We start from the raw sequence: 241930 nt of genomic DNA, 5'->3' as shown, positions 1-241930 counted from the left end.
CCCTCAACACACACACACACAACCCACCCTCTGCCCTACCCTGCACGTCTCTCGCTCTTCCCTCCGCGACAACCATAAAAGCCCCACTTGTGCTCGGGTTCCCCTCGATTAATTAATAATTAACTTATTTTAACCTTTTATTATAATTATTCCAATCATTTTTTTTTTAGCCATGTGTATTCGTTATTCTCCTTAAGTTAGTTTCGTTTTAATTGAGCCCATTTTTATTTTGTAATGTATTTTATTTTATTTACGGGTAAAATGTAATTTATTTTATTTAGAATGGTTTGCTTTAACAAAGTGTATTTTATTTTAATTCTGTCCCATCATTGCATCATAATTTTCTTCCATTCTTGTAAATTGTCACAGACTGTCAATCTCTCTCTCTCGCTCTCTCTCTCTCTCTCTCCAAATAGATAAATAAATAGATAAATAAATAAATAGTAAAACCGTTGACTAAGAAGTACTATTAATAGCTTCACATCAGCACCACCGGTTTCTAAAAGAAACACTCATTACATTAAATTACTCCTCTGCTCACCAAGAATGCCATGAGGTGCTCTCATGCTCTCTAATGAGCTGTAAGAGAAGCAATCCAAATGTGCTTCCATGCACTTTCCTATTGAAGTACAAGAGAAAAGGCGCATAACGGTGGTCGTTATCGTTTTGACAGTCTGCAGATAGAAAGAAGCGAGACCAGTGGCGGACGACCACTAATGAGAGGTCTGGGGCGTTTGTAGCTGTTGCCATGGTTACGCTGTTTTTTTTTTACACTTGATGTGAAGACCCCCGACCCCCCCCGATCACCCTCCCATGGGAATACTGAGGAGGCGTTTTTCGTGTGTCTCTGGCAGGTACGAATAGAGGATGATTATTCCTGTGTTGCAGCTGAAATACAGTTTTAGGTTTTTTTGTTGTTGGTTTTTTTTTTTTTTGCTAGGTTTTTCCCCCAATAAAAAAAAAAATATTAGTTGCTGGATCACAGCCGTCACTGACATTCAAGGGTGTGTGAAAAGGAACAAAGGAATCAAATTGAAAGGAAGGAAAGCGAGGACACTTATTTTTCCCCTTTCGGAAATGTATTCCTACCTCCAACCAAGTTAAAAAAAATAAAATCCATAATTGCCGACCCATAGGGAATAAGACACTCTGTGTGCATGTTTAGAGTACAGTAGTGTGTGTTGTGTCAGCTCTTATCGCAGGAATGAAGGCTCTCAGGACGACGATGGTGCTGAAGAAATTCCATCCCGATAAAGACTCCAGGTCTGTCCAAACATTTAGGTTCCCGTCAGGTCATGCATGCGAAAGAGCGGGCAAGAGGTGAAACATGGTGAGAGGGCTGTCAGGATGGCACGTTTTGGAGTGTGAGGTGATGACAGAGCGCCATGTGTGCGACACAAGTCACAACATTCCGAGACGGACCTGGATGAGCAGTCAGGACTTTTTGGGGTTTCCATATTTGACTTGCAACTTGATTCACTCATTTTTTCAAGATTATTAGCTTATGTTATGCTAAACATGTTGCTAAGCGTAACTTTTTTGGTTTTTGTTTTTATACATAAAATTCAGGATAGCACACATATCCTGACTTGGGCCTGATTTGTCAATATGATTTAATAATAAGCTAATATTTGTAGCCGATTCCAAGCCAAAGTGGTAGAATGAGGTTGTAAGACAAGAAATGTAGAGACAATTGAAACACAATGGGTCTCACCAATATCTTTTATCAAACAACTTTTCGGGAGTTCAAAGATAGCCATGAGCTAATAATGTCTTTTGTTGTTGTAAGCGAACGCACTGAAACGGGAACTCTAGTGTCCTGAAACCAAATTTAAGTAGCAGCTGATGAATCAAAATAGCCCAGATTCACCAGTTGTGAACTTTAGCAACAGCTGAAACATAATTAACCTATGATGGTGATTAATGTTGTGCAATTAATTGAAATTAAATTACGATTACACTCAACGATTCCAAAAACGATTATATACTAAATATATACTGTTAAAATAGTACTCATTTTACAATTTCTAATGTTGCAATAATTCTATGGCAATTTCTATGTGTATATGATGCTAGCCCATGCTAAGCTAACAGCGCTACCCACGTGTTGCGGGAAATGTTTCCCTCCCGCTCCTGTCTGCGACCTTTCCTAGCGCGTCTGTTCTATTTCAGAATACCGCCGGGATGCTAAGTGAGTGTCGCTGTGGGATCAGGATGAATTGAAGGTGAAAAACTTGTCATTGTTTTGCTTTTGTTGGCTTCAACTTAACGCACACGCACACAGCAAGGACACACAACGGTGGCTTATCGCGGCACAAGTGCGATGGTCGCGGCGCACGTGGAGGACGTTGCTATTTTCAGAGCTGTGATGTGGAGTGACGCAGACTGATGAGGGTCTGCACTCTGTCACTGACAAGACCACTGTCAAGTCGCACCACCAACACAACCACACGTCTCGTCTTTCACAATAAAATACATGCGCATACACACGCACACGCACACACACTTGGACACACAAAATCAAGTGCCATATGTCCAAAGCAAAAGTGCACTGTAAATTAATGTGGTACTAATTTGTTTAAATAATTATAAAATATCTATTTTTCCTTTTATAAGTAATCCAAATTTTGTACTTGTTGCTTGTATTTGTAACTAGCTATCCCTCTGTTAATGTATTTATTTAGTTTTTGTTAATGTTGTTAGTATTAAATTTAATTAAAATGATTGCAATATATATTAAATGGATATTATTATTATTATTATTTGGTAATATTTTATTATTGACATGTACATTGATTTATTTTGAGACCCATCCATCCCACTATCTTCTGAACCACTAATTCTCACTACGGTGATATATATTTATTTTTATTCTTCAAATTTTTTGGGGGTCCTATTATTTCATATAGAATCTCTTTCTAGGTCATTTATTCATGTATTTATTTTCATCATGTATTTATTTGTGTGTGTGTGTGTTTGTATATATCCCAAATGAGTTTTGAGTGAGACCTTTGAGACCACATTTTGGGTCTCAAACGTGAGCTTGTGGTGATAACTCTTATTTTGAAAGTCTCACTGCTGGCTATTTCCGCTCTTTGCGTCTGCGACGGCTTGACGCCGGTGGCTTGTGAGGACCTGCGGGGACTGTGGAAAGCAGCATAGAGTAGATGGGACCAATTTCTGGCCAACATGAGCTTCTCTTTCTTCTGTGCACTTTCTTAGCACACAAACTTGATGGAGAATGTCGTTAAACAAAAGGCGACAACTTCCTCTGTGTCGTTTATGCTTTTTTTTTTCATTTTTAATTGGAGCTCAAGTGTCAGAAATTAACTGTACTTGCGTGTACTTTTCTTCCTTTTTTATTTTTAACTCAGCGCGCGTGACATCCAGCATCCCTCGTCACCGTGGCAACCAGTCTTCATCATCATTATCATCATCCTCCAGGCAGCATCAGCAACCCAATTCCTCCGCAGCTTTGCACGCACGTTCACGTCTTCAAATTTGACTTCAAATTTGCCGCTTCCTGATGCTAATTTAGTTTAGCGGCAAGGTCGATGTGTTGACATCATCGCCACTGTCAAGATGCCCGTGAGACGCGGTCACGTTGCCCTCCAGAACACTTACCTTGATACCATCATCAGGAAATTCGACGAGCAAAGTAAGTCTCTAAACGTGTGAACGTCTACGACCTCATTTTGATCATAAACCACATTTCTTGTTTATTGTTGAATATTGTTACGTACAACGTAAATGAGTTCAATTTAGTTTGTATTGCGGTTTCAAATGAAGAAGGAAAAGTATAGCTCAAAAAGGTTGCCACTGAGAAAAGCAATCGGACACCCGAGTAAAATGTGAGACTCATTTGTTCTTTCTTTTTGTCTGAGTCATTTTTGAGAAATGCTGAGAGGTTTCTGAAACAAATGCCTTGCATTTTTGAAATCCTTGGTCACGTTTCTCAAAAGCAATATGTCAAGGCTGAGAAAAGTAATAAGTCACCCGAGTAGATCAAGTCTCACATTTTGAGCTTGTGTCTGAACCCGTTGTGGATACTGACACTGCTGTGGAATACTGAGAGAGGATGTAGCTGAAATGCAACGAACTTCGGGAGTCAAAAATCTCACAAGAATTAAGTGTCAGGACTAAGAAGAGTAGATCACACATATCGCACATCTTTGATTATGTTTGAATCTGTTGAAAAATGCTGCTATTAAATATGGAGTGATATTGCCAAGATTCTAAAGGAATGTCCCAGCTTCATATGCAGAAGTTCAAACACAATCCAAACATTTGATGCAAGTGTGCTAATGCTAATGTAGTTGCCACTATTGAAGGCAGGCACGCATGTACGTGTCGCAGGCGACCGGAGAGGTTGGCCCGCTCTGTTTTTAGCCTTTCAACTCGGACTTCAATGAACACGAACCAGATGCGCTCGCCTTGCACTACCCACAATCCCTGTTGTGCCTCCTGTGCTCCATCACATGTTTCTCTGCTCCACAAATTGGGCACTTTGATACCCTCATTGTCACTGAGCGGTTGCTAAGCAGCACGCTCACCTGCTGGAGACACTGTGTATTTTACACAGAAAACATAAAAGGTGGGGTACACATTATTTTTCGTATTATTTTTATTTTTTTAACTAATTAATCGCAAGAAATTCCGTAATTAATTGCGAAAAATCCAATTTTTCAACTACTATTTTTTGTGAAGCTTGTTACAGATATTTACTTGAATCATATCTTAATATATTATCTACTTAATGTAAAATCACCAAATATTAAGTGTATTTTGATTCAAAGTCTGTTCTAATTGCTTTCTTTAACCCTTGAACACGATCAAATCTTTCTCAGCATTTTTCTTCAGAACAATTTTCAAAATTTAGACATTGTACAATTAATAAGGTACTGTATTTGAAGTTGGTTTTGAAAGATGTGGAAATGATTTTTTAATGAAGTACAGAGTTAAAATATTTAAATGAATCTCAAGTTCATACTTCAATTTTGATAGCCTATTCCAGCAATTGTCGGGCAGTAGGTCCCTTTTCGACACTTTAAAATAATAATAATACCTTCATCCTATAATGCGCCAAACTCAAATGCCTAGTTTAAAGAAGAATGAACTGTACGGTTGAAATAGAACAGAAGCGTTGACATTTCCACACAAGTCTCTGTTAAGTGTCCAGCTGCTCCTCTGTGGCCTCTCGGGAGTCATTGTGATGCTAAGCAGCCTGGAAAGCTCCACTTCATTAGTTCCACTCCACATGTGATTGTTGACTGTATTAATAGCTCGCTGACACATTGTATGAAAGTGAAGTGAACATCTTGTACTTGACATGAGCGACAACGTGCCGAGAAAAAGATTGGAAATCAATAACCTCGCAATTAGAAAGAAGCGCGGTGGCCGGGAAGTTTTCTCTTTTGATTACTGCTAAATGTACTCGGTTCAAATATCCGCACATCCATTTTCTGTAGCGATTATCTCTCACTAGGGTCGCAGAAGTGCGGGAGCCTTTCCCAGCGGTGTTTGAGAAAGAGGTGGGTTGCTGGGTTAAAATAGAGTTTTCAATTTTATTCTTATCATAACCAAACAAAACAATCCGGAGCTACAGCTAGCTACAGCATCAGTATAATTTGTCCGCAAAACTGCAATAGTGGACCACTGACAAAAGAAAATGCTGCTTGTGGTCCAAAAATAGTCAATTGGTTTAAAATTTCCCCAGTAAGTACTGCAAATTAATAAAACAAAAACTGACCATATTGAAGAAAATAGTTAGCCTAGCTTGTATGACACATAGCCTAGCATGCCTGAGTACTGGGAACTGTTTCATTTTATTTTTTATCCCTATTAAATGATCAACAATTATATTCATCCTTTCACCAAAACATGTTCAGTTAATTATTTATCTTAAAATCTTGTTGTGAGTAATGCTAACTCTGGCGATGTGGTCCTTCTAGATCGCAAGTTTGTGATTGCCAACGCGCAGATGAAGAATTATGGCATCATTTTCTGCAACGAGGCCTTCTGTCAGATGTTCGGCTTCACGCGGGCCGAGATCATGCAGCAGCCGTGCACCTGCCAGTTCTTGGTAGGCCCCGGCACCCTAAAAAGCGCCCTCGCGCAGCTAGCTCAGGCCCTGCTCGGCTCTGAGGAGCGCAAGGTGGAGATTCTCTATTACGCCAAGGAAGGTAACACAAATAGCTGCTTTCTCGCCTGGGGAAAGTACATTTTATAATGTTTATCTTTTTGAACATCTGGACTTGAGACTTGCTTGTGACTTGCACATAGTTGACTTTGTGAACAATTATTATGCCATTAAATGTCAGGCACGTGCAGGCCGTGCATGGTGGACATCGTTCCAGTGAAGAACGAGGAAGGCATCGTCATCATGTTCATCCTGGACTTCCAGGAGCTCGTCGACCCGATGCTCAAGAAGTCCGGACTCAGGCAGCGTGTCAGTCAAGGCTGGCTCTACTGTGAGCATTTTTATTGTGTTTTTGATAGTACAGGCAGTCGTTTGGCAATTTTTTAAAATTTTGTTTTTACATTGATTTGGCAGAAAAAAAAGAAGCCTCAAGCTGTTTTATTGCCACTTCCTGCTGAAGTTTACGGTCAAATTAAATATCATTGACATTTCAGTGTTACAGCAACTGTGAGCAACATTTGAACACAAATGGTGCATCAGCACATGTAAACAAACATAAGAATACTGACAGCCGTGTGAAACGATTAATATTACTGCATCTGAGTCACGTAGCCTTTGTTTGTGTCATACTGGTTTACACTGCCCCCGGTGGCCAGATTGTGCCCAACAGAAGCTGCTGCAATGAATTGCTTTTGTCTGTTTTCATGTTTATGTGCCACCTTTTTCCTCTTTTCTTGCAATTCTTTTGCTGATCAATTTTGCTTTTTTATCTGTTTCTTGAAACTTTGTCTTTTTTTGTCACTTTCAGGCATTTATTGTCTCTTTTTGTCATATTTTTGCAAGATTTTTCATATTTTTTCTTGTTTTTGTTATTTTTTACTTTTTTTTAACTTGTCTAGTTTTGTCATTTCTGTCCAATTGTCCAGTTTTGATCATTTGACTTTTTTTTTTTTTTTGCAGTTTTGTCTTGTTATTGTTTCTTTCTAGGCAATTTCTCAGGAGTTTTTTTCTCTTCAAAACTTGATTCTCATTGTGGAATGTCTCTCGCAGGCCAGAACCGTAGGTTGAAGATGCGACTGCCAGAGTTACGCTCCATGCGACGACAGTCATTCTCCAAAGATCAGTTTGAGGGTGTTGTGGTGGACTTCTTGCAGGTAGGACAACTTTTGTGCAATAAATATGTTTTTTTAATTATTAATATATTCATAAATTAATTAAAACAATTATTGGTAAAAAGAAAAAAACAATGCATTGATCATTCAGAGGCAACAAAGTCTTCCTTTTTATGCTCCACTCACATAAAATTCCATGTGAAGGGGCCTTTAAACAGCTGTGTGGAATTGTTTAAAAAGGAAAAAGCCATCAAAAAGATAAATGAAAAACAAACGAGCCGCTCTCCCATATTTTGGACATCTCTGCTGTGTTTTTTTGAGGGATGTCACTTCCTGACAGGATCCATGAACGACCAATCCGGAAACACACTCTGTCAAGTTGGACACTTTTACACCCACGCACACACACACACACCCACGCACGCACGCACGCACGCACACACGCCCACACCCACCGCCCCCCCCCCCCACACACACACTCATTCCTTTTCTTGCTGCCTCATGCTCACTAGTCTTGCAAACTTTTTTTTATTTATTTATATAATATATAAACTATTTTGCATAAATAATGAGCTGAGTTTGCTTATATAAAAAAATAATTATGAAAGCGAAATTCCTGGTGTCATGTTTTTTTTTTACTTTCCTGTGCAATATGCATGCTACATTATTGCTGTTAATTCATTCACTACCAGCTGAGTGGAGAAAAAAAAAAAAGAAAAAGGAATTTGGACGTCTTCAGCTGTCAATGGCAGTAAATAAGTTCATCTTTAATATATACATGTATCTGTATTTTTAAGCCCAACAGTGAGGAAGTCCCCCTGAAGGATTTCCGCATCCCGTCTAAGGAGAGCTGCATGCAGTCGGAGACTGAAGCCCTCATAGAACAAGACCTGGATCCTCCCTCTCCGGCCACACAGCCTTCCACCAAGCGCCGCTCCCTGCTGACGGACCGCCTGGACCCGGGCCTGCCGGAACCTCGGGGGACCTTATCTCGAAGCAGCTCGCGGGAAAGTGTGCGCAGCCTGCGTCGCGCCTCGTCTCTGGACGATATTGATGGGATGAAAACGGAGTGGAGCGCTCGGCCCGGAGATACCCGGACGAACAGCAGTGAGTTTTACTGTAGAACCCCTCATTAAGACCTCAAAAGCAATAACAACACCTTCTTTGTATTTTGAGAGGGATCAAACAGAAAGAGAAGAGACAACAAAAAAGCAAATCCAAAGTCATATTTTGCGTTTCACAGATTTGAAACCGAGCGGTGCCAACTCCACATCGGACTCGGACCTGATGAGGCACCGGGCCATTGGGCGCATCCCGCAAGTGACGCTCACCTTCGGCTCGGACCGTGTCAGACCGCCGTCGCCCGGCGAGATCGAGATCATCGCTCCCAGCAAAGTCAAAGACAGGACACAGAATGTCACTGAGAAGGTGACGCAGGTAACACAGGTGAGATCCGAAGTCGCAGTGACCTCAACCAAGTGAGATTATTATTGGAGTTTTGCCTAAATCATATTTGAAGGTTTTCGAAAAATCTTTTGTAAGCACATTGCTCTTTGAAGTGATTTTGACTTCGCCAAATATGCTAGCAGGCGAACAAAAGATTGTTTCTTTGTCTTTGATTTCCAAGAAATTTGCTTTATATAAAATGTAATATTGCACCAAAGTTTAATCCAGATCTGATCCACATTGAGCATTTAGCAACAGTGTAAACGCAACATAAAAGAATCTCAGTAAAAAGTCCGTTTTCATGTTGGGTCTTATTACAGTTAGTCCCCTTCGAATCAAGTATGAAGTGCTTTTACCTTTTAAGGTCCTACATTTTGTGATTTGGCAGAAGACAAATGTTCAAGCCTTGGCAGAGGTCTTTTCAGTGTTCTTGCTATCATTTATCTTTTAGCTGGAGGTGAAAGTGACATTTATATTTCTACTTTCTGCTCCTCCATTGCCTGTTGTGAGAACAACCCTAACTCTCACTTCCTTTTCCCCCTCAGTGTGCGTGTGCGTGCATGTGTGTGTGTGTGTGTGTGACAGGTTCAGGTCATTAAGTATCACTGCTCTCCTGCATTTACACACACACACACGCACCCCCGCACACGCGCGCACACACACATACTCGTATGTCTATAAATGGAGGGCCGTCTCTAGCTTCTCGGCAGGGGCGCTAGATGACGTGTGGGAAGAAATAATCTCACCTGAGGTGTGACATGTGTCTTCGCGCTGTGCACACTGTGTCGCCTCCACAGCACCACAGTGTCAAAACCACCTCGACTCAAGAAAAGCTCTTGTAATTGCAAGGAAAGCAGCCACGTGCCAGTAAAAGAGAAATAAATGCAACCCGGAGCTTCTTGGATATAAACATATAAACATGTTTATTGTCAGTTTGTTTTTTTTGCTCTCAATTTACTCACTCGTTTGTCACTTCAATTCCCTGACCGGTTGCTTTTGCATTTTTCTTGCTCTTTTGGGTTTATCTCCACTTGTCCATTTGCCTGTTCGGCATTGCTTCCCCAGTTGTAGTTGCCAAAATTGTCATTGGCGGGTTTGTTTACCCCCCGGTTTACTTTTCCAAAAGCGAGCGAAGAGTGCGGCGTCCGTGTGTGCCCATCGAGCAGCGTTGCCTGGCTGGCTGACGGGCGAACTGGCTGGCAGTGAGTGACCTTGGCCTCTTGAGCTAATGGATGTGGAGGGCAGCGTTTCCATGGATACACCTTGCAGGCAAACTCTGCTTTTCCCCAAAACACGCCCGCGTCACAGTGAGAATGGCGTTAAATTGCCTTTACGGTGGCTATTGTTACGTCACGCCATAAAAATTGCCGGCCGCTTAATTGAGTTTCGATTGGCACCTTGCAAAAGAGAAATGAAGGTTGCCATCGATCCTCGCTGCTATGGATTGGTCTGCATAGCGTGATCGAGCAGGGAAGCCTGGATTTATGTGTGTGTGTGTGTGCACCCCCTGGCTTCCCACAGAGGAAATGTGAGGACTTTATTTGCAAGTGCCAAAAATTTCCCTTCATTCAAATTCCAATTTTAAACTTCAACACTGCTTGTTTTCATTCCATTTTTATCACAGATTTTGGCACATTTAAAAGTCTTCCCAGTGACCATGTAACACATTGCGTCTAAATTAGAGCTGTTCCTAATATTGTGTCCTAAATAATATGATGAATATATAAAGGACATATTGTTGAAATAAATAATAAAAAAAAAAAAATATAATAAATTAAATAAAAGTCTGAATTTGAAAGAAGCTCTTGAAAGGTTGCCATTTAAATGCTCAAATAATTTTGGCTTCCTTGTCCCCAATTTACTTTTTGACTTTTTTTGTCCAGAGTTTGCACGCCAATTTGGCTTGATTGTCTCCCTTCCCAAATTGTTAATATTTTTGTTTTCCTATTTGTTTATTTTTGGCTTTATTGCAGCCGGTTTTCTTATTGAAATTGTCGGTTTTGATTTTGTTCATGGGCTCATTTTGTCATGCGTCCGTCCTTGTGATGTCATAATGTCACATGGAGGCCATTTTTAATGTCTGGGCTGGGCCTCATGCAGGGGATAGAGAGGGCCGGAGAGAAAGCAAAGGGGGAGGAATGTAGTTGACGGAGAGATGATGTAGATGGACGGACGAGGTTGCTGTCTCTCTCTCTCTCTCTCTGTCGGGTTAGCATGAAGTGTTTTTCAAAATGAGCTTCAAGCAGAAACTACAGCCTGTGAGTAATTTTATTTTTATTTCGAAACACACACACACACACACACCTTGTTTATTTATTGCATAAGTGCAATGCAGATGCTCCTTTTTTCTTTGTGGCGCTGACGGGTGAGCAACAGGAAGTGTAGGAATGCTGTTGCCATGTGACCACATCAGCTCATTCATGCTTTTTTTTTTTTTTTTTTTTTTTTTTTTTAATTTGTCCAAATATGCTTTTGGGCTCAGTTGTGCCGTGGTTACGTGCCATTGATTGATGTTTATGACTTTGTTGTCCGCAATTTACTTGCCCAAAGTGTCCTTTTGGCTTCATTGCCCCAACTAAATTGTTATTTTTATCTTGGTGACCCTCAAGTTTATTTGCCATAAATTTCTTTTTGGTGTTGTAACCTTCAGTTTTTTTTGGGCCCATTTATTTATATAAAAAAAAAATGTTGTTTTGGCTTTGTTGCTTCACATTTTATTTCCCCAAATTGCTACATATCAATGATTCCCTCGTGAAGCGGTGCCATGTTAATTATAACCAGCTGACAGGTTGCATGCGACGGAGCGACGGAGCGGGGGGGGGGGGTGACTTCTGGTGGTCATTACAAAACGCAGCACATCAATAACTTGTTGGATGAGTGAACCTCGCGTTTACACTCTCATTAGCATGACGCCTTTCCGCATGTGTTCAGCGGGTCACGACGGCCCACCACCACCCCCCTGTGAGACCCCGGCTGTCACTTAACTCGATTTAAAACGGACGCCAGCTCGCTTTTATCAACAAATGCCCTTTCTGTGACCCCCCAGGTGGCCTTTTTTCGATTGGTTCACCAAATACAGTCAAGCTCCTGACACGCTGGTCATTTTATAATGTGTGACTTCTTTTAAGGTGGTTATTTTCAGCTAGGAGCTCAGTCAGTGGAAACCGATAATTAATACACTTCTTGTGATTCCTGGGTGAGAGTTCACTGCTTATGTGTGTCCGAGGCAGCAGTTGAGCTTCTTCGTCCTCAACATCATGCAAAGTATAAAGCAAATGAGGACATGAAAAGCATCCGATTCATGCAGTCTCACCGCAAACTGGGAAATATCATATCAGTAAAATGATCTTCCCACAAAGTTAAGATAATTGCTGACTGCTTGTTGTTGGTAATTTGTAAAGTAATTGTGCAAACAGACAATCAGGAAGATACAGTAAGGCAGCAATATTTTTTGTCCCCTAGCTACGTGTCGAAATTGTTGTTTTAATATTCCAAATTGAGTTTTGGCTTTGCAAACAGATATGTTTTGCCATTTCTTATTATGTATTCATCACTTCACCTGGCTTGGTATTAAATGGCCTGTGATTTAGTTGATCAAGGTCCCTCAAAGGTCTTGAACATCTGAATACACGCGACGCAGCAGGAAACCGCAGTTTTGTAGCCCAAATATCAGAAACACACGCAACTGACAAGTTTGAGAAGGAAAAGCAGAATTGTTGTCTTGGATCTGATTAGATCAGGGGTGGGCATATTTTTTGATTGGCAGGCCACAATGGGTTCTAAAATTTGACAAAGGATGCAGATGGATGAAGTGTTTCGGTAACCTCACCTCATCAGAGAAAGAAAATACATTTAATTTTAAATGAAAATGGAAAAAAAGCATTTTAACAATATAATATGTCTTTGAAAATAAAACATTAACACGGTTTTATTCACTAAATTTTTTTCAAGTTTGGCGGGCCGGATTAAAACATTTAATGGGCCGCATGTGGCCCCCGGGCCGTAGTTTGCCCACGCCTGGATTTGATAGTGTGCAGGCTGGTGTTCCTAATTAAGCGAGCCTCTATGGTTTCAATGGCTGCCGCAGGTGCTGTCGCTGGGCGCAGACGTGCTTCCAGAGTACAAGCTGCAGGCCCCGCGCATCCACCGCTGGACCTTCCTGCACTACAGCCCCTTCAAGGCCATGTGGGACTGGCTCATCTTGCTGCTGGTCATCTACACGGCCATCTTCACACCCTACTCGGCCGCCTTTCTTCTCAACGAGGTGGAAGAGGACCGGCGGCGGACGTGCGGCTACACGTGCAACCCTCTCAACGTGGTGGACCTGGTGGTGGACGTCATGTTCATCGTGGACATCCTCATCAACTTCCGGACCACCTACGTGAACCACAACGACGAAGTGGTCAGCCACCCGGGCCGCATCGCCCAGCACTACTTCAAGGGCTGGTTCCTCATCGACATCGTGGCTGCCATACCATTCGATCTGCTCATCTTCCGATCCGGCTCGGAGGAGGTATGGAAAAAAATGGACGTACAAGTGACCCAATTTGCACATTTTTAGAATTATAGGTTGTTTGGATGATTTTTTTTTTTCTGCTTTGACTTAAGCGCAAACATTTAAGATCTGAGTGCTGTATGATAGGTATCGATGCAATTTTTTTTTTAGGATGTATTGTAATGCCGGACACAGCAGATACTTTGGTAACAAAATGATCGCGTGATACGCACATTCGTTCGCCAGCTTCAACAGCTGCAACTAATACTCATCAACTAAACGCACAAACAGGCTAACTTGAACTAACAAGCGCAAGCTCCACACTCATTTGCTAAAGCCACACACATTCAAAGTCGCGGATACTACAGTATAGAACAGTGCAGACTCTTTTTTTGTCACGTCAATCAATGTGATAATCGAAATTGATTCTAAGAATATTCAAGAGCGGCAGCTCGAATTGACGGTCGTAACAAGATGTCATCTGTCGCCCCAGCCGCAGACGACCACGCTGATTGGCCTGCTGAAGACGGCGCGCCTGCTGCGTTTGGTGCGCGTGGCCCGCAAGCTGGACCGTTACTCGGAATACGGCGCCGCCGTCCTCTTCTTGCTCATGTGCACCTTCGCCCTGATCGCCCACTGGCTGGCGTGCATCTGGTACGCCATCGGCAACGTGGAGCGCACCAGCTCGGCGCGCGTGGGCGTCATGAAGATAGGTTGGCTGGACAACCTGGCCGAGCAGATCGGCAAGCAGTACAACGACAGCGATGCGGCGTCGGGGCCGTCCATCAAGGACAAGTACGTCACGGCGCTCTACTTCACCTTCAGCAGCCTCACCAGCGTCGGCTTCGGGAACGTGTCGCCCAACACCAACCCTGAAAAGATCTTCTCCATCTGCGTCATGCTCATTGGATGTGAGTCCCTCTGCGTTTTAGTCCTCACTCAGTAGAGTACATTTTTGATTTTATTTAGTGTATTATTTTTTCTTATTTTTATTTTTGTTCTTTTTTTTATTACGGGAGTTTTTATTGATTTTTTTCTCATTCTCGTTCACGGTTTTCATTTTATTTTGTTGTTTTGCTTTGGATTTATTTAGACTTTTTCATAGGGCTGTCAAAATTAAATTATTACCCGTTTTTCCTGGAAAACGCTAATTGGTGGTTCATCCACATTTTTGCAAGAATTTAGGGGGTCAAAAGTTCATCTGAATCAATGCATTTGTAAAGGGTGTTAATTGTACGCAATTTTTTGTTATTTTTGGGGCCGCCCGGTTCCTATCCACCGCGAATAACCACGGTCCACTGTCCATTTATTTCTGTGACGCAGCTCTGATGTACGCCAGCATCTTTGGCAACGTGTCGGCCATCATCCAGAGGCTGTACTCGGGCACGGCGCGCTACCACACGCAGATGCTGCGCGTCAAAGAGTTCATCCGCTTCCATCAAATCCCTGGCGGCTTGCGGCAGCGTCTGGAAGAGTACTTTCAGCACGCTTGGTCCTACACCAACGGCATCGACATGAACGCTGTGAGTATGCAAACTGTCTCTCAAAAATCTGCATGCTGAGTCTTTTGTAATTGTTTTTTTGTATCGTGTTTGTTTTTTCTCTTACCGACTCATAGTAAAGTGTTACACTGGCCTACCCTTAGTGAAGACAGCGTAGGTTCACTTCCCACTCTGCGATGTGTAAATGTGAGAGTGAATGGTCTTCTGTTTTGAATGAGCCCTGTGATTGACGGGCGACCCATTCGGGTAGCAGGCAGCCTTGCACCCGAAGTGCACTGAAATAGTCTGCAGCACTCTAAAGTCCTCAAAAGGATAAGCAGCAGTATAGAAAATGGACTTTCATTTTTTCTTTTTAAATTGATTTTTTATTTCTTAAATTAAATTAAATTAAATTCAATTAAATTAAAAAGATTTTTTTATTTGGAATGAAAATCTTGTTTTTTTTTCTTTTTGTATTTTTTTGTTTTGATTTATTATTTGCTTTATTTTTCAGCATATTTTTATCTTTCAGATTTTTTTTTCTTGTTTTATTTTTAATTGTTTTTAATTTCCATTTTCTTCTATTTTTCATAGTTTTTTTCATTTTTTTTCATTGTTATTTATTTATTTATTTATTTATTTATTTTTTGCAACGTAAGAATTCCTTGCACACCACTCACAGGCCGACAAAAGCAATTTCAAGGCACCATCGGTGTTTCGCAACAGGTGTTGAAGGGCTTCCCCGAGTGCCTGCAGGCCGACATCTGCCTGCATCTGAACCGCACGCTGATGCAGCAGTGCAAAGCCTTCCGAGGCGCCAACAAAGGTTGCCTGCGTGCCCTGGCCATCCGCTTCAAGACCACCCACGCCCCGCCCGGCGACACCCTGGTGCACAGCGGCGACATTCTCACCGCCCTTTATTTCATCTCCAGCGGCTCCATCGAGATCCTGCGTGACGACATGGTGGTGGCCATATTGGGTGAGTGTGATTTTCTTTGACTTGAATTCAAATTCAGAGCACTCCACCAACATTTACGTAGTTTCCTAAGAGCTATTAAGGACTATATTTTTTTTTTCAAGGTTAAATCCTACCTAACTCACAAGAAGATCTATCTGTATGTATCTTTTTATAACAAAAATATCTGAGGAAATATTAAAAATGTTGTTTCATTTACTATCACTTAAATGGCGTACACTTAATTTACCAAATACAATTCCTTACCCCACTACGAAAAATAAAAATAATCTATTCTTTGTACAAGCTAAGGTAAAAGGTTATCAACAAAACAAAATATTTTTTTCCAGTCTATTTATTGTTTTAGTTGTTTAAATTTCAATAAATGCCAAGGGGAAAAGTGTCAAATTATTTATTCAGTTTTGCTGTAATAATTTTAGCCCCTCAAGACAAAAATGTATGTTAAATTTAAATTATCTTTGAATTTAAGTTAAGTTTAACTTAAATTCAAAGATAATTTAAATTAACACACACACACTCACTCACACACACACGCACGAGCAACTGTGTCGTGTTGCCTCGCCAGGGGTGTTTGGGCACAGCTCCATTTAATTCTTCCATTTCCCAGAACCATTGATCACCAATAGCAGTCCTGCTCAAATCCCTCTCGGGTGCCTTCTTTTCCAGTAGAACATTCATCGCAGTGTTTTTGTTTTGTTTCGTTTGAATCTCATCTCTTTGTGCTTGTCCAGGAAAAAACGACATCTTCGGCGAATCCGTCAGCATGTACGGCAGGCCTGGCAAGTCCAGCGCCGACGTGCGGGCGCTGACTTATTGCGACCTTCATAAAATCCAGAGGGATGACCTGATGGAGGTTCTGGACATGTACCCCGATTTTGCCGACACTTTCTGGCACAACCTGGAGGTCACATTCAACCTCAGAGATGTGAGGGCCACTAAATGGAGGCGTTAACTGGCAAAAATTTAACTTAGCGACATGAAACTTGGTTTTTACATATGTTGTCGGCGCTCGATGCTAACTTGTGAGTAAAGATCTATGACTTGCCGTAAGAAACCAAAACTCTAATAAGTCAGCTCCAGAAGGACCAAATGTATTGTTATGTATTTGTATTTATATTTATATTTGTCCATCACTCAAGCTGCTCTGTATCAGGCAGATCGAGTAAACCTGACAACCCCGAGCAAGGACTCTGAATGTGGCTACCGCCGCACCAGGCACCTCAGAGGCTCCCCGCGACGGCGCAACCGACCCGGTGAGCGATGAGCCCGCCTTTACAAAAAGTCTTTCCCGGTGCATACATCATTTAAAAAAAAAAATCCTGATTCAGATGGCACGGACCGGGAGGAGACCTACCCTGAGCAGTCTTGTCCGATGGCCAACCATCACAGAATGGCAACGCCACGTTGGGACGAGCAGTGTAGCAGCGACACTTTTTCATCCGAATCCAGCGACGAGGAGATGAAGCATATGAGGCGGAGCAGCAAGGGAGAGCTGTACCCACCGCCGGCGGGGGAGACCAGAGACTATCCACCGGCCGTCATTAACCTCCTGCCGCACGGCAGACCCGCCCCTGGAATGGCCAAGCCCGTGGACCTCGCTGGACCACCGTACTCAGGTGAAGAGTTCATGGAGAGTCCTGATTGTTTCCTCACTACCATGCTTGAGAGTTTACGCATGAGAAATGCGGAAAGCTAAATAAAAAAAAAATAATAAATAAATATATATATATATAAAATACTATTTGCAATTTCAACTTCACCCAGCTTTATTAAATCGAAGTCAAGTGCAGTTTAAGATCATATCCTGATAATCATCTTCACAGCCGCAGTTCCGGTCAGCATGTCGGGTCTTTACGGCTACTGGCCAGACCGCCGCGCCAGCCAGTACTCCGAGGCCCAGAGACGATCGTCGTCTGCGGCCAGGACCCCCGCCTTCCAGCCCGTCCCCCGTTCTGAGGACCGACCCAGCGAGCTTGGGTCCAGACTGGAAGTGCTGCAGTCGCAATTAAACAGGTGAGATTTGAGCTCTCGCTTTTTTTTTTCAGATCATCAGCGATGACAAAATGTTATACAAGCGAGTTATGTAAGAATTTTTCATTCATTAAAACAAAAAGGTCATTTGAAGGGGGCACCCGGATTTGAACCGGGGACCTCTTGATCTGCAGTCAAATGCTCTACCACTGAGCTATACCCCCTTACGGGTGTTGCTGGTCACATTTATTGATTTTGTTGTATTAGTCCAACGCATGTGATCTGCGAGATATTGGCGTTGATGGGACGAAAGACAATACGACAGTGGAAAGGAAAAAAAAAACAACATGACATAATTTATTAACGTCATAAAGTGCGTGTTTGTGTAAACGAGACGACATGGCAGCGACATCTAGTGGACTGTTGAAGCCCTCATCCGTGAGTGGATTGGAGGGTCTTATTTTATTTCACAAAATAGAGTTCCCATGGTTATACATTACTAACTGCGTCATTCAAATAGGAAAATGTAAGTTTAATAGCTACCAGTTAACATTAACATGTAATTTTTACGTTTTATTTTCGGTTTCTACGGACGACCCGTATCTCGCCAGTCACGTGACCAACTGCCTTTAACACATGCGTTTAATCTTAAAACATGTCGCAATTTCTCAACATATTGATTCATTACTTTTAATTGAAAATATATATATTTTGGGATAGTTTATGGAATGAATTTCCAGGGTCAAAACTATCAGAAAGCAATTTGAGTGACGTTTGATGCATCGTGGATTTGTCCTCGGCTATTCTGTTGATGTACTTTTCCTTATACGATTAAACTTGATCAATTAGAATATGGAAAGCGTAATGCAAAAGTTCAAACTAAAATGTGAAACTCACTACTAATCAAACAAAGTGGAATATTTCATTCAATTTTTAAAATATTTGTCATAGCTTACAGAAAATGAAAATTCACCACCTGCAGAATTCAAATTTGTGAGCCCTTCCTGACTACAGGAACCAAGAGCAGCAGTGAATGGCAAACATTTAATCAACCCTATTGCCGAAATAATCAATAAGATGCACAGGATTGCACTTTGCTTCGGCTTTACATATCTAAATTTCAGAGCCTTTGCGTCCTCATCTGCCTGAAGTCCAGCAGAGAAAAAGGGGGCCGGTGTTTTTATACAATCTTGCAAAAGTCATGATCACATTGACTTTCGGATGAAATACGAAAGTATTCTTGACATGTTGACAAGCGAAGGCGGGGTGGTGAAAACTCTGGTGCCAATTCCTCCTTTCAAGTCGGTCTCTGTGACAGCAAATTGCAGAAACATGCAAAAGCAAACATTTTTTTCTCTCAAACACTGTTGTTATACAAACCTAACCCCCCCACACTCCTCTCTCATGAAAAGGTTTGCACTTCCTGCCTATTAAACAAAGTTAAGGCCTTGATCAAATGAAGCCCATCTCAGTTTCACAAAGATCCCACCAGTTGGCACCAAAGCAATATATTTACAAGACCTGGCTTTTGGCCTGAGCACTAAATCGCAAATAGGGGAGTTTTTCAGCGAATAATAGATGATAGACTCAGTTTATCTCTGTTAATTTTTCAGGCTGGAGAGCCGGATGACGGCGGACATCACCGTCATCCTGCAGCTCCTTCAGCGTCAGATGGCGCCAGTGCCGCCCGCCTACAGCGCCGTATCGCCTAGCCCCCTCCCCGCTGCTGCCAACGCCCTGTATGGCACCGCTCCATCGCCCAATCTCTGCGCCGTCCCTCCCATGATGGATAGCGCCGCTTCGCTGCTACAGGTATGCATGCACATGCTCTGATTGACTAACTTTTTGTAAAGTTGTCAGTTTTCCCATGTAAAAATTTTTCTGAGAGTAAAATCAATCTGACAAGAGAAAAGTCATGAAAAAGAAATTTATGCGTGGGGGGGGTGGGGGGGGTCATTCTAATGAAGTCCATACATTGCATGAAGTATAATCTAAATTGTACAAGAAATTAATGAGTAACTGCCTCACTGCTACACGCACACGCAGCAACTGATCGCATGATTCCAAGCTATCCTGTTTTACCTCCTAGAGTCCAGAGTCAGAGTCCAAGTCCAAGGAATCATTGTCCAGCGGGATCCACGTGACAGCTGCCTCGGACGACACCATGTCCCTGACGCCGCCCCAGCCCGAGGCCCCGGGAACGCTCGGTGTCGCCCAGCGCTTCCCTTCCCTCCCCGAGCACCTGGAGGTCTCTTCGGAAGCGCCGGAGATCCAGAGGCACGTCTCGGACCCGGTCCTGCCGGGGAGCCCCGGAAGCTAGAAGGTGAACCGTTGACATATGGTTCGGACTCTTTGACTTGTTCCTCAGCTTCGTACCAGAGATGATGCGGCGCAGACTAAAAGTTGTAATTTTAGCACAGGGGGAAAAAAATCTATTTTACAACCAATATTGATGAACTTGTTTGAAGATTATTTGGGCGGGTGATTTATTATTTTTTTTTTTCCATTCTTTTGTCTTTTCAGTAATCCTCAGACACATCCGTATGTTCCAAACTTCAAGGTTCCTTTTCACCTCACTGGACTGACTGGTGCTGTGCGCGCCTTTTCGACACTGCCCCTTCTCTCCACGCACAAGCACACGCACACGCACACAAGAGTCTGTAGAAAAATGTTGACATTGAAGAAAAATGAAGCGAATTGTATATTCATGACACATATGCTGGAGCACCTTAAATGGAAAAGGAAGGCTAAATTCACTTTTACATTTGCATTAATATGTTTGCACATTTTTTTACAAAGGAGTATTAGCACCACACTACAAAAAAAACAAAAAAAAACATAATTGTACAAGAATACAATTTTTTTATGGCACCTGATCATTATGTATAGAAATTATTTTTTTTCATCTTTAAATTGAGATGATATTCCTGTTAATATTTCAAAAAGATAGGTCTTTTTTCACAGAAATAAACTAAAATATTTTTTCATTAATATATGACTTTTTCAGAAATATATAAAATTTTCTTGGAAAATATAACTTTTTGTCAAAAATTAATGACTTTTCTACCAAAAGGTTTTGCTCTTAAATATTTTATACAACTTCATTTTACACGTGAGCAAAAACCTATCTTGGAAAATTCTTTAAAAAAAAATACTTTGTATAGAAAATATACAACTTTTTAAAAAATTAAAAAAATAAAAACATTTTCTAAAAATATGTGACATCTTTTATAAAAAGAAAAGACTATTTCTCGAAAATGTACAATGTATTGTTAAAAGAAATTGCCAACAATTGTTTTTTTTTTTTAGAGATATACCTTTTCTGGTATAAAATACAATAACTATTCTTAAAAGGGTTTTAAATTTTTTTTAATGAGAATGCCAATTTATTTCTCAAAAATAATAAAACCTTTCTACATTTTTCTCTAGAAATGCTACATTTTCCCCAACAAAAATAAAACCTCTTAAAAAAAATATTTTTTCTTTCTTTCTGGTGCTCTAATACTCCTTTGAGACAAATGTAATCTCGCTAGAGGAATGTTGTCCACGTCACTTAAAGCAAGGAGTGAGCAGATTTCCTGTTGTGATGGTACGAGATAACCAAGCAATAGTTTTATGATTTTCATCTCATATTTTCATCTAGTTAATATAAAAATATACTCCCCAATTTAATACTTAAATTGGAATAAATTTGTCTTCTTCTCACGGAATGTCCATGCCATTATAAAGAGTGAAGATGACAAAAACTGTACAACGGGCACAAGAATGTGAAAGTATCATGACTTTTTCAATAAATGGATTTATAATCTTACATTTGTGTTTCTTCAAACATAGATTCTTGATAATTGTTGCTCATTGAACTATGGAGACACATTGTGATGTAGCAATCATGGGGGAAAAAAAACAAGCGGCTTCCATTATGGGGGTGTAGCTCAGTGGTAGAGCATTTGACTGCAGATCAAGAGGTCCCCGGTTCAAATCTGGGTATCCCCTTTAACAGTCTTCCTAGGTAGCAATTGAGCAAGTCGATGGTTGAAGGCTTCCTCTTCGATTCACTCACGGACATGGCGGATTTGCTACTATTTAGTCTCTGCATGCACGAACATGTCGCTATGCAAGAGCCATCACTAGACTGATTCCCAACCTTCATTGAAATCAAACTGGATTGATTGGTGGCCTCGTCTCAAATTTTTGCTCCTAGACAAAAAAATTTTAGCCAAGTGGCAATTTGCGTGGTGAAAAACTCTTAAATCAAGGTGCTTTTATCTCAAGACACCACTGCCCCCAATACACAAAGAAGCAGTGGATAATAAAACATTGTGGAATGACAGACAGAAGTGTGTGTGTGTTTTCTTAAAGACGAGGCTAACTGGAATGTGACTCACCCTGAGGTGTTATTTAGCAGCACGACACACCTTGGTTGCAGTTCCTTCGACCTCAGGGGCCCAAGAGGAAGCCCATTGACAAGTCTGACACATCGCGTATGCATGTGTATGCGCGTGTGTGCCTTCGTGTGCGTGCGTGTGTGTGTGTGCGTGTGTCAGTGGGTAGGAGCGATCCTGAACAGTAAATGGGCGTGGTAGTTTAACACAGTTCCTGTCCATTTGTGCGACAACTTCAACTTGTCATTTAACTTCTCAACATGACCGACACCGGAGGACGTACACGGGAATCGCACTGACAGAAACTCATCAAACCGACGAGACGGAGGAGGAAACGACCACAACTTCTTGAAAGTAAGAATGAGAAATTGATTGAAGCCATTTATTAGTCTGTTTGGCGTTTTGGGTGAGAAAGAGAATGTGAAGAACAAATGATTAACAGGCCTGTGTGCTATTACATATTACTGAACTACATTGGGAGCCACAGCCCTTCTTAGATTGAATTTGTTGTCATTTTCTGCAACACAAATGACTTCAATGGCATAATTTCTGGTTAGTCAGCATATTTGCTTTTGTGTTGTTTTTCTCCATTCTGGGAAATTTAAGACGGACATCAGGCATAGGTAGATGGGCAAATGGAAAAACTAACGCGCATTTAGAAATTTCTGGCTTTTCCTGAAGGCAGCACCAAACAAACAGACAAGACTGACAGCACTTGGCCTATACAAAACAATGCAATACCACTTTATTTATAACGCACATTTGACTACAGCTGCAACTACAACATAGAGTAGAACATAAAATAGCATTAATTCAATAACAAAGACAATGAAAGCTGTAATTGAAAATACGCATTAATGATAATGAAACGCACATTTTGAACTCTGCTGTACAGAGAAAACTACAATTCCAGAGTGTCGCCGAAGGCAACACTTGACGTTCAATAGTCTGGCAGGTAAGATTGCGCAAGCAGACAGACGGATCAACACAGATTTGGAAAAATGGCTCATTTCTGCAATTCTATGAAGAAATCTATAATTTTGCATTGTCGGTGAAGGCAGCACGAGTTAAAGGACATGCAACTGGTTAGGCAGGCTTTTTAGTTTCATTTTTAAAAGCGACTTTAAACATGTAAGGTTTAAAGTGCCTGCACGAGCGTGCTCAGACTCATCAGCGGCATTCACACGGCTGGCTAAAGTGTGGTGGGAGGCCAATTTTGGGCGGAGACACGCGAAGTGTCAACAAAGACGAGAGTTGGCTGGTCGTGAGTCACCGGTTAAAATGTCATGCGTCTCACAGCACATCACGAATATACAAATACAACAAGTGTCACAATGCAAAGCACAATGTTGAGGTCAAGTGGGGGAGATTTTGTGCGTGGAAAGCTCCGATTTCGGACTGTCATTGAAGGCAGCTGACTTTGAAATCACTGGTACGTTTCAATATAAATCCACCAAAATGCGGAGAAACCACCACGAATGTGCAGACTGCGAGAAGCTACAGTTAGGTCTCACTTCGTTTACAATACATGTCTTTTATTTGAGCACACACAGCGCTTTTTAAATCCATAAAACTTGTGTTTGTCTTTTAAATTGTATTTGCAGACATGTCCCATGACACAACTCACACCTTCATCAAAATGGACGAGGAGATGCCACTCAACACGGTACCGGGCTCAGTGGACCCGCGGAAAGGCCTCATGACGACGGTGGCGAAGAAGAATGGCATTCGTGCTACGGCGTGCTGCAACGACAAGCATCACAGGCGGCTGACTATCTGCAGCATCATCTGTGGCATTTCCTGCATCGGAATCACCGCACTCATTAACTCCGTCAAGGTACAGAATATTTATAAGGCGAAAGTGTTAAAATCAAGGCCTGGGGGCAAGATCCGGCTCGCCACATCAGGCTCGCGAAGGCAAATCACGTGCCTCGCCTTGTAACGCTGAGTTGCAATTTGGTGTTCAAATATGTTTATGATGTGATTAAGAAGCGGGCTTTAATTAGCTGAATTGTTTAAAGCGTGTGTGATTTTCAATTTATTGCGGCGATTCATAGAGGCGATATGAAGACGTGCGGTTAAACAGACGGGTCTTCATTTTTTTCCCCGACAGGCCGAGACAGAGACGGACCAAACGGCTTCCACCAGGTTTTCGCGCCGCGCCAAAAAGCTGGGCATCATCTCCATCGTCACATGGCTCACCATCCTGGCCCTGACGCCGCTGCTCATGGCGCTCTTCTCGTACGTGGTCACGTTGAAAGACTGAAGCGGCGGTGACAAACATGACTCCTAAACTTTTAAATGCTGATATTTATTTATTTCCCATGGCAACAACACTTGTAAATCTACACGTACAGTATAAAACCAAGTACACAACATTTATACATGACAAATCCTTGACATGTTAATATTCCATACCGAAGCTTGTAGAAAAGTTAATAAATTAGCCGCCACGGTAAGAAAACAAGCGGCGTTATTGCATTCTTACTTTATTTGACACTTGTGCTTTTTATACAGATGTAATAAATGCTTTAAAAAAACTTTGCTTGCTTGGATACAAAAAAAACCCACTAAGGATGTGTTTAAGGCTGCCTCGCTCAGCTGGGCAACAAAAACAACGCACAAACAAACAACAGAGCCACGAGACGTAAGTGTCACTGTAATAAATAAGAGCTGCCATAATTATCGTCCTCTTGTGGTAACCTAGCAACTAGAATGCCACAACAGCATGTTGGCGGAACCCAACGGAAAGTCAACATGCGGCTTCTGACTGGTCGCTGATGAGCCACAGGTCGAGCTGCTTCAGTTTGGCGCACAGAAGCGAGTCGGAGTCGGGCGGCGGCAGGACGGACAGGTCGGCGCCGTCCCTGGCAAAGCCCCCTCGTCTTGTGCGGGACGACGCTGGCCCAGGCTTGCCGCCGCCTGCCGGTATCTTCTTGGGCTTCCGGGTCTCGCCCACCTCGTGGAACGACAGGAAGCGCTTAAGGCGACGGTGGCCGAAGCGTGACTCTGATCCGTCACGGCGACTGAGCGGCACCTCGAAGACGGTCTCCAGTCGACTGCAGCACAAAAGAAACCATCAGCTGTTACGCCAAAACAATAACGTGAATCAGTTTGAAAATTCATTATCTTTTCAATTTAGTGTATTCAATTGAATTTAAGGTTGAAAGAGATTTTCAAATGCTCTAAAACCAATATACTATGTATGAAATGCATACACAGGTATATAAGATAATTAAAAATGTTTGAGCTCACCTTTCAGGGGGCTTGTTAAAGTTCTTGTTAGTGTAAATTTCCTCCAAGCTGAACTGCTTCTTTTTCAGTCTGTAAAAAAAAAAAAAAATGACATCACATTCCACATGCAATCACCCCATAAGATGGCCGTATGGCGTACGCACCTGACGGCTTTGGGGAGGCCCATAGGCGTCAGGTTGTTCTGAGGTTTGGGCAGCGCCCTCCGGACGCGAATGGACGAAACCTTACCGTGCTGCACGTGTTTCTGTGCCACCTGCGAGGGCGACAGCATGTGCGTTCATTAGCCGCGCCGGGACGCACTGACCAAGATGGCGGCGATGCCTACCTTGAGCTCCGAGTCGGACAAAGACTTTTCTTCTCTCTGTGCCACTGTGGCTTCATCAAACTCATGACTGGAGGAGCCGGCGTCCTCCTCTTCGCTGGGCAATCGGCCCTCAGTTCCGTCCGCCAGAAGACTTGCACTTTCGAGAACGCTGCAATTTCAAACACATTAGTACAAGAAAACAGCCACTATTTATTTTTGGTTTCCAAATCATGTCATTGAGAAGTTCAAGTTTAAAACACAAAAAAAAGATGCAGGGGGGAAATAGTACTGTAGTAATAGTAATGCTTCATATTACATATGAATTATTGCTTTTAATGAATTTAATTAAGTACTTCATTTTCTTTTCCGAGTCATCATCCAACTTCATAATTTTATATAGTGGTTCAATGTCATAATTTCAAAAAAATATTTATTATAAATACTTTGTATAAAATACACATCATTCATTGTTTTATTTTATTTCATGATTTATAATTTATTAACTTTTTTAATCATTCTTATAAAAAAAATATTTGATCTATTCATTCATTTTATTTTTTAAAAAGTTCAGCACACTATAATCCTGTGAGGGTAATTCGGATAATATTTTATGGATTTATATCCAAACTTTAAATGCAAAATATTCATTAATAAAAAGGGGTTAATGTAAAATTATACTTTATTTATAATTAGTAATTGAATTCCTTTTGTCATTCAACACATTTTCTGTCATTATTTCATAACTTAATTTTTTTATTGAATAAAAAAAATTACTATGAATACTTTGATTCAATTGATTAAATATTTTAAGAAAAGTATATATCTAAATGTTCTTTTAAACAGTTATCTTAATTGGTCGGTCATTGGAAGAAAAAGGAGAAGAGGTTTACCTGGCGCTGGCCTCTAGGTTGCCAAAGGAGCAATCTGTTTTCGGCGAAGCAGCAGACGAAGAGGTACCGTGGCTCGAAGCAGCGATGCCGGCGGCTGCCGCACTTCCTTCGCCTTTCCCTGACAAGAAGGCCAGCGGGCTGGACAGGAAGCAGGAAGCGAGCGCCGACAGCGAGGAGCCAGGCGAGAGGGCGGGCGGAAAGTTCTGCCTCTCGCACAGGTAGGAGCGTCTGGACGGGTGCACCTCCTTGCGGAGGCACAGCGGGGCGATCTCTCGCTCCGCCTCCATGCAGCTCACGGTGTGGCGGCGGGCACGCCGAGAGGCCGCCGGAAGGCGCGCCAGCACAGAGGCGAGTGGCGGCTGGCGAGGAAGCGTGCCAAAGAGCAAGGGGATCTCGGGGCACGAGTAGCTGCGCAACAGGCGGCCGGCCGACACGCTTTGGCCGGTGGACGAAGGGACGTCCTCCGCAGTGGCCGAGGTTGCCCCGTTGAGCGCGTGGGTCCGACTGAATCGGGACCTCCTGGACCGGGGTTCGCCTCTGGCCTGCTTCCTGTCAAGCCTTCCATTGCGTAATCTGGAGGCAGTGGCATCCGGATCGTTGTTTAGCTTTGGGTTGCTACATTCGAATGGGTTACCTTCAGAAGGAGTCATTTCAAAGTAAAGTGGTTCTTTGGACGGTTGAGCTTGTCCGAGTTTAGCTTGAGTCTTTTTGGTTTCTGCTTGAAGCTCGCCTCTGGGAGCCTTTTTGGGTCTTTTAATGGGCCTGCCACGCCCCACGTTGGCGACAGGCTCGCTTCGAGCTTCCACCTTCGCGGGCACTGGCGGCTGGACGGAAGAAGACGGGACTACTGACTTGCGTTTGCGCACTGTGAAGTTCCCGAGCGGCACAACAGTTTTGGCAGAGCCCCCAGTGAGGTCGCCGCTCACACTGTGAGCTGTCTTCCTGCTGCCGTCATCGTGCTCATCCCCTTGCACTTTGCGTTTGACATTGCGGCACTTGGCGGCAGGTTGGAGCGCTTCGTGTCTATGTAAAACTACGGATGGCACTTTCTGTTTGATTGCCGGGGGTTGAGCTACATCGTTTTTAGTTTCTGACTTAAGTCTTTTCCTCTCCACCGGTACTTGGGTGCGCGGCGTCCTTTTGGACCGCTCAAAACCGGAGTTCGTTTCATGGCGAGCGCCGTCCACGTGGTTTGTTTCAAGGGGGCTGAAATTGTGAGCGACACAGTGAAGATGCTCCAGCTGGACGTTGCAGGAGTACAAGGCCAGACATTTTTCCGAGTTGGGCTTCATTGGGCTTGTTTTCAGTCGCGTTGACACTTTTGCCTCCTCAATAATGTCAGCTGTCTTTTCTGTGGGCTCCTCCAGGCGTGAGACTTCCTGGCTTTCTGGCAAAGGCACTTGTATTCCGTCAGGCAACATGCTAAATAGTCTCCGAGAATGGCAAGAGTCATTTCCAGATGGTCGCACCAAAGTGAACGAGCTCTCTTGCTTATCTTGTGGCTCCCGGTTAGCTTCTGAAGAGTCGTTGGTCTTATCCAGTTGAACTTCAGAAGTCAATTGGTTTTTATCCTTGAATAGCTTCACGGGGCTCATGACAATTTCTGTAAAGGTGGCCATCTTGGACTTCAAGGACTGGAACAGGGGGCCCATCAACCACCCGGCGGGGGTGGAGTTGCTCACATCTGCGGTACGGCTCAGCACCTCACATGATGTCGTCCGATCCAAACACTCCAGCAGACGCTCATCTTGTTCCTCGACAATGTCCTTTTCCCTGGAATAAAAGACAGAAAAGGCGAGACATGAGATTTAAGAGGAAGGCGAGCAGAGAAGGTGGCCACCATCTGTGCACTTACGTATTTTGGTACTCGGCTGCAGTGTTAAAATCACAGCCATCCTACAATACAAATACACAGTTAACTGAAGAAGCAGCAGTGAGTACACGACAGTCATATTCATTCTTTTCTATTACGCAAGCCTCAATATGTATATGTTTTTTTTTTACTCCCAAAAATTAATTAAAACATTTGTGGCTTTTTTTCTAAAGTGACCAATGAATTTCTGATGAGGATGAAAGTAACTTGAAAAAATGTTTACAAAAATTTAATTTGGAATTTTTTTTTTAATTGTAAATTTTAGACTAGGTCATATTTAGCGATAAATGTTTATAATTAAATATTCACAAATATTTTTTATTTGATTTTAGCATCTAAATATTAGTCTTTAAAATATATTTGGAGATGAAAATGGGTTTGATACCTAAAAAAATATATATCTAATTCAAAATAATGTTTTTGTGATGATTTTTTTTTTTTTAAATCATCCATCTGTGAATTATTGGATTTGGAATTCCCCCCCCCCAAAGTTGATTTAATTTTAAGATCAATATGAGTTTAACAGCAATAATGTTAAATAAAAAAAAAAAAGGGGGGGGGGGTTTCCGAATACTGTCATATCTTTTGCCATTTGCATTATTTTTTGTAGGACTTTCTAAAAAGTTGAGACGGGCCCTGATGGGAGTGTTTTTGTTGTGGTAGTGTGTCGAGCACAAACACAACGAATGGTTGGTCCTGATGGGATGCAGCAGACCGTGAAGGAGGATTACGTCTCACCCAATTAACCCCAACACCCCACTTCACTGTACGGGTCGGCAATGTTGACAAACACGCAAGCCTGAAACAGCTCACAAATCACCTGTTTGTCCTTGTCATCTTCAAATGTGCTTTCCACTCTCGGATGCTTGGACTGAGCTTGCACCTACAAAAAAAAAAAAAAAAAAAAAACATTAATGAAAGACACCATCACATAACACACGCATGTGGGTCTTAATCTAGCACCATATTGTTGCCGGGTCTCTTGACCGAGGATGGATTACACGTGGACGGCGTCTCCACCATCCCCACCACGCGAGCGCCTTGAGGTTTGATTGCTTGTACGCGACCGCTCCTCCTGTGGCCCGACGTCCCATCGCTTGCTCTGTCCAGAAGGATTCACAGTTTAAGAGCGGTACATTGAAATCGTGGCACGTTGTCATTGAGTCAGAACTGCAGTGAGTGCGGGTGGAAAAAAAAAAGTGCAAGGTTAACAATAACAACAAAAAAACTTTGTCTCTTTTAAATGTTTTATATAACTTGAATGTGGTACATAGTCCTACAAAAATGGTTCACTACCTTCGACGGGGGCTCATTTCTTGAGAAACTCATAAATAGGGGCACTTGTAAGTCAAGGCACCCTCATATATACATTTATTTGACCAAGTGGAAAAACAGGCTGGGTAGCAGTGAGGGGTGACTATACCTGGGAGTGATGGAGGGAAGGGGGAGAAGGGAAGGAGGAGGTGGTGGTGGTGGTGAAGGCGCACTGTGGGGGGGTTCACTACAAAAGGGGTGGGAGGGCATTGCATCACCATCCATCGGGAAATCGAGGTGGGGGAGCGAGTCAGAGGGGAGAGTCAACATGGCCCGGCTCTCTCGTTTTTTGCTCCTCTGCAAACAATGACAACAACAACACAACACATCGCTATCACCGCTGGGCCAAAATGCAGAACAACTATATACTAGAAACAATAAGACAGTTAAATAATCAAAAACGAGTAGCTTGGACTGGAAAATATACCTCAATTAAAAAGCCTGGAAAAAAAATAAAATAAATCTGATTGCACACGATGACTAAAGTACTGCATCTAAAATGTTTGGTTAGATTGTTGTTGAGCGCTTGTGTGCCATTAATCCAAGCAAAAGAAGAGATCATTAATTCATTAGCCTGCACGTTAGCAATCAGAAGCTATTTCGCAATTTCCACTAAGTCTATTTGTGAATCAATTTATCTGTAGAAATTAAGATCATGGACAGCATTCCATCGTCCTTGGAAGCAGCCGACATCCAAAAAATTTTTTCAACGGCTGTCGAGAAGGAGGCTAAAAGCATCATTGAGCCTATTTTCTCAATCGCTCTGCCATGCAAATATATATTTGACATTTTGTTTACTAGAAGAAAATTCCTGGAGGCCGTAAGGTTTTATGATTAAAGTCTGTCGCTAAATATGGGATTAGGTTGCCCACAAAGACGTGCTTTGTTCTACTTAATGTTTTGATTCACACTGATGTAACTATTATTAATATTATTCTTATTCAAGTGCTGGTTCTTGGATGGTTATTGTTATCTCCAGATCGAAACGATTCATTATCAGAAAATTATTGTAGAAAAATATTTTTTGTTGAGGCCGAAGTTTAAAATTGTTCTACAAGGTACTCCCAACATGCTGTAAATTCTTCCCACAATGCGGGTTTTGGACGTACAACATTTAACAGACCTATTCAAAATTACTACGGATTTTTATATTTATATTTACATATATTTATATCTATATATATATATATATATTTATATCTATATATATATATATATATATATATATATATATATATATATATATATAGATTATTTCAGCGTGACGTCACTTATTTCCAGGCAACTCGTGAACCAACCAAACTGAAATGGAAATAACAAGAAACAACGGGGGTTTAGTCACACTTTCAATCATGCCAGTCTTTTGACATTATTGGTAAATTGGTTGGACTGTGAGATATATTTTGTGAATGTAGTGTTTTCAAAAAGAAAAATATGTCACGCCGATCAAAGACGAGACTACCGTCTATTTGCTGGAATGGACCCCGTGTCAAATGGTAACTTTAGCGCGAGGGCGCGAGCGTGACGACCTCGCGAGTCATAGTCCCACGTCCAGCGTAGACGGGCATGTTTGTGAATGCATCCTCCAAACATTTCAACCTAAGCCGAGTGTTGTATTTTTCAGTAAATCGCATGCCTCGCCGGCTATTATTGCCACAGTCTTTCCGCCAGAGTATAGCCGTATCCGGGAGCGGTCGGGGTGCATCTGTTTACTCCCTCACAAAGAAGCGCCGCCCCCTATTTGTTTTACGCAGGACAAGAAGTTGATGTACAAAACATTACCAGAAATGTCGAGCTTGACCACGACTGACAACGCTTACGTCCTCATCGTAAACAGGACACGCCGGATAGCCGCCAACAGTAACTGCTGAAGGGTCTCTTTTCGGGTTTTTTTTTTTTACAAAACCGGACGCAACCTGCTTGGCCAATCACAGTTGATCTTCTAGGTCGGCCCTAGAGCCACGCTTCTACATCTGGCCAATGGGAGAAGACCTTGAAACGACACTTAGGGCGGGATGTCCAATCAAATGAATCGATGTCACTATTGAAAAAGAGCATTCTAGTAAAATGACCTTAATTATCAGATATAACAAAAATGACAGTGTAATGCACGTACGTTTTATTTATTTCACAGTAGTGATATTTGTCCAAAAATAATCTTTTATTCCGGACTAACACACACATTACGTCAAGAGTATGGATGCATGATCAAAAGTATTGATACCGTATTACACAAAAAAGACCACAGAGCAGCATTATGTGTTCATCTTATTGCCGAGCTATCTCCTTTATTGTTATGCCCAAATAACAAACAGCAATAGAGTATTTAGGCGATTTATTTTAAGACAATGTGGACACAAGAAATGATGATGGAGCACTGCGCGGGATGAGGTGATCACGTGTAGAGCTCGAAGTCCAGTCTCTTAGAGTTGTAGAATTGTGAGCCTTCCTGGTCCAAGCGCCTGCAGTACACGCCGCTACTGAAGTAGCCTTCGTCCACCCAGTCCTGACCAAACAAACGGATGATTAGTTGGGTGCAGGGAGAAATTGATGCACCCTCCAAAATGTTTAGAATTGCCTGTATCATTGTTTGAAACCTGACTTTTTAATTAGGACGTTATGACTACGAGGGTTCCATCCAAGTGGACTACCTGCATCTGCTGACTGGTGAAGGGTCCGTAGACCTCCGACTTGTCTTCGTTCTCCCACTTGTATTCCCACATGACTTCCTCACTCACTGTCGAGAAACAACGCGACATTCAATGAATGCCGTACAAGCGAGCGAGAAAGCGAACGAGCGTCAAACCTATTTTGTCCTCTTCCTCTTCGGCCTGCGCGGTGAGCTTCTCATCAAACTTCTCTCCGAACATGTCCAGTTCATCTTCGTCCTCCCCCTTTGACGTGGACGTGGGTCGCTTGCTGCTCATACTCTTGAGCGTGTAGACCAGCTTCTCCTGGGTTTGCTGGTAGATGCCGTACATGCCCGACGCCACCAGCCTGTCTGCGAGAGACGTGAGGCGGTCCAGCTTCTCCGTGTCCCGCTTGTTCTCCGCCGCGTGGTCGCTGTTGCCTCGCAGTTTTCCCTTCTTCCGGCCGCCAAGGCCCCCGAGCCGTCGCAGCGCCGCCGTGACCGTCTCCCCCGGCAACAAGATTTCCACAAGGGCTTCCGTGAGCTGCTGCTGCGTGAGTGCGGCCAGGGGGTCCTCGGCGGGCTCGGCCTCCTCCTCATCGTCGTCATCCTCGTCTTCGGCACCTTCCTTGTTTTCTTGCTGCTCCTCCCGCTTCTTTTCCTCCTCTGCTTCGTCTTCATCGCCTACTCGTCGCTTGCGTTTGGCTCCGAGTCCTTTCTTCTTTTGTTTGAACGGTTGCTCTTTGATCCTCACCTTGAAAGTAAGCACAATTAGAAGCCCCTTATTTATTTATTTTTTTTAATACCGTGTGAAGCACAGCGGGACCGGCTAGGAGTATTTATTGTGGCGTGTGAGAGGATAAAATAATAATAATTTAAAAAAAAAACAATTGATATCCATCACTTTTTTTTCAAATACAGGACATTATTTCAAATTGACAGTGTAGAAACAAATTGTGATTACTTGTTTGAGTCGTTCCATGTTAAATGGGCAAATATTTTGCTCAATGTTTTCCAAAGTAAAAGGAATTGTTTTATTTTGATTCAACACATAAATAATCAGTCCGCTTTCATGGAAGACTACATACATTGGATAATTACTGTTGAGAAGCTGAAATTCCGAGCAGTTGAAATTTATTAAATTAAAAAAAAAAGATATCTTATTCATCGATGATAAAAAATAATTAGCGATTAATATGATCAGTTGATCATTGCACTACTAATTCACATGTTTGCAATAAATTTAAGTAAACACATCATTGATACGCAACTACACACTATTTTTTAAGTAAGGCGTCAATAATTTGCGGATTTTTGCTATTCATGGTCCCTATAAACGAGTCCTGAGAATGCAGTTACCCAGTCGATGTTGTCGAGCCAATTGTCTCGGATCAGCTCTTCCTTTTTGACAAAGTAGTTCCCCTCTGAATCAAAGTGTCCCTCCTGCATCTCCTCGTCCAGGTTGAAGGGCGTGATGGAAACGCCTTCGTCATAATCGATGGTGGCGTTTTCTTGGCCTGAAAACCACAACGGACACCAAGTACACAAGTGATGGAACAGCAGCAAAAAAAAGGACAATGCGGCAGCTTGTGGACAACACAAGAGACTCACCGTCCACGTCGTCGCTGGCCAAAATGTCGTATTTGTTGCTCTGGGTGTCCTCCCCTTCATCCTCCTCATCACTGTCGAGGGAATGCTTGCCCTTGAACCTGGAGCCTGGGCCGCTCGGCACTTCAAGCGTTGGCTTCAGGACACATAAAAAGTAACATTTCAATGCTTATTGTGTTTTTGAACTTCTCTACACAATAGAGGAATTAAATTATGCATTACTTTGTTTTTCCATTTCAGAGTCATAAGAGGTCAATAATGCTGTCTCACTGAAAGTGAGCGCCGATAGAGGACCAGTGTATTTCTCAACTCGTGGTTTTAGCATATCATCACCAAGCACAAATCACACCTGCCTATCTTTTTATGTGTGGGGCATGACAACACCAAGGACAAAGAAATCCACCCCAAGGTCAATAATTTAACTTAAAATAATTTTTTAGAAAACACAAATTCTGATACGAATAAAGTGCGCTAACACTGCATATCTGCTTGCCTTCTGGTGGCGACATGATGATCAACTTCGCTCAGAAACTGTGATTATAGAATTGGTAGATGATGTCATTGACTAAGAAGCTCGGGGTGGGCGTGGTTATGCTAATTAGCAAATTTGTTTAACAACAGTGCGGCCCAAGAAGTCCGAAGGCTCATTTGTGTTTTGAGTTTTTAAAAAAATAGGCTTTTCACTTTATTTTTTAAATTTTGCACCCAATATGAGGGCAGACACTCGAAACACACAACTAGAGTATTTGTATACAAACATTAATAAGTCACATTTCCATAATGTAAGCCTTTTGAGACAAATTCACTCCCGTGAGCAATTGTTCATACGTTCTAAAAATGAAACTTTTGAAATCGACGAACAGGAACATACACAATTATAAATCCATTTACGCACCTTTTTGTTTGGGACCTCATCTTCCAACTCCACGCCGTCACCATCCGCAAAAGTGACTTTTCTTTTGGACATGGTGCTTTAAAAAATGAAAAAAAAAAGCCACACACGGGGACGTGTTATTCCCCCAAAACACAAGAGTAGGAGGCGGAAGAGGAGAAGAGTGTGTGAATCGGCACAGTAATCACGTTGGCGGTGTTGCTAACATGTTAGCTTGCAGCAGCAGGCGACACATGCACGAATGTAAGCTAATGGCAGCTTATTTGCACTAAGATGAGGCACTTTTTGATTAGAAATGCAAATGCAATGGTCGCGTGACGAAAGCGTCAGTTTATAGAGATAACAAGAATATAATCCAAAAATAGCTGAGAAACGTAACCTGATAACAATTTAAACGACGTTTGCGCCGCTCTGTTCTTCGGTGGTTTCGTTTTCTTCTTCGATCATGAATATGTGGTCACTACTACTACAACAACAGCGCCACCACTTGTACGGAGGGTGAACTGTTGGTCTAAAATTTCTAAAGTAAAATAATCCATACGATTACCTTTTTCTTTATAGTTTTTTTTCGTTTGTCATTATGAACTAACAAGACTGACTCGATAATACTACTTTTTCAATGTAATGACAAACAGTAGACACGAGGAATCATCTTGATCTTTACAGCAGTCTTCTTCACACTTCAGTTTCTTTTAGATTTGAAATTCTCTGAAGTCCAGGAGGATAAAAGGGATCAGTGCTTGTCAAGAATAGACGCAAAAACGCATAGAAACAAGGGGGTGCAAGCAAGATAAATCCCACCTGATCCTCATATGAAAGGGGCAAAGGCCTTCATCATTGATAAAAATAAATCACTCAGAATAAAGAGGCTTTGGGATAATTACAAGTGTCATAAAACAGGATTTGACAGTCAGTGGTGTAGCACATGACATATTGGAGTAAGTCATGAGTGACACAGAATGCAGAAGCGGTTAAGCATCACTTCCAGATGATGCTTTTTTTCGCTCGGCGACGACTCAACCGAGCGCCTCCGTGCCGCCGTAGAGAACACAATGTGTATCTGGGTTCTGTTACCAGGAAGTGGGTCGAGTTATTTATATTTCAGCACTCGTCCTCGAGCACCGTCACTCACAGGAAGTAACCTGAAACTTTGAAATTCAAACATTTTTAGAGCGCCCGTGACTCGATCTGAGGAAAGGAGAAGAGGAGCAATAAGAAGTCGTTTAGATGAGAAAAAAAACAACAAAAAACCGAAAGAGATACGTTTCATGAGAGTGTGCAAGTGAGCGGGGACTCAGCATTGGCAGAGGTGAGTCAATAATGTCGCCATTGTCCGTTATGCATAAAAACACAAAAGGAGTGTTAAAGTTAGAGTTATTAGTTGGGTTAGATTTATGGTTGGCGTTAGGGCTATCTTTAGTGTTTGGGTAGAGTGGGTTAAGGGTTTTGGTTAGCTGTAACATTCGGCAAAAAGGTCGAGGCTAAGAGGATGGGTTGGGTTTTAGGGTTAAGTATTATGGAGAGTTCTGGTCGGAGGTCCGGGTGCCTTTCACTATCAAGCATATTCTCTTCCTTTCAGTGTTGTTATGAAGCTCCACAAAAAGATTTTGACTCATTACCAATCTTGCACATCACTGGTTGACAAAGAAGGATACCTCTTCAAAAAGGTTCTGAACTCCAAATGCAAAAGTCTGCTAAATTCAATGAAAAAAAAAAAACGTAAATAACGTAATCATGCTTGCAGAAACAGCGAACCGGCTCGTACCATCGGCGCTGGTTCATCCTGAAAGCAAACTTGCTTTTCTACCAGGAGCGTCCCGCAGACCGCCATCTGCTGGGTGTCATCGTGTTGGAGGGATGTGCCGTGCGGCGAGCAGATGCCGACGGGCGCTTGTGCTTCTGTTTGCTCTTTCAGGGGCCCGAACCGAAAAGCTACCAGTTTGCAGCAGGGGACGAGAACACTCTAGAGAACTGGGTGCGAGTTTTGCTCTCCGCCAGCCACCGCTACTTGTCACTGCTGCTACGAGACCTGCACATGCAGTATGAAGGTAAAAATCTAACAGAGACCATAATGTGTGCTATAACGTCACTTGTTCCAGTTGCTGTGTTTTCAATCTTTTTTTTTTTTGAAGAAGTGAAGCAACACCAGGACTCCGGTGACTCTCCTGCTGGCAACTTGAATTTTGGACCACCACCACCATCATCATCATCATCATCAACATTATTATGGTCATCAGCAGTCGTTATCAAGAAGTCACCAAAGCCGTGGCACCGGTGGAACGCTCACGTCACACCTTTGAACGTGCCGACGCCGCCTTCGTACGCCGAGTGGGCCCTGGTGGGTTCCAATCCGCGCGACGAGTTCCGTGAGCTACACGAGCTTTACGGGCAAGAGGTTAAGAAGGCCCGCAAAGAATGGCTGACCAGTCGGCATCCTACAGAGGATAACATACGAGGAGATCTTATCGACTTGACGTGAAAACAGAAAGATTCTTTCAGAGGAAGTGAGATGGAAAACGGAACTTAACGTGGGATCTACTTTAAAATATGATCTTAGATTAGGAGAGGGCAAACTTAAAAAAATCAAAATGCTTACATTTTATAAATGTCAGTCAGATTATTTGGAGATGAGTTCATAGAAACGTTAAAATATGTATGTAAAATTGTTCATGTTAATAAACAAAGACTACTCCTTTGTAATGTATTTATTTTGTTGTCACAGCTCACCTGTTTTCCATTACCTGAACCCTGAGCAACTGTGATGTTATTTTCTGTCAAAGTGATAAAAATGGACCCCCCGTAATATTAATCAGAATGCCATGTTCCGAGTAGTGAGCCTGCAAAGAACATATTCCTGTAAATAAAATGTTTGCGCAGACTTCCCCTTTAAGATGGCGTATGGGACATTTTTGACGTTTAAAAAAAAAGTATTTTTCATCAGCCACTACTATGACACAATGCTAATTAAGCCTCTAAGCTCTCCAAACGTCTCGCTGTATTTTTCAATATTCTATATTTCATATTTGGTGTCTATCCACTACACGACACGTCAATTTTTTGTGATGGGTGCGACTGTCAAAGTAATTTATAGTGACTCGGCGACAAATTAACACCTGTTGTTACCTGCAAAAGCAAACTAAACACACTATTTTGCGTTTTCGCAGCAGAAAAGAAACATAATATAATCACCTCTTCAGAGGAATCCTTCTTTTTCCTTTCTGGCTGTCCATCCAGACAGAATACTTTATAGTACAATGTTGTTGAATTACACGCGTTGTAGGTTTCCGCCATAAGGGGGCGACAGAACTTACTCACTTCCGCTTTAAATCGTCCTATTGGGAATGTGTCAGTGGAGGTTTTCAATCAAAAGGGGGCGCTACAGTCTAGATAAAGGACTTCACCTTGCACTGTTGATTGATATATGAACAATAAAACAGGATGTTTCAGATGTAGACAATGTTCACAAATCAATATTAACCCCAAAAGGGGAAAAAAAGAATAACAAAAATATTACAATACATGACTATTTTTACTATATAGCTTTTATGCTATGACAATCAGTGCACAGACACAATCACACACACGTGAACGCACGCACACACACGCACTCCAGAGTATAACCTTTCAAACGAGGCCCCACAGGTCAAGCTAGGAGCATCTTGACATTCCCGCCGCTACCTCCAGACAGACAGACATACAGTCAGATTGACAGACAGAAAGACATACCGGTCAAGTCAAGAATGATCGATGGCTTCAGAAGAATAAGCCAACATGTATCGAGCTACACCCGACATACAAGGTACACACGTGTGTCAGCACATGTGTGATGCGTGAGTAAGGTCAGTCTGTCAAGAACAAAGAGCATCAAAATCCACACAGATTTGGGGCAGCGTGTAATGGTAAGGTTGATTTTGAAAAATAGATAGAAAATAACATTTTAGTCCTTGATTGATTAATTTTTTTGTGGGTCCAGTATAGTGATACTTATTACTGCAAAATGCTTCTTTGCTTACTGAAACTGGCATCGGCTTCTACAAAATGCGTTGGGCGTATAACTAAAATATAAATACATATCTGCGTGGCCACCAATAGGCCTCTTGCCGCATTTTGGACACCCCGTCTTTTATCACCATGAAGAAGAATAAAAAGGTACTTGAAGACCCAAATGGCAGCGTGGAATCAAACGTCACTCATCCAAGAGGGTGGTGAAAGCTACGTGAGGCCGGGTTCAAAGGTCATCCGGCACAAAAGCGACAGAGGGTCAAGCGTGGGTAAGGATAAACAAACAAGCCCAAATTGTGAGCGTTTAAGAGATGAACCGGCGCAGCAGGTGGAAAAAGATCCGTGGAAATATAAACAGCCAATAATAGTGTCGGCCGACGGGTGGTTTATTAATGAAATGAACGCGGATTAGTGACGGGTAAATTTGGATGCTAAAAGACAAACACGGGAAAGCCTTTTGCGAGTGAGGGTACAAGCCCTCCACCACCCATCCGCCACTCCTCGCTGCGCCTTGGCAGAGACTCAAGTTTATTTTGCTATTTCAGTCACTCCCAGCTGTCCCCGTTCTCCAGCGAACGTCTGCTGCCATCACCAGCGACATGATAAGTAATCCCCTTATGTTTCGGTCAGGGAGGGGCTCAGGCCAGGGAACGAGGTGTGTGCGTGTGTGTTGGGGGTCCCAAATGGTAAACAGGTGCAAAAATGCTAAGCAGCAAAGTCACACCTTTGCACAAAGAGACACCAGGAAGAGGTCACAGGTTAATGGTGTGTTCAAGTGTCTGACACATTGTCGTTCATTTTGATGCTACGATGGAGTCTTGTGAATTTCTGACTTGCCTGGCTAAAGAAATGGCGAGCTATTTAGCTAGCTAGCTAAAGAGATAGACTTTTTCGAATACTTAGTTTTAACCATCACATAATCTTTTTAGTGACCCCATCTTTTTTGTTGTTGTTGATGCAGAAGTGAAGGTGAAGCAACACATGTGGATGGACAATATCAGAATACTAAAAGACATGATCTTTATCCTCTGCGAAAGACGACTAATCCTATTGCAACTGAGTCACTGACACTAGTGATGACTCTTCTTCTTTTGTGCCTGTATGATTATTATTCTGCCCCCTGGTGGCTAAAACGGGCACTCCAAACTTTTCCTTATTTAGAACACATTAGAAAAAAAACATATCTGGATTAATTGCCCTTTAATTCATTTCAATAGAGAAAGATAATTTGACATTAGAGTTGGACACTGAATGAATTCATCTAGTACAGGCGTGGGCAAACTATGGCCCGGGGGCCACACGCGGCCCGTTAAGTGTTTTAATTCGGCCCGCCAAACTTGAAAACAATTAAATGAATAAACCTTGTTCATGTATTATTTTCTAAATACTGTGGTTTTTCAAAGACATATATATTGTTGTCATGCTTTTGTCCACTTTCATTTGAAATTAAATGTATTTATTTTCTCCGATGAGGTGAGATTACCAAAACACTCCATCCATCCGGCCCCTCTGTCAAATTTTAGAACCCATTGCGGCCCGCCAATCAAAAGGTTTGCCCACCCCTGATCTAGTATCTCAAAGTACCACAGATTGCGCCTATAAATTTCAATTTATGTCAACCACTTTTCCATCCATTCTTTGTAAAGTGTTTTATTTTGAGATTTATGTCTGCAGCTTGAAACGCCTTATTGGTATAAAATATGTGGATTTTTATTTTTTGTCTGTGGCTTCATTAATGATTTTAATAAGGAAGTCTTACATTGAAAAATTTTTGTGACATCATTGAATGTGACATGATTCCATCAAGAGACACGGGAGCCGTGCACATACACGGTCAAGGCGGCGTGGATCGCATGCTCGCGTCCCACTCCCTGATATCCCACCGAGGGCCCAAAAATAAAGGCGGTGAGCGTCGGCGCGGAATACAAGTAGGGAGCAGGGCGGAGGGGGCGCTCTGTCCTCCGGTCCTCCGAGCATCCGTGTCCTCAATGTCCTTATTAGTCCACGTGGGACGGAGGACCTGCCGCAAGCTCCCTCGGCTATCAGGTTGACTTAATTCCAAGACTCCACGCATCTATTTCGGCTCTCCTGTAAGCGGATACGCCGACACCGCCATCCTGTCTCCTTGGCTTTTACCATCCGCTCGTCCCCAAGCATCCTCCCCTCTCGCTCTCTTTTTTATCCCCCATCCAAACTTGAGGCTGTGGCTAAAGTTAGACGAGGAGGCCCAGGCCTATATAAGCCCCCCAGAGACGAAGAACCAACGCGGCTTCACCCTCTCCTCTCTTTCTTCATCGCCCCAAACCTCCGCTCGAAGCGTCTCGAAATGGTGAGTAGCTGCCATGCCATCATGGACTCACTCCGCCTCCATTTTCAGCCTGCATTATGGAATTCTTTCTTTTTTTTTTTTGTTGAATACTGTGGAACAAGCTTACCCCTTTTGAGGATGCATAATATAACATTAATAAGCCAGAAGTATGTTGGACCACAGCGACAAGGACCATACCTTTAATATTTACATTCCAAGGCAGACGAATTAAGGCTGAATTGGTTAGTGTACGCAAGAAAATACGAAAGTGAGTAGGAAAGCAAGTGTAAATAAAGAGTGTCAATAAATAAAATAATCTGAAGTAGGCAAGCAAGACAGCAAGTAAAATGAAGAAAACCAGTTGGTGAAAGTACGTCTGAAAGCATAAATCAAAGCCGAGCAAATGCGTATGTAAGTAAAAGTAAGTCAACCAAAAAGTTGACAACATTAAATATGTGGGTCAGTAAAAGTAAGAAAAGATAGTCGGAAAAGAGATTGGAAATGAAACACATAAGTCAAAGTAAGGAAAAGGAAATGACGAAGCAAACAAGCACTGTAAAAGTAAGTAAGAAAAATAATTGTTAAAAATTATAATGGAAGTAATAAGTAAGCAAAGATTCGCATACGCAAGTAAGTATATAAAAGTATGAGAAATGATACAAGTAAGCAAAGCAAAAAAAAAAAAAAAAAAAGCAGCCAAGCACTAGGTTAAAGTCGGTAAGAAACTGATTAAGAGTTGAAAAATTAAATTTTACTTGCCTATCAGGAAATGTAAGCGGGCAAGAAAGTATGAAAGTAAAAAAGTGAGTAAAAGTATGCAAAACAGTAAATAAGCAAAGAAAGCAAGTAAATATGTAAAAAGAAAGCAACTATTAAAATGCTTCAGTAAATATGTGCAAATAAAAACATAATGCAAGTGTGTAATTAAGCAAAAAAATAAACAAGTATATGTCTGTAAAAATCAATAAGTCAAAGTGAGTATGTAAGCATTGTGTAAATAAGAAAGGCAAATGTGATTTTAAGATTTTTTTTTTTTTTTTTTTTGCAAATCTTAAATAACGGTTTGAGTGAAGAAGCTTCTCATCTTAGAAACTTTTGCTCTTTTCCCTAATTTGCCCTGCAGGCACCCAAGAAAGCCAAGAGGAGGCAGGCAGCCGGAGACAGCGGCTCCTCCAACGTCTTCTCCATGTTTGAGCAGAGTCAGATTCAGGAGTACAAGGAGGTGAGAAACCCCCCCGAAAATCGGACTTGCTGTCAATCCATTCACCCGCTTAAACTTCATTTCGGCCGTAAAGCTGAGTTTGAGTTTACACAAGCTCGGATCCACTTGCACCGACACTTAAACAAGCATGTCGTTTGCACTGAGATGAAATGTCCCACACCTTCTTCCTGTTTTGGTTACCTTTGACCTCCACCGTCGAGCTGTCACTCAGCCACCCCCGTCGGCCCAAAATTGCACCTCCACACCAGCACTGCTCAATCCTCAGTGTCGATCACACACAGGACTATCTTCGATCATGACGCCATCTTCCGGGAATGATTAGCGGGGCTAAGATCCCAATCAAGGATCTTGAGTTTCAGCTGAGAAGATGAATCCCGCAGCTGCTCCCATGCCGTCCCAAATTAACCCGTCAGAAAAGTCGCCACAGGCGCTTTTAGGAATGTGACCACTGTACCGTAAGGATCTTGCTCCAGTAAGGGGAGACTCTTATTGACAAGTATCCAGAAAGGGTTTTAGCTTTCGGCACAAACGCACGATAGCACCAAATATATCCTCAGTGGCCTTCATGTTTCCATCAATTTGTCTCCTCGCAGGCCTTCACAATCATTGACCAGAACAGAGACGGCATCATCAGCAAAGATGATTTGAGGGACGTTCTGGCCTCTCTGGGTGAGTTTGATTTTTTTTCTTCTTCAGTTCAAGTCAAGTTTAGTTTTATCCAACAAGAGACTCAAAGGGTTTTGCACAAAGGAAAAGTAATGGAGGGATTCTTATTCCAGGACCAACATTTTTATATGATATGATGTTGTACAAAATACGTTTAAGCATCATGAAAATCCATTTCATGAAATAACGAGCCATGAATAGACACTTTAAGGGAAGCGGATCCACTCAGAATTGATCCCAGGTCCTTCTCATGTCTTGACCCAGTCTGTCAATGCAGAATCCTCACAGAAACTTCATGCGCTCCTTGCCGTAGAGGAAGGTGGGGGAGAAGTGGCAGCAAAACAGGCGCAAAATTTAAAAAAGGGAAAACAGACGTTCAGCGACAGCACGTTCGAGAATACTAGAGCCCAAATAGAGAATGCTCTAGAATCTGTTTTCGTTACCTGACCGCCAAGGAATATGTGTTCTCCGAGTACTGAATCCTGATCTTGTTTCATCCTGGCTACAGGCCAGCTGAACACCAAGAACGAGGAGCTGGAGGCCATGATCAAGGAGGCCAGCGGTCCCATCAACTTCACCGTCTTCCTCACCATGTTCGGCGAGAAGCTGAAGGGTAGGTTTTAAGAACTTTTACCATATTGTTCTTAAAAATTCTTCCTTTTTTTTTTTTAATTAATGACCTAATTTCCTTCACAGGTGCTGACCCCGAGGACGTCATACTTAGCGCCTTCAAGGTTCTGGACCCCGAGGGTACCGGAACCATCAAGAAGCAGTTGTAAGTTCAGAGTCAAAAACAACAAACCACTTGATCAGACATATTGTGCATATTTGTCAATTGTCTATCTCACAAGGTTTTACACGACATTCAACTTTCGTTAGTTTTTCTTTTATGTGGATTTTGTGGCTCTTGTGTGTATTGTAGTGAATGAAAATTTGTATATTTGATTTTATTGTGATACATTTGTCCATTTTGCGTCCTCAGCCTCGAGGAGCTCCTGACCACTCAGTGCGACAGGTTCTCTAAGGAGGAGGTAAAACGGGATAACTTTGTTTTTTATTTGCTGTATTTAGTGAGATTTTGACAATTGTTATAAGTTCGAAAAGCACGGGTTTTGATCTTTTTCGTTATTTCTTTTCCAAAAAATTACCTGTAAAAGCCAAGTCTGATCCCTTTTTGGAAAAAAAAAGAAATGCTGTAGTACATACACAGGCCTGCGGGTGGCGCTGCAACCTTAACCGAAAAGAGTAAATTACATGAAGGTGACTACTTCTCAATATGTTTGAATTGAAGGAAATCAAAAGGCCAATACTTAATCATAGCGAGATAAATAAATGTTCAAGGCTTTCAATATTTGTTTGCCACAATATTAAACCCAAGTCGTAATAATTATTTTGAGGGAAAAATCTAATTAAAAATTGTAAAGTTTAATGAATTAAAGCTACGTAGTGGAACTCGGAAACAATTGAGTTAAAATAGTCGTGATTATTCGATTAGTAATAATAATTAGTCATCACACGAATCAATACCTTGTATGCAAAGCTGTTTTAGGGGAGATATTCAAACGCAGTGACTTCTCTAACCAATCAAATCAAGCGCAGTGGATTCATTTATCATCCTGTACTTGAGATGTGTTGTGCTGTATGCCAACTCCAAAAAAACGAAGTAATTGCAAAGATTAATGCAAAAAATAAATAAATCTGGTGGATTGACTACTAAATCCAATTTTACTTGTAGGTTATTTGACTACAAACCTAAAGTATAGCAGTCTAAATATATATTTATAACTGGACATGTTTTAATGTTCAGATACAAATTGCCAGGAATGGAAAAATCTATTTAATTTATCTAGCCGACTTATGTTCCATCCTACTTTTCCACTAGCATCCCCTGACTTCTTGTTGCGCTCCCCTCAGATCAAGAACATGTGGGCCGCCTTCCCCCCTGATGTCGCGGGCAACGTGGACTATAAGAACATCTGCTACGTCATCACACACGGAGAGGAGAAGGAGGAGTAAGAAGACAGGAAGAAAGACGACAAATCCCTTCGCTTTTTCCTGCCTTTCCTCTCTCTCCTTCTTCCCTGCCTAAATCCCTCCATCCCATCCTCCGTGTTTACCCGTGGGGTCACTCCCCGCTCTATCCCCCTTTCTCTCATCCAAAGCAGAGACTTGTGGGGGCTCACGGGATGTCTGTGTCGGCTTATGGGGGAACAGGGGATGCTTTTCAATAAAACATGACATCATCTTTCACATACGCCAGCCATCTTCTTTCCATGCATACTCGAGAGACCACCTGGGGGGCTCCTCATTCCCATTCCGAAGAGGTCCTCTGGGGCTGGAAGGGATGACACAGAAGGGAGAGGAGGGACGTCCCCGAAAGAAAACATTCACGTCTTCGGCGATGTTTCCTCCTCTGCCCTGACACCGGCGTGGTCGTCAGCCTCCTCTTCCTCCGTAAACTGGTCCACAACGTCCCTAATCATCCTTGCCTTTCCTCTGTACTGAATAAAAAAAAGGGACAAACTGTGAATAAAACCTCTTTCCTTTTGTACAAGACTGTCTGTGATCAGTGGTTCTCTGTGAAGGGGGGATAGGTCAGGACAAGATTGGAAGAAAATTGTTTCCAATCATGTGATAGGAGTTTGCTTGTCCACCATTTTGGAACTCGAGAACTGGAGGATAAGATAGGTTTGAAACAAAGGGCATCTTTGGATTCTTGTTTTTGCTTAGGAACTTTCCTATCTTATGAACCTAAAGTTTTTGGAGGAATAATCGAAATAACCTTTAAACAATTTTAGCATGCCTTATTCATAACCAGGCTTTTTAAATGGAAAGGAAAAGTTAGTCCTAATCCTTTACAGCAGCAATATTTGAAGCAACAGACCACTGAAAAAGTTTATAAACTCTAGATGATGAAGCTCTAGAGTAAAGAAAACAACTAATTTGGAGTTGCTACAAAACAATAACTTGCAACCTTAATATTAGTCAATACCCAAGTGGTTATTTTTATAGGCCGTCATTTACACTATAAGAAAATAAAATTTAAGAAAGACTACTTTCACCCAGATTATTACACGCAATTGGGTTTATTTTAAAACTATATATCCCATAAAGGATAAATAAAGGACGATAACAAAGAAACATGAATAATGAACACAGAACCTGAGCTACCGCGTAAGAAGAGAAGGATAACAGTTGGAATCCGCAAGACAGCCAAGATCGAGGGGGCAGATTTCCCATTGTTAAATTTATCCATTTCAAAACAACTACTGCATCAACCAGTTATTCTGACAAGGTAAATGTCAGATCTAATCGGAGACATGAGTTAATATCTGGTTGCATCGCCCTGAGAGGACGATCTGAAAATGCTGAGCATACAGCAAGTTTGGCGACACCAAGTGGATCAGCATGGAACTGCATGTCACCAAAATACTGGAAAAGATAAATCCAGTGAGCGCAACAATGTCCGATACATTATTAATAAAATGGAGTCGTCAAGAAAACACGTTCAAGGAAATTAAGAGGAGCAGCTAAATAATCATCGACGCAAGACTGTAATTTAATATATTATTATGGTTTATTACTCATCACGAATGTCATCATCATCATCAATTAAATACATCACGTCGATGTGAGGGAATGAATTCAATTAGCTAGAACATCATCAATTAATTCACTTTCACCAGAGAGCGCGAGAGTGACTTGTAAACTCAAAAACACACATTTAAAAAAAAAAAGACAAACAACAGCCTTGTAAATCTTTGCATCGGTGGAACACCTTTTCCAGATCAGAAATGCACAAAGGACCCGACGGAAATGCACTTCTTTTAAAGTCCACACCTTGTAAGCTTGCCATATTGCGACATTGACGTCCAGTTGTAGTTTGCATAGAAACGTTCATGTTAACCCTAAGTGTATGTGTGAGTGTGTACACGCGCGCGCGTGTGTGTGTGTGAGACTGGGAGTGTGTTATAATGGGAGGACACGTTGGATACACAAAAATCCTTCAAGACAACGACAACAATAACAAGAGGAGGACGATGACGAAGAGGGAGTCAGTGCTGCTCGTCCTGCACTGATGCGCCGTTGTCATGGCAACAAGTGAACAGTCCATAGTTACATCACAAGAAGCAGGAAGTTAAGAGCTTCCACTCCCAAAAATGTTCCAGACCTCGACGCGGATAAATGACGATGGCGTGCAACAACCTTCCAGTCAACCAGGCGTCCGATAACTCTCATAGAAAAATAATAACAATAATATTAATGATCATTATATACTAGATTTGATTAAATTAACCACTTTATACATAAATACATCAAATGGTGAGAGGTTAATGCTACATGGGCACACCGGGCACCTCACGCTCAAGTGGCATCCGTAAAAAAAAAAAAAAAAAAAAAAAAAAAAAAAAAAAAAAAAGGGGGGGGGGGGGGGGGCTAAGTCGAGAAAACCTGCCCGGTAACAAGCCCGACAGCAATTTTTTTTTTTGTAACTACGGGAAGTGCAAAGATCATCCTTCATTGTCTTCTGATCACATTTCGACATTTGGATAAATAAAATGCATATTAGTTTTTAAGTAATACTCATTGGTCTAATTTCTTCAAAGGAGGACCAGGGTCACACTTGACAAGAAAAAATTATTATACTATGGAAAAAGTCTCATTGAGAGTAGTTATTTTTATTCAAGGCTAAAGTCTTATTTTTACTTGATAAAAAATTAAAGAATAAAAAAAAATCTATATCTATCCTAAAAAAAACCCAGTAACAATACAAAAAAAAAAAAAACACGGACCGTTGCAAGAAAAAAAAAGAAACATTTTTTTCAAGCAAAAAAAGTCACAATGAAAAATTCTAATCTTATTCTCATAGTACATTATTTTTCTATGTTGTGTGTCCCTAATCCTCGTAGTTGCATGTCCAACGCTTCTGTTTAATGATGAATTTACTGATTAAATACCTCCTTCAGGTGTAAGCGCTGAGGCCTGAACTACAAACCATTAGAGTGCTTTTTTTATTATTTAAAAAGTCCCAGTTGTTTGTTTTTTGTTAAAAACACACAAAAAGCACCACCACATTGTTGGAATACTCTCCATCGCAAGCACGGGGAGGCGCGCACACTGCAGTAACGCTACGCTACTAAGGCACGCACCACAACATCCAATAAATAGCTCGGGCGCGTCCCCGGAAGTTTTTCTGGAGGCAACTCAACGCATTAATCACCATCTAAAAAAACGTCTTTGGAGGCGGTGCTTTAATTCTAATTATTACTATGTACATCTTCTGTGGGTTGTCATGGTTAAAATAATAGTTATTAAAAAAAAAAAAAAAAAAAGAAATTGCGCAATGTGAACGTATGAGCATATCCTCGCTTGTTTGACAGACGGCCGCCACCCCATCGATGAAGTCTCATTTCTTTAGCTTAATAGCAAAATTGCCGAAATCATAACTTACACTCACAATAGTAACAAAATTATTAATGCGCGTGCTAAAAATTGTGTGTTTTCTTTGCAGATTTGAAGTCATCCAGGTCAAAGGTTGAGTTGAGGCAACTTAACTCTTTAAATGTCCAAAAATGACTTCGGCAATTGTGCTACTAGGCTAACACTGTTTTTTTTTTCTTAATCTGTCACTCCGTTTCTGAAGGGAACCGAATTGCTTTATTCTTACTCAGCCTCCTTTTTCTTTTCATGCTCCAACGACGTGGAATCTCTGGCTGCGGCAGCCGCCCCGTTTTTGTCATGGTCCGGCCCCGGCCCCGCCGCCCCTTTGTCCTTCTTCTTTCCCGCTTTTTTCTTCTCCTTCTCCAGACGCTCTTTCTCCTTCTTGAGTCTCTCCTTGTCAGCCTTGTCCTTCTCCTTCTTCTCCTTCAGCCTCTTCTTCTCATCCTCACGCTCCTTCTTCTTGTCCTCCTTGCTCTTTTTCTTTTTGCGGCCATCCTCCTCCACACGAGGCGGTGGCGTGGCCGACGGGGACTCGGTGGTCTCCGTTTTGGCGGCGTCGGAGCCTGGCATCAAGGGGGTGTTGTTGGCGGTGGGCGAGGGGATGGCGGGAGTGATCTGCTCCGAGACGATCCTCGGGGAAGGGTATAAAGCATTGGCCGTCGGTATGTTTTGACCGCCTCGAGGACCGGTCCCCACAAGGGGGCTCTGGACTTGCGGCGCCCTCTGCGCCGCCCCGGGAGGAATGGGCGGCTTCTGGCTGCCAGCGGCCGGGGGCGACTGTGGCCGCCCGCCGTCAGGAAACGAGGGCCCAGAGAAGGAGCTCTTCTTGCCCTGTGAGTGGAACGGCGTCCTGGATTTGCGGAAGCCCGGGAGAGAAAGCAAGGATGACGACGCCCGCAGGGGTCCCGGTGGCGGGATGGAGCTGGCCAGGAAGGAGAAGCTGCCTCCAGAGCTGATGGCGGCGGCGCGACGCTTGTGCTCGAAGATGGCTCGGGTGCCGTGGAGGCGGCGACCGGGCTGGTGAGTAAGCTCCCCTCGGGACTCGCGCCATTTCCTCACCTGGACCGTGCACTCACGCTCGATTAGCGCCTCCGTCACCTGGAGAAGGATCACCTGGATGATGAGAGAGTTATGTGAGAGGAAGACTTGACACAGGAGTTGAGAGAAAGTGGACAGAGTCAGTGGGTGTCTGGTGTGACTTGGCCGCCAGGGGGCAGTATAATTAAAATGAAGTCAGAGTAAAAAATTTACTTTGTTACCTGCACACAAATGCACTTTTGTAACATTTCAATTGATATAGAACACGTTTCTTAAATGTTTATTTTTTTATTTTATTATAAAATACAAAGAAAAATGTTAAAGAACAATAAAATGGATGCAAATATTTCACAGCAAAATTCTGACGGACGCACCTCTTGCACCAGGCTGTCCTCCCTGATGGTGTCGGGTGAGATGCCCCTGAGCCGCTCCATGGTCTCGTACATGCCCTGCACCTCTCGCAGTTTATCCACCGAGCCCAGCATCTGCTTGAGCAGCACCAGGCCTACTCGGAACACGATTTTCACCCCTGGACAAGAACATCAAATCCACAAAGTTAAACGAAAAAAAAAAAATAAAAATCACACACGTGCCTTTTTCCAGTCATTAATAATACAAATACAAAGTGTGTAAAGTTCACTCTTATTTGGTACCTTCGCAGAAGAACATGTCCCATACACGCAGCACACAGGCCCAAGGCAGCGTGCGCGAGAAGATGCACATGAACCACTCGGTCATGTAGAGGATGGGGTCGATCTTGAACTTTTTCAGGTGTCTGTAAGCCATGGGACACGTGCGACGAAGCAGCGAGAAAAAGATCTCGCCGTCCAGCTGGATGGCTTCCTGAAGCGGAGAGGGAAAATAACACTTGAGTTGGAAAAAGAAGACAGAAGGTGACATTGAAGTTTTCAGATAACCCACAAGCCCAGCGCTGTAGTAGCCAGGAAGATACTTTTCGCAGATCTGCACCAGGCACCAGAAGGCTTGCTGGGGATCACAAGTGCACAAATGCATTATTTCTAACGGCCATTTTGTGACTATGCAGATGACAAACAGTAATGTAATAAAGGCCATCACATCCTGTACAAGTGAATTGCATCACACTGAGAGCTGATGACTGACATCTTGCACAATAGAAATCACAAAAAAAAATTACACAAAGGAAAAAAAAAGTCTAGGCACACTCAATCGTATGTCAAGTGTCATGATAAATGCCATGGCTGCTCATGCCAGTTATTTATGACAACTGCAACCTTGTACAGAATGAATATTCAACAGAACAACTGGAAAGAGGCTCGAAATCAGACAGAATGCTTGCTCACCTCAGCGGGCATGTGCATGAGGAGTACGGCCGCCACGGGAGCCTGCGCCTGGCAGTAGCCCTCGTCAGGCCGGTAGATGGTGTAGGCCTTCAAGATGCGGTAGAGATCTTGTTGCCTGCCAACGCACAACACCATTACTAGAACAACCCACAATCAATCCGGAATGTATTCTTATCTCAATAAGTTATTTAGTGTTCGTAATGCGCAGAGATATTGTAACTGGGGTGTCATTAAACAATTTAAAGCACACTGAGGACATTGATATTTTTTCTTCGATTATAACATTATGATTGTGAGAAATAATTTGAATTAATTGCTCAGCCCTAATTGGTATGGTATGAACAGCTCTGTATTAGATGAACGGGAACTGTTGGACGATGTCTCTAATTTAAGTTGGGTTTGATTCTGACCCGTGGCCTCCACGTGCAGCAAACATCTCATGGAAGGGAAACTGCCTGTGAAGATCTTTTTCGATGATGTCCAACCACTTGGCCTCACCGGGCTCTCGCTCCAGCTCCTGCGGGCAGGGACAGAAGTCTTCAGTTATGTGTGAGCGTTCATAAGTGCTTACGATGAGACAAACATGAGACCACAGGAAGTCGATACAGAACAGCAACGAAGGCCTCCACCCTCCAGCAACGAGACGACTCCGCGGTCTGACAGGCGGGATTAGGCGGTGTGATAAGAGGCTTAAAGCTTCCTGCGCCCCGCAGACACTGAGGCCGCAACTTCCCTTTGCCAGGCTGTCACTTTGACACGACTTGAACGCAGCGGTCCAACCTGGTGGCACCGTTTTCACTTCTGATGCAGATTCTACATCGAACAGGGTGGGTCGAATAACACAACGGGGGTATGTTACCTCAAATTTGCCAGGGTTGGCATCCAGCAGTTCCTGGCTGTTGGACAACAGCTGCCAGGCTCTGGAGCGGAGCGACGACGGGACTCCTTTCCGGCAGCGCATCTTCACCTGTGACATGACAAAGGCACATCTTTGTTATTATTTTCACTTGACTAACTTTTTCATCCCATTGATTGCTCCTAGCAGTGTTTCAGTTGGCTTCCATGACAACCAGAAACTTTAATTACGCATCCGAGTACCTTCTGGAAGCGATGTTTGATCCATTTGTCCCAGTTGTTGAACATGTCCAGCCATTTCATCTCCCTCTGTCGGGCCACCTCCACTCGCACGTCCTTGTCACTGCCACAATGAACAATACAACAATGTCACCATGACACAATCGCCGATACAAGACAAGTGCATTCATAAAGGGCAGTAGCGTGGAAGTGCAATTTGCTGATCAAGAGGGCTGCTGGGAGGTTCTAAGATAGGTCAGTGTGTGTTAATGACTCACAAACGTTCAGCAGCATGTGAGTCACAGAAAAAGCAGATTAATAAGGAAGTTTAAAGTCGCAGGAAAGAGATGGCGAGTCAAAGTGATGACACGAAGAAGTGAATTCATTTGCTTGAAGCTGCTCGGTGGGCGTTTGTCATTTCTGATGAGTGCCAAAAGTGGCGGTGGGACAATGGAACCGCAAAAAAAAACAACAGAGATAACAAATCGTTTCCAGAGTCAAATTGCTGCCATCTGATTAATTGTACAGGCAATGCATGGCACTCAAGGTCGTTGTGTCTCATCATGGATGAGCACTTTGAGTAATATTCAGTAATGGTTATGGGCCACTTGTAATGCAATGGCCTACATAAAAAATAATCAAATGTGAAACTACTTCCCTTCAGTGAAGTAGCTTGTAATGTAAATGCATTAATAGTAAAAAAAAGTTAAAAACAACAACATGCTTGGTTTTAACAATATGCAACATTCGTATTTTATAGCATTATCAAGTGTCATGCAAGTGTAAAAAGAAGACGACCATCATTGATCGTCAGAAATAAATGCAACAAAACAGCCAAGCTCCACGTTGACAATGCACTGGGTGACACCCACGTCCCACGCACACACGTGATACTTTAATATTATCTGAACTGACCTCCCCTCGCTGAACTGGTTGCCACCCAGGAAGCCGTACTTGTCGGTGCGCCGCACTGCCAAGCCGTTGATCTCAGAGTCCGAGCCCAGGGAACTGCCGTCGTCCCCGAGGCCCGACAGCGACTCCAACGTCCCCGACATCAGGCTGGCAGACTCCAGGTAGCTGAGGGTGTCGGGGGCCGGCCGCTGAGCGCCCGGTGGGGGGAGGCTGGGCTCTTGGATGAGCGGTACTGTGGGGCTGGGGGGCCCTGCCCTTGGTGGCGGGGTACAAGGTGGGGGGAGGCTGGGGGAAGGTTCTTGGATGAGCGGCACTGTGGGTTTGGGGGGCTCCGCCTTTGGTGGCGGGGTGGAGGGCGGGGGGGTGCTGGGGACAGGTTCTTGGATGAGGGTCACCGTAGGGCTGGGGTGCGGCATCTTAGGAATGGGGTCCCCCGCCTGTGGAGGAGGGGTGCAGGGTGGCTGTGCTTTGATGGGACTTTGAGGCTTGGGGGACACAGGCGGGGGAGGACTCTTTTTGGCTTTCTGAGGTTTCTCCTCCACGGGTGCCGCTGCTGGGGGTGCCGCTGCTGGGGGTGCCGCTACTGGGGGTGCCGCTGCTGGGGGTGCCGCTGCTGGGGTTGTCACAGGGACGTCAGCTGCGGCAGGGGGAGGATTGTGGGTGACATGCACACTGGGGTACAAGTTAGGACCAGGGGTGAGTTCAGGGGAAGGGGACGCCTGTTGCGGCATTGCAACTGCTTCAACGGGAGCAACATGCCCGGCTACTTCCTCTTTCTGGGGTGCCGCCGCCTGACCATCACCCAAGGGGGTCTCTGACGTTGACAAACTCGGCGGTGGCGACGTCAACGGTGGAGCGGGAGTGTTTTCGATCACATTCACGTCATTGTAAAGGGAAGATTTGGGCGCCACCGATGAAGCAGAGGGAGACGTGTGGGCGTCGTCCACGGCGGGCGGCGGGGACGAGGACATGGCGGAAAGTTCGTCCATGTTGTGACGAGAGCTCTCCTGTAACACCGGAGGACATTTTGCGACAATGAATCGCCGAATAAACATCAACAGCTCATACCAATCGTCTTAAGTCACGACCAAAAACACGGCTGATATGTGATATGATGATTACACTGTGACAACAATAACATGAGTTCATTTGTATTGTTTTGATACATTGTCAACAAATAACGATGAGTAAGGTGGTGATTAAATTTAGAGCTTGTGAGAGAGGATCTAATCAACCAAGATACATTCAGCTCACAGTTTTCATAAATCTATTATTCATAATTGGTGAGAGGTGCGATTGCATAATCGTATGACACTAATATTGTGCAAGGCCGGACTACTTGTGATTTTTTTTCTTGTCTTGCTTTTATTTCCATTGTGCAAGGAGGCGGTTTTCATGAATAACTGGCATCAGGAGTTAACACATTAATTATGAAACAGACGTGTGACCAATTGCGCCAAGGATATCTTTTGAATATCCAGAATGATTTCCAGTAGTTCTGTTCTATTTCAATTGTGCAATTTGTCTGTCACCATAAGTAGTGTAATTGGCACGAGGGACTATCGCACTCATTATGGTAAGTGCACATGCGGTGTACAGTACTTTTCTCGACAGTGGATTATTCCCAGTACTTTTAATATATATAATGCATATCGTGGTACACTATTTGTATCTAGAGTTTAAGTGTACAAACAAGATGAGTACCACAGATTTCAATAAATTGATTATTTTTGTAAGGCATACATTATGTCTTCATTCCAATCAGATGTTGCGCTCTCTCAGGCATAACAATACAACAATACATGCCAGGCTGCATTTCCTCTTATGCAAGGGAAGATTTTATAAATAGAAAGGATGTGATGAGTAATTCCACTTATTAGCAGACTGCCGGTGCACTGCGCACGTCGCATGACCAGAGTAACATCTTTCGCACGAGTGGCTCTTTAATTAAATCATGCGTGTCAAGCGTTTGAAAATAACACAACACTCTTATCAACACAGCGCTGATCCGCTATTCTGCTGATCGAGCAATGTGGAGTCTACATGCTAAGCTAACAACACTTTCAAAGGGCCCCCCAGTTGGAGGTCTGGCCGCCGTGCAAGGACGATTTACGCGCGGGTAATAAGCTAACGCGAACCGACGTGCCAGGAGGCCCCGACCGGGTAGGGTCCGCGGCCTCGGCCACTCGACTCGCCCCAATCGGTTGCCCCCCACCACCCTATCAAAACCTCGACTCACCCACGCCCGGCGTTGTCACTGCGACGCGTCCGCCTGGGTGTCCAGGGGGTTCCTGGGCGCGCGTTGGACCGCCACAGCGACGACTCCTCCGCCAAGATGCTCGGCGGAGAGGCAGGGAAATCGCCGTGGAGGTGACACACAGGAGCGACGGAGAGGATGAGGACGCTCGACGGCAGCGGGTGGCGGTGATGGTGGTGGTGGTAGTTGTGGTGGGTTGTGTTAGCCAGCTAGGCTAACAGCTAGTTATTAGCTTCCCCTAGCAGCAGCGCCGTTTGTGTTACCATTGCTTGCGAGTCCGCGTTACCTCGTCGAGCGTTTCACTGGAGCAACGTGCTCACCGGTAGATTTTATTCCCGCATCCCTAAAAAGCGAAATAAACGACTTTTTTTGTTTAATTCATCCGAGTTGAGCGGCGCGGGTACATCCTCCGCCAGCCGCCCGCATTTCCGACTGACAGCTCGGTACGTGCGCGCGTCCGAGGAAGCGGGGACGCGCACGCATCCGCGCGGTATACCCTCCATAAAATGGTTCCTTGTTTCTTCGCGACAAACCTAATGATTATATAATAAATATATGTCGGTTAAATACTTTTAATTCTCTGACAAACTCAGGTAGAGAGAGTGGATTGATGACGTCTTTACGTCATGTTGATGCATTTAATGGGTGTCATCGACAGATGGCGCCAGATCCTATTTATTTAAGCTCGTAGGCCGACTTGACTGCTCATTTTGCGTCCATAAAAGCAGATAATAATGAGGCATTGTTCTCACCCGCCAGGCCTTTGTCTACATGATTTAAAATATTGGATATTCATAATACGTGAAATTACTTGGGCAGCACGTCTGCCACTGAGTTGTGGTGTTCGGGCTCCGGTATTCCTGTGCGGAGTTTACTTGTTTTACGCCCAGATTTCATACAAATATCCATGATGAGTTAATTGAAATCTCTAAATTGAATTGTGAATAGTGTAGTGAATTGAGGGAAAGTAAACCTGCAAGAGGTAATGAATAACACATAATACTCGAAATACTCAATCTCCACATTAAAAAAAAAAAAAAAGCTTGGTAATTTGGTGTCACTCATCCAACCCACCATACCTGCTTTATTTGCGCTAATTTCAGAGTCAGAGTTCCTAAAATTCGCTGCACAAAATGTTTCAAACTGAAATGTTATGTTAAATTTAAGCTATGAGTCCTTGAGTCTTTCTTTTCTATGATAGGGTGATGTTGATCGGTAAAACTGGTACTTGCAAGAAACTCAATTTGAATTAAAGCTGAAAGGTTCTCTCAAACTCTTAAAACTAAAAATAGTTCACTAACTACATATCTAAAATTATGACGCAAATGTTATTTCTGTACAAATTAGGTGCAACAAGCGCGTCGTTTCCATTTTGGACATAATCTAGCTGGTGACTCCACACATCATGGAGAAGCATGTAAATGTTGTGACCGTCTCCATGGAAAAACCACAGAATGAAACCAAAGAATGAAAACCAAAGGGAAGGCGTGCCTGCTGACTAACACCAAGAGGGAACACCCAAAGACGAAGATCCAAGACCACGGAATCCCAACAGAAACAGACACATGAAAAACAACCAGTTAAAATATCTTAAATATTTTTTATTTGATACATTTAAAAATTTGTACTGTTATTAGAGAAAAATATAATTCCTTAAATTATGCAGTGCCAAACTGTAACCTCACAAGAAGACTTGTGGCCATTTGTTACAGCCCCAGCTGTTGTGAAATGCGCTTGTAAATAATGTTTACATTTGGCATACTTGATTCTCACAGATGCTTCATCAACAGCTCAGACTTTACGATGTCGCGCGCTACACCAAACAAACGGCGAGTACCGACTTTCCGACGTCGGATTGGTGTGTAGCGGCCTTAAAGCTGAATTTCTGCCTCAAGTTCCCAGAAGCCAGAACGATTAGTTTTTGGTACTTCTGTGTTCAGGGACGCAGAACCCACCCACAAAGGTTCTTGGAGCTCTTGATAGTAAACCCCGACCACTCCATGCGAGATCTTCTTTTAAATTACCCAAGAACAAAATTTAGTTTCCAGGAATATACTTGTAGATTCTAGAACAAAACAGTTCAGATCAGTGATGTTCAGCGCCCAAACCAAAAATGGTCCTGGTACTCTCGAAAGTAGCTGGTTCTTCATTTGGCCCCAAATAATACAGTTGAGCTTAAGATAAAAATCTTTCCAGGTGTTAAAGTTCAGTCGTGGAAATGAGCGGTAAATCCGAAGTAGTGTTCCCTTTTTTTTAACAGTTGGTCTGAGGTTTTAGTTGTTTTTCCGATAACTCTGGCGGGGTCCCCACCTCAGTTTAAAAAAAATAACGGAATTAAAGATAAAATTCTTTCAAATGACTCTATTTTGAGACATCATGTGGACAAAAACAAAATAATGATCATGTACGTCGCAGTACTGGGGTGTTGATGCAACAGCCCCATTAGGTGTTTTTCGGGTCCTCCGGAGGGAAAGTGTCAACCCATCGCTGTGTGCGCTCCCAACATTGATCCCAGTCATACAGCGGGCGGTACTGGAAGTGGCGCAGTGCTTTGTCCGTGCTCACGGTGAAGGACGTGATGGCCACGGCCAGAGTGTAGCTGTTCAGGAGGGGCGCAAAGTTGCAGAAGGGCGTCAGAATCCAGCGAAGGATGTCGTTGAGCATGGCCAGGAACCACAGCAGCATCAGCGGCATGCGCACACGCCGGAACTTGAAGGTGGACAGGAAGAACATGTTGAAGTCCTCGTAGCTCTTGTAGGGCGAGTCGTCGTAGCAGAAGAAAGCCTCGCCGCCCACAGTCTCTGGACGCTCGCACAAGGCCCGGGCTGCCAACACGTGCATCCACGCGACATTGCCTGCACACAGAGAGGAGAACGTTAGCTGGACTGCATTTTCTTTCCACTGTAAAGTAAGACAAAAAACATTTGTAATACTTTGCAGGTGTTTATGCAAATTTTTGGTTTTCTTTTATTGAGGTGGCTGAGCCAGTTTGTAATACTTCAAAATTCTGATTTGGATCAAACCACTAGTTCTCCCGTTGAAGTAAAAACAAGTTAACCATTGAGCTTGTTTCCAAAGGCATCCAAAAATTTCAGAAGTCCCAAGCCCGATAATTTGAGCTACATCACAGATATTATGATTACAGTTGACCATATTTTACATTGCTAGGAAACAAAGAGGAAGAGAAGAGTTGCATGGCTTCCGCTTTGTGGTCGCCTCACTGAATGTTCTTTGCGACGTCGCGTGTCACTTCCCCGTACTCACCGACATAGACTCGCCCATGTTCGGTGCTGTCGGGTACGCCGCCGATGATCAGGCCTCCCCGTTTGACGGCCAGCTTGTAGAAGTCTTTGATGAGCTCGTGGCCCTCGCCGTAAATGCCGGTCGGCCTCAAAGAGCACGTGTGCAAACGCTCACCATTCCGCACCTGCACGGGAGAAAATCCTATTTTAGCCCTCAAAACCGGTTTCAAACTCAGCAACATGTACTCGCATGTCTATCATGTGAAGATCTAAAAAAAAATTCTCAAAAATCCTTGCCTTAAAAGACACAGGAAATTTTGAGTCCAGGCAACCATTTAGAGCAGGGGTGGGCAAACTACGGCCCGGGGGCCACATGCGGCCCATTAAACGTTTTAATCCGGCCCGCCAAACTTAAAAAAAATAAAGGAATAAATAAATGAATAAAGCTTGTTAATGTGTAATTTTCTAAATACTCTGCTATGTCAAACACAGATAAAACAAAAAACGGAACCATCTGTAAGGCTCTACCGTTGTTCCATTGGCTTCCAGGACGATCTTTTCGGCCTTGGCCTTGCTCTTGGGGTAAGCCATGGTGTGCTTGACTTTATACGGCGTGTCTTCATTACCCCTACATAGACAGTCACAGGATCAAGCCATGCACATATCAGTGTGTTTATTTATGTACGTATTTAGTTTGACTTATTTGGGCAGTGTTGCTCAGCACAACCAAACATTCTTGAAGCGTTAAACACAGCCCAGCAACTCTTTGATCAGATTTCAAGGCTATCGTCCGGCCCGCCTTAAATCACGTCCTTGTCATATTTATTAATGATTCATGAAATGAATTACTCATAACAAAGAAAATGCGAGTCAATCTTTCTCCTGAAAATATCCAAAAATGTCCTTTTTGAATATGCTAACGACTACTTTGAGCATTTCTAAAATGCTTTGCGTAGGAGTGAAAGAGTGATGAAGATAGAATCTATTGAATTTCGTTACAGGTTCAGGATTTTTAATCAGATTGGTATTTTTTTTTAAATACCAAAACTCGTCAATGAATATTATTAAGACATATTGTGCAGACTCGTATCCATAAGTGTAATATTAACGTACTATATTGCATAATTAATGCTGGAAATGTAACACGTCAGCTCTAAAGTGATGATTTCAAACATCCTTCAAAGGTCAACCACACATGAGAAATTTTTCTGACTGATAGCAAATTTCAACCGCATAAACTAGCACACCAGATAATGTTAAAATGATTATCTTTAGTTTCCGTCCTCGAGTTTGGGTGCAGCATGGCTGCCAAGTTTGATGACTCCGATGATGCAACTCCGCAAGGCCACAAATATCTTATTAGCAAACAAAGGTGTACCTAATATTGTGACGGGTGCCACTAAGGCACCAAATGACGTAAGATACGAGAATATATGGAATGTCGGAGATGTCTCCTCAGGTAGAAAAGGATTTGACGATGAGTCATTGCTCAGTCTTGTTTGCTTTTATTTTTGGCGTCTTAGTGAGTAACCCCAGGATGAATGTTTAAGTGCATTAATGGTATCAAGTGTTCTTGTAGCGACATTGCATAACAACTGAGCTGCCAGACACACTGGAAAGAAACATTACAGTGGAAAAAAGAAGTCAGTCAAAAGCTGACTTGTGTAATAATAAACACGGTAAAAAAAAAAATCTGGTACACTTTTTTTGCACTGCTCTGGTGAGGTACCAAGACGAGAGAGAAAAGGTACCTGAAGGGAAAATTGTTAAAAAGGACAAGTAAAAAAAGATCTTTTAATTAAAGTAAAGGGCTGAGTTAGTTATACAAATGTTGTAAGGAGTGACGAAAAATGGATCTGGAGCACTTTTTGGGAATGTAATATTGGGTAATAACCACTAGTTTAGAATGCGTCGATTGTGAAATCTTGCAAAGGGTCCCAGAGTTTATTGGCACTTCTCGGTAAGAGCTTTCAACCAAAGTGAAAAGCTAACTAAATGGTAGAGCCAGTTTAGAAAATGTCTGTTGCCAAAAGTTACAAAGGGTCCTAAAAATCTTTGATTCAATCTTCAGTTAAAAGTGCCAAACACAGAAGTAGAGTAGCGCAGGCGAAGCTAGATTTAGGGCAAATCTGGATTGATAAACGTCTGTTACCAACAACGCAAGAAGTCATTGGAAGCAGTTTTGATCACTCTCCTGTGAGTGAAAATTTTTGGGACCAACCAAACTGGCATAGTACTGTTTCCATTAAACAAATTTGCAATGCTCATCGAATATAAACCTAGTAGGATTCTGAGGTCAGCAGACTCAAAAATAAACATGGTGAATCAGCATTTAACTGTTATGCCGCACACAAATCAAATTAGCTGTCAGCAATCCTGAAATCAGACCCAAGTGTAAATGCGGGTTAAAAACTCAATGCCTTTAAAGGATTTTAAAGCATTTCTAATATATTTTTTTCCAAAATCCTGTTTTTGCGCTGTATATTCTTTTAGTAAGCTACTTTGTATTTCTGTACATTGCTTTTAAAGGTCTTAACTTCTTTGCTAGTAAATGCCTTCATAATGTTATTTTTAATTATGTGAAGCACATTGAGTTACCTTGCGTATGAAAAAAAAAGCTGCCTTGCCTTACTGTACCTAAAGGGCAGTTTAGTATGATTCCCCAAAATTGATTCACACCACTTTTTGGCACTCCTCTGTTGTGGTAATAATCACAGTGGTGAGGTACTAACACTCGTAATGAAAGAATGAGTAAAAATACAGCGGTAATGTAGACGGCCCACACATTGTATCCCCGGCTGAAAGGTTTTACCTGACAAAGGGCTCTCTGTTCATGTTGGGCCCGATCACTTCCATGCTGCTGGTGTACAGCAGACTGCAGATGTTGTTCTCTACACACGCGTTAATCACATTCTCCGTTCCTGACAGAAGGGGAAAAAAATATAAAAAATGAACAATGGAGATCTTTTGTTTTTGTTCTGAAAAAGTGGCCAAAATTTAAATACAACAGAATACAACGTTGTATATGTAATCCGAAGTGCTATGTATTGTCTAAATAAAAATCAAAGTAAAACATACAACAAAGAATAAAAGAAATACATATTTGAATTTTTATAATAATAATTGAATCAGTCACTAGCATTAATTTGTAAAATAAAACATTACTTGTATCTTGATCACTACAATAACTTCATTAATTAATTGTTATATAAATAAAACATAAAATAACTCAACACCCATTTAAAAAAATAACTGCATCATTCACGCGTGTTAATTTGGTAATAAATTATGCACAGCAATAATAAATTATTAATGCATTATTGTCTTAATAAAACCTGCAACCATTTTAAAAATAATTATTTTGTTCACGTAACCTTTTAATAGATAAATAATAAATATTGATAAATAAAAAATAATAAATTAATTTATCAATATATTATGTGGCTAGTCATTAAAATAACGTATCAATAAAATAATGGTTACAATAACACAAAAAATATTAATTCACCACATAATACTTTTATTTTGGTTTAATTTTAGCACACATTCATTTTGTAATATTAAATTTCTATACTTATAAAACAACAACAGCTATGTATGAAAAATAATAAATAAATAAAAATACATATTATATAAAATAAATAATATAGCTACATGCATTCCTATGCAAAATGATTGGTTCTTTATAAATGGAATGATTATTTTTACATGGAGCAAAATGTGATCACTTGGGACCCGTTTGGTCAAGAGAGGGTGCAGAAAAATATTCTGGTACATGCTTTAACGATGATAATGAAGGGTTAGCACTCTTACTTGAGAGCTCAACTATTTCAAACATGCAACAAAAAAAACCACAAACAGTCATCCCCACCTAAAAGTTACTCATTAACCGCTACATCACCATTTTTTTTCAACCCTATTCAATGAAATGAATGGCACCAAATATTTATCATGTCATTATAAAATTTTAGAAAATGAGATTCTTAAACACCAGTATCAATTTTTCGAGCGCTACATTAGAGTCGAAAACATGTGAACATCCCCGGTATGTGCACGAGCCTCAGGCCAGAAAAAACAATCACTAAGAAAAACAAAAACAACTCAAGTGGTGGGGGGGGACCTGATGTGGTAACACGTGCTGCGTTCAAGTGCTCCCGGTAGGATCGTAATTGTCAATCGTTTGGAGGAAAATGATTGATGTCATGGGCAAAGAACTGCCCTTTTTTTTCTTATTACCACATTACAACATGAGACAAAGAAAACATTTTTTTTTTCCTCTGCTGTGAAGTTAAATACGGGGACAATGGGATAAAGTATTTTAAAGCAGTCAAACCTACTGCTTGAAATAAATTTAAGAAATAATTTTCTTTTCAATGTGTTCGTTATGTTCACCAGGTGAAGTAATTTTACTGCTGATCTCAAGTTTTTCCTCTACCTAGGGGCTGACATCCCCCTCAGGTGGATGCCTGGGGCCACGCCCCTTTGGCTGCCCCAGTTGCACGCATCTGGCACAATGTTAAAAACCTTCTGCAGCAACACACCAGAGCAACAAGAATCGGAGTTCAGACCTCCACCAAAGTCCAAAAAAAATTGAAAATGACAGCAGGGTAATGTCATTTTCTTCCACCAAAATGAATTTGAGCTTTTGCCATCCTCTCTGGTGGAGGTAATGACGACCTCATTGCTCTGCGTGCCAGGAATTGACAGCATTGCGTGGAAGCTGTCATGAAGCTGTCAGCACGGAACAATTGAGAGCTGCTGGAAAAAGGGGGCCCCCCCTCAGCTGAAGCCTGGCTGACAGGGCAGCACTGACAGCCGTTCAATAGTAGCTGCCGCACTCCACAAAAATGAGCTGTAGCTGACAGAATGATGTCATGACATCACCTTTTTGTGTTTACTTCTTAATGATCCGATGAGTGATATGTCACTGATGGCGCAAACATGCATGGAAGGAAGACAAATGTTCCATTCAGGACCGCCAACCTCAATGTAAACATAGACGGGCAAAAAGTTCTAGATCATGACAAACTTGACACACTCTTACAACTAAAGGATTCAACCCAATCTAATGGGTCATAATTTACCCATCCTTGGGTAAAAATAACCCAATCTGCTGAAAATCGACAATTTCCCAGCAAATGGGTTCTGACGTTTTTAGCGTGCAGCCCAAATTATAGTCCAGAGTCGTTGGAAGTTCACCTGTGACATTGACGGCGTAGATGAGGGCTTCTGGGACCTTGTGCCAGACGTCCACCAGACTGGCGGAGTGGATGAAGACGTGAGCGCCACGGGAGGCCTCCAGCACGCTGTCGTAGTCCGTGATGTCGCCCTGGATGACCGTCACCTTTGTCCGCACTGAGGGGCCAAACAGGACGCGGTCATGTCAACGAAAGTTAATATTCAGAAAAGTTGGAAGATTATTTCCTGAAGCTTGCAACAAGCAATTTAGTACAGCGGTATCTTGAGTAGGAGTTTAATTTGTTACATAAGCACACTTATTGGAACGGTACTTGCTCATATATCAAATACATTTCGGCCATTCTAATTCCTTTAAATGACGTCCATTCCAGCCCACCAACAAACACAAATTTGAAGTATTTTTTTGGAATAGCACTGTATTGCATAAAAACATAAAAAATAGAGTTGCAAACAGCTATAAATGGGAAAATCATGAAGTGATTGCTTTTAATTAATAACAAATCCTATACGAGGGCTCTAGTAAATTAAGGTGCCACTGTATAGAATTTTAGAATTGATGATTTCTGCTGCATTCAGGGGTGCTGGGAAATTTCCAATTAGCTTGTCAGATTCAACAACACATTTTATAAAGAAAGTCTAGCCACATCAAAAAGTGAAAGGATGTGCTCCAGTATATTTTTCCTTGTCGAGGTTTGTAGAGTGGAAATTTCTGAGTTCATTTGCAAAGCTTGAGTATTTTTAATTTTTTTTTATCTGAACTGCGTCCTTGAACCTTTCGCAGAAGATAACAATGGCGGAATTGGTGCCAACGTGGAAGCAAAATCATTCTAACAGCCTTGTTTAGAGAGTCCAGCTCATTGATTGTTTCAAAGTGTCAATGCAACTGGACATTATTTTTATATATTATATTTACAGAGGGTGGATCGAGCTTTAAAAGACACAATGAAAAATGGAGGACCAAGAATTGAACCATGGGGGACTCCAAAAGAAAGAGGTTCTGAAGAGGTCACTACATCACCAACCTGCATTGAAAATCATTTGCGGGTTAGGTAAGATTTAAACCAGGAGAGGGCGGAACCTCTCATGCCCACAGAGCTTTAAAAATGGGACAATAAATAATAATAATGTTATATTTTTTTCAAAATTGTATGATTTTTCACATACATTGTTGTGATGTGTTATAGATGACAGTCGGTGAGGCCCAGGATGGGCGTGGTGGGTGTGGGTTGAGCTCTCTGGTTACAGTGGGCCTCGGAGTACTCGAGCGTGTTCGGAGACACACAATGAAAGCCCAAACAAAACGTTTTTCCAAAGAGGCATCACGTCCATGTCGTTCACGCCACCCTGACAGGGGAAAGCCGCTTCTTGATGGATTCATTGTCTCCATGCGGGGAAGCGACTGTAAATCATGGCCCTGTCGCCGGGCAACAAAACACACACATACGGTATCCCGTTGACACAGGCGGCAGGTGGTGGTGATAGGCCAAAAGGAAGTGCATGAGAGTGGGACATCCTGGAGAGGATCTCTGCTCATTGACCACGCAACACAGGAAGCGATTTGCTTATATTTAAAACAAATACCACATGTTTCACTTATTTACAACTAGTGCGTCTATGTTAATAACATGGAAATTGAAAAAATATAAATATTGTGTAATAACAGTTGCAGGTTTGATTAGTTACTTGCCAAAAGTTTAAAGGTGAGCTTGAGCAGCTCAATGGGAGTGTGTGCAAAGTGCAAGACTTGAAAACAAGCTTGCCTTTTGAATGATAAAGCCCGGAAAGTGATTTCATGTACATTTTAGATTTAATAGAACAGAAAATGTAACCAAATATTTTTACCACCGAGGTTCTAGTGTCACAAAAATCATCAAGTTGATTTTAGCTTTATATCTTTACAAATGTTCTGTGTGAATCGAAATAAAGGTAACATACATTTCCCCCCAAAATAATTATTTTTTAAAATATTTTTTGCAACACTTTAAGATGTAGTTTATAAAATCATACAGGAATGACAATTAAACTGAATGTAAAGGAATCATTTTTGCCACAATTTCTACTTCAATTCAATAAATATTGTGCGGCTCCTTCTGGTGTGCGCTTGGCCACCTGGAGGCATCACAATTCAGACATGGATATACATGCATCACATTAAAACGCTGGAATACCAGTCATTCCTCAAGTGGATAAAAAATAAACGCCTCTGGGTGTTGTTATACTAAGGCTACATACGTTACTTTCTGTTTATGTCCAAATATCCGTTATAAAGGTGTTACAACACCAATGCTATCTGTCAGCATGTCAATGCGTGTGTGGCGAAGTGATATGGTTGTTTTAAACATTATATTCTCTTTGTTTTCTGATTAGTATGAGGGTAAAACTTTAATGGGACAACAGCTTGAAACCACTCAAAACACTTTTGCCTTTTGCATTTTTGAAATAAAATATATATTTCAGAGCTCCTCCTTTATAACATTCCTTACATATCACGAGATTCTGAATTCAAGCGTGGTGTCGAGACAAGGACAGCCGAAACACTCCGGTCCATTTTCCGTTATTCTTACCGGTTCCGAGTTCGCTGAGTCCAGGCTCAATGTGCTTGTCGAACACTCGAACCTCGGCCACCTCATCTCCCACCTGGTCCAGCAGAACTCGGAGCAGGTGCCGACCCAAAAAGCCGCAGCCCCCTGTGATAAGGTACACGAGCCCGGAGCGGCGGTCCGACATGTTGACGTACGGTCCGATGCTCGGTTCGGTTGGGTATGAAGAGAAAAGGGAGTATGAGGCGGAGTGAAGAATTTCAGAGGTAGCAGCCTATCAGGATTACTCCGAGTGCTGCGTTTATGGTACCCAGGACAGCCCGGTATCTCATTATATATTCTTTTTTTTTTTAACCTTGCAAAAACTTTATTTACACTGTGTGTCAGCGTGTGCGCAAGATGGCTTAAAAAAAAAGTGAGAAACTTTAATGACGTCATCTTTATGTTGAAAAGTTCACCCGTCACAATGACGTCACTTCAGTGCTTTACACTTATTATATATTTAATTAACAACACTCAAAAACAAATCTGTGTAAAATAATAGAATACGTCTTGTCAAAACAGTTTAAAACATTATATACATTGATATATCCACTTATTGTTTTATGAATATTAATTTGTGGTTAATCTGTCTGTTAATTGTGTTCTATGGTTTTATAAAAAACAACTGGATCAGATTTTCGTCTCTGTCATTTCTTTCGTTTAACTGACAAATAAATAGTTTTTTTCCCCACATTTTTAATACGTTTAGCTTACAATTAAATAACATTTTACTTATGTTTGTTTTAATTATATGAATAAAATAAACCAATATTTCTATCTCACAATTAACAAAATCTTTTTTTTATTATTAGAAATGTATGCCATCTAACAATTGTTTATATTTTCTAAATAAAAAAAGACATTTAGCTTATAATTAAATAACATTTAGTTATGTTTTATTTAATTGGAAACACCAGACAAGTTCCAAGATAAACCGAAAATTAATATTGACTAATTGGATATTATGGATAGCTGATGTTCAGTGCACAAACCATTCTAGTGAGTGTGCGTACGTGTGGTTTGTGCAAGTATTACTAGTGTGGTATGTGTGCGATTTATTTTTACTCATCCGCTGTGGAAGCGGAATCTAAAAATATTGCAATATGTTGAAACAAGTCAAAGGTTTTATCCTGGTGGTGACAGTTAGACAAAAAAATACAACGTACATTTTAAATTGGAATTCTGTGTAGTTTCTTTAATATTTTAATAACAGTATGGATTTTTTTTTCCAAGCAGCTCCAAATCAAGTTTTTAGTGTTCATTCGTGATATGTATGTTTAAACTCGTTGTTCCTACCGCTCTCCTTTGGACTGTCATTCAAAGTTTCAGCCTGCTGTGAATGGAGCTTGACAGCGGGTCAAAGTTCACTAGTGTTGCAACATTTGCAAGCTAACAACCCCAAAAAGTTCAACTTGAATTTTCATCTCAGCCACCAAAACAAGTCACATATACTACTGAAAATTGATATATTTTTTTTTTCCAACCAAGTTTTCTTTTTCATTGAGCCCAGTTATCAAATTGGCGAATGCACAATTTGTTAAAAATTCATTATCACTTTTGCACTTCAGTTAATTTTTTACTTGAATCAGAACTTTTACTGTACTGGGTATGAGTACTTCTACCACAAGCATGTTATAACATTTGAGAAGCGTTTTAAATTGGGAAATAAAGGCAAATAATTTCCCTTCAGACCACATTTCATCACGCAGAACCTATTTCATCCATTTTTAGGTCACATTCCATCACTTCCTGATGACATTGCGGTGCGCAGGTGCGTCATTTCAAGGCAGGAAGCGGTCACGTCAAACTATTTCCCGTTTGCCTCTTTCTTCCCGCAAAAACACAAGCGATTTTTTCTTTAAAAAATATTTTAATGCACCATTAATAAAGGGTCCAACGCATTAATACAAGATTGCAAATAATATTAAAACAAGGAAGAACCATACAAAATAAACGAGTTGAAGGTATGTACATATGTCCTGGCGTGGAGAGAGAGAACAAGGGAGAAGGAGTGAAAGAGAGGGAGGGGGGATCTATTTACAGCTCAGTGTGTTTCTACGAGAAACAAACACTTATATTTACATCCATTTTGTATTTTCATCACTTTATCCTGAAAAGCAGAAAAAGACGTTTTTGTTAGTCTTTTTGCTACTCCACAGATAAACTTTGGACAAGTCGCCTTTTTTTGAAATACCCCCTCCGTAAAAAATAACCTCTAGTTTACCCCCCACTTTTTTTTTTTTTGTAACCCAATGCAAAAACAAAAAAAAGTGCCTGTTAAAAACACTTGTGCAAAAACACGGCGACAACAAAAACCTGAAGGAATTTGGTGGGAGAAATCAAAATAGAGAAACGATGACATGGAAACGGCACTAACTCAGGGAGGACATTCGGTTTTGGTTTGTAAATGGCAGATAACTTAAGGATCCGGCTAACAGGGATGATTGAAACACTAGTCCATAACAGTAATAATATATAATACTATCAAAAAACCATCCCAAAACAAGGAGAAAGCTTGTACAACAGAAGCAGAACTTGTCGGATTAAAAGTTTTAAAACCCTGAATTTGTGTTGACTTCCTTGTGCGTGGATTTGAGTGGACCTTCCGAGCCGAGGTCCCGCCAAACCTTGTCGCTCAAGTGAGCGTGGCAAGAGGGGAGAGGTCGGGGCGGGTGGTGAGGACAAAATGGCCACCAAAAGTGCGAGGCGTGGTTTTTCCGGTGGTGGGATGGCGATGCGAGTCTTAGTTGAGCGTGCCGCGACAGTTCTCTGTGCCGCACAGGCACGGGATTTTGTTCTCCTCCAGTGGGAACTTGTAATCATACGTGATCTCCTCGTTGACTGCGATAGCCTGCTTGGAGTAGATGACGATCTTCTTCTGGGACTCGATGGTGATCACCTTGGCGTAGCAGTTGGGCTGGAAAAGATGCACAAGGTTAGTATATTTTAAATAATAAATCAATTCATTACAATACGAACAATTTTGGTCCAAAAATAAATAAAACTGCTAAATGGATACATTTTCTATTAATCATTACTAATGAGGCGCATTTCTGTGGGAACAACAGTTAGACCGGTCAGCGCGATGCTACGCTGTGTGACAAATCATATGATTGAATGCATGTATCCACTCACGGTGCAGCAGTGGTTGATAAAGCGCGCCAGGTTTCCGCACTTGGTGGCATCGATGATGGTGTCATGATCAACTCGGAACAAATAGCTGCTGCCAATACCCTGCTGGGCGTAACGTTTCTCCCGATTGTCCGCCACCATCTAAACACACAGCCGCACACAAACACACATCATTACAAACATGCTGACTTTTGGTTCTGGTGCATTTTTGAAGAGTTGAACTGGGGCTAACCTGTCTTATGTTCTGACCAACGTACTCGATGACCATCTCGTCGGCAGCGATGGCCTCCATGGCGAACAGGCCCCACTCGTGGATTCTGCTGCGTCCGAATCGAAGCTTCTTCTTGCGGAACTGCACCACCACCAGAAAATATGTATTTAAATTTTTTTTCCAAAACAACATATGCAAAATACTAAATTAAATTTTTCTCCTCATATGTTCATGGAAATTACTTACATTAGGGCTGCAACTAACAAGTAGTTTAAGAATTGATTGATATGAGGATTAATCAATGAATGGGATTAAAAAAAAAAAGTCATTTCGATCCCATCGTTGAAAAGCAGGATATTGTTTCAAATTGACGATGTAGAAAATGCTCAAACAAATTAATTATGCTTCAGTTATAGGTTTAGTCTGTAAAAAGGTTGATCATCGTTTTCCACAGTAAAAACATATAAAATGTATAATACAATAAATCGGATAAAATATCAATTAAAAATAAAAGATTCAACAAAAATAAAACATACACTTGAAATAATAATACAAAAATCCAATGATAGAAGAAAAAATATATAAAAGTAAAATCTAATTAAAACATTTTAAACAAACCACATATAGAACATACAAATGAAACAACTAAAATATTAAAATAATTTTTCCCCAAAAAATGTGTGGTATGCATTTTTATTTTCCCATTCAGGCAACTAGTGTGCTAATTTCCTGCATGTGCACACTAGCACACTGACAACTGCGTTGTGTAACATGAGGTTACTGAACTGACATTTTGGAGTTGTCATGCGCTTTGAGGCTGTCTGGAAATGGCCCGGCTGCAGAGTGTGCGGTTATTGTCACGCATGTTTGTCAGGTGTACCTTAAGCTGGTTGAGCTTGAGCAGGTCAGAGTCCATGACGGCTGGGGTGCCGATGACGGTGAGGAGGCGCCGCTGCTCTGAGCGTCGCTCTGATAGCACGCGGTTGGTGCCCTGAGGAGAGAAAAAAAAAGTTTATGAGGAGGACTTGTGACGTTATCAGATGGCCTTGAGGTGGGGGGGACGCCAAAGAACCTTGACCTCAAGCCAAGGAATTCAGTGAACTTGAAGTGAAACAACTGAAAGCAGATAAGAGCGCTGAGAGCTCTGATACTGTCGTGAAACGTTTATTCCACACATTATTCACGACTTTCCGTCCCTGACAGTTCCGCAAGACGTTTTAAGATAGCATAGCAGACAATCAACCACTGGAGCCCCGGGACAACACCAATTGCTGATATGGAACTACGCCAAGCAAACAGTGGAAGCGGACCTTGGCTCCATGCAAGGTAGAACAACATTTACAGCAATGTGGTCAGGTAGAGCAGAAGTTATTTGTCATGTTCTCTTAAAAAAAACAAAAAAAAAAAAAAACACTTTTCTGTGAACAAAAAAAATATCTAAATTTAACAAATTCTTCCTCTTAAAGTAGTCCAACTAAAAAAAAAAATAAAATAAATAAATAAATAAATAAACTGATTGTGTCTAATAGAAATGGTGTTTGGCTGCCATCTTGTGGCCTATACAGGAAGTGTCAAATCCTAGCCTAGTTTGTGCTCTGGTGCAAAATATAAGAGGCCCAAACATACCGAGCTGTCGACGTTCTCCACCTCCCGTATGACCTGTTCGGGCAGGTCCAAGTCCAGGTAGACATCCTTCTCCTTCCGGCTGATGGCGTAGTAGCCTTCGCTTCTGGCGCAGCCCGTCACGTGTTCACGCAACTGCCCGTCCGTGTTCCTCTTTTTCCGTCGAGGGTTTGGCAAGTTGGTCAGTGCAGCTCAGCGTTAAGGTCGATATGTGACATGAGAAAGCGATCGGCAATGTAAAGCAAGCAAATTAACAGCAGATGGACAGACTGAGCAGGATATCAGTGTGCTGCACCCAGTGGGTGTCGTTGAGCCAGTCGGAGTTGTGATCATCCTGCAGCAGCTTCTCGTACGTGGTCTTCAGCAGCATCAGGTCCTCGCCGTCCAGACCAGAGTTCCAGATGTCGTATAGGATGGTCATCTGCTCAAATTCGCTGCGGTTCTCGTACTTGATCGCCGGAGGCTCGGGGCAAGGCGCGGGTTTGTTGGACGTCACGCCGGCCTCCTGCAGGAAGAGGCGTTCGCTCTTCCTCACGTCCTCCACCGCCATCCCAGACTCGCCCTCAGAATCGGTGCTCGTCAGTTCGCCGGACTCTAGCTCCTCTACGTCCACATCCTCTTCTGCGTCAGAATCCTGCACACAGAGAGTCTGGTTGTAGTACTTTTTGACATGATTGGTCAGTTGCATCGCCCACAATGAACATACATATTACTATTTTTTGTTTAGTTAGGGATGCACAGATACAGTATGTCTGGATGTGTATTTGGTCCAACCACCGGGCCATTTGGCACTGGGCTGCACAGATAAACAAATACATTTTCACAGTGGATCATATCCAGTATGCCTGAAACGCACATTATCATTTGGGCAAGAATGAATCGCATGTGATCACACATGATTCCAGTAATTGTTTTAGCTGGACAGGTAGAGTAAAAGTACATACCTCTCGTTTGCGTTTCTTTTGTTTCATGGCTGGTGTCTCCTTCGGTTGCTTTGAGGGAAGAACCTCCACATTTTCCTTGTCTTTGCTTCTCTTCTTTTTGCTCTTCTCAAGCTCCAACACTTTGCTCGCCTGTAACCTCTTTGTTGGATGAAGTGTTGTAGTAGCCTGGCTCGATTCCTCAGACACCAATCCCAAGTAGTCTCCCGAGTCCCGTCTCGAGGGAAGCGCCTCACCGATAACTTCCTCGGGCGCCTCCAGCACCCCGGAAATGGCGTTGAGGTCAGCCGCGAGCAGGACGGAGGACTCCTGCTTGGAGATCTTCTTGGAGGCAGGTGGTGCAGCGAGGACGGGCGGTCTGCAGTAGTTGTGCTCCATGAAGACCACCATGCTCTCTGAGCTCATGACTCGCAACAGCGCTTCCTCGGAGAAGAAGCCAGCCTCCATCTTCTGCTCTTCGGCCTCGTCCGACGTCTCCGTCTCCTCTGAGTCTCCAGCGTCGGGATCCATCTTGAGGGCCACGTCGGCCAGCACCGACAAGTCAGTGGTGGAGGCAGAAGCCAACTGTAGCAGGCTCGACGCTCCCAGCTGCTCTCTGAGCTTCAGCCTCTGCTCCTTCTCCTCATCCTCGTCTTCTTCTCGGAGGGAAGTAGGAATGACGGCGGTCCGGGACTTTCCACGGGGTCGCTTGCCCAGAGGAGACGTAGGGGGTGCCTCCTCGAAAGCCATCCTGCACATGGAGGCGTGGTCCAGCGGGAGGTTCTGCACCGTACGGCACACCATGACAGGGGGGGCCGAGGATTTGGGTGAGTCTTTGCCAAAGGTCCGTTTCCCGGGTGCCTTGGTCGGGGTAATCTGAGGAGGAATCCTTTTAGACTCATCAGAATCCGGGGAACGTCCACATGGCGGCACGATGAGAGCATTAGCCTCGCCCGGTTTCGAGGCGAAGGGGAGAAGCTGAATACCGTGAGCGGGACGCGGGCCAGCGGCGACGCGAGCATCCCAAGGTTTGGCGGGCGAGAGCTGGGGAGCGTCGGCCGGCGTTTGCGAGGGCGGCGAAGACACTGACGGCGGCAAAGACGACGACAGATCTTTGCTTTCGTTCTCCTCGGTGGAGAAGGAGACGGTCTTTCGGCGTTTCTTGAGAGGGGGCACCAGGACCACGGGGGAGGGAGGACGAGGGTACGGTGGGGACGAGGGCCGTATGGAAGGGTGTCCTGGTTTGCCGTCTTTGGCTTCACCTGGAGGACATTGCATACATTTTTAGTGAGTACCCTACAATGGAAAAAGAAAACTTGTCGGCTTTGCTAAGCTGTTCATATATCACAGTTGGGCTGATTGAAATAAGACAGCACCCATTCAAGTTTCCTCACCCAATGACATTGCAAGAAAAAAAAAAAAAAAGACAAGCAGAGCTGCGGTGATGAAGGATGTAAAGCGTTATCTACAGTCAAATTCAGATTTGTGTGTGTGCTGCAAGACACCTGGAAAATTACTTTTATATGTAGGAAAATGGGTGACTCAATTGTAACAATGTCACCTTGATGCGTGAAATTCAAAATCACTTGGCAATTGATGGCACACAGGCTGTATTAAATAAGTAGAAAGGCGTTGCCATGGCGACACAGCATCACCAATTTCAGTGGTTTATCAACCATGATTTATAACACTATTATACGCGCTAATGTAAATCGCTAAAAAATGAAAGTTTCAATACTTGATGGACAAACTGCACCTTAATCCACAGCGGATTTAAATCAGATAAAAATCAGCACCAACAAAGAAAAATAAAATGATCCCTTATTGCTAGTTAAGTCGACATCCACTTATTGGCTTTAAAAATATTTTAAGCAGCTTGCATTTTGACTTAAAATGACTCACCAATTTTGAGCTCTGCCTTTGTAAATACCTTCTCCCTGATGAAAGCACAAAAGCAACATTTTTATCAACAGCATTTTTCTGGCACACAAAAGCATAATGGAGTGGTATTATTATTATTTTTTTTTTTTTTTATTGTTGCGTCAAAATCTTTGAAACATACCTCCCGTCTTTTTCTACTGTGCTGTCCATGGTGGACTCATCCATGGTGTCCGGCCCGTCGCTGTCAGGCATCTCCCCTTCCTCCTCGGAGGAGGACGAGGACGAGGACGCATCGGAGGAAGAGCCCTGGGACGACGAAGAGAGGCTCTCGTCGTCGCTGTCGGCGCTAAGGGCATCGTCTAAAAATAGGAAAAATGAAATGAAACTTATTGAGTGACCAAGGCTGCAGAGGACTGTATGGACTAGATTTTTTGCAAGTTTATTTTCTATTGTGCAAGGTGGAGGATAATAACTAGTAAGAGGCGCAAACGCATTCATCGCAAAACCTGCATGTGCAAGTCCCTGTATGTTAATTTAACTTGAGTAATGTGCGAGAGTAGCCATCGTATGAATCATAAGATTAAACATGCCTCTTTTTTTTTTTTTTACTGTGGATTATTTCTAGTGTTTCTGGGCTTTTCTATTAATCTCGGTTGAGGATAATACACATAACAGATGGGAGAAGCCATCGCATTAATCATAACATTGCAAATATGAAAAGAGTTATTTACCATCCGACTTGTCACTCGCCTCCACTTCTTCATCATCCTAGAAAAGACCGTTGCCATCAGAAAGGTGATCTGAAAAGCTGCACTCGAGCTATCAAAACAGGCAGCTCAACATCAAACCTTTTCAGAGGAGGAGCCGTCAGACGTCTCCTCTCCCTCACTGTCCAGCTCCCAAGGTTTTCGACTCCTGGGCTTCTTTTTCCTCCTCTTGTTGTCTCGCCCTGCTCGGCCAAGATCCGGCGTTCTCCCGTCGTCACCTGAAAGCCAGACAAGAGTCAGAGGGCCCTCTAATGACGTGACATGGCAAGAGCTCGGCAAACCTTCGTCATCCTCATCAGGCGGTGTCGATGGTCGAGGCCTTTTCGTGTCTCCTTCCGTGAGCTCTTGAGGCTCTTTCCTCTTCACCTAAACAAATATTTATTTTATAGTTATGTAACAAATCCTTTTTTTTTTTCATCTAACTTGTTGCACTCTCTGGCAGCACTGCGTTAATTACCTTAAACGAAGGTAGCCTGAGTGCTCCGCGAAGGGAGAAGCCTTCCACGCCGCCACTTTTGGCCCAGTCCACCAGAGACATGAGGGGCTCACGAGGACGGTTCACCTTCTCCTCTTTTTTCTCCTCGTCGCGCATGGCTGACATCGTCTGGAATGGCTGTAGACAAAAAAAAAACATACTTTCTAATTAATTGCGCAGTAAGTGATTCCCTGCCGCACACCTACTGATGCATTCCAATTAAGAAATTGCGACCCTGCGCGATTATGTAACTATGTGGAACAAAACTGCCATTTCTGGTATACATTTTTGAGGGTCCACTTACAATATTGTATTGTACAGTATTATTTTTTTTCTTTCTTGAACGATAAAAACATGGTGCGATTGCCAAGGAAGACGCCGACGGCCACAATAGATGGGGAGCAAGAAGGTACTTCCTTACCTTAGCCTTGGTCTCCTTCCTGTCCCACCACTCATCAAAGGTGGCAAAGGCGATGTTCTCCACCATCTTGCGGTTCAGGTCCCTCTGCATGATGCTCTTCATCTCCTGGATGAGCGTGGCCAGCGCCATCTGCACGGTGGCTTCGTGAGGATTCTCAGCCAGGAGGGGTAACTCCTCAGCAGGGGTCGGGTACTCGCCACCTTCGCCGGGTGGCATGGTGCCATAGGCGGGCGGTGGCATGTAGGAGGGGTAGTGTGCAGCTAAGATGTGTGGCGGCCACGCTTGGTGCGGAGGTGGGAGGTGCGAAGGAGGCGGGATCTGGGTGCTGTGCGGGTCAGTGTAAGGGTAGGGAAGCATGTGGGCCTGCATATAGTGGGGATCCTGCTCGTAGTGTGCGGTCGCCCCGCTCCCCTCTTGTTCCATGAAGGAGTGATGTGGGGGCGGCAGTGAGTGCAGGTGATAGGAGGAGTAATCCCCCGTGGCAGCCTCGCCCGGCGTGCCGTTAGAAGACGACACGCGCAGCTGGTGCAGGCGACTGAGCATGTGCGTCTGCATCTGGAAGGACATGGGCGCCCCACCAGTGTATTGGTTCATCAGTTCCATTGAGCTGGCATAGTCATACATGGGGTGGGGCATGGGCGGAGGATACTCTGGGTGCAGCTCCATGTGAGGGGGCGGCGGGATCCCGGGAGGTGGCGGCGGCTGCAGCGAGTAGCCCGGTGGCGGTGGGGGTGGCAGGTGGGGCGGGTAGGAGGGGATAGGCGGGTGCATGGATGTGCCAAAGTGCTGTGATGACTCAGAGATGGGCGGGGGAGGGGGCGACGACGACGATGTGTCTGCCGCCGCCTGGGACGGCATGGCCGCCTGGGAAGATGACGGCGATGAGCAGGAAGTGATGGAGGGCTGGTGGGTGGTCACTGTCGTGATGGACACCTCGCCCTCCTCCTCCTCATCCGAGATTTCCATGTCTTCACCCGAGGAATGAGGGGAAGTCTGAAAAAAAAAAAAAAAAAAAACACATTTTTGTTTGAGAAATTTGGAAAGACAGGGTAAAACTGTAAAAGGTCTCCACCAATTAAAAAATTTAGCAATAGAAAATTTGGAATTCTGAGGAAAGTTGTTATTTCGGAATTTGAAAAATAGTTTCCAATGTATCTTGAATATATTGATTTAGTGTATGGGAAAATTTGAGAATTTGGGAAATGTAAAAAATAATTTCCAGAATTCCCTGAACAGTCACAAATGGAAATAACAGTGAATTTCCAATTTTTTTTCATGGACAATTTGTTATTGCGGGCAACGTGGCTATTTGGGGGCATGTAGAAAATAGCTTCCCGAATAGCCAAAAGGAACTCCAAATTTTGAAGGTAGCATAGTCTGACAGTAAATAAAAAAAATAATAAGAAAACTGCAATAGATGACTAAATGACAAGCGCTAACCTGACTCTGCCCGTTGTAAGGTGGCGTGTGCGCTCCGGTCCTTTTTTGTACGTCAGTGCTCACTTCCTGCGTCGTCTCCTCTGTGACAGTGTCCGTGCCCGCTGGGCCGATTGTTGGCAAGGGCTCATCCGGGGGCAGCACGTGAGGCGAGTACGTGGAAGAAGACGGCGTGGAAGCAGGCGGCTCGGTGGGACTTTTCCGTCCGTCTGTCCCTTTCCCTCGTTTCCTGAGGCTGTCTCGGTCACGCTCCCCTTTGGCCCTCTCCTTGTCCCCGCTGTTGCTTGGCTGATTGGCGAGCGCGTGCACACCCGCACCGTTACCCGCTCGCCCTCTTTTCGTCCCGCCTTCCATGCGCGTTCCCCTCAGCTTATCCTCCTCATCTTCCTCATCAGAGGCAAGGAAGGAGAACTTGGCCTTCTGCTCCTTGAGGAGCATCTCAATGCGGGAGTCCAGGCTGCTGCTGTGGTAGGCAAATGGTAAGCTTTCATTGGTGGAATCCGGCTCCGGGGAGGCAGAACCACGTCGGCGACCTGGTGGCAAGCTATCAGATGTAGCGGCGTTCTGGGGGAGGGAAGTGGATGAGGTGGGAGTGGATAAGGAGGCACTGGAGGAATGCGAAGGAGACAATGGTGGTGGTGTCTTGGGTGGGATCGGTGGCGTGCTGGGACGGCGTTTGGGCTTGGTCCACTGCTCTTCTCGTTTGGGACTATCCTGGTTGAAATCAAGTGCTCCCAGTGTCTCAGCCACAGCGGCGGCAATGACGGATGCCGGTGGTAGCGGTGGCGGTGGTGGGGGAGGGGGCGGCGGCAGAGCACCCGCCAAGGGTGCGGGGGCCCTTTCAGGGAGGCTCGTGCCCCCAAGACGAGTAGATGCATCCAATCCCTGAGGAGGGACCGGGGCGGGATCTTTGGAAGCGGAATACGTGGAGTAGGACGAGGGCGGCGGGGACATGCTGTTGGAGGAGGAGCGGTATGAGTTGGAATTGTATCTGGGGTCCGAGTTGCTGGAGTGGTCGATGTCCCGCTCCCGCTCCCGGTCCCGGTCGCGATCTCTGTCGCGGTCGTGACTGCTCTTCCTGCGGCTGCTGTGGTGATTGTGCGAATGGTGGTGGTTGCGGTGCCGCTGGTGCCCGTGTTCACCCGAGCGCGAGCCCGCGCTGTCCCGTCGGTAGCTCCGCTCTTCCCTGCGGTCCGAGTGGTGGTGCGAGTGATGGGAATGATACTTGGAGGAGGACGAGTTGGCGTCTTGCTGGTGATGGTAAGAAGCCCGCCTGGAGTTGCCGCCCACCGCCCCGTAGCGCCCTCCCGAGTCCCTGTCCCGCTCCCGCTCTGTCATCAGAGGCTGCTCATACTGAGACCCCAGAAGTGGTGGGGGCATAGCGGAGTGGTGCGCCATGTGGGGGCCGGGTCCTCCCGCGTTGGTGTACGGCGGGTAGCAGGGTGGCTCGTTGGGACGGTACGAGGCGGGCGGGAGGTACCCAGGACGACCTCGGTGGTACAATGAAGGTTCGTGAACGTCCTCAGAGTAGCGGGATACTTTGAATCCGCCGCCTACCGTGGACGACACCGCAGAGGAGGAGGAGGAGGAAGGAAGCATGTCCTGAGGGGGGTAACCGCTTCCCAAAGTGCCCGCGTTGAAGCTGCTGTGCCTACCAACATGAAATGTAAGACTTTAATTTCAACTAACCACCTCTTGAGTTGCCACACCCACCCCACTGACTCTCAAAACAAAGCCCGCAGGTACACTTTTAGTGATGTCAAGTGATTCGAATGTATACAATAACAAAGAAGAAGAAAAGAAAAAAAAAAACAGTATATGTTGCATACAAGCTAACAATGCTAGTCGAGCCGACAACCCACCGGGTTCCGGAATAGCCGGACTCCTGAGAGAACGGCGTCCCGGATCTGGAGCTGTATGGTGTTCCGCTCTGAGAGGACGCTGACGACCCTGAATTGTAGCCGCCTGTCACAGACGAGGACGGGGGCGTGTCCAGGCGCTGCTCGCCGAAACCGGTATCCGCCGAGCCGGGAGTGACATTTCCGGACTTGAGGGCTTGCTGGACGCCCGCCGCCAACACTGCCAACTCGCTGGAGAGCCGCCGGCGGATATCAGCAGACTGTGCGGGCAGGAACGACGTGTTAGCGTTTGTAAATGAAATCAAATTAATGCTGTATTTGACAGTTACCATTTCAGGCTGTTGTTGCGTAGGGGTCTGCGGCGCGAGGCAGTCAACTAAGGCCTTGCCCCCCAAGGGGACTGTCTGAGGTGTGTAGGAGCCATTCACAATCAAGTCGTAATACTTCTGCCTCTGCTGGCCTGCAGACGAAAAAATTTTTGAATATATTTTTTTTCATTATTAGTTTGAAAAAAAAAAAGTTTACTGGTATAGTGAGCACTAAAAGCATGGAATTTCCAAACAGGGGGGTATTAGTGGAATTGCAATTTCAGTATTACTCTTGTTTCTGGCAATAAAATGTTGTTTTCACTTTGTTTGTGCAGTACAGACCGGTGGTGCCCAAACAGCCCCCCGGCCCACCTTTGATATCCAACTGCGCGTGTATGATGTTGCCCATGACGGAGGTGTTGTGCAGCTGCTTGACCGTGTCCTTGGCACCACGTGTGCTGGTGAACAGCACTCGAGCCAGGCCCAGGTGCTTCCTGGTCTTGGGGTGGAACAGGATCTCCATCTCCTCCACCTCGCCGAACTTGGCGCACATCTCGGCCAAGAAAGGCTCCTTTACGTTGTCGTTGAGCCGGGCGAAGGTCACCTCCTTGAGGGGGATCGGACCCACGTAGAAGTCATCCAGCTGCAGATCCAGAAGGGGAAAATCCGGGAATGACGCACCAGAATGAGTGCTGCGCTGAGATGTGTGGTCCCTTTCTCACCTTAAACTTTGGCACTGGTAGAACCATCTCTGTATATCTGGACCATAATCTGCGGGGTCTGGGGTCTCGCAGTTCACCCACAGGCGGGAATCCAGAGTCCTGGTGACATTTGATACACAAGGGGTATGAATAAAATGTGCAGAACCCTTCTGAGTGATACGACTGAACTAGACAGAACTGGACAATTGCGGACAAATCACAAGTCGGCAACTGACTCATGCACGCCAACCGATGATCATAAATTACTGGCGTCCTTATCGAGAAAATAGAATTTTTGAGTGCCTCTTTAATTATTCCTTACCTACTTGGATTTCATATTTAAACATCTAAATATTATTTCTTTCGTAAAGATGTCTGATTTAATCTTTTTCTATCTGTTTCTTTACTTTCCTGTTTGTGGGTTAGTAAAATTATATTTTGATCATCGGGAGGTGAGTGGACAACAGGCATCATCTGTCGTTAGCTGGCAAATTTCCAAGTCCATGGGATGTAATTATTGGTCCACAGTGAGGATTTGAACACAAGCAACCGATCGTGAGTTATGACACTTAGCGATGGTGACATGTTTGAATCTGCCTCTGTGCGAAAATGGCTTCAAGCACATCGGACTACATAGACGGAAAAGCTGACGGCACTATTTTCAACAGCTCTGAGCTGATTTAAATAGTAGGGCATCCACATTGAACAGTTACCCACCCTCACACCCTGACATGGACTTTTCGCCAGGCAATCACATATGGAGACAGGCAACCATTAACAATCAGTACGTCTCTGAACACTCGCTGCCTGCACCAAATTCTGCATGTAACACTGGAGAAGCACAAACCAATGCAGTCACATCACATGTGAAATAATAATAAAACTCACAGGCACGCTGAAATGTACTCCATCGTATCTGTAGATCTTCTGTGCCACCCGTCTGATGGCCGGGTCCTGGACCAGTTTGAAGCTCTTCCACTGCAAACTCACAGCTTTTTGTGTGTCTGCACCGCTGTCTGGATCCATCCTACAGCTGCCAAAATACGTTTGTTTACATAGTGTGTAGGGATTGTAAGCAACACAAATAAGAATGTGCACAACTTTGGGCTGGATAACAAAACAAATACAAAAACCTAACATACCCAAGAAGGACAAGCTTGAAGCGTGAATGGTAACTACTTCTGAATCGTAAATAAATATGGCGAAAAGCATAAAAGGAGACATTTGGCTGACGTAGGCCGCTCCGGGTCAGACGCTGTCAAAACAATGAGTGAATTACGTCACAGAGCACTAGTTTAGTTCAGCTAGCTATGCTAACATGCTAAGACGCAGTAACAAAACGCCAATTGGCTAACCTATTTGCACAAAATAAGAAATCGAAATGAACAAAACTCGAATCGGGTTCTCAATCGAGTCATAAATATGACATTATATGTGATTCGAGTGCTCCGCAACGGCGGCAAATTTGTTATCTTTTTTTGTGTGTGTGCTATTGCTAAGGCAAGTTATCGCGACCGTCGGCTAGCGCTAACTTAGCATAAGCGCCAAATTAGGAAGCAACACTGGTCATATTTGCCACACTGTTCAGTCAATACCATATTATAAACAGCGGCCGTGTTATCTAAGACTTTCCGGGACTTTACGATTGGTTTCCGTCCGAAAATGCAAGACTCGCAGCGCCGAGAGTCCTTGAGCGCGCTCATCTGAGAGTAGCAGCCCGCTCGCCGCCAGGCCCGCCCGGGCAACAAGAAAAACACAGTCCACCCACCAAAACACAAACGGGACAGCTCCGAGCCCCGCGCTCAAGCGAAAGTAGCAGCCGAAAATGATGCCGCAAACATTCCGGTTGATAGTCGAGGTAAACGCGAGCTCCTGCGGTGCACCGGGGAGTTGTTTTTGGCGTCTAAAAGCTCAATATTGTGGGCAGAGCGGCCATCGCGAAACAAACCTGAAAGCCTCGCCTGTTCTCCATCAGAGGTGGTGAACACAGCAAACAGCTTCTCACACGCACTTTCCACTTAAAATGAAAATTAAAATTACTGACTACCAATTATCAAAAAAAATATTTATGACTTTATGTTTCCAGGTCAGTCACTTGAATGCCATTTGACACATTTTCTTACCGTAAATTATAAAGTTGAAACTTGAACGAATCTGCGGTTTTAAATCGGACAAGCGGTTCGCCCAAAGCTGCTAGAATTCAATCAAAATTTGATAAGACCATTGTATTATTCGATCCTTTTCACTAGCGTTACTAATAGTGATGTTTATAAATGAACGACTTGAATATATCTTTTTGGTGCCAATTATGTAATTTAAATTTATTATCGGATCTGCGTTTTTTAGTCTAACCAGAGCGTCCTCTGGTGGCTATCTGCTAGAATTAAGTGCTTAAAAACTAAACAACTCAAACCAACAAAATTATACCAGTGCAACATGCCATAGGATCTTCGTTTTCAATTCCTTGAACCATTTGGACAATGCCTCCTTTCGAGTGCGAATATAATTCTGCACACACTAATAGTATTAACTATTGACGTAAAACATTTTCCCTAATGACTTGACTCTCATTTTGAGCCTACTTTTTGGGGCTAAATTTTGACATTGAAAAATACAATTCAATCTGCGGCTTCAACTCCAACAAGCAGGTGTACTGACCTAAAAACAGGATAAAATTTAAATATAGCCAATGAATTTGGACAGAATACCTATTGAACTTTAGTCACAGACTATATGCACTTAGATGGATGTAGTTATAGTAATTAAATGCACTTCTCTGTACTTTCCAAAAATGATGCAGAGAAGGGAAATTTTAAAATATACAAGCTGTATCTTTTATTGTAAAGGCCTGCTACGAAAATAAAACCCTTCAAGTGGAATAAATGACAATTTGTTGCACAATTTCTAGTGTTGTAATATGCAATATAATGTAATGTGATCAATCATGTTCATATGAAAGGGTGGTGCTGTAACGACACCAAATATAGTTCAGCTTGTTGACAAAGTAGTTAAATTTAGCACACTGCCACACCCTTTCCAGTCCTCCTTAAATTGCAGATGTCTCCCCGTCAATGACACAAAACAGCAGACTCCAGTGCACTTTATTGAAGTTTTCTCAGATATTCATATAAACTGCCTGCAGGAAAGCAACCTGACAGCTGATAAATTAAAAAGTCATTGCAGATTATATTAATGCTATGATTCCAAATCAATGGAGCCCAGTGGTGATGCTTTAAATTTAAAAGCATGTGCAGTTTTAAAAGCTGACCAAGAAAAAAACATGATGATGCAGTGAGGTGTGCTGATACGAAGTTGACAAAATGCCCTTTGTAAAATCCAGTCATTGACGGTGATGGGCAAACTTCACATGGCTTTCACTTTGATCTGCTTCATCTTCATCTGTTTCTTCTCAATCTTCTTCTGCTCTCGTCTCTGAGCCGCTTCCTGAACAAACAAAGAGGATGCAGTGTTTATTATCTGTGATTGCGTGATCGTTTTGAAGCAAGCGGAATTATAACAAACAGCTTTGGGAATGGTTGTCTCTGTACCTCAAGGCGGCGCTGTCTCTCTGGGTCCTCCTCATTCATGATCCTCTCCTTCTCCGCCCGCTTCTTCTCCTCGCGTCGGGTCTGCGCGGCCTCCTGGCGCTGAGCGTGCGTCTGCTTCAGGAAGTTCTCCTCCACGCGGGCACGGTTGCGGTCCGCCTTGATTTTCCCCTTTGGGCCGAAGGAGGGCAGCGGGGAGACTCTTTAGTGTTTTGCAACCTTCACAATTGGTTATTTGGTCTGAATTTATGTTGGCTGTGTTTGTTTTTCCTGTGTGTTTCTGTATTTGTTTGCTTGCGTGTATTTGTTGCGTGCATTTTTAACATGTGTGTGTGTGAGTGAGCGATGCGTGGGCAAGTGTATACCTGTGTTCAGTAAGTCTGTCTGTGTGTTTTGTCATGATGTGTGCATATTTGATGGTTGTCATTTGGTTTGTTTATGTGCTTTTAGTGATGTAGCCTGTATTTGAATTCAGTGTTAGTGTGTATTTAACGTGTGTGTATTTGTAGTGTGCTGTTTGGTCTGCAAGCGTGATTGAGTATTGTTTCCACTTATTTGGTGTGCGAGTGCGTGCGTTTACCTCTCTGTTGAGACGCAGCTTCTTGACTTTATCGATGCTGTAGATAACCATGTTCATGAGGGGCAGGAGAGCATCCATGTCTTTGGGAGAAGTGTTGCCCATTCCAGGCACTACACAACACACACAAGACAAATAAGAGACCATGTCATTGACATCAACAATAGTGTGGTTCCTCAGTGAGCGTTGTAACAAAAATTAATAAATGATGACCATTAAATGTAAACAGCAATGTCTTCTTTGTTTCAGGTAGCTTTAAAGGCTGACCCTCCCTGAAAAACAACACAGGACATAAATATCAAACAAAACGTCTATAAATTATTTTTTTTAAAGTATTTGAAGAAATGTAATACACACTCTTGCATAACTTTTGGACCAGAAAATTGGTCCGAAAAATGGATGGACTCGATCTTGTCGGCGTTGTTGGTGATATAATGAACCATCTGTGAAACACAAGCATGCAAAATGACAGTAAGAAGGAAAGATCATCCGATTTAAAAAAACAAAACAAAAATAAATAAATGAAATGAATCATAAAAGTCACCTTGTTGTCCATCACGCCTTCCGTGACCTCACCCATCTCCGTGAGAATAGCCAAAGAGTCTGGAAGGCCGAACTTGGCCCCGGACTTTGGCTTGTCGCCGCAGAACTCACTCTGCACAAAAACAATAATCCAAGCTTCCATTTATAGTTGACGTAGTGTTTGCAACTTTATTCAATGACGCACTCTGCGATTAATTGGAGTTACAACGTCTCCTGGCAGAAAAATGCACTTACCAAATCCTGCAACTCCTTCTGGAGGCGGCCCATCGCCTTCTTGGTTCCCACAGCAAACACAAACGTGTCCATGTCTTCGTCATTCAAAGTCACTTTGATTTGCTGTGCACAAAACGATGACGACACAAAGTCACATTGACAACAACACATCTATTCGCACTTTCTCACTACCCATGTTATGTGTTGTGGGAAACTGTCAATGCTGTTTTTAAGTTGACACCAACCACTTGGTCACAGGTGGGCCTCATCATCCTGGCCAGAACATTGAGCAGGTCCTGTCGCTTCAGGAACTGCAAGCGCACAATCATGGAGCACCATCATTAAATGTGAACACACAGACACATTATCCCATCACTAACTGGCCAACTACAAAACTACCTCTCCACACACTACACTACTTACAGCCCAAACTAGAATACTTGCACATGAAACTACCACAAACACTCGTACACACTACCACACATTTCAACACCTGAGTCCTTTACCTTGAGCTGTATGAGCATGCCCTCACAGCAGACGCGTCCAGAGCACCACAGGTTGTAGATGTGCTCGTTTTCCTGATTGAGCTTCCCCGTGCTCACTGGTTCTTTGCTGGTGCCGTCGTCGCCTGTGTGCACAGATAGTAGTGGCCCGTTCTGCTGCTGCATCATCATAAAAAAAAAATAGACTTGAAAAAAACAGTGAACACAGGCAACTCACCCACAAGAGCAAAGTTGCTCTCCAGCAGCTCTCTATGAGAGTTGAACCAGGACTGAGCCAGACGGCTGTTTTTGTTCTTGCCGATGATGTAGTTCATGATGTAGGCCAGCAGTCCCGTCACCATCAGGATCTCCATGTAGTAGCTCTCCCAGCTGTTTTGAAGATGGGCCGGAACCTGAACACAAGCGAACAATAAGGCTCCATTAGGCAGCGGGTGGGAGCCTGACATGACAGCCAGCATGTAGACCTTTGCGCTGTCATGGCTGCTTCATTATCGCAACGATCCAAGATGACCTGGTGACATATTTTTCAGTCACTGGAGGCTTTAAGCATATATTTTCATGCCTCAATCTGCCTGCCTTAAAATTATTTACCGTGTGGATTATGAGGGGGTCTTTCATGGGGTGCCCAGTCTTCTCCATGTCGCCAATCCCCTCAAACTCCTCCTGGTCATATTTACTGTATATGTCCTGATCCTGACATAGAAAGAAAACATCATAGAAAATTATTTTAAAATACAATCTCTGAAACATATTCATATCAAAGTTGAAGAAACAACACACACACCTAATCACTACCGGCTCACCACAAGCACACATGCACCGAGCATTTAAAAAAACAAAACAATGACTGGCGTAATATAGCGTTGAATCAGGCCATAAACATTAGCCTACCCCCACCATACAATACTCCCTCATACGTTAATCCAACCTGTGCGTCCGTGTCATCAAAACCATCCTGGCCGTCATCCAGCTCCACCGTTGCCTCATCTTCATCCTCGTCTTCGTCAGGCTGTGAGGAAGGGCTGCCCCGAACAGGGGGTGTGGTGGTGCCTGCCTCAGGCGCCGCGTCATCGTTCATATCCTCAAACTCTGCAAAGTCGTTGTCGTCGAAGTCGGCCATGTCGTCGCCATCATCAAAATCGTCATTATAGCGCCCCCTGGAGACGGGGAGGGCCAGGAGCAGGAGCAGCAGTGGGGCTAGCACGAGGAAAGGTAAACGTCGCATGGTGGTGCCTGAGCAGGATTTCACCAAACAAGAAGGAAAAGTAATGAACATAAATTACTTATAATCTTTCTTGCATAATTCAAGTGCAATTGAGCAGGATATGTTAACACACTCCCCCCAAAAAGGGCTTAACCTGTTTGCTCTCTGCGAACCTGCACAATACACTTTTGCCGCCTCATAGCGATGTAGAATTTTTGCTCACAAAACAAAGAAAACAAACCCCTAAAAATTGACCAAGTGACAACTTCTGAGTCGAAAAAAAATATGGATGTTTGGGTTCTCATAAATTAAAGCTGCGTTATCCAGTATTCATTCATTTCAAAACATGACTTACTTTGAAGTAATTAAAAAATTAATACAGTAGGAGTTGTTTGTTTTGGATATTTAGAGACATTCAACTTTAAAGAACATTTAAAAAGGACTTGGATTTTTATTTTTAAATAACTTGTTTTAAATGTTTAATGAGCCAAAAACAGTGACGAGTAAGCCCGATCATATTTTGGCCTATTTTTAAACGTTTATATCAAGAAATCCCAAATAAGCGCGTAAACAATGACTACAATTTTCATTATGACGGTTCCCTTTACGTTCTTTTGTCATACAAAGGAGGAAATTAGACTAATCGACTTTTATCCACAAATAACTGCCAAACGATATGAATTTACTCGTCAAACTCAAATTGTGTTGCAAGCACAACCTTAGCAACGTATTCGTCTTAAACACGTTGTCAGAATAACTAAAACAAGAGTAGGCTTGTTTGTGTGCGTATTTTCATTTTGGACACTTGACAGCTTTTGTGGGATTAACCCACCCCTCCAGTCCACGCGTAATCAGACCCGAGTGCCCTACCATCCCCCGATCACTTTCTTATTAGCCAGCTCTCCCGCTAGCATGCTAGCTAGCTAACACAAGCACCAGCTCCCAAATGAGAAGTGACACCGTAAGACTTATTTAACAGATGCAAAGCAAAGCGACAATAACAAGCAACATCTTACCGGAACCTTACTGCTGAGTTTCCGTTACGATATCTTGTCTCAAACAGCCCACAAATATTCGGATTTACTGCAACGGCTTGCTGCAGGTATCTTGACACGGATTTAACCTCTCAAAGTAAAACTAAGGCGGCGAGACTTCCTTTGTCAACGCGAGAGTTTGACCACCTTTGCCACGCGAGTTGACGTCGGCCTTCCAGGTCGCGTGGATAGCACTATGAATAAATATGTTAATATCTGTGGAAAACAGTGCTTTTCCAATGCGTGTGTTTTTTTAACTTAAAACCTACACCGGAACACCCAGTTTTAAAGCTTTTTAATCCCAACATTGTAAAAATGAAACTCCCGAAAGATAATTTATGCCGCAGATCTTTCACTTAAAATGCAAATTACAAAACTGGAATAAAACTTCTTATGATTTCCTTCAAGGTAATTACAAAAAACTTTTACCCATGCGTATAGGCCATAACTACGATGTTTTAAAGTGTATAATGATAATTACAGGGTCACGTTTATTTATGGTTTGAAGGGAATCGCTATAATATTTTATTTTGAAAGTTACACCGAAAATGCAACATCGATACATGAAATTCAGTAGAAGAGCAATCGAATAATACTGCACTCATCTAAACATTCATAAAACAATACAATACATATTTATTTGCGCCTTCACAGCAGTTGCAACGCTAACAGAGCACTCTGCAGAGCATTTAACATAAAAGCCCAATAATACAACTGAACACATGGCATAAAATCAAATGGAGAACAGAGAAATTTGTAATTTGAAACTGAATTAATTTCAGCACCACACTTGCAAATTAGTTAAAAACACGACTGTGGGAGATACCTAAAATAATATGAATTATCAATAATCAACAATAATTACATGCTTCACTTGGTCATTAGGTGCGAAAGAATACTGCAATGAACTTGTATTAAACTTTAGTTTGTAAGTTGAAATCCAAAACCGGAAATCATCCAGCAGTAGTTCGTTAGCCTGACAAAGCTTTGTCGTTCTGCTCGAGTTATGGCTGACACTCTTTGTTGAGTAAAGTGGCCGTGTTATTGTATTATATTAGCGTTTTCTCTACAGGACGGCCACGAGTAGCGTAATTTATACTAATTATTGTCACGGGTTCATCAGAAGCGGTTACGATCGCTTCCCGAGGGGAGACTTCATTCGCGGTTAGCTAACGCGAACGTGTTAGCTCCGCTACGATGTCGTTGCACGGCAAGAGAAAAGAAATTTACAAATACGAGGCGCCATGGACGGTGTACGCAATGAACTGGAGCGTACGGCCGGACAAACGTTTTCGCTTGGCTCTGGGAAGCTTTGTAGAAGAATACAACAACAAGGTGTGTGCATGGTTTACATTTTTTTTTGCATGGGGGGCCGTTTAATAAAACCCGGGCTAAAGATAGTAACGCGGTGGATGCTAATGCTAATGATAGTTGTTTTGTGCAGCTGAGCACCAATGCGTGATTAAATTGTGTTGTTTTACTGCAAATTGTGTCAGACAACGTTACATGACACCCTCAATTCTAATTAATTTTCCTAATTTAAAAACTGATGACATGGAGTTTAAGTGTCAAAGGATGTTCAAAATGCTTGTTTATAAATGGTAATGGAGCGCTCAAATGATGCATTGTTGTCTAATGTTACGTGGTGTTTAAAAATAGCTTATTTTAGAAAGGATGCTTTGATGCTTGCTTTTAATTTGGTTTGTGGGTTTGCATTCATTGTTTTGAGTAGAGATTTAAAAAAAAAACAAAAAAAAAGTAAATATTTGGAGGCATCCAAAATAATTCGTTTTAAATGTGAACAATCACTGATTGTTTTTGTTTGTATGTAAACTCTGTTATGTGTGTTCAGGTCCAGTTGGTGGGTCTGGAAGAGGAGAGTTCAGAGTTTGTGTGCCGAAACACCTTTGACCACCCGTACCCCACCACTAAGATCATGTGGATCCCCGACACCAAGGGGGTCTACCCGGACCTGTTGGCCACTAGCGGGGACTACCTGCGCATCTGGAGGGTACGTTTAACTCAATCAGTTTTTTTGTCCTTTGTCTGTGCCACCTCAAAAAGTGCCACAATATTAACAAGGTATGTAACATCAATGAACATTCATCCAAATCAAGACACAGGTCTTATTTCTATAAAGTTTCCACTTATTGTAAACCACATAACATTACACTGTCTGAACATTAATACCTTGCTTAAATGTAGTAAAACAAATTAACAATTCAATAAAAATGTATTGTGAATAAAGGTTAGATACAATTGTACCTATAGATATGTTTAGAGACAAATAATTCTAGATATTTCTTTGAGGATCACCATAGCACTCAGCAGATTGTTTAAAATTAAAATATCAATAAATGTGTAGAATACAAATATGTGGTAAGAAACTTACAATACATCAATTTCTTTTAAAGCAAACGCTCAGTGGACAAAACAAAGAACAGATCAGGCTATACTATCCCCACCTCTGTTCTACTGTACTTTCTTTTGGAAAAGAAGTCACTGGTTCTGAAAATGTCCTCCACATTGCAGGTCAGTGACACGGAAACGCGTCTTGAATGTTTGCTGAACAACAACAAGAACTCAGACTTCTGCGCGCCGCTTACGTCCTTTGACTGGAATGAGGTGGACCCTAACCTGCTGGGTAAGATGAAGATGAAGGATATAAGGGGCGGTCTTCCAGAAATGAGATGTGTCCTAACAATAATCCCCCTGTGCAGGCACCTCCAGCATCGACACCACCTGCACCATCTGGGGTCTGGAGACAGGTCAGGTTCTGGGCCGTGTCAACCTGGTGTCAGGTCATGTCAAGACGCAGCTCATCGCCCATGACAAAGAGGTTGGTGTGATCTTGGCTGGGCAATGAATGCATTGGATGATTATTTATTCAGCTGCCTTTTTTTAATTCTCACCCCATTCTCACTGATGTGCACTGCTTACACCAACAACATGACTGCAATCATAGTGGAGCTAGTTGACAAAAAGCACCATCAACTTGGTGACTTTTCTTAAATCTCTAGATCAACTTTTGACTCCGCTCAAAATTGGATATAGGGATTTTATTTTAAGGTCATATCACCCAGCTCGTGTGATTCTCATCCCCGCAGGTGTACGACATCGCCTTCAGCCGGGCGGGCGGCGGCCGCGACATGTTCGCCTCGGTGGGCGCCGACGGTTCGGTACGCATGTTCGACCTGCGGCACCTGGAGCACAGCACCATCATCTACGAGGACCCTCAGCATCACCCGCTGCTGCGCCTCTGCTGGAACAAGCAGGACCCCAACTACCTTGCCACTATGGCCATGGACGGCATGGAGGTCAATCTTTAATACTAAAAAAAACATGTTGGGCAGAGCAAAGAGTGTCAGGCATCAGAACCATTTATAGTAACTATGTTGAAAATTAGATTGCCTTTGTGCATTGAAGACTGAAATAGTCTTCTAATAAAAAATATCAATTGTCTTTGATATTTACATTCTTTGAAGGCATGTTCATATAGTCATAAAAGACTTATTTGCCTTTGATATTTACAAAATGAATCTTGAACCTTGAATGGACCTTGATGAAAATAACACTCGCAAACCTGTGCTCATTGCGATTCGGGCTTAAGCGCACAGTCTTGACATCAGTGCCCCTCTGACAACTATGTGTGTGGTTTGTGCGGAATAGGTTGTGATCCTGGATGTCCGTGTGCCGTGCACTCCGGTGGCTCGCCTCAACAACCACCGTGCCTGCGTCAACGGTATTGCCTGGGCGCCGCACTCCTCATGTCACATCTGCACCGCAGGTAAATCACACACCTACGCACCACTTTTTTTTGTCTTTCTACTTTATTCCTTCAAGGAAGAGGGTTCGTGTGTGTACATGTGCGGGTAGTGTTGTGTGTTTAGTAGAGACTGTGTGACAACTGATGACAGTTACTCTGCGTACAAAAATAACCCTAAACCACATGCTGCTTCACCCAGCCACACAACTACCATGTACTTGTGTTTGAACAACACGTCTTCTACCTCTCGTTTTTTTTTTTCTTCCTCCCGCGGTAGCCGACGACCACCAGGCTCTGATTTGGGACATCCAGCAGATGCCGCGCGCCATTGAGGACCCCATCCTGGCATACACGGCCGAAGGCGAGATCAACAATGTGCAGTGGGCGTCCACGCAGCCCGACTGGATCGCCATCTGCTACAACAACTGTTTGGAGATCCTACGCGTCTGAATGGGATAGGAGGGCTTTTCCCCTCCCCCTTTCTTCCAATGGATTCTGAGTGAACTGTTTGGAGTGGACATACTCCGCAATAAGCCTGGCTTTTTTCTCTGTGACACCATTCTTCTCCTACTTCTTCTTTGTCTTCTTCTACTTCTTGTCCGTGTGTTCCAGCTCTTTATTTATTCTGCTCTCCAGTTTATTCTGCGCTCCAGGTAGACGTCTTGTAGTACCGAGGTGCTTCAGGCCCACACTGACAAGAAAAGGAATAATTGCGCTTCAAGATTTAGGTCTTATAGTATTTACAGGGAGAATTTTCAAACATAGTTTAAAGTAGAAAATCTGTCATTTTTTTAGGGGGAAATAAAGAGGTCAAAGAAAGGGAAAAATTAAGTTAAGCGAATTATTAATTTTCCCCTTTCAAATCTATAATTTTCCCTCCATTTTTTTTTTCTCTGGAAAACTTTTTTTTTAATAATATCCCCCACTTTCTACAAAATATATGACTTATAATCTGCTGATATTAGTAACGTTCCTTTTCAGTGTGACACTGATATTCCTCGGTATCGTAGTGCTTGGAACTCCGAAGAAGATTTTGACAATGTTTGTGAGATGGTCTTCATGATTTCGATTGTTTGTGTTGTGAAGACTGAATACGAAGCAGCAACTTCAGACTTTGCTCATTTCTTACACCTCGCCTGTGCCGAAAAAGTTAACTTTTTGTCCTCTAGTCTCGTTCCCCAAGTCAAGGTTGTGTCCTTGTAGCATGCCATTACAAGGCAAGGGAAAAACGTGTACATACATATAAATATATTCATTTGAAAATGTCGGATAGCAAAGTGATCAAGTTGTAGGCTTTGTTTTTTTTTTTGCATTAGGTCTCATTGAATTTGCTCTAATAATAAATTGTATTCCTCCATGTATCAACTCAATTTGTATTTATTATCCATTTATTATTCTAACTATTAAAACGTGTTCCTCATTTAGTCATGTTTTTATTGATTTCTTTTTTTGCTCATTTATCCATAATCTGTTGGTGGCTGATTACTTCGAAAAGCCTCTCGATCTTTACCAGTCAGGAGGCTTTGGGAGGGGAAGAAAATTGTATAAACAAGACAAAACAAATGAGGCGGAAAATGTATTTTATTGTAAAATACTGTAAGTAAGCTTAAACGTATATTCACGTAATACAGTTAAATCAAGTGCGTTTAGCAAATGAAATCGAATTCATTAAAAAGATTTTTGCAACGTTCTCATCAACACAACTGTCAGTATATTTATGTTTTGTATCATTGTAGCGTTGTTTGCTTAAAAAAAAAAAACGAGCCAAGGAAAAGTGGAACAGAGTCCAAGTGTTTCAAGAGGAGGAGAAACGCCGTATTGGCAAAGAAGCAGCATACGTCTTAAATCCCCGCCCTGATTTCACAATAGACCAATCAGGGCGCTTCGTGTATGCACAGGCGGAAGAAAACAAGGTGAGGAATATGTTTAATTATTTTAAGGCGGGGAAGTAAATGGGAGAGCTGACTGACGTGTCGATTGTTTGCGGTGGTTGTGGTCTGTATTTTGACACCAACTGAATACCTAAAGGTAGACATTCCAGGTGTTTCTTCCATTAAAGCAGAAATGGAGGACTGCGGTGCTCTTATAGCCACCGAGAGGTACGGCACCGGCGAGTCGTGGCAGTATGTTGCGAAGGACGGAGCCATTGAGAGGAGGAGGGACGGCAGGGAAGCCGAATCGAGAGGAAACTCTTTTGTTGTTTTTTTTAAAGTAAGAAAGCTTTACGAGAGATCAGGAGTTTAATTACGTTTTGTTTGACCTGTCAATTTTTCATAAATTCCAGAGTGTATTTCTGCCTCAAGGCTATCCGGAGAGTGTGAGTGGAGACTACTTGCAGTACCAGTTTTGGGATACGGTCCAGGTGCAGTACAGTTGTGCATGCTTGAAACTTAAATTTCTCTTATCTCAAATCTGTTTGCCTATTGAAATGGATGGAATTGACATAAATCCGTTCCAGACCCTCAAAAACTCTTACGTTTTTTTCCACATTTTTTAATGTGATCAATAGCATTTGTGCGGTATTGTACTGCAAATAAACTTGCAATAATAACAAAATCAAATAGAAAATAGAATGTAAAGAACATCATAGTATAGAAGTACTGCACTACGTTCGTACTGTTTCGCCAAGTCGACTAAACGTACACATTGCTCATGTTATTCCCCCGATTTAAAGCTCATGTGCCACTTCTCAGCCCATGACCCATGCCTAGAAAAAAATGGAAAAATACCTGCACAAAATGCAGATGGCCAGAAGTTGTGAAGTTTGCTGCCACCATCGAGTGGTGGAGTGTCTGAAGCTCACTTGTATTATTTCATTCATCTTCCCAATGAGAATAGATTAGAAAATATGGAATATAATCGAAAAGGAGTAATAACGGAATCACAATCGCTAAATTGTTATCAATTGCCATCCCTTATGGTCAACATCATTCCTCTCAGGCCTTCGCCAGCTCTCTGTCAGGAACACTGGCCACCCAGGCGTCACTCAGAGGTGTCGGTGTGGGAAACCAGGAAGCCACAGTGGCTGCGGCCACGGTCACCTGGCTGCTAAGAGGTAAATAAAATGTTTATTGTAGTGCTTGTTGTAAATTGACACCCTTCAATCAGAATATATTTTTTCTTAGATGGAACCAGCATGTTGGGAAGAATCATCTTCGCTTGGCTAAAAGGGTAAATCTCAGTACTGTGCCTTCCAGACTAAGTAATGGGCCACATATGGTCAGAGGTGGAAAAAGTACTCGTACTTTTTAATGCAAATTGAAATATAGATGTGTATAAAAAAAGCAGCAAAAAATCTTGCCTTTTATGTATCTTGCTGTATACACTTGTAACGTAAAAGGGAAGAAATTGTCTAAAATATATTTATTAAGATGAAGACTACACAGTCAAGGGCAATACTCCAACCTTGCATTGACTGATTAAAATGCACATGCAAATACATTTGTCCATCTAGTGTAAACTTTCAACATGTTTTTTGTTGTTAATTCTGTCTGTGTCTCAGGAACAAGTTGGACTCGGAGGCCAAAAAATGGAGGTAGGCTCAGTACAAAAAAAAAAATAAATAAATAAAAAAATCACTGACTAAACCTGTCTCAATGTTTGTCAAGGCTTTTTGCAGACATTCTCAACGACATCGCCATGTTTGTGGAAATACTGGCTCAGTTCTTTCCTGCTTGCTTCACCTTGATTGTGTGCGCATCAGGCATATTCAAAGTAAATAAAATATTAGTTGAGAACATAAACTGGGTGGGTTCCATATTTCGCCATGGTTACAGTTAGATTTGTGTGTGTGAAAATTGTTTTTTTTTTAGTTTTCTTAGTTTGCCATGGCTGTATTGTACAACACAGAAGTCATAGTACTATAACTTCTGCTGTTTTCTCGCTCTTGGTCCGCTCTAGTCTGTGGTGGGCGTGGCTGGTGGAGCCACCAGAGCTGCTCTGACCGTTCATCAAGCTCGCAGAGACAACATGGCCGACATCTCCGCCAAAGATGGCAGTCAGGTGCTTTGACGATTCCTAAATATTTCTGTGTAATGGTGTCTGGTACAAAGACAGACTAAAAAGAAGACATAGTTTGTCTTCATATTGTACTTTCCTAAAACTAAAACTATTGATGTTGCACGTTCCTAAAGAGAACACAGTTAAAATGACACTTTTGTAAAAATAAGATTTGATAAGAATTCATGTTGCGCTTCCCTCAAACGAAAACAAACCATTAATGCGCTTTTCCTAAAAATAAAAAACTCACATTGATGTTCCACTTTCCTCAAAAGAAGACAAACTGTTGACTATATTATATTTTCGACAACAAAATATAATTCCAGGAGACTTTGGTGAATCTGGCCGGACTCCTAGTCAGTTTGATCCTCATTCCGCTCGTCACGGACAACCCAGCGTAAGTGCTAAGTGACCAGTTATATTCCTTATCCAGATATTTATTGATTGATTTTTTTTCCCCCACCTGCCAGGTTCACCATCAGCCTGTTTTTCCTCTTCACCGTCCTCCACTTGTTTGCCAACTACAAGGCGGTGCGTTCGGTGGTTATGGAAACACTGAACGAGGCACGGCTCGCCATCGTGCTGCGACATTTCCTGCGAGATGGACGCATTCTGACGCCATTGGAAGCCAATCGGGAGGAACCTGTCTTTTTGGGTATAAGAAGCATGATTGGCGGCTGTATATTTTCAGGTAATTGTGGGAGTGATGATTATATCTTTTTTTTTCCCAGAGTTTAGGAAAACGTTAACTATCAAACTTGGTGTGAGGCTCCAGGAAGTTGTCCAAAGGTAATCCTCAAAATTTGTTTGACATATTTTGGCTTATTTTTGGATCACTTTTGGGATGTTGTACAATCCAATTTGACATATTTTCCTCAGCCCAGAGGAGTTACGTTTGGCTTTGAGGAGAAGGGACGCGCCCTTCCTACTGGGCATCACAAACGGTACAAAACAGGCGCTTAAAAAAATGGCCCGACTCAGTGCGAATGAAATCTGCATTTCTCTGTACTTTCAGGCTCAGTCCGCGTGTGTTTGGCGGCGCATGCACACCCGCGAGATGAAATCAGAGCGATGTGTCAGGCCATCTGGCTCACCGATAGGTTGGGTCTATCAGGACAACATCAAGGTTTCTGGGAAATGGTGCAAAAGAGTTACATTTTGATGGACAATGAGTTTGACCGATTTCACAAAGGTGAGGCGACATGGGAATCAACGGCGGCTTTACAGGGTGTTTAATAAGTTGATGAATTTGATTGACAGGTGTGCAATCCGCCGGGTGGGACGTGACGAGAACGTTGCTGGACTGGGATGAGTGGAGACTCGAGTGGAAACCTAAAATTAGATGAAAACACCCAAACAAATGTGTGTCTAACAAATGAAGTAATTATCAGATAATTCACTGTGACTTCAGTCTATACAATTGTCTTTTTGTATTTATGTAATAAAAAAAAAATTATTAAACTATATTTGTGTGAAGGTCAGTGTAAAAGCTGTGTAGAAAGTTGTCCTTGTCCAACAACAGCACAAATGAGATACATGAAGTACAAAATCAACAAACTGCTGGTGAATGTATACATTTATGAAAACAGGCTTATGTGAAGTTATTTTAGAATGTAAATGAAAAATTATAGTGATCCTTGTGAAGCAATTCAAATAATGGATTGTAAAGCTACAATTGTGAATGACACTGTGGCACAACTTGAGCTCCAAACCCTAGACTTATCTTGTCCTAACACAACTAAGACCAATGTGTTAACATTTTTTTTTTACTAAATGTGTCTATGAAAATTAATTGACATCCACATTAAAATATACGAACCTGACAGGTTGTTTTTATGGCGTTGACCGACAGGGGGCGTTTTTAATCTGAAAAATTCTTAAATAAACCAAAGAACAAGAACAATAACGACAACATCCGCTTAGGAACGCTTCTGTCAGGTAAAAAATATATATATAAATATTGAGATATTATGAGTGATCTTACCGCCTGCCAATCAGCTTTTATAATATACATACGATAAAATGCTCAACATTTTAAATAAACAGTACTCACGTTTTCCTGAAATCTTTCTATAGTCTTATTTTGAAAAGCGGATATAGTCGACGCTACGTGAGCTAGCTTAATAGATTCTGCTAGCAAAACAAAAATATTTTTACAATTGTGTCGTAAAGTTGTACAAAATGGGCCGTTATAAATGTGCGTACGAGTGTGAAAGCTCCGACGATGCCGACGAGAAGTATTTCAAGTGAGTTTGGCCTACGACCTTTTTCCGGGTTTACCTCAAATCTACTTTTGTTGGGTGGCAAAGACAAATGTGTTTCGTAGGTTTCCGCTGTGCAACGAGCGACGATTGAAGAAATGGCTGGCCAATATGAAGTGGAAGGACTGGACGCCTTCTCGCTTTTCTGTGCTGTGCAGCAAACACTTTGAGGAGCAACACCTGGACCGAAGTGGCAAGTGTGTCCAGCTTCGGGAAGACGCCGTGCCCACCATATTCCTGCCTCAAGACAAAGCCAGCAAAAGCAAGGTTTGTTGATAATGCTAATGGCCTCTGGCCATGGATAATGCACCTATCCAATAACCAGTTTTTTGTCACCAATATATTTTTTCCAAGAAAGATATGATATTTTTCACCATGTTTTTAATGGTGCACTAGTATTTTGATAATCTGATGGACTTTAATATTATTTACTACATATATATATGTAATAACTTAATATGAATCAATAAAAATGTGGGGAAAAATCGTTAGTGAAATATAATCTGTTCTTAAATAATTGTATTGAACCTAATGTTTTTTGGGGGGATTTATTTCAACATTTATTGTACGATACACTGCAATAAAAATGTTTTCTGCAACATTAACTAATTAAAATGGTAACACATTATACATTAGAATACTAAACATGTATAATAAAAGACCACAATTTTAGGTCATGACGCTACAACAAATAAACCTTGGTTAACAAGTATGCCAGCTAAAGGTGGTCAGATTGTTTAATTTGTTGAGTAAAGTCACGTTTTTAAAATAATAAATATTGTGACTCATCTCATTGTAGACAGCCATTACACCAAGAGGAAGAAGAAAAAAGGTCAGCTCAACTTTTACCTTATTAAAGTTTACTGGTCACAAACTTGGATGAGACCATTTTCCCTTTTTCCGACTTGGGCAGCAAATGAGCACCAAAGCCTGGCAGACGAGTTCGCCAGCGCCCTCGATGACCACGAGCCACAACGTGCCTGACGAAGACGAGTTTGCGGATGCTGAAGTGGACGTGAACGTGGAGGTGCAGGAGGAGGCGGTCAGGTGGAGGATCATCATGGACCCGAGCTTTGTCAAGATCACGTCATTGCCACATTTCTTCCACGGCAATTACTGCGCCAAGCAGGTCACCGCACATGATAATGATAATGATGATGACGATGATGATGAGGTCATCATCACACCTATTGAAACCCTTCTCATTTCCTTTTTCATTTTCACAATGATAAAAATTCTTCTAGCATATTACTACTAGTAACACAAGTGGTCGAAAAGATCTACTAGTACAGACTCTTACTACTACTTGTACTACTACCAGTACTCTTACCACCTCTACCTATACCACTACTATCACTAGTTCTAGTACCACGACTAACTCTTTGTTTTGCTCCAAGTACTCGTGCTACTTCTACTCATACTACTATTTATTCTTTTAATACTACTGTTACAGTGGCCACCAATACCTTTACTATTAATACTACTACCCCTAAAACCGGTACATCTTGTACAACAACTGCTTGTGCTTGTACTACTACTAGTACTCTGCTGCTACTAGTACTATGACTACTCATCTATCCAATGTGAGTGCTTCAATTCCAACTTTTTCTTCTACTACTCTTACTCTTACTACGACTACTACAAAGACCATAACATCTACCTCAAATTCAACTAAAATTGTTTTATGCATATTTATTTTGTTCTCAAGGATGTTCAATGGGCACCCGACACCGATGTGAAGATGACTTCCACCAAAGAGGTTTGTTTGCATTTTTTCTTCAATTGACAAACAGCCTTGGCATAAATCTAAAGCTGTGTGCATTTTAACTGTTCCCAGGGCATTTAATCTTGCTGAGTAATCGATAAGGTGAATGCTAAGTAATCGATAAGCCGATTCAATGTTCTGACGTTGCAATGACTTAGCTGAATGAGAACGTTCACAGGCCATTTAAACTAATGTTGTTTCTGCCATAGATGGATGGCCTAAATCCTGAAAAGGTGATTGAGGTAAGTCTTTTTTTTTAACCAGTTTTTATATAATATCACCCAAATGTTCTTAAATGTGATTGGGTGGGATCAGGTGACTGCGGCGTGGCAGTGGCTGGGCTTGGACGTTCGGGGTCCTCTACCTCCAACGCACAACGGGCACAAGTACGTGGTGACGCTGAGCGACTTCTACTCCAAGTGGGTGGAGGCGGCGGCTGTCCCGTCCTATGAGCCCACGCACGTCGCCAAACACATCGCCGATGCCCTTGGCCACTTCGGTTTACCGCTGCGGATCCTATCCAGGCTGCCCCACAACGTCATTGGCCAGGTGAGTGATGTAAGCAGGTGTCGTTTTGGAGGTGAAGTGGAGTGGTGACTTTTTATGAGACATCAGATCAATCAAGAACTCACTAGACAGCTGACGACCGACGTGGCGCTCGTGGTACAGCATCCGCACACCGGTGCTGTTGATTTGAACACACAGCATACGATTGACAGGTTTGTATCAGTGCACCGGGTACAACAATTAAGTACACAAGCTAATGAGAGATTGTGGTATGTTTTGTTTTTTTTGCCAAGTACAAAGGCAAAGTGAGACATTTTATTGAGGGAGAATTTTTTTTTTGGTTGTTGTGTTGGCTACCAGTATGGTGAACGACCTGGCAGAAGAACATGCAGCCGACTGGGACGTCTTCCTTCCCGCTAAGGTTTTTGCTCTATGCTGTCAAGAACATTCTTATACCAAAGAGAGGCCCTTTGCGCTGCTCTGCTGCCGCGATTCTGAGCTCGTCCACTCTCCACTCGAACTCCCCGTAAGTTTTAATTTGTAACCTTTGTCTTCGATTGATCTTAAAAAGTCCTCTTTTGTCTCCCAGTACACAGATGCACAGATTCAAGAAAGTGTTTTCCTGGTACAATATGGGGCATCAACTTTTGCAGACGTTTGAGTTTTATTTAGTAACCCATAATCAATGCTCACTGTTAAAAAATAAAAACTTGAATTTTGAAACGACTTGAGGACATGATTCATGCTTATTCAAGATAAAAAAAAAAGATCAATCCATCTTTGTGGCTAGAGAACTGGTAATCTGCTGTCACCTGCTGGCTATACTGAAAACTGTACGTTCGCCATGAGCTCTTTGAAACAAAGCCTCGGTGAACACACCATTTAAAAAAATGATGTTTTCAATAAGCCATGAATGAGGTACAGAGGGTCTACGTTAAGACACGTGACCAACATTTACGCATCGAAAGAAAACGCACACGTCTGACGTCACACGAATGAAGCCTCCATTGAGACGCATAGTTTGCCCATGAATTGCGTGGGTTGCGTTCAGGGCGAGCCCGACAATATACGAGTACGCTTTTATATTCGTAACATAAATGTTATATTGACGCGTTAACATTAACGCGTAGTAGAATGAGTATCGATTGACAACCTTAAAGGTTGTAGAGATTCCAACGCGAGGTGTTTACGAAGAGGCCCCGGGCCCAAGGGGGTAACGTCAAAATTCCGCCAGTCGGGTTGAGAATTTGAACGCCGCATCAGCTGTCGCTGTGCAGTTGAGGCGTTTTTCCCCCCTTTCTTTTTTTTTTGTTTTTTGCCTTCACTGTGCAATCGACCGCTCGACATGGTGAGTGCATAAAACACGCTGATCACGTTATATGGCTTCGATGGCAGAACAACTCTTTCGGTCAGGCGGGGAATGTTATTTTATGTCTTTCTGAAATCATTTCCAAGAGGGAGCGAGTGTGTCACAAACAAGCCGACGTCCACATGAAGGTTGGCTTTGTTTGGCTAACGGGCTCATAGCTTCTCAACGAAGGACAATAATGTACAATTTAGCTTTATTAATAAATCACCCGTCGGTGACTATGCATCATAAACGCGACAAGTGTTTTGACGTATGAAGCCGTTTTTGGACCGTTGTCCAAGACAACAATTACAAGTAGCTCAAGTTGGCAGTTTAGTAATCACTTCCTTTTAAATAAGAAGCGTTTATTAATAACATTATGGGTTATTTGGCCATTAAACACCACATAACGCAAGGTCGAGCCATTTGAAAAATGATCTTGCGATTAACTGCTGCGTGAAACTATGTCTGTTAACGTTGGGCTAAGCGATAGCAATTTAGCTCGTCGCGAGCCCCCTACTTAAGGTTTTGGCCCACAAAACATCTCCATATTGTGTTAATATGTTTAATCCAATCGCTTTTTAGTGTCAAATCACGTTCCGTAATGTTTTACGTTATAACAGCTGTCGTTGATTAAGTTGTGCCGACAGAGTTGCCGAATATGCTTCGTTAGCTTCATGCTAAGCTAATTAGCGTTAACTTTGATAAATGCTTAGTTAACTTTTTCATGCCATTAAGCAATATTTTTTTGTACGTTAAAAATATTTACGTTAAGACCAAATTTTCTTGTCTGAATCTTGTGAGCTACCGGTTATGTGGATACTAGGATTCATAATATTTCCGAGTAGATTTAAAGTGAAATCATGTGGCTAAAATTTTTCCTTTCCTTTTCTTAAGGTTCCTCTGAAGCTATTTTTTTAAATCATCCATCCATTCATATTCGTCATATTGACGTGTGTTGACGCCACACTTGTTTATCAGAATTTTGTGAAATAAACTGAAAGTGTGTTTAGTAAGTTAACAACTTTAATTGAAGTTGATAAATCTAATGTATTTCCTTTTAAGGTTCATTTTCCTTTATTTTAACATCAGACCAAAATATTTATGAGGAAGAAATCTTATTGTTATATAGATTTATTAATTGCTTGTATTTTGTTTAAAATAGATTTTAAGCGATGTAGTTTGATTGATGTAGTTTGATTAGAAATGCATATTTCATTAATGTATTACTTTTTTAAATTTATTTTCGAATTGCAGTAACAAAGGAGGTTTTGCAGTGCAATACTGTCACCTGGTGGCCTCTAGTGGTTATTGCAAATGTATTTAAACGTGCATCTATATGGGGTATATATCAAATTGCATTCCTTGCGTTTCCGCAGTAAGATCAATTTCCTGCCATCAGTATTATGGTGGAGTCAAGAGAAAGCCAAATAATGATTAAAACACAAGAACATGAGGATAGATCTCTTGTCTTGTGTCCACCAGGATGTGTTCCTAATGATTCGGCGTCACAAGACGACCATCTTCACTGATGCCAAAGAGTCCACATCTGTGTACGAGCTGAAGCGCATCGTGGAAGGCATCCTCAAAAGGCCGCCCGAGGACCAGCGGCTTTACAAGGTAAACTGACCAAGATACTAGGAAGACTTTAATTTTTTATTACAAAATGGTCACAAAACCACACACAACAAAGCAATATGCCTTAATATTAAAAGTAGCACGCCAAAAGTAGATATTACTTAGATTTTTCCTTTCTCCATGTTGTACTAGTCATTGTGTGTGTGTTATAAAATACATGTGAGTCACGTCTGTCTTGTGATTTGTGAACTGATGGTGACTGTTTTATTTTGGGCTGCAACTAATGATTGTTTTAATAAATATTAAATTCCTTGATTATTTTGTCCATTAAAGGTTTACATATCCATCCCTTTAGTCAAAAAACAGGCATTATTTTTTAGTTGATAGTGCTGAAAGCGCACAAACATGATTCACTTACTGGTTTGGTTGTAACATGTCAGAAAATGGGCAAAAAGTGTTGATCATTGTTTTCCAAAGTAAAAACAGATGTTTGCAAGTATTTAAAAAAAAAACTGCAAAAAGAATCAGTCACCTTTCATGGATTACTGAAATCTGAGAATATTTACTTTTGAGAGGCTCAATTTCTGGGCATTTGCACAATTTATATTATACTAGGTCTCTAAAGAATCCATTATTATAGTATTTATAAGTTTGATAATTGATTAGTTGTCTGTTAATTGTCTATGTCCTAATGATAACAAGTAACAAGCTTACTCCTTGTTATATTTCTTGTTCAGGACGACATGGAGCTGGATGACACACAGACGCTTGGAAACTGCGGCTTCACCAACCAGACGGCGCGGCCTCAGTCCCCCGGCACTGTGGGCTTAGCTTTCAGACTCAGCGGTAAAAAAAAAAAATGTTGTTGTTCCATTAGATTGTGTGTGCGTGCTTGCGTGGAGTGGACTTAAGTTTCCGATTTGTCTTCCCCACAGATGATTCATTTGAGCAGCTGAGGATGGAGCCCTTCTCCACCCCCCCGGAGCTTCCGGACGTCATGAAGCCGCAGGACTCGGGCAGCACAGCCAACGAGCAAGCCGTTCAGTGAGGGAGGGGGCACACAGGAAATCCACTGGGGCGGGGCGGGGAGAATTTGGGGAAGTGGACGACAAGATCTCCAGCTGGACAGAAGCAAAAGACGGGTTGTTGTTATTGTTGTTCTGTGAGCGAGCGGTGCGTTTGTGTGCATGCTAGAAAACGTTGTCACAGTCCAGACTGGTCGCAACACTGTCACCTGCTCAACACCAAGCATTGTACCTCCTATTTAATTGAGTCTTTATTTTTGAGCTGTCATTAAGCTGCCTTACTTCACTGTGAGTGTTGTTTTTTCCCTTTTTTTTTGTGTGACTGGCTTCAATGACGGCATCAAGCAGGAGAGACCTTTATACGCTTTTATGTTTGTATTGATTAAACTGTTAGGATTTCACTCATTTCTTTAGCCCAAATAGTTTGTATTTGCCCTTCCAAGAACAAAATAATGGTTAACATTTCTATACTATATTGATCATTTTTATCCCCACAAGTATTTAATCAGCCGGCCAAAATATTTAGACTAAAATGTATGCTTGGTTTTCCTGTTTGAGGCCCACAATTCTAACCAATTAAAGTTTGTTTTTAGTTTGTTTATGCATTCATGCAGATTTCCCCTCTCAAATTAAACACTTGAAAAGTAAAAGTATTATATTTATGATGGAGACATCTGCAGAAATACGATGGGAAAAGCATTTTGCATAATGGGGTCTTGTTAACTCTGGGCCTGCGTCACAAGTTGCAATTGATTCGATATTAAAATGAGTGTTTGTCCACTTTGACTTTTAAACAGATTTGACTCAATTGTTTCTTGGAAATGCTTCATATTCATGCTTCTTACATTCTATGCTCCTTGCCTATTGCGAACTTGTCAACAATGCTTTTAACATTGTTAATCACAATTAGCTAAATTGAGATTTGAGTTGATGTGTATTCCCGAAAAGTCCATAAACTCACCACGGCTCTTTAGGATTTGATTTGGGTCCCTAAACACACCATAGACTTGTTTTTTTCCCCCGTGTTCTACAACGATACTCGTGATTCCACATCGACTTCCAAAGTATTTTGTGCAAATTAAACCCAGCTGTCTCGGACTTGATTCCTGAAAAGTTCGTAACACGCCATGTAGTACAATCTCTAAACGTTTCGTAACATTTCTTCTCAGAACGCAGCACAGGATTAATCTACGTTTGTATTGTTAATTTCGTTGATCATGTCGTCGCAGTTAATTACATTTAATTCTACTGGTCCTTTTTTCGTCATTGTTCCTAAAAGCTAAGTGTGCGGTAGAGCCCACACTGATTTAACAAAGGATTGTTTTGCGGAGTGTTCCTGAAATGTCCTTGAACACACCAATGTTTCCCGTACTTTTTGATATCCGCGAACGTCTCATCTCTTAGCATTTAGCAACTTGGCTAACAGTACAGACAAATGGACGTCGACAGCTGTGTTTTAGCGGCAGGCCGGGCCGTCTTGGACCTGGTGGAGCGTGACTGGCAGCCTCTGTCGAACGCCGAGCTGGACCAGCGTCTGGACCAGGCCCTGGAGCACGTGCTTGAAGCGGACTGGATCCACAAAATCAAGCACACAAGTGAACCTCCGCCAAGGAATGCCGCCGCTACTGCACCCTCCTGTACCGGGGAGGAATTGTCGGAAGAGGACCGAGAGGACAACGAGGCAGTCAAGGTGAGAACCATGTCGTGGACTGTCAAGATTAGCAGGTTGCATCCTTTGAAGGCTGCATTTTCTGATGCATGACGTCACTTAAGGCGCCACCCGACCGCACGTGGTTTCCAAATTAAGGTTGGGTTTTTCGACGCCTTTTAAAGATCCTCCTCATAAAGCGTCACCGAATAACATGAACGCTAGCGAATTTGTGCAGGATTAATTGGAAAAAGCCATCACCATCACTGCATATCATAACAAGCCCCGTATTCCGTCGTAAATGGATGACGTCACTGTTCTGTGTGGTCCGCCCTCACGCAGTATGTGACTGCTCTCCTGCGGGACTGCCAATCCCGAACCCGATTGACGGGCCGTGCCCGCCTGTCGCTGTCCCAGACGGTTCCGCTGTGCCTCACCCTGCTGTCCAGCCGTGCCAGCTACAGCACCTTATCCCGCCGTTTCCACTTGGAGAAAGGCAATATCCACCGTATTTTCTTCTTCTTCTGCCGGTGTGTCAACACGCTGCAGGACGAGCATATTCGCTGGCCCCTAGGTAAGGTTTTGATTTGTAATATTGTTGAGCGTCATCCCACAAGCAGATTGTGCAAATTAAACTAAACAAGGATAGTGTAGTCTATGGTATACATAATATAAGTCCATTCATACGAGAAGGCGATTATTGATTTAAATGTCGTAAATGCACTTAATTTGTCAATTTCAAAACCACAGCAATGGGAAGTTAATGGCAGGCGGGAATAGTGCCTCCAATCAGAACATTAAGCAGGCTGGTCCACCAGAAAATCACCAGATTGTCCTGATTATCACTCTGGGCCTGGTTGCGCTCATTCCCCTCTGCTTACAATGCCGAAAAATGCATCTTGATAATGATGTTGATCTTTCCTCCACAGGCGACGAGGCGGAGGCCGTCCTCTTCCCTCTCTCAGGAGTGCTGAATGAAGACAAGCAGGCGGGAGCAGGCCGGCGCATCCCTCGAGTGTTGGGGGTGTTGGGGCACACCCGCATTCCCATTCGTATGCCATCAAGTAAATACAGTGCCGAGCCCGAAGTGAAGAGAATGAAGAAGATGGAAGAGCATCCTGTGTCTTGGCTCCATCTTGAATTGGTTTGCGACCGAACGGGACGCTTCATCCACTGCCGCATTGGGAACAGCCAGGATGTGGACCGAGGTAGCGCTCTTAGCTTTCAACTCAAGCGGGAATCTCACCCAATGCCTCCTGACTCTGTGCTGCTGGCCCGTGCCGGATACCCACTGACCACTCGCATTTTGACGCCGTACCGGGGACAAGGTAGGACGATGGAGGAGCGTTTCAACTCCACACTGCAGCCGCATTTTCGCATCTTGGACCGGGCTGTCGCGGGCCTGACGGGACGATTCCGGCGACTCCAGCGGGTGGATGTCGGGAATTACAGTCGAGCGAGGGCGGTGGTGCTGAGCGCCTGCATCCTGCACAACATGCTGATGGACGTTGGACATGTTCCTTACGGACAAGTTGAAGAGGCGGCAGATTGTAGTCAAGATGGAGAAGTCGAGGAGGATGAGGCGGGTGTATGCCTGCGGGATGCCGTCGCGGAAATTTTGCATTCTGGAAATTTGTGAGAGCTTCCGTAAGATACATTTATTTTTCGTCTTTTCCCAGAACAGATTTGTCTGCCTGTGTCTTTTTATACAGAATATGGCTCTCGCGATTTATTTATCTATTTATTTTAACTCCATGAATCTGTCAATTAATTGATGAATATGAAAAATATTAGTGGTTTGGTATGGAAAGGCTGAAATTTCGCATGGTAAATAGTGGTAACGTTACCAGATCATTTTGGAGGCAACATTATATTACAAGAAAATGCATAATTTATGCAGAATATTTTTTTCCAAGAAAATAGTGTGATATTGTCAAAATATCGTTTTTTTTCCCTAAGGAAAATGTCTCATTTATTCCCAGAATGAAGTCATATTTTTCAGATGTTCTGAGAATAAAGTCGTATATCTTTTGTACAGTGATGCTTTTAGATAGGAGTTTAATTCATTGACATCTCAAAGCAACTTTTTTTTTTTGTTTTTCAGGTCCAAAATATTTGCTGTGTTGTCTCTAGAGGACACTGTTGCTCCAAATAGTGAAATTCCACATGTCAAATAAACACCAAAAGCAGATATTTCTCCTTAATTATGAAATTTGAGAAAATACATTTTTTGTGTCAATTTGTGCCGGCTTATTACATTTTATCTATAGGAGCAGCAAGCATTCTTGGGAAAGCTCCAATTTGCGGTTGCTGCTTAACGTGTGCGTCTAAGTTCACATCAGCTACCAAGAGGTGACAGGATGCTGTCAGTATTCAAATGTGTGATGTGGGAAGACATGCAGAAACATTTCCTTTAGTGCAGCTTTGAGAACTCAGCTGAACATGTCTGCCGTGTGCTTAGGTCTCATCACCGTCTTGTGTTTGTTCTGTACAACTCTGACCGAAACAGGTAAGACCAAAGCACAAGATCATGTTGAAACCTACAAATGGAAGAGAATTCCTAAATAATATATATTTTTTTTGTGTCTCTGCTTCAGTGGAGGACATTGAAGTGATACGGAGACCCCTCGGCAGCTCTGCGTCCATCCAGTGCAGACATTTGCAACAGGGGCCAATGCACATGGAGTTGTTCAAAGGCCTCAAGAAGGATTTCCGCGTTCTCCACATGAAGTCCCAAATAATCACCGCTAAGGAGTTCAGTGGCAGGCTCCAGGTGGTGGGAGACTTTCCAAATGTGGACGTGATCATCTCCAACCTGACCTCAGAAGACACTGGGCTGTATTTTTGTGTCTACCATTGGTTTGACGACGCAATCTCAGAGCAAAAGACAGCAGAAGACGATAGCCCGGTGCTGCTGGTGGTTACGGGTGAGCGTCCGTCACCTCATGACATCATCGTGTCAAGGCGTAGATCAAATGTCACCAATTGTCACACTGAGCAGTGCTTTTTCTGTTTTAAACAATTTGGTGGGGTAGCTCAATACCTGGAATTAAATGTATTAAAGCAAATATAAATAGAATAATCAATAAATAATAATCATGTACTATATATAAAAAAAAAAAATCCTATTTTCAGGTGTGTTTTAAGACCCACTAATAATGGTCACTTGTTGCTAGGCAGGGTTAATCTGTCAAAATCACACCTGTCTCATATTAGCCCCATATTCCCATCACACCCATGTGGGCGTTTGACTAGCAAAGGGTTTGATAGAACAGGAACAGAAGTCAAAGGAACAGGATACACTCTGGATTAAATGCAAAATATCTCAATTGGAAAAAAAGGGGGTGCGCAGGTGTTTCGAATCAGCAATCAGCCAGTATTCAAGCTTGCTTCCTGTTTGCCCGTCCCCGTGGCTGTTTTGTGGTGTGTAAAAAATACATTCCCCTGTGGTACCTCCACCACTGGTGGTGCACCAGTGAATTACAGAACATGACACATCCAGGCCCCGGAATATTTCCCAAGTCTCCAGTGACTTTTGTTTTCTACTTGATTTGAAATATGTGTTTCTGATAATAGATGAGCCACAGTGTGGTAATCCGAACCAAACTCTTCTCCTGGCGATCGTTGTGATTTCGGCTGCTGTGCTGTTTGGAGTCTTCATCGCCTTCCTCCTATGGGTCATACCAAAGGTGCGTTGGTGTGTTTAGAACACGTTTTGTCAGAATGGCAGCGGGACTGTTTATTGACTTGACTGCAACGGTGTTGAGTGCCTCCTCCCCTTTTTTATTATATATATATATATATATATATTTTTATTTTTTTATTTTTTTTTAATTACAATAATTATTTATGTATAGCAGCTTTTTCATCATTTTTTGCATCAAGCGTCAATTAGGAGTTAGGTGTCTGAGTGGGACTGGCTTTTTGTGAACTTCAGCTTTACAGATGCCATGAATGCTGTGCAGGTAATGTATGTGGTTAAACATGACAAGACATCATTTTAGGTGATGCATTATTTATTCATCCTCATGCAGCAATTTATTGAGACATGGGTTTGATGGATAAATATTGCCTGATTTAGACAGTTTCACTTTGGGGTGTGCTCACCTTTTGTTGCCAGTGGGTCTCATTTTGTCCCTTTGTTTCGCCTTTTTACCATTTACAAAATCCCCCTCCAGCTGTTATTAATCATACGTTATGTCACTGGCAGATCAAAAGGTGGCATGACAAATACAGGCCACGGCACATAGTCACCAATGATGTTTACGAGGACATGCGTGGAACTCTGCGAAGATAAGGGCATCCTGTAAGGCCTGCAAACAAGCGACGCAACCACACCGCCTGCATGCTTCTGAATGAATAAGACGGGTTCGTAAAGTATATACAGACTCTGCTATGCAATTAGCTTTATGTTATGATGTCAATGTCAATTAGGAAGTACTGTTTTGAATTGAATTGTTGAAATATATTTTTGCGGCAAGCAGGTGTCGAAAATATTCATTTTTAATGTATTCCAAAAATGACTCCATTTATGAATAATACTGCACTTTAGGAGAATGTACAAATGTGAACACCCTCACTAAAATTCCATATGATGAAAAATGACTCTGTGAACATAAGCCAAGCCCTGTCAGACGCCTCGCTGCTGTGTTTTATCACCCTGTAATCATTGTGTACATTTTATGGGGATCAGGGTTAGGAAACCGTTTTAGCCGTTCCGCCATTCCGAAAAAAACAATACAAAAAAAAAAATGGTATGGTTCAAAATATTTGTTCTGCTGTACATACTGTACTTTCTTGGTTGACACCAAATAAATCATAAACAGATGTAATTTCTTCCATATTACCAGAAATAAAAAAATATTCAGAACTTCTAGTGGTTGCTAAAAGAGATTGGGTCATTTAAAGGGGAAGTCAACCCAAAACATTTCTTAACAAGAATATGTTCTATGCAGCCTCACTGGCTGAAACACGGCACTCGGATTGATATCGCGTTTGTCGAATACGAGTTAAGCAGAAAGATCCACCCGTCTTTGAACATCTCAAAATGAGATCAGAGTTTCTCAGGGCTCAGGTAACGACCAATCACGGCTCAGCTTCAGACCACAGGTGAGCCGTGTTTAGACTAGTGAAGGCACATGGAACTTATTATAAGATTTTTTTTGGAGGTTCACTTCCCCTTTAAACACTTATGGGACACCATATTAGGTACACCCACACCCCCTCATTTGATTCGAACTTAAATTCCGCCTGGAAATGCTCAAGTCTGCTACTCGGATCAATTCATTTACCAGGGGTGTGTAAACTTTCAATATCCACTGTAGATTAATTTAAGTCTTGCACAAATTCACTAGTAGTTATGAGTCTTACAGCAAAAAGATAATATAACATTTAACACGCACATCTGCTCCAAGATGCAAAATGCTCCCTCACGAGAATGAAATTCGCCTGGTTATCTCTGCTGAATGTTGAGTGATGGCTCAAGAGAAGCGCAAACAGTCATCTGTGGCGTCCAAACACAAGCAAAGAGGCGCTTTTTGTGAGTCAACATGGAGATGTCACGCAAATCAAGTTTGCAGCATGCACAAAGCAGGTCGTTGTCTTTGCTCGTGCGGTGCTTTTGTGGTGACGAGCTGTCAATTTCCTAACCGGGCAGGGTATGCAAGTGTTGCAGCACGTGGTTTAAGAGTTACAATAACAACAACAAGCAACGGAACGTCTTCAAGCGAGCAAGCGGAAACCAAGACCCTTCTTCTCGGTGACACAGCCGAGGGGCCAAAAACAACGATACCACAACATTTGCGGGTTTTTTTTTTTTTTTTTTAAACACCTCTTGTGCAGAGGCTGCAGTTTCTATGCATGCCAAAACTTGCCACAGGAAATGACAAATGATAATCTTTGTCACAATTTGAGGGCAACCTACTTTATGTAAGAGATAATCATCACGAGCCCAGATGCTGACGATGAAATTAAGAAGTGACTCAACAATTTTCATTGATTGGAATTTAAAGTTGTTTTGAACTTAGATATGATCGGAGGTGTGAAAGATGAGGAGCAAACTATTCATGTGATCCAAAACCAATCTTGTTCAAACGCCTGTTAATTAAACGGGAGACTGCGCACATCTGGATTATCAATTGGGCTCTGTTATGACGGGACAGGAAATGATGATGACAGCCACAAGATGTCAGTGCAGCTACCACACGTGTTAGTGTTGCCATGCTTTGAGTTGGAACTTGGAATAGCTGGAGCCAGGATTCAAACTCGGAGCATCTCGACTGTGAGGTTTTCTCAACGCATTTTACATTAGGAAAAATATCACGGCACCAAATAATGTCATAAAACTTTTGAAGCATGAAAGTGAGGTCTCCCTATTGCGGCACGAACCCCCCCCCCCCAAAAAAAACCTCCTCGTCTCCATGGCAACAATCTGACCTGCCTCTGCTGCTTGGCAGTCATGTTCCTGTCAGTGCTGTTTTACAGTTTCTTTTTTTTTTTTTTTTTTACAAGTCTTTATCTTGTACAATTGCTTCTATATCAGCAGGTAAAATCCCTACTTTTTTTTTTTTTTTAAAAGAGTTGTTTCTGTGAGTTTATATTTGTGAGAAAATTGTCATTTTTGCTCTATTTTTGTCCTTGAAATGGAAGTGAAGCTCACTCAGTGTGAATGTTTCCACAACACACACACACTTTGACATGTATGACACATGCTGTTGGGTGGGTCTCATGCTTTCATTCAGACACCCACTCAAAGTCAGAGGCATCTTATTCTTCATTTTACCATTTTTTTTTATACAGACCTCTGTACATTTTAATTTTTTTTTTTTAATTTTAGGTCATGCAATGAATATAAAACTTTTACAAAACCATTTTCACATTAAAAAAATAATAAATTCAACCTGTTTTGAAAAAAAAAAAATCAGTTTTGAAGTAAAAGTAAAAAATAACTGTGATTGTATAAGTCTGCACACCCTCTCAAACTGGGTCATAAATAACCAGTCGCTTTCAAACTCAAAGTGACTGATTAATCCCCAAAACATTTCAGGTGATTAGTAGCCTTTTTTCTGCCTTTTTTCTTTTTGGTCTTTTGCTGACAAGCAGGTTTCTGACGGATATTTAAAACTTCCATTTTTTTGTCATCGGACTTAATGAACTTTTAACACACATGCCTGGCAAATTCCACATATTCAATCTGTGAATTCACTAACAAACGGTGTGTACTCACAGATAGTCCCCTTGTTGTACGCCTTATCTGTCTTAGGTAAGGCTCCTAAACATGGATCACCGCACAGTTTAGGAGCCAAACCACTCCCGCGCAAGCCACATGGGCGTGCGTCATGACGCAGGAGCGCAGGTGTGATTGTGTCCATTACTTGTCTGTCTTTTTCTCTCTCTCTTTCCAAAGAGGTGTGCAGTGCACTGGAATACGCCTTCAAACTTATCATAGTCCAATTGAAGTGACAGGACCAAAAAGGAAAGGAAGCTTGTTTAAAAAAAGAAAAAAAAAAAAAGAAACTTTACACTTTTTGATCCCACAGACTTCAGGAGGAAACATCTGCCACCATGAAGAAATCTTCATACACAGGTGAGTGTGTTGCTGACGTCCATGCAAGCAAAAAGTGTGTTTTAGAAGGAGTGGATGATGATATCGCTGTTGTCATTACGGAAAGATTGACGTATAATTCATATTTGGGGAGAAAGACCCATGCATGATTTTTATGGGTGTGGTTACAAAGATTCTCTTGCAGGTTTGGGCTCCATATGAATGACATCAGGATAGAAAAGTGCTTTTGTGTCTCATGCGACAAAAAATTAGGTGTGATTTAATAGGGGAAAAAAAGTTTTGATTAATGCCATTGAAGTGCATCTTGTCAAAAGATTGGGCTGTTGTTTTATTTTTTATTTATTTTTTTTCTGTCGACTGGAGGTGTCAGCTTTACAGATGCCTTGTCTTCTCTGCAGATGGTGTGTGTAGTTAATGTAAAAGTATATACAGTCACAAATTGGAGCTTTTATTTGAGATGAGGCATTTATTTAATTAAACAGCAAAATCTGTCACTTGCTTATTGGGGTAAGATATTTATCTAAAATTTTGGGGGATATTTTTTTTTTTGTCTATGCTCTCGCTTATTCCAGGTTGGCCAGCTTTTACAATGGAAAGAAAACTTCAGCTTTTTAGATGCCATGTGTACAGCATTTGAGCTATATTATGATGTATTTGGTGTAAGGTGTTTACTTTTTTTGTTAGGCATTTTTTTTTCTTTTGCTGATGATCAATTTGTTCCGGGTCAGTGCTGAAATAATTTGCAACTTTCGCCATGGTATGTTTCTCTTGAAATGTCCGTGTTTTTACTAGTGATGGGAAAATGAAGCTTCAAATGTGCTTCATGAACCAGTTGTAGTATTTTTGGACTCCAGTAGATGGCACTCTCTGTTCAACATTGGGCTGAAAGCACACTGACTTGCCATTTTTTAAACCCTTTATTTAAACCAACAGTGCCATCTACAGGACTCAAAAATCCAACCGGTTCATGAAGTACATTTGAAGCTTCATTTTCCCCATCACAAGTTTTTACAAATGCCAGCTTCGAAGATGCCATGTTGATCATCTGTGTTGTTCATAGTGAAAGTAACTGTAGCAATTATATGGCGGGTTTATTTGAGGTCAATCATTTATTCAACCCAACTGCTTAAAGTAACAGGCATCTATTAAACATAAGGTGTTTACTGTTTAGTTTTAGTTTCTTTGCAAACGCGAAATCAACCAATTTCATTGCAATCAGACGACAGTCAGAGTGGTGTGTTCAACTAAACAGGCCCAGATTTCATAAACGATTTTTGAGTAAATTGAGATGACATCATACTTAAAAAAAAAAAAAAAAAATCGAATATAAAGTATATTGGCCCAATAAAGGTGGGCTGACTGGCTTGGGGGTGTACAGAAAAGATTCACGTGGCAAAAGATGAAGACCATCGCGTGATGTCATCCCCTTCAAAGCTTCCAGCAACTAAGACCTCCTTGTCACTCACGAGCCCGCCGCAAATTGCGCACATCCTGAATGAAACATCCATCTTCTTCCTCACCTTTTCCTCTTTCCTATCACCCCTCTACCGCCTTCTCTTTTTCCACTACTGCATAATCTCGCGCCCATCCGCTGAGACTCATTGACCTCCTTCTACTCCAGCTAAGCTCCCGGCTCAGTCCATTGTACACAAGGTCTATCCTGCGGAATGCCGCTCTTCCCGGGTCTTCTTTCCAGAGTCTTTGTGCGATCGAGCGTCTGACGCTTTTCCATTGGAGCCAAGTGCAAGTTGGGTCATGCCACATCTCCTTCCTCCTGTGTGTGTGTGTGTGTGTGTGTGTGTGTGCAGATGTCACATTCCTTTTTGCAGAATCGTATAATAACAAAGTGTATGTGTGCGTATTGCTTTTCAGAAATGTGTGGGGATGCGTTTGTAAAGGGGCGGCACATCGTTGCAAGTATGAATATGTACCGTAGTTGACTATATTGTGGGAGTGAGCACATTTTTCCAAAAAGTCTTGAAGCTATTTATTGCCACTCCCAGATGAAGTTTACTTTCAAACTAAACATGAAGACAATTATATACAATTACAATTACATGTCTATAAAACAACCACATACTGTAGCTTTGCCTTATGAGAGTCCGCTTAGCTGAATGCTAACAAACAATGCAAAATGCCATAGATGTGCTAACAAATATCACCAGGGTCGGGATGCATCAGAATCAGAATATATTAGTAGCCCCACTATAGTCTAAAGACAGTATTCTGATTAATATTGCATTTTTGGAACATAAATTAAGCAGCAGCTGTTTTTAGCCATCTCAAGGTGCATCCAATTTGCCACTTGCTGTCGACTGAAAATGACATCACAGTGCCTAAAGGCTCACCTTGCGACCAAGCTCAGAATCCAGAAACCCAGACGGAACGACAATTTTTATGAATAAGGCCAGAACGATACAGAGATCGCGACCGGAAGGCAGGGGACAGACCGGCAAAAAAGGGTCAAGTGCCCAGCTCTGAATATGTCCACGGAGTTCCTATTTTCCAAGTCCTCCTGCTATGTGCGTTTATGTTCCACTCCACACAATCATGAACATGCACCTAAAGGTCCACGAGCAGTGGGACAAAAGTCTCCTTCTTGCCTCACATTGTGTCTCGTAGCTTGTTTATACAACGCTGTAAGTGCTAACATGAAAGTCAAACTATAAAAGGATGTTGAGACATATTTGCTCTGTCATCTGGCTCGGCATGCCGATAGATGGCCTAACCTTCAATTTGACGTCCTAGAAGCCTGTGGATAACAGAATAATAAGGTACTGGGGCGGCTGGTGGAGCATTTGTCATGGGTTTTGTATAAGTTAAGCATAATAGTTAGAATATTTTTGAATAGATATTCCACTAAGAAAGCGATTCAATAAACAACCAGGAATTATGATTTGTATTCACCTACATTAAAAAAAAAAAAATATATATATATATAATGGTAAAATGTTTGTCCTCCTGCAGCCCTCCTTTTCTGGAGGGTCCACCTCCTCTATTTATTATTAGCAGCAAAGAATGCAGCTCCGCCATATGGTCACAGCTCGACGCTGATTGCAGACATTGTAGGGAGGCTGCAGGCCCAGAGGGAGCCTGTAAAAAGATAATGGGGGGGTTCTGATGTACAGCAAGACATGTACATCTACATGTGGGTATGACATGATGGATGCACCTACAGGCATTTAGTTTACTGTTACAAAAAGGAGGAGTATGAATGAGATTGTTTACTTTAAACCAAATGCATGTTTATTTGATCGTTGCTTTTTTAAGTCAATTTTTTAATGCAGCATGTTAAAATGTTTATTATTATTATTATTAACCAGGGTACTTCCTGGTTCAAAGGAAATGATGTCAAGACTGTTTGGACAGAGACATATTTGTGTGTTCGGTCAGTCAGCAGGCTCCGTTCTACTTTTATGGACAGTGCCGTAAAACCACAGTATTTTTTTTTTTTATTCTTGGGCGGGGCATCTCTTTTATTAGAATTTTTGCATTAGCCTTAACACAGGGATGCACCGGAAAAAAATTGAGTACCTCTCTTATTTGAACAGGATAGAATGATATTGCTGTCTAATGAATGTATCTCTGAATTTTGTGATATTTTTTTCTTGTTTTCCCACATTTACCTTGAACATGTACAATAATTTTTGACGTTCACTTGTCTTTTTGCAAATAAGAAAAAAAACGGGACGCTAAAAGCATGTTGACCTGACGTCTTGGTGAACGGGTACATAAAAGAATCCCTGAGTGTATGACATCCACTAAGTACATGCTTCCAGGGGGTGTTTTTTTTTTTTTTTTTTAGTCATAAATCTCTGCAGACATCTTAAGTGACTTGGAAATGAAGTCTGATCCTTATCTGCTTTGTCTGTTGTTTTATTGGCTGCTTTAGTATACTCGATTCGCATACTTTTATACCCGTAGTGTTTGTACTGTACAGAAAGGTGTATGCAGCAGTGTAGTTCAGGGTTATAGCTAAACTTCTTCCTCTGTTGTGTGCGCGTGTGTTTTGTTGGCTAATATACCTCTCGTTAGCTTATCTGGTTTTGTGTGTGCGCATGCTAGTTAGCTAGCTGGAGCTGCAAGCTACAACGAGATAGCTACTAATCTACCTACAATTCAATGATTGTAACGTATTAAAATTTAGTTGTTAGCCAGCGCCGTAGTTAGCTCGAGTTAGCTCGAGTACTTTTTTACTATTGATACATTAAAGGTTTAAAAAAAAACAATCTAATAGCCAGTTACATATTTAGCTTGAGTTAGCTCGAGTATTTTTGACTATTGATAGATACATTGAAGGTTTAAAAAAAAAAAACATAGCTGGGTATCTTCCGCTTGTTAGCTTATCGGGTTCTGTAGTGCGTGCGGACATTTGTTTGCGCGTTTTCTAGTTAGCTAACTGGAACTTCAAGCTACAACAAGATAGCAACTAATCTACTAACAATTCAGTTTGATTGTAAGGAACTACATTTATTTGTAATTTAGTTGTTAGCCAGCTCCGTAGTTAGCTCAAGTTACCTTGAGCACTTTTTGACTATCGATAGATTCATTAAAGGTTAAAAAAAAAACAAAAAAAAACATTGCTGCGCAATCTAATAGCAAGCTATGTAATTAGCTAGAGTTCTTTTTTACTATTGATATTGATTAAAGCTTAAAAATTAGATTCATTCAAGTTTTAAAAAAAAAACCTTGCTGGCCAATATATCGCTCGTTAGCTTATCTGTGGGTGAGTGTGTGTGCGTGTGTGTGCGTATGCGTGGATTGTTGGGTTTGTTTTGGTGTGGTCCTCACTCATTAGGAATGCGTCCAGATAGAGCACTTCTGCGGCCTGTAAAAACAATGTTAAAAAATGAAAAATGGTAGTCTGTTGGACCTTTCAGCCCGTCTCGCTTTGTTTCACGCAGCTCGTCGTCTGCACTCACTCATCCGTTGCTCTCTCTTGTTCTCTCGCTCCGTCTGTCTCTTGCCTCATTTGCAAGCTCTGTTGTGAAATATTTGCGGCATGCTCTCAATGTGTGTAATAGGGGCCATAAAAACACACTGGAAGCAGCATGTGTGCATGCAGAAACGGTCGACAACAGCTTAAGCAGTGTGCGTATGTCTTTTTGCATTTTATTGTTCGACCTGTGTTCAATAAACGGCTGTAAAGTGCTTAGCTCTTCTTTCCCACTTGTGCGAGTTTGTATATTGTGTAAAAAAAATTTTGAAAATGAAAAATGATGGAATTTCAGGGTGCTGGCTAATCAATCCCTATCAATCAAATATACTGTACAGAATCTTCTAAAACACTAATTAGGTTTCTTACTTCCTCCAAATAAAATACGGTATAAATAAAACCCATGTTGGAAATAAGCTCAGTATGTGTGGCAATGTTGTTTGCTTGGCAAACCTCTCCTCCTTTCTTTGCTGTTTTGCTTTCTGAGCCTTCATTCACAAGGTGTGTGTATGTGTGTGTGTGGGGGGGGGGGGGTTGCGTGAATGTGTGTGAGTGCTTTTGTATTTCAAGTACGACTAAGTGCTGCGGCCCGTCCCCTCTGTTTACCTTCACTTCACGTCATCTGAGTTCAGTCACTTAGCGGTTGACATGTTTGTCCAAGCCATGCACTTGAGCGGTCATGTTCTACTTTTTTTTTTATAATTAGACAAGTTTGTATGCCCTGACTAAATGAAGCTCCTCCCTTTGACATGTTTTGACCAAGATGCTACAAGATGGCAACAAAGCAATATTTTTTTATCCTAGACTGGGCTTTTTTTCTGAGCACAAAAACAGCGAATAAGTGAGTTTAACTTTAATAATTAAGAGAGGATGGATTAAAAATCTTTGTTTCCAAATTAATTGGGAAGCATCTTACTGAAAGTCACTTTTGTCTGCCACTTTTAAAAGGTTCCTCCACACTTTGCTTTTTATGTTTTATGGAACAAAGTCACTTTTTCTTTTTTATAGCTTCTACGCACTGGTTTTCATGTTTCATGGGGGGGGGGGGGGGCACCTTTATGAACATCCCTTTGCGGGGCCAACTATCTTTTTAAAAGGGTGTAAACACACACACACATTTTTATATTTTATGAGACCAACCCTCTGAACTTCATTTACGGGTACCACCTTTTAAATGCTCTATTCCCGCAAACACTTTTTCATGTAAGGGGACAAAAATTCTGGATGTAACTTGGCTTTGAAAGGTTGTAACGCACTCATATTGAACAGATTTAGCGAACAAACAGTCGGATAACTCTCGCCAGCAATCTTTTTGACACCTTTAACGTATACATCCAATTTGATCCTGTCATAGCTAGCAAGCATTTAATTTTCAGTTAAGTTAGCTAGCTAGCGTTCCATTTTCAGTTAAGTCCTCGGGCAAACTAACTGGCTAGCAACGAAAAAGTAACTTTACTATGTCAACATCACTCTTGCTATTTTGTTAAGTTAGTAGCTATCTGGCTGTAGTTTACAGCTTCAATTTGCAAGCTAGCTATCTAGCTAGTAACTACCTAGCTACCTACACATTGTACCTATTTTAATTGTGATGTAGGAAAGTTGATTGCTTGCCACAGCGTTGTGACTTTCTGCCCTATAAGTTGAAAGCGAGTTTGCTATAACTGAATGACACGTTGACTCGTTAGCCTTAGTGGTTGGCTAACGGTTGTATGCATGCACGCACATCCTCAACAGGAATCAACATCAATCAGGTGAGGCCCTTAGCAACCACAGACAGACGTTCATTCATGTCGTTGAAAATTTGTCTTGGTGTTTCTCCACAAGCGGGAACACTGCCTCTATTCTTCTCATATATCTTGTGTCGACATTGAGCTCAGTTGTACATCACATTGTCATTAGGCAAATATAACCAGGACGTTTGCAAATCCCCTTCAAGGCAAAAGTGTCATAGATCCCCGGTGCCCGGAGATTACTTTATAACCCATTGAAGTTAAAGTGTGTTTACGCGACGTGTGTGTTTTTTGCGACTTCGGACAAGACTGAGCAGGTGAGCTTAGCGTTTGTGCGCGCACACACACGCAAGCGTACGCGCAGAAATAGCTGCATACCGCCAAGGTAACTCTGCAGGTGTCACTCTTTTTCTTGATTTCAACGCACACTTTTGACTGACAGAAACATATTAGCGGCCTGTCAGTACTTTGCCCTCAGTTTAAACCAGAGCGCTACAGGCGGCGGTGTATTACATCACTTTTGTGCCAAGCAACACCTTATCAACACAATGTTTGAATTACAGACGCCGACTACACGGGCGGCGGTTTGCTTTGATACACAAATAAGCGTAGCCAGCAGCAAGAAGAGTAGTAAAGTATTGGCCTGGTTGGATTTGTTGCTGCACCTGCATACTGTGAACTGAACCACTACACTATATTTATCTATGACAAATTCCACTCTTCCGGGAATGTTTTCAATAAGATGGAGTGTGAGAATTCTTTTGGTCCTTTCTTCAGACGTTCTTAAGAGAAGGCTTACTGACTCACTTTTCAAAATGTTCCCAAAGCTACTTGATGAGGATAAGCACTATAAATAATGGATGGATGGAAATCATTTTACGTCTGTGTCTATTTACAGCAAGGTCGGCCAGCGCTCGATCAAGGAGGACGGAGAAAGATGGCTCCAGCATCCTCAGCCCCGGTGAGTACCGAAATTGTCGCGACATAACTGTCATACCATCACGACGGTAAACTTTTTTTAAATTGCTCTAGTATTTTCTCCGAGTCTCTATGCAATCGCTGATTGTTCTTGTAATTTTTATGTTATGGATGTGTTTTATTTTAAGTCAGTGTCGCTGACCTTTAGCAGCAGGATGTTGAAAGCCTGAAGGCAGAGCTGAGGAACTGTCTCCTGCACTGATAACAGAATAACTCTTCATCACAGATAAAGATATGATGTGCAGTATATAGCGGACACAGACAGAGGGGCCTACTTTTTGCAGCCTCAGCACAAAAAAGGGGGAAAGAGAGGCAAACTGAGAAGAGAACAGGAAGGAAATAAACACAGACACACACTCACAAACACACACACATACATGTCTGACTATCAACAATGACACACAATTTACCACAATAAAGTTGCATGTTGTCCCAATAACCATCAAGTGTTTATGGGATGAGTTCACATCCTGTGTGCGCGTGCGTCTGCGCGTGCGCGTGCGCGTGTGTGTTTGTTTGTACGAGTGAAAATGACATCACCGCAATAACGATTTATCACGTTGTGTTTAATGACCTCTTGCTTGGATCTCTCTGAAATGAATTACTCTATTATTATGTTTTGTGTATTTGTGTGTGAGCGCGTGTTGCCCGGAAATGCTTAATGATGTCAGCCAAGTGAGCATATTCTGGGATGCCAGGCAGACAGGTCGCATATTCAAGCATTTTCCTTCAATGGAGCAGATAAAATGCCCACACGAAAAATGTGTTGGGTCAAAGTTTGCGCCACACAACGAAAGAAAGAAGAGAAAATAAACACGCGCACACGCACACGCTCACGCTCGCGCTAATGATAATTCTCCGCTCTAAATTTCGGGGTTGCAGGCGCTTACAAATATTGACCGCAAGAGGTCGCCACAGTGCAGAGCATCTTTGGCATAAAGGAGCGTTCTGTGCATTTTCACACATTGTAAAAGGCTTCCCTCGTATTTTAGAAAAGGCCTGACTATTCTTCCGTAATAATAAGCAATTTATAAAGCACTGCACCACATCAGTTGAAACCTCTTGATTTTTTTTTTTTTGGGGGGGGGATGATTCTATCTCATGCAAATGTGTACTCAACTTAACATTTTTTTTCAAAGCACCCTAAATTCAACTGCAGAAACAAAGGCTTCTGTTTGAACGCCAACCGGCGACAAAGCTAGAGAGTTGGGACAAAGTGAGGGCTACTTAGAGTTGCCTACTTTATGACTTTTAGAACCCTTCTAGCTAGTTTCCCCCAAAAAGTGTCTTGCAACAAATTAAAATAAATAAATAAATAGTATATAATAGTATATGGTATACATAAATAATGAATAAAAATAATAAGATCAATGATCATGGCTGTGGCTCGTGTAAATGAAGCTCTTTCCCTCACATCAAAATAGTCCCGTGGCTCCAAGATGCCACAAGGTGGCACCAAAGTGCTACTTTTATGTTAGCTAGGGCTATGGCCTGTGTAAATTAAGATCCCACCCTCACTTAAAAATAGTTCCTTGACACTAAGATGCCTCAAGATGGCACCAATGTTTTTATTAAACAGAGTTTTGGCTCGAGGGCAAAAACAGCACGTAACAACTGTCTATTATTTTTACTTTTCTCATTTGTGGTACGCTAGATGTCTCATCCGACGCTCGCCACCTGAACTCTGACCTCCAACAGTGTCAGGGATCGTGCAAAGGGGTCAAGCGTCATGTGGAGTTTCCTGATCCTAGAGACTCTAGTGCTCTCTCTTTGGCTGTCTCATTTTGTCGGAGTCGCTTTCATATTGTTTTGACACACAGGCGTAACGGAGCACGATTCATAGCAGGGAAGTGACATGTCGGGAAGGGCCTTTCAAAAATAGCCCATCACATGCTTGCAGGGGACACAATGCTGCTTCAGTCTTCAGACGGCAGCATCAGAAGGGAGCAACATATGACCTGCACATGGGCCATGTCGTCACACTGAAGGAATCAAAGCGGGGAGAGCAGGACGAAGCGGAGGAGAGGGAGGGAAGTGGGGAGGAAGGGAAGTCCAAAAAAAGACGGGGAGGGAGTGAGAGGGCGAGAGAGAGTGGAGTCAAAGTGCAGACGCTACATGTGGCTCTGGAGGGAGTGATCTGGATATGGAGGGGGACAAATTCTCAGGTAGGACATATGTTTCTTCGCTCAGTCCACTCAATGGACTCGTCAGTGAGCGCCTTCCAGTGTCTCTTTGCGCCGCTTTAATTCCTCTCTCTATTTTCCATTCTCTCATTCTGTCCTCTTTGCTGACTGCATGCTTTCTTTTAGAGGCGCTGTGCAGGGTTAACAGACAGAGGGACAAATGTATTTTCTCCACAAACTCTTCTTTCTCAGATGTCTCTCCCTCTTGCTCGTTCCGTCTTTCTGTCGTCGTTTCGACTGTGGACAGGAAGGAGCCGTGTTTGAACAGTACTACTCTTGTCCCTCGTGGCTCGATGGGTCACTCGCTCCTCTCTGGCCAACAGGATGTAGAAAGCCTGAGTCAGCCCGCCTTGCAAATAAGACACTTGAATAAGACACACACGCACACAAATACACAAAGGCCTGTTAAATAGAGTTTGTCATCCGTGTTATTTAGTGGTCATGGAAGCTGTAAAAGTCATCAAGAGTAAAGAATGAGTTGGAGTGGAAATGGTTCCAAACGTGTCTGCAGCGGCATGTGTGTGTCGTTACACACTCAGGGCCAAATCATTAGGTACACCCATACAAGTTAAGATCAAATTCTGTAATCTGTAATACTTCTACTTCCACCACCTCCGCTTATACTCCAACTACTATGGTGAAATTATTATTATTATTTTTTTTAATAAAAATGACAATAAGATAAAGAAGAAACACGTCAAAAATATTGTTGAAGATAATAAGCAGTTTTGTTTGACACTGTAAAATAGGTATCTTAGTAAGTGTGTGAAAATATAACTATATCATAATAATGCTAAAAAATGATAATAATAATAATAATAATTGTATAACATTATAAAATAATTGAAATAATTTATTAATGTATATTTTTATTGTCACAGCACTGCACCAAAAAGCACCTATGACCAAGTTTTTTTTTTTTTTTTCCCAATAACCCACAAACATGTATTTTCCGTCATAGTTCATCAATCGTTTTCTCAAATTGCAGCCGCAATAATAAACACCCTCAGAAGTTTCCGGTATCTGTTCCTACTGCGTGCATGTGAATGTAATTGCATCCATATCTGAAGCTGTTTACATCATCGTCTTGGTGTCTGGTGTGTGTATTTTATTTACAGCAGCTATAATTTACAATGTCACTTATAATGGGGAGAAAAAAAATCAGAGAGAGCACCTCCATTCAATCTCAGGGAGCTTTGGAGCCAGACACTTTCCCTCGGAGTTGACGGAGATTAAAAAAACAGAAGAAAGAAGATTTATTTCACCACACGGGCAGAAATATGACCCCAAATGACTGCTCATGTTGCTCCAAGTTGGACTTCGAGCGTGATAATATGTCAGCCTTACGTCCACATATTTCCATTCCATCAAGCTTGGCAAATCATCACAAAGTACAGGAATATTATTTCTGCGTATCCTCAAGTGTGTGTAATCATTTCACGTGTCTTCTGGCTAATCTGCAGCCGTCATGAAGTGACGCTGATGCGCCAAGCCTGCTTTGTTTGCACAAGCGTCAACAGCCACGGAGAGTGACTGAGCTGAATGGAGGCGAAAAAGCCATCAGCGTTTGCCCCATTCATCGCAGTCACCGTGAGGTCAGCTGATGACCGCAGATACAGTGTGACACATTCACTCGCAGTCAATGCAGGGTGGAAATGTCAACTCTCATGACGTGAGTTGAAAACTTCTGGAAAGTGCCAGTGTCCCGACGCCAAGCAACGGGAATAAACTCAACTGTGTGTTGAAGCGCTTTTATTCTGATTTGTGATTTGCGTTGAATATTTTTTGTCACGTTGGATGAATTTAGTTGAATTTCAATTTTTGTTCTTGTTAGGGTCATCGTCTGTCCTTTTTTTTTTGAGTCAACATTTAAATTTTACTTCATTTGAACCATAAAAATGTAAAAGTGTCATTCAGACATCCTTAACTATGATCGCGTGCTACTTTTGAAACTTTATTCTCATACAGTAAAATGACAAAATAATTTACTAAATTATCAAACTTATTTGATAGTCATTTCCATACAAAATGACTTTTATTGCTGTAATATTTTTACTTTATCGCCATTTCTTTTCAGTGTGGCCCTAATTCTCCGTTACTTGATGCAACTTCTCTAAATTTCCCAATTTTTTTTTACAACAGTTCCTATTGCATGGAATACTCTTATAAACATGTGTTTTATTTCATTTTTTATTTAAATCTCATTCTGAATGTGCCCCCCAAAAATTCGTTTCGGATCAAGCGGCTGAACTCTGCGGCCGTGTTAGTCCACGGATGAGTGTTTTGTACGTTGCCACGGCAACGCACTGAGTAGAACAATATGTGAGCGCAGAGAGGCTAACAAAGGACTGTAATCCTGTCTTGTCCACTCCATCCATTAAGTTATTACCCAGTGGAGAGGTGGAGGTGGGGGGAAAAAAAGAAAAAAGTACAAATGATAATCATTTCCATGCAGGGTGGCTTCCCATGCATGGGCCAACGCGCACACGCACACGCACACGCACCCCCCCCCCCCCCCCCCCCCCCCCCACACACACACGTTTGAGTCATGTTGCCAACAGGTGCTGCATTTGATTAAAATGCACAAAGCTAGCGTGTGCGCTGCTGTTGCACATTTTGTATAAAAAACAGCTGCTGTCAGTACAGCTGTGCATGCACTCATGTGGTTGCTTGTTGGGGGGGGGGCACAATGTGGGATGGTTCATCATCGGAATACTTTCCACTGACATTCATCACTAGAGGTGGCGAAAGTACTCGCACTTTGTACCTAAATAGAAGTATAGAACTACTGCGCATGTACAAGATTTTTGTGCCTCCAGGGACGGAAATGTCAAAAATCAGAAATAGCACGTTATAGAATTGTACTTTCTAAAAACTTATAGTGGTAACATAACTGAAGAGGATGTAAAGCGTTGAACTATATTAATGTTTTTTTTTTTAGGGAGGGGGGGCATTTTTTACTTCAATTCAATGGACAATGTACTGCTTTTGGTAAGTGAGCCTTGGCCACCAGAGGGCAGCATAAGATATACAGTACATAGACTCCTCATATTCCTCAATAAGCCACAATAAAGTTACTTATTCTTCGCAGAGAGTAAAGAATATATGCCCGTGAGTATTGATATATTATCTGTCTACATGTTGCTTCAAAAGCGTTAGCATAGATGTCATTCATTAGCCACTGTCTCTGGCATTTCCCATTATGTGTCAACATTAAGCTAGCAAGGCTATGTGTTTTTTTTTTTTCAAAATATACAATGACTGTCTTCTGTCTATTTTTTCATTGAAGTTTCATTCATCATTTATTTCATTCATCTTCTTCTTGCAGAAGTTAATGTTGTGAATAGTGACTGTTGGAGTGCGCCGGCCCCTTCGGTTAGCTAGCTGCCACTGGTGGTAGCTATCGTAATAGGAATTGTGGCAGTAGTTCTCGAGGTGGTAGCTGTAGTAGTGGTTGCAGTAGTTTGTGGAAGCACTATTACTAGAAGTAGTTACAACTGTAAAAGTAGTAGTGATAGTGTTGGTAGTATTTTTTTAGTAGTCATTGACATTTTTAGTTGTACTAGTAGCTAATAGTGTGTCAATGTGAATGTTTTCCTTTGCGTGTCCCCACTTCACTGTCTCCTTCGTCATTCACGCTGTCTCGTCAGTGCGGACGAGCCAACCCGAGAGTCGCATCCGAAGCACGCACACATCCAAGGCAAACTTCTTACACATACTGTACCGTATTGATCTTATCTCTATTTCCATTTGTGTGTTTGATATGTAATGAAAGACTTTACATGCCGGTGTCTATTTGCGCATGTGTGCCCATTTGGCATTTGCAAGCCTTGTCGCCCCTGGCACAACTATTGCGACAGCCGTGCTCAGCCTGGCATCCATTTCTATATATTTATCTTCTTTCTCTTTCTTGGAGTGCTGCTGGTGGTCCGTCCTACATTTAAGTAGAGTCAGGCGTCTGTCTCTCGTCATCTGGAGCTCTGCTGTGCAACTTAACACCAACAGCTGTACGTTAAAGCATACTACAGTACAGCACATTTTGTCTTCTTCAATGCAGCTGAAGTGGTGGCTAGTTGCAGAGGAGATCTTTATGCTAATGTTTTTTTTTTGTTTTTTTAAAAATCATATTATGTTTTGTTGGAGGTTATCAAGCTTAGCATGCCCACTCCGTCATAGCGAACTATCATTTGATGTAAAAACTGAATTTAGAAATATATTTGACAAGTTTGGAAAATCTCTATTGATTTGAAGTTCATCTTTACATTACCCTTAAACAAAAATAACTTAAAGATAGACTTTGAACCCGGGAATATGTGGGTGATTACTGTACTGGAGGTGTGCATTTTCTTATCATGACTATTATAATTATGAATGACTTCTTTCTAACTTGGAACAGAAAAAGCATTCTAGTGGTGTTCCAGTGTGACAGTTGTTATAGCAGATTGGATTAACACCGTCTGGGCTTGCAAGGACACGCAGTAAAAGGAAGTGGGCTTGTCACCAACTTGTGTGTGTGCGTGTGTGTGTGTGTGTGTATGGTTAAAAGAACGGTCGCTTGCTGGGCTGAGTTCATGCATGTGTTTCTTCTCTAATGTGTTTTCATATTTGTGCGTGCATCTGCCGGGGCCACATGAGTTGTCGCCGAGTTGCAGAGTGGGTGTGTGAAGTTTAGCGTGTGCGTCCGTATGTGAGGAATTGCACGAGTGGGATGAGGGTGTGTCCCAGAGTGGGATTCTCCACATGTCGCCATTTTAATAACACTGGAGATCACTTTACAGTACAACATGGTTGCCCATGGCAACAAGGGCTATTTGTAGGTACAATGCTGACCCCTGCTGGAGAAATAGAGCATATTGTGGCGATCATGGAGCTAAGTATGCTGCGAAAAATGTGTTTTATGTCCAAGACGAGTGCTGAAGGATTGCTTTTATGAGTTCAACAGAAGCTTATTTAGTTTTGGCCACTCAGAACTGATCAGTGAATTCAACCACTTTACCTGCGCCAACGAATTTACATCTGGCTCACTTCAAGTGTTGATAGTCCAGCCATATGTGGAGTTTTCTTTGTAGCCAGGAATATCAGCGTCTATTAGTTTTTTTTTTTTTCATATTTTGCTTGGTTCAGTGGCAGAAAATTGGGATGCAAGTTTGCTCCATGATTGCAGGTTTTGCTCCAGTCAGTACTTTTTATGTCGTAAATCTGCATGCTGCATGTGTGCACTCAGAACTATTCTGTGTTTATGAATAGTAAATATGGTTAAATCAACCCGGACTACACACCGCGGTTCCAATGTAAGCAGTATGTTGGCCGTGGAGTTGACAATCATGCAAGATCTTAATTCTAATCATGAGGCAGTACACGGAAATTGAATTATCTTTGGAGAATAGATCGTTCGGGTTTTTTTTTTAACTGTGGTATAATAGTGGTAGTAGCGTTGTATAATGTACACTGCTACATTTTGCACACTTTTATTTGTCTATATGAGGCTGCTGTCCTGTGACAAGAATCTTTTCAGGAGTGCTTGAAGATGTAGCTAAAAAAGTTGCCAAAGCGCACACGCCAGCCCTGAAACCTTTGTGACGCACCTAGCGTAATCAAAGTTTATTTTTCAGTTGCTTCAAGGACACCATTGATTAAAAAAAACTAAACCAAAAAAAAAAAACAACTCAGTATCAACATCTGCTCCATCAGCTGATGAGAGCAGTCATGTGACTAAGGCCACAGGAAACGGGCCTGTGAATAAACCGTGGAAGTGGGAGGGAAGCGTGGAAGTACGTGAGGAGGGGGAGGGAAGCCAAGAGGGAGAGAGAGGGGAAGCAGAAGGGAGGAAAAGAGGAGACTAAAGAAGTTGTGAAAAAAAAAAGTACACAGAGTGAGAGAAGAGAGACTTTAGCTTGCATCTGCTGTTTTCTTTTCTTCCCCTCCCTCCTCCTGCTCTCCGGATTCCAAATTTGGGATTTGTTTAAAATCTGGACCGCTCCTCTGGGCGACGTTTCCTTGCTGGGTGAAAGGGAACCCTCGCATGATAAACACACTCGTCCCCCCCTAAAAAAAAAAAAAAAAAAAAAAAAATGTCTGATCCTACGGTCAACGCTCACTTGGAGGGGATCATATCAGACTTTGAAGGTTAGTTGCGTTCTTCCTTTCCTTTTCTTGCTCTTGTCAGTGACTATGTAACCCCTGCCATGAGGACAGCAACCGTCGATGTTTTCCACATGTTTGATTGGGACTGAACGGCATCTGGAAAAACTGAGAGGACTTTCTTGACATCTGTGGTTGTGGTTTAAGGCAAAATGCATGCTAAAAGTGTTCGAAAGTGTTTGTTAATGCTGTTGTGAACTTGTCGCTGCGAAGCCCAAAAAAGGGTGCAATCAGCCTTTCTCCTCAGGAACCGGACTCACAATATGGCTGCGCTGCTGACCATAAAGAGCCTGCTACTTTCTTTTAAAAAGTCTACAGTGACTTATCACGAGGGTCGTACCCTCAAAAATAATGTTTTGTTGCCATTTGTACTTGATAATCAATGCACATCAACGTGACCTTCGAAAAGAATAAGTTCTTCCGATTGATTGCTGATCAGTCCGGGGTGTAGTTTGCCTGCTGAAAAAATGGATGGTGCGTTAGATGGATCGATACATGGGGTTAAAATAAAGAGTCCAGGTTTTGCCCCTGCGTCTTTCGACATTAGTGGTTCTCAAACCGGGGTCACTGGACCCACAGGAGCTATACTATAACTTGGGGCTCAACAAAATAACTTACAATAAATTTTTTTAAAAAGTGCAAATCTACATATGGAGACGGGCACACTAATTCATTGCCAGTTCACCATGGTGCTAGCCGTTTTAGAGCGGTAAGATAGCACCTGTTCTTTTGGTGATGGGCATAGTAGTGAGTACAGAAAATGGATGGATAGGTGATGGATGCGTTAGTGTAGATCAGTGCGTCTCAAATTGTGGGGCAGGCCCCCCCTGGGGGCGCGGTGCTGTGCTGAGGGGGGCGTGTGTGACCCTGGGGATCATGCTTTTTTTCCCCACTGTACTAAAATAAAGTGTAATTGCACATCCACTCCACTAGGTGGCAGTGGCGCTCTCCTTGCAAGTATTAACTCTACGTGTATAGGTTTGTTTTGCATCAAAAATGCTATTATTTATAGTTGTGGCAGAGTGTGGGTGGTGGGGTGGGGGCGCAGTAGTGGTTGTTTTGTTGTCATATTAGGTAATAACTGTTAATAAAGTTATACAGTGTACATGGACATATAATACTTACTGATTGGTCGAATGAGAATCCAAACTACACAACTGTGCTAAAAAGATTGGAGTCATAAATTCTAGCGCAGTTGTCAGGTGTCAAATTCAAGGCTCGGGGGCCGAATGCGGCCCGCGACATAATTTTACATGGCTCTATAAGGAATTTCATGTGTGGACCCTCTTGTTTTTTGCAAATTGTCTTCACTTTTAACACTGAAATATGAATGTTTTTATTTGACAAATCCCTCTTTTAAAGTCAATTGAAGAATAGTTGAACTGGCTTCTGATTTTAAAACTAGTTGTCGGCGTGTTGGCCATTGGGAATTTCGGGAGAATGTGATTTTTCTGAACGACCGGTCTATTTGATGATCAGGTGACCCATGTGACAGCCGCCCAAAACAACCCCACACCCTCTCGTCGGCAATTAACTTGCTTACGGTGACATCCGCCGTGCAGTCATGTTTTGTGTTTACGTTTATCTTTGAGGTCACATCTTGGAAGTTTGGAACTCGTCCCAGCTGTTCGGAATGCTGCATTTGTGCAGGTGGCGTTGTTTTGTTGATTTGATATGACTCATGACGGCGAGTGCGATGGGAGCTCAAAATTCACACCCATGTTGCACAATTAGAATTGACGTAAGACTCAAGAAGCTAAATAAAATGGGTTACAGCTAATAACATTCAGCCGAAAATGTTTTGCATGATGTAACAAACTTTTCTTCTGCTTTATTTAACAAACATTAAACACAAAGTGTGATAGTATTTTAGACTGGCAGCATTAAACTTTTGTTGAGCTTGTACATCCCACCCTGCTGACTTGGGCCCCGTGGCACCTTATCTAAAGTCAACAGTCTCAAACTTGGGTTTTGAATAGGAGTGATTTTGTTGAATCCAGATTTTTTTCATTTTAGGCAGCTAGCTAAGTAAAGCCTCTTCTTTCTCAGTCGCTCTTAAAAAAGTAATCCATACCTTTGTTACGTCTCAGCTGGATTTCTATAATGCACTTTATTTTGGATTCAGCCTGTCCACCCTCTAATGTCTCCAGTGGGTCCAAACTGCTTATTGCTTTGTCTGTCTTTTTTTTTTTGTATGTCTGATTTCTAGCAGTGCAGTACAGTGATGGTTGTTTTTCTATAAATAAAGTTGAGTTGTTTATTTTTTTTTAATTGTTCGCGTTCAAGGTTATAAAGTAGGTTGTGTTAAATTGATTTATTAGAATATACGCGGCAGGCCAATGAAAAAAAAAGGGGGGCCTATAATAGACCCCTGGTTTAGGTGGAACACCTGGCTCGCTGCCACTCCCTCGTCAGGGATCCTCTTCGTTTTCATCACTCGGCCCCTTGCCCACACATTCAACCCTCCCGCTTCTCTCCATCACCTCTTCCTCTCTCAGCAGCTTATCCATCCCCAACCCCCCCCCCCCCCCCCCGCCCCACCTGCAACTCTTACTGGCGGAAGAAGCAACAAGTTGACTCTACCACCACCGATGCCCCCAGCATGTCTGACTCGCATCCTTCATGGTTCACACACCCATTGGAAAACGCATCCACACTTGTCCGGGCCGGCTTCTCTGTCAACGGCGGTTTGTTCGCGGTATGCACGCTGAATCTCCCGCTGGCTCGTTAGGCCATTAAACGAGCCGAAAGATAAATGGCGTTGTGAAGAGAAAACAACCAAAGGGGGAATAGTGGGGGAGGACGCCTGCGCCATGCGGTTTAAAATCATGCTTTTAGTCTCGTGTGTGACACATAATGGGCCAGTGTTCTTGTCAGTGAAGTATGTACTTCCCCCGGATGGGCTTTTGCGTGCTGATGCATTAATTACACGACGGTGTGAGAACACTGCAGCGTTTTACAGCACAAGTGTATTGTAGTGGAAGCTGTATGTCAATTGCCTCTTAAGTTGTATAATTCAGAATTCAGAAAGCCCCGTGATCATTTAAAAAAATGTCCCACCCTTCTGATTAATTAAAGTAAGCAACTCATTTTTTTTACCCGTTTTTGAATAGGAGTGTTTCCCTGCACCCCACCAAAAAAAAATAATGTACCGCCAAGCTGCTGAACTTTCCGTTTATCCGATGCAGTTAATATCATTTTCTTCCATGGAGCGCTCAAAAGGGACACGTTCTTTTGAAAAACAGGATCTTTGCGTGCAGTGTAAACATATCTCCGATAGCCCAGCAAGCAGACATCTGGCTTCTATTGATTTCTTTTGTCGCTGCAGCTGCCACTTATCTCTTTTCTCTCAGTTGACCTCTTTCCTCCCTGCTTTTGGGAGACTCGCTGGCTCAGGGAGAGGAAATTCCACTGGAGCTGGATTTCTGTTGTGGGTGACGAGGCTGTAACGCAAATGTTCGGTGTCAGAGGGGATTCGATACAAGAGTTGGATCACGAGCAACTAGTGAAATATACTTTTGATTGACACACTTGATTTTCAACTTTTATAGTGGAGGGCCGTACATTTGATACCTGAGTCTTATATGGGGACTTACTTCACTTAATCCACCACGATCACATTTCAGTTTTAGAAACCATCATTACTGTAAAATTGAAATGTGCCCATCTGGAGGAATTCAGGATCAATATGTTTCTAATGTAATCACAAAAACTTAAGACATTGAAATAAAATACATCATACTTACCAAAGATGTTGATTAATAAATATTTTTAATGCGTGCCGATGGCTACAGATGTGTTCTGCAAGTCGAACGGGTCACGTTTTGACCGACTAATCGGAGCTTGGAAAAATTCTGATTTTATTGTGAGCTTAATCTGATTGGTTAAAGAAACATTACAACGGTATAATTCAAGGAACAAATATGTGCGTTTCGGTTGTAAATGTAGATCAGCAGAGAACGCTTCAAGGCGCGCTTATAAAGGATTGTGATACAACAATAAATATCGGCTCACTATTTGGCAAACACAAACCACTGCCACTCTCTGGCAATTTATTATGTCGAAGAAGAAGAAGTATATTTCACCCGGATAAGCGGAATAGAATAGATGGATGGATGGGAGGAATAAAAGTAGTGATGTCATTAAATTGCCATCTGAAAACGGAAGAGTGAACTGAACATGGATGTGTTCTATTGTGCAGGTATGAGAGAGAGAGAGAAGTCTTTGTTTATTGTTCATGTGTCGGGAAGCTTCGTTTTCTTGTTTTGGATAATAGTGACAATTTTAACAGTGGTATTGTTTAAAAGTGTGCCAAATACAAAAGAGTTGGTGAGGCCAAGATGGAACGATTTGACGTCGTCCACTATTGATCTTTGAGATTGTCTTTCGGCGAAACCACGAGGGGGGAGGTGGAGGAAGTGTTTTCACATAAGTGAAGCTGATGATAGCCGTCATCTGGCATCTTCGTTCTTATCAGTGTAACCAGGCGGCCTTACACTCGCCAGCTATGACACGTTTTTCTTTTTCCATGACGGCACCTACGGGTGCCAGTCGTGGAGTTCACATATTAGTCATGCATTCATGTACAGTGACAAAACATGTAGAGAAGGGGGAGGAAGCTAGATAAATGCTCACGCATAATGCAAAATGCCATAGATGGGCTAATGAATGGTATTGAGAGTTGGGGTCCTAATAAAATAACTCACAGGAATTTTCTTTTTTTTTTTTGTCCTCTATAAAATGTGACTGATACTGCAGATTAATGAGTCACATAGTAGTTGTGAAAGTCTTCTTCATTTGTGTGTTCATGACTGTAATATACTTTTAATTGCATATACCCTCATTTTATGTTTATGGAATAATTTATCAGCGTTTTGGGGAGAATTTTTATGATTTTTTATTTTTTCCCAATGGATTTCAATTAGCACCAATTATGCGCACATCTTGGGCTGGGCCAGTTATTATTTTCCAGTGAATAGTGGGGGTCGACTGTAAAGTAAATAAACAAGTTTCTTAAATATATTGGATGGATTGGTCCATCTTCTGAACGGCTTGGTTATTGTTTTTTTTTTTTTTTTAAATTCATTGAACGGTATATTTATCATAAGGCACAGACTTTTTAATTATTTTACGTTATGTTATTATGTACTTTATAAAGTAAATATTACATTGAGTGCCATTTCCTTTTAATTAAAAAAACAATTAACAAATTATTATGTTTTGTGGAGGACTGGCATAAAAGCATTTTTATTCATTTCAATGGAAAAAGGATGATTTGAAATACTGATTTTGAGTTAACTTGATCTCATAGCTCCATATTAGCATATAAGAAAAATAAAACAACTCTTCCCATGTTGGTCTGTTTGAGCCAACTGATCAAAAGGCTTCTTTTAGTCCCCTCCACAACATCATGTGATTTGACTTTTATGAAATCATTCCAGCTCATGTTTTTGTTGAAAAACATCACGCTTGGCTGCGAGGACCTCCCTATTTGGTGCAGTCTGCGCGCACGTTTAGAGTGCGCGCCTCAAGAGCAACGAAGCATGTTCATACTGTACACAAGTGAAACAGGCATGAGCACCGGGGCAACTAGCGGGCCTCCTTTGTGCATGTCCACACGTAGACGTTAAGTGCGAGGCCGCCTCACCCTCATCCCTGCACACGCATGATGCAAAGCAGTGTTTAACCTTGCTCTCCAGCTGTGTTTAAACACGCGCGCGCACACATACATTCCGCGTGTTAGGCTTCAGTCATCACGCAGCAAACTCACCACAGTTAGCACAGCAGCAGGCAAACATGTTATTATATCACAGTCATGGCCAAACAGTCTGTGGAAAAAGCTCGGCATTCCTTTTGTTGTTGTTGTTTACAATGGATAAAACATATCGTATATTGTGAGCCATTTTCATGTAGAAAAGGTGGCATAATGTAAACATGCGTTAAAATATGTTAGCGGAAATGCTACTTTTAATGAAGTTGTGGCGTGTGTAATTTCATGCGGACCTGAGGCAAAAAAGCGAGGTGTGGAGAGTCTGTGTTGCACAACATTACGACAGCTGTTGAAATAGTCACACTGTCTTTTTTTAATTTTTCACAATTTCTGGTATTATTATTGTGCGGTGAGTAATATTTGTTTCTTGATTCATACTCTACAATGTTGGAACTATAACTTCTGAGATGATGCACCCCAAACATTTACAGGGCTCTGACCCCTGTTCAAATTGCTTTTGATGGGAAAAAATGAGACCAAGATAAATGATTTCAAAACGTTTTCCCTTTTTGTGACTCAACTCAACTGAAAAAACGGAAAATATCTCATGTAAAAATAAACCAGTGAGATAATGTGGTTGCACAACCTTTTATGACAGTTCATGTGTTTGTGGTCAGAATTGACCAATCACATTCAAACTCATGTTAAATGAAGTCTACACACCTGCCACCATTTTTAGTGCTGCTGGTTTACCTCAAATAAAATTCAGCTGTTCTAGTAGGCATTTTCTGGCACGGCTGTTCCTTATTTTCTACTAAGTATAGCATAAAACTTGACGCAGGGCCACACAAACAGTGTTTTAGTGAATTATTTGATGCTTTTTTGATTTTTGACTTCTAAAAAAAAATATAATGAGCCTTTTTACATTGCAGCCCTAGATTTAGATTGAAGCGTAACGGACTGGGAATCAACTAAGCGAGAATGTAGCAAAGCCAGTTTGAGCCATTAAAATGACATGACATCATGTGACAAACAAAGAGCTTGTTGTGAGGGATTAAATAATATGAAATGCAACACCCGCAGGAACTTGTTTTTTTTTTTTTTTCTGGTATTGTAGCTACAAAAGCCACTTAAGGACTGATAGGTACCATATTACCTCAGGCTCTGACATGCGTGTCAACTGATACAGTGTGGGAATAAAGTAAGCTTTGGATCAGGAAGAAAATGCCGTGAATGAACAATAATGGCTTTATTAAAGTTATACAGGAGAATCTCCAACGTGGGAAGCTTCAATGGTGATGCTTTTTGTTTGGCTTGCTTTGGCATCAACTAGACATATTTGGTTGATGATCATCTTCATCATGTAGGAAACTCTGATTGGTGATACAAGTGAAACGACTGATGCACTATAATGAGCGTTTTACCAAGAATTCTTGGGCACGGGTAATGCTGGTGATTCACACCCACTGCGTTATTTCACATTTCACCGAGTGAATACTGTGACCCAGCTACTCCTTTGCTGACTCACTTACTACCATCAGCCACAGAAGTCCTGTGAAAACAGCAAGTATTCCAGGAAGAACATGCTGGTGCCTAGCCTAAAAGAGGGCCAGATGCCTGCGTAGGCTGGGTATTTATTTAGGACAGAGAATTATTGCTGCAGGGCCTGTAGCGGCTGTGGTTTGGGCCTTAGCGGAGATGATCCAGATGTCACCTTCAAATCTGTCATGAAAAAAAAGGTGGCTACAGAGTGCATTCTTCAAACAACTATGTGGGATTGTTATTGTGTTTAGCAGAAAATAGTGACACGGTCGGAAAATTATTAATTTCACAATAGGCCTCAGCAGTTTTCAGTCGTGTAGAAACACACTGCAATATGCCAATCCTTATGAGCGTTTATATCAGACAATTCCATGCAGTAGTAAAACGACTGAGGCACAGACTGCATGTTACTAGTGCAGCAAACTTCAAAAGTTGCGTGCTGCTGGATTATTAGTAACATAATCATAAAACTATAGTGCTTTATTAGAAGTTGGCCTACTAGTGGCATGCCAAAAAACATATTCAGAGCACTTTTATCCATAACTATGTTTTTCTAGAAGTGCTATAAACACTACATGAGTAGGACAAAATGTAGCTAGTTAGTGTGCCCTAATTATTGTAAGTGGGCTGAATGATTATATAATTATAATAATTATATTCGGAAAAGTACAAACCACTCGCCCTCCGTACATTATGTTATTAGTTTTAGTTTCAATATATGAATGGATCACTGTATATAGTACTACAAACAAAAGAGGTTTCACGAGCAGACTAATTTTTACAACGCGTTTGAACGACATAACTTTATTCAAATGAACATTTTCAATCACGGAGCGCGAGGCGATGTCTGCGCATGCGCCAAATGTTCAACAGGTGTTCTTGATGTCTGTGCACCGAAAGTGAAGATATCGCCGTAAAGTCTCCGTGTAAAATTTGGCGTCTTGAACCTCTTTCCGAGCAAGAGTTCCAACCAGCAGGTTGACGTCTGTTGTGTTCGTTTGTTGTTTTGACGAGAGTGCTCGTTGTTTTCTGCGAGTGCTTTTCTTCTGTTTTACAACTAAGCGCGATGCTGTCGAGCTACGTGAAGCGTGTCAAGACAGGTGAGGTTAGCCTGTATTAACTCCGGCAAAAACAAAAAACGCTGGTCGGAACAGAGTTTAAAAAAAAAAAAAAATGTTGCTATGTGAAAGTGCTTGGAGTAATTGTTATTTTTTTCACGCACATTTATGTTCTTCTCGTTTGCAATTGTGATGGTAGCGGATAGTTGCATAAGTAGCTCCTGTGGATAGGATGAAACAAAAGGAATGCGTGTTTAATAAAAAAAAACTGAAGGATTATCCCTTGTCTCTGTTGGAGGGCCTGGATACAAGCGTTTCCGGCCCTGCCTCACTTGTCATTTTTAGATCATGTTTGGTTTGCTTTGTTTAGCTTTTTTGCATATTTCTGGTAGGATGGGTTCAAGCTGAATAAAGCCAATGTTAGTCTTTTGTTTCCTGCCTAACCAGAAATATTTTGTTTTCCAGCTCTGAAACGGTCATTTGAAGTGGAGGACACAGATTCGTCCACGCACCCCTCTCCTCTGTCCCGTCGGACCACCAACCCCCTTCGCTCGTCGCTCTCTTCGACCTCCAGCCAGAGGAGTTATGACCTGAGCTCCCGCAACTCTGACTACTACTCCGCCAAATCGTCTCCCTCTGATTCCTCCAATCTACGATCCCCAAAAGCAGGCATGAGGCGCATCGAGTTATCAGGGGGTCGCACACCCGATGCGGCTTCTTCTCGTCGCACGGAAATTTCTATTGAGGTCTCCTCCAAGCAGATTGATAGCTCCCCCAGTGCCGGCATCACTCGTTTTGGCCTTAAGCGACCTGAGGTGAGCTTGGGGAGTCGGAGCACCCCACCCGACGGCTCCCTCAATCCCATCTCCAGTTCCACAAGCAGGCGGCCTAACGAGCCACCCGCACCTCCCAGGAGGATGGACGCCCAGCTCTCGTCCACGCCCGTCTCTCGGATTCCCGAGCCGCCTCAGAGAAAAACGGAGCACCCGACATCTGTCTTCAGCCCGGTCGAAGTGGCCCGGAGGCCTGAGATTCCGAGCTTCAGACAACCGGATGGTTTGGTGCCAGGCGCAGTAATGGAGAACAACAACCACCTGCCGCCTCCTGCACCGAGTGCACCTCTGCCATGTCTGACTGACAACAGCAGGGTAGACTGGGTGCCGCCCACTGTTACAGAGACTCCCACGGCTCGGCCAACAGACCGTGAGTAACTGAAAAGCACTTTCCTATTCACATGCCACAGGATAATCAATCATATTATCTTTTTAATTGTTCATTTACTCCGCTAATTGCAAGGTCTTCATTTGGTGCTCCTTGTCAAACAGTTCATACAGACTGGCAAATGCAAAAATTAGTCACAGAATATCCAGATAAAAGTACAGTACACAAAAATTAGCTGAGAGTCCCATCAAGCCACCGAGAATTGGGGGAGAAATTCCACTAGGCTTAATAGGAACAGTTAAACTTTGAAGTGCTTGATATTGACATTTCCACTCATTTATTTTTAATTTAACTAAGCAATGTAGTGTCCACATGGAGATTTTACCAATTTCATTTGAGGATTTTTGAGTGCAGATTAAGAAAGGGGGGGCCGGGAGCTTGTATGTAGGTCGCACGGGTGATGATGACAATCGCAGATCTTGTTCCGCAACAGCAAGGAATTAGGAAAATAAATATTGAAGACAAGGATCAGTGCAGTTTCAGGAAAAGAAGGGGTGAATTTTGGATTTGAGGGTTCACTTATGTTAATTTACATGAATTTAAATGTTTGCACTTTTTTATTGTTGTTCTCTTTTGAAATCACTTTGTCCTGTAATCTTTACATAGTGTATTGGTGTTACCGTGTTAGAAACTAGTTTATTTCCTTTTTAGTCTATAAGAGGGATTCTTAATGTATTAATACTACCAGTGCTTTGTGGGCACCCTCTAGTGGTGTGTGGTAGTATTTCTCAATCAAATTGTGCATGTTCAAGGGATTTTGGCAGTTTTTTTTTCGAATCCAGTACAGTACATTTAAGTACAATTCAGTTGTATTTAACTTTTTAAGTATTACTTAAGTGTAACACATTTTAAATGAAACATTTGAGTTTTTTTTTTTTCCAGTTTTAAAAGACGGTGCAAATGCTCAAGTTGTGTGTACCATGATGTTGTATTTTAATGGTGGAGAGTTAAACATTACCATTGGGCTACAGTCCGCCTCGTTAGTATATTTGTTAAAAAAAAAAAAAAGAATTCACTTGTATTTTTAGCACCACCATCCGGATAAAAGGTGGTTGTTCATGCTGGTATCTTCTTTTGCCATCAGGTATTCAGCCTCACACCTAATTGCTGTTAATTTGTAGCCTCGGGTGTCGTGAATTGCAAGCCAAGAAACAAGTATGTAATGTATTGTTGGGTTTCACAAAAACAATTATACACCCATTAGTGCATGTTCATTGTCGTCATTAAGCGTTTGGGCAAGATATTTTACTCCTAGTTGTGTTGTCAAACCAGTTTCTTTATTTGGATGACTCATCTTTGTGCAACTATCTGCAAGCAGCTGTAGCTCACTTGTTGTGTTGCAACCAGGCGCAAGCGGCCAAGAGGTGATGCATTCCAAATCTGGAAGCCATAAAACATTCTTAACGCCTCCAGTTTACACTCTTCGGCAGTGTGACTGACCGTCTGTTAAGCAAATAGATAAAACGACAGAGATGACCCGGCCAATAACTAGACCCGTTAAATATATGGAGAATGTCTGTGTGAGTGAATTCAGGCGGGAAATGAAAAGATACTGTAGACTATAGCTCATATTCTTGCTTGGTGGTGCAAGTGCACGGAAAGAAAGGACTTGGTCAAAGAAGGGAATAGGAAAATTAACTGGGAAAAGCATAGGAGAAAGTGTGTGTGCGTTATTTCCTGTGTGCAAGTAGAAAACCAAATAGGACATTTTAAAGTTGTGAAGAAAAACAGCCCCAATAGCCTGAAACTGACACCACCATGTTTTACTGTAGCTCTGGTGTTTTATTTTTTTTTAATACCAGCAGTGTTGTGATTGCTCAAAACATACCTTTTGGAATTATGACCAAAAAGGTTTGATCGAACCCCATCCCATTTCCGCCATCTTCCCCTCTTTTTCTTTTAGCAAGGCTTGGATACTTTTCTTTGTAGATTGTTGTCACGTATATTAAACAGCCAGTACTTGCCAGAAATTCCCTGCAGCGCCTTCAGTGTTGCAGTCAGTCTCTTGGCAGCACCCTTAATCATTGCCATCTCCTCTTTTCATCAATTTCAGAGGGACGTCCTGTTCTTGGTAATTATTACTGTTTGTTCTTTTCTGCATTTCATGACGACTGTCTTCACTGTGTTCCATGGTATATTTGGTCCCTTGGAAATTCTTTTGTACCCTTCCCATGCCTGATACCTTTGAACAATGATCTCCATTCGATGCTGGGGATATTTCTCCGTGGACCACGCGTGGCTTGTGATGTTAGATGAAGTTAAAAAAAAAAAAGTGTCAGGACAATCAGCCAAACAGGCACTTTAAAATGTTTGTGCCAAGTCTCTTTTAACATCAGTTTGAATCAGATTGGTTAATTGTGTACGCAACCAACGCGCACGCATCCACCCACACACACATGCGCTTGTGCAACCGCATTTGGGTTGTTTTAGTTTTTACTTCTCCTCTCAAAGATGTCCTTTTTTTTTTAACGGTTATACAGGTTGTAGGTCACATGGTGGAAAGTTTTGCAATAATTTATCTTGGTTTCCTTATTTTTTTTCATATCACATAAAAGAATTAGGGGTGTGAACGCACTGCAGACGCTTGCACTGTAGGTGCTATTTACACACTGGAGATGATTGATATCTCTTTTTACTTGCACCAAGATAAGAGCAGAAAGCCTTGTACACAAATGGTAGTTTCATAAATTCACAACAATGTCCAACAGAACCGGTATGAACTGCTTCTCAAGAGTGACTTGACAATTACGATATAATGCAGCACAATGCCAACCCCTCTAAAATAATCAAACATGTACTTTCACATGAGTGGATGAAATTGAATATAGGTGACTAATGCCAACAAACATTCATTATTGCAATTTTTTTTCTAGCTCCATAAACCGATCAGTGGGTTTTCACGTTGAACTTTGAGTTGGATTAATGATGACTCATTGTCTCATGACTTGTTGGGTCTTGTGCTGGCTACCCAGTATGTTTTTTTTGTTGTTGTTTTTTTTTTTTCATTTCTTTTTTATTTGAAAGGCTCCGTCTGTGTTGAAGAAACATAGAAGCCCGTCACAAGGGACGCGAATGGTCTCGCTCATAAATCATTTGTTCGACATGCAAAATACTGTATATGCTGCAAGAGGGAAGTTTCTTGATGTTTCCACACAGATTATAGCTCAAACCTCGCAATTTATTCCTTTGCCGAATCGTTTACGTTCAGATATTAATGATGTGTATCAGCAATTATGAGAATTAAAATCTCAAAATCAGAGGTTTGTGTGCATGTCTGTAATTTATCAGTTTGTTTTGGTGTCATGGGACAATCAGCAGTGAGTTTCTTGCACTTGGTTTTGACCCGGTCAAAGGATGACGTGTAACCCGAGACTTTTATGTTCCTGTTGCGCGCAGCAACATTAAAAACAATGCACGCACGCACTTAAACGGGTCAGGTTATGTAGGTTGGATCGATTCAAACAGTGCTGCCTCAACTTAACTGTTTACGGACTTGCATTTTTTTTTTTTTTTGTGGTACAAGCAGTCAATTCATTTTTGTCTTCATTTTTAAGCAATGACTTGAGATAAAAGTGCTCTTCAGGCTTTCCACGCCTGTAGTAAAATGAGAAAACTGGAGCTATTAAAAATGGCCAAACCAATGTGGATTTTATTTTTATTTAGGACAATTGCAATATTTAGCAGAGTAAAATTCCGACAACCGATTAACTACAATGCTCTGTCCTTTAGTTTAGTCGGGGCCGCTCAGAGTTTTTAACAATTGTTCATTGTCTGAAGCAACAGAGTTAAGAAAGTAGCTAAAAGAAATTCTTGTTTTTTCACGAGGCCGGAATGGATTATTGGCATTTCCATTTGTTTTAATGTGGAGAGTTAATCGGAGAAACTAGTGTTTTGTGTTAAGTGCGTGGTCATGGAAAGAATAACTCAAGGCGTTAACTTTAAATTTGATTCCGATTTTGGTCGACTGTGATGATTTAGGTTCACATTCAGTGGCGTCGGCGCCATTCTCATGTGTCAAATAAGTTCAAACTCACAATAAAGTTAAATAGAAAATTGTTTATTTTTTTTTTAATTTACATTTACATCAATACAAAATTAAATGCAAGGGAATAACAAGAGAGGGAACTGCTTGATGTAATTTGGCTGCTTGATGCAAATTGTCTTCAGCAAGTACACCCACCCCCTCTGAACTGTTGATCCGTGGATCCACAAAGAATCAAAATTCAAGTGATGTACGGTTGCATAAATTATTTTTTTTAATTACAGCATTTTTTAAAACTACTTCGTGATGCAGATCAATAAACATCCAAGTACTTGCATGTATTAATAAGACTGTGTCATTTTCCTCGACTTTCCAAAAATATCTGGAAGTGATCACCTCCAGCTTGATGTTTCCGCCATCACAATCTTATCCCTCAGAATGAATCTCGCTTGGACTCCCGGGGCGATTGCCATTCCCGAGTGGTACTCATAAACGTCATGTAAGTGGTCAAGTGGAGTGGATGCCGGTTTAAATTTTGCGGCCCACTGCCACATCCACCATTCATATTCTTGCGTGGCCTTATTTGGATCATCATAGAACCCCACCCAGGACTTGTTAAACTCTGACCTCCAATTTGCAAATGACTTGTTCACAAATAAGCGAGCGCAAGCCTTACCGTCCTTGACAAATAGTTGTAGGCTTGCGCCATAGCCAGTTATGCTAACTTGTTCTGGATTTCTAAACTCGCCTCCTCTACATATCTCTTCAGCCGGTACAGTCCAGAAACAGAACTTTGTCTTTGTCTTGTGGAGCCGGGCCTGGAGGCCAACATTCAAGGGTATAGAGGTGTTGACATGGCCGGTATCGCTACCGATCACTTTAGAATACATTGCTTCCTGGGCATTATTGTCCTTATACAGTACCACCATCACACGTTGCTCTAGGCGATGTTCAGGAACACCCCGCCAAAGAATCCCAGCTCTTCCATTGGCTATCGTCGTCACTTCAAGGTGAATAATGTCTTCGTCAAATAGTTCCCGCCATCTTTGTGGAGCATTCTGGTCGTCTTCCCTGTTGTCCGAAAGGTCGATGACGCAATGAGGATGTGTGTTCCTTTTTTCTGCAGGCCGTGGTTTGTTGTGTTGGTGGTACTTTTCCTCCAAGATCATATACAACAGCAGTCCAAGGCAAGCAAGTTCACGCCATGTGATTTTGAGAGCCCTTAACTGTGAATCGTCGACGTTGCTTCCAAAGTCTTCCCTGAGCTCCGTCAATGAGTTGCGTTGGTTTTCTTCCACGGAAAACTCTCTGATTTGTCTGAGCAGATTGGTTGAGATCTGGTATGTGTAGGCGGGATCGTAACGCGTCCCCTCGTTTGAGTTTTCATAATGCTGCGTGATATAGACTTCATCGACCGTCTCGCTGTTTTGCCAGCCCGTGTCGTGCTCCCTCACCCGGAATATGATCCGGTCTCTGTTTCGGCCCCTGTACTCCGCATTTGGTGGCTGGAGGACATAATCGGGAAGATCGGATCGGCCTTGGTAGAGATTACCAACGGTGTAGTAGCGGTATCGGATATTTCCCTGAGGCAGTGGGTTCAACAGCCTCTCGTAGTTTCCGTAGTGATGTGAGCCATATGTTCCAAGGTTTGGGTCAAAGGTCAGTCGTATGACATCGTTGTTGTCAATGTCAATCGTGTTGGCAAACCAGTGGAGAAGCACCAGGCTGTGTTTGGGCACTGCTCGGCCAAAGTTGACCTTTTTCAAATCGTTGATGGAGTTTAGCTTCTTAATGGCACAGACGGGGGTGATGGAAAGAAGCAGAGCAGCACAGCAAAGCGCCAGTCCTCCCGAGAGCTTCATCCTGTACGGGTGGTTTACATGTTATCGCTTGAATTGACTCATGGTTTTCTATTTTCAAGTCATTCAAGTTTGTTTTTGTTTTTTTTTGGTCAACTAGACTTAAAAATATCAAATGCAGACCTGAATTGGCTTGCTAGCAAATAATTAAGCATTGCCAAGTTACCTGCCAAAAGGTCGTTTCTTGGCTTTAAGTGCAACTCAAAACATCTCAGGCAGTCTAACGTGAAACTCTATTCAAAATAAATTACACCTCAAGTGTTTTGAAGGAGAGAATATTTCTCCAGGTGTCAGTAATGTCCATTTAAAAAGAAGACAGAGACAAACGGGTGGTTCTTACCTTCAATAGTCAGCCGTCCTCGTCTCTCACTCTGAGCCGTGTTTGCCTGTGAGCTGCTTTAAAGCTCCCAGAGTTACTATTACCTTAGAAATGAAACTGGGCACTGAGCCAGAAAACAAACAAGTTTACTTTCACTTTGCTTTCTCGTGATTTGGGAAACTTGCGTATGACAAAGATGTCCATAGTTGGGACTATGACATCAAGGTTGTGCACCTTCTACTTTGGGGAAACAAGACGGTTAGCCTGATAAATTTGAGCCATTTTTGGCAGATGTGTGCGCGAGCATTTCATGATGTAATCTTGACATCTTTGATTCCTGTGCTCTTAAATTTATCAAAGAAAGAATTATATCCTTCATCCAAGAGCTAAACCACGGGTGTCAAACTCAAGGTCTGGGGACCTGATCTGGCCCCCCACATTTTATGCGGCTCGTGAAAACAAACCATGTCTCAACTGCTATGACCTCTGCTAAATAACGTCGAGCTTGTGCAAGATTTTTTTTTTTTTTTTTTTGGGGTGTGACCATGTTTACAGTAACTTGAACAATAACCAAACTACTTTCCTTGACTTATGGCTTCTGAGAGGAAAGTTGATAGTTGTGAAATCATAACAACAAAGTGCCCTTGCACAAAAATTAATTTAACGCAGTTAAGACTTGGATGAAAGCAGCTTTAATGTTTATTGACTGGAGAATATGTGATCGCAATATTTTGTTTTTGTGGTTTGTGTATACCACATTGTCATTTTTTTGTATATCTATGTGCATTTGCTTTTATTTGCCTTTTTAAAAATTGGTTTAAATAAAATCATGTTAATTAATTTTGATGCAGTGAATAACCTTTTAAAAAACAGAATATTAGTAATATTCCAGTTACGCAAGGCCATGCCATAAATCGCTTATATATGATTGCACAGGGTCTTTATACCGCCCAATACCACTTGAGTTTTTTTGGGGGGGTGGATTTGGAATGACATGCAAGACAAACAGTCCCGGTTTATTTTGTTAGGGAAAAAAAGCGCAACATGAGTTCTTGCACTTAATTTTGGCTTGGTGTTCACTTTTGTGCCATCCTTGAAAGGTAAATTCCTATGCACAAGAGCCCTTTTTGTACTGGGCGGGAAAAATAAATTACTGTATTGGTGAGTTGGGTGTATGGTATGGTTAATTTTTGATCGTTCAAACCCTTGTTGCTGGATGCTGGAAATTTTATACATGCATTGAGCATGAACTATATATTAAGATACTGTGATGCGATTGGTTCTATAAAGAAATATGCACATATTTTCTCCATATTCCAAATGTCAATATTGTCATACATCAACAGAGGAAGTTTATGGTCCTGTGTGCACCGATGAGAAATTGTGGCCCGCTCCTTCATTTAGGTAGCTCTTCCCCGAGGTAGACCGTCCAACTCACTTTGAGGTTGACATTTTTTTTCATGATTGTGTTTCCTTAAGCAACCAGCAGGAGATGCTGTTGCACAAGTACTCAATCTCGTAACACCTGGGATGCATTAAAGTGCAGCATTTGGAACCATTCTAGTTAGTAATTCTCAATGTGCTTCCCCACTTTTTACATCATGATCCAAATGACACGTTTCTGTATGGGAATCTCCTTCGAAGAGATTCTAATCATCTAATAATGAAACTACTACAAAGAACCTTCTTTAGCTTCTTCCCCTAAATCGTCTAAATCTGGGAAATACATCCGCTTTTCCCAGAGGACTGGACTTGTCCTGTTCACCCGTCGTCTATGAACACACAACAACAAGCCCCCTTAACGCCCACACATACACACTAGTTTGGATCCCCCTTGGGCACAGCACATGCAGACAAATTCAGTTTTTTTCCTGTGGTCACCTCCCACTTGTTTCACATGGGCAACTCAAAAGTATCTCATGATGTATGGTATTCTGCACCCCATTCTCTCCATGCTTATTTTATATTCTTAACCACACTATGCACATGTACAACTTCTAAATATTGGGAACATCGAGGCTTACCTTAATTTGTGGCCCAAAATATCACGCACGCAATATGAACGGATGTTAACTCGGTCAATATGACCCGCTGCCTTCACTTTTTTCCCTTGAGGAGACCGACCGGACATCTGTGTACTGTAATACAAAGGAAGCAGGGGCCACGTGTCATTGATTCATCATGTTTCTTAAAAAGGTGTACTGGGCTACAGGTATGGTTGCCCCCAAACTTGTAACATCTCCAACAATCCTGAGTTCAGACTACAGTGGCTGCCACACACCAGTTTTTTTTTTTTTTCAATCATTCAATTTACAACTAATTAATAACGAATTTATAACTAATGGATTATTATGAGTAGTAGTAGATGTGGCTGTACAGCGTACGATCGCCACCATTACACCTATACTTCGGGGTGCCACTGATGGCAAAAGGAGAAACGTGTGATGCTAACCATGAAACAAGAAATGAAGCTCATAACACACACATTTACCACACAGATAATGCATGCGCTTATTCATTCCAGCCACTTTGACAGTAGTTTGACTAGTGCGTTACAAGCTCCCTCTAGTGGTATGTAAAAAAAAAAAAAAAACATCCAGTTTAGTTGTATATTAAACAAGTTCACTACATTTGCATTTAATGTCTAACGACTATTTTCGAACATTTATTTAGTATTCATTATTTGGCTTGCATGCGATACATTTTAATTGAATCTGTAATTTTTTTTTGTTTTGTTTTTACAAATATCATATATAACAATGGTTGTCAGAAGCGACATGCTGGCAGGTACGGTACCGTATATAATGTATGCAAAGGTGTTGGTTTGACTTGTCTGTGGAATGAAAGAAAACAAATCTATGCTTGCAGCACATTTTTTTTTTTTCAAGAATGGGATGCATCGTTTTAAAAAAAATGCAGGGCCACATTATGCATATGGTCGTATGTGTACTCATGTGGCAGTACTCGAAAGCCTGGCCCGGTATGTAATTACACTTCCTGTCAGAAAGCAGACAGCTGTTTCCTCTCCTCTCTAATCACACATGCATACATGCTGCATAAGAACAATAATCAGTCAAAGTAATTGGCTTGCTCCTAAGTTTTAAAACAAGTGTATGATGAATCGCCTCACTGGCGTATTTTCGATTGGTTTTAGATTTCTATTTACAGGCCTGTTTGGACTTGATTGTCCCTCAACATGAGTTACTACTCACACTTATCAATCTCATTCGCTGCCAATTCACTTCAGAAAACGAAGCAGTGCTCTCGTCCACTTTTGACTCAAATGCAAAGCCTTGATCCCGCATTAGAGATTTTAGTCATCAACAAGTACGTATTTTCCAACTAAGCTAAACAAATGAAGCTACTGGAAAAGCTGCAGCATGCAACAGATTTCAAAGACCAAAGATAATTGTACTCAGTATAATGGCCCTTTCATGTTTAAACACGACTGTAGATCACAGTGATGTCGTCCTTGATGCGAGACCGATTCAATGTTTAAAGCGTACAGGGGGGGGGGGGGTCATATCATAATTTGATGGCTATTTTGTGCAAGTTACTGCCTGATGTTTGTTCAAATCGCCAAAAGGAAGCAAATGTCTGTTTGTGTCTAGATTCATTGATATTTTTTCATTCATTCGTCTTTTGCAAAAAGCAAGTTATAAGTGGTCTGATGTGAGAAGAATGAAAGCAATCTGACAAATTCTGAGCCTGGGGGCCAGACGACGAGGTCAAGATGATTAATTGGGTTGTAAATTGTCACTGTTGCTTGGGAGTGAGTCCAAAGGCTGCCGTGTTTGTGTGTGTCGGTGTGTCAACTACCTCCATGGGATCTTTTTTTTTTTTTTAAAGCCAATTGATTCAATGCAAATTCAAATTTGGCCTTTCAGATTTGGGGGCGAGATAAAGGAAGTGGGTGTCTCCTGTTGCGTTTGTGTCCTGGTTCACATGACAAACAAGCGTGGGCGGGGCCAACGGGGGAGCTTTCAGAGCCACAGAAGAGTTCGGCCTCTTACTAGTACACTGCACGACAGCCAGGGACAACTCATTCACTCACGCTGCACACACGGTAAGTGATCCGTACGTTTAAGTGTTGTGCTTTTGAGCATGCTTCACAGGAGGAGGATTTTTGTTGTTGTTGTAGGGGTGGGGTTTCTTTCCAAGATGATATAAGGCTGTATATAAGTCCTCGTGTTGATGTTGTCTGGAAAGAAAAGATACGGCAAGAAGCTTATCAGTGCATTCAAGTTTGGTGTGGTTTAGTGTGCACATGCTCATGATTATTGTTGCTGAAGTTGTGCATACTCTCATCTTCTAAAAGTAGCGCGTCTGTTGTGTAGCAGTGTCTGCATAGATACAGAGACATTCCATTGTGCTTCAGCCCCGCTTGTCTTCTCATTTGACTAGTATTCGCTACACGCTGTTTCTGTTCACATGGGGATCCATTACCAGATCACTTTACAAGTCCTCATAGCTTCAAAGGGGGTATTTAGGTGTGTGTGTGAAAATCAGACCTTTGTATCATTTTTTTAATATATATATATATTGCTTTCAAGGTTGTAATTTTTCTTTTTGAGATTTTAGAATTACCCGGTCGGATTCAGTTTTTCGCAAACTTCTCCAATCTTCACTTTTAAAATGTGTTACATAATGCAAGACCTTTTCTGTTGCCTGTGTGAAAGACAAATGTGTAAAGAATGGAACAAAATAGGATCCAGTACAGTATGATTTAAATGAATGTATAGGTGGTTGAAGTGGCTAGCGTTAGCATTTCAACACAGATTATAATTGCCCAAAATGTCTTTAATACATTTGGGAATATTTAAGAAAATGTCGGTTTCACTCCCATACCAATTGAAATTGGATGAACAGCGCCTCTGCTGGTTGCAGCCTAATAGTGCACACCATTGCTTCAAGATGCGATTTATGTAGATCACACAAAATTAACCTTATTACACCCCTGCTGTCAATTTAGGTAAGCGTTCCATAAGTAGTCTCGAATTTCCCCATTGTGGGACTAATAAAGGGAATATTATTATTATTATTATTATTATTAGTTGCAATGTGAATGCTTTGCCGGCCCATCACGGCAGCTGCTCTTGGTAATGAGCGTAGTCGTTGAACAGATAAGGCGATATGAACATTCTTTTCTCCAAACAGGTAAACAATAGAATGAATTTTCAAGACTCATTTTGTGTCTTGCCATGCATTGTCGCATCTTGACCCAAACAGCTCTTGACAGAATTGTTTGACAATCAACTGCTGGAAATCAGCAAGTTATCCGTCACAGTTTTAGAAAGTCATCTGCCACTGGTTTGCCTCACCGGCATGTATGCAACTTGTGGCCGTTGAAAGGCACTCTGGTCTTCTTGCAGGCGTGAACAGACACTGGCCTTTCACCAATGTTTGATGCGACGTTGAAAAGGTCGCCGTTACCTTGTCTGCCTTTTGTGTATGTCTGCGTTATGTCAGCCCGCCTCAATTAACACATGGTCCTGTCCTGGAAAAGATCCCAACTCCTCCCCAAAATTTGGAGTCTGACACGTACAACCTTTTGGCCCTTGGATTGTGGGTTTCTTTATTTAAGTACCAGCAATCATTTTGTTGACCCTGATTTATAATTTAGTCAAAATGAGCTGGTGATGCTTGCTAAGGTATATTTTGACATGGGACGGGAAAGTATTTTAAGTCATGTATGAATCACATGAACCTTCACATATACTGTGGGTTGAAAAGTCTGGCTCCACGTTTGATGTCAGCCAACTATTCCACTGATACACTTTGACCCTTGAACTCCGGCTCACTTCGGGTCAATCTGGGCTTCTATTTAACAGCCCCTGACGATGAGTCACTTGCATGAATATTAGCTTACTCATTATTTAGTGACTTGACCTCAAGGCTTAAGAAAATAACTTCCTTTGTTATTTTTAGCCTTTGGGTTAACACGCTGAGAGGCTAATGGTTAGCAAATTGTTTAGCATGATAATTATGAGCTATAATTTGTGGCAACACAGATGGGTGCAGAAATGAGGGATTTGAATACATTGGTGAATTATGCCAAAGTGGTGTTGCTTTTCCAAAGAATAGCAATATGTACACTATTCCTGTTGAGTGATTGTGTTCATCTGAGCGTCACACCGTCAGATGCCAAGCCTGGAAGGACACGCTCACTAAACGCATTCCTCTGGCGGTCGTGGGTAAACAGACTTTTGCAGTCATTATAGTCAAGTCTCAAACATTTCTCAATATTTTTCTGAGCTACTTGCGCTGGACAAAACACACACACATGACAGTCGACTGACCGCGGTCTATTCTGCCGCTGGTTGACTTTCAAAACATTTCTCATTGAGGTCAATTTTATTTGGAATCATTTCGTTCACTGGCAATGCTTTAAGCAACAGTTTAACACTAATTGGCATGCTTTTCAATATTATACGTAAGAGGAATATGCTATAAGCACATTTAAACAATGCTCACATAAACTCATTTGATCCCAGAAATTTTCACTAGAGGAAACACCTCAATTCCAGCGTTTTTCTGGATTGTGACTGATTTTGCGAGGCCAACGGAATATTGTGTTCTAAAGTTATAAAAACAGAGCTACAACGCAAAAAAAAAAAAAAGATTAAGACGTATATATACGTCTTTGGGTGGCTGCTCATCATTGTTTTTATTATTTATTTTTTTTATTGAAGTGCAGTAACACTAATATCTACAGATAAGAGCATACAATCATGTGTTAATGATGTCCTCCCACCTCGCTTGAAAACCAATATTGTGATGTAACGGACAGGAGGCGTGTAAACAGATTTTAAGCGGTTGATTTACTAGACAAATCTTTGGTTGAGCGTATTTGCTATTCGCACGTGCATGTGCTCAATATTTGCTTCCTTGTAAGACGTCATGAATGAATTAGGTCATGCCTTTAAAGCGCAGCCCTTTTCTGGTGAATTGTACCTGCCAGATTGCCCAAATAATTCATTAACATACGCGTAAAGTTTTGCTCGGTTGTTGTGCTTCTTCATTTGTTACCACTTGCCCGTCCACTGAGCAAACCTACCTCTTTACATTCTTATGGCCAATAAGGCTAGATGGTGACATCACTATTTGTGCTGATGCATTCTGGTACATGTGAATTTTGAACCCTTTGACAAAATAGCAATACCAATCTCGCATTGGCACTGTAAACGAGCCAAAATTTGTTCCGGTCGCCGAGATCACTCCTTCGTTCGCACTAAGGTCAGTCGACTTCGACTGAGAGCAGGACCTTGGAGTTTATACCAAAGAAGATGCTCGGTGTGTCGTCATGATTTCATGCACCGATGCAAAGAAATGCACACAGCCAGTCAGGTGGAACAATGAGTGAGTTCAACCATACCGATGTCAAAGGGCATGTCTCCAGAGGGCCAGATGACGACGACTCTGGGAACTGTTCCTTTCTTGCACTAACACTCTGGCTTTAATAACAAGCCCATGTTAGAAGTGCCACCGGTGCTTATTTTTGCCACGAGTGCTTATTTGGATATTTACCATCAAAATGGGGAACATGTTTACGTGGGGCCGTCTTGTCGGCCCCGCTGTATGTTTTATCAGTTGCATTTGCAGGTTCCACACTCTACGCTGACATTTATTTACTCCAAAACATCTGGTTCTCAATCAAAACAAGTTTGGCCATGTTAAGAGGAGACAAGGCCCCCCCTTTTTTTTTTGTCCTGCCTGGGAATATAAATAAAGGACAAAAGGAGACGGTGTTTAGAAAGAGAGCCCATAAAAAACATTTTAGAGCAGAGCAAAGATCCAAATGACCCATTTAGTGGGTTTGTCCGCTAATGTGTGTTTGACATGGATCTACTTTGGACAAAATAATCCCCCGTTGCCTACTTGAAAGATTTGTACCAAGCAGCCACATTGTGTGTGTGTGATGAACTCTTAAGATATCTTCTCATGGGTTTTGCATATTTCATGTCCGATTCAAAGCCTCAACTGTTGACGCAGGTTTAGCTCGCATGTTTTCTTTTGTCTAGAGTCCTCCCTGCAGATGTGATCAAGCCAACAGGACCCAACTCAACATGACTCGTTTTAGTCCTAAAGTGGGGACTCGACCTTTGACCTGCTCACCAATGCTGTCAAGATCAACATATTGATTGGGCAGCTGGCGCATGGCTTAGTGGCGTTGACCACGTGTGCACTTTGCTCTGGAAAAAAAAAACATTTTTACAGGGTTTGACAAAATAAAATAAATCACCAACCACTCACTTTCCCCCCATCTCCCCCATTGCACACTCATCTTTGAACTTGTATTGCCTTTTCAGCTCTCTGCTGCTCAATGACCCTCTTCCTATTTTCTTCCCTTTTTGCTTCCCTTATCTCTTGCTTATCTGAACATCTGATGCCGCACACTCCTTCCTACTCGGAACTATTTCCGCCTCCGAAATGCTTTTGCAGCGCGGCCGATATTTGCAAAAAAAAGCAATGCGACCCAATACTTTTGGATGGAAGCAAGCGCAAAATTCTTAGCCGTCTATAATTGAAAACAGTATCGCCAATGAGTCATCCCTTTTTTTTCGTCTGCTGTTAATCTTTATTCTTTTTATTGCCGAAACAAAGGAAACATGCCATCCCATAACTAAATCTGATCCAGGGGAAATCCCTTCAGAAACTTACGATGAGTAACAATGAAGCACCAATTAAAGCTATATTGGGTGTCGTGCAGAGTTGCCTTTCTCAGGGGGGAAAAAAACTTCATGTGACTGTGCTTGTTTGCGTTTGATCGTGCTGTGGTCAGTCGATCAATCGTGCCGAGTGATTACGCGGCCTTTGAAAACTCAATAGCGTGTAGTGTTGTTGGAGTAAAAAAAAAAAAACAAAGCAGGAGAATAATACAGTAACACAAATTAGTCAGTTACATAATTTTGTTTTCTGTATGTGCACAAATTCTGTTACAATATTTGATTCAATAATCTACTGGCTAATGCTCACTCAACACTTCCTTATTGCATCGCTTTACGAGGATGTACCGGTATCCCGTGTGTGTGGTCTGCTGTCATCCCCGTTTGACCTGGCATAAACCAGTAGTCCAGATAACGTCCACCAGATGGTAAAGCACCAGGACAAGACAGTTCTCATGTACGGCTCAAATGCCTTTTAACATTTATGGGGTCCTGCTCCAACCGGCTGTCTCCAGACACCTGGCCACGAGATGTCTGCACCGCTTTTGTCAGGGAATACCAAATAGCCAACACACGGTTATATAGAAGAGGTTCACTGTCATTTGGTTTTGCAGCAAAGCTCACTGATGTGAGGGATACGAGACCGATTCTGCTGGAGAAATATGATGGCACAACAAAAAATCGCAAATTTTAGGTAATTTTAGCAAATTTTCACGTTCGGGGAAAAGGGGCCGCCTTCCAATACCCCTACGACTTTAAATTAATACAATTTCATTTAACACAATGTCAAGAAATTGTGAGCAAAAACTTTTTTTTCTGACGGAGATGATGATTCGCTGATGCTAATAAGTATTATTGGCAGGTATCGGAACCTCCATGAGTACCCGATATCTTGGGAAACTGATACCCAACATCGGTACTCGCCGTCGCTAATTTATACCATCAGTTTTTTTTTAAGACTCATCCTGTATCTCGTGTTTGTGTACATTCCCTTTGATGTGTGAGTTCTTTTTATTGTGCCTTGTCATTGCGTCTTTGTTGCATCACAAAGGCATTAAAGCTCAAAGTTTAAAGAGGGCTTTACCTTTATGACAGCTTGATGGTAAATTAATGCCATCGAAATATATGCCCGCGAGGAGGGAAGCCCCGCTGTTGCCGAATCATTCCGTTTCAGGAAGAAAAAGGGTGAGCTTGAAAGAGAAGCTGAGGGAGAGGAATGCAGGAGGTGTAGCGCAGAAGTGGAGGGCAGTAAGTCACGTTAAATTGCTGACTGACTGCTGGAACAGGATGGGGAAGTGGTGGTGAGGCCATGAAAAGTTGCTTCCATAGGTGGGACGGACACACGGACACACAAACGAGCACGTTCTAAAAGTAAGACTCTTATTGATCTTGATTTAGCCATCACTTTCCACAGCAGTGTTATTCGATACATGGAAAAAAAATATATAAATTCCTGGTTGATGTTTGTTGAATTGAGTTACATAGCGTGCAACATTAGGCACTGAATTGTATTGGTCTTAATCTCTTATTCTAGCCCACGTTGTAAAATATTTGTATTAGATCCTTCTAGTAAATATGATAAATGCATCAGTGCTTTCTCGGTCCTTGAGTGTGGACTATTTGCTGACCAGATCTGATAAGAGCCATCTTTTAGACAGGCGGCTTTGGCAGGTAAACTGATAATAATGCACTTTTATTGTTTTTCATGGACGCCTACAAAGCTGGTGATTTATATTTAATGATTTCTGCAGCTTGCTCTTTTTTCATTTGCTGGATCGTTTTCAGTATCAAGTGCAAACCTGCATGTGGGATTAAAATTGAACACCTTGCAAATGATCTCCATAAAACTCAACTGATACGGTTCCCTGCTTCCATTTACGCATCCTTGCCTTTTTTTTTTTTTTTTTAATCCAAACATCCAAAGTGAATCTTTTATCTCTTCCTTGTCTAATTTAGGGCCTGAAGTGATTGCTAGCTACACCAGCAGTGCCATGACGGACACGGTGGCGCCTGATGCCGTGGCGTCGTACAGCGACAGAGCCGCAGCCCCGCCGGTGGATTTCAGTTACGTGGGCATCGACGCCATCCTGGAGCAGATGAGGAGGAAGGCCATGAAGCAAGGCTTTGAGCTCAACATCATGGTTGTAGGTAAGAGAGAAATTGGATTTAAATTATACTTTGCGAATTGAAATGCCAATGCATTAAAATGTAAATTTCTTCCGAATTAAAGAGGAGGCGCTTAAGCGAAGGCTAAAATGTACACTAAACGTGCATACTCATACCTGGCTTAGTTTCTAGTACGACACAATGATAACAATCAACTTGTCTTTCTGAGCCTTGTAATCCATTAAGCAGTCATATAATTGGAGTGCACGGAATTCACCCATTTCAGCCAGCCCCCTGTTATTCAGCCATAATGTTAATTTTCCTCTCTAATCAAGATCTGACAGAAAACGGCGCGGTCAGAATGAACTATAATCAGCATGCAGACACAGCAGTGATTGCTGTAACGCCTCATTCACGTCATTACTGTGATCATGCAGTAATCACGTGCATGCAAACTGCAAAGGCCTCTTTGAAATTCCTCCTTTCTGAACTTTATTATACAGACATCATAGAGCATTGCTGTCTTCTGTTTTAGACTTTTTTTTAGTGTTAAAGGGACCACTAGGGACCAAACTTAATTTTTCTTCATCTTAGGAGGTGACAGGAAGAGGTTAATTCACTGTACTTGTTTTCTGTGCGTCTTTTGGTATTCTCTCACAGGACAAAGTGGCTTGGGAAAGTCTACTCTGATGAACACGCTGTTCAAATCCAAAGTCAGTCGCAAGTCTGTGATGGCCACTGCCCAGGAGCAGATCCCCAAGACCATTGAAATCAAATCGATCAGTCATGGTACAGTCCACGAGTCTTATTTCTGCTTGACCTTGACCATTTCACACTCTTTGTTAGCCACAATAAAACCTTCAAGAGTGTAATGCATGGCGTGGACTGACCTTGTGTGTGTTGGTTTTTGTGCAGACATCGAGGAGAAGGGAGTGAGAATGAAGTTGACGGTTATTGACACACCTGGCTTTGGAGATCAGATAAACAATGAGAACTGGTACGTTTCCGTCTTTCTTACATTTACCGTATTCTGTGGAACGTCTCAGGACTGAGCTTTTCACTATCCGATTTGTTCGCAAGTTTACCATTGCGTAGTTAAAAAAAAAAAAAAGGCTCGTTGTTGATGAATAGATGAGCAGTAAAATAAATTGTTGCCATACTGTACTTATCAGCCTGGCCAGAAAACTGTTCTGTGGTTATCGTCAAAACATTTTTCTTCTTTGCCGTCACTTGCGCCCTTTTGTGGAGTGGCGACCATCACACAAAAAATAAGCCAATCACATTCATGGAGTATATCCTTCCGATGCTCATTGAGTTAGTCTTGCATGCCGAGATGACACATTTATGCGGCTCAAGTTGCATTTTTGTATTTAAACTGTAAATATCGACTGAATTCATTACAATCTCAAACCAGATGTCTCGTCTTTGTTGCTTTCCTGTGACTACATTGTCTTTGACTATTTTTTTTTTTTTTAATCCTTCTGTTGCGCCCCCATTTTTCTAGCTGGCAGCCAATCATGAAGTTTATTAACGACCAGTACGAGGCATATCTGCAGGAGGAGATAAACATTAACAGGAAGAAGAGGATCCCGGACTCCAGAGTCCACTGTTGCATATATTTCATCCCGCCAACTGGACACTGGTGAGGACACGTCCAAGCATAAACATGCGAATAGTGACACAGGCACACATGCTTTGACTTTGGGTTTAGACTTCCAAAAAAAAAAAAACCACAACACAGTCAATGCGCCTGGAGGGGTTGCCTTACTTGTCAGCATTTCCTATGTAAATTAATGTGGAACATCCGTAGGCTTTTTGAGCACACACACATTTCCTCGTAGCACTTAGCAACATATCTCAGAACACAAACATGCGGAGGGGAGATGGGTCTGCCAGACCTTGCAGCAGCAGCTCAAAATCCCAACGTTTCTCTTTGCTGGATCCCTTGTAGAAAGACACATCTGGTTATGATCCAACTGCACATACACATTTGGTTAAGCTTATCACTATGTGGAGCTTGGTGTGCATTTAGTAATAAATTGGGTGATGGTGCACAGTCTCGTATGTTCCTCAAGCAATTGGCTGTGTAGGTTCACCACATACAATTTTGTCAACTGCAGCAACATGCATTTGAGGCCTGTTGTCAAACGTCACACCAAAAGATGCTATTGAATGTGGTCTTGTGGCTTGTCTTTACCCAAGCGTGGAGCGAATGTGAATTTCCCTCCTCACCCAGGCCCCGTGTGTGTGCGCACCATCCAGTAATGTATCATGCAGTTGTCACACAGGCAGACCAGCAGCTGCTCAGTGTTGGCCTAATGGAAAGTGACGGGACGGATGAGAGAGACTAAATGTCTGTGTGTGTCACTTGCAGTCTTTGTGAGCGTGTGTTGCCACATGACTGCTCCCCTGTTTAGTGTTCACGCGGGCAGTCTGTTAAAGAGTTATTAGCCAGGCTGCTGCTAACTGCGGGGAGCTCCTTAAACGGGTCACTATTACTCCAAACCTGTACACATCATCACAAGTGAAAAGTAGGTCATGAGCATGTCTGACCTCTAGTGGCACATTCGTGTACTGCATATTTACTTTACTTTCCCCTTTCTACTTAGTCTGCGGCCTCTGGATGTGGAGTTCATGAGGCGTCTCAGTAAAGTTGTCAACATAGTTCCAGTTATTGCCAAAGCGGACACACTCACCTTAGAGGAGAGGGATTTCTTTAAAAAGAAGGTAACATTTCCGCACGCACTGTTGTCACACAACTCGTGAGCTTGATTTCCACCTTCATTTTTAAATCGCGTGTATTGAAGCCCAATTTGTCGCCTTGAAATCTTTCCTTTGTTGTCGTACTCGAGCAGATCAGGGAAGAGCTGCGAGCCAATGGGATCGACATCTACCCTCAGAAAGAGTTTGACGAGGACGCAGAGGACAGAATGATCAATGAGAAGATCAGGGTGAGGAGCGCAAGCTTTTCCCAACAGCTCCAAAAACTCTGTGTGGATGGCCGTTTGTCAGCTTGTGGTTCTGCATGTGCGCAGGAGATGATTCCGTTTGCTGTCGTGGGCAGCGATCAGGAGTACCAGGTCAATGGTAGGAGGTTGCTGGGGAGGAAGACCAAGTGGGGAACCATTGAAGGTACAACTTCCTCTTTTTTCGATTGTCATCTGTAAGCTATTGTAGTTTTAAGGCACTTTATGTGAAAGGACTTAAGTGCAGTTTGTCACAGTGACATTTCAAGTCGTTTTTTCATTGCAGCTGAAAAAAATAGGACGCTCAATGCATAAATTGTAAATAAAAGAGATGAACATTTCAACATTCAGTGAAACATGTCAGTAATATGAAACAACAAAACTTAGAAGCGAAATGAAGAAAAAAGTCACAAAGCCAAAAGGAAGAAAAAATGACGTGTGAAGAATTCCTGAGGTTGAACTCGTGTTATGATAAAAAGTCATAAGGTTACATAATGAAAATAAAGCATACAGGGAAAAAATAATCCAAATGTCACGAAAGAAAGATTGAGAGCGATTATGTTGCGAGGAAATCGTTGCAAGAAGAAAGCCGTAACGTTATGCGTAAAGAGAAAATGTCACATTCACTGCATATTGTCGGTGTCCTATGAAAAACACCGTCCAATTTATTTTTTTAATTTTCACGGTTTTTAATTTTCGCACTAATGGAATGTTTGTAACGCAGAAATTAAATTGTTATAATTATTAAAAAAATCTGAACAATTTATAAAAATTAACATTTACAGTTTACTAATAAAAACAAAATCCTTAACGTTATGAGTATAAAATTTGAAGTGACCAATTTAAAGGAGTAAGGTGCTGGTCAGGCAGTAAAACAATGCAGTTTTGAGACGTGTGTCATGCGCTTGGCAGCTGACGCAGACACTGGGAGTGATGCTGTCACTGATAATAATATAATAAAGAACCGCGCTGGTTAACGGTAATTTTCACTTGTGTACTTAATTACATTATCGCTCCAGACAAGAGGCAGTGTCCCGCTACCAAAAGTCTCATAAAGGAAGTTTCATTTCCTGCTGTGTAGACGCATGCAGCATAAGCAATTAGCGTTATCGCTACATAGCGATGCCACATAGATGAAGTTGGAAACTGAGATTGGTAATGTAAAAAAAAAACTTATTTAGCCCAAAATGATTCATATCTTGGCCAGTGGATTTTTTTTTGTATAGTGATTATAGTATTTTTCAGCTGAAAATGAATAGGCACTGACTATTCGCTGTTTTCATTAAAAAAAAATGTTTGTCCATGAAAATTTATTTTTTATTACCTAAAATGTGACTTTTGTTTAAAAAAAAAAATTAATAAATTTTAACTTTTTTTATTTCCTCCATCAGTTGAAAATATAGCCCACTGCGAGTTTGCCTATTTACGGGATCTCCTCATCAGGTGAGTGAATGTTCCGTCCCGGTCATGTTTCCACGCGCCCGTCACAGAAAAGTCATATAATACACGTCTACCTTTCTAGAACCCACATGCAGAACATTAAGGACATCACGAGCAGCATCCACTACGAAATGTACCGCGTGAGGCGCCTGAATGAGAACAACACGGCGGTGACTCACACCAATGGCGTGCCGGAACATCATCTTACCGCCCACGAGATATAGAAGTCAAGTCCCTTATTCTTAAAAAAAAAAAAAAAAAAAAAACTTTGCCCCTCTCCGTACAGGTGGGTTAGAAACAAACTAGCCTGGCGAGAGTTGCCGTCATTTCCTTCCGGTGACTTCCTCTCATTCTGGTGGACGACAAGAGTGAAAAGAAGTCACCCCCCCCAAGTCCCTCCCTTCCCACAGTCGCTGCATCTTTCATTTTTACCAACACTCCTTCCTTATGGAATCACTCCAGGTGCCAAAAAGGAACTGACACTCAAAAACTAATCCTCCCACCTTTTTATCTTGTCCACTTTTTTCCACTTTCTCCAGCATCGCCTGCTTATCTACGTGTGAGGACTGCACAGTGGTGTGCATGCGTTGCAGGATGATGTTTTCAGTGCATAAAAAAAAAAATGGTTGCGGACAAGTTTTGAAAATGGCACATATGTCTGGATTGATTGTCTGGATTTACTTGCTGCCACGAGGTGCGTTTCTGCATTGTCTTGTTAAACATGGACGTCAGGACCTTGGAGTATTTTTAATTCTCAATAATAACTGCCACTGTTTTTATTGAAAGAAATATCAGATAAGAGTGATTAAATGAGTACGTATTTATGCACCATGTCAAATGTGAATATTGTTGGTCCATTTCTTCACATCATTTCCAAGACGGTCCGTTAGGCTCACTCAGTTGTGCCTTATTTATTGGAGAATGTTGTCTATGCCGCCTTGCCTGCATTTAAACATGTTTCCATTATCGCTCATTGTTTTTAATGACATAAAACCCAGTTTACTCCATTTGCAGAGCGTCTATGCCAGTTTAATTCTTGCTTAACTCCACCCAGCTGCCATATTCTCGTGTAATCTTTGTTCTTTTTTTTTTTTGTACCTGTATTATTGATAACAAATGTCCTTTATCTTATTTTAAGAAATAAAGATTGTTGTAATTATATGCCTCGTTTTCTTTTGGGTTTTTTTTCTTTTTCAAACACTGTCCTTCAAATGCCGCTCTACTTATGTTCCACATCAGTTTGCGTCTTCGCCTCAAGCTTCTGCAGCCCAGGTGAGTTCATTTGTTTGCTGGCGTAATTGTCAAGAGTGGAGTGTTTTATTGCCATGTCATTAAGCACTTACTAGATTAGCCTTCCAAACCAATATGGCTACCCGCAAGGTCAGTGCCGCGCTGATTAACACTTATTACAAGTCTGGGTCTCTTTAATTTCTCAGTGGGAGACGACAGGAAGGCATCGCAGAGGCTGCGCGGACATCCAACACTCTAAGGTAATTAAACACTGCGAGCGATATGATTGAATTTTGATTACATTTATGAATGCCAAATAAAAATCACAAGTTTTAGCAACATTTGCGGTCTGCGTGTGACCCCTCATATGGTGGTTTGATTGCTTAACTAAACTCGACTTTTGATGCAAAGTTGACATTGACCAAAGTATCAAAAGTGACGATTTACCAAATGACAACGACATCTGTCATAACGATTCATTCATGTTCATGACAGGTGTCATGTCATGATTATGACAGTCTTATGAACAAACTTCAAATAAAGTGTTACCCCCCCCCCAAAAAAAAAACATTAAAATCCTCCCATCTTCATCCATCTTTCTGCAGACATTTTTTAAACTGCTGTTGACAAAAAACATCAGTGCTATCGTGCTCCGCTAACGACCAATCTCGCCTCATTGTTTGGTTTCCACTGTAATGTTTTTTTTTTTTTTTAGCTGACAATCACAAAATGGCCGACTCTGAGGTGGCTTGTGGGGATGCATAGAACATATTATAGTAAAGAACATTTTTGACTTGGACTTCTCCTTGAAGGTTGTGATCATACGGTCATATTACAAAAGGGGGGGCAAGCAGTTGCAAATGTTGCATTTCATCACATGCATGGAAACAATTGTTAATTTCTCTTGCTGTGCAATGTGTGGCGTTGCCAGTAGATGCACTTCAACTGTAAGCTATCACACCTTGCTTCTATGTGCCCATTGTCAGCGTGCCACCAATTAGTCAGTGCATGTATGATCGGTGGAAGTATTCAACATACATGACTGAGGAGATAAATGTGGTGTGTGTGTGTGTGTGTGTGTGATCACGCACTCACATTCTCATCTTCATGCATGAAGGTTTTGGCCCCCCATTTGTCTTCTCCTTGCACCATCTGCTCTCTCTCCTTTGTCTGCAAAGACTTCCAACTTCTCTTCGTGCTTCACTCAACACCCCCCCCCCCAATGTAATTTTCCATCCTCGCTCTCGGCATTGCGCCAGCCTGCTCCGACGTGAAGGGAAGGGGTGGGGTGCCGTATGCAATTTGTTCAACTTTATGCAAATCAGCTTTGCTATTAATTAAAAGTCGGCTGCAAATTCAATTAGCCGGCTAAACAAGAAGAGAGAGTGAGTAATTGGGAGTATGTGGATAAATGGGGAACACTTACAAAGGGTTACAACTAACAGTATTCTGGAACTCCAAAAAAAAAATAATCGTCTTTTAACCTGGTGTTGCAATTTTGGAATTGCTTTACTCAAACACGTCAAGGTAGAAGTGGTTCCTTTGATAGATGGCTGCAGTCGTTAACAAATTAACGCGAGTAAATAATGCTCGTCTGATTGTGTCTGTGTCCACTGCTGGACACTTGTACAATATATTGCACGTTTGATTAGACCAAATTCCAGAGTATGTGATGTTTGCCTTTAATGGCGTATTACCATTACGTTATCACCAAAACACACACACACTCACACACGATAAAGATTTTAATTAGCCACATGAGTTATTATTATGCGTCCTTGGGTCTCTTGAAAGACGGAGTATAAATCTATGCAATTACTATTAATTGTCCTTTCACTCTGTCTGTTGTCATCATTTTGATGGATTTTTTTGTTTGTACTTGTAAGCAGGGTACACGTGAGTGATCGAATGACTAATGCTTTTTCTGTAGTAGATTTTTATTGTGATGAAAAGACGATTAATCGATGACTTTATTGATATTTTAGGCGGTACTCAACTGTTTTTGCGCCCTGGACTAGTTTCACGTAAAGACCTATTTCCATGGACTGGCAGCAGCGGCGGTTCTAAATCACCACTGACCGTCATCTGAAATAAATGGTTAAAAAAAATACAACTCGCCATTACATTGATTGTTGGAATTGGTTGGTTCTGTTCGAGTTGATCTCGGTCTCATATTGTGTGTCATAGCGATAATGTAGCCAGATTCCCAAAAATAAATAAAAAAAAGAATTCAATTGCTTTGGTTTCTCATTCAACCGATAATCTGCTTCGCATTCAGAATTTAGACACCCTGAACACAGCTTTTAATAATTTTTACTAAATTCACTTTGGCATTCAAATGACTCGAGGTGGCAGAAAATGAGCAAAGGTACAGTTGTCCATATGGAAATATTCATGGTACAAGGCCCAGATGACAAATGATCAATGCATGGGCCCAAGTTGACATTAAACTACACCCATGATAAACTCTAGAAATTAATTAATTTATTTATTAAAAAAAAAAATAAATAAAAAAAACTCACCATTGAAATTTTGCTCATTTAAATAGCTTGAGAAAATGCCCAATTCTGTTAATTGTGTTTGAACATTCCTGCAGTATTAAGTGTGCCAAAAATAAAATCTGTTTCTTGGGGGAAATCCTACATGCTAAAGAGGACATAGCTGACATGCCATCTTACACTGTATCTCTGAGAGCGAACATATACGAGCTGACACCTTGTGATACAGCCGGTGAACAGTCACGGAGGTGATTTACTCCAAGTAAAACAAATGGCGTAAGGAGAAATAAAAAAAAAAGGGAGGAGATTGTGGGGGTGGGCAGGCGCGGATGGAGGAGCAGGTTAGGGAGGAGGGTCATGTAATAAGAATTTAATTTTCCCCATGGCTGCACAATTGGATGCAGTGGCCACTCGTAGTCGTATATAGTACAGGGCCGCGCACGCTAATTCTATAGGGAGACGGCCCACCTCCCCTCTGGTGCTCGTTAATGGGAAAAGTACTGTAAATCAGCGTCGTTCTCATATAACACACCGCTTGGGAGTATGCACTTCATTAGGGACACCTGCGCAGTCTAACGAGATCCAATGCGACAAAGTCAGTCAGGCCTCAGTGATACAGTTTGATTAGGTATCGGGAAAGCCTTCAAGATAGCCGATGAATATGATGAATAATGAAGCAACTTGCTCACCCTATTAAAGCCAGAGGTATTAATATAATTATTTTTATTAATTAATATCATTTAATGACCTGAACGTCTGGCCACCATCTTGGCGAAGGTCGTCCTGGAAAATGCCGGGGCACTCGACAAGATGAACGCTACACTCACACACCAATCTAGTCAAGGTTTAAGTCAAAACTCTCCGACTTAATTAAGCCCACTTTGGAGCTGCCATGTCGTTTCCCTAATTAGTCATGAATATGAAATGGCGGCGTTTTAATTATCCGGCTTTTGTCAGCGAAATCAACCGCCAATTTCGCCCCGCCCTTTGCTTGACCGCATTCTCTCACATGAGGAAAGTCTGCAAGGGGCGTGATTGGATTTCTTTGTTGGCGACACATCCAGTGCTGACACTCATTTGACGAATGAACAAGTGGCAAGTGTTAAAATGTAATTAGCACCTTTGTTTATGTTGATGCAGATTTGCAATTAAAACTATATAGCAAATTTCATTTCCCCATTCGGAATAGCTGAAATTTCCCATCAAAAAGGGAAGTCGGATTGTTTGTCAAATGCATCCGTTTAGGGCAAGAGAGGTTTTTGTCATTAAATTTAATGAAAGAGAATATTTTATGAACATCCTGTTGCTTATGGATATAATGATGGCGATATTATCGAAGCAATCCATGCATTTGTCATTTTCTGGGGTTAAACTTTGGATTTCAATGTTTTCATTTGCTGCCAGTCATGAAAATTAAATATATTCTATATCTCACAAAGACATTTTAAAAAAATAACCGGAAATTGAATGATGTAATTTGGTGACGAGCGCTACGTTATACAGGTGCATGTCAAAAACTTCCTTTAGGACACGATTGCAGGTTTTTAAAATAGAGCATTAAATGTAAAATCTTGAATTTAGACTGTCGTCATTATAAAATAAAAGGATGAATTAACGTGTAATATTTCAAGTGTTAATACAAATTAATAATTCATAGCTTGTTCATTTTTGCTCATATCCATTAACTTTCCTAACGGAGATTTAGTACATGAATATTTCACTCCATAATGTCGAATCTGGGTAGCATTAAAGGTGTTACTGATGGAAAATTATGCTTGTCCAGCATTCTAATTTAGCGATTTTACATTTTCAGTACTTCCCTTTGTTTAAAATTTCAAATGTTTTTATTTTTAACTCAAGTTCCCGCAGGGGATGGATGTATTTGGAGCAGGTGCCGACGGTCAGTCTTTCTGTTTTGAAGGCGTATCAGACACGTAGATTGTGCTCTTTGTAATTACCCTGATGAAGGCTGAGCTGCTGCTGCGGACGTGGCGAGGGAGAAATGGAGATGGATGATCTCGCTGGACCGGAAGCTACGAGACGGGAATGCTGAACAGTTCGGATGGGGGATCGTTGGCGGTGAGCGAGGGTTTAGGAAGAGCGCCCCCCCTCGAGTGACGATCAGAGAGGTGGTCACCTCTGAACATGATAAGCTGTATGCATGTTTGTGCTTGTAAGACGCTAGAGAGCATGACAAACGTACGCACAGCACTAATGGACTGATCCGATTACAACAAGCGAGTGTGAGTTTAGCAGCTCAGCAGCTACTCTTACACAGATACTCAGGGCAAGTACTGGAACCTCCCTTGCGGGGACCGCCTTTTCTAACGGTTATTACTTGGGTCCTGCCTTTCTAAATGATATCGACCCCACCACCCTTTGCTGTCAATTTCACACACACTCACTCTCTTTCTGACCTGATTACGCTAATTAGCAGAAGCCAACAAGGTTTTTCCGACCAAAATCCTATCCATCCATGATCGAGGCATCCATTTTGACGTGTCTTTTCTTGTCATAAAATAGATAGCATACGTTTTTGTTAGCTAGCTTGCTTACAATTTATGAGCATCTACTTTTCCGACATTAGTCGCCCTTACTTGCTATGTGGCTAGGTTAATAGCTATCTAGTTGTAGCTTAAAGCTAGCTTGCCAGTTACCAAACAACTACCTAGCTTACGTACTGTACAAACTTTCATAGCGAGTCAGAGTGATTGTGCTCTAGCGAGGGTTAGCAGGCTAGTTAGTTGCTTGTCACAGTTGTTGCTGTGACTTTTGGTTTGTCCCTGATAGATAAAAACGGATAACGGGAGAAAACTGCCACAGCAGTTGACTAAAAATAAGACGCACACACTCAGGCTTTTATGTTGTTTCGAGCAACTTCCTGAAAGTCACTTGTGAGATCATTTGCGCACACATTTCTCCGTTTGGCATGTGTCTGTGTCCGCCACTCTCTAAGGCATCAAGAAGCATGACTCACGAGATTACTTTTTGTGACTACCTCATTCATGATCATCTTTCATGACTGTTTGGTGCTTTCCAAAGAGTCACAACATTAGGTACACCCTCGTCATCATAGGGCATTTGTATCTATCGTCGAATGATTCAAACAGTCAGAGATATTAATGTCTGAGATTCCCGTAATATGTTTCCTCATGTTTCTAGCTAAAGTTACTGTACCAAAATATTCCTCAGGTGTTGCATTATTAGAATCGGCTTCTTGGAGCTATTATTTCTAAGAATCTGCTAAATAGTGGTGCAATGTTTTTTTTTTCCATTTACTTATTTCCGTGGCATAAGTCTGGATACTTCTATGAGTTATTTTTAATTTAACTCTCAGCTTCCTTTTTTTTGTCTGTGTGCGTGTGTGTGTGCGTGCGTTGTTAAATTACCCAAAGGAATAATGGCGTCTATATTTGCTCTCCCTTCCCTCAGTCTCAATTTGCAGCAAATGTGCCGAGCTCTATTGCAAACCAAATTAAAAAAAAAATGTAATGGCTATTGATCTGTGCGTTATAAATAACCTCCTTGTTTATCATCCTCTCGCTATTTTGCCTTCCTCTTCCCTCAATTCACTCTACATTAGGCCTTAAATAATAAGCACAGGTAAAAGCAATCTATGGTGCCGCAAAACTGACCAATGGATTTTTTTTTTTATCTGTTTTTTATTGGTCTGCTCTTAAAAAAACAAAAAAAAAAAAACAGACCACAGTCACTGATTGCATGGAGAAGACGTATTGATTATAAAGGTCATGCCTGGGTTGGTCTGTCTGAGGTCTTGACCTTTTGAACTCTTGTGCATTGACATTTGCGTACATCACATTTTGAAAAAAAAAATGCATAAACGCGAAGAAGTCCACATCCTTGGGTAAAGAAAATGTGAATTTTGCTGTTCAGTTTCTTACTCACAAAGAATGAGTTGTACACAAACTACGGTAACACTTAACACTTGGGTGCATTCAAAAGTTTAGAGGTCAAATTAAATTAATCTGTAAAAGTTGTAGTTCATTTTAGGTTCAATCTAAAAATACAGCTGGAAGTCCAATAGCCGTCACTTTTTTTGGTGAGTGTGCTGCTCCGGTTCTCATCTCTATTTAGAATGACATGAGCCACGAAGCTTTGAGGAAGCAAATTATCACTGTCTGATGTTGGTGCTCAGAATTGGCAGAGGTGTGCAGACAGTTTTCCCTCCTATTTATCCTCATCACTGCCTCATGAGAGCAGCCCAGTGGGGGGAAGTGTTGCCGTTTGAAACTCTGGCTCACTGTCAGTTGATGCCCCAGCAACTTAAAGGTCACGTCATGAAGAGACGCTCCCCCCCCCCAAGCCGCCGCCTCCTCCTCCTCCTCCTCCTCTCTTTATCGCTTAATGAAGCACAATCCTCTCATGAGCGTCAGTGCACCGCATTTGTCACGTTAACTCTGGCTTTTGCTCCATCACTCAGCTGCGCTTTAACGTGGCAGCTTCTCATGTCGTGCGAGTTTGTATGCCCAACTGAGGGGGGAATCACTTTCTCATTTGATTTTCAATGCTCATTTTATTTCCACTGCAACTTTAGAATAAAATAAAAATAACACGGTATATATTTAAACATAACTTTCTGATTTTAATGTAAATTTCTTAAATTTGGCATTCCCGTGAAGTTTTGTTTCTCCAAAAATGGCTTCTTCCCACTTTCTGAAATGACAAATATTTTTGTTGTATTGACGATAAAACAATTAACCAGTTACTAATGACATAATAAAATACAACAAAAATAAAAATGATAAATACATGTAACTTAAAAAGAAATTCTCTTTTTTTACGTTTGTAATTAACTCATTGACCAATCTAATAAAATCAATACAAAAATTAAGACTTTTGACAATTCTACTTCACTGTCAGAAAAACAATTAACACTTTTGTTTTTAATTAGACCAATCAATAAACTTAAAAAAATCAAATAACAAAGGGCTGTTGATAATCATTGGGCCCAATTAAAGAACAGAGTGGCTCTTGTGTGGCCCGCAGACTGTAGTTTGCCCACCCCTGCGCTAAATAGCTGATAGGCATACGTGTCAATGGTTGTTTGGCCGGCGTCAAATCCTGCTTTTAGTCCAAAATCACCTGGGATGGGCTCCAGCTCCCTGCTACCCTAATGCAGACAAGTGCCAAAATGAAAGCATGAAGGAAATTCTAGGTCCACTTCCCAAGTGACCTGCAGGGGGCACTATTATTCCTACTACTTGCGTGTTTTCATCTCTATCTTTACCTGTTATAATTTAAACATTTTGTGTGTGTGTGTGCGCTGAATGATTACATATAGTGACACAAAGATTCTCTGGTTGTTCGACCACCTTTGCGCACTCGTCGACTTGCCTCTCTTTCTCATCCACGAACACGAGCTGGCCACTTGACTGATGTGCGCAATGTAGACGCACCTCAGGTTCTGCAGGCTGTCTCCTCAGAGAGTCTACTGGCTTTACTTTTATTGCCTGTATTGATCACGCCTAAGGCCAGCCGCGCCGATCAATTTGTTGGATTATAATGGAAAGTTAACAAGGACCACTCCTATCCTCTCCAATGTGTCTTTACCAATCGCAACTGTGCAACTCATGTCATTCTTTGGAGGTGAACACAGGAAAAACCTACACAATTTAATCAGAGCCGCACACAAAATATAGCATAGCATAATGAAAAAAATCTTTCTAATAGATAACTGGAAAATGTATTCAATAAAATGTGCATAAATAAATAAATCTTTTCACCACAAGAAAAACGTTGTAAATTGATAAGACGACCCATAACGTGCTGAATAACGCATGAAAAAGTTCAAATGCTATTTGCTCAGAGCTGATCACAAAACATTAAAACCTTTCAACTGTCATCTTGAGCTGCCAAACTTGCTCTGCACGCTTTACTTCCTGCTTAGCTGTTTCGCCTGATTGGATAGATAAGAAACAAATAAGTAGCCTCACTACATCAGTCTGACGACCATTTTAATCGTTTTCATTCCAATGGCTTCGGTTCAATGTTGAGACGCACTTTCTGAATATGCATGAAGGGAGGAAAAAAAAAACATCAATCAAAAGTGTTATTCCTTGACTTGGACATTTTTCATCAGCTAATATGATGTCAGTCTTGTATTAAATTAAAAAAAAAAACGTCTCCGAACTATAAGCTATCGATTTGCTGGATGCTTTTAATTTATTATCTTCACACGTGTTGCCCCCTTTCAATCACGCTTCTCTTTCTATCTGCTTCTGTCTGTGCTTGGCTCTCTGTCTGTGGAAATGGCTGCGGGCTTTACGTGCCGCCATGAATCATTCATCCCCCCCCCCCCCCCCCGTCCGTGCTGAACCGACTAAGAAACTGTGGCGGGAACTTAGAACGCGGAAGGAGGTAGCGAAAAAGGGGTGCGGGAGGGGGGCTCGTGTGCCTGAGGTGGAGCAGGAATTTTGGAGGTGTAAGATGAAGCCAGACAAAGAGGATCATCTTGTAACGCGCCATTTCTCGTTGTTGCAAGACGCTTCATGTGTTTGAACAGTAAAATCCTCCTCCATTGCGTTTCATGATTTACAAATTCATCTGGTTGCTGTTGATTCCATAATGGCTTAAAACTAAATTTGTGCTTCAGTTCCAAACAGGAATTGGTGTCAAGGAAGTCTGTTGAACTGATACATCTCGACTGTTAGCGAATCTTGGAATATCAAGAATGAGCTAAATTTACTGGGTTGTGCATTTGTCCAAAATCAAATTGGCTGTTTTTAATCATTTTGAAGGGTTATATTGAAAAATTAATTTGAAATACTTAACTGTTTAAAAATAAAACATTCTCATTTATAAATTCTTTATCCTCTGAAAAGAGTGATGAAAATTCCTGCCGTTGTGAGCAGCTAAGACCGTCTCCTTGAGCAGAATATCTGTATTATACCGCCCCTCGGTGGCCAAGACATGCACACCAGAAGGAGAAGCACAGTGTCCACTTGAATTGAAGCAAAAAAAAAAAAAACATTATAGAGTGTAAATTTTCTCATTAAAAAAAAGATGAATGATGATACATTGTTTGTAGGAAATCAGAATTTCACACCACTTGCGTGAAGTGGAATCATTATACGGGCAGCATTATAGTCCTCCATTCATGTTCTTCATATTTTATCAAAAGCGTTTGTCACCGCTCGCACACATCTTTATTTCTGGCGTTGCATTGAAGGACCGTCCTTGCCTTCGCAGACAAAAGCCTGTGATTATTAATGTTATCGCTGCTACTTAGGCATGCACGGTTCTCCAGGGTCCTTATTGTAATTCATCACGCTCACATTGTGTTGTCCCATTAATCTAAATAGATGTGCCGTTGTCTTCTCTTTGCACCTTCATCAGATTCAATTCTCCCACAAGCGCCCGCCTCCTATCCTCTCGGACGCATCCCCATGCGAGAACCTTGAAACGACAACATTCTCTTACCACGTCTCATTTCCCACGACCCTCCAATAGATTATCTGCGGGGATAATTAAGACCTGCTGAATAATTAAGTGGGCAAAAATGGTAATTCATGAATAATAAATGTGTTTATGATGGTGTGGGCGTTGAATAGAGGTTGTCTGTGCTGACAGGAAGATTGATGCGGCGGCCTAGATACGAGGCTCTCTATCTCTCCCGTGTGCTCGCCGCTGACTGTGAAGACGCTCGGATTCATCGGCACGCTCGTGGCCGGTTTGTGTGCATAATAGCACGTTTATGTATAATTTACACGGACGTCCCGATAGCGGAGGTGCCACGCAAGGGAGAAGGCAGTAGAATTGAAGTGGTTAAATTCATTGTTCGTATTGTGTGAAAGTACCACCTCCAAAAAATACTTGGCCATCACAGTACAGTGGTGCCTTGAAATAAGAGTTAATTTCATCCCAGGAGGCACCCATTGGGTCACTCTTATGTCAAGGCACCACTGTAATAATAATAATAATAATAATAATAATAATGATATAAATAAATTAGCTTGGGTACCAAGACCACTAATGAAATAAGGAACAAAAAATGTGGTGGGATGGTACAATCCAGCACATGACGATGGAAAAAAAAAAAATTTCACTGAAATTTTTTGGGGTTGAATTCACTCAATTTTATTTCGTCTAGTAGTTGCACAAAATCATCTGGATCCAGGTCGATTGTTTAATTAGTTTTATCGTCTACTGGTCTTATTTTGTGCAACCACTTGACAAAATAATGAAGTAAATGCAACACAGTGTACTGTGCTGCTCCACCGTTTGTGTTCAAATGTCGTTTGCATCAAGGGTTATAACACTGTAACTACTGATGCAATTTGTCGACTGTGTCTATATTCTCTTGGTTTTGTTTAGTTTGTTAACTTGGGGCTGGGTGGGGGGTTTCCACACATGTATACACTTGCAGTACATTTGATGTGTATTCTCCACAACATATTCTCCTCCATGCAGCCTGCAGCCGCCCAGCCATTGCGATTACATTTGTGATTAGCGCCACGGAGGCCAGTTCAGCCTGAGCGCTTTCCTCGCCGTAGCGTAGCCGGCGGACAAATGAGGCATCGAGGCGGCGTTCTCCACCGATGCGACTTTGGAGGTCACTAACAGGAAGGAGGCATTCATCACTCTGACACGTGGATGCTTCACGGTGGGGGTGCGTGAATAACAGCGTTATTATTTTGTTAATACGCCGTGTAGGATTAATGCGCTTGCTTAAACGCTGATATTTATGAATGTGTACGCTGTTTTTCTTTTTTTTTTAATAATACGAAAATGTCTCTTTGTCGCCGCTACGCACCTGTTTCCCGTGCATGTAATCAAGACTGGCGGGCAAATATTGAGCGGAGGCCATTGTTGCTGTGAGTGTCTATTTGCTCACTAGAAAAGTCTCATTATGTTCTGGATGGATATCTCTGCCCCCCGAGGACATTTGTCCAGTCTCAAATGAAAATAGAAACAATCAGGGATGTTGGTGAGCTTTATTTATTTATTTTCTTCTTTTCAAAGTAGGAAAAAAGCAGCATACTGACCTTGACAGCTGCAATTGGCATTCGGATGATTGGTTGACTGAATTTCCATGCATTTCCATCCATCCTTTTTATATGAGTCCTCATGCTTATTTTTTTCAAGGGTGAGTTGGATCCACTCACAGTTCACTTTGGGTTGTCAGCCAATCACTGCAGACTATCCAGGTGTCCCTAATAAAGTGGCCTGGCACCCGTTTCTATTTGTCCAAATGAATACGTTCAAGACGTTACGTTAAGCCCATCTTAATTGTTTCATCCGCATCATTTGAATCCGTAATGCAAACAATTATGTTTGTGCGTGCTATAAATCTGATTAGCGCTGAGTCCTACGCAGGCATTTGCCGCGCGAGGGGTTAAGGCTCACCCACGCTTCGCGCGCGTGATTAGCCGCAAAGCACCGTCACTTTCCACTCTTTGGATTAGCCTCCAATCATCAAGTAACACATGCTTGTGTGCCACTAATTAATTTTTTTTTTTGGGGTCGTAGAACTAGAAATATCAATTATTTGCTGTGCTCGTTGAAGAAACTGTTATTCGTTGTAGAGTATACAAGTGACCCATGTCATTACAATAAGAAGCTAAATTCACGCAATTAGCAGCAGTTAAGAGTTTAAGTAGCATGTAGAAATTTCTTTGTCTGTTTTTATGACTGAATCAACAGCACCTCTACTGGTCACAGCCAAGTAGTGCACCCATTTACTCCATTGTGATTTTTAACAACAAATTTAAATTCATATTTGACTGTTAATTGAAAGGTGTTTTTTCACAGGGTCGACTTTTTGTAGTGTAGCTAAATGGTAGCACAAGTTTTCGCCAGCTGCCGTAGAAGCTCCCTCATATGGAGTCGGCGTAAAACTGCAAGGTTTCATGCAGCAGGTTATTTATAACCGTCTCGCTCGAGATGCATGGCCTCGGCGCCTGATTAGTGTCTCCCTTCCTCTCTTCTCACTACACTGCTCACACTCTATCATCTTGTAGGCAGAATAATTGTGTTTAGCCACCATCCTGAGATCTCGGTGATTATCCAGATGTCGGCGACACCATCTTCCGTATGGCCGTGGCACATATTAAACGTACAGATGGCCTGATAATTGCCGGCAAACGACGAGGATCACCCTGCTTTGAAATGACATTCAGGTTCTTTTTGTTTTCTTCTGGTGAGCGCTTCCCACTTGATGCGCTACGAGAAACATCTCCTCTATTGGAAGACACCGGTCTCATTCAGAATAGTGTTTAGAGCAGGCGTGGGCAAACTACGGCACGGGGGCCATATGCGGCATGTTAAACGTTTTAATCTGGCCCGCCGAACTCGGAATAAATTAAATGAATAAATCTTGTTAATGTTTTATTTTCTAAATACTGAGTTTTTCAAATATATATATATATATATATATATATATATATATATATATAGTTGTAATGCTTTTGTTCACTTTCATATAAAATTAATGGGGGTTTTTTCTCCAATGAGGTGAGGTTACTAAAACACACACCAATCAAAAAGTTTGCCCACCCCTGGTTTAGTGTCGTCTAATAACATGCTAATATTCTATTTATGTAGCATCTCAACACTAAGTGTTGACATATCAGATGCATCACAATGTTTTTCTGTTTGGCTGGATAGTCAGAAAGTTTGAAACGATGACAAGTGGAAATGATTGCCATCAAATTAATTCATTTATGTGTTTATCACTCTAAGTACTCAAAGTCGCTAGCTTTCTTACTACGATCTTACGCTAAGTGCTCAACTGTTATAAAGGTAGCGTACGTTGTTATCTGTGCTTGAAGGCAAATATAAGTCAATATTCTCAGTCCCATATGTACGGTATCCTTTTTTTTTTTTTATACATTCATTCCGCTTCAGGGCATGGTTGAGGTATCATTAAGTGCTATAATTTGTTTGGCAATAAATCATGACGCCTCAAAGGTAAAAGCAAGAAATTACAGGGAGAGGTAGGTGCTCTCTCTGAGTCACTGCAATTTTTTTTTTTTTTTTTAAATAACTTATTCATCTGCAAAAAGTACCTGCCATTTATTTGTGTAAGGCAGCATACCATAAAAAATCTCGAGTCAAAGCAAAAATCAAAATCTATCCAAATGACGGCTTGTGTCTCAAAAATTCGCAAGGCGAGTCGCTCGTATTGTCGTTCCAGCATGGGATATTGCATTACTGTGCATCAGTGTTAAACTGGCAGTTGAGTGTTAGCAAAGTGGGTGCGCAGTTTGCTGCGTGGTTCATGAGCACCCCATCCACCGTATCTAAAGATAAATCTAGGGTGTCGTGTGATTAATGGGCCATGAAGAAAGGGGGAAAGTACCTGCATACATTTGCATTCATCTGGGAGAAAAGTTTTATCGTGTAACCATTGCATATCCCTAAGTATCGTTGGAAAATGTGACTCAGAGAAACAACAGGATGCCTCAAACCAAAAGAATCTCTGGATTTTTATTTTTATTTTTGTGTAAATACTTAAATAAAATTAGAATTGCTGAATTACTGTCTTATACTTTACTTTTTTAATCATTTGAAACTAAATTAACCACAAGATCTCTAAATTGTTCTTTTTTAATTATCTTGTGTTCAGTGAATGTAAAAGGTCGACACACCCTTGTTCAAATAGCAGTTTTTGGTCATTTAAAAAAATAGACTTGGTGGATACATTTTGAGAACAACTGATTTAATAATTAATTATTCAATTATTATTCTAATAATTGAGAGTAAAATAGTATTTGGGAATTCAGTCGAAGAATGTAGTGTGATAAAAGTAACCTCGGCTTGATGGCTTCTAGGACAAGCCATTGCCGCCCCCCGACCAAAGAAAAACATCATAGAAATAGCGCCCTCTGTTGGTGAAAACTCCCACTGCATAACTCATGTTGCGCAGGTGGCACGCGCCAGTGTTTATCTCACGAGCTCAAGTTGCTTATGGACGTCTGACGCGCATGCGCACTCCCTCACAGCCGTGTTTTAAAAAAATGCGGGGTGGCGGGGGGGTGGGGAGCGAGGAGGGTCGACAAGTACACGCCGGCTATAAGCGCATCCCCCCGGAGAAGAGAGTGATGAAGGGGGTTGCAGTTGTCATGGCAACGCCCGGGTGGTGGGGGTGGAGCTATGGCTAGTGGGACCAGTGAGTTTGTTTTGTTATTGAAGGTCACGTGCGAGGGCAAGCTCCGCCCTCTCCTTCCCAACCCCACCACCCCACCCCCCAACCCCAAACAGCTTCAAGTGTGGAGCTGCTCCGGTGGGTCACTTACTACAAAATGGCTGCACAGGCTCCAGCGCCTCCGCCGCCGCCGCCACTGCCGACGACGACGAAAACAAGAAAGGACGACTGAGAGCTTCGACGGTAGGACTCCCCCCCCCTCCGCTTCTCTCCACACGACGCCTTTCGCTCGTCCAAAATGCGGAATTCCGAATGCGAATACGTTAGCTAGCCCGCGAATCATGGAAGAATGTTTTCAATGCAGTCCACTTTTGACATCCAGTCAATGAGCGCCCTTTTAAAGATTATTTCTTAGGATTATTTTTATGCTCTTTTCACTCCTCGGACCGACAACCTTGTTGTTTTTAGCGGCTGCCTAACCGGGACTAAGTTGCACACTTGATATGATTCAAGGACACCTTGTGTTTCTTGACACTCTGCTTCGACTTCCCCCCCCCCCCCGAAGCATTGCAATAAACTGCAAATGAAAAAGCATGCAGAACGAGTGTTTAGCACTTCTGCCTCACAGTGTTGAGGTTCTCGGTTCGAGTCCCATCTCTGGTGACTGAAGTTTCCAAGTTCTCCGCTTGGTTGGCTCCTGTTTCACGCTCCATAAATTGTAATATTTAGATAACAGGCAGCAGGGTTGTACCGGTGGTTGGCCTCACAGTCAAGAGAAACCTGGGTTCGAATTTTACACCCCATATGTGTGGACTTTTGCATGTTCTCCAGGTACCCAAACAACAACATGTCTATGAGAAATAGCAATGCACTTCCATCACCAAACTCCTTTTACTAAACAGGCGTTTAGCAACAATTAATTTTGCTTATTGTCTTTATAATAGCCCAGTTATGCTGTTTTATACCACCAATAACACTGGCCTACAGGGAATTTCAAACAGAAATGGCTTTATCCGTCCAGAACCGTATTTTGACGCTACTGTAGCACATCAGGTTTTGGAGATATTTTCATTTTTTTGTTTTTACGTTCAACCTATAAAATCTTTCACCGTGCATTGTCTTTTATAGCTATGGCGTTTTTATAAAACACATTAGCACACATCTTTTGCTGAAACTAACCCTTCATTCATCACATTACTAAATATATTACTTTGAGTTGATCATGATCAGCGAGTTAAGAAATAATTATCACAGATTGCTGATCTGATTTGTAATAGAAGCTCAGAATGTCCCTGGAATGTACTAGATCAGTGGCCCTCAACCACCGGTCGGCGTGCCACTTTGGACCAGGCTGAACAGAATTAAAAAAAATAAATAAATAAAAAAACATGCAGTTGACGCATGTCAAGCTGCTAATTGTCTTGTTTGCATTCCGTTAATATTAAACACACAAGCTTGTGAAATGAACAACGATAGCACGTACAAAGCACATGATGGCCTTGGTGCTTGAACCAACGAACTTAAGCAAACCAAATTGTAGGCTATTTAATCAATTCTTTTTGCAAGCCGATGTGACACATTGCCGGCACAGTGGCTATTAGCACACGGACTCCTCACGGCATTCCCATTCTGCAATACAACCGCGTCTCCAACTGCTTGCAGAGGCCGGAATGATGTAAGGCGCCGACCCCGCTGCTTTTTCTAATGTGCTGCAGTTCCTAATTTGGGGTTTCAGGCCTGGCTGAGGATGAAGTGGCAGCAAAAGGGAAAGGGAGAGTTTAGAGCGTGTCAATGTGGGGAGGCCAGGTCACGGGGCACCGGTCGGCCCCTGAGCCTGTGACAGAAATGGTGTGTATTCACAGAGAGGCCCCGAGGGGGGCTCTATAACACAAACAGACCACTAAATACTCTGATTACTCGAGAGCTTAGGTCAGGCCTAGAGCGCACTGCTGAGGCGCATGCTGCCAGTCTTGCTCGCTTGTGTGTCAGCGGTCAGATGGTTCGTTGAGTCCTCAGTGGTCAGGGTGACCTTGCATAGTGTCAACGGGAGACTATAGCTGTCTTGAAACTTCAAATTCAACGATGCTTCCCTTTTGGTTGTATTATTTTTGACCAAATTAGCTGCTCTGTTTTTTGTTTTTCGGTGTGGACGATGCATGTCCCTGTACAGTTCTGCTCTACTTGAGCACTTGTTAGCTGCTGTTACGCACGTTAGTCAACGCCAATACGAGATTACATAGTCTGATCGCACGTTACTAAATAAGGGTTCTTTCGCACGCGCATACTTCACTTTGGCCAAGTTTTTTTTTTTTTTTTTATACTCGGTTGTTAGTGAATGATTTGCGGTTGGGGTTCATGTCCAAGTGTGTAACATTAATGCGATGGGGTAAGTACCAGAAATGTAGTTGGATTTATTTTGAACTCATCATTGTACAGTTTTAGTTTTATCCGGTTACATTCGTGATGGCTACAAAGGGGGAAAAATGTATTTTATACACAGTAATGGCAATAGAGGCGTTCACTGAGATTCATATTTGTTGTTTCATCATGATATTGCTATTTTGTCCCACTAATTGGTTGCATTATTTTTGCTGAACTGAAGTGAACTGTAGGTGTGAAAGTCCTCAGGGATGATAAATCATAAAAGTATTGTTACATCATTACATCTCTGGCTGTTCGTGGTGCTCCTGCAGTGGTCCGTCCAAGTTAGTCCTGAGGCTTCAGTTTGGAGCGCGCCATCGCATTCTCCTTTTTTCTCGTTGTCAGAAAGCATTAACGTGGTCGGCCCTGAGAATAGCTTCAAGTACTTTAGCGCAATCCTCTTTGCAGAGAACGCATGGCCTGCTTGCCTCGCGGTTTGGTTTTCGGGGCCGCTGTGGTTTTCTTCTTCTGCGTCATGGTGCCTTCAAGATGTTGCATCTGTTAAGTTGAAACGAGGTGACTGTTAGCCACTTGCAACTTTAAGCAAACGGTTAATACAAGTTTGGCTTGCTAGGAGGTTTGCATTGTTCCCTGTCAGGGATTGCCAAGGCAAGCCACTCACGTGATATATCTGGCTGATTTTTTTTATTTTATTTATTTTTTTTTAAATATTGTCCTAAGATCAAAATTCTCTCGAAGTTCATGAAGACCTTCCACAACAAGTCAAGCTAAACTGCCGTGATGTAATAATTCAACGTACTTTATGGAACGCAATTACTGTACTACGTTCCTATTAGCGTTTGTTTCCGTAGTTTCCAATATTGCATGTGTAATGCAAAAATTAAATTAACAACCTTTCTGAGATTTGTACTGTTGTTCGTTAGCCAATGTATTTTGAGTTGTGAATTATAGCCAACGTCACTACTTCGGGTTCGTGACATGCTGACACTCCCTTCATAGCCTCGAAATGCATCAATTGTCACCAATAATCTTGCAGAATGAAATGATACCTTTTAATCGAGTTCCATGCTGTTCTTAGTGTGATAATACGTCAGCAGAAAAAAAAATCGGTTCCGGTTGTTTCATTTTGAGTCCACAAGGTCGCTGCGACGCGAAATAAAAAAATAAAAGGCGTAATATCATCACATGACCATGCTTTCCGAGACCAACCCCGTGTTTCTTTGTTTGCGCGGAATCGCGCCGTTACTTTTGCAGCTGCTTTCAAGCAGTCGTTGCTGAGCATCCTCCCAAAGGTTCGCCACGCTCTTGTTTGGTCTGCAGCGTTGGCATTCTTGGCACTGCGCCCAGTGCCTGCCGTCTCAGGCCCCTCCCCCCCCCGTCTACCCCCCACACGTGTAACGGAAGCAACCCTATCAAACGTTGAAAAGACAGAAGCCTACCCAGCTTCACGGGAATTAAACATGTCAACAGACGCACGTTTCACCTTGCGCACGTCGGCCCTCCCTGCCTCCCTCCCTCTTCCCCGCTCCCTCGCCTCTCCATTTCCTGCCGATGCTCCACCTGCTGTCATGAGGCCGTCCTTCGCGTGTGCATGCGCTGCTGCGTCTTTCTGTTTTCATTCTGCCTGCCTTTGGCGTCACAGCGAGTGTCTGGTTTTAAGAGGGACGCCCGGCTATAATCCTGTTGTTCTGGCGAGAGGGTGTAATTCCACTACAACAGCGAGCTCATTGGCCGGCGTTCTTTGTCACCGTGCCCCCCTCTCATGCACATATCAAAGAGCAAATGAGAGTGGGGATGAGCGATATGGACGAAATTTCAAATCCCTAATGATATGATTTTAAAACTAGCGATCATCAACACGTGCTTAATGTTTTTTTTTTATTAAATGCACAGACAGACTGAAACCAGTGGGGGTGAAGAGTAAGCAAATTAAATATTTAATATTGATATTAAGTATTTAGTTGGCTACTATTTGTTTTATTTATTTATTATTGTTTACTTCCATGATGCTGGTGGCGTCTACGTGGAGTTCGGGCTTCTGCGCATGCAGGTGTTTTCCTGCCAATGTAAATGCAACTGTATCTAAAATGTGTCGCTTTAAAAAAGTACATCTCAATAGACACTATTTATTTATTTATATATTTATTTATTTTGACCATTCCTCGTGGCCATCAGGTGCTCGTTTGCGGTCGAATGCATAATCACGCACGTAAACTCTTAAATTTTGGTCCAGTTCCAAATTGACCAACATTTGTTAACTTCAGAGTCATTTTAGTTTATCTAATACGATGGAAATATCTCATCTGTTTGTAATCAAGTTATCAAATGCTACAAGCGTGTGATTGCGTTTAAATTATTCCAACATTTGATTTATTTATTTATTTTTTTCCCCAGCTGACAGAAGAAGCGACAAATACAAGTCGAGATCCGTTTGATGGAAGATAAGAAAAAGAAAAAGCAAGAAGAGAAGAAAAAGAAAGAAGCTGCTCCGAAGAGGGTGAGCCTCTCTTTTGATCTCCGGCCGCCCATCTGACAGTCGGCTCTCAATCAGCGGATCGTGTCACACTGAGAATTTTCCCACGACTATTTATTTTTTTTTCTTTTTAATGGATGGATGGATATAAAGTACATTACACATCGGACTGTTTGCGTCCTCTCTGGCTACTATCAACCCCCATGAACTATTTTTATTTCCTTTAGAGTGAATTCTACTCGTAATAGCGCAGTTGCTCCTGTCAGTTGTAAACATATCAAAACAAAATACAAATGGGCCCACTAAAAAAAATTCTGGTCATTAAGGTGATCTGATTAGATAGTATTGAGGCAACCGGACTCTTGTTTATATGCAACTCATCATAATTTGTGTCTTAATCTTTTCTTTTTTTCTCATTTTCAGGACACCGAACAGATAACCAAAGGTGAGTTGTTGATGGTTTTTTTTTTGTACTGGCTTAAAAAAAGAAAGTCTTCAGCTAACTGCTTTTCTGCACCCCCAATGGTGGCTATGAGAGGAAAAAAATGGGGGGGGGGGAATCAGCCCATCGAAACCTGATTTTAATGTTATTTTTCTGCGCAGTTACACTGGCTAATTAAACAAACAACTCATAATTACGATGGAAGTAGTTGTCATTCGTTGCCATGAACACATTCTTAGCGACTAGTCGACTTCAAGCTTTGATGCCGGGTAGTAAAATCGACTGGTCGATTAATCGTCCAAGCCCTACACTGCTAATTTGCAGCAGCATTCCATTTTCTTTTTGCCCTCGAGCTCTGGAATGCAATTTGCGTCCTTTAAGCCGACAGCCACATGCCGGGAAGGAACTAAAAGAGATGCTTGTTCTCCCTCAATGTTGTTTGTTAGTGTCTCCTTCTGTTTGTGTTCAGTGTGCTCAGATCAATCTCAGTAGCACGTATCCATTCACTAATGTGATGTGGTTATTTCATAGCAACACAACATCACAATGTAAGGACATAAAAATAACAGACCTAAAAAAAAAAAAAAAGTAAAAAATCCGTCTGTGACCTAATGACGCCTGTGTGTCTATGATGTTGGTGCGCAGCATAGAGGGAGCTAATTAGGAGACGAGGGATGTTGTGGAGTCTGAATAAACAGCCCTTCAAATGCAGGAATACCTCCAGCGCCATAGTAACGGAACAGCAGCTTGTGCCTGGTGCAGCCAGGAGGTCCACCCTGGGACCAAGCAGGAAGGAGGTGAGGGAGCGTGGCTAACAGAAGCAAGACGGAATGAGTTGTTGTGGTTGTAGAGTGGAAGGGGCTGCCAAAGAACGATGCCGCTGGTTGGGAAGAAGAGAGAAAAAAAATGAGCGGAGAACACACTGTGGTTTTCCTGTTTGGGGGTGCTGAGGGGGCCCATTGTGGGATCAACTGGCCCGTGTCTGTGACACCCAGTCAGTCATGTGACAGCTACTCACATTTTTTTTCCTAAAAGAAATTTCTCTTAAAATCGGTGCAATGCTGAGGGGGGCGCGTTTAACCCTGCGGAACATGCTTTTTTTCCCGCCGTACCACAATAAAGTGTAATTGCACATCCACTCCACTAGTTGGCAGTGGTGCTCTCGTTGCCCATTGTGCACTGCGGGTATTGACTCGGTGGCGGGTCGGGAATTATTTTCTTCTTGCGAGGGGGGGGGCGCAACAGAAAATAATTGAGAAGCACTGCATTATATTAGCACTGACTATGCCTCGATGTCAAGAGGTTAAAAGGCCAACGGGTCGCTGGACGGGGAGTGCCGGAGAGATGAACGTAATCAACATAATAGCAGAAGCCGTCTGCCACCAATAAGCGAGTGGGTTAATGAGTCATTGCATCTCGGCTCCCGCTGTGCATTTTCATCCACGGTAGCGTATGAAGTGCATACACGTCACGGCTCGCGTTTATAGTGCAATAAACGATAACATTATTACAAAGTTGCGTCGCGGCGGTAATTTCGCAACAAATTAATTTTCCGTTCCACAATGGCTTAATTACACCCGGTGTCTTTGTTTTGGAGTCATAAATTGCCGTGCGATCGGAGAGAACTTGCTTCGTGTCGTCTTCGGCACATCTTTAAACGGACATACGTCTTCTTCTGAGGAGCCGTTATAAATGATTAGTTTGGTGGATTGTATCTAAATCCTCTTTGGTTTTGGTTGTGATTTGTTATGAATTAAAGGATAATACGGCAGTAAATCACCGACTGTCGTGTTTTTTATGAAAAGTCGATAAACAGATTAGTCTGTCTTTTCTTTTCTGTAAAATTGTGGTTGTTTGAAATTGGAACGTGAGTATTAGGAGTCACTGGTTGTGACTTTATTTTTTTTTAAATGGCGTTACAGTCCTTGGCGTCGATGCTGTTTGATGACTACCTTGGCCTCGTTTGCACAATGCGCTGTCAGACTGTATCTTGCTCTAAATGTCATTTTTATCTGTGCAAAATGTCTTCCACCGAGGCACGGCCTTCGCACTCTTAACTACAGTGTCATATTCATTCATTTCTAATTAAGCATTTTAATCGTATCCCTTGTGAGACATGGTGCTCTCGTTTTGAAGCCCACAGGCAAAAAAAAAAAAAAAAAAAAAAAAGTGACGCTCCACCCCAAAGACATTTTGAAAGTCTCATCACACCAATGTTATGCACTTTACTTGTATTTGCACTTACCAAAGGCATAGTTTGATGTTTTCACATTTTAGTTGCAGGGTTCCCCCTAATGGCGTGATATTAAAAACACGATCGCCAGCAGAAAAAAAAAAAAAAGTAAAATCTTCACTATTCTTGTCAGATCATTTTAATGTACAAGAGTAAAATTAGCTCCACTGAACCCCAACTGAAGCTTTTTGCCAGACAGCAAAATGTTCTTCAGGCCTTCATTTTGCAGATTGAAGGCTCAGCTTCGGAAAGCTCCTAATCACTCACTAACCAAAGTTTTGAACGTTTAAACGTCCCCCTCGATTGCGTGGACGGCGAATATAGTGTACATGCAGTCCTCAAGGAGCCAGGATCAATACTGACTAAGTAAATTACTAGTTCACGTCAATGACAGAGAATTTGCGATCAAACGAGCAGTTGCAAATCATGACCCATGTGTTGCAAAGACATAATTGTAAACAATTTTAACGTATTTAGTCATGATGAGCTTCTGTTTTCGCATCTCCTCCTGCTAAAACACACAGATTGTTCTCTTCGTATCTTCTCGGTTGTGTTTCTGTGCTCCCGCCCAGGAGATCACTTAAAAACGCACGGAACCTTCTCCTGTACTTCCACCGGCCTTGGTCGCTCTGATATCTCCTCGAGCAGCATCTAAGCCCACCCCCACCCCGTCCTCCTCCTCATCCCCCCCCCCCCCTCAACATTGAGGTTTTAAACGCCCTGCCAAGCCTGCTATCATCTTCCCTTATCAGAAATATTCAAATCGCTTTTTAAAGTGGGAAATGAGGTAGCCTCCTCCGTGTGAGGCACACATCGCCTGCAGGCCGCGGTTTGATGTGCATTTTTGATGAAGCGGGAATTCTCCGGTGCCCCAGCACAGCTGAGGACGGTGTTTTGCAAATAGGCTGTCGGAGAAAGGTGACTGATCTCTTCTGACTCTCTCGCTACAAAGCAGAGGGCTGCGCTTCGGGGGCCTTTTATATATTTATTTATTTTATATTTTTTCCTCCCCCCAATGCAATCATACCTGTATTTACATTACTCTGACACAAGCATTTGCTTCTTTTGAAACAAGACTCTGCAGCAATGTGGCATTCTGTAGACAAGTAGTGTTCTAATTGTAAGCGGATTTTCAACCTAAGCTGGTTTCCGGCAGCGAGACTGGAGCTCACAGTGGCGTTCGCAAAAGGGGGCGGAGTCTCCAGCACACACCATTCGTTTCATCGCTTGCTGTACCTCGTTCCCTCCGTTCCTGTGGCTCTGCTCTCGCTTTCTCCGCTCCCTCCCGCCCTCTCGCTCTCACTCGTTTTATCTCCCCTCTCTTATTGGCTGAGAGAGCAGCTGGCCCCACTTTCCCCTTCCCCCAAAGCTTCCAGAAGAATCGACGTCACACATCAGAGTCCCACTGGTGTAAAAATTGCTGTTATTCAACCAAGCTATTTTTCTTTTTTTTTTTTAACGAGGAATGGCCTCTTTAAAATAAGCAACCTGCCTCGCTTTAATTCTAATAGCGACGAGAGCGTCTAAATTGTGAATGAAGGAGAGAGCACATGCAATGACATCTGATGAGACGCTTCAGCCTCTGATCTCTGAGCTGACAGATTTAGAGGAAACCGGATCATTCCAAGGTTAGAGCCCAATGGGGGGGCCACCGATTGAAAGGACGGCAACGCACACGCGCCAAACAAAATGAAAGACTCGATGGCGTTTGTGAGCAAACGCGTCCGACTGTGTTAGCAAGCGGCTGGCTGTCGGCTCTACGACGGCATCCTGTCCTCCCCTCGGTGTGGGCCTCAGCGTTGCATAACGCTTTGTTTTTGTGTGTGTTGGGCCTGGCCTCGTATATGCGTGTGTGTGTGTGTCAGAGAGTTATTCATTGCTTCACTGCGCACACTTGGAAGCTGAGCCAGTGGCAGAGCATCACTCTTCCTCACTCATTTCAAAGTGCGTATTTTACTCCTGTTGTTTATCTCAACGAAGAAAGAGAGGGCGGAAAAGCATCCCCGTCGGGCTCAGTTTACATCCAATAATCTCCCCGGGCAGTATGTGCACGTTACAAGCTTGTTTATGACTTCCTGTTTACATTCTAGTTTACCAGCGTCCAGATTATGTAACGATACATGCTCGCGTGGCGATTATCCGCTGTGCTTGATGGTCATAATGCATCTGACCCAGCAGCCACTCGGTGACCCGTGAGAAGATAAGCCGAGATGACCTCGTTGGGGGACCTCCTGACCTTGTAGCTCGACTCAAAAGGACGTTACACTTGGATATTTGTTACCATGAGGAGATGGGAGTCCGACATTATGCGCAGACCATTAGAATCACGCACACACTTTGTGCTTTTACAGAGAAAGTGTTAAATCTATATGCAGAGCTATGCAAAAGTCGCTCTTTTGTTTCAATAACAAAAAATACTATAGTTTGGGGCAACATATAAATGAAGCGTTGCAAAGAGTTAGTATTTGGAAATATTTACATTCTGTTGAGTGTTTGGATAAGGGGGGCGGATACAAGAATTTACTCTCAATGTTTGAGCCGCTCTGGCTTCCAGAAACTTTCCGCCTCCAGAATCGTAATGGCGTCATCCTCCGTGAACCAGGAAGTAGCCCGTTAATTCCAAAACAGTAGCTTTCGACAGAGGTCTGCTCTCTTGAGTGTTATTCTATTTCACTGTCGACTTAATCAAAACAAAACAAAAAATGGCAACGTATTTGGTTGGAAGACGTTTTTTTGTGGGCATAATTTTAAAATTTCCGATGGGTGGTCAATAGCGACGCCTAAACATTTTTACTCATCTTAATTCCTGCATTTCTGCTTTTTTCCTCACCTACCCGTCTTGCTTGAATAGTGCCAGACTCTACCAAGCTCGACCCCGTCCCTCCTCTCCCCCCTGCCAACCCCAGCGTCACCCCGCCCGGACCCCCAAGCAGTGGCGATGGCAAACGCGCCCCCAGCGGAGGCCAGCCTCAGACTCCGCTCCAGCAGCGCCACCCAGCCAGAGAGGTGCCACCGCGCTTTCGCCAGCAGGAGCACAAGCAGCTGCTGAAGAGGGGCCAGCCACTCCCTCCTGGGACCCTGACGCTCACCGCCACGGGACGTCCCACCACCACCACTGAGCCTGCAGCTGCAGTTGCCATCCAACCCGATTGTTCCTCAACGAATCTGCCTGCAGGTGAGGAGCGATGCTCATTTGGCACATTCTAATTGCGTGTTCATGTTTGAGGCAAGCTGCAAGTCATTGTGATGTAGAGTACATGCTAGTACTGTACGTAGTAGTGATAGACCGATATGCTTTTTTTCAGGGCCGATACCGATCATTAGTGGTCATCGGGGCCAATAACTGATATTTCAAGCTGATAGTCTGTTGCGCGTTTGTCTCGAGGTGAAAAAGCAAACAGGCAGCTTACTGCTGATTGGCTGCTGCCCACTGCACCAGGAAACAATCAGATGGTGCTGTGGGCTGGCCAATCTGATTCTGCAAGCAGGGCGACAGGGTCAGCAGAGAGAGTGAGAGGGAAGTTTTCTGCAGCGAGCCAAAATAAACCAGCTTTTATTTTATTGGCCTTGAAAAAAAAAAATGGCCGATGCCAATTATGGGCCCCGATAATTTATGTGAGCAGCTGCTTTTTTAAGTTACTTTCATTTTTTTTTTTTTTTAAATCAGTACTTCAAAAATGGGAGTTCCAAATTGTTTGACTAATTTGGGGGGCTTCCGCTTATATTGATGTCCGTTTCACGAGTTGGACCGATGAGCAGCGTGTAGTAGCAGCAGAACAACGCAAAATCACCTGTGTGTCTGACCGCTGTTTATTTTCTCTCTGTCTGGCTGGGAATTAGAAGTAGGAATCAAGGAATCCAGAGGAAGAAAAACGCAGAGTAAACACAGCTGGCATAACAGTATGCGTTTGTGTGTTTTCCTCCCGGAGTGTCTGCATTTCCCAATGAAGCAGATTCTTTTCTTCTCTCTTTTCTGTCAGCGCTTTAAAGTGCATGATGTGAATGCCGCTCCATCGTCATGGCAATGAGACTGTTATCCCACATCTTTCGATTCCCCCCCCTCCTACACTTTGCTGAGCTTTGCTGTCTATTTCCTGTTTTTGGGGGAAGATGCTGTACGGCGCTAGCTAGTTGGCTGGACACCTCAGTGGGCCTGGCTTGGCATCACTAGAAAGCCGAAGGAAGCGAAAGATTGGTGGAGCGAGCGAGCGAGCGTGGCAGAGGTCCAGCAATGTGGGCTGGAGTGACTCATGGCTTACGGTAAAAGCTACTGCTTCTCTCCTCCCCTCTCCGATAGGCCTCCCTGGTTCTCCTTTCACTCTGTGTGTCAGTGGAGTGGCCGATTACATGACGACTTGCAGACAGAGGAGCATCTCCCCTCGAGCCAGTCATTAATCTGTATGCACTGTATTGTCACATTACAGTCATGTTTTTCATAGTTTGTGTTCCATAGTGTGTTGATAAGCTGGTCAACTTGCATTCCCCAATTTTTTTTGGGTGCAGCATTGACTGGAATGATTGAGTTGACTGCACCCTGAACGGGGGGGGAATCCAAGTGAAACAAAATGAAGCACCTGAGAGTTTATTCCGCTAACTGAGCAGATGACTACTGCGTGAAAAGAAGATTGTCAACACAGAATATGCTCGTCTGTTTCGGCTTGGAGCATTTCTCCTTCTCCTTCGGTCACATTGTTCGATTTACACTCTCTAAGGCGACCCAGAATGCACGTGCATAATGGTCGTCTGATCCTGTGTTTTTTTTTTTGGTTTTTTTTTCTCTCTCTCGGGTCATTTTAGAGCAGTTCTTTCTCTATAAACTCCTTCTTAACAGATGGAATGGGGCTTGATGTGTATTTGTTCCGAGGCCACTATTTCAGAAAATGTAATATTTGCCGTTTTGAAAATGTGATTTAACAAATGTGTACGCACACGGCAGTCAGCTGTTTTAACAAGTTAGCCTGATATGAGAGCCGATAATCAATAAAAATAAAAACTTCAGTACGATTAACTCCAACACTTGATTGTAATGCCTTCAAACATATTTATTAAATATCTTTTCATATTTTGCTTTTAGTTCTTCACATTATACACTCAAGGCTCATTCACTCTTGTTTGGCCTTTTTTTTTTTTTTTTTTTTTTCTCTCGTTCAACCTCACCCCACCCCCTTTTACATGAGTCACATGCTGGCATTTTTGGAAAAGTAAGGCTGATTATCTCGGCTGGTATGCCCACGTGTCCATGGATGTCAATCCTGACTGAATGGGCCACGCAGCAACCAGTACGCAGTATTTGACGACTTCTTTGTGTTTCTGACTACTTTTGTCAAAAGTAAATCACAGACTTTGCTTTAGCTGTGCTGTCCTCACCAAAAATAGCCTTCTCTCATGTAGAAAAGAGCGTGCATGCAGGATTGGGCTGATGGGCTCTTCTGATGACGCCAGAACGTTGGGGATTCCCTTTTGGAGGTCTTCTGATGCGTTTAAACATTGAGTCTTTATTAAGGACGAATCTCTGTTGCTTGATGTTTTCTTCGCCACAATTTGTTGCAGAGCGGCGCCTGTGTTCAGGCACCCCCCCCCGCCTCCCTCTTAACAAGCAACATCACATCACAGCACGTAGCATGTAGCTGGCCCGAGGCAGACGGGATTAGCCCGCACTACATGTATGTCTGTCAGCTTTCCCATTATTCTACCGCTCTCGCTGTGTTGCCATTCGCTTGGCTTGCACTCCGTATCCCAAGGCCCTTTCATGAAGAGGAGGCGTGTGAGCGCGAGCTATTTTAAAACTGGCATGTTGGAGAAAGCCCTTGACCTGGTTTATCCTTTCAGGGGAAAAGTGGAAAACATGACAACATGCATGTGGACTTTGGAAAATGCGCTGCCTCTCCTGCCCCCGCCCCCCTTCCCAATTAATTTGTCATTGAGCTATTCATTTTTGCATGAGTTACATTTCTGAAATTGAAATGCCCGTGCCTCTGTCGTCACAAAAGTGTCATGTGTTGTTTTTACGTCGTTATCCCACACAGCCGATTCAGATTTCACCAATGTTTAACGTTTGTAAATGTTAACACTAACCTGTTCTCTGCTACTGCTTTAAATTAGTCGTCTTCCATAAAATAATATTGAATTATTCAATTTATTTTTTTTCTATTCTGTATCCATATATAAATGGTAATAATGTGACGAATGCGCTACCCCTACATTGCAGATATCTCATTTATCTTATTGATTTAACTATGACATAAAAAGTACAAAAATGTTAACGCTATACCGTTCACCTTGGAACCAACGAGGAAAAAATAAATTAAAAAAAAATAGTAGTCCGTGTTTTAGCCGAGTGCGTATTCTTTGAACAAGGTCAAAATCACAGCAGGTTATTTTTATTCCACAAATGCTGGATGAGTCGGCTCGCAGTAATGTAATCCGTAATTCGCAGTTAATTACAAGTTGAAATCCTTGCCGATACTTATCATACTTGCTGAAGTGAGCACACCATTGCGGTCTGCGATGGCTCAACTGCAAAGAATATGTGATCGTGTTGCATTTGTGATCATCAAACATGATTCAAGCAGACTCTTGAATTCTTGGGGCTTTCCTTAAGCAAGTTATAGTAACTACAATGAGGGCGAAACCAGTTTTTGCAAAGGTGTGTTTTGTATTCGTCATTCGGTTTGTCCTAGCGGCTGGCCACGTGCATGGTCAGCTCCGACCCATCCAGTCTGTGTGCCCCTGGGGGACTTCATTAAGCCGGGATCAGTCCAGCTGAGGTCCACACATCTCTGCTACATGACTTCCTCCCTCCATCGCTCAACAAGGATCTCCCAGACTTAATTTTCTGCCATCGCTGTCGTTGCTATTGATCTGTTTTCGCGAGACACCACAGACTTGGGCTGCACCATTATGGGCAAAATGCCAATTGGGATTATTTTGATCCATATTTTAATCATGAGTTTTCATCACAATTATTTATTATGTGAGGGAAAACACAATTGTTATTTTATTTATTTATTTATCTTTCTAAAACAAACCGTGAGCAGTTTTCAGTCCAATTTTTGCTGGGCTTTATTCCGTCGCCATGACTCACTCTCTTGGGTCCACTGAGTGACTTTAGGCTCCCACTGAAAGATGTGTCGATTTATTATTATTTTATTTTTACTTTTTTTTAAGCTTCAACCCTGGCATTTGCCCGCTGTTTGCATGAGTAGACATGCGGCAGAGCCGACATTTTAAATGTAAACAATCAGTTTAATTTAACCGTGGCAACTTAAATTTGAATCAGGATTAAAATTTCATTATGCACCCCTACCTCCGACCATTTATTAGTAAAAAACAAAAAAGATCACAAATTTAAAGGTTCCGAATTGTTACCGCTGACCTGAGCGATGGTGTAACTTGTATTCATGCAAACAGGAGATTCCCAGTGTTCCATGCGCACAATCATGAGGTTCAGTGGGCCGGACCTCCAGCAAGCATAGCAGCCCTGTTTTCTACCAAACATTGATGTATTGTGTTGTGGTGCGTGGGCACTGGTATCACTAGTGCACAATGCCAGCCTTGATCCGGGGAGCCGCTGGCTTTTTTTTTTTTTTTTTTTTTTTTCCCCTGTTGCCGAGCGCTCAGCCCCTGCTTCTCCTGTTTCCTCCATGCCTTCTATTAATTGACAAGCACGTCATCCTCTGTTGTGTTGCTCTGCTCTGACCCCTTGACACTTTTCCAGGGCCCTATTTGAGTCCAGATCCATATGAACTTGCTTACGTCATGTCGTTAAAGCCAAAGATTGCCCGTGTTGCTAAACACAGCTGCAACATTGGCTGGTCTACATTAATTAAGAATAAACAGACATTTGTCGTCATGACGTAATGCCGTGCCTGGGGTGCAAGATGCTTTTTGCATGATTCCGCTTTGCTTTCTTTCGAATCTCTGTGCCGTCGAAGAGGTGTTAAATTGTGTTCCGTGCCAATTGCACATGCGGCGGTCTTGGCAAAATATTCCGTGCCATTTAGTGAAAGGTTAACAGATCCAAGGCTGTGTTTCGAAGAGCCCCGCTTTTGTTTTGTTTTACCTCATGCCATTTGAGTGCATAAGTGCCTCGCTCTTAGCAGTCCATCCGCCACCTACCAACAATACTGCTCCACATTACTTCAGCTGTGCCGTCCCCTCCCCCAGCCTGCTTTCTCTTGGGGCTTACATTTCCAGCGAGGGAGCGTATCCGTCGTCGGGATAGGAATAGAGCATGATATAAATAAAGCCAGTGAGTGAGGTGGGGGGGGGGGCATTAGATAGAGGCGGCGAGACCCAGCCAAAGCAATGTTGGTGGGAGGGACGGAGCATGTGGGGTGAGGAAGGAAGGGAGGGAAGCTGTAGGTAGGGAGAGTGGGGAGGATGGGAAGGGGGGGGGGGGGTTAGTCTCATGCCGCGCAAGAGCTGTGCAACTTCTTGGCAGCATTTCAGAGAGGAGCCTCAGAGGCTTGGCGAGGCAAGCAGACATATTGAGACAAGGATGGTCCCTGTGTCGCACAAAACCTAGTTCCTTGCACGATGGTCGGGAGGCACCTCTCCACAGGTATTTGGTGGCGGATCGCTCGCTCTTCCGTCGCGCTTCTGTGTAGTTATTTCTATCGCTCATGTATAGGCACTTTAAACCTTGCACTGCATTGTGGGCACGCGCGAGAGAGTTGTGCTTTGCATATGTCGTAGCGAGTGAGGCATGCATGCTTTTACGCGATGCAGGCAGAGACGGTAGCTCACAGCCTTTTTGGCTCAAATTCAGGACTGAGAAAATGGCGGTCCTGCTCCTCTCAGTGGAGTGACGCCACAGAAAGACTGTGCGGCGTGTGTCAGAAACACAGTGCCCTCTTTTCCCTTCACTCTCACGCTGCTTTCTCTCCCCCCCCCACCTACTTTAGTTTGCAAGCGTTAAAAAGTATGCGGGAATTAAGGCAAATGCGATTGCTTCCGACGTGTTGCCGTGAAAGCTAGTCTTTGCATGCAAGCTTAACTCGTAGAGGGCGCATGTAAACAGTCGCAACAGCCACAGTCGAAAGGAGTGATGATGTGGCGTCGGGGTTATCAATGCACAGACTTTTTGGTGTGTCAATGTGTATTGGAAGCTCCCTGAGAAAATAATGACTGAGCTTTCAGAGCAATTTTACAGGCAGATTGGAGGCTCGTGTGTGCGTTTGAGCGTACAGACGAGGCGTGCATCATGCCAATCTGAGGTCATGACTGACTGATGAAAAGAGGTTAAGGATGTCGCAGCTTTCTAGCGAGTGCCACTGATAATATCGGTAACACTTAAGAAACTAATTACAGGCATCTATGCATCTGCACATATAGCGTCAAATGAAAAATGTCTTCATACAGCGTTGTCTTAGTTGCGGCTGAGGTGGACGCCTCCACAACTTAATTGCAATTGATTTGCGACTTTTATATGAATAATTGCATCTGGAATTTAAAAAAGTAAAGGTGCCAATTAATCAAAATTTTTTTTAATGTGATTGGTAAAACATGTAGATTCTATATTTTACAGAACATTGACACTCTTCAAGAATAATTTCTTTTGAAGCATGTGAAAGGTGTTTATGAAATGTGAGATGGACCGGTTAACGTGCTTTTCAGTTACGGTTTGTGATTAAAAATAAAAGTGGACTCGTTACGTTGCCATGGTATTTCAGGTTCTATGTGGGCGTGTTGACGTGCCTAACTTGAAACCTCTTCCTCAGCCACCTTTCTCATGCACATTTTTTTGTTTGTTTCTGTTTATTTCCATCTTTACAGAACTGCCCCCACAGAGCAGCCAGGGAACCCAGTATGATAATCCCCTTTGGGGGCACCTGCCAGGTGACAGGAGTGCCACAAGTGCTGCAACTTCCACTAATACAAGTTGCAGTGATCAACTGATCATTGACCAGAAGGACACAGAGGCTTGGCCTTCTATTACTCTTAGCCAGAATAAGGTCCCTCAAGGAAGATGCTCTTTGGAGTCTGACCCTGGTCACTTGACCAGCAGCAGTAGCACTTGTAGTACCAGTAGTAACAGTAGTAGTAGTACTAGTAATAATAGTGGTTGGTGTTGTACGAGCATGGCCACAGGGGCCAATAGCCAGACGGGCCACTTCCCTGTCAACCACCTAAGCAGTAACGCCAACACTGGACTCAGCCCTGCCAATCATACTGGAACCAACATGCACTCAAGCCAGGTTGCAGCCAATCGCTGGGGCTCTGGGTCTGGACCATCTCAGTCCTCAGTGGGCAGTGAAGGGAAAATTGACAGTCCAGGAGGAGGAGGGAGCAGCAGAGGTTGGGGCTCTTCATCATCCTCCAACACCAACTGTAACTTGAACTTGAACTTGAACCCCAATGCTAATCCATCTGCCTGGCCCGTGTTGGGCCATGATGCGGGTGCAGCAGGGGCAGGCAGCTCAGGGGGCGCCAACATCATTTCACCCCCTCAATCGTCACCAAACTTCTGTAATCCTACTGGCGCCCCATCATCCCAGACCAGCACCTATACTGGAGCCAACACTAACAGTAACTCCTCGGGTATTGGCAGTGCCTGGGGTAGCATAATGACCTCTGATGCGTCAGAGTCACACCCTTCGCCATCCACGAATGTGTCTTTCAGTTCCGAACCTCAGAACCTTAAAACTGATGGACCAAATCACATTAATAAGCAGGAACAACCTAGTCCCACCCGCCACTTGCCTAGTTGGGGCAATGCATCCGTAGGACTGGGTGCAATGGGTCAACAGTCATCAGGGGCCAAGCAGGTGAATGGAGAGGATAATTCTTCTCTATGGGGCGTTGATGGCGACTCGAAGGCAGCGTCATCTAAAGAGTTGTCTGGCTGGGACTCCGGCTCGGGCCAGGGTGGAAGTGGGTCACGAAATCCTGGTGGCTGGAGTGAACAATCCAGCGGAGAATGGGGCAAGAAGCAAACTGAAGATGCCCAAGGAGGCTGGGATGGCTCCAGCTCTCCTCCCCAGGACGCTCAGACTACTTCTTGGAACAGAGCTGTGAGCACAACTGCTGCCAGTGAGGGAAGCAGTGACAGCATGGAAGGACATTCCGGGTCCAAACACCACTCATCCAGAGATACCCCTGCTCCTCTGTTGCCTGCCCAGGATCTCGACCCGCGGGTGTTATGTAATACCGGATGGGGACAGACACCCGTTCGCCAGCACACATCATGGGACATGGACAATACGAAAACCAAGAATGACATTGCCACTGAATCCTGGGACTCTCAAACTGGCCCTGATGCCCAGGGGCCTTCCAAATCTAACATGGGTCCCCCACAAAGAACTGACATTGGGAGCAAAAATGAGGTGCCTGCTTCTCAGGGAGCTTCAGGTTGGGGAGGAAATATCGCTGCTAGCAACCAGCCTAGCTCTGGCTGGGGAGATCAACCCAACACAATTAAGCCCCAAAGTGGTCCAGGTGGCTGGGGAAATCTACCAAAAGGAGTTCCTACCTCCACTATCACCAAGAATAGTGGCCAGTCTTGGGGAGAAGAGAGATCGACAGCGTGGAACGATTCTCATAATAAGCCAACAACACAGAATTGGGGAGAGCAACCTAAAGCATCCCACAGCTGGGGCAATAGTGGAGTGGGCAACTCTGCAAATGACTGGGGCGAACCCGAAGAGAGGAAAAAGAATCCACCCAACTCTGCCTGGGAGGGAGAAGCAGGGGGCTGGAAGGAAACTCCTCGAAGCTGGGGATTGCCGCCATCGGCGCAAGGGATGTCCGGTACTGGAGGCAAAGCGGGGTGGGGAGAGCCTGTTAATCCGCGTCCCAGTGGCCCTTCCCAGAGCTGGGTCGGCAAATCTCAGGATGGACCCAGTGGTAGCATTGGCAGTGGTATCAGCTCTTGGAGTGGCTCAGGCTCTCTGAAGCAAGGCTGGACTGGCAGTAAGCAAGAATCCTCCGCTGAACCTACAGGTTGGGAAGAGCCGTCACCGCCCTCAATCCGACGCAAAATGGAGATAGATGACGGGACCTCCGCCTGGGGTGACCCTGGGACCTATAACAAATCCGTCAACCTGTGGGACAGAAACAATCCAGGAATGTCTCAAGCTAAAGCCACTACTGGAGGCAATAACCCCATAGGCCCCAACAACAATCATCCCCACTCTCACAATCACGCTTATCAAGGACCACCTGCACCTTTACAAAATCATGCTCAAAATTCCCAAAACCCAGGACCCTCCGGCGGGCCCATGGATCCTGTTCTGCAGCACCAGTCGGGGTCATCTCACAACAGAGGCCCCATGATAGCGCAAGGTAAGAGCGCATAATGATTATTGTTGCATTCTGTTTTCCTAACCACATGTATGGCTAAAAAAATGAGAAGAAACAATAATCCCTGTATTGCTCAAATTTACCATTTAAATTAGATGTGTCACCTGCGAAAGCTGGTCAGTTAGTCAGGGAAGCGCACCGTTAAGATCCAAGCTGTTAATGGACTTAAAGGTAATATCTTGACCTTGCTGCCCTTTTTGGATTTACATCTAATTAGCTATCCAAATGAGATAAGCGGTGCAGTCCAATCTGAGTATGGCTCCTCACGTTACACAATATCAGGCATCTCCGTCTGACATTTCTGCCTGGCTAACCTTGGCAAAGCCAAAAGGAAGTACACGAATGGTGTTGACAAAGCACCTCGTGAAAAATGGAAATGACCACAAATAGTTTGAGCGTGATCTTGAAATTGTGAGATTATATGAGGCTGCCATCTGTCAGGAGTTGGAGAGAAAGACAGATGCCTCCTGCCGTTTTGAACTCGATTCTGCATGCTCTCTCCATATCTAAAGAAGATGGGAAACTACTTTATGACAATAGCTGAGCCAGCCGTGTGAAAAAAATAAATGTGAAGCTCATCACCGTCTTAAACTCCAAGGACAGAAAGGTTTGTTTTTTTTGTGTGTTTCAATCAATATGGGTCTCTCTCAAACTGAAAATGAAGCAGCCTTCAGGTCTTGCTCTCTTCCTGCACTAAACTCTGCCTGGCACTACTACGGGCACGCAGGCGATACTGCATCTGTCATGCCAAGACTGACCAGGCTGTGCCAATTCTTAAACGGCCATCTTTCCCTCCTGTTACGCCAAACACCAATTTATTGCTCCCTGCGTGACAAAATTGATAAGAGATAAATTGCTTTATGGTGTCAACAGATCTGCTTACTGTCTTTTATTTTTCTGTGTCCACCAGGCTGGGGAGATCTACCCAGCTCCCACACTAAACCAGAAAGCTCTTGGGTGGAAACTACACATTCAGCAGTCAACATGGACAACGGTACATCTGCCTGGGGAAAACCAACCGGGGGCCCCACGGGCTGGGGCGATGGCAACCCAGACAACTACAGTCGGGGGAACCCAGCTATGACGGCTCCATCTTGCAAACCCGGTAAATTGTTAACCAAATGATCGCTGTGTGAGAGGGGGAGGAGGGGGGGGCGAGAAATACTGTGCTGCATGTGTTATTGTTCATACTGATGAGTACTGTCAAGATGAGTCAAGGTCATCAGTATGTTCCTTTCAAAGCAGGACACTGAATATTTTTCACAATACTATTCTGACCCCTAGTGGCCAACAAATATTGTAACACATTAAAATGTGTCAACTAGCAAGGACATTGCTAACATGCTTGTTTTTTTTTTTCCCATCCCCAGCCCCCAAATCTATGCAAGATGGATGGGGAGGCGGAGGCGAGGAGTTGATCCTCTCCGGAGGTCAGTGGGATGCAGAGGATGGAGACATGTGGAACAGCACCGCTTCCCAGGAAAGCAACTCGTCCACTAACTCTTGGGGAAACGCACCCAAAAAGATCCCACAAAAGGCATGAAGACCTATTCAGGGAAAATTTGAATCAAAAGTGTGTACTTGTCAGTTTTATTCATTTGCAGTGATGGTCGTTCATTCCAGGTGAAGGTTCCGGGGAAGCCAGAAGATAGCTGGATTATGAATCGTCTCATCAAACAGCTGACAGACATGGGCTTCCCGGTGAGTTCATGTTTTTTTTTTTTTTTTTAAATCTGAGGACTATTATGCTTTCACCCACTCAAAACATGAATGTATGAGGAAAATTCACAAAATGTGGCATACTATGTGTGGTTTTTATTTATTTTATTTTTTTTTTTTTGACGTATGGCTTTGGGACTATAATGATAAAGTTGAAAATAACCTGAAGGGAAATTTTATTCTTCAAAGTTAACAACAGCGTTTTATATTTTGCCGATCTGTTTACCAGCGGGATCCGGCAGAGGAGGCTTTAAAGAGCAACAACATGAACCTGGACCAGGCCATGAGTGCCCTGCTGGAGAAGAAGACCGAACTGGACAAGCGGGGGATGGGGCTGGCCGTACACGACTACAACAACGGGCTTATCAACAAACCCATGAGCTGCCCTCGACCTCCACTTCTCTCCAAAGAACCCTCCACGGATCCCCGCTCACCCTTCATGGATAAAGTGAGTCATTCGACCATGACATGCTGGCATATTTTTTTTTTTCTCTTGGCTCTTTGGGAATATATGACACGAGCGTGTGTTAATAAATGCATGGCAACCCGCAGCCCATTTGTTTGTTTAATGAGAAGCATGTCAGGGTAGAATTGATTGGGATTCTTTGGTCAGATAAGAATTTGCTATCCCTATTTGGGCTTTTAATATATACATGGGAAGACATGTTTTGTGAGCCTTGTTGTCAAGACTCATGATGGTGCGAGTGAAGCAAAATGTCAAACGTTGATGTGTTAACGCGTTGTTTGTTCAGCAAATGCAGAGTGGAATGTTTGGTGGTGGAGCAGCACAAGCCCGGGCCATGCCTCAGCCGCCTCCTCAGCCGCCAGTGCCGCCTCTCGGCTCCTCTCAGCCTAGTCTACGCGCTCAAGTGCCTCAGTTTCTCTCCCCTCAGGTAACAGCGATCACGGTGCAACCAAGATCACGAAATCCACTCGCACATTGGCACAGTGCGTTCACACCTATTCCATTTCATGATTTATTTTATTTTTTTTAAATGCAATGGTTTTGATCCACAGGTTCAAGCACAGCTCTTACAGTTTGCAGCAAAAAATATTGGTCTGAATCCTGCACTTTTAACCTCGCCAATTAACCCTCAACATATGACCCTTCTGAATCAACTCTACCAGCTGCAACTGGTGGGTGTCATTCTGTCTCGGCTCCGTTTGTCATGTGTCCCTAAAGCGGGGGTTACCCACAAATGTTTCTTTACCTGTGTGACAAAACCGGGCATATGTGTAACTTACAGGCTTACCAGCGTTTACAAATTCAGCAGCAGATGTTACAGGCGCAGCGCAACGTTTCCGGACCCATTCGACAACAAGAGCAGCAAGTAAGTTCAAACGTGACGCTCACTTGCCAAACCGTTTTCACGCGAACCGTTTCGACAAGATTGAGTTGTTCGAAGCATGGAAGGAAAACCCTAAAACGTTCCCGCTGTGATCATTCCAGGTTGCACGTACAATCAATAACATGCAGCAGCAGATCCAACAGCATCAGCGTCAGCTGGCCCAAGCTCTGCTAATGAAGCAGCAACAACAGCAGCCCCCCCACTCCCACACGGGCCTTCATCATGGCGGGACCAAATCCACCCTTGATTCATTTCCAGGCCACCCCCAGGCTCCGGGCCTCCCTGACCTGCAGACCAAAGAGCCGCAGTCTTCTCAAAACACCTACAGCCCCTATTCGCTCTGTGAGTGTTTCGACTTGCTGTGCGAAGCGCATGAAGGTGCGCCGCTCCTTGCGACGAATTGAAAGCGATTTGTGTTTTTCGCCCCCAGCTGGACTGAATCCAAACATGAATGTAAACTGCATGGAGGTGGGCATGTCTATGAAGGATCCACCCCAGCCCCAGTCGCGGCTGTCACAGTGGACGCATCCCAACTCTATGGAAAGCCTCTCTGGAAGCTCCTCGCCCTTGGAGCCCAACCTGAGCAAACATGGTGAGGAATAATTAGGAATGACGAGCATTTGCGGTGGCAGGACCTTTGGAGCAGTTTGAGTCAAGTTAACATGCTGTTTGCACATTTCAGGTACCAGCCTGGGCCCCCCTGGCAAGCCTCCTCAGCTGGATGACTCTTACAGCCCCTATAACCTGATGTCCAGCTCTGAGTCGCCCACCAGCCCCCTCGTGCCCCCGGACAGCTGGGGCCAGGGGAAGGGCAGCAGTGACAAGATGGCCAATGGGACGAACATCAACTGGCCTCCGGGTAGGATAAGTCTTCCTGTGCTGTCTATGTTGTTGCTCTATGAAATGCGGATTATTTAGGAGTTGTGAAATATAGATTATTTGCTATATTCTACGTGACATTTTGCAGAGTTCTGCCCGGGCGTACCGTGGAAGGGTCTCCAAAATATCGACCCAGAGACAGACCCCAACATGACGCCGGGTAGCGTCCCGAGTGGTCCCACGATCAACACTAACATCCAAGATGTCAACCGCTACTTGTTGCGAGACCGAAGTGCGGGTGAGAGTTGGGCAAAAGTCTTTTTAGTTTTCAATATTACATTTTGATTCAAATATTGCCGCCACAGTCTGCTTCTTTTACTCTTTTGTTGTCCATTTTTCTACTTAAAAATCAGCTTCTCCAATCATTGTTTTTACTCTTTAATTCTCTTCTGTTCTTAATCTCATCATTTCTTGTGCATTTTTTTTTCTTTTGTTCCATTTTCTCTCTGCTGCTTTCCCTTCTTTGTTTTTGTCTTTTCGTTTGTGCGCCGCCATGGGCTCAGGCTCTTCCCCCACTTCATCTCAGAACGAGGCTCTGCCTCCCTCCTCTGATTGGTCAGTCAGTGCCTACACTAGCTCATTCAGTCTGTCGTCCCCGGAGACAGACGAACCAGGTACATGGCTCACCGATAACCTCCTTTTCCGCCATACTGCAGCGGATAAACGACTGCAAATCCAAACTATCCTTTTCCCTCCCTGTAATATAACACCATGCCCCCCCCCCCTCCTATCGTTCACTGGAGAGCACCCCCAGCCTGCCTGTCAAATCATTTCACCTGATTAAATAGGACTCATTAGTGCTTCTCTCCTGCAGTGCACAACCCCCTTGTGGTTTTGGTGACCTTCCCTCCTACTTGCATGAGAAAACAGGACAGGATGACTTGTTTTTTTTTTTTTTGTTTTTTTTTTTTACACTGTCATTTAACCTACTGATCTGTTTGGCTGATTAAGGCACTGCCAAAATATTTTGATTTGCATGAAAGATGAGTCAGCAGGTTGAATACATCTGGTACAAGGCATAGTTGTTGTTACACGACTAACTAGATGGAAACACGTGCTGTAAATAAATGGAGGAGCTCAGAAGCGGATGCAAAAAGATACCTTGAGGATGTACGGAACCATAATTAAGACGCGTGTGCTCCTGTGATTCTGATGAGCTTTTATCGTTCTTATTCCTTTTGTCCATCCAGGTAAACAGTCAGAGATGAAATCCACTTGGTCCCCCGGCCCCATCTCCCACAGTCAGGCCTCTCTTTCCCATGACATGTGGAAGGTTCCACAGGGACCCCGGAGCAGCTCTACAGCCCCCTCCCGCCCTCCGCCTGGCCTCACAAACACCAAGCCATCCTCAACGTGGGGCGGCAACGCTCTGGGTCTGTCCCAAGGCTGGAGCAGCTCTTACACCACGGGTGGGGTCACATGTTACAGTTATAAAAATGCGGAAAGAATGAAAAGATTTCTTAGTAATTTAATTAATTTTTTAAATTTAATGATAACACCCTAAGATGCCGCAAAAGCCGCAGGATATAGAGAAGTAGTCATTGAATTTTGTCCAAGTAGGTTTTGAAAGTTACGGAGCATTTTTGCCACCTTTTTTTTTTTTTTTTTTTTTCCTCCGCTATTTCCACACTTTCAATGCTTTCTAAATTAAATAATCTGGAATCAATTTTTAATGGTACTGTAGTAAGATGAATTTGAAATGCTACTAAATTGTCTTGGGATTTTAGTTTGTTGCATATTTATGGTTTAAACATTTTCAAACATTTTCTGAGACTTTTCACTATTTATGACAACGCCTGATCCCTATCCCCGCCAAATTCATGCAACAGAACCCACAAGCAGCAATTACCGTACTATTGGCTCATTCTGTTCAATAACACACTCTTCCACTCTCGTCCTGCAGCAGGCACCACGTGGAGTACAGACAGCTCTACCAGGACCAGCAGCTGGTTGGTTCTGAGGAACCTCACTCCCCAGGTAAGAAGACTCCTGCATCCTGTGAGCACTCGACGCACGCTTGCGGTTATGGTGCACCGTTGACCTCACCCTCTCTGCGGCAGATTGATGGTTCAACTCTGCGAACACTGTGCATGCAGCACGGCCCGCTCATCACATTCCACCTCAACCTGACACAGGGCAACGCTGTGGTGCGCTATAGCTCCAAGGACGAAGCTGCCAAAGCTCAGAAGTCCCTGCACATGTATGTTTTTTTTTTTTTTAACTCCTCAGGAGGTGCCAGTGTTTTCATTATTCTATCTTGCGTGTGCGTCCAGGTGCGTGCTTGGGAACACCACCATTCTGGCCGAGTTTGCCGGAGAAGAGGAAGTGAATCGCTTCTTTGCACAGGGCCAGTCGCTCGGCGGGACGACCAGCTGGCAGGCCACTCCGGGCGCCAATCAGACACGGATGGGCGGGTCCGGGTCGGGAGCCTCTCACGCCATCGGACACGCGCCCCACTGGAACAACAACAACAACGGCAGCGGAGGCTCCGGCGGCACAAAGGCGGGCGGAGAGCTGCTGTGGGGTGGCGTGCAGCAGTATTCCAGCCTGTGGGGGCCCCCTAGTGGAGAGGAGGGTCGGGTGATGGGGAGCCCCAGCCCAATCAATACGCTGCTGCCTGGAGACCTGCTGAGCGGGGAGTCCATGTAAAGACAACGGAGCAAAAACCTTGCAAAATCAATATGGAGATAATCAGCATGGGAGTAACTATCAAAGGTGGAGGAGGAGGCGAGACGAGTCATATCCTCGCCGCTCCGCCTCGTCGCCTCCTTTAGCTCCTTTTTTTTTTTTCTTCTTTGTCAAGTTGCAGTTCTGCGAAGTTAAGAGTCGCAGCGTTGAGCTTTCACACTAGGAGACACACATTCATTTAAAGAAAAACACTTTTTACATGCGTGAACTCACCGAGTGAAACCTGTACATGTAACGGCGCGGTGACAAGCTGCCATCTTTAACTCTGCTTAATCCCTCTCTGCCTTTCCGAGGCAATCATACTGCACCTCAGAGCCCCGTGAGAAGGCGTCATTCCCAAAGTTTAGAAAAAAAAAAAAAAAAATTGTCAATCAGAGCGCTGGTTGTACTCTTCGGCTGTTCTGGACTCTCAGCACTAATATTGGCCTTAACCTTGTTCCTGCCCTGCTTCCCTCACTCACTCCGTAACTCGGTGAAGAAGCATACGGACCCTTGCACACCCCCCCCTTATCTCTGAGCCAGTCAAAGTCGAGCGGAGAGTACATGCTGCTGCGGCCTCACGGAAGCGACCACAGCTCACGTCTACGAACAGTGCAGAGTCCCCCCACCGCAAATGCTCTCAAAGGGAATGATGCAACTCTGTTCGCCTTGTTCAAGCCATTTATTTTTGTAGTGCGTTTTTGTTTTCTTTCTTGAACCATTGAAAACAAATTTGAAAAAAAAAAACAACAAAAAAATGCTTTTATTCAGACGTGTTCACCGGGGGTGGGGTGGTATTTGGGTAGCTGTGGCGGACTAAGAAAATGAACCACTGCTATTACTGTGGAGCTGGAAAGACAAGAAGAAGAAGAAAAAAAAAAACACTTGGATGCACTTCAACTGTCAGTTTGGTGGCTGACCTTTTCACTGCACCTGTAGACAGGAAGAAGAAAAAATGGCGGCCACTCCAGCTGCCCTCCCCCCCTTGTCACAAAAACAACCATTTCAAGCGACGTGCAATACAAGCCACAATAGACTGTACCGTCCACGCTACCTACTGATCAAGCGGAGAACCACAACCTGCAGCATCCCAGACTTTCTAACTGCCACTAAATACCCTCAACCCCGTTGGCTGCAAGCGTGTAAATGTGTGTGTGTGTGTGTGTGTGTGTGAGTGAGCTCAGGAGAGTAGCAAGCTTGTCTGTCTGATATTCAAGGACATTCACTTAAAGCACTTCTCAGCAGGCGACAGGTGTGTGCGTGTGCGTAGAGAGAGAAGGCATCAAAACCAAAATGAAAGGAGCCTGTTTTTATTAAATTCTTTTTCTTCAAATTTTGCCCAAATGAATGAAGTCCACGTGAAAGGCCTGGTCTGTCATCGCACTTAACATGAGCGTCCCACACCCACTGTGCCCCACTGACCCCGCCCACTCGCTCTCTTCAACGCCAAGATGGCGCGAGTCGAAGCAACGCTGGCATGCAAAGTGACTGACTTGCTAAGTGGCTTCAAACTCAACGCTGATGTGACGATTTCACTCCGGGGAGGGGGGGGGGGTCCCAGAATGAACATGGTAGCAAAATGAACGCAACTGAAGGGATAATGATGGTGGGAGGGGCAGCAGGGAGTCAAACACACCCCCTCAAGTTCCGCGCCATTTAAAAAAAAAAAAAAAATTTTTTTTTTTTAGCCTTGTTTCCTGAAGAGGCGGTTTGTACTCTTGTCAGTGGAGGCCAGACGGCGTGGCCGCTGAGTGCCTGCCTGCTTGCGGGGCCCCGCGCTCTGCAAGTAGACCCCAACTCCCCCGCCCGCCACCGCCACACCCAACTTCCCTCCTCTTCCTCCGGGCCAAGAACAGCCCACCTGTATTCAGTGTACTACTACTATTCTACTACTACTACTATTATTATTATTACTACTACTACTACTGCTGCCCTCAGCAACCTCCACTTCCACCCTGAGATGGAGGTGTGTTTTTTTTTTTTTTTTTTTTTCTTATCGCATTATCTTATTGTTGATGTTTGCTGTTACTGTTTCTATCATTGCTGATTGATATCATGGCTTTATGCAGTGTTCAGCCCCTCGCTCCCATCAAAACGGACAACTTGTAAACATGTGAGCCCGCTTCCTGTGTCCGTCCAGTTAGGATGTGGGGGGGTGGGGTTGGGGAAATCCCTTCCTCAGCATAGGACACACGCACGCACACTCAAGACACACACACTGGTGCTTTATGTTTCACCTCTGGGAGCACTCAGTTCCACTTGGAGCCACCTCCACTGAGACGCAGCCTTCCATTTCTATGCAAAGAACAAGGAGGTGTGAACTCGCAGCCAACCACGCCCACAAACCCCCCACCAATCACCCATCACCCTACTCCACCTGCCAAACATCACCACTCCACTCGCCACCTTTACTACCAAGGCAGCTTCCTGTCAAAAAGACCACCTGGACGCCCACTCACGCTTGGAACCTTCTTCAGTCTCGTGCCAACTGACATCCAAATATCATGATCATGTGACGACGCCTTCTCGCTGCATGGTGGGAGGAGGAGGAGGAGGAGGCCATGCTGCTTTTTTTCCACCATCAGGAGGAGGAGGAAGAGGAGGAGGCAGTTATGTGTCTGTGCACTGTTTATGGGTCACATCGGGTACATCTCTTTTTAAAAACCAAAAAACAGGATCGTTATTTTTTTTTTTTTTTTTTCATAAACTCAAAAGGAAACTACAAAAAATGTTTTAGAGCTGTGCACTCCAAATCTGAGATGTGTGTTCTGTTTTTCTGCAAGCCGCCTTCTCAAAGCTCACGTTTGAGTAATTGCGGCCTCCAACCAGAGGGTGGCGCCAGCATGAAACTGGAACACATCTCAAGTTCGGTACAAAGTCTTAATTTTTTTTTTCTTTTGTGCGTGTGTGTTCCACTTTTCCAGAGTCACTTTTTAGACTTCAACAAAACAATCACTAATGCCTGTGTTTTTTTAAAAAAAAAATTTTTATTTAATGTGCATTTACTCCACACTGGACTTGATTCAAGGAACCGGACTCAGAGCGGGACGGTCGGACCGGGTGACCGGTACTTGGGGTAGGGTCTCAGATGTGCCCTGGAATTCTCGGCACAGCACCAGCACTGAGGGCCCCGCCCCCTTTTTTTCCAAATCCCCTGCTTGTGTTGGAGGTCGAAAGCACTCCTGTTTTTTTTTAGCCCCCACCCCCTGCCTTTTTTTAAATGGAAAGTTGCACGAACTCAAAGGCGACTAGAACAAAAAAAAAAAAAAAAAAAGCGTCTCAATCATTGATCAGACGAGGAGGTCTGTGTGTTGACTAAGCAAAGCTCTATTTAAAGCAGGGGTGGGCAAACCTTTTCGTTTTTTCTACAAATCTTGCAAAGGGTTATATGAGATTTAAGAAGAAAAAAATAAGTATGATTGAAACAATGTTTATTATTGTCTGTTAGGAACCTTGTTGGGCTTTTTCTAAGAGGTTGTATTTGTTTATAGAATTACATGGCTGAAAAAAAAAAAAATCTCACAGGGTTCCCTACCCCTTCTTTAAACAAATGCCTGGGTTGAATATGCACATGCTATTTCATACACATCGCGGGCATATGTGTGTGAGTGTGTGTCTGTATGTATCTGTGCGTGCGACCCCCATGTACCCTCCCTAACATTGACAAGATCATAAACATATCAGAAGAATACGAAAATAATGAAAACAAATACTTGAATCAAAAGAAGCGCCAATAATGTAATGTGAACACTTATTTTTGTTTCCAATTCAAGAAATGTTGAAAAGGATTGAGTTTGAAAAGGCAAAACAAACGTGTGTGTGTGTGCGGTGCTGTTTGGGAGTGTTTGCACAAGGCTGCTTGTACTGTACGAGAGTGCGAGCAGCTCGGCCATTTAGTTCATTTCTTGTCAAACTCAGTATTGTTGTGACTTTAGCCTCTCTAGCGTTGCACTGAGTGTCCTCATCCAGCTAAACCCAACGACATGACACAAGTACCGAAGGGGGACAGTTCACGTGTGCGTGTTTACTCAAGGACTAAAAGAATATGTGTGTGTGTGGTTTTGTTTTTAATGTCACGTTTATCTACCTTTAGTGGCTTTCATTGTGGACAATAATCCAAGGAAAGTATGGGTTGTATTTGAGTATTGCACCTTTTTTTTCCCCAGACTATGGGCTGTCAGAAATGTTCCAGGACTTGTGTAACAAAAAAAAAATAATAATTCAACCCCAGCGTAGGCAACATGATCAACTCGCACACCGAAAGAGATCTTTGTTCAGTGCGCGAGAAGAAGTCTGAGCATCTGACAATTCCTGACAGAGAAGGCTGCGAATCTGAAATCGTTGGTGACGCCATTCCTGGGACATTCCTGATACATGTCGTATAAATCTAAAAGATGGAGAAAAAAAAAAAAAAGACCAAAAAAATTAAGACTTATAAAAAAGAAAATAGACAAAAAAAAAAGTATTTGACAGACCTGTGGCCATAGATGTTTGGGGGTCGAAGGACTTCTGCTGTCTGAGGTGCCTACCTATTTTTTTTTTCCTCTCTCTTCTCACACTCATTTCATTTGTACCCGCCAGGCCACTGACAGTTTACAAAACACTTTTGTTTCCGTCGAGAGTTCTAAAAGAATTAAATGATGGGAATGTCAGGGGGGGTAGGGTTAAAAAAAAAAGGACAAATGCTTCCATTTTTTTCAAAGTGCAACACAGAATGAAGATTTCTCGTGTTACTTTAAGAACTCTGGGATCGAACAGTGTTGTTTCGTTCGGTGTTTTTGTTGGACTATCTGAAAGCCTGTATGTTTTATGTTGATTCTCTCTCTCAATTTTTTTTGGACTTTATACAAAACAAAACAAACACACAAAAAAAACAAGAAACAACAACAAAAAGACAATTGCTCACTATCTTGCACACATGAAAAAGTGGATCTCGTCTCAGGAAGGCCAGGGTTCCAGAGTACCAACTCCACATCATTTTAATGTACATTTTGCTGACGAATATTATTACAAATCATCGAAGCACTGAAAGTTATGGATTTGAGAAGGAGGAGCAAATACCTGTCGTTTTGAAATCCGTAGCAGTTACATAATAACCAAATAATGGACTTTAAATGAATATGGAGTGCTTTATACATATATATATATATATATGAAATCTATATATTAAAATTGCTTTACATTTCAAAACAGAAAATGTGGATTGTTTAAAAAAAAAAGACAGTGAATAAGATGCAAAATGCTGTTTAGTTTATCTTGAGGTCCCATCCTGACTGAATCAGGAGCGTCGTGCATTATTCTCTTACCTTTTTTTTTTTTTTTCTTTGTGTGTATGTGTGGCTCATGAAAAGATGAGTTTTTGCGGAACATTTGTTCGCACGGCGAGAATGTTTGTGAAAACGAGGAGCTGGTTGTAAAGGAACACGAAAACTATGCACAAGTGTCGGAGGAGCAGAGGATGGCGATTTCATGGCCTACACTGGCGTGGCTGGTTTATTGCAGGGGTTTTATGTGGGGGGGGGGGGGTCCAGTAAATGTTTAGTTAATTTTTGATGTTTGTCCCCTGATTCCGATCGACCTAGCGTTACATCGCCATGCTGTGTATTCCTAAAAACCAATGAGCGTCTCACTCTTTAGCACTGTGGGATTCCAGCCTGTCACCCTCAAGGTTTTTATGGGGTTTGATTTGATTTGATTTTTCGTGGGTTCGGGGGGGAGGGGGGCTGAGGTATCAATGGGGTTTTGGAATTAGGGCTGGGGTTTTTTTTTTTGGGAGGGGGGGTATTAAGAAAAGAAAATGTCTGTACTGAGATTTAATGATTTTCAAAGTCAGTGGCTTGTAATGTTTTATTTTGATTTTTCTCTCTGTATATCTTTCTCCTCATAGAATGTGATTGTTCAAACAACATGCACCGAAAAACAAATGTTTTCATGAACTATGGAGCTTCTTTCAGATATTAATAAAATAGCAATTTTTTCTCGGCTGTTTAAGAAAAAAAAAGTCCTCTTTGTTTTGTGTGTGTGTGGGGGGGGGGTCAATATTTCAATTCAATGCTTCACAGTTCTGAGTTTGACTGGTTTGGATCCAGGATGCGGCCTTTACAGAGATGTGGCATTTGTGAGTTGAGGAGCATAATTTGGACAAAAGTAGTGCTTTTCAAAGATGTTATTTATTTTGAACATGCATAACCATAAAGTGCAATACTAAAAGTATTCTACAGGAAGTCAAAAAATGTAAAGAAAATACCAGAAAATACACATCAACAGTATTTAGGAATCCTTATCTACTAACTACTCATCAGATAATATAAAATACTACAAGCCGTATTTTATTATGATCTACCTGCTATTGTCATAATTCCAAATGTCATTGTGGTTATCAATAATAGAATTTTTATACGGGTTATAATAAACATACCTCTTAAGAGCAACCTTCTTCGGACATTTTTGGTGCCATGGAAGTATAGCGACGTTGGTTAAGCGGCTTTATTTAGACAAACAGTGCTGTGTCTAAATAAATTATAATTTTGTTTTAATACTATTAAAATGGACAATAATTCATAATTAAAAAATTTTTTATTAATATAATGAATTAACCAATTATTTCATACATTTAAATCTACATTTTATTTTTATATATTTATATTATTTACAAAAATAAATCTATTACAAAAGTATGTCATCAGATTAAGGAATACAAAAAGTAAAATGATCGCAGTTTGAATTAATCAATTCGGGAAAGAATTAATGCTGGGTGGGCTACACGAGGACTACTTTGCCCACCCATCCATGCATTAAATTTGCTGTTCAAAGATCTTAAAAATAAAAAATGGTTCGTTGTATGGCATTTCCATTCAGGCTCTGAGGGTGATGTGTCTGGGGCAGGCGTAGTAGTTGTCTTGCGTTTGTCTCTCGGGTGTGTTTGCATACAATGGAGAAGTGACCTCCTCCAGGGCTTCCTGCTTGTTCGGGGGGGAGCCGGAGTTTTGGTGCTTCCTGGTCATTTCCTCATAAATGGGAACAGCAGCTGGCCTTGTGGGAGGAGGAGGAGGCCTAGCCTTCACCTAAAACACATTTAAAAAATTGTTTGATGATAACACAAGAAAGAGAAGCCCCTTTGCCTTTTTTTTTTCTTCTTTGGGTCTACTCACACATTCTCCCACGGCAAGCCACAAGAGCATGATGAGAATGAGGCCGGTCGCTGAAAAGATGCTCATTAGCAGAGGGGGGTAGCGTAAAGAACACTGACAATGCCGCCTCCCTGCACCAACACAGCATTAACACACTCAGTAATATCAGTCACTCTTTGCAGAGGATTAAGAATATATAACTGAGAATTGCTTTATTGTTATATATATGTATATATCATTGCTTAAGTTGTTTAAAAATTGTCCTTATATATGTAAAAAAAATATTAGAACATGCCAATATTTTGGACTTAATGGCCAGTAAGGAACCCTCCCCCCCCACGCAGAGAGAAAAAAAAAACTTGATTAAAGAAAACTACTACCAATCAAATATTATATAAAATATTGAAAACAATTGCTTCAATATTTTGCACTTTGAGTGGGCAAAAATTGAGATTTTGGCAACGATAAATTGGAAGTTCTCTGACATTGAGCTTTTTTACACTTCCGTTACACAAAACCCGTCCCCATCGACCCCATCCAGTGTACACAGAAGTTATTTTCTTACCTGAGGCGTCAACCAGCAAGAAAACCTGCGTGATGAAAACGCGCTGCGAGCCGTTGTCTCGGTTTTCACACACATACAGCCCCGAGTCCCCTTGCTCCAAGTGTGACAGGATAATCTTCACCTGCGACGAGTTGCACCCTCCGGACAGCCGCAGACGTCTCTTGTAGTCGGGATCGAGCCTGAGGTCACCCTGGCCGCCCTGAGCCAGAGACAGCAGGGTGGTCTGAGCCGGGCCTCTGCGGTGGTACAGGTGGAGACTCGTCAGGCCGCCGTGGTCCTGCTGAGGGGGGCACGTGAGCTCTAGAGACTGCATCTCGGCCAGCTGCATGAAGCTCACATCTGCGTTGACTGCACACACACACACACAAAAGATGATTGAAATGAGCAAAAAAAAAAATTAAACTTCTTCTTACCCTTCAAGAGCCAAACAGTGACGACAACGAACACAACGCTGATCTTCATGTCGGCCTTCAACATTTTGCACTGAACCTCAGCCACAATGACTCTCCTACCATTTCCTGCCCTTACTTTATTTGTTGTTCTTTGCCGCAAAGCAGGAAGATACATCACACCCGCAAGCAACCGTTTCTTCTTATTATTGTGCACGTTCAATATTATGTCTGGGTTTTGCCCTTGGTTGAATCATTTTTTTTAAAAACGATTTAGCTGGAAATTTTGTAGACTAACAGCAAAATCGGATAGTTGGTCCATCTGGCTGCTTGAGAATATTTAACTTTGAAGATAGTTGGCCATTATTTACAAGGGTTTATTTAGGTTGGTCAAGATTTGTATTTTGTTTTTTTTTAAAGCACAAACGCCCAAAAAAAGCACTTTTATACATCAATTCCCCGCCAAAAGTATCTATCGCGGTGGCAAGCTAGCTAGCTAGCTAGCTATCAATCTAGCTAACTTGTTTTTTAGCTATCTATACATCTAGCTAGCTATCCTCATCTATCCATCCATTTGTCCATCCATACTTGTTCCTTATATTTTACACCAGTGGTATCAAACATGCGACCCATGGGCCAAAACTAGCCGACTGGGGGTCTCAATCCGGCCCACATGTTGAATTTGAAAGTGCTAAAAAAATACACTGTAGGTTGAGATTTATAATTTCTGTGTAAAAAAACACAAGTGAAAATATCCATTCAATCATCATATGCTTGATTTATGGAAAGTAAAATATATATTTCAGTTGTAAATCCCTTTGAATGTGTGCTTTTATATTCAATCACCGTGATCAGTTCTGATGGATACATTTTTTTATTTTTTTATTTTAATGATTTGTTAAATTATACCAATTTGTACCTCATTAATAATTCTTGTCCTTGTGTGCTTTTCAACATGCACTTTATTTTTCAATTTATGGATATGAATTAATTCTACTTGTGATTTTGTGTTATCTATCGATAGCGATCAGATTATGTGGAGTGTCATTTTGAGTGAAGTCGTCTGAGTGCGCGTGCACGTGTTTGTGCACTATTAGTGGGTAATAGGACTCAGCTGTGCAGCACCAAGCTCGCCAGACTGGCTGTCCAATAAGAAGGTTCTCAGGTGACTGTCGTTCAAGTTGGCAGGTCTTGGTGCAGGAGGAGTTTTTGAGTCCAGAGTTGCTCAGTAATGGTGGTTTTACTCCTTGTTTTCTTCTTGTCAAGTGTGACTTCCTCGCTGGTTGGCCATGACCCTCGGTTCCCTCCGAAGAGTCGCGCGCATTACCACCATAAGGACTCCAAACGGGTTCCGGTAGACCAACGGCGGCCCCTCAACACGGTTCGGGTGACCTGCCACCCGGACTCGCTGGAGATCCTAATCCAAGCCGACTTGTTTGGCGTCGGGGTGCCTGTCCACAGTTATGAGGTGCGACTCGGGGTGGAGCGTGATGACGGCTTCTGCAGCGCCTCGCCGGTCTCTGATCATGAGTACAGGATAATCGTTGGGCTGTTGGATTGTGGCACCAAATACTGGGTAAGACTGATATCAGTGTTTTACATTTTATTGAGCCAAGGTGTTTTTTGTTTTTTTTCATAATATCTCAACACGTTGCAAAAATGTCCCCTAGTTTTAATAAGCTAATTTTGAATTTGTGGTTTTGGCTCAAATATGCAAAATTAAGAAAAAAAAAAAAAACAAGCTGATTAGGAACTTTGTTTCATTCATTCTGACTTAATATGCAATCAACAAAAGAGACTTAATTTAAAAAATGACATTTTTATTCATGCAAAACTAGATTGTTTGAATTTAACATTTGCATCTGAGCCAGTGAATAAAAATGGATCAATGGACTTTTTTTTGTAGTATTTTTTTTTTCTCTCTTCCTCCAACCTGTCTTTGCACCGCCTTGTAATTGGGCCCCAACAATAATCATAGTGACTTTTAAATAAACTGTCAACGCTCCATTTTTGCCACCTCTGTCTGGTTACTTGACAGATGACTGACGTGTCGCTGGTCTACACCAATCTGCTCATCTACAATCCCGCACCTTCTCCCGATGGGCTGATCCGAATGGACGGTGCCGTCGTTCCAATCGAGTGTCACTATGCAAGGTAAGTGTACTGGGAGTGTGTGTGTGAGTGTCAACATGTTGGGACAAAGCGGTTCTAATATTGTGGTTGTTCAGGCGCTACAGTCTGTCCAGTTCTTCGATAACCCCCACCTGGATCCCCTTCATGTCTACACAAGCTGCAGCGGAAACGCTGGACTTTAAGCTCAGAATCATGACAGGTGTGTTTTTATCCTACCATCTATTTTGGTTCTCTCTTTATATACTTGCAAGCGTTTCTTTGCAGACGACTGGCAGTACGCGAGGGGCGCGAATGTGTTCTACCTGGGCGAGACGATTTTCATCGAGGCCTCGGTGCGAGTGGGCCATCACGTGGGCTTGCGAGTGTTCCTGAGCAGCTGCGTGGCCACGTTACAGCCGGACATCCATTCTCTGCCCAGATATGTCTTCATTGAAAATGGGTACGTGTCGAAACGCAGAAAATGACATTGGTGCCCAAGTTGTCAGGTCATGACGGTCACGTGAGCCGTGATTGGTCAATTCCTGAGCACCTGTGATGTCATTTTCAGTCAAGTGGCAAAATGGCTGCCTGCTTGGGTAGATTTTTTCTGCTTAATTCATATTTCCTGGATGCAATATCAATCAGAATGGTGTGGAGTACGGAACATTTTTGTTGGTCCAAAGGTGAGAAATGAGTCCTTAAGGGAAATGACCCACTTTTTGTTTTTAGCGATGCTAAAAAGGTCACATTGTGGAAGAAATGTTAATTTTTGATATAGAACTGCACAATGATGGCAAATGTTACATTTTGTGTCGTTAAAATATCACAAATCTCCTCCCCTCCTTGAACAGGTGCTTGTTGGATTCCAAGCTTCAGCCTTCAAAGTCTCGCTTCCTCGCGCGGACGCAAGATGACAAGCTGCAATTGGCCATTGACGCCTTCAGATTCCACGATGACGACAGAGGAGAGGTCAGGCTTGACCTTTTTTGACGTATTCATGCGCACTTAATTGATGCTTTTAAAATGGGCGCTTCCTTTCCATAGCTTTACATCACGTGCCTCATGACTGCGGTGCCCGTCCATGACACGGAAGCGCCCAACAAAGCGTGCACTTACATCAACGGGAGGCAAGTGTTAGATTTTCATTTTGAATCTGCAGCTGGTCAGAGGTGGGCAAACGTTTTTTGTAGGTGAATTTTGATTTTTTTTTTTTTTTTTTTTTTTTAAATTGGGCAAGCGGTAAATTTAACAATCCTATATAAAAATAATTTTAAAGAACCAAATCTTTACTCATTCGCTGCCATTGACGGATATAGGCGCCAAAAAAATCAGTTCATTTTACGTGGGCTGGCAGTAAATGAATTAAATGCCGAACACAGTAGGTTAGATTTAAAAACATGCTCTTGGCCCACCCCTGGTATAAATTGTCTTTTGTGTAGGTGGCGTTCAGCTGACGGCAACGACTACCTGTGTGGGTATTGTCAAAGCGAACCAGGACATCAAAGTAAGCCGGCCAAGTTTGGTCCTCGTGGTTTCAAACCAGTCGAACAAGAATCTCAATGGAGGAGCAAACTTCCTGCAAATGGTATGCTGGAATGTCCCAACTGGCACCAAACATCAGTTTGACGTTCAATGCATTTTTTTTTCTCTCTCCAGGGTGGGAAGAGCAGGCAAAAGTAGGTCCCATGTTGGTTCTGCCCAAGCAGAAAAGTTGGATCGTTCCTGAAGAGGAGCTGCCTCCTGTGCTCCAAAAGATCAGCAGGCCTGCTCTGTACGGCAGCCAGTGGATGAGCGGCCTCAACTACTTGAAGGGTGAGTGTGGCTCTAGACCAGGGGTGGGCAAACTACGGCCCGGGGGCCGCATGTGGCCCATTAAACGCTTTAATCCGGCCCGAACGTGAGAAATTATTTTTTTCTAAATGCTGTTTTTTTCAAAGACAAATTTAATGCTTTTGTTCACTTTCATTTAAAATTAAGTGGGTTTTTTTTTTCTCCAATGTGGTGAGGTTACCAAAACACTCCATCTGCTCCTGGTCCGGCCTCCATCAATTTTTACAACCCATTGTGGCCCGCCAATCAAAAACTTTGCCCACCCCTGCTCTAAACAAACTCCATGATAGGTTCTCGTCTAACTTTGCACTTGTGCTTTAGAACCAGAGAAGGGACTAATTCCTGGTCTGTTCACTGAAGACCTGGAGGACGACGAGAGCGCTGACTTGGACAACACTCCCACTGTCGACTCCACAAATGAAATGCATCTGAAAGGTATGCAAGATGCATTGTCATGTGACAACTGGTTTTCATTCTCTTTTCTGATTCAGATGAAGAAGAAAGTGAACTTCCTGAACCAACACCCCCCATGCCAGGTGGACAAGTTGACAACGCCACGGAGATTGTTGACCTTTGGCCAGAGGTGGAAGTCACACTCGTCTCAAACGTAACTGAGCCACAATCTGACAATGCTATCAAGGACCCAAAGAGATAATAAAATGATTTTTTTTTTCTGAAACTGTAATCTTGCATCATGTGAATTCTGCTTAACCGTCGATCTTATTTTTCATTGGCCAATGGCACAGTTTAGATTTGAACCTCAGGAGTTCTGCTTAGCAACAGTTGTCCTATTAAATACAATGGTGAAAATCCACAAACACCCAAAAGTGGTTGCCAGCCAATCGAGTGCGACCAAATCAGTCTTTAATTACTGACAGCTGACTTGATTGGTTTGACGTGCACGCTCATCCACCAAACAGGAGCAATGAAGTATGCTTGCTTCAACGCGTTCGCGACCGACACAATGCTGGCGTACTTCTTCTCTCTCTCACTGCTCCTGCCATCTTCTCTTGCCATTCGGACTCTAAAGGATGGACCCATGATTGATCAAGATGGGAGGGAGTACAAATCCCCCGTCGTTATCATCGATACTGATGACACAAGCGAAATCCAATCCAATGTGTTTCCGCCACCCGTGCGTGTGACGTGCACGCCGACGTTAATGATCATACTGGTGAAAGCTGACATGTATGGACTGATGGTGTCTCCTGGGGACATTTTCTTGGGTGGCGTTGAGTATTCCGGCTTCAGACAGTGCCAGGCCGTCCCTGTTGGCGACTCTGAGCTGGTCATCAAGGCTGGACTCCAGCATTGTGGAACTGGACTATCGGTAAGTGTTATGTATTTGTGGTCTGTGTTGAATCACGTGGTTATGCGTGACGTCATCACGCAGTGCGTGCGATTGAGCAAGGTAAATGAGAGCTCTTCAAGTCTTCCTGTTTTTTTGCTTCGTTGTAATTAAAAAGTTTTCCGTCTACACCTGAGCCTTCATTCATCCTTACCCGAATTAATAGTAGAGGATGCAACAGTAAGCATCCCACTGGAGCGGACAGATGCAAAAAATTCCATTTCAGGACTTTTGCTGTCACCTTTTTAAACGTGAAATTGAATTATTAGCATCTTAAAACAACACACTTCAGCAGACTTTTTTTTCCCCAGTTCCTTCAGCTAGGCATGTATGAAAACGAAATGAAAAGGAGTTTGGCAGATATCATTGGAAAATATTTTTCAAAAGAGATTTCAAGAAGTTTATTGTCAAACTGAGCTCAAGGTTACAGTGCAACAAAACCAAAAATAAACATGTAGCCTCTGCTCGCTTTTGCAATGGGAAAACCTCATCGGCGCGACTGCATATAGCGGCTATTTTTAGTCTTATGAATATAGGAATAGAAGGCATTAATGGATCCCGAAGCTGCCACAAAAATATTCTGTAGGTTATATTGTAATCAAATGTAGCTACTGTGCAAAAAATACTTTGCACAAAACCAGTCTAGTTAGTCAAGCAAACTTTTTTCCAACTGCAGGTATCCGCCGACTCTTTGATCTACTCGAACCAGCTGACCTTCTTTCCTGCCCTCCATCGTCATGGCATCGCAAGGAAGACCCAAATGGTTGTTCCTGTGTCCTGTCATTATAAAAAGTAACTGACTACACTGACATGCATATTGGAGGAGTCCATTTTCTATCCTTCAGTGGATAATGAACATTACTAACGTGATACCATAGAACTACTTTTGTCCAAGTATCAAGAATCTGTTCCTGCAGTTGTCGACGGCAGAACAAAAGCGACGATGTGCTCGATTGTGTGTTTGAACAGGACACACATTGTGAGCAGTCAACCTTGGGTGCCGCTTCAGATTGTCGCGCCGTCTAGAAAGTCCTCGGCCTTCTCCTTGAGGCTGATGTCCGGTAAAGCACAACATCAGCATCTGGGAGTGTGTACGTTTGTTTAAGTTCGTACATGTTGTAGGCGACTGGAAAAGCGTGAGACGATCCAATGTCTTCTACCTTGGAGACGCGATCAACGTGGAGGCGTCCTACACCGAACCCGATCCAGAACCGAGAAGGATCTTCATTGACAGCTGCGTGGCAACTCTGAGCCCAGATGCGGCATCCGTGCCCCGATACTTCCTCGTTGAAAACAACGGGTATGATGCAAATGCAAAGGGTGCGTCTCAAGCAGGTCCACCGACGTCACGGTTGTCTGTCTTTCAGGTGTCTCACGGATTCAAGACAGCCTGAATCGAGAGCGCGCTTTCTGTCCAGAACGAGGGCGGATGTACTCCAGCTGCAGCTGGATGCTTTTCTGTTTAACCAGGAAGAAAGAAACGCTGTGAGGGTTGCTTATGGTATACTGACTGCAGTTTCAGCTTTGATATTTCTAAAACTTTTTTTTTTTTTTATTATAAATCTTTCCAGCTTTATCTAACATGTCGGCTGAAAGTCACCTCTGAAATGTGGAGGAGCAGCCCTGTTAACAAGGCCTGCACTTATATGCATTCAAGGTAACGGTTAAGACACTTTTATTTTAAACTTAAATGATAGTTAATTTCCTCAAATAGTTGCTTTCCCTGTAATGGACGCCATTTGCATGTCATACATGAATCATAATTAATCATCAATTCAGTTAATGAAGCCCCACCCACCTTTGGAGGGCAGTTATGTGAATGCGGTGCAGTTCAAAGTGCTTTTTCTATCAGATGGGAAAATGTAGATGGGAGACCTGACGTGTGCCGTTGCTGTGAAGGCGCCTGCAAAAAATATTCCCACAAACATCTGAAGTCTGACGGTAAGACACAAATGGAGCCTCTAGAAGGCGGTTCAATGCTGAAAATTTTTATTCACATGATTTCATTCTGTTTCAGGTACCAAGATGTGTGATGTTATTATTCTAGGCCCTCTTGTGATTCTTTCCAAATAGTAGGCAAGCAGCAAGGTGGTAAACATAATAAATTGTTATTTTTACAACTGTCTTGTTTGATTCTTATGAGGGGTTGGAAACTGCAGTGTGGTGGAGCACCACAGTTCTGAGGTTCAGGGTTTGAATATGAGCGAGTTTTGCACAACATGCACGTTGGGTTCATTTTAGAACTCTAAGTTGGTGTGAATGATTATGTTTCCTGCAAATCTTGAACCGTTCTAGTGAATGCGCCGCTTCTTGCTCAGTCAGCTGGACAGGTTGGAATTACATACAACCCTAATGAGGACGAGGAAATAGTGGTTAGGTGGATTCTGTCCACTTGCATGGACTGAATACAAATAGGTGGAGATACAACTACTGGACTGAAGTGGCAGTCTGACATGCTATACAGGTGTGACTGTGAAGCCACAGTATGCATATAAAAATTGGAAATCAGAAGCCAGTAAAAGTGTTTTATTTATTTATTTATTTTTTGTCTAAAAGTTAGGTTTTGAATTTTTATTTCTACAACGGAAATGGAAGATACCACGGGGCCCACGAATGGAAAAACGGTTTAATTTATTTTTGAATTTCCGGAAGTTGTCACCGACCGCATTTCTCATACTGACCAGGAGATGGCGACAAAGTGGCACCGGAATATGTTGTGATGTTGCGTAACGACAACTAGGTTGCGGTAGTTTACTTTGATTTGTGTGGCGTGAAATTGTTTTTCGTTGAATAACAATAGCCCAACCGCTTCCGAAATGGTGGCCATGCCTGCAGTGACGCGCCTTGCGCAGGCCCAAGAGTTTAGCCAAATTCTTACCTTCACCGTTGGAAGCTTAATTTAATGTAATTTGATACTACTTGTTGCGGTCGGACATATTTGAGGACGTACACGGTTGACGCATGCGCATTCTCAATAGCAACTGTTTACTTGCACCTTCCTTTATAATTTGCATGAAGGCTACCTCATATTTATCATTTTGCGTCTTTAAAAGAGCAGCATCCAACCCAGGCATAAACGATACTTAAATAAAACACTGACTCGTGCTTGTGTAGCCTGCGGCTTGCTTTATCAGTACAACGTCAGGACCATGTTTACATCCCAGACGTCGTCGTTCCAAGATTCCATTGACGTGGAGGAGAAAGATGACTTCGACAGCGAGGAGATTGCAGCGTACAGCCAAAAGACTCAGTTGAACTGCTACTACGCCATTTATCTGTACGAAGGCACGAGGTGACTATTATTTAGCATTAAGGATCTATCTATCTAATCTGCTTGGTTTTATGGGTATTTTCAGTGACCTTATACTTGAAATTATCTACCTGCCTCATCTGCAAGCACCACGTGTGCATTGATAAAATAAGCAGGTGATGATGAAAGTGCGTATTGTCATAGATCGGAGACTACCGAGGAAAATGTGGCTTGGAACCAGAGGCGTGCAGACTCCACAACCAGTCAGGAGGACTTTAGGTAACCCAGGAGCTGTGTGCCAGCCGCCGCCTTCTCGATTTCTTCTCTCACTTTTTGTGCACATCCGCAGGCTGCTATGGGAAGCAGCATTGCATCTATTTTCTTTTCATTTTCACTTCCTCAGCGATCATTGCTTTCCTGCTCGATCATCTGCTAGATGTGATGTTGGCTGTGAAAATGTTATGATTTCCATGGAAAATGACCAGGTGTGGGCAACATAGGGTATGTGGGCCATACATGGCCGGTCCAGTAGACTCTCTTCTTTTATCAGAAAAATTAGTTTCTCACTTTTTCTGTCTCTAGTAATCAGCAGTAGAACATTGATTTGTCTCACCAGAACACTGTTTTTGACCCAAAACTAGGGAAAAATGGCTTTTTGTGAAAATAAACTAACTTCTATTTGCTTTTATGACATTTCTGATTAAAGACTAAAAACTCAAAAAGGTTTCCCACCCCTGATGCGGGTCATACTTTAAATACTGTATTTCATTGTGTGTGTTTGTGTAGCTGTCTCCATCTGCTTCCTGTTCAATGGCCTCCCAGTTCTTCATGGAACATGGCTGCACTTATCCATACTGACCACTGTGCCTTCCGCTCTCCAGCTTGACACTGATTGACAGCAGCCTGCCCGCGGAGGCGGAACCCGAGCTTCGCACGTACATCTCCAGGAGGCTGAGCAAAGGAGCCCTCCTGGGAGGCATGGGCAACATTGCCACTGTGGAGCTCAGGTGATCCACATGCCTTTGTCCATGCAAGTAACTTCCACAGGATAAAACAATTTATTACTAGCGCATTTCTTTCATTAGAACTTTTTTTTTTAAGAATTCAATATTTAATGCTACATTGTTAACATTCTGTCTGTTGTCTTTGCAGCCTTCCAGAGCAAGCGGTGGGCTGCTACTGCTGCCTCCTGGAGCAAGAACGATCTCCAGAGCAACCCGATGCCGACGGCAACGGACACGTCATCTGCTTCCTAGGAGGCTCTGAAAAAGGACTCAATTTATATCCTTTTATTTATTCTATGTTTTGTGGGCATCCTCACTCATTCATCCTGATGTATTCCTTGACTGGGTGCACATATAGGCTAGAGCTTGATAAGTACGTTCAAGGCTTGCACAGCAGTCTGCAAACGCCTGAGGTACCGAAAGAGCTCAGACGCGTTTGATTGATTCCTTTGGCGTCATATGTGACTTGTTACTGTGTATGTTTGCGACAGCTGCAAAACCTGGAGACGGAGCTGCGTCCATATCTTAGCCGCTGGTACGAAGAGTCTATCATGCACATTTACCGTGTGGTGCAACTGGTCCAGAGCAACATCTGCTTCCTGCTGCATGCCGTAAGTGTCACGCTTTAAAGACCGGTTCGGACACTAAGCCATTTCGGGTGATGAGCCAAGTTGTGGTGGTCCGGATTTAAAACAATTCTTAACGAAATTTCGAATTATGTATATTAGGCCGACCTGCGGATGAAATAATGAAGCGTGTAGTCACAGTGGCGTAAATGCACAAAAGTACAGGCGACCAAAGCAGCTGCTTAAAAACAAAAACAAAAATCCACATTATATAAATCCGGGGTGGGCAACTGGTGGCCTCCGGGTCATATGCGGCCCCTTGATTAAGTTTAGTATTTAAGCCAGCATTTAAATTGCTCATCCCCGATATATAAGGTGATTTAAAACGATATATAACAACATTTCTAATTACGTCATACAGTATTATTTTTTCAATGTATACTATTTCATATTGTTGGAGTTTTGCAAGTTACCATATCTGTAAAGTCATAAATATTGATCCCTGATTACAGGCTCTGAGTCATCATCATGTGGAGGTCACCAATGCGGACGACAGGACGAAGACGGACGTGTCCCGGTGAGAGGAGTTGTTTTCGTCAGGGTTTGCGTCCGGTATGTTGTCCTGCGTGTATTCATTGATTGTGTCGTTACCGTCCAGGTTCATCAAAGCGGCCAGATTGCAGGGCCTGTCGCAGCAAGACACCACTGCAGCCTCCCTCTGCAAGGCCATGTCGGAGGACGCGCACTCCCACCTGACCGTCGACTGCTCCGACGCGCCGCCCACACTCACCAACACTGGTAAGTCGTCCCGACGCATCGGCTGGATGGACGCATGTCGTAACGGGGTGTGTGCATATTGTGTTCCGCAGTCAGTAATCGCTTCTGTGAGGAGTGGAGTCAGGCCTTTTTGAACGCGGCCGAACGGGCCAACCCCTTCCTCCTCAGACAGATCCTGGAGAACTTCAAATTGAAGGTGTGAGAACACAACTTTGGGACTCCGCCTCTAGGCGACTCATGTCTATGCGCACGCATGTGTCTTTCTTCGCAGGCCATCCAGGACATGAACAGCCTGAAGCGTTTCGTGCGTCAGGCCGAGATGAGCCACTACGCTCTGTTCCGCTGCTGCCAGTTCCTGCAGGGCTGCGGCAACGGCGACGTGCTCCTGCAGAACGCCCATGCCGAGCACAGCGACCTGCCCGAGGCCTGCCGCATCATCGCCGTCCTCGAGGAGTTCCTCAGGGAGCAGTCGCAGGCCTGAATGCCATTCTGACACTTGAGTACTTCCATTTTTGTTTCCTGACATTTGAAATACATTTTGGCAGCAGGGGAAATGTGTTGATATTTCCGTCATCGTGTACTCCACTTGTGAATGTGAAGTAAAAAAGTAAATCGCAAAATGTGGTTGTAAAGTAGGATGTGAATAAGCTTTGCTTTTTTTTTTGTATAAGTGTATATATTGTATGACAAAACACTATGAGATAACTGACAAACTTCAACTGACTTCTTTTAATTTTTAAAAATGTAATCTATATTTAAATTCTTTAATTATGCAGATAATTAAAAATTTCATTAAAACTTGTATGCAAGTTCTTTTTAAGTTGGGAATGCTGCTTTTTCAATGTCCTTTTTTTTTTTTTTTAAATCCAAGTCGTTATATTTTGTGCATATACAATATAAACCAGTGGAAGCTTTTAAGACATTGCACTAGTTTGTGAAACATGTTTGTGTACTGTGAATCTAAACTGAGATGTAAATTATGTTTGAATGGATGTGGAATAAACACGTCATGATCCGCTCTTGTACTTTTCTTTCCAAGGCAACACAATGGGTGTAAATGTGATTTATTACATATTTAAAACCATTTCTTTGACTTGTGAAATTAGCCGCCATTTGACCCATTAACACAAAAAAAGAAATTGTGACAGATTGGAGTGGTTGGGGGAGGCGGGGGACACTTGGCTGTGTTGGTGCCGTAATAGTTAATCTAACAAATGAGAAGTAAAGCTCTAGTTGAAACCCAATACAAGTTAAAAACAGCAAGGAAATATATTTGACTGCGCTAAATACAAAAATACATGAAAAATATATTTGTAGCATGTGGAGCACTCAAAAAAAATAAACAACAGGTTGATGCGTTAATAAATTAAATCAAAAACAGCTGCATGACATCCATGAGTGTGAAGATGAAGTTTGTTTGGACGCCATTTGGTGGGGCAAAGAGGCCACCTGGTCATTGTTAAAACCCTTTCAGGACTACATGCGGACGATACTGCATATACACATCGATGAACACACTCAAGTCCCTTTGTGGCTGCCTCGACTTGACCTGAGAGGAAACTAAACAAACACCGACACAATGTCAGCGTTTGAGAATTTTGCCCGGTAGGCATTCGCAAGTTGCATTTTACTTCACCCCCCCAAACAAAAAGAGGATTGACACTTCATGATTAAATGCATACAAAATGGTTTCTTGCTATAACGGAGGGGGATGAACGAATTGGGGGCGGGATTAAGCAGGCAATAACCCGATTGGGTGGCCAGTCTTTCGGATGACAGACAGGACAGGAAAAGACTCACGGGCGATGAGGACGGAAACGTCCTTCGCTGTCGCATCACCGTTGTTTGAGAAGCGCTCTGTACATGGCAAAGCCCAGCACGGCGAACACGGTGGCGCCCACGCTGGCTCGCAGCCAGAACGTCGAGTTCTTCAGGTCTGCTTGCGCCATGTGCCTGGTGAAACGGAAACACAGACTAAGTGAGACGGCAACATTTACAACAACTGGAATGCAAGTTTTGTTTTTTATTTATTTATTTATTTTTAAAGAGCAAAGCCGTTATTTGTACAAAAGCATTTTATAATTTTCAATTTTGTGACAGGCATCCTGGAACTTTTCTCGTATAAAGCATTTAAGTCCAGTTCACTCATACATTCAGTCATTTTTTTTTTTTTTTGTCTCGTGTGCTGACTACTATCTAAATTGCCTCTGTAAAACCAGAATCTCCCCACCACATGACTAATAAAGACTCATTTGACACTATTCTATGGACTTAAGCACAAGCACGCACTACAGGAGCGGCTATCATCTTGTGTGGAACTGCAGCTGCTCCACAACTACACAGAGGAGGAGTGCGACTATGCCGAAAGACAGGATATAACGCCACATATGAACCTGTTGTGAACGACCCTGCGCAGTTGGGCCTTAATGCTGCGCAGCAACTCCATCTTGAGGAGGTTCTGACACAGGCAATAGGTGCACTTGTTGCAGGCGCACATGCAGCGGAGACGGGCGTGGCTGCGGGGGGAAGAACACACACGAGAATGCGTGTATGCGCATGCAAAACAGACAACACGCATCGGAGGTGGGGGCGACCTGAATGCAAAGGAGGCGGGCAAGCTATGCCTTGCTCGAGAGTCCTGTCGTAAGCATTGCATTGGTACAGATTTTTTGGGGGGGAGGGGTTAAAAGAAAAAACTCAAAGAGGGTCTGCGATGGTTGCCTTTTTAAAATCACACTGAGGTTAATCAGTAGCAAGAGGTAAGTAAGCCTTTTACTTCACTGCAACTGCTTTTCAAGCTCTGCTGAGCAAAGTGGGTTTTAATTGCTCCACAGTTCAGACGACACGATTTCAGGAAAGCTAAAATGAGATTTGGAGGGCTTGGCCGGCTTACTGCTCTAATCTACTCGAAAAGCCAATATGATCAGAGTGCTTTCAAGGAGTTAAGACACCTCTGTAAGACCCGCAAAGTCGATTGAAGACTTGAGGTTCAATTGCGCACTTCTGCAGTCAAGCAGACACTGATGGCAACGACAAAATGTTGGGCGAGTTCCAGATGAAAATTAGCGTGAGGGCCAGGAGGGGATTGAATACTCACGGGTACATGGCCATGGTCGTGATCCTCGTGTAGAGGTCTTTGCTGGGGGCGTCGGTCGTGTTGCACGTGAACGGCTGGGGCGGGTGGAGCTTGTGTTTGCGACAAAACTCGTGCGGCGAAAGGCTGCATTGCTGCCGCACTTCGTGCAGGTCCGACTTGGCGGCTATCACCACGCACGGAGTCTTGCTGTCGATCAAGTATTGCTGCAACACACACAAAACAGTTTCGCTAAATTGGTTGCTCGTTAAATCATAACACTGCTAGATTAAAATTTTGGGTGCGTAGGACAAATCGGTCCAGTTCTGTTCACGAAGAATTATAAAACATGTACGCTATGCAGGTTTTCTGACGCGCAAAAGCAAGGGTGCAAACCTTGAATATGTTGGCGCAGTATTCAAAAGAATGCGGATTGTTGACGTCGTAGACCAAGCAGACCACATCACAAGCGAGGTCCACCTCTGACATGAAGTCAAAATCCGGCATCATCTCGTGGAGCTGGAAGATGAGAAAAAACAAAAAACACGGTCAACTTTGCTTTTGAGGACCTTCTCACATTTACTACACGCACGACACCTTTGAGGCAATACAAAATCACAATAAAGCAATTTTTTTTAGAGTGTTGCATGTGTCAAAGTTACGCAACAAAATCGATTGAACTGCATTTTTCTTAGCATTCGTTAAAAGTCACCTACCAGCAGGTACTTCTCTTGACCGTACACGTACGTTGTGCTGCTGGCGTACAGGGACTTGTGGTCTTCTCTAATCCGCCTCTGTCGCTACGGCGCCAAAAACAAAAGCCCGTTAGAATTAAATGACATAACATGATGGCGAGCTGGTGGCATTTCAGAAGGGCTTCATTAACTGGTTCCGCTCCAACGAGTCATCTTCCCATTCCATTAAAACTGCTTAGTGACACTTCTGTCGACGAATCAAAGCTTTTTTTTTTTCCCCCTTCAAGGACGCTTGCTTATTTTCCGCCACACTACCGAGAGCAGCCACTATTTGTAAAGTTGAGGCACCAAGAAATGGCATGTCACAGTATTATTTAAAATAAAACCTTGATTGCAACATGCTTGGCAAACATTCACCGACGGACCTGCAGGCTCTTCCCTAGGAAGGCTTGTAAGAAGCCACTCTTGCCGCTTGCTCGGGCCCCGAGGACGTTGCAGCGGAAGACGCTGCGCTGGGTCTGTTTCTTCTGCAGATCGATGCGTTTGTTTCGCGTCACTGAAAACCAAGACGAGACAAAAGTCGGCGGTAATGCTTTTTAAAAAAGAAAATAATTCTAAAGTAGCCCGCATTGAAAATGTTATGCCTCGGCTACCTGTGATAGCAGCTGCTTGGGACTCCTGCTCATAGATGATGGAGTAGCCCAGGTAACCCAAATACTCCAAACTCCGTTGGACATCCAGATATGTCGTTAACCTGCATGGCAGTAAGTTTTTGTACAAGTCAACCACATGTAAACTGAAAAAGACTTAATAAAACAAACTCACGTCCACTGGGAGAGGTATCCCTGGTACGTGATCCATCCCTGTTCATTCGTGCACACGGTGTGGTTGACGTCGGGACCCCACGGCATGTAGGGAAATACTTTGAACAAGTCCTTCACCTCCTCTGGTGACAGCGCACAATCTCGGTCCTGAACACACAAACACCTCAACTTCAGTGTAGAGAAAACAACATGGGAGGATCCTGCAAAGTTAATTCATGAGAGGTTTTTTTTTAAAGGACACTTTTTGGGATTGACTTTGGTTACGCAATCAAGTCGTCAACTCACTTTGTCGTGTTTGTCAAAGACGCTCTGAAGGAAGAGGTAAGCGTTGTGGTTTAGCTCGGTGGTGCAGTCAGGCGGGATCTTGACTCTGGGAGGGGGGGAGAAACATTAACACAATCGGCATAAATCGCGACGTCAAAGGAATTACAAGTTTGAACGTTTTCCAGGCACGTACACGGGGAACAAATATTCCTGCGTGAGCTCCAGGTCGTCGTCGTAACCAAACCTCCGGAGCACTGTCCAGGTGGTCTCGTGCCGACCGCGCTGTATGAAGAGGGTGTGCAGGAACAAGAAGCCTTAAATTAAAAAGAAGACGAGGTCAGTCAACAAAAGTAGTCTCAAATGTTGTCCCACATGAGAATAGACGGAGATGACGTCTGACCTTTTAGCGTGAGCCCGTTATCCTTGACGCCATCGGCCATGTTTCTTTTGACAACGTTTTTAACATCTTCTAAGGCCTGGGACGCCAGTGGCGTGTTGAAGCACGTTCTCTACATAAAAAAAAAACCAAACAAACAAAAGATGTAGCAATTAGGAACGCGACGTCATGCGCATTATAACAAGGTGACGCAGAGAATTGCAATATTTAATAGATGATGACGATGATCAAGTACTACCTGGAAGAAGTTGAGCTCGTTATCATTCAGGATGCCGTCGTTGTCCAGGTCTGACACTTTAAAGATTCGAGTTAACGCCTTAATGCAAGAAGGCTTCAGCTGTGGGACAGATCATCATGGATGTTAGCAAATAGCTCCATCGGCCAATTTCAACATTCGTACACGACAGAGCTCACCTCCTTTTCTTCTGGACAGTACAAAGGTCCCGTCGGGTGGAGAACTGCCTTCTGAGCGTAGTAGAACAGCTCTGAGATGTTCTTCAGATTTTTGGCGGAGCACTATGAGGACACAATGTGGCTTATTTGAAATTGGAGCTTTCAAACGCAACCAAACCGTAATGGCACTTAATTATTTTCTCAGAAACAAAGTATAATCTTTGGCAGCATCTTGAGAATAGTTCTGATTGGAATGCCAGGTTGAGTTTTGTAGCTGTGAATGATTTTGTGAACGTTTCTGCCTTCTTCTTACCTCTACACAAGTCTCAATGTCCTGGTATTGATTCATGATAGGCAGGATGGTCTCCATGCTGCTGTGCTCCACCAGGTCGGACTTGTTGCCCACGAGGATCAATGGCACCCTAGAAAGAAAAAAAAAAAAATCCAATGTATTACATAAGCGGCAAAACACGGCAGCTATTTAAAACATTAATGGCACTATTTAACTATATAATATCAATTTTACGGGTGAGCCATAAATATCATATAAGCAAAACCCTGTTTTAAAAATGCAAACTGAACATTTTTTGCAACATCAGTTTAAAGACAGCACAACCAGCCCAAATTAAGTGACTGTCGGGATAAATACAACACACACCTGCTATCTTTGTCTATTCTGTCATTGATGAGGGGAATCCAATGGCTTGTCACCTGACAAAGGACAGCACAACATGAAACACTCACAAAAAACAAATACATCCCAGCACAATGAAATCCAAAATGTATAAAAAATGAGGCATTTAAAGGGTGTCATTTTGAACAAGAAATAAATGCTCTTGTTTCAGCGCTCATCAGATGGTGCAGGTGTGTAATACAAAGCAATTGGGAACACACCCAAGTTAAATCAACAACAGCCAAAACAGGATCCTTGCTCACCTTTTCAATTGACTTCTTGTTGTTGACCGAGTACACTATGCAGATAACATTTGCCTGTAAAAGGCAAATAGGCCAAATCAGCTTCTTATTTATGGAGGGAGAAAAAAAAAACACTGGAAATTGTTGAAACATCAAAATAGGAGATTAGAAACTCAACCAACTTTAGATATTTCTTGATATAGTTGCTCATCAGACTGCTCAGCCTCTGCAAGATAACAAATGTAAAGTTGTATTACATGTTAATAAGTTGAATCACAATTTTATAACTACATGTTGGAAATTAGTGGGCCATATGGACTGGTAGCAGGCCAGATGGAAAGACTGAACAAAAAATACTGCTTAACATGGGACGGGTGCAAAACATGTTGGGGACCACTATGGTGGTCAACACATCCATCCTTCCATTTGTGTACGGCTGTCAACACAATACCTGAGTAATCCACAATGTGTGTGGGGACCCTCTCCGGGGTGACGTCTGCTGGGATGGTGATCTCCTCAGCTCGCAGAGGAACCTGACATGTTGAAAACAACCACTTGCATCAATAGGCAACGATGAATCCATTTATTGCACAAAAATGTGCACGCACGGCCATCACCTCATCAGGAAACTCCTCACTGACCAGAGACATGATCAGTGACGTCTTCCCCACCTTGGCTGTAGAGTTAAGAAAAACATATGGTCTCTTTGCATGTCATTTATAATGATAAAAAAAAGAAAACTTGATCTCAGCACTAATGTTTGAGCTGCCAAAATTGTTTGTGAATCAGACTTTTCTCCTACATCCTGAATGCTGATGAAACCCAACACTTGACTTCAACAAGGTGTGCTCTCCTACAGTTTAGTGGTGGAATGCTGAGGAATAAACATTTTTGGATCTTTTATTTCTTTATGTTGACATGCACCGCACACTGGGTTACTGAAGTGCTAGCCATTAGCTTCCTCGCTAGCACACATTATAAGCGGATAAAGCGCTTTGCAGCCGAGACACATTGAACACACTCGCTACTTACGTTCCCCAACAAGCAGTATCCTCACGTCCTTCCTCATGTTTAAACGGACCTTTCTCCACAATTAGGGGCTGTCTATTGCGGCATGAAGTCTCCTCGTTGGCTGTCACTCCTTCGGTAGTTTGTCTTACGTCAGGCCCAGCGCCCGTCAAACTCGCCGCCTTTGTAGGACAAAACGGACGGTCGCTTTTTGGTGTCGCTCTTCACGTTCTTCCCGAGTTACGTCACAGCGAGTGCTTTTTTAGCTCAATGCTATTGCATTTTAAAAAATAGCCGAGTGTTATGCGCTACGATTTCTGAATGGAAGTCACATTTTCGGCGGTTCCATCGCATTTCGCAGTTGATTCAGGAGCACGCCTGACCTCCACTACCCGGCAACTACGGCAAGGCGTAAGGGGACAAACTTCGTTTGGTGTTATAAAACGCCGAATGCTGCCCTCAGGTGTCAGAATGGGGAACTGCAGATATTCCAAAAACTAGTTACACACAGATGGGCCATTTGTAGATGAGACACAATAAAATCGTGTAGACAAATAATTCAGAAATCAAAGAGTGTATTATTTATAATTAATTGAATTACAATCAACCAATTATTTTAATAATTGAAGCAAGTGTACTTAAGAAATAACTGAGTAGATCAACTAAAGTATAAGAAATAATTTTATTGGAAACAATGGTTGTCAGAACTCTGCATATGATACAAGAAAAATCAACTCAATGTAGTTTTTAATGAAGACTATTACATTTGTTGTTTCAAAAGTAACTTAACATTAATTTCATGGACAAATTTCATGGCACAGTGCAGGTTACAATTCACATGTGGCTACTGCATCATTGACTCCTGCTTTCCAGTTTTCATCGCTTATTCTTGATGTTGGCCTCAGCTGCAAAGAAAAAAAATATATATGTATTTGCTGACAGTTATACGCTCTAATGCATATAATTCCCAAGTTCCCATTCCCATGCTTACTGGTATAATCCTGCGGCGTCATCGGCCTGGACATGACTTGTCTCAAAGAGTCTAGCCACTCTCTTTGATCACTTTCATGCTCGCACATAAAGACAAATTGCCGCTCAGGCGTTTCCACCATGAGGCCGAACTTCCACTTGTTCCCGCGAGTGTGTTTTGGGACACAATCCCGAACAGAGTAACTGTTGCTTTCTGTGCCAAGGAAGATGACCCCTAATTCCTCAGCATCCTACATTGACAGTGAAAAAAAAAAAACACTTTCAGACATACAATAGTGTCATTGCCAGACACTTCAGTGAGGAACTTGACAGTAAACTAAAACAAGGCGGATGGATGGAAAGTTTTATTCTCACCAAACAGCCTTTGAAGTAGAGCAACTTCCTATTTTGGGAGTCCAAAATGAACCACCTCTTTTTGAATGGTTCCTTTTGCTGATAAGAAATGGCATGAATTTATACAATATTACACGTTAAAGCCATAAAAATAGACTATAATATCGAATTCCCCCCCCCCCCCCCCCCCACATATTCACAGTTTTCAAAGTCTGACACTGCGGGAGCAACTGAGCTGGTATAACAAATCCTTTACTGTGGATAAAAAAAATGCATTGTCTCCAAAAATAAAAAGATATAATTTTAACAACCGAATAGTTAGCGCAGACACAGAGATAAACGGGTTTTGTCATTTGGAATGCAAGAACTTACCGATGGTCCTGTTTTTTCCATGTATCCCTCTTTAAGGTAGTTTGGTGTTATATTTGGTATCAGCTGACAATGAGAATTAAAGGTTCACTTATATCATACAGGTTTCTATCACTCAACTCAAGTTTATTGCTATGGCACTTTGCAGATGAAATTAAAATATTTACACATTATTAGTTCATACTTGAAAATATTATTCTGGGTGCTTACATCAGCGTCTGTTCCGGTTGGGTATGCAGTCTTGAGGTATGCATAGCGAGCAGCACGTAGGGCGTTATACCATGTGACTATTTCCTAAAGTGCAAAAAGAAACCCATCAGCTCCAAAGTAAATTAAATGAAAAGAGGAGGGGGACAGAGGGGTGGAGAAACAATCAGGCAGTTATTCAGATGATCACGCAGTCCCACCTCAGGGCTCTCATGATACACATAAAGGCTCCTGGTGTGGTCGTTGTCAAGGTAAGTAATCTGCATCCCATGGGGATGACCAATCTTCTCTGGTTGAAATGTTACATTCAAGTGCTTGATGGAGATGAGGGCTTTTGGCCCTTTGGACTCCTAAGTAAAAAAAAAAATAAACACATATGCACATCTGATTTGGTTGACGAATAAAAGTAACATACATGAACGCACATTTTCCTTGTTGTAGTAAGCCAGAGTGAATTCCCTCTCAGACAAAACAAACTTCCTCTTCAGAAACTGGGTGTTCTCCTTTCCTTTCTTCCACAGCATCCCTTCAAAGAAGCCTGGAATCAAATCAAAATGGGGACTTCGTTTATGGATAGTTAAAAAGCTGGATGGGTGAGAGGATAAAATATCACCTGTGGCATAAGATGGAGGTGGATACTTGGTCTCTCCTGTGAATTCCAATCTTTCATATTTGGCTCGAATCCACTGCTCTTTTAACACTCTGGGGAGTCAAACAAACGGTACGAGTCAATGCAACAACTTTTAACTTGATATTCACTCCGATGGACTTGCCGGTTTAAAGTGGAAGCCAACACAAACATTTTCTTTACAACATGCAAACCCACCAGTTTTTATCCATCTCAGGGGGCGGCCATTTTGCCACTTGCTCAACTCAAAATGACATCCCAGTTGCTCAGCTCAGGTAACGACCAATCACAGCTCAATTTGACAATGTCAGAGGAGCAAACTCAGAAAGGGGCTGAGCCGTGATTGGCCGTTACCTGAGCAACTCTGATGTCGTTTTCAGTTGATATGGAAAAGTGGCCGACCCCTGAAAATAATAATAACAATAATAATAATAATAATTAAAAATAACAATAAAAATACAAATATAATAATTATTATAATAATAATAATTTAGGGTTTAATTTACTTTTATCTTTTTTTTTCAATCCCAGGATCAGCAGACATCCAGTGTACAGTATTTTACTTTCTGCATTTTAGGTTCAATATATCAGTTCTATTTCTTTTGACACCTATTACAAGTCATCTCAAAAGACAATTTTTGCCTCTGCTGGCTAAATGTGGCAATGATGATTCAGATTTGTGATTGCTTTCAAGATAGTGTGCTGGAAAAAATAAATACTTACGCACAGTCAGTTTGCTGTGGTCGATAGTAGTAAGGAGGAAGTGCTTTTTCATACAAAGCTCTGGCTCTGGCATTGCCACTGGATTTCATCAACTTCCCCCCCCAGGTCCCCAAAAATATATCAAGATGTTAATTGCTTCCTTCATTTTTTACCAAAACATTGCATTACAAAAAAGAACTATCTATCTATATAAATATGTGTGTGTGTTTCTGTCCATACCTCCACAAGCTCATCTTCCCAGTGGTCAAGCTTTATGGACTTAACTCGGCTGGACAGGTGGCGGTGGATACCAGAACAGTTCAGACACACAAACAAACCCAACTTGTAAGATGCCCAGTCCGGATCTGCAAGGAACAAGACAAGATCAGGAGGTTAGTTGGTGTCCTCGCCCGGACAATCACCAACAGAGCATGTGAAGAACACGACACAAAGGCCTCACCGGGGGTGCCACAGTCTGCACAAACTTTGTTCTCTGGCAGCTTCAGCAGCTCCAGTAAAATCTTTTTGTTTCGCTCCCAGTTTGACATGGCGCTCCACAATAAGGCTTCCACGTGCCACCTTCGAAATGAACCATGGTGCCTACATAGTTTCGGCAAGTGGCAAAGTAAGCAGTAAGGTCTAAAATGAAAAGTGGAACTTGCGACGTTTGGTTCATGTCACAACACAAAGGCGGTCCTTCCTCTTAACCTCGTTCAAAATGCAGTGACAAGTGACAAAGGCTTTTCACTCGTATGAATGCTCCTCCCAAATTCACAGTTTGAATGAAGTGAGAACACTGTAAAATTTGAATACAACTTTATTTACTCAAAACAAAACCCAGATGTGTAGAAATATAGAGTATGAAAAAAAAATCATTTGTAAAAATATGATTATGTGAAATGTGGCGTTTATGGCTTAAAAGCCAACAATTAAGACACTCTATACATTAAGTGGCCAGTTACAATTTATACAAAGCCTTCACACCCAGACTTACTATTTTTTGCATTCTACTCTTACAATAATGATTAAAGTTCAATTCCAATGCGATTAAAAAGCAAAGTAAAGAATTTACAATCGCTACGCAATATAAAGCAAAAATGTACAAAAACATACTGAATAGGTGATCAATTTTGGGCTATCTTCCAAATCACCTGAAGATGTGCTGAGTGCAACACGAGTGATCATTGTTGCTGTGGTCAATAATTCAAGTCATTTCAATCAGAGGACGCACATGTTGAGACTTCACTTGGACGCAGTTAAGTGAGATAATTAATATTAAAAGTGAGTTGGTCGTTCTTAACCCCAGCAGACAACACATACTGCACCACACTTGTGCCATATTTCACCTGGAACCCAAAACTGCTTGTAAAAATAAAGTCTGTCAGCACAAGGACATGTAAGGTCTTCTCTGAGGATTATGGGAAGTCTTTGGAAAGATACTGAAGCATATTCTTGTGGAGACCCAAATGGATGGAGTCCAGGTAGTGTAGAAACCTGTTGGAAGAAAAGGAGATGTTGACTGCGTGCGCTAAACAGTTTCACGCTTTTATTTATCGGCCCAAAGTGCCCGCCAGGAGGAACAAGCGCTTAACCACATCCTGGCCTACCGCCTGCTCACCGTCGTTTCACCTTGCCTTGCTCCTTAATCTGCTCTGACCTGCAGATGGCGCGCAGGGTTGGCAAGTAGTCCACAGCAGCTGCAGACCTGTTGCCCAGAGGCGCAAATGTTCCGCTACACACCAGACTCTCCATAACATCTCTCCTCTGCTGCACAATCCTGGAATGAACAACACGCTCATTTATTTAATGGGGAAAGGTTACATCAAGAAAAGGCTCCTTAGATGTATGTTGGACTCACTGGGGCTGACAGAGGCAGCTCTGAGTGAAGCTGTAACATTCGCAATGAGCGGCGACAGGGAGGGTGAGTTCCGCCGCCGTGTCCTCCGCCAGCTGCCCCTCCAGCCGCCGGGCTCGGTCCCAGGCGTCTTCCACAGAAAGCCGACACTTGTGGAAGCTCAGCGCCTCCACCGCAGTCTGGATCTCCAGCGCGCGCTCGCCCGCCACCCAGCTCAACGTGTCCAGCTCAACTCTGGACTCGTTAGTCATTCCGTCCTTCAGAGCTGCACTGGCTAGCAGGGGTCTCCTGTGAGCGTCACCCCCGTAATGAACAAGTTTGGAGTCTATGTCAGACATATTGTCGAAAAAGTCACTTATTGATTCGAGACATTTGGAGACAGGAAGACTTTTTTGACGCTCCGCAGCAGTCGATGGTTTCCTTTTCTCCATTTGTGGAACTAGTCTTTCAGTGGGTTCCTCTTTGGCCTGAGGTCTCTCTTGCTTCTTGCAGAGAGAGAGGAAACTCTCCTCTGAGTCAGAGTCTGAGTGCAATCCATCAGGTAAGTGGTGATTCCTCTTGTTCCTCTTCATTCTGTGAGACATTTTAATTGGACTCCCGTCATCTGAGCAATCAGCCGACTCAGACGACTGCAGCAGCCTAGCATGGGAAGGCAGCGTGTCAGACTGCGGGCAGGCAGGTGTAATACTAGAGGGGGTCTCTGGTTTGTAGGCGGAGATTAATTGCGCGCGTGGTAAAGGTAAGAGGGTCTCCATGTTGGAGTAGAGCAAGTTAACCCCTTGTCGAGTGCTCTCCATGAGCAGCTCCCAGCAAGCCATCTCATGTGTCTGACTCTGTTGATGACAAATATACTCATTACCATAAACGCAATAAAAATAGCAGCGCATGTCATGAATCTGTAGTTTACCCGAAGCAGCTCCCAAACATCTCTCTCAGGTTCAATATTGAGTAGGCCCAGCCGGCTCTCCGCGCAGCCGCTTTCACATAACGGTGGAGGTGACGTTTCGGTCAGTGCACACGCGTCTGCTGCTTCACCATCAGTCTCTCGCTTCAGTTCGTTTTCTAATGTCAACAACATTTACTGAGTTTAATTGCCCCATTCAGTTAGTCAATTTGGCTGGCGCTATGAATAACATGAACACCTCCGCCCTTACCATTTGGCTTGGGGTCGTCTGAGGGTGACGTCATGTGGCGCCCCCCTGCACTTCGAGTCCAGCATTGCAGCTGCAAAATGCTCTGCCTGATGTCGCAGCCATTGAGTTGGAGCAGTGTGCAGATGTCACACTGATCTGTCCTCGTGTTCTCGGCCAGACACAACAGGCGCAGGTAGCTGCTCACGTCCAACTAAGACAAGAGATTGTAAGGCCCAACTTAAAGCATGCGGTGAATGAACGCCGAAGGAGGCCGCCACTCACCAAAGAGGGCGTTTTGAAATGGATCTCTTCAAAGTTGCCGTCAAACATGGTGCTGAATGCAGGGTCTGCAAACCATACAATGTGAAGGAAAATCAATGAGAATAAAGAGGGCAGAATCAGGGCAAGTTAAATAAATCTCATCTCTCATTCAGATGTGCAGATATGCTAAACATCCATGCTTCGACTAACCACTAGTGGTGAGGATGACTGGTCTCTTTGTCGTGCTCATGAACGTCTTGATGGCAGCAAGAAAGCCAAGATCTTCGTCAAAAATAACATCCACTTCTTCAAACAAGATGAGCGAAGTGGCTGTTCTCTTGCTCTGCTCCTCATTCTCCTTAGTCGTGGAAGCCGCAGGTGATTTGGCTGTGGTGTCTTTCAGTTTTCTGGTCTCCTCCTGTGGTTTCACTTTCTTGGAAGGGGCTATGAGGTGAAAAAATAATATTACTAAATAAATACTCTTGAGTTTGTTTTGTTTTTTTGATGGGGACAGAGTTGAAGCGTTTACCCTTTTGCTCATCCTGCGTAGTGCTCGGTGGGTCCTTGTTGCTGGGCCGGCCCATTTTGAAGAAGTTGGCTAAAGAGGTTGGAGCTAGGCCGCCTCGTTTCGCACCTCTTGGGGAATTGGGAGGTTTTCTTGGAGATGAGACAACTTTGCGAGGAGAGTTCATCTTCCCTGGACGATAAAGGAATTAAATGAGTTGAGCTGACATTCCAGCAAAGAAGTCAATTGTTAAAGTTTGATATTTTTTTTATTAAATTTAAGGGCTATCATTCAATTAATGCGACCACTAGGAGTGTGCTCGGTCAATAAAAAAAAATACAAATAAATCACAGTAGTTTAATGTGGTATTAATAGTTTAACATTAATATTTTTGAGATACGAAATAACATAAAATCTTAACCAATTTCACAGTTATTGCAGATTCCAGCTTTTAACAAGATAATGATATATAGACTTAAGTTCAACACAATTAGCATTTTTAAAGACTTTTGAACAGCGCCTATAAAGGTTGAATATAATTATTCAAGATAATTAATGTCTATATTTTGGGAAGTCTAATTCAGGATTTGAGGATCCACAGACACCTCACAAGATAGCTCACAAGACAGACTTTCTTAACAGGGCTTGCCATGTTTGTACGTACTTGGTGAGGATCCATGCTTGCCAGTGCTGCTGCTTGTGTTGTAGCTGTTAAAATATGCCGGCTTGTTGGCATTGCCTCCTTGGCTGCCCACCTGGTGCGACTGAGTGGCCTCCTTCAGCTGGGACAGAATCAGACGGCCGCTCCGTGGAGATGAAGCGTTCACTTCAAACACCTTGGAAGACCAGGAGGGCGATAGACAAACGTATGAGGCAAAGGTCCACAAGAACCCGCAGCACACATGAACAGCTGTGTAATCAGATTCTGTCTTCACCTTAAAGCCCAACTCCTGAGCGCAGGAATAGACGGAGGCAGTCTTTCCTATTCCCGTGGGTCCTGTAATTAAGATTGTATTGCATAACGAGTCCTCTGCAAACAAGGGGTCCTCATCTCCACAGTTCCAGTCAGCGCCTGCAACAAAAGACACATTTTCAGATATTCAGGTAGCAAAAGTAGGGTACATTTAGCAAATTAAAAAAAAAAAAAAAAAAAAAAAAGAAAAATCTTTTTATATGACACACCGTTGTGGCCTTCATCTTGTTTCTTTTCTTTCTGCTTATTCCGCTCATCCCGGTCTGTACGGAGCTTCCATTCCTTCAGCCAACTGTACAAATAGGGGGCGGGGGGATTGAAAAATTAATATTTATTTTAACTTAAAAGCAAAAGTAGTCATTTTGGTGCTTACCTGTACAGCCGCTGCACTGAGGCTGCGTTGCCTATGATGTCACTGGAGTGCTGCGGCTGATATTTTTCTGTCCACAACACATCCTCCTTTGCCTCAACTGTGAAAAACACAAGAGTTGTCCGTTTTATTTCATTTTGGTTTACAATAGCCAATGACATTCAGACAAGCTGTGGGAAGAACAATCCACAAAACAAAAGCGGGTCAACTGTGGATTACAGGTGGCATTATGTGCGGATTGAAGGACAATCGTAACAACTCACTTTTCTTCTTGGCATCCTCGGACAGGTCATCAGGCACAACCACAGCATCATCTTTTCCAGGCGAAGGCTTGTCCTTTGCTTTATCGAGTCTGGCTCTCTGGGCTCGTCTTGTGCGGCCTACCCTCTTTGAAGGCTCGGGCTCCAGGGGACAAATGTTTTCTTCATGATGGGCAGCCCGATGTTTCTTAGCTACTTTGGCCACTTTGTCGTCCATCCTCTTCCTTTTGCCTCCTACTGGCTCAGGTGATGAACATGTCCTTGCAGCTTCTGTATGAGGTCAGTTAAAAAAAAAAAAAAAAAAATCTTGAATTCAAACATCATTTCTATTCATTTAAGTGATCAAACAATTTCTATAAGCAAGCAATGAATTCATGGTTAGATCTAGATTTTTCAATAACATCCCTGCTATTATTGTTACGGTGTCATGTGCGTAAGCGGCCTGCATGCCAGACTTACCTGAGTGTTGTTGGTGATCAGCACATCTGGCCATGAAGCGAGGCAAGAACGTGTTTCCAGGGAAGAGAGGATTTGACGTGCTGACCTCCTCCATCAGAAACTGACGAACTTTTTCAGACATCTCAGGCCTCCAGCCCGAACCCTGGAGGAGTGGGGAAAAGGACAATTTACACAATCGTAGTTTTAGATGTGTTGTAAATTCGGACTGGCAGCAAGTGAGCAGCTGTCTTTACAAATATAGAGAAGGAAAAATATAGATTTCATTTTTTTTCATGTTTAACTTACTCGTTCACGAAACACTCCACATTCTGGTTTTGTCTTCACATCCAAGGATCTATTTGGAGGCAGACAGGGGTCAGACACGTGGATGCAAGGCTCATTGAGACGGCAAAGTTGGGGAGACTCGGGCCAGGGTAGACTCCAAAGAGGACAATCTGTCATTTTATGAAGCACAAATTAATTTGATGGCACCTCCACAAAAATCAAGAGTGTGTATTAAGTGCAGACAAAAAAAATGAAGATGCTGTCTATACCTTTTGGGATTTGCATCATGTGTACAACTGGTTGGAAAGAGGCACAGGAAAGGTTGTACGTCTCTTTGGTGGCAGCAGCCTTGGCCATCTGCTTCTTGAAGGACTCAGGCAGACCACTCTTGAGAAACTCTCTGCGGGCTCTGAACCGCTCATCATCTTGGGAGTTTTCAGAGCCCTCGTGGCTGCTTTCATCAAAAATGGAAATCACACTAGATGCCTTGCGAGCATTCTTCTCCTGGCCTGGCACAAAACAGAAACATTCAGGGACTGAAAGAAGTTATACCAAACGGATGGACGTTACTGAAAAGTGTGAAACCCTACCTGGGGGAGCTTTCGTGGCTTTTCCCAGCACGTCATTTAGACTGCGTAGAGACGTCTTAGTTTGACTTTTTTGTGCTGCCATCTGAGGTGAAGCAGTCTGGGCCTCATCCAGGCAGATGACAGAATTCTGAAATCAAGCTCCAAGTTAAAGTATAATAGAGCTTTACAATGTATTTAATTTACAATATTTGCGTATCGACGTGCCTTAAAATATTCATCCATCGATTTTTTTTTTGAATTGCTCATCCTCATAAAGGTCACAGATAACTCCAGCTGATGTTGGACACATCCCGTACTGTTCAGCAAGACGACAAGACTACGCGTACTTTTGACCTCAGGAATGGTAAAACGTACCTCATCTTCACAATAACGCTTTGCGATGGACGCCTCAGTCCTTGATGAACGCCTTAAGGTGCTCTTCACAGCAGCATCTTTCTTAATCTTTCGAACGGCCTTCGCTTTCGCCACCAATTTCTTCGCCTTCTTCTGCTTTTTTGAATTATTCGAGGCCTGGAAACAAACAAGAGCATGAGCGAGCGCATATCTTCTGAGTTCTACTTAGTTCATTCAACATAGTGGAATTATTACCCATTATTTAATAAATATCTTACTCACATTAGAGGCCAAAGAAGGCTTTTTGCCACCTCCTGATTCATTTGGATGAATTCTTCGGAATTTTATCCTGATGGAACATAATCATGAATCAATGGGCCCATCATAAGGTAATTGATTATCGAACATGCATCAATACTAAACGGCAACATTATTCATGTGTTACCTGATTGGACTCTCTTCAGCGTCAGGTGGACAGACCATCTCTGCTACGTAGGCTCCATGTTTGGACCTACGTGTTTTAGGTGGTGATAATTTAACAGAGGTCTCTGCAGAATCCTTTAAGTTATTCTCTTTCCCAATGGCAGAAGTTTCTGACATTTTAGGGGCTTTCCTAAAAACAGCCTCTCTTCTAGACCTCCTCACAACTGGGGTAGAAGGATTTAAGGAAGTGTCAGACTCCTCTTGGATGTCATCAGATTTAGGAGGCAAGGATTCCTCTATGACCTTCGATGAGGTTCTGACTTTTTTTTCAGCTTTCCTACATTTTCTTTGTGGTGTTGTTTTAGTAACCGTTGTGTTTTCCTGAATGTCAATTTCCTCTACATCTTTCTCGGAAGGTTGCTTTTGCTTGGCCTGGTTCTTGCCCAGCTTTGCTTTGGACCCATTCAGGCTGGGTTGTTTGAAGGCCGCTATGAACTGTCTTCTCTCTACGTCAGGGCACATGGGTGTGGATTCACTCTCAATCACAGCCAGGTCAAGTTCCTGCTCTTCAAGGACCACATTGGATTTCCGTTTGGCTGTTGCAGACGTCGTGTGAGGAGGTGACGCTTGTTTTGCAAGACTTCTCGCAACCTTCCTCCTGTTCAATGCTCCCCTTTTGTCAGGTTTTCCCGCTTCCTGCTTTGGTGAGATGGTGTGCATTTGAGCCTGAATGGTGATGGTTCGAGGTGAGACTTGGATGGAGACCTCTGTAGATGCTACATTTTCTTTAGAATTAGAGGTGTCCAACTGATGAGTGTCCATTTCACCAGTCTCTTGAGGGATCTTATTTTCTTCACACTGTACACCGGTCCTCTTTTCTTCACCCTTGACCTCGCTCTGACTGCGCACAAAATCCTCAAAGGAGATCATCACCGTGTTGCTCTTCGCCCCAGAGCCTTTGCTAACCTCCGTGTTGACAGCACAGGCATTTTCTGCACCTTTCTGCTCAGATTCAGACTGATTTTCCTCCTTTTGTTTATTCTTCCTTGAATTGCGTGCAGCTTTTGTTTTAACTGGTTTCACATTGTCCTTTACATGTGAAACAGGAGATGAAGCGCTGATAGTTGACACATCTGGTTCAGGTTGATCATATTTCGAGGCACTTTTGTTACAGTCACCTTTATGAGCCTGTTTAACAGGCTGACAAGTGTTCTCCATTGATTGATTTGAAATATAGGAATCAGTGTTAATCTGGGCCAGCCGAGCGGCTGGACCACTGCCAACGACAGAAGAGACACTGTGCTGATCTGTCGCCAAGTTTGATTCTTCCACAATAAAGCAGCTAGTCTCATTAGTTGAGATAACAGTTTCTAGATCCACGCGTTTACTTGCAGCTTTAGTTGTCTTTCTCCTCCGTTTAAGAGATGTCTGCTTCCCTGCTACCTCTAGGTTGGTGTGTTTTTCTGAAGACCTCTGACCAATTATTTTAGGGTGTTGTGATGGGCTGGACTTAACTTTGGAGGTCAGAGGCCCACGGCTAAAGTAGTCCATGATGTTATTGGAGCGAGGAGGTGAGAATGGCTTCTCCACAGCTTTGGCCACAGGAGAAAAGTAGCTGGTGATTGTCTTGACAACTGCACTGCCGCCATCATTGCTAGATTTCTTGCAAGGCTGTCAACAGAATAGGAAAGTTATTCACACGTGTGACATGTCAATGCTATTACATCCAACACAACGCTTAAATGTGAAAATACCTGTGTGTCAAAATCCTCTATAACAGATGCCATCGCCACGACACCAGCCATACCTTACCTAAGGCAAAGAGTAACAATCCATATAAAGTGACAATATAATTCCTTTTAGCTAGATTATCAGTCTGACAGCTCTCAGCGTCTCTGGACAGGGAACAGTGCTAAACGAGACAGAACTCCCTAAATCAGCAATAATTCCGAATCAGCAATACCAAATTGACATAAAATGCAAGGTTACTCGTTCGAGACCAATGTAAATAATGGATATTAGTGTCATATCAGATGCACGTGAAAGACAACTATAGAGGTATATTAAACGTCGTTACAACAAAGCACTAATGTCAGTGGGAAAGTTTAAGGGTAAATAATTACCTAGTAACAACACATTATTATTGCCAATACGGAGCCTTGCGGTTCTTTTTCAAGCTGAAGCGCGGGTGCTATTATTGCCAAAACACTTACCAAAAACAGTAACGCCTCAGAAACTACCCCGACCTCGTTTTCTGTTTACGTTTCCGTCTCGACAGCAGAATAAACGTCCACATTCAGAGACGGACATTTATTTGGTGCTAGCATAAACGTAATATACGGGGAAAAAAAACAACAACAAGCTAGCAAAATACGATAGCTTTAAGAAACTCTGCCATGCAATAGTTCCCTTACTGGTCCGCACATCTTGTAAGCGTCACCGTCGGATTTGAGAAAAGAGGTGTAAACGCTAAATTTGTGTTTTTCAAAACGTCAAAGTTTGAAAAAAAAAAAAAAAAAAAAAAACATTATTCCAGACGAGTGTTTCAAAAACGCGCCAGAGTCGTAGAGACGCAAGAGCGCCAAAGATACGTGACCCTTTGCGTCATTAATTCCACCAATCAGAGCAGAGAGCACAATTCGTCTTGGCTCGCCGTCGCTTGACCAAACTAAAGATGGCTCCGGCCTAGTGGCTCATTTGTATATCCGTAAAATGACAGCGACATCTAGAGTCTGTGAAGAATCATATTCATAAGACGCAAGACGCTGC

At 42.7% G+C, this 241930-nt stretch overlaps 26 protein-coding genes and 2 non-coding genes across 48 annotated transcripts; 16 read left to right on the top strand and 12 right to left on the bottom strand.

Annotated features, from left to right (window-relative positions):
• Positions 1–3162: 3162 nt before the first annotated feature.
• Positions 3163–21373, top strand: kcnh6a (potassium voltage-gated channel, subfamily H (eag-related), member 6a). Its single transcript, XM_088317450.1, has 17 exons — positions 3163–3658; positions 5952–6182; positions 6321–6470; positions 7190–7293; positions 8049–8358; positions 8495–8697; positions 12785–13210; positions 13686–14103; positions 14516–14715; positions 15400–15652; positions 16381–16574; positions 16803–16902; positions 16978–17265; positions 17473–17662; positions 19234–19432; positions 19710–19943; positions 20144–21373. Exons 1-16 carry the CDS (start codon positions 3583–3585, stop codon positions 19938–19940), a joined length of 3573 nt encoding a protein of 1190 aa, XP_088173576.1. The 5' UTR covers positions 3163–3582; the 3' UTR covers positions 19941–19943; positions 20144–21373.
• Positions 17773–17844, bottom strand: trnac-gca (transfer RNA cysteine (anticodon GCA)). Its single transcript has one exon. It is a non-coding gene; the product is annotated as a tRNA-Cys (tRNA).
• Positions 21374–21541: 168 nt separating the features above from the next.
• trnac-gca (transfer RNA cysteine (anticodon GCA)) lies at positions 21542–21613 on the top strand. Its single transcript has one exon. It is a non-coding gene; the product is annotated as a tRNA-Cys (tRNA).
• Positions 21614–22045: 432 nt separating this feature from the next.
• LOC148322616 (transmembrane protein 265-like) lies at positions 22046–24489 on the top strand. 2 transcript variants are annotated; one of them, XM_088317697.1, is made up of 4 exons: positions 22046–22356; positions 22898–22957; positions 23607–23839; positions 24116–24489. In XM_088317697.1, the coding sequence occupies exons 3-4, from the start codon at positions 23609–23611 to the stop codon at positions 24266–24268; spliced, it is 384 nt and encodes a 127-aa protein (XP_088173823.1). In that variant the 5' UTR covers positions 22046–22356; positions 22898–22957; positions 23607–23608; the 3' UTR covers positions 24269–24489. The 2 variants fall into 2 exon arrangements, with proteins under 2 accessions (XP_088173823.1, XP_088173822.1); XM_088317696.1 differs by lacking the exon at positions 22898–22957 and having other exon boundaries at positions 22050–22356.
• On the bottom strand, positions 24304–31548 carry prr14 (proline rich 14). 2 transcript variants are annotated; one of them, XM_088317694.1, is made up of 10 exons: positions 31421–31548; positions 29748–29935; positions 29288–29426; positions 29145–29207; positions 28307–28347; positions 26452–28224; positions 25583–25730; positions 25401–25510; positions 25258–25326; positions 24304–25061 (listed from the first exon to the last, which is right to left on the bottom strand). In XM_088317694.1, exons 2-10 carry the CDS (start codon positions 29906–29908, stop codon positions 24755–24757), a joined length of 2811 nt encoding a protein of 936 aa, XP_088173820.1. In that variant the 5' UTR covers positions 29909–29935; positions 31421–31548; the 3' UTR covers positions 24304–24754. The 2 variants fall into 2 exon arrangements, with proteins under 2 accessions (XP_088173820.1, XP_088173821.1); XM_088317695.1 differs by lacking the exon at positions 29748–29935 and having other exon boundaries at positions 31421–31543.
• Positions 31549–31734: 186 nt separating this feature from the next.
• On the bottom strand, positions 31735–35239 carry cd2bp2 (CD2 (cytoplasmic tail) binding protein 2). Of its 2 annotated transcripts, XM_088317845.1 has the most exons (7): positions 35147–35239; positions 34771–34846; positions 33879–34011; positions 33627–33784; positions 32445–33021; positions 32290–32375; positions 31735–32144 (listed from the first exon to the last, which is right to left on the bottom strand). In XM_088317845.1, the coding sequence occupies exons 2-7, from the start codon at positions 34840–34842 to the stop codon at positions 32034–32036; spliced, it is 1137 nt and encodes a 378-aa protein (XP_088173971.1). In that variant the 5' UTR covers positions 34843–34846; positions 35147–35239; the 3' UTR covers positions 31735–32033. The 2 variants fall into 2 exon arrangements, with proteins under 2 accessions (XP_088173971.1, XP_088173970.1); XM_088317844.1 differs by having other exon boundaries at positions 34771–35226.
• Positions 35240–35761: 522 nt separating this feature from the next.
• Positions 35762–37467, top strand: pheta2 (PH domain containing endocytic trafficking adaptor 2). 2 transcript variants are annotated; one of them, XM_088317847.1, is made up of 5 exons: positions 35762–35847; positions 35939–36076; positions 36347–36434; positions 36512–36815; positions 36900–37467. In XM_088317847.1, the coding sequence occupies exons 3-5, from the start codon at positions 36354–36356 to the stop codon at positions 37244–37246; spliced, it is 732 nt and encodes a 243-aa protein (XP_088173973.1). In that variant the 5' UTR covers positions 35762–35847; positions 35939–36076; positions 36347–36353; the 3' UTR covers positions 37247–37467. The 2 variants fall into 2 exon arrangements, with proteins under 2 accessions (XP_088173973.1, XP_088173972.1); XM_088317846.1 differs by lacking the exon at positions 35762–35847 and having other exon boundaries at positions 35856–36076.
• Positions 37468–40909: 3442 nt separating this feature from the next.
• Positions 40910–45519, top strand: mylpfa (myosin light chain, phosphorylatable, fast skeletal muscle a). The gene is made up of 7 exons (XM_088316827.1): positions 40910–41098; positions 42201–42299; positions 42893–42968; positions 43474–43578; positions 43662–43740; positions 43948–43996; positions 44880–45519. Exons 1-7 carry the CDS (start codon positions 41096–41098, stop codon positions 44979–44981), a joined length of 513 nt encoding a protein of 170 aa, XP_088172953.1. The 5' UTR covers positions 40910–41095; the 3' UTR covers positions 44982–45519.
• A 2222-nt stretch (positions 45520–47741) lies between these two features.
• tbc1d10b (TBC1 domain family, member 10b) lies at positions 47742–55435 on the bottom strand. The gene is made up of 10 exons (XM_088317784.1): positions 54993–55435; positions 52757–53760; positions 51866–51965; positions 51627–51734; positions 51178–51284; positions 50768–50882; positions 50367–50432; positions 50099–50288; positions 49820–49974; positions 47742–49520 (listed from the first exon to the last, which is right to left on the bottom strand). Exons 2-10 carry the CDS (start codon positions 53740–53742, stop codon positions 48630–48632), a joined length of 2718 nt encoding a protein of 905 aa, XP_088173910.1. The 5' UTR covers positions 53743–53760; positions 54993–55435; the 3' UTR covers positions 47742–48629.
• A 1161-nt stretch (positions 55436–56596) lies between these two features.
• hsd3b7 (hydroxy-delta-5-steroid dehydrogenase, 3 beta- and steroid delta-isomerase) lies at positions 56597–66278 on the bottom strand. The gene is made up of 6 exons (XM_088317972.1): positions 66016–66278; positions 63452–63607; positions 61065–61173; positions 58781–58880; positions 58275–58437; positions 56597–57865 (listed from the first exon to the last, which is right to left on the bottom strand). Exons 1-6 carry the CDS (start codon positions 66176–66178, stop codon positions 57453–57455), a joined length of 1104 nt encoding a protein of 367 aa, XP_088174098.1. The 5' UTR covers positions 66179–66278; the 3' UTR covers positions 56597–57452.
• Positions 66279–68252: 1974 nt separating this feature from the next.
• On the bottom strand, positions 68253–81763 carry setd1a (SET domain containing 1A, histone lysine methyltransferase). Of its 4 annotated transcripts, XM_088317302.1 has the most exons (21): positions 81537–81710; positions 80657–80801; positions 79790–79888; positions 79440–79710; positions 79089–79219; positions 78763–79019; positions 76904–78551; positions 75464–76456; positions 75025–75180; positions 74849–74933; positions 74649–74785; positions 74532–74568; positions 73982–74159; positions 73822–73856; positions 71944–73181; positions 71282–71633; positions 71003–71184; positions 70257–70367; positions 69398–69517; positions 69169–69306; positions 68253–68950 (listed from the first exon to the last, which is right to left on the bottom strand). In XM_088317302.1, exons 2-21 carry the CDS (start codon positions 80792–80794, stop codon positions 68777–68779), a joined length of 6480 nt encoding a protein of 2159 aa, XP_088173428.1. In that variant the 5' UTR covers positions 80795–80801; positions 81537–81710; the 3' UTR covers positions 68253–68776. The 4 variants fall into 4 exon arrangements, with proteins under 4 accessions (XP_088173428.1, XP_088173425.1, XP_088173424.1 ...); XM_088317299.1 differs by lacking the exons at positions 68253–68950; positions 69169–69306; positions 69398–69517; positions 70257–70367 and adding an exon at positions 80911–81023 and having other exon boundaries at positions 71073–71633; XM_088317298.1 differs by lacking the exons at positions 68253–68950; positions 69169–69306; positions 69398–69517; positions 70257–70367; positions 81537–81710 and adding an exon at positions 81717–81763 and having other exon boundaries at positions 71073–71633.
• Positions 81764–82853: 1090 nt separating this feature from the next.
• On the bottom strand, positions 82854–87561 carry ccdc47 (coiled-coil domain containing 47). Its single transcript, XM_088316011.1, has 13 exons — positions 87370–87561; positions 86078–86382; positions 85741–85842; positions 85367–85541; positions 85153–85274; positions 84892–84957; positions 84668–84769; positions 84435–84545; positions 84248–84333; positions 84104–84162; positions 83894–84003; positions 83317–83484; positions 82854–83212 (listed from the first exon to the last, which is right to left on the bottom strand). The coding sequence occupies exons 2-13, from the start codon at positions 86372–86374 to the stop codon at positions 83132–83134; spliced, it is 1479 nt and encodes a 492-aa protein (XP_088172137.1). The 5' UTR covers positions 86375–86382; positions 87370–87561; the 3' UTR covers positions 82854–83131.
• Positions 87562–88332: 771 nt separating this feature from the next.
• dcaf7 (ddb1 and cul4 associated factor 7) lies at positions 88333–92577 on the top strand. Of its 2 annotated transcripts, none has more exons than XM_088317928.1 (7): positions 88333–88722; positions 89240–89398; positions 89920–90031; positions 90108–90226; positions 90495–90704; positions 91057–91174; positions 91431–92577. In XM_088317928.1, exons 1-7 carry the CDS (start codon positions 88585–88587, stop codon positions 91601–91603), a joined length of 1029 nt encoding a protein of 342 aa, XP_088174054.1. In that variant the 5' UTR covers positions 88333–88584; the 3' UTR covers positions 91604–92577. The 2 variants fall into 2 exon arrangements, with proteins under 2 accessions (XP_088174054.1, XP_088174053.1); XM_088317927.1 differs by having other exon boundaries at positions 91428–92577.
• A 493-nt stretch (positions 92578–93070) lies between these two features.
• Positions 93071–96628, top strand: rusf1 (RUS family member 1). Its single transcript, XM_088317262.1, has 13 exons — positions 93071–93364; positions 93438–93515; positions 94094–94208; positions 94279–94324; positions 94656–94688; positions 94762–94867; positions 95054–95155; positions 95479–95549; positions 95623–95807; positions 95884–95941; positions 96032–96096; positions 96168–96344; positions 96413–96628. The coding sequence occupies exons 1-13, from the start codon at positions 93218–93220 to the stop codon at positions 96496–96498; spliced, it is 1269 nt and encodes a 422-aa protein (XP_088173388.1). The 5' UTR covers positions 93071–93217; the 3' UTR covers positions 96499–96628.
• A 512-nt stretch (positions 96629–97140) lies between these two features.
• LOC148322605 (uncharacterized) lies at positions 97141–100400 on the top strand. The gene is made up of 10 exons (XM_088316012.1): positions 97141–97398; positions 97479–97680; positions 98213–98245; positions 98327–98542; positions 99122–99172; positions 99388–99420; positions 99494–99727; positions 99794–99897; positions 100046–100211; positions 100275–100400. Exons 1-10 carry the CDS (start codon positions 97334–97336, stop codon positions 100344–100346), a joined length of 1176 nt encoding a protein of 391 aa, XP_088172138.1. The 5' UTR covers positions 97141–97333; the 3' UTR covers positions 100347–100400.
• Positions 100401–100710: 310 nt separating this feature from the next.
• On the top strand, positions 100711–104432 carry LOC148322604 (elongin-B-like). 2 transcript variants are annotated; one of them, XM_088317707.1, is made up of 4 exons: positions 100711–101033; positions 102519–102653; positions 103349–103457; positions 103547–104432. In XM_088317707.1, the coding sequence occupies exons 1-4, from the start codon at positions 101031–101033 to the stop codon at positions 103657–103659; spliced, it is 360 nt and encodes a 119-aa protein (XP_088173833.1). In that variant the 5' UTR covers positions 100711–101030; the 3' UTR covers positions 103660–104432. The 2 variants fall into 2 exon arrangements, with proteins under 2 accessions (XP_088173833.1, XP_088173832.1); XM_088317706.1 differs by lacking the exon at positions 100711–101033 and adding an exon at positions 101042–101182.
• A 154-nt stretch (positions 104433–104586) lies between these two features.
• LOC148322603 (uncharacterized) lies at positions 104587–107965 on the top strand. Of its 2 annotated transcripts, XR_015846695.1 has the most exons (5): positions 104587–105326; positions 105627–105858; positions 106214–106931; positions 107746–107793; positions 107882–107965. XR_015846695.1 is itself a non-coding variant. In XM_088317704.1 (4 exons), the coding sequence occupies exons 1-3, from the start codon at positions 105072–105074 to the stop codon at positions 106921–106923; spliced, it is 1197 nt and encodes a 398-aa protein (XP_088173830.1). In that variant the 5' UTR covers positions 104587–105071; the 3' UTR covers positions 106924–106931; positions 107389–107534. The 2 variants fall into 2 exon arrangements, 1 of the variants encoding a protein (XP_088173830.1); XM_088317704.1 differs by lacking the exons at positions 107746–107793; positions 107882–107965 and adding an exon at positions 107389–107534.
• On the top strand, positions 107652–110154 carry LOC148322602 (uncharacterized). Its single transcript, XM_088317705.1, has 4 exons — positions 107652–107793; positions 107882–108211; positions 108861–108973; positions 109495–110154. The coding sequence occupies exons 1-4, from the start codon at positions 107727–107729 to the stop codon at positions 109579–109581; spliced, it is 597 nt and encodes a 198-aa protein (XP_088173831.1). The 5' UTR covers positions 107652–107726; the 3' UTR covers positions 109582–110154.
• Positions 110155–112837: 2683 nt separating this feature from the next.
• Positions 112838–160846, top strand: septin9a (septin 9a). Of its 4 annotated transcripts, XM_088317698.1 has the most exons (12): positions 112838–112869; positions 120413–120475; positions 137592–138329; positions 155130–155321; positions 155940–156068; positions 156195–156276; positions 156784–156921; positions 157889–158006; positions 158135–158230; positions 158315–158411; positions 159637–159688; positions 159768–160846. In XM_088317698.1, the coding sequence occupies exons 1-12, from the start codon at positions 112848–112850 to the stop codon at positions 159907–159909; spliced, it is 1869 nt and encodes a 622-aa protein (XP_088173824.1). In that variant the 5' UTR covers positions 112838–112847; the 3' UTR covers positions 159910–160846. The 4 variants fall into 4 exon arrangements, with proteins under 4 accessions (XP_088173824.1, XP_088173828.1, XP_088173825.1 ...); XM_088317702.1 differs by lacking the exons at positions 112838–112869; positions 120413–120475 and adding an exon at positions 122493–122657; XM_088317699.1 differs by lacking the exons at positions 112838–112869; positions 120413–120475 and adding an exon at positions 128537–128801.
• On the bottom strand, positions 142384–144691 carry LOC148322601 (uncharacterized). The gene is made up of 2 exons (XM_088317703.1): positions 144529–144691; positions 142384–144192 (listed from the first exon to the last, which is right to left on the bottom strand). The coding sequence occupies exon 2, from the start codon at positions 144189–144191 to the stop codon at positions 142722–142724; it is 1470 nt and encodes a 489-aa protein (XP_088173829.1). The 5' UTR covers position 144192; positions 144529–144691; the 3' UTR covers positions 142384–142721.
• Positions 160847–175617: 14771 nt separating the features above from the next.
• LOC148322599 (trinucleotide repeat-containing gene 6C protein-like) lies at positions 175618–205155 on the top strand. 5 transcript variants are annotated; one of them, XM_088316415.1, is made up of 21 exons: positions 175618–175762; positions 180296–180398; positions 180798–180819; positions 185901–186224; positions 192827–195334; positions 196263–196457; positions 196723–196889; positions 196976–197053; positions 197301–197519; positions 197824–197964; positions 198089–198208; positions 198319–198402; positions 198522–198762; positions 198851–199012; positions 199103–199279; positions 199388–199537; positions 199803–199913; positions 200490–200708; positions 201206–201276; positions 201360–201499; positions 201573–205155. In XM_088316415.1, the coding sequence occupies exons 2-21, from the start codon at positions 180336–180338 to the stop codon at positions 201946–201948; spliced, it is 5568 nt and encodes a 1855-aa protein (XP_088172541.1). In that variant the 5' UTR covers positions 175618–175762; positions 180296–180335; the 3' UTR covers positions 201949–205155. The 5 variants fall into 5 exon arrangements, with proteins under 5 accessions (XP_088172541.1, XP_088172540.1, XP_088172543.1 ...); XM_088316414.1 differs by having other exon boundaries at positions 201203–201276; XM_088316417.1 differs by lacking the exon at positions 199803–199913.
• Positions 205156–208117: 2962 nt separating this feature from the next.
• Positions 208118–210159, bottom strand: LOC148322598 (uncharacterized). Its single transcript, XM_088317503.1, has 4 exons — positions 210075–210159; positions 209662–210009; positions 209118–209227; positions 208118–209030 (listed from the first exon to the last, which is right to left on the bottom strand). Exons 1-4 carry the CDS (start codon positions 210136–210138, stop codon positions 208821–208823), a joined length of 732 nt encoding a protein of 243 aa, XP_088173629.1. The 5' UTR covers positions 210139–210159; the 3' UTR covers positions 208118–208820.
• A 1030-nt stretch (positions 210160–211189) lies between these two features.
• On the top strand, positions 211190–214677 carry LOC148322597 (zona pellucida sperm-binding protein 3-like). Its single transcript, XM_088317184.1, has 10 exons — positions 211190–211626; positions 212089–212204; positions 212279–212382; positions 212448–212622; positions 213014–213131; positions 213207–213289; positions 213602–213747; positions 213819–213974; positions 214314–214427; positions 214484–214677. The coding sequence occupies exons 1-10, from the start codon at positions 211282–211284 to the stop codon at positions 214645–214647; spliced, it is 1521 nt and encodes a 506-aa protein (XP_088173310.1). The 5' UTR covers positions 211190–211281; the 3' UTR covers positions 214648–214677.
• Positions 214678–214867: 190 nt separating this feature from the next.
• On the top strand, positions 214868–217460 carry LOC148322596 (zona pellucida sperm-binding protein 3-like). Its single transcript, XM_088317185.1, has 8 exons — positions 214868–215322; positions 216017–216132; positions 216310–216401; positions 216463–216640; positions 216708–216825; positions 216912–216997; positions 217193–217281; positions 217358–217460. The coding sequence occupies exons 1-8, from the start codon at positions 214918–214920 to the stop codon at positions 217411–217413; spliced, it is 1140 nt and encodes a 379-aa protein (XP_088173311.1). The 5' UTR covers positions 214868–214917; the 3' UTR covers positions 217414–217460.
• Positions 217461–218244: 784 nt separating this feature from the next.
• c15h17orf75 (chromosome 15 C17orf75 homolog) lies at positions 218245–221727 on the top strand. Of its 2 annotated transcripts, XM_088316349.1 has the most exons (10): positions 218251–218632; positions 218795–218869; positions 219472–219597; positions 219743–219875; positions 219951–220007; positions 220086–220205; positions 220673–220737; positions 220819–220958; positions 221030–221133; positions 221209–221727. In XM_088316349.1, the coding sequence occupies exons 1-10, from the start codon at positions 218490–218492 to the stop codon at positions 221416–221418; spliced, it is 1173 nt and encodes a 390-aa protein (XP_088172475.1). In that variant the 5' UTR covers positions 218251–218489; the 3' UTR covers positions 221419–221727. The 2 variants fall into 2 exon arrangements, with proteins under 2 accessions (XP_088172476.1, XP_088172475.1); XM_088316350.1 differs by lacking the exon at positions 218795–218869 and having other exon boundaries at positions 218245–218632.
• A 258-nt stretch (positions 221728–221985) lies between these two features.
• rhot1a (ras homolog family member T1a) lies at positions 221986–228932 on the bottom strand. 2 transcript variants are annotated; one of them, XM_088316347.1, is made up of 20 exons: positions 228531–228932; positions 228116–228174; positions 227950–228031; positions 227681–227724; positions 227520–227573; positions 227242–227294; positions 226897–227005; positions 226605–226706; positions 226429–226527; positions 226194–226302; positions 225987–226107; positions 225815–225899; positions 225531–225676; positions 225359–225459; positions 225131–225261; positions 224727–224810; positions 224407–224529; positions 224035–224237; positions 223331–223453; positions 221986–222890 (listed from the first exon to the last, which is right to left on the bottom strand). In XM_088316347.1, exons 1-20 carry the CDS (start codon positions 228565–228567, stop codon positions 222773–222775), a joined length of 1983 nt encoding a protein of 660 aa, XP_088172473.1. In that variant the 5' UTR covers positions 228568–228932; the 3' UTR covers positions 221986–222772. The 2 variants fall into 2 exon arrangements, with proteins under 2 accessions (XP_088172473.1, XP_088172474.1); XM_088316348.1 differs by lacking the exon at positions 223331–223453 and having other exon boundaries at positions 228531–228930.
• A 237-nt stretch (positions 228933–229169) lies between these two features.
• adap2 (ArfGAP with dual PH domains 2) lies at positions 229170–232378 on the bottom strand. 2 transcript variants are annotated; one of them, XM_088316916.1, is made up of 11 exons: positions 232196–232378; positions 231976–232100; positions 231757–231848; positions 231019–231107; positions 230831–230943; positions 230606–230755; positions 230409–230492; positions 230202–230264; positions 229851–229928; positions 229498–229726; positions 229170–229411 (listed from the first exon to the last, which is right to left on the bottom strand). In XM_088316916.1, the coding sequence occupies exons 1-11, from the start codon at positions 232281–232283 to the stop codon at positions 229383–229385; spliced, it is 1140 nt and encodes a 379-aa protein (XP_088173042.1). In that variant the 5' UTR covers positions 232284–232378; the 3' UTR covers positions 229170–229382. The 2 variants fall into 2 exon arrangements, with proteins under 2 accessions (XP_088173042.1, XP_088173043.1); XM_088316917.1 differs by having other exon boundaries at positions 231757–231859; positions 231977–232100; positions 232196–232229.
• Positions 232379–232642: 264 nt separating this feature from the next.
• atad5a (ATPase family AAA domain containing 5a) lies at positions 232643–241669 on the bottom strand. Its single transcript, XM_088316346.1, has 22 exons — positions 241375–241669; positions 240916–240973; positions 239184–240832; positions 239021–239087; positions 238760–238915; positions 238406–238532; positions 238085–238324; positions 237837–237985; positions 237552–237693; positions 237096–237362; positions 236836–236932; positions 236672–236754; positions 236425–236561; positions 236154–236325; positions 235514–235681; positions 235195–235428; positions 235006–235070; positions 234745–234934; positions 234498–234652; positions 233594–234423; positions 233354–233512; positions 232643–233229 (listed from the first exon to the last, which is right to left on the bottom strand). The coding sequence occupies exons 2-22, from the start codon at positions 240964–240966 to the stop codon at positions 233151–233153; spliced, it is 5217 nt and encodes a 1738-aa protein (XP_088172472.1). The 5' UTR covers positions 240967–240973; positions 241375–241669; the 3' UTR covers positions 232643–233150.
• Between the last annotated feature and the right edge of the window lie 261 nt (positions 241670–241930).

This window comes from Idiotropiscis lumnitzeri, chromosome 15 (genome assembly GCF_059441095.1).
Source record: "Idiotropiscis lumnitzeri isolate Australia: NSW breed Sydney's pygmy pipehorse chromosome 15, RoL_Ilum_1.0, whole genome shotgun sequence".
Lineage (NCBI taxonomy): Eukaryota > Metazoa > Chordata > Actinopteri > Syngnathiformes > Syngnathidae > Idiotropiscis > Idiotropiscis lumnitzeri.
Note: the sequence above shows the minus strand (reverse complement) of the source record. Positions and strands in the feature narration are given on the sequence as shown.

Coding starts and splice junctions, on each gene's coding strand:
- kcnh6a (XM_088317450.1), top strand. CDS start 3,583: ATGCCCGTGAGACGCGGTCACGTTGCCCTCCAGAACACTTACCTTGAT. Junction 3,659..5,951: donor CAGGAAATTCGACGAGCAAA/GTAAGTCTCTAA, acceptor TGGTCCTTCTAG/ATCGCAAGTTTGTGATTGCC. Junction 7,294..8,048: donor TTGTGGTGGACTTCTTGCAG/GTAGGACAACTT, acceptor TGTATTTTTAAG/CCCAACAGTGAGGAAGTCCC.
- LOC148322616 (XM_088317697.1), top strand. CDS start 23,609: ATGTCCCATGACACAACTCACACCTTCATCAAAATGGACGAGGAGATG. Junction 23,840..24,115: donor CACTCATTAACTCCGTCAAG/GTACAGAATATT, acceptor TTTCCCCGACAG/GCCGAGACAGAGACGGACCA.
- prr14 (XM_088317694.1), bottom strand. CDS start 29,908: ATGTTGACTCTCCCCTCTGACTCGCTCCCCCACCTCGATTTCCCGATG. Junction 28,225..28,306: donor GCAGCCGAGTACCAAAATAC/GTAAGTGCACAG, acceptor CTTTTATTCCAG/GGAAAAGGACATTGTCGAGG. Junction 25,327..25,400: donor GGCCTCCCCAAAGCCGTCAG/GTGCGTACGCCA, acceptor TTTTTTTTACAG/ACTGAAAAAGAAGCAGTTCA.
- cd2bp2 (XM_088317845.1), bottom strand. CDS start 34,842: ATGTCCAAAAGAAAAGTCACTTTTGCGGATGGTGACGGCGTGGAGTTG. Junction 34,012..34,770: donor ATGAGGTCCCAAACAAAAAG/GTGCGTAAATGG, acceptor TGTGTCCTGAAG/CCAACGCTTGAAGTGCCGAG. Junction 32,145..32,289: donor TCACCAGTCAGCAGATGCAG/GTAGTCCACTTG, acceptor TTGTTTGGTCAG/GACTGGGTGGACGAAGGCTA.
- pheta2 (XM_088317847.1), top strand. CDS start 36,354: ATGAAGCTCCACAAAAAGATTTTGACTCATTACCAATCTTGCACATCA. Junction 36,435..36,511: donor AAGGATACCTCTTCAAAAAG/GTTCTGAACTCC, acceptor TCATGCTTGCAG/AAACAGCGAACCGGCTCGTA. Junction 36,816..36,899: donor CCTGCACATGCAGTATGAAG/GTAAAAATCTAA, acceptor TTTTTTTTGAAG/AAGTGAAGCAACACCAGGAC.
- mylpfa (XM_088316827.1), top strand. Junction 42,969..43,473: donor GGACGTTCTGGCCTCTCTGG/GTGAGTTTGATT, acceptor TCCTGGCTACAG/GCCAGCTGAACACCAAGAAC. Junction 43,997..44,879: donor ACAGGTTCTCTAAGGAGGAG/GTAAAACGGGAT, acceptor CGCTCCCCTCAG/ATCAAGAACATGTGGGCCGC.
- tbc1d10b (XM_088317784.1), bottom strand. CDS start 53,742: ATGGACGAACTTTCCGCCATGTCCTCGTCCCCGCCGCCCGCCGTGGAC. Junction 51,285..51,626: donor CCAACCCTGGCAAATTTGAG/GTAACATACCCC, acceptor CCCTGCCCGCAG/GAGCTGGAGCGAGAGCCCGG. Junction 49,975..50,098: donor GGACATGTTCTTCTGCGAAG/GTACCAAATAAG, acceptor GTTCTTGTCCAG/GGGTGAAAATCGTGTTCCGA.
- hsd3b7 (XM_088317972.1), bottom strand. CDS start 66,178: ATGTCGGACCGCCGCTCCGGGCTCGTGTACCTTATCACAGGGGGCTGC. Junction 63,608..66,015: donor ACTCAGCGAACTCGGAACCG/GTAAGAATAACG, acceptor TTGGCCCCTCAG/TGCGGACAAAGGTGACGGTC. Junction 58,881..61,064: donor AACAGAGAGCCCTTTGTCAG/GTAAAACCTTTC, acceptor CTGTCTATGTAG/GGGTAATGAAGACACGCCGT.
- setd1a (XM_088317302.1), bottom strand. CDS start 80,794: ATGGATCCAGACAGCGGTGCAGACACACAAAAAGCTGTGAGTTTGCAG. Junction 74,786..74,848: donor GCCTGATGAGGATGACGAAG/GTTTGCCGAGCT, acceptor TCTGGCTTTCAG/GTGACGACGGGAGAACGCCG. Junction 73,857..73,981: donor ACAGTAGAAAAAGACGGGAG/GTATGTTTCAAA, acceptor TGCTTTCATCAG/GGAGAAGGTATTTACAAAGG.
- ccdc47 (XM_088316011.1), bottom strand. CDS start 86,374: ATGCGACGTTTACCTTTCCTCGTGCTAGCCCCACTGCTGCTCCTGCTC. Junction 84,163..84,247: donor GGTCCAAAAGTTATGCAAGA/GTGTGTATTACA, acceptor GTTGTTTTTCAG/GGAGGGTCAGCCTTTAAAGC. Junction 83,485..83,893: donor AGCTGCGTCTCAACAGAGAG/GTAAACGCACGC, acceptor TTCGGCCCAAAG/GGGAAAATCAAGGCGGACCG.
- dcaf7 (XM_088317927.1), top strand. CDS start 88,585: ATGTCGTTGCACGGCAAGAGAAAAGAAATTTACAAATACGAGGCGCCA. Junction 89,399..89,919: donor ACTACCTGCGCATCTGGAGG/GTACGTTTAACT, acceptor TCCACATTGCAG/GTCAGTGACACGGAAACGCG. Junction 91,175..91,427: donor ATGTCACATCTGCACCGCAG/GTAAATCACACA, acceptor TTCCTCCCGCGG/TAGCCGACGACCACCAGGCT.
- rusf1 (XM_088317262.1), top strand. CDS start 93,218: ATGGAGGACTGCGGTGCTCTTATAGCCACCGAGAGGTACGGCACCGGC. Junction 94,209..94,278: donor GGTCACCTGGCTGCTAAGAG/GTAAATAAAATG, acceptor ATTTTTTCTTAG/ATGGAACCAGCATGTTGGGA. Junction 95,942..96,031: donor CTCCAGGAAGTTGTCCAAAG/GTAATCCTCAAA, acceptor TATTTTCCTCAG/CCCAGAGGAGTTACGTTTGG.
- LOC148322605 (XM_088316012.1), top strand. CDS start 97,334: ATGGGCCGTTATAAATGTGCGTACGAGTGTGAAAGCTCCGACGATGCC. Junction 98,246..98,326: donor CAAGAGGAAGAAGAAAAAAG/GTCAGCTCAACT, acceptor CGACTTGGGCAG/CAAATGAGCACCAAAGCCTG. Junction 99,728..99,793: donor CCCACAACGTCATTGGCCAG/GTGAGTGATGTA, acceptor ATGAGACATCAG/ATCAATCAAGAACTCACTAG.
- LOC148322604 (XM_088317706.1), top strand. Junction 102,654..103,348: donor AGGACCAGCGGCTTTACAAG/GTAAACTGACCA, acceptor TTTCTTGTTCAG/GACGACATGGAGCTGGATGA. Junction 103,458..103,546: donor CTTAGCTTTCAGACTCAGCG/GTAAAAAAAAAA, acceptor TCTTCCCCACAG/ATGATTCATTTGAGCAGCTG.
- LOC148322603 (XM_088317704.1), top strand. CDS start 105,072: ATGGACGTCGACAGCTGTGTTTTAGCGGCAGGCCGGGCCGTCTTGGAC. Junction 105,327..105,626: donor AGGACAACGAGGCAGTCAAG/GTGAGAACCATG, acceptor GCCCTCACGCAG/TATGTGACTGCTCTCCTGCG. Junction 105,859..106,213: donor GCATATTCGCTGGCCCCTAG/GTAAGGTTTTGA, acceptor TTTCCTCCACAG/GCGACGAGGCGGAGGCCGTC.
- LOC148322602 (XM_088317705.1), top strand. CDS start 107,727: ATGTCTGCCGTGTGCTTAGGTCTCATCACCGTCTTGTGTTTGTTCTGT. Junction 107,794..107,881: donor TACAACTCTGACCGAAACAG/GTAAGACCAAAG, acceptor TCTCTGCTTCAG/TGGAGGACATTGAAGTGATA. Junction 108,212..108,860: donor GGTGCTGCTGGTGGTTACGG/GTGAGCGTCCGT, acceptor TTCTGATAATAG/ATGAGCCACAGTGTGGTAAT.
- septin9a (XM_088317698.1), top strand. CDS start 112,848: ATGAAGAAATCTTCATACACAG. Junction 155,322..155,939: donor GCTCAACATCATGGTTGTAG/GTAAGAGAGAAA, acceptor ATTCTCTCACAG/GACAAAGTGGCTTGGGAAAG. Junction 156,069..156,194: donor AATCAAATCGATCAGTCATG/GTACAGTCCACG, acceptor GTTTTTGTGCAG/ACATCGAGGAGAAGGGAGTG.
- LOC148322601 (XM_088317703.1), bottom strand. CDS start 144,191: ATGAAGCTCTCGGGAGGACTGGCGCTTTGCTGTGCTGCTCTGCTTCTT.
- LOC148322599 (XM_088316414.1), top strand. CDS start 180,336: ATGGAAGATAAGAAAAAGAAAAAGCAAGAAGAGAAGAAAAAGAAAGAA. Junction 199,013..199,102: donor GCCCAACCTGAGCAAACATG/GTGAGGAATAAT, acceptor TGCACATTTCAG/GTACCAGCCTGGGCCCCCCT. Junction 199,280..199,387: donor GAACATCAACTGGCCTCCGG/GTAGGATAAGTC, acceptor GACATTTTGCAG/AGTTCTGCCCGGGCGTACCG.
- LOC148322598 (XM_088317503.1), bottom strand. CDS start 210,138: ATGTTGAAGGCCGACATGAAGATCAGCGTTGTGTTCGTTGTCGTCACT. Junction 209,228..209,661: donor CTTGCTGGTTGACGCCTCAG/GTAAGAAAATAA, acceptor GTGTTGGTGCAG/GGAGGCGGCATTGTCAGTGT. Junction 209,031..209,117: donor GGCTTGCCGTGGGAGAATGT/GTGAGTAGACCC, acceptor AATGTGTTTTAG/GTGAAGGCTAGGCCTCCTCC.
- LOC148322597 (XM_088317184.1), top strand. CDS start 211,282: ATGGTGGTTTTACTCCTTGTTTTCTTCTTGTCAAGTGTGACTTCCTCG. Junction 212,383..212,447: donor TAAGCTCAGAATCATGACAG/GTGTGTTTTTAT, acceptor GTTTCTTTGCAG/ACGACTGGCAGTACGCGAGG. Junction 214,428..214,483: donor AAATGAAATGCATCTGAAAG/GTATGCAAGATG, acceptor TTTCTGATTCAG/ATGAAGAAGAAAGTGAACTT.
- LOC148322596 (XM_088317185.1), top strand. CDS start 214,918: ATGAAGTATGCTTGCTTCAACGCGTTCGCGACCGACACAATGCTGGCG. Junction 215,323..216,016: donor ATTGTGGAACTGGACTATCG/GTAAGTGTTATG, acceptor TTCCAACTGCAG/GTATCCGCCGACTCTTTGAT. Junction 216,402..216,462: donor CTCCTTGAGGCTGATGTCCG/GTAAAGCACAAC, acceptor TACATGTTGTAG/GCGACTGGAAAAGCGTGAGA.
- c15h17orf75 (XM_088316349.1), top strand. CDS start 218,490: ATGTTTACATCCCAGACGTCGTCGTTCCAAGATTCCATTGACGTGGAG. Junction 218,633..218,794: donor TATCTGTACGAAGGCACGAG/GTGACTATTATT, acceptor GTATTGTCATAG/ATCGGAGACTACCGAGGAAA. Junction 218,870..219,471: donor ACCAGTCAGGAGGACTTTAG/GTAACCCAGGAG, acceptor TCCGCTCTCCAG/CTTGACACTGATTGACAGCA.
- rhot1a (XM_088316347.1), bottom strand. CDS start 228,567: ATGAGGAAGGACGTGAGGATACTGCTTGTTGGGGAAC. Junction 225,677..225,814: donor TCTTTGACAAACACGACAAA/GTGAGTTGACGA, acceptor TTGTGTGTTCAG/GACCGAGATTGTGCGCTGTC. Junction 224,811..225,130: donor TCCTAGGGAAGAGCCTGCAG/GTCCGTCGGTGA, acceptor TTGGCGCCGTAG/CGACAGAGGCGGATTAGAGA.
- adap2 (XM_088316916.1), bottom strand. CDS start 232,283: ATGTCAAACTGGGAGCGAAACAAAAAGATTTTACTGGAGCTGCTGAAG. Junction 230,944..231,018: donor ACCTCCATCTTATGCCACAG/GTGATATTTTAT, acceptor ATTTGATTCCAG/GCTTCTTTGAAGGGATGCTG. Junction 230,756..230,830: donor CTTACTACAACAAGGAAAAT/GTGCGTTCATGT, acceptor TTTTTTACTTAG/GAGTCCAAAGGGCCAAAAGC.
- atad5a (XM_088316346.1), bottom strand. CDS start 240,966: ATGGCTGGTGTCGTGGCGATGGCATCTGTTATAGAGGATTTTGACACA. Junction 238,325..238,405: donor AGCCACGAAAGCTCCCCCAG/GTAGGGTTTCAC, acceptor GTTTTGTGCCAG/GCCAGGAGAAGAATGCTCGC. Junction 233,230..233,353: donor CAAGGCAAGGTGAAACGACG/GTGAGCAGGCGG, acceptor TTCTTCCAACAG/GTTTCTACACTACCTGGACT.